We start from the raw sequence: 204,204 nt of genomic DNA, 5'->3' as shown, positions 1-204,204 counted from the left end.
TTGATATTGTAGACGGTCAGCATTTTCTTCCAATCCTGTCTTTTTTATGCAGCTTCCTTCTTCTACACTGTATGACACAGTCAGCTGTTTTGGCCTCTTTACAAGGTGTCCATTCTCTTATCCCAAATGCTTTTCACTTTATGGTCTTACGCCTGAAAGCTGTAGCTAGTGTCTATGTGCCAGATTTATCCATCATAGTTTTTGACTTGATGAAGACAAACTCTCTCCAACCAGAATCCAGAAGCTTTCATCAGTACTTAAATAAATTAGAATCAGAAACATTTTAGAGAGATGTTAACAGAGATTGTATACGAATTGTGAATTAACAGCTTTGCAGTCGAAATCCCAGATTTGCAGCAATCATGTTTTCACTAAGTTACAGAAGACACACCTCCTTTGCTTTTTTTAAAATTAGTTCTTTCCTCTGAAGTCTCCATTGATTGGTATGGTGGAGCTGTAAAATAAGTAAATTATTTTCTTTCTTAATGGCTATATCCTCTACTTTATTACCGCACAATAATGTTTCAACTACATTGCTTTTGGCATAACTGTTTTTGAGCCCTGGTTGGCCTGCCAGGTTGCATCTTTCTGTCTGTTGTGGATGTTCACTCTACAAACAAAATCTAGGTCTTCAGCGACACTTGCCACTTACCCATGCCAATATTTGTTATCCGCTTCACTACCCAGTCTGTAGCAGTGCCAAGCAGCAACATCAAGAGAATACAGCCTTTTCACATCAGCAGTCGCTTTGAACTACCAGTTGTGTTTTGCTGTTCAGGGAAGTTTATGTTGTGGCATTGATTTTGACACTTAACAACCCTACAGAATCAAACAAATGGGGAATCTAAAGATAAAAGACAAATATCACCTATCACAAATACCATCAGTTTCACGACCAAGACGGTGTATTTCCCTCCCATGCGATTCTCTCCCTGCCCCCCTTATCTCCAGTTCTAGAATGATTTTTAATTCATTGTGTTTACCTTACATCACATACTGCTCATCTTCTGGACTTTTTGTAACTTTGTGTTTTGCCTTTAACACTCCTAACCCTACAGCTTCTCTTGCTATAAAAGGTGCAAAAGCCCTTTTCTTCCAGAGATAAAAGCAAGCTTTTCTTTAATGGTATGCTCTGACAAACAATGCCTCCTTCTACAGAGGCCACATGTCCTAACTTGAGGGCAATCCTCAAGTCAGTATAGCAGTACCCAGGAAGAATCTTAGCAATTCAGAAGGTGCACTCACAAGAATGAGTACTTTAACCAAAGGTGTCTGCAGGACTGGAATCTTAGTAATTCCAAACCCCCACAATTACATTTATCAGCTTGTAATCACCATGTAAGAGCTGTGAGAGTGGGATTGCTGCATTTGTCCTCACTGTCAGCACCACAGCTGGGCTGTGAGAAAACTCATGCCTTCACACTGCAGCAGTATAACTTGTCTCTTGTTTTGGGCTGTGTCTGACGTGTCAAAATCCAAGGCCAGAGGGAGTCCAGTGCACTATTCTGCTGGCAGAAACGCAAAGCAGAATCACACACTAAAAAGCACCCAATTGGAAGAGGCATTCCTTGACCAGCAATCAAATGTAGTTGCAACATCCACTCCTGTGATGCCAAAGGGTACCTTTCACATGACTTCATGCATGTGTATTAATCGTGTGACCCTGAGATGCTGCATACAAATCATATTACCAGGCACGAAACCTCGTGTGCCAGGAGATTGAAAATACTGTCCATGAAGAGGGTCTAGATTGATAGTGCAGGTTTATCACATTAGAATTTCAGGTACGATGAACTTCTTTTCCTAGTGTACATTTTTATGCTGTAGCACATTTTCTGTTAATTACGGAAGACATTTTCACACACTTTTTCAGTGCCTTGGAACCTGGCTGGATGCCAGCAGACATGCCAGCAGACGGACCTCTGGACAGAAAAGGAGATATTTTTTCTTTCCAGAAAGCAGTCTTCTAGAAGCTTATTCCCATCTGTAAGAATACTTAATGGAAGCAGGAGAGATACACTCTTTCAGGGCCAGTTTCTAGACCACTCCAGATTTTACTCATTAAAACCCCCAGTGGTGGTACTGAATAACTGAAGTTAAAGTAACTAAAAATTAAGTTTAACAGCAGTTATATTATTGTACTCGGAATAGATTATGGGGTTTTATTGTGTTTACTTCACCCATTTCTTGGAACTTTTTTTCATTTGTTTTTTCTTCAGAATCTCTAAAATAGAGAAATCCTTACATACAAGAAGGCAGCATGAGTATTTTTCCTTATGTCTTGTTTTCTTTTAACATCAGATAGTTTATAACTGGAAATTGGTGTTTTTCCTCTCATTTATTTGCTTTTGTAACAGCCACTGCTGATGGCTGTGCTGCCAGGCCAATGTGGAGTCTTTGCAGGATGAGCATTATAAAGGGGGAGTTACATTAGTGTTATCTAGGTAAAGCTGAGAAGCCTACTGGTGCAAGAGTTGAGCAAACCACCATTTTGACTACAGACTTATAATCTGTACAGACAGCAGCTCCAATGTGAGGTTTCAAACTTGCTGTGCTTACATTCAGCTGTATTGCTGCAGTCTTTATTTCTGTTAAACAGTGCTTTGGTCAGATCAGCACTTTCAAGAAATTTAGCACGTTAAGTGCAATGACAGATTGGTAACAGTTCTTGTCACTGTGGCACCTACACAAAATTTAGATATAAACTCAGAAAAGTGGAGAGAGGGTGGAGGAGAATATTTAAAACTGGATTAATGGCATTTCTTTAGTGCTAGTGCAGCAGCAGTACATCTCCTAAAAATTAGCAGGCTATGAAAATCACCCCCTGACATGCTGTAGACAGAATGACATAGACTTAATTTGGCTACCCAGATGTTTCAGTACTCTGCTTATGAAATTGCCTACGTCCTTCTACTCCTTAGGCTATGCATGTCTCACAATAAAAGAGTTAAAGAAAAGCATACACCAAGAATAGTATTACATTTTATGTTTTCTAAAACATAGCTTTCTAAACCAATGAAACTGCGAGACTATTTAATTTTCCAAAATTGTACATCAGAGGAGAAGAAAAGTTTGTCATAAGGCAGTGGATTTTTCCAGAAACAAATAGCCTAAAACCGGTGCGAGGAGAAACAAACCTCTCAGGGAGGCCACTGCTAACTGAGGGTCTCAGCAGAAGTGTCTGAGTCTCTCTAAGGAAAGGAGAAAAAAAGAGGCAAGTCTGAAGCGGTTTCTTTTAAAATCTTCCTGAATTTTCTAATCTAGGGAAATTTCACTACAGGCATTTCCACTGGTTTTAAGCAACACTGGGAACCTTATTGAAGACAAGACTGTTGCAGGCACAGCTGTTTTTAGTACTGTGCCAAATGAACTTGCTTAGGCCAATGGTATCGAATACTGGCAGCCACACCAGTGCTAGCAATACGAAAAAGCAGTTTGGATGGTGCAAACTCAGGTAGCCTCAGAAAGCTGCAGAGACCAAGTGTCTCCCATTGAGTCTGTAAATTAAGCCTCTAAAAGTAGTAGTTACATTTTTAGGAAGGCATATGAAGCTGCTGTGTTATTTTCTTGAGGAAGTGGAACATATTCTGGTATTGTTTCTTCATGCTTAGAGATGTTAAAGCATCTGAGGAATGAACCAGGGAAGATCATAGAGTTTTAGAGACTGTTCTGCATATAAAAAGCATCTAGAGGTAAAATCGTAACCCAGTTGGCCTTGTGGTAATTGTAGCATCTGCTATATCAAAGAAAGAACCACAGTGACTGGTTTTCCTGAAAAAGAAAAATGATACTCCATCTCCTCTTTGAAAGAGTTGAAGGCTTTTTTAATGCTGTTTTCAAATGTGGAGCAAGACATACTGAAAACAGTTCATTAGCTTTATGTAAATGGCACACTAGAATAAATAAAACATGACGATTACAACATCAAGCAATATGGCTAGTAAGAATTAAAACTGCTTGTGCACATACATTATAATTCTTTCTTTATTGGTTCCCTAACCTCTTTCACTAGATGCAGAATGAACAATGCTGAATTAAGCGCAGATATCTAATACTGCTTGCTCTCTATTCATTGCCGACTCATTGCTTCTCTGTGTGCTTACATCAATTTCCTTTAACAGCACTCCCAGGAGCTGCGGGGTTGCTTTTACATCTGAAACACCACGATGAAAGAAAAGATCTCACATGTTATGAAATACCCAGAATATTTATGGTATATTTCCTGTTGACTTCATTTTCAGCAGTAAGCTACTGTAAATGAGACCCCAGCATCTTAAGATCAGCATTGTGAAAACACACCCTTGAATCCCTTCACAAAATCAGATTCAAGCGATGCCGCACATGGCGCCGCAGAAATTTTTGATAAAGACGACTTAATATCTTCCAATTTATTTAGAACTTGGTAAGGAACAGTCAGCAGCCTCAGTTATGATCCTGCTCTTCCCCCTCCCCCCATTGTAATTTTCCTAGAAACAACAAAACCATTACAGAGCAAATAGCTTATTTTAGTGCACAGCTCTGCTCCAAAGTAGCAAAATCTATTCCGTGCACTAAAAAACGCATGGCTCAGTGCGCACATGACGGTGGGGTGGGAAGTTAACTTTAGGTTGTAATGTGTAAAAGGGATGAACTGAAGTTGTACAGGCAACATATACTGTGTGCTGGATTTTGCAAATTCGGTATGAGTGCATGTAATGCAAATAATTTTCTTAATAAGAAAAGTATCAAAGTTAAGGAGGCCTTTCTTTCTTAACTGGACACGTGGTTTTTTGTTGGTTTCTGTGTTTTTTTACACCTGTTACTACTACCTTTCACTCCCAGCTTTTCCCTTCCTTCTTGTACATCTATGCACAAATTGCAAGCCAGAGCATCACCTCTTGCTCCAAGATTTGATGCACCTTTCATATGCTGGAAGAAAAGTTGTAAGGAGAATGAAAAGGCTAATACACAGTTTAAAGGGAGCCCAAAGTGCTATTTATTGAACATAAATCATTATATACATGTTCCTTTTTCGGCTTAAGTATTGGTGGCCTGTCAACCTTGGAAAAGTCCAGTAATAATTGTCAAATTTGGCAAAAAGATGGTGCATCATGATATTGAGTCCACTTCGGTCCCAACTTACTCTCGCCCTCCCTGACACAAGCTTTTGTCTGTCGATGGCTCCGCGGGGGGCACTGTTACTGGATAGAAAGGAGAAATCAATTTATAACAAGTTTGGGTGGCAACCAGTGTGAATGATACTCGCATTGGTTTGCTCATTTTATCAATATAAAGCAAGGTAGGGCACATGTCAGACTACCCTGTCCAGGTGGAGACAGTGCCAAGGGCAGAGCACCCACAGCACCCCCGGGGCCTGCAGCCTGTTCGGGGCGGCAGCTGGCCTACACTCCATCAGATTTTTCATATCCAGGCCTTTCAGCCTGGATCAGCAACCACAACGGCATCCAAAAGATCTTTAGCAAAGCGGGGACAACCCCCAGTGAGACTGTGGGTCATTCGAAAATTCAGGTTATAAGGAGGCCTCCAGCCCAACCTCCTGCCCACAGCAGGGCCAGCTGCGTGGTCAGACCAGCCTGCTCGGGCCTCTCTCCGCTCGGGTGTGGAAAACCCGAGGAAACCCTTCTGTTGCCTGTCTGCCCTCAGCACGAAAAAGCTTTTCCTTACACCCAGCCTGAACCTTTCATTTCAACCCACGCCCGTTGCCCCTCAGCCTCCCACCGCGCAGAGCCTGGCTGCCCCTTCCCGACCGCCTCCCCACGGGTGCCGGGGGAGCTCCTATTAGCCCCCCATCGCGAGCCCTTCCCCAAGCTGAACCAGCGCCGTCCTTCAACCGTCGTGCAGGGTAAGGCTGCTCCAGCCCGGTCCCCCGGGGACCCTGCCGAGCCCCCTCCAGAGCGCCCGCGGGGGCGGCTGGAGGCCCCAGCTTCGAGGCGGGGTCCGAGTAGCGCTGGGCTGGAGAATGGGGGCAGCCGCCCCCATCCGGCTACCGCCGGGCCCCCAGCCCGCGCAGCCGGCGGCGCCGCTGGCCTCCTTCGCGGCGGGGCACCAGCCTGCGTGGGGACACCGCGGCGGCCGGCGCTGCGGGGACGGTGGCACCTCAGCGCCCGCGCCCGGCCCGCCGAACCAGGAGGGGAGGGTAAGGGAGGGGCGGGGTGGGGCGGCGCCTGCCGCACGCCGCGCCGCTCGCCCGGTACCCCGGCTGGGCAGCGGCGCTCCCGGGAAGCCGCCCCTCCGGAGCGGGTATCCGCACCGCGGCGGCGCCCCCGAGGCCTGCCCCGCCGCTAGACCAGGGCTGCCGGCGGGGCCAGAGCCGCCGGGCCCCTGACGGGCAGCAGCCGCTGCTGGTGGCCCGGACAGGGGGGCGGGGCGAAGCTCCCGCGCTGCCGATTGACGGCCGCGCCAGCCAACGGCGATGGGGCGGGGGCGGGGCGGGCGGCCGGCGGGTCGGCGCCGGCGGTGCGTGGGCGGGGCGCGGGGGCGGGCGGGGCGCGGATTGGCCGTGGGGCGGGGCCGGCGGGGGTTTCTCCCGGGCTGGGCTGACGGCTGCGGAACTTCAATTTCGTATGTGAGCGCGAGCAGCGGGCGTTTGTGCGGCAGGTACCGGCGGGGCGCGAGCCCCTGGGGGAGCGGGGCCTCCCGGGGGAGCGGCGGGAAGGGGGGCGTCGGGCAGCCGCAGGCCGGCTGGGCGGGGAGGGCGGCGGCAGCGCGCCGAGGGGCCGCTTTGCCCCGGACCCGTCGGCGTTTTCCCCAGCTCCGCTGCGGGCGGGGCCGGGCGCTCGTCCCGCGGGCAGAGCTGCCCCCCTTCCTCTCGCCCTTCCTCCCGGCCCCGAGCGGCCGTCGAGAGGGAGGGGGGCGGGGGGCTGTCAGACTCGGGGCCGGCCCTGGAAGCAGCGGGGACGGAGGGGGGCGGCAGCGCACCCGGGGAAGCGTGTCCGGGGCGCCGGCCGCGGCGGGGGAGGTCCCCTTCCCTCCCCTTCCCTCCCCTCCCCGCCGGCGGCGGCTGGCCCGCTGCAGCCCCTCTGCGCAGTGGGGCCTTTCCCCTCCGTCCCCAGGCGGGGGGCTCTGAGGGGGCCAAGCCCTCCCTCTCTCCGCACCGCGGGGGTTCGGGCGCCGGTCCCAGCGCCGCCGCTCCGCTCCGTTCCACGCGTCCCTCCCGGGGCGGCCGCCGCCCCCCGCCACCCCGCCCGCCCCGCCGGGGGAGGCACGCCGGGGCCCCCCGGCCGCCGCTGGGGCCGCTCCCGCGGTCGCGGCCGTTTCTGCAGCTGCTGGGCTTCTGGGGCTCCCGCCGTCTGGTCCGACGCTGCCGGGCGGGAGAGAGGGGGGCGTTTCCCCCCGAAAATCTGGCCCGATCTCGGTCCGTTACCCTCCCGCGCCCGCCGTATGAATACTGTGCGAGGAGAGGAGGTTTTTTTTTTAACTTTTCCTCCTAGAGCACCGCTCCTCATTCTGATAACTTCGTCAGTTTGCATCTTGGGCTATTTCTTTCTTACAGCTTTAAGCGAGCAACTGCAGGAAAATGAGCAACGTAGGACCCCGCACTGAAGCTGTTTATCAATAATTAGGTAGGGGATGTAATTGAGGAAGCTCGTACATTCCTAACTTCCTTTCTCATCAGGATTAGAATAAAAATAAGTGTAGAATCCTGCTGTGTGTTCTTTATCTGCTATTTTAAAAAAAAGTCCACCTTTCAAGATGCGAAGACCTGGCCCCTGCATGTACATTACATGCCGAGGTCTTAAAAAAGAATTGAGATACTTATAAATTTAAGTCCAAAGTTCATTTCCTATTGTTGTTCTTTTCTAAGGCTTTGATTACAGTACTGTGAAGTCTGAATACTCTCAAAAGAGTTATTAGCACTGTGGTAACATTTTTAGTGCAGCGTTTTTCCACAGGTGAAGATCCCACTGAGTTGAAGTTAATCCCTTTTGATGTTAATAGTATTGTGCATGCATGTGTATGGCTAGAATGGATTTAAAAGGAGGCCACGGTATGAATGATTGCTGATTGACATCAAGGGAGTTGGTTTGAGGATTTGTCATTTTAATGAGTATGATTTCCAGAAACAGCTCCTGAAATAAATCACTCCCAGGGAAAAAGTAATAGCTGGCTAGGAGTAAGGCTTAGCTTAAGGTGCTTTGATACCAGTAACGACTAGCAAACAGTTCAATTAGGATGTTTTCTCTCCTTGTAAAGCTGTCTAAGACCCATTTTTAATTAAAACAATATAATTTATAGCTTTTTCATTGACATATAGTGCTTTGCTTAGCTTTACTGCCTCATTTCCCTCTCTGCTAGCATGGGTGATTCCAGAGTGTTAGTGAAATGCAACAAGCACGTAGTTCTAAAAACTTAGCCTTCAGCAAATTCTCAAACTTGCATATTTTCAGGTCTGGAGAGTTTGAAATGGCAAAGTACTTTTTTAACAGGAACTATGTAAAAAAATAAAGCTGCATCCTTTGTCATGTTTTTTTTTTTAAGCTTCAAACAGCAGTTAAATTCAGCCCCTAAGCCACAGAGCCAACTGGTTGTAGAACAGACCCAGTTCAGAACCTATTTCGTTGCACCCTGGGTTATGCAGGAATGGCCCTGGAAGGGTCGTCAGCCAAAGTGTTCTGCTTCAGCTGCTACTCTCTTCCCTTCCAGCAAGTTTCCCTTTCTGCTTGCCATGCTGCCTTCTGTCTGGTGTTAACCTCTGTGGTGGCGAGTTGAGCTGCTTTCTTGTGCTTGAATTGCAGCCCTCTGCTGAGTTTGACTGCGTTTGGGCTTAGCATATGACCTTCCTTCCATGTTTTCAGAGGTTATGGATCTCAAAGTTTACATCAACAGTTTGTACCACTGGTAGATGAGCCTGCATTGTAACAATGTAATTTAGAATGGTCTAGACGAGACTTCCAAAAATGTACCTATTCTGTGCATACACGTGTTGGAAGTTGGAGAGTTCAAACTTCTTAACAGCCACATGTAATAGACTTCCAGGCTTCATTCCTTTGGAGATACACCTTCTGTTCTGCTTCTAACTTGCTAAGTCTCCAGCAGTTGCAGTCAATACATACTAAGTTTCTGGGTTTTTTTACCACTTTTTGATATGACTTAAAAAGTAAGAGCAAACAAAGGCAGCTCTCTGAAGCCAGTCGGACTTGTTGAGGTCTATTAATGGTGAATAGCTTTCATTTCTAGAGGGTAACCTGAAGAAAAATTTTATTGTGTATTTTACTCGGTACGATCTGAATCATTTAGTGAGTGTGGATATAGGCAAAATATGCATTTTTCACGTGGCTGACTCGTGAGTCGAACATTTTGAGGGTGAAGAACATGGGTCACAGGTGGAAAATGGGGAAAGTGTTCTGGGAAGTACAAACACTTAAAGGAGGTATTGTGGATTGTGATTAACAACAGTTTGAACACAATTTCTCTTTAAGTAATTTTTGAAAAAAATTAAACTAGGTAGATAAACACCATAATATATGACAAGGTAATAAAACCTTTCTGTAGTTGGTGCTTATGGGATTCCTTTTTGAATTCTGTGTTCACTTCTGGCATTAAACCTTGGAAGGTTGAGAGTAATAACCTGAAAGAATTTGAAAAGTTAAAAGAACTGGGAAGCAAGTTTAGTACAAAAGATTGATCAATTTAAGGGTTAAAAAGGGAGGGAACAAAAGAAAACAGTGGTACATGTACCTGTAATGTGGATGAGAGCAGATAATAGTGGCTATGAAAGGACTGAGTGCCAGACAAAGCATCTAAATGGCTTACACTTTTAATAGTTATGTTTGTACTATACAGCATTGCTCTGATTATTGAAAGAGGACAAGTTTTCTACATCTTACTTTACCATGTGCAAATTTCTGTAGGGTAAGGGTACAATATAGCTACCTATAGTGTAGAAATTATTTTACCTAAGGTTGTAGTGTATAGTATATTTGCCATCAGATATTTTTAAAGCAAGATCGAGTGCTTTCCTGAAAAACATGTACTAATTCAAATGGCAGTTTCATTCTGGAACTGGTCTTCAGTTGGGGTGGGCTTTCTTCCTCATTGCAGGCAAAATCAACCCAAGAAAAGCTGTGTTGGAAAACTGTTCGTTGTGTACTTGCACAATGGCTGGACACAAGAAAGGGGATGGGAGCAAGAAAAGGGGATGTGGGAGTGTGTGATTGTGTTATAGCCTGGATTATATGAGAAGTCAAACTGCATCGTAAGGAGTTATTTCTGGCCTTCTAAATTGAAAGAAAAGATTCCTCTTGACTTCAAAAGTGTTAGGTTTATAATAAACTACCAAACATGTTTGTGTTTTTTTAAAAAGATAAAATCAAAGTACAAGTTAAATGATTGTGTAGTTTTCTTTTCCTGTATGGAAGGGTGTTCACATTTTAAAAATATATTTCTCATTTAAGCACAGTTCAATTTCACTTATCTGGTTTTCTAATTCACTTGGTGGTATAATTTTTGGGGCAATTTGACTCTCAAATTTAACTTTCTCTTATAGGTAAAGAAGATATTGTGCTGTTATCCAGTTGTCATAGCTGATTGCATTGTACTAAAGACTTGTATTGGAATTTGAGGTAACTTGAGATTTATTTTCTTTTAATATTGGAAAATTCACTGTAGGAATTAACTAAGTAGGTGAAGTTCTTGTTCTGTTTCAACTTCTCAAATATTTTTTGTTCTTGATGTGATAAATTTACATGGTTTAAGTTGTCAGTTTTGTAATATACAGGAAAGAACATATTAATGCTAAAAGTCAAAATATTTACTGCATCAAGTCTTAAATTCTTAATTAAAAAGCTTGTGATATAAACTTTTCTTTAAAGGTAACTTTATGAGTGACTTATTTCCTCCATAGATTTCACTTGTCTTTTAAGTATTTTGTAAGGATTCACAGACTAAGTGAAGGCCATATCAACAGAATATTGATTAATTACTACTGGGTAATCCAAACCCAGCCATTCTGTTTGGCTAGTGAAATGAGGACAATATGTTCTGTGTATGGTATGTGACTATAGACTTGCATATAATGCAAGTGGGACAGATCAGCAAGAGTACATGCTTGTTTATTTTAACAGACTTGAGGGGGGGAGAAGTTTGTTTCCATTGCAGTAGTGTCTGGTGTTTTAGTGGCACTATGCAAACCCTGCACTACAGCAGCTCTGTAAGTGCTGCCACCTGCTCAGCAAGCTGTATAGGCATTCCTGACAATATTGCCAAATAATGTTCTCTAATTTCAATTTACAGCTCATGGCTTGGTTTCTCCATTTTTGTTCTTTATGTTGTTCCTTACATCTGACATTCTACCTTGAAAGTAGAAGAAAATCAGACAAAATCAATGGACTTGATATGTAAAACTTCAAACCGCTGTAAAACAAAACTCAAATCCTTTTCCCTTCTCAAATAATTCTCCTTACCTTGCCTTCTGCACTCCTGTACCGTGTGTTTTTTTTTTTTTTCTTAGTTCTGGAGGAAATCTGGGGCTGGATCTCTTCTCATTCTTATAAGAGTAGGGGACTCAATTATGGGTAATGTTTATGAGGTCCCATAAAGGAGAATTTCAGATGCCTACCCTTTGCTCTGCACATCACAGCTTCCTTTGGTGGCATGGTGTCTTGTGACTGGACTCAGGTATGAGATGCTCTGAGGGCCTGACTTCTATTAAGTTGGCCTCTTGTACAAGTAGTGATATGCTGGCTCTCAATATTCTTAGAAGCAGGTGGTTGTGTTTTGGGTTGGGTTTTTTCTAGTGGAGGTGAGGTACTACTGCCATTCATTTGTGTAGTACTTCTATTAATAGTAGCTTGGCTCTTCAGAGATCTTGTTGTGAAGGAGCATTGCAGGAGGATCTTCTCTTTTAAAACTGGAGAGTTCTTTGCCAGTGTCTAGGGGGTTAAGTGAGTGTTTTACTTGATATTATATCTACCATGGTGCTTGTATTTGTGTCTTGGTTTTTCCTCCCTGGATTTTTTTCTGAAGGGTGTGATATGGCCTGTCTTTTAACTTACCATGCTGTTGAGAAGCGATGCAGCCGGTGTGCTCTGTAAGGTCATTGTTAAAAGACTTTGGCATTGCATAGTAAAATTGGGTTAGCTAAGGACAGTTTAAAGGGAACTATGGATTGCCTTGGTGCTCTAGGTTTGAATCTTCCCTTTTGCTTCTAACATTGTCTATGTGGTTTTCTGTCTGCAAAGCACTAGTTCTAGAGAAATGTTCTGTAGGAAAAGATGTTCAGTTACCAGAAGATAAAAATAGACTCTAAAAAAGAAGTGTGGACTCTCTGAAAGATCAGTTTCATCTTAAATTGCTTGCACTGATGACAAAGCAGAGTTTAACCAAATATTTATTGTTGAAATGACTCTGTAATTAGTAGTGTTGTACAGCTAAATGTAACACCAGATTTTACTGTAAATTATTGCTATCCCATTACTGTGGCTTGAGAAGTATAGACTATAACTGTGGTATTCTTTTTAGTGGCCTGGATAAGAATTTGACTACAACGTTTTAAGAACACAGTTTTTGTATTTTTAATAACAATCTTCAGTACGTATTTAAAATGCATGATGTGATCTCTTACCACAATGGAAAATTAGAACAGCTTTTTCTAATTTGAAATACTCAGTTATCCTGTATATGGGATTTAAAATATATATTCTTATTGCAAGCATTTGAATTGGTAATAGGCAGACCTTTAAATTCTGGTTGACTCAGCATGTATCCTACTTCTGCAAATCAAACCAAAATTAAAATCTGATTATTAAAAGTATGCAATTGGGTTTCACATTTGTGGAAAGATTTTTATGGCTTCCAGTTACTCACAAAACCTAGGATTCATTAATAAAATATCTTAGAATATATATATGGGTATGTCCTGCAAACTCCTTTGAGTTTGAACATTGCAATTTTGGATCTGGAAGTTCTTGTTCAATTTCCAAATACAGTGTTTTGTACTTTGTAGACACTATTTGTAAACAAACTATTTGCTGTTTCCTCAGTTGAAAGAAGCTGTTCTATCCCCTGTTCGGCTTCCTCCTTTTGAAGTTGTACTTAAATAATGCTGTAACTGCTGTTGTTCCATCATCAATCAATTAAAGAAATGTGGCAAAATAGTAAGCCTGTATATCATTGATCTCCTCTTAGAGGACTGGATCCTGTATCTTGTATGGCTTTTTTGATACTTTTTTTGGTAGGATATTGCGTTATTGGACCATGAATCTGAAGCAAATCCAATGTCTGTAGGAAAAGCAGTGGGAACCCAAAACTAAACCCCAAAGAATGTCATAGCATAAACTATACTTAAGTCCATGTTTGGTCTTAAGGCTGCTTTCTCCCCTCTGTAGTCAACACTTTTGTATTTCAGTAATCTTTGACAAGAGGTTAGCAGCCACATAAAGGTCAGAGGTGGCTGTTCAGAACAAGCTTGGAATGGTTACATGTCAATGATGCTGCTCCTTCTTTACAAGCCCCAATTGCAAGTGATTTTATTAAACCTCTTTTGGACCTCTGATTATCTCATGTTAATTAACTTAAGCTGTTGGATATTTGGGCTCACTTTATAGCATGCTTTCTCTACTCTTTGTGTGCTTGAGGAAGTGTCTTATAGAAAGCAATTAATGTTTAATAAGATCTGTGCACTTACAGATTTATTTCTTTCATCCCCCCGCCGCCTTGAATGTGATATTTGCTTACAACATGAGACCATTGCAACTTTTTCCAAATACATTGAAATATTTTCATTCAGAAGGGTAAGACACATTTCTGAAGACTGGAATCCATATTCTCGGTCTCTGTCTTTTAACTCCATTCAGTAGAGAAGGTAAAACATACAGCATATTGAAACAGTACTTTTTTTTTGTCACAGTTGAGTTTAGTCCCAGTGTCATTTCAAAAAAAGTAAGGATGCTATTTAAGTTCCATGGGATAACTGCAGAATAATGACTTACAGTAGGGACTGAATACTTGAGGTATATGTTCACACAATTACAGCACGTTGTTCTTGTACTGTAGCAGAAATGAAACTATATATGTGAATTTGGGACTACTTCAGTCCTGTGCTGCAGGTAAGAAAATGCTTGGAGAAAAGGTACTTTCTCCATAAAAAAGCTTTATAAAATGACTTGCATTGCCGGAGAGATCTAGGTTTAAAAACCTCATCCAAACACAAAATGAAATCTTACAACAGAACACACTAGTGAACAACAGCGTTCTGACTTGGGGAGAGTGCCAGTGTGATATATTCAAATAACCAAGTTTTAAGAAAACATATATGACAAATTTAACAAGGTATTCCTACTGTTTGAAGACCTGAAGGGGCTGAAGACCGAAACTTCTTTACCACTGCCTACCCATGCACACTTGTTTTAGCAAATTTAGTAAAAGATACATAACCCTACAATTTACTTTCATCCTTAGACCATTACAGGCTCAATAATACTGACAGAATATTTGCTGTCTTAACTAGCGACCAGATAGTAAATGTGAGACAGATTTCTGGAGGCAAAGTTTGTGCAGTTTTGCCCTGATGAGAAAGGATGATGCTAGAAGTTGCATTACTTCTTGTCTCTATGTATTATGGACTTCTGTTTCTTGTATTTCAGAGAGCATAATGAAGCTTTATAAAAATACACATACCATTAGCTGAAGTATATTTTATAGTACTGACTTATTCTAAAGTCTAAATGATTTAACTGTTTATCTTGAGGAATCATGAGACTTGAAGTACTGGGGTAAGAATGAAAAGTGTTTTATTTACTGCCTGCAAATGGATTTTTAAAAGCCAATGTGAAAAACACTAAACAAGCTCCTGATATGTTGGGAGCAGATTTGCTTCAGCCATTTTTTTGCTTTTATAAAAATGCAGTTTCTTGGCATTTTTCAGATTTTTTCCATTTTCCCTGATTTTTAATATTTTTATTTCATTCTCTTAATTTGTGTTCTGAACCAACCATCTACTATGAAGATGGTTGGTTTACCATAAAATTCCCCAGCTGTTGGTGCTGTTTTAGAGTATTTCATATGCTGTAGATAAAACGGGCAAGACATATGGCATATGTAGTGGTGTTAAATCTTTGGAATGGGACCAGATGAAAACAGCTTTTGTCTGAACTGTTTAGTCACTGTCATCAGCCCTAACTTTCTGACTTGAAACATCTTGTGTACATAACCTGTTGAATGACATGGGACGAATAATTTGCCTGGTGAAGCTGGTTTTGAATTTTTTCTTCAGGGGGAAAAAAAGCAAAAAATCTAGTGTTGTGGTTTAGATGTCAAGCTTATTGAAGTTAAAATCAACCTGCTTCTTCCTTTACTGCTGGATGATCTTTGCTTGCAAAGGGCACTCACTAAAATCTGTGGATCCTTTCTGTTCAAAAGGTCACAAGGGTGTTCTTATTTTCCTCATCTTAAAAACAAGTCAGTTTTTATTTGACTTTTTTGGTTAAATGTTTTAAGACTTCATTTAAGTAGTTACATTAAAGAGACTTTTCTGCAAATGTTAGTTTCCAAATTCTAAGTGGGTTTTTCTGTTGTATTTTTTCCAAGGTTAACAACAGTATATGATGCTGGCTAGAAGGATCAGTATATAAGCAGTTAAATGAACTGCACAAGATACAACAAATGATCTTCTAGCCTGTGAATATTTTCAGACCTTTGGTGATGTCAGGAAGGTAGAAGCATAAGCATTTATTCTGGAAGAATGTGGTTTTCCTGTGGCTGATTCTTCCTGGCTGTTTGGTGGTGTGGGTGTGGTGTTGGTTTTTTTGTTTGTTTTTGTACTTTCTTTTTCCCGACTGAAGCTTTGTTTCAGGTAACTCAGGGAGTATGTCCATGGGTGTGTCTTGGTAAACTGATGACGTAGTTATGGTAGCAACTCAAATTAAAGGAAACAAAGTTCATGTTCTCAGAGATCCTATTCAATGTAACCTTATTCTATAACAAAAAAAAAAAACCCAAAACAACAAAACCCCCAAACAAAACATACAAACAAAAAAAATCCAAAACAAACAAAACCCCAAACCCCAGAACTGGTTTTATCCAGGGTTATGGATAGGCTAGCACAGTAGAGTTAAGTGATAGTTATTATAGGTTCTGGGTATAGGTTTCTAGGATATACTGTTCTTGAGGAATGCTTTTACATTTTGAGGTTAGTGTCAGAAAGTTTTTGGTGATTCAGAAAAAGTGTAGAGGAAAAAATTGTTGTTTAGGTGTAGGACAAACAGCTTTCCTGCAGTTCAGAGTGAACAGGAACCTTACAAAAATAAGTTGATTAAGGTGGTATAACTCTTTCCTATTATATATTTCATGGTCATCATTAGGACAGGTGGTTAACTAATACTTCTATTTAAGAACTTAAGGGTAGGTTGGTTGACATGAAAATGGCATTGATTAAAATTCTTAGAGATACAGGAAACTTTATGAAGTGTGGATTTTTTTTTGGTACTTCAAAAGTTCATGTTGGAGGTAAATTCTTTGCTCTGACAATACTCCTCTGATACTGGATTGTGTTTTTGATCAGCTACCGCTTTAGAGCTGAAATTGCTGTCTCTTCAGTGATTGTAAAAATCAAAGCATGAGTGAAGTAGTTGGATTTTGTGTGTTACAATTTGTACTACACAGTATGTGAAACTTTGTTAGTTCTCGTAGTAGGGAAAGTGTTTTAAGTTTTAAGCATCAGGAGCGAGTGCAAGACAGTATAAAATACATTGATGTCATCATGGGATTTTTTGGTTGCTTCTAACCTTAGTAAAGACATATTTCTTCTTTTTATTAGGAATTAATTGTATTTTCCTTGGTGCTATTTTCTTTTGGTCTACCTTCTGTGTGTTATTGGATGCTGTTCTCTATTACATTTGAATCCATTTTAATTAAATCTTATCGTTTCCCTCTTCGAGGTAACTTTTTAGTGAAAAAGCTTGTTATTTTTTAAAATTTTGGTAAAGTTAGATGATTTCTAATATGTAATTAGTTGAGCTGAAACTTAGTGCAGCAGGCCGTTAGAGCCTCTTTTAGAAGAATATCCTGCTTTATCAATCCTTTTGAGTTACTCTGTTAAGTAGTACCTATGTGTTGCTCACTGTTGCTGCAGCTTGTCAAATCTTGTTTGTTCTTCCCTCTCCCTCTTTTTAATATCAAGCTCCCTCTTTTTTGGGGAAACAAACTGGATTTATTTTTTTAACAGGTATGGAGCTTTTAATGTCTTTTAGAGAAGAGTGGCTTCTGCTGACTAGCTTCAGGTTCTGCCTCACACCAATGTGTTGGAGCAAGTCGCTAACCTCCAAGACTGTTGCTGTTATGCGTTGGGGGAGGAGTCTGCAGGACAGTGCTGTGTTGTGATGGCATTGGTCTGCTGTCAGATCATGCTTCAGTTTTTGGAAGAGTCTCATCCTGATCTTAGGAAAAGGGTTCCTGTGTTTGTGTGTGAAGCAACGGTGTTTCATGACAAATATTACTCCAAGTAGTCTAATTTTGTTACACAGACGCAAAAATGTCTGATTTTATTTCAGTTAATATGTGTTCAGGTATAGTATCATTCTCTGATAGTTCAAGAATATATCTGGTACTTGAATAATTGTGTGGAAATTCTTCTACTGAAGTTTCTTTGTGTTGTAGAGGCTTCGTAACTTTCTCACATGACAGAACAATATAAGTTTGATTTCTATATAGAAACAAAGTTGGAAAGTGTTGCAGTGTATACTTTTTATAAAATGATGGAGAAACAATATCATAAAAGAACAACTTTGATATCTGTCAGAAGAAAGCTTCATGAGTGTTAAATCTTATTAAACAGCAAGATTCTACTATAATGGGATTTCCACCTGTACCATTTTTCTAGTTTTGTTCGCTATTGTTAAGGTGTTAGCAGTTAATTTTTTTTGTAGAAGACAAACCGTCTTCGGCCATTAGATTTTTGGAAGCTTAAAATTTTAACTATTTCTACTTTTCAGTAGCATAAAGTAAAATTACAGAAACTTGTTTTCTTTAAGCATATTTTTGCAGAGCTTTATTAGTCTGAAATGGTATGTAAACTATGATGGCATGGAGGGAAAATGTACCACTGTGGGAGTGAATTGGAGCTGGACATACCTGAGACATTTCTGACTCATTATTTCTTTGTCTGGTTTGAGCTTAGAGAGTAGAATGTGACTTTGGTACCTTTGATCATATGTATCTTGTATATGCAAACATTTCAACAGCAAATTTGGCCACTAACTAGATTGCATTTTTTTCTTCAATACGACATTTGAGCTTATTAAAGTAATGATATCAGTGGGCAACGCTGTGTTCATAGATCATTCGAGGACCGTACTTTTGAAGTATTGCTCCTGTCATGGGACCTTTAAAACAAGAATGTACTTACCTTGATGACTTATAGTGGGAGGTTGAGTATCTGTAGTCTGTATGGAGGTTCTGCTAAGCCGCTGAACATGGGCTTCCATTTTCAGCAGTAGATGTACTCTTTTGAGTGTGATTTCTTTTCCTTCCCCTCCATTTCAGCTTAACCTCTAAAGGCATGGTTCCCTGTATTTTCTCTCCCCTTCATCCTTTCAGCTCCAAGCAAGCCCTTTATAACCTCTCTTCCCCTCTTAATTTTCTTCTGTTCTCGTCTTATTTTGGTCTCCCCTTGAACTAACTCTAAAGTAAACACTACTACTGTTTATAAAGTTCCGTTCTACTGAAGAATTGAAGATGACTTTTGCTCTGCTAAGCATTGCTGAAGAAGCACTTGTAATGAGTTTGGTAGTCTGGTGGTATGCCACAAAGGTATGCGAAACTCTCTGCTGTGAGCAGTAAAATGTTACCTGATCCACAGCTGGGGTTTTAAAATGCTACACTACTCTAATATGGAAGGCTTCTTGTTGCTTCATATGAAGGTGGTCACATTCAGGGCTTCAGCTGAAATTGAAGCAGACACCTCAGAATTTTGTTTAAAAACAGGCAACAAAACTATAGCTGCAAATGAGATAATCTACTATAGACCTTACGTCAACATCATTACAATATAAAGACTCTTTTCCTGCAAAAACAAACTAAGCTGAATATGCTCCCATGTGGTGCTTCTAACCATTTTGTTTCAAAAACAGTTGCTCCTTTCACCCTGCTAGACTAAGAGAGATGCCTTCTTATCTTTTGAGGTATATCTTCCTGTGCATGAACAACCTTTCAATTTTCTGACCTGGCTCTCTGCTTGAAAAGCACTGCCATAGGCTACACTTACTTTTCAAGAGCATGCAGTCATTCACATGACAAAACTCTTTGCTGATACCCTGAAGGGCTGGTAATTCTGCAAAGGGCTAAAACATGCTTCAGGATTTTTGCCAGCAATTCAGTGCTTTTCAGCCAACTTCTGAGTTAAATGTTTAACTCTGTAAAGCTAAAATATTTCTAAACCATCTTCATTGACTGTTGTTGCTGTTGATTTAAAGAATGTATAAGAAATATGAGTATTAATTAGTAAAACTAATCTCTTCTGATTATGATATTACTGGGGGAATGACAGTATTGTATTTTTCAGCTGTGTGACTTCTCAGTTAAAAAAAGTTTGTGCATCAAAGTGGTTAGTTACAGTGACTTTCTAAAATCATTACCAGCAGTTTGCGCAAGAGAGGGTGTTGAGATATAGCAGTTGATAGGCAGGCAGCAAATACCTTTTTGTGAGGGATCTGTTGTAGTGGAAAGTCACAGAATCACAGAATGATAGGGTTTGGAAGGGACCTCTGGAGATCATCTTGTCCAACCCCTTGCTTGAGCAGGCACACCTAGAGCAGGGGGCACAGGACCGCATCCAGGCAGGTTTTGAATGTCTCCACCAAAGGAGACTCCACAGCCTCCCTGGGCAGCCTGTGCCACTGCTCTGGCACCCTCACAGGAAAAGTTTTTTCTCATTCAGGTGGAACTTCCTATGTTCCAGCTTGTGCCCATTGCCCCTTGGCCTGTCGGACACTATTGAAAAGAGCCTAGTCTGATTCTTTTACCCCAAAAATGCAAAGATGGATACATTGAGAGATTTCTGAATGTTTTCTAATAATTTTACATTTGGTGGTCTTATGGCTATTTTATCTGTATTGTTCTGTAGCTTGCATAAGCATTAGGAGACTGGAATGTTATTTAATATGAGGTATCGCCATACCTTTCGGCAGAAGTTGAGATGCCATTATGAGAGTTCTGAATCAGATCTGCTGAGTTCTTGTAATAAGATGCCAAAGACCCTTCACTTTTTTCTCTTCCCCATATTCTCAAGAGTATTGTAACTTGGTTTATACTTTTGCTTTTTCTTCTTTCAAGTCAAGAAACCTGATTAAGCAGTTTAAGCTCTACACAGGCTGCAAATGAATTTCTCCGATATATTTTTGTGATGGATACCTCTAACATAGCCTACTGAACTTGATATGTTCTTCAAAAGAAAAATATGGAAGTTGATATAGTGAGTTCCCTGGATGAGACTGAAGTGCTTTATATATTGTCTATATGTGAAGATGTGTCTGTGTCTAAACTATCATTGCAGCTTTGAAACTGTCCATTAGTGCTCAGATCAGAAGTAGATGGGCTACCCAGCTGAGAGTAAAGGTAACCTTTTGATTCAGGACATGGCACTTCTGTTTCCATACACAGTGGTTGTGCTCTCGGCTTCCAGCCTGAGGTCACCATGCCCAATAAAGCAAATGGCAACAAATTCTGTGCCCTTGAAATGGGTACAGAAAAGGATGATGCCATGAGTTATTTGTATTCTGAGGAATTACTGGTACCAACATTGTAGAGTGACTGTCTGAAGTTTTTGTTTTCTGATTTGTCAGCTGCAACAGTTCAGGTATGTTGATAACTGGTGTGAACTAACTCAGTTTGAACCCTTACAAAACCATCATGAATATTTGATCAAAACTATCAAACTAGCTATTCAGGAGAGATTTTCATCTACATCATACTCTCTACATTATCGGTTTAAATACCTGCAGCAGGCAGAGCTTCAGAGCTCTCTTTGTGCTCTTATGATTGGCTAACTACATGTTTCTGAATTCAGATTCTTTGGGTGAAAGGCACAAATTAGTTTGCGTTCTGAGTGTAATGGTGGTGGATGGGGAGGGCAGGGAAGAAACCTGGAATGCAAAACTCATTATGAGAATCCTGTAAGCTGAATAAACTGGATTTAGACAACCCATCTATCTAATACCAGCTGAAATTGACTAATATTGCTGGATTTGCTTCTGCTAACTTCTTTCAAAAACTTTCTAATGAATGTAGTAGTAGTGTGGTAAAAGCCAGACATAAGCAGTAGAATTTTTAGGTAATAAATTTTTAATGTATTTGAAATATTGCTTCACTCATGTTCCTTCTCCTTTTTCTTCCCTTTGTGCTCTGATGCTCCACTATAGAATATCCAGCAATAGCTGGAAGTAGTACTATAGGAATACTGACATATTAGCCTCTCCTAGCTAGTGACGACAAATATTTTGTTGGCCTTCTTGTAATCTTCCTCAGAACTAATTTCAAGTTTACCTAAAAGCACCAGGGCTTTAAATATTTAAAGCTAAGTTTTAATGGAAGAACTCATGAAGCATGGTTTTCTATGACTTTGTCTTGCTCTCATTTAGAACAAAATGTCAGCTTTCTTTCTGTCACTAATAAATGTTTCTGTGCTGTCAGTGCCTCTTTCCTTTTTGTTTTCTTCCTTTATCCCCTAAATGTACTTGATGCAGAACCATCCAAATATAACTAGGTAGGTAATTATTTTGTCTGGCTAGTAAGTGTTGACTGTAAAGCTAGTAAGCGAAATAGAATAGGTTACTCATGGGTTCATACTAGACACTCTTCACTAATTTGGATTTCTTTCCTGCCAAACTGGTTTTGTGAGTCCTGTAGAAATCAAGTATTATTGAGACCTCTGGACCACTGCTAAATTTGGTTAAAATTGACCATTGAACTTAAATGTTACTAGAGAAGGATAACAAGCAGATGAACAGGCAGCATGATTGCACAGGTCCTATTTCTGTAGGAAAACAGGCCAACAAATATAATGTTTCAAACAGGGTTCTAGTTGTAGTTGCCAATAGTCTTTGTTACCCTATTCCTACCACAACTGATAATAGTTGGTATCTCCTGGTCTCAGTTTGGTTAGATTATTAGCTGGTTTGAGGTAGGGAGTCTAATTTTATTTTTGTGAGGCATTTGTCAGGAGAACGTAAAGGTGTTACTGTCTTAACTTCACATTTATTTCTTTTCCCTGCTACCCTAGGAGAGCATGATTAGTCATTTTATTTGTGTCAGGAGCTATAGAATTGTTGAGGTTGGAAGGGACCTTTAGAGATTGCCCAGTCCAACCCCTTCTGCTCCATGCAGAGTTACAGGACCTTGTGCAGTCAGGTTTGAATGCTTCTGAGGATGGAGACTCCACAGCTTCTTTGGGCAGCCTGTTCCAGTGTTTGACCCTTAGAGTAAAAAAAGATATTCTCTGCTGTGTGTCCGTCCGTCCCCCCCCGCCCCCCCAATGTTTAAATAGAATTTCCTGTATTTTGATTTGTCCCCACTGCCTCATACCAGGTACCACTGTGTAGAGCTTGGCTCCATTTTCTTTACTAACCCCCATCAAGTATTTATATACTCTGGTAGGGTCCCCTGACCCCAGGGGTTCTCTTTGCCAGGTTAAACAATCCCAGCTTTCTCAGCTTCTCCTCATACAGCAGATGCTGTAAGCCTTTAACCACCTTTGCTGGGATTGCTCCAGTATGTCCTCAACTCTCCTGTAGTGGGGAGCCTAAAACTCGATGAACCTGCTAACTGTGATGTGCAGCAGGACGGTGGTGCCAGACAGCAGTCTACTCTGAATCCATAGGCATTTGTTAGGTGCAGGAGAGGGTTCTACTAGTTTGTCTTGTAATGCTCTGTCATGTCTGGTCTGTGCATGTTTACCAGTGATTACTTTGGCACTCCTTGTAAGAATATAGAGTTTGTATTTAGTTCTAAAGACCAGCTTCCAGGTTTGTATAAGGTATTTCAGATGGTAGTAACAGGGTAGGAGAGGATTAGTCAAAAGAAGGTCAATACAGAGAAAGGGTTTTACTTTTAAGCATGTGTGTGTATGTATGTACATATATACATAAAAAGTTTGCCTAGTTTGTGATTTATAAACTAATGGTTAAAAATAAGAAGTTACCTTATTTATCTTCTAAAGTAAAGGCAAGAGATTTATCCTGTTTTGTTTCATTTTGATCATTATTTATTTGTACAGGTAAGTCCTGAGGAGATGTCAGATGGTGCTTAAACTCTGTGTGAGGTGCAGTAGTTAGACTCAAGGCAGTTATGGAGATCTTGCAACTGGGAGGCAGAAGTTAATGTTTCAAATTTCATTTGAGAATTCTGATTTATTTTAGCAGGCTTTCCCCCCTCTGAAATCTTTTACCCCTTTCCCTGCTTTTTGCTTCAAAAATGGTTAATGGTAAAGAATTCAACTTCAAGAATTGTTCTGGTAAAATTGAGTATTTGTAGACTGCCTTTTGCTGTCAGGCAAATCTTGCTGCTATACAAACTTTCTCTGTGCATCGTTGACTTCTGTTCCAAAAACCATGTCAACTGTTTTGCTATATTCTCTGTAAGCTTTTAAATTCACTCAGCTGAATATATCTTACTCAGCAACTGAAATATCTGACAGCTTGTCATGAGTAAAAGGTCTTATTTCCTCCTTTTTTTTGCAAATAGGAAAAGATGTTAACTAGCAGAAGGATGTTGCAAGTTAGGGAAAACAGTCATGTTAGTTGTTACTAAGGTAACGAAGTAATTTGCTGGGCATCTTTCAATACGTGGACAACTCTTCTCTGTTAGACCAAAATGACAACTGGTGGTTCTTCTCTGGAAACCTTATTATGAAAGACGGACATTTTTTACATGCGTTAAGGTTATTTTTGACACAGGGTTTTAACGTAAGTATCGATATCTCCTTCACACTATTTCTTCAACAAGATCTTTTGAATTTATTGTTAGCTACCCGTAGTTTTTTCCTTAATGAGGACTCTCTTAAAATCCTAGCCTTGGTTTGTCTAGTATTTTACAAGTATTACTCATGGCATTATACTAAATTAGTTACTAGAACATTGCTGTGCTGTAGTAAAGCAAACTGAGTGCCTCAACACAGTAATGTTATTTGATGCCCTGAAGATGTTGCTTTTCTGCTTACTATATTTCTGTTGCCTTTTTAAAGCCTCAGAAGCTATCCATCAGCCTATATATATCCTGATACTTAATAAAAACTTCTGCCAATGGAAAGTTTGTAGCTAACTTCCCTTTTCCTGATTTTAACCGAGGGCGTGCCATGACTCAGGTGCAAAACCATTGTCCTTCACATGTATTCCTTTACTGCTTCAGATCAGGAGAGAACCTACTGGTAGACCACACAGGAGAGTGACAACAACTGGGGCCATATTCACCACATAAATCTAACCCTCCAATGTGTTTTGAAGCATTTCTTGAGTAATGGGAGACACAGACTCTTGTGTTAGATTCCAAAACTTGTCCTGGCGGTTGTCATCTGAGTTAAGAAAATTTGGAATGTGCTGGATCACACGGGATCACACGTTGGAAGGGACCTTGGGGATCATCTAGTCCAACCTTTCTAGGAAGAGCAAATGAGGCTGAGTATTCCAGGCAGAGAATTAACTGAGCTTCTTAAATGTGGTAAGCTGTGCTGTTTCTTTTTGTCTGACCTTAAGCACGTGGGAAAGAAGATAGTTTCTAAGCAAAGGGAAATTGTCTCATATTTATTAAATCCTTTTCCTATCAGGAAGTATGCATCAGGATTATATGCTTGGCAAGCAAGCGTACATATTTTGGCACATACTTCTCTCTTTGTAACTTTAACAGCCTGCCAGCATTGCAGGCAACACTAGCAGCAGTCTGTGTCCCAGACAGTTTTTATTATAAATCTGCTGCAGGCACTGGGGAGAGAAAGCACGATGGGGATGGGGACTATTTGGTCTCTCTTGGCTCCTTTTCCTTCCCTAGTGCACTGGCAAAAGAGAGAGTAAGGAATAGCTGGAGAAGGCAAGATGGTCATGCTGGCAGTAACTCTTTCTGCATCCTACTTAAATATCCTGTGATTATTGCCTAAATTTAAGGACGTTCCAGGCTTGTTATGATGAAACCAATGGTCTGTAATCTAATTGTATCTGAAAGATCTTCTATAAACCATTGTTTGAGTGCACCAGCCCCCAGAATTACAAATGGCATTGCCTACACAAGCATTCCAGAAATTTTGTATGTGCTCTTTTCTTGCTTATCAGATGCAAAGTATATCGTTATTTCCAATTTTTAAGTACATGGCTAAATCTCTTGTAAAGTTCTTCTGGGGTCAGTGTTGTGAACTTTAGTCCTCAGCCAGTGATCAGATCCGTAGTGGTAACTGTGCCATTTGACATGACAGTGGCTTCCCCATTTGCACAAGAACAGGGGCAAAAATAGTTGAGCATAGCTATGCTTTCCGTTAAGACTGTGATAGTGATGAGCATGCTATTAGAATACTTAATGTAAAATATCTAAGCTAAAACTTCTGAAATATGAAGAGAGGAAAATGATGAGAGCAGAAGCACTTCTGTGGGAAAGATTCTGAGGGAAAGAGTGGATGTCCAGTATTCTTTGGTTTTCAAGAAGAGCTTAGTACCCTTATGCATGGTATTTTTAGAAACTCCAAATTGTTAATATAAACTTGCTTAATAAGGCTTAATAAAGTAGCTAAAATGTTATGTTAACACAGTTTGAGTACCTTATGTAAACTTGTTCTTCTAAATCATTTGGATAGAACAGTTATGAAAATTTACAGGAACATTCCATCTACAAATACATTTTTAACATCATTCTGTGGAATGAATATGAAGAGTACCAAATAATGGAATCACTTGTCTTTCCAACTTACAATAAAATTTGCTTGAAAACATATTTAAAACTTGCTTTAAAATGTGTAAAGCTTACATCTTAAGATCTAATATAATCCCTTTAATGTTAAAGTTAATTCTTTAGGGTACTGGAGACAAACATGTAAGGAATATTTTTAATTACTTGTTTGACTGTAAACTGCTTTTATGGAGCAGTTAACCAAAACCAGAATATATGTTTAAGAAGTGGTGATTGGTTTTTTTGTTTTGTGTTTCTTAAAGATTTTTTTGAACCCAGTCAGTTTTCTCAAGTACTAAGGATATATTTAAGTTTTGAATACCATCTTAACATAAAATGGAAACTTACTGACATTCTTCTTAATTTCATGTAAGCTATAATTGTGGTATATTTTTGTGGCATATAAATTCCTTATCTACATATTTAGTTGTGTGAAATGTCTGACCATAAAAATTGTTGGTGGTGCTAGCTCAATTTTATCACATATCTGTTAGTTTGCGGTTTGATCTCAAATGTAACTTCTTAAGTCTGCAACGAGGAAAGTTGAAGCTACAAAGAGTAAAACTTTGGTTACTGTGCATATAGAAGCTACTCTCCATAATTCAAAGGAATTGGATTAATGCAACAATATATTTGTTTTCCAAGGGAGCACTGAAGTGCTGCCATTAAAAGGTCTGAAATAACTTTAGAATCTTCCATAGTTTCAACTATATCTACTCCATGCAAAGCATTTCATAACTTATTAGAATAAAGGTACTGAACATGACTTAGTCATGAAGATAAAGGAGGGTTGTTTTTTTAATCTAATGGAATTCTAGTATGAATTGAGTTCATAACATCACTAATGTGTCTGTGCTGCTTCCTGAAGATATTAGTAAGACTAGATTTCTCTGTACAGAGGTTCAAAAAGTGGATTCTCAAAGCCAGTGTCACACCTTGTAAAGCTTGATCTTTACCTCTAGATACCTCTCTTGAGTCAAGGATCCTGTATCTCATTTCTGAGGACTTGGTATTTCACAAAAGATTGTAGCCATAAACAAGGAAAAAAAATTCATTACTACTCACCTTAACCATATCATGTAATTCATTCATGAAGTTGGTATTAATTAGCAGGAAAGGGTTATTGTTGGTTTTGCGGATTAAGTCTCTATTGTCTTTAGAGCATAAAACCAGAAAGGTTTGATTACTTGTTATAATTCCTTTGGCAGCAGTACTCATCTAGGAAACTTCTGCCACCACACACACACTTTCACTGTATCCCCCCCCCCTTTCCCTTATGACATAAGAGACTGCTGCTTCAACTTTCCCCACACGTCCTACAAAGACAGAGATATTGTCCCTTAGCCGTTTAAACGGCTTCTCACTAAGTCAAGTATGTGAAATAGGTCATTTTAGACATCAGCTGGGGAGATGGATCTAAAACCAAAATCGTAATGAGTAATTGTAGCCTTACTAGGTGGTACTTAACATCCTTCTTCCAGGTATGGAACTGGTGTTCATTCAATTTGTTAAAATTTAACTTGGTTAAGAATAGGCACATTTGTTGTATGCTGCAGTGAAAAGTGGAATGAAAGTGTGTTGTACTTTTTTGTTTCTTTAGGGCTATTAGATGGTGACAGATTAAACTGAACGGATATAGCTTAAAAAATGGTGCCATCTTACCTACCAGTGCAATCATACTTTCATTCAGGAGTACCAAAACGGGTGTAACAATGCTTCTTACTTTAATAAGACACAAAAATAACTTTTTGGAATTGCTGTTGAAAATACTTTATACCTATGGCATAATTCTGACTAAACCATAAAGCTCTTAATGACTGACAGGTTGTGGAGAATAGTTTTAAATACTTAAGAATGAACCTATGGCTGAGAAGTCCTGGCAAGTTACAGATACTGCAGAAACCCAAGAGCAGTATTGAAGGGAAAATGCAGATGTCATACAATAGCTCTTAAAATTTATATAGGCTGAGTCTGTGTAAAATGCAGGTAGCTGATGGCAGCAGTTCAGTTAAGTATAGCTGTAAACAGGGACAGCTGTAAAGGGATAAAGAATTTATCATATAGCTTTCTAGAGTAATTGCAAGCTTAATGCAGAAGAATATCTCCTGAGGCACTTAAGGAGGTTCCAGTGAAATAATTCACTGTAATAATTTAGCTGTAGCTGGAAATAAACTAATTTCTCTTTGTTTTGCTTCAGTAGTAGTGTTAGCCTGATTTCCTTCTCTACCTACTTTCACGCTCTGAAAAGTAAAGTTCAGCTGAAATGCTTAGTTTAAATTAAACCCCTATGAGAGCTGATAGGAATGATTACACAAAAGTTTTCCAAACAGCTGCTTTTTTTATATACCAAAAAGTAATGTTTGGGGCAAAGTAATAGTTTTAATGTTTTTGGAAGGAGAAGATATAGGCCAAGATTGCCTTTTTTGTATGCTTTGCTTAACTGCCTTTTGTCACAGAATTGATATGTAGGGTGGGGGGCTGATATGTGCAGCAAAACCTCAGCCCAAAACAGAAGGATGAGATTCTCCGGGTGGAGGCTCTGTGCTTTGTGTGGTTTGGCACAAGACCTGCCTGCATGGCTCAGGGTGCTGATACTAAGCAAGGTCTGCAGCCCACTCCTCTGCCTGTGCATCTTGCCCCATCCTGTACTGGTGTTTATTAGCTCTCTATTGTGAGAGGCAGAGGCAACCTAGAGTAAAGCTTGATTCTTGCAGTATCCTTACCTCTGTTTCCCTTCTCTTGGCTGAAACTGGGCAGATATCTGGGAAGCTGTCAAAGGTAGGATATTTGGATAGAGAGGAACCAGGAGCACGTTATGAGGGCAGTGAGACTGGAGTCACTGCTGTGAGGCTGGGGAGGTCACTGGGGCTCCTAAACTATGGGAAGAAGGATGGAAGTGACAGTTGCTGCTGCAGCAAAAATGGGTTGGACTGGAAAAAGTCTTGTCAGTACTGCAGATAAGCCTTGAATTTGTGCTGCTCTGTCCCTAAACTTTCAAATGAGTTAAATGGTTAATGAGCTTAGTCATCTGACTGGTCTCTTAACAGAATAGACAAATCTTGAAAACCTTAATATCAGCTGTGTTTAAAAGTGTCTTTGTGATTTGCTTTAGAAAAATGCATTCATAAGTGATATGCATCTCCTGATACCTTCGCTTTTCTTTTAAAATGTTTTCCTTTAATTCTTTGGCATATCAAGCTGCGAGAATTAGGGCAAGAGTTTGAAGGAAGCTTGAAAATCTTTACTGTTTCAATAACATGTACAAAACTTAAAGCTAAGGTAATTTGAGAAATGTGGTGCTTGACCTATGATACTGCTCTAGCTTGCTGTTGGAATCGGGTGAACTAGCCAAACCAGTAAATCTACTGTGTAGAAAACAGTATTCTGGAAAAATACATCCTTCAACAAATACTTTATGAATCAAATATGTTAACTAGCATGAAAGTCTTCAGTTTATTGAAAAAGTCAGTGCAGAATAACTAGTTTAATACTGGAATAAAGATGGTTGTGTCATGACAGTAGAAAGCTCTTCACTACAAAAAATGTCACTTGTCAAATTTGCTTTTCACTAATATTTCCAGAGGCACTAGATGTTCATCTTTAAAACAGTCTTGTGCTTGTTCTATAGTACAATCATTTGAAGAGAATTTATCATTAGTATTTTTGTGTGTGTTGTGGTGAATGGAGTTAAATCCAGTTGGCAGCCGGTGACAAGCAGTGTTCCCCAGGGTTCAGTACTGGGGCCAGTTCTGTTTAGTTCGTTTATCAATGATCTGGATGAGTAAACCTTTGTGCCCTGTAAGTTCACACCAAAATTTTTGTCTGGCTGAGAATCCAGGAGTTGCACATCTTGTCTCAGAAGGAGAGGAAGGCATCAACAGTAGCTAATGGGTGGAAGTGCTGAGTACAGTGGATCCACGTGGACCCACTGTGCCATTGCTGTGTCTCAGAATGATGCTGTGATCTCCCTATGACTAGTGGGGGTTCAGGTGACCATGTTTGCCCCTGTGATAGCCTGATATTGATAACTAATTCAGAAGGGGAGCTGCTTCTAGGCTGCCAGAAGCTACATTTGCTCTAGTTACAGACTGGCTGGGACCACGTTGTTGCTCAAGGGGTAAAGTGGAGTTAATTAGTTAGGCTTTTATAAGTCTTATATAAGCATGTTTGTCTTAAGCATATGTTCACAGAGACATTTCTGAAAAACATTATATTTCAGATTTAATTCTGAAACTCAAGACTGCTCTAGAAATGACAACCAGAAGTTTCTGGGAGTTCATAGATAATCTATATCAAATATTTGTATAAGGTGCATATAGTGAGGTAGAGAGTCTGGCTGCCATCAGTGCTTTCTGATAGAAAACAACTTGCAGATCAGGGAGGTAGCAGGGGCACAAAGTTAATAAACAAGCAAACAAACCCAACCTCTTTTGAAGAGGAGCCTGATAGTCTAATTTTGTGGTGAGATTGCTGGGTTGGTTTTTTGTGTTGCTTTGTCTTGTTCAGAATTTACATCTATGAATTGGCAAGTGACAGAATTACATTTTCAATGCATGAGTCCCAAACATAAGTGTTTCTGAGTTACAGATTCTAACCATAGCAAAGTCTTAGTGTATCTGCTAGTGTTTGCTTATTGAGGCGATAGTATGTCTGACCTAATTGGGTAGTAAATTCCAGCTTTTGTTCTCAGCCTTTTCTGAGTCCTTGGCAGACTTTAAAACTGAACACTGCAGGAAAAATTGCTTTTCATCTACTCCTTTGGAAAATTGAAGAATACTAAACTTCGAAGCCTGAAAAGGTTTCCTGTAAAGTGTTGGCTTGAATTGAAGTTATTTCAGTTCCTTCAGGTAGTTGCAGTGCTGCTCTGTTGCTTTATGGTTTTGACACCCAAAAGTTGAATGCTGTAGTGATTTGTAGCTTAGTGAGAAAGTAAGCAGGAGTTTTGCTATATTTGTCCTTCTTTGCTTATCATGAAGTGTTACTTTTTCCAGTTAAATTATATACTTTGAATTATTTCTTTATATCAAACACTTCTAGAGCTTAAATTTAATCTCTTTAAATGGGGGAATAGGCATGATACTCTTGATACCAGTTTTGATGTGTATATATGCTTTCTTAGACATCCCTGATATACTGTGGATTTCTTGTGGAAGTCACTTACTAACTTTTGCTGTGAATGCAACTGCTTTCACAGCAGGTTTTCTTTTAGCAGCCAAAAATTCACTTCAAGATAAGAAATATCTAAGCATCTGCCTAGTATATTGGCTCTAGTAATTAACTGGAGTGCATTGTATTAAGTGATGGAGTGTCCGTGTGGAAGATAAATTATACTCTGACGTATAGTCAAATCTTATTGCAATGAACAAGAAACTTCCACTGATTTGTCTGGGAATCTTTCCTGGCAAAGTTAGAGAAATACCTAATCTCTGTACATTGTGGGAATTGCATTGCAGTTCTGATCAGGTACATTGCGGAACACAGCTTAATACAAACCAGAGAGCATTCCAAACTGTCAGCATCTGCAGTTCTTCTGCAGCTTTTCTCCAGATGAATATGTGGGGCTTTGGCAGGATATACAGTGATGTCTGTCGTGTCTCCCATGTAGGTTACCCCGTAATATCATGCTGCTGCCAAAAGGATGGGTGGGTGAGGCTTCTGTAGTTTGCCAAGGACCTTCAATGGCTGAGTGATCACAGTGATGCTTCTTTAGTTGGGTTTCTTTTTAAACTTGGTAGTAGACCACTTCTAGATTTATCTGTGTATCCTGACTGAAAATGCTGACACTGGAGATTTGTGCCTTTTTTTCCACTATGTTTTTAATTATATCCTCTTGTTAAAATTGAAGAAATGAGAGAATTTTAAGGAGCAGAGTATTGTTCAGGTGTTCTGCATATGACACAAAAGGGGCAGGATTCAGTGAGTTACTCTATTTGAATATTGTTTTCAACCATTCAATTTCAGCAGTTATTGGTGGAAAATTCTTATATAGCTTTAGGATTTGAAAATGCTTACAAATCTTTAGGATTTGAAAATAATCTGAATGATATTCTGACCAATCTTTATACTAGAAATTTGTATGATCTCTTATGTAGGAGGTTATTTCCTGAGGGATCCTTGTCTGGTTGAGAGAAAGGCCATAGTGCATATGTGCGTATGCATGTGGAGTTTTTTTGTGCGTTTTGCTACTGTGGAACTGCTCAGTCTGTTAGTAACTACTTATATGTAATGATGGTTCTTGGATTAGCAATGTCTGGATCTCTTGGTGCTATCTCATAGCTATTTCTGCTACTAGTTGTGTGACTTCCTTAACCTGACCATATGAGTAGGGCATGTTGAATCTCTGCAGGTGTATTGGTCTGCTATTTTGCAACTCCTGATTGCTGCACAACCTGCTAGCTCCGAAGCCTTAGTGTACCCTCTGCAGCTCCAAACAACTCCTATACTTCCAATGATAGCTATGCTTTTGGACCCTCAGTGCTATGTTGCTTATATCAGAGGACCTGTAGGCTACTACTATGATATCAAGATGATTTCTTCCCTGAGCACCTGATTTGAATGAGATGTTATTACTATAATTTAACATTAAAATTTGAAGTTGTAATTAGCCTAGTGTCTGTATGAGCATGGGCTGAAGTAAACACTAGAACTATCACTTGAAGGCTTTCCTTTGTTTCTGCTGTCAACATAGGAAAGACTGAGACTTCTAGATTTAGCCTATGGATAGTCAGAGGAAAGCAACTTGTTCATAAACTTTCCAGCAGCTGTGTAATGGATCTCCTGTGGCTGATACATGTGACCATGCTGCTTGTAAATTGACCATGCTTGAGTGCGCTGATGACAAAATGAGTGGATTATTTTTCACAGTAGGCTGTTGTGATGGACAGTGATTAAATTATGAGAGACTGCAGAACACAGTCTTTGAGTGGCTACAAAGGGAGTCATCTGTTCAAAGCAGCAGAGAAAGTACATTGCGTTTCTGTCTGTCTGTTTGGAAAGAGCATCTCCTTTATGCACCACTTTGAGTGCTACAACAGCAATGTAAGTCGACAAAGTCCTAGTTTCAGTTTTGGAGAGTGTTAGCATGTTTGGATTGTTAGCTGTTAAAGACTTGGAATAGGTCCTCTGGGTCACCAAGAATTGAAAGTAGACATGTCACCTGTTTCAAGACCTTTGCAAGTGCCATTGAACAGTTGGTTTGGTTTGTTCATCTTACTACTTTTTAGTGACAGTGGCCCCAAAATCTCATTCATTTGTTGTATGAAAAACACTTAACTTATATATTTAATATATAGTTGGTCCAGAAACTTATACCCTTGTATTTTTATATCAGAATTTCTTAATTAAATTGTTTACAATTTATTTCCACTGTAGTGTTACTGTATAGGTCAGGTTTCTTCATCCACTGGTAGGGGAACGAACATAAGTGTGTTTCTCTTACTTTCATGGTGATATCACTTTTATTCAGAAGTAATAAGATTACAGAATATTCTGTAAAGTCGAACATGTTTAGAGACTTAATTAAGAATTAAAATTACTCACCTTAAATGTCTTGAGCTGTTTTGATATTTTTCCTTTTTTGCACAAATAGAATTGGTATTTTATTTGGGTGCTACCAATATATGATCTGCTAATTAATACTGATTGTAGTAACTAGTGGAAAAATAACATGATAGTTACCATTCATCCTTTATTTAGAGGTTTTTATTCTCTCTTCCCACGAAATTTATGGAAACAGGGCAAATGGAGTTCTGTACGAAGTGGAAAAATATTGTAGTCTTTTAGTACAGAATATTAATGAGCTAGGGAGTAGACATCTAAGTTGGTTGATATGGTTTACCTAGAGTAATATTATTGGTATAGCTGTGACTCACTTTGTCTTCTCAGTAAGTACTTGTAAATTCTTCTTCTACCATGTCTGGTTTTTTTTTTAAATGTAGATGATGGGGAGAAACAGAACAGTGCTTGCATGCATTTCTGTGCAAAAATGCTGCAGGTAGTGACTAAAACATGAAAAAGACACTTTTCATGGGGAATCACTTTTCCAGTGTGTTTACTGTCAGAGTGCATTAGCACGTATTACGTACAGATCACTAACAGGTCTTTATCTGCTATTTTGTAGATGCTGTTTAAGTGTCAGGCTTAATGTGTTTGGTGACCTTTGTATATTACTTTCTTCCTGTACTGGATCTTGTGCAGACTGACAATCCTTCTAAAATGACTGTTCCCGTTTATGGGTGTATATATTTATTCAGTTCATATTTAACCAAATGATGTGCATATGAAAGTACATGATATAAAACCACAGTGCTGGTTGCTGCTTGGGGTGAGTCTGCTAGGCCTGGCACAGTGCTCTACATGCTGCCTTGTTCTGTGTGTCAGCCTCCATCCCCTTCTGACACATGACTCTCCAGCTCTTGTGCCAAAAATGATGAAGCGAGAGAGGTGGCCTATGCTGTCCAACACCTTGCCTTTCCCTTTTCTCATGTTCCTTAGAAGTAGTGTGGGTGGAGGGGGCACTCCAGCAAAGTGCTGGAGCAGGGCTTTGTTGCGTGGAGAGGGGCTGCCAGCCTTGTGAAGAGTTGTGTTGGAGTCAGTATCTCAGGGTGCTGAGGTGACACGAATGGAGGAAGGACATATAGCAAGGAGAAAGGAACACTCGCCTTAACTGACATTTTTGTCCAAAATGTTTAATGTTATCAATAGATCTGGTGGTTTCAAAATATATTTTGTTAGAACTATTGGGTGATACAGTTTAAATCTTTCCCATTGCTAGTAAACAAGGCCTAATCTGTGTGGTGTTTCGCACTGTGCAGAGCACTAGAACAGCTAGGTTGTTGATTCTTTTAGCTGTAACTATTTGACCTGCAAAAACCTCATGAAATCTTAACAGTAGTTAGAGGTTGAGAAAGTACCAGCTTGAAATAAAGGGTTGTTGGTGTTCAGTCTGAGTTCATCCTATCGTTACATAGCTCCAATACAAATGGAGTCACTTGTTTGTGAGGTCTTCTGGCAAGGTGAAGCTACCATACACAGTTGGTCACACACAAAATCTGTTCCTGATTTACTCCTTTGCTATTCAGCTGCAGGATTTGTATGAAAAGTTTCCTTGGAGGGTTCATGATCCTGCAGTATCACTTGAAGGAACTGAATTGGGGGTTAGTAAATGACAGGGGCACTGTAGATCGTGGTAATGTGGTCTAACTTCTTTGTAAAGAAAGAGAACCTGCTGTATATAATTTGCTACAGATGGACTTGGTTGATGTCTACTGATGATTCCAGGAACGGAAAAAACCAAATTTATCCAAGTCTTTGCTGTGTGGTAGTTGTGTTACTACGTGTGCAGACGCTGGGTGAGAAGGTGGTGTGGTAAGCCTCATCACCCATAAAACAATGCCACTGAGCAGAGCTTTTGTGTATGGCCTTTTCTGTGCCTGTTGAGACTTGTACAGAGGCTGTGTCTTGCTGCACCACTCCTCCCACCACTTCAAAAATGTTTTCCAATTAATGATACTAATAACTAACAACAATGATGCTTATTCTGACCTGATTGTTTTCTAATTGACCTTGTGGAGCATGAGCTACACTATTTCTGACTTCAGTGGCTGAGTATTTTATTGCCCACACCTACTTTCCTTTGTGTTTTCTACTTTGGGTTCTTCAAAGCGCTTCTTTCCACATCACTGTTCGAGTCATGTTGCTTCCTTCAGAATAGTATGAAGAATTCATCTCTATTGTGAGTCCCTTATGAGTGAATTACTAGGAAAATCACACTACAGTATTAAAAGCTATTGAGGTATTTGTTGTAAGATCATATTTGAGATGCTTATTAAATGAAATACTTTTTCTCTCCAGATCCGAATTCTTAACAGAAATGCTTTTACTTCTGTTTCAGTATTATAGAGTGATATGTAAGAAGAGAGTAGGATTGCGTTTGAGAAACGCTGATAAATTAGAAGCAGTTGAAATCGTTTGCCTCCTTTTGTTGGGACGTTTATTCTTTGAAAAATTTTCAGCATGGATTTATCTTTTTGGGTTTGTTTTAGAAAGTAGCAAAACACACTGGATTTTCATGTGGGATTTGCATGAAGGGCACTACCTGGAAAATGAGTTAAAAGTTATGTTGAAACTCCACCCTGTTCATTGAGGCACTTTCAGAATGGAGAATGTGGTTCAGTAATGGACTGGTCATGATTTTTCTTTTCATGTCTCACCCACTAAGAGTGCATTCATGATTTCAAGTATGAAAAAGATACCTGTGTTTAAGGAAAAGTCTGCAGTGCCGCTCAATTTATTAAACTTACCTAAGATGCATATTAGAGCCGTCTGGTAAAGTTTGGGTTACAACAATATGGAGATTTGATAACGTATGCTGTAGGGATCAGAACTCACTACCTTTTCTGGCATATGTAATTTCCTACTGGTGATATCTAGGTTAAAGCTAGGGAGGGTGTGTAATCCATATAGTGCTTGTGCTTCTTGTTCATATTGGAAACAGACCTGTTGGCCCACTAAGGGCATCTTTTACTCAAGTTTTCAGTCAAAATGCTCTTATTTCTGTTGAGTTAGTCTCAAAGCCTGTTTGCTGATTACTTATTTGTAATTTCACATGGTTAAGGAAGATACTGTGTAAGGAGAAAGAAGTTTAACAGAGCTGCCTTCCAGTGGCCATGTCAATGCTATTTTTGGATGTCTTTAGAACGTGTTTATTCTACAGTCAAAAAATGTGACTGCAGCTGCTATTGATGTAGCTAGGTGAATTGGATGAAACACCAAAAATGCTGCAACTTAGCCTACTGGTCCCAAAATGTAACAGTTATATCTGAGTTTTACAGTTCTTCCATTATAACCATTGTTAGTTTCTGAAGTAGTTTGGGTGTACGCAGGTATGTACTTGCTGCTCTGAGGTACTGGAGAGAGGCAGTTATGAGAACATAAATTTTCAATAGATAGATGATTTTAAAAGGGAAATTTTGGGTAAGAAGTCTTACGTTTTAATTTATTTTCAGCAGTACCATATTTTGAGATGGTTAGGTCAACAAAGAACTGTAAAGTGTTGGTGTTCACTAGGTGCTAATCCAAATATAAGTTCATGTGCTGATGATTGTGTTCAGCATTGTGATACAGCATCTTCTGTCTGACACTGTACGTAGCTTAGTTTGGGAACCAAATGTTTGTTGTTAGTATCAACATGAATGTTGATATTTGGGCACAAAACTTGAATTCAGAAGAGGGATGGCTCAAACTCCTGTTGGACACATCTGTACTAATAAACCAACCCATGTCAAGATTCTAACAAGCCTGGTAGAATCTATAATACCCCATCTTCTTAACTGTTAAAATAGGGTGACAGGCTGTTAGTGCAATGGCAGAGCTGTAAAGGACCAATTCAATTATATGATAGATGTGCAAGAGACTAGGCAGTAGGAGTGGGGAAAAGACCTTGCTGCTTTGTATACAGTAAGTGACAGTATATTAAAACACTGTTACTACTTTGTGTTCACTATTTTTAAAAGCGTGCTGAAAAGTGGGGAGACCAAAACTAATTTTAAAGCTCTTGCATAATAGTTTTAAAGAATTTTGACCTGATGAGTTTATCAAAGCTAGTTTACCAACAAGAGATTGAGGTGAGGTGATGTAATATAGAAGTACGTTAACAAGGGAAAAATAGTGAGGAGCTATGGGCTGCCTAGTTCCTGAAAAGGAACATTGCCTTCAGAGTCTGGTTAGAACCTGTGCCTGACACACGTAAATTAAAAAGTTGATCACTGATTTTTAGCAAGCATGATTAGCTTTGAAATCAGATTTGAGGATAGCAATGCATTTTTTACATACCAAGTCCCTAATCAAACTGGGTATCTGCAAAATTTTTATCTCACTGATGTAGTTCGAGTGTTCTATGCTGTGTTTTGAAAACAAATTTCAACTTCATTCTAAATAGTATGATGCATTGATCACAAATAGTATCATTCAACATAAAGTGAAGCTAACAATAAAAATAAGTGTATGTTAATGTAAATAATAACTTGAATGCATGGCTATTTGTTTGGTTATCACAATAGCAATGCCCAATGTAATATTAGCCTCGCATTCTGCTGAAATAAATCACTTTTAACAACTACTGAACAAAAAGAAATGGATGCTTCTTGTGAAAAATCATGAAAGCATCTATGTGCAGGCATATGCATGCAGTTTGGTAGACCATTACTGCCAACCAACTGAAATCATGGGATGTGTTCTTTTAAGATAGTTTTATCGCCAAATTTAATACAAACTGTGTGTTTAGTCAATCCTGAGAAATAATGCCTTTCCACAGAATGTGCTGACCTTAAAGATAACAAGTATTTCACCCCATTATTGATGGGCTTGATCAATGAATATTGGCTACAGGGCAATTGATTTAAAGTAGGATGTGTAATATATTGGGTTACTTGTCCTAGTTGTTAAGAAATACCACAATAAATTCTTTTTCAGTCCATAAAGTAGTCAGTTATAGCTCTATTTAGAACATAACTAAAACTTGGTATCAAACCTCGAGGGTTTTGTGCTTTGCCATACGTAGAACTCTGTGGTTTCTGGTTATCCTTTTCAGAAAAAAGCTCCACACTTTATTCCTGAAAGGTTAGACTGAATACTTTAAGGGCTTCACTGATGTCTCAAATGACAACTTTGAACATTTTTCAGAAGTGGCTTTACAGAATCTTATGATCTCTTCATTAATGAACTTGCAAGATCTTAATGTTTTAAACCCAGCTGTCAGATCTGTTTGAGCACCTGTGGGTAAAATATCCTAAAAGAATTTTAAAAACAGTAATACAAACAGAGCTATGCTTTACAAAAATTACATTTTTTTAAAACACTGTTTGTAAATATTAGCTTTTTTCCATCAACTTGATTTTTAAATGTTAAGGGCTTTTCTTGGATCACTCTCAACAAAGTGCTCAGAACTAGGAGAAGAAAAACTTGCTCCAGCACAGCTTCTTAAAATTTGTTTGCATTCCTCTTGCTCTTGCTGTGTTTCCTGAAGGGATTAAACATTAAGTAGAAGAAATATTGCACAGCTTCCAAGAGACTTCAGTATTCTTTCTTTTTCCATGGGCCCATAATGCTAGGAATTAGTGAGAAGACAAATGGCACCTCTCCCCCTTACAGTTTTTCTTTTGATAATTGATTTTTGTTCCTGCTGAGTTTATTTTCATTTACTGAAGGATATACTAAGCATTAGTTAGAGCCAATTCTTAAGACAGTGTCATGGTCAAAATTGAGAAGAAAGAATGTGGTATTTCTGTCACTTCTGCATGAGGTCTGCAAACCGTAAAACCTACTCTGAGCGGAGTAATGCAGAATATATGTTTTCCCTGAAACTTGTATATTCATTCTTTGAATTGGAGAATTTGCTCCTTAAATAAACACAGTCCTCTATCCCTTGTCTTTGCTCTAATATTCTTTGGGCATGAACAGATTGCAGCTCTCCACGTATCTTAACCTGTAGATAGATTAATGTAGCCTGTGCAGCACAGCATGCTGCCTAAACCCTGGCTCAGATTGAGCAGTCATAAAATGGATTGGTGACTTAGGCTATTCATCCCAGCCATGACAGTTTAAAGGAGGTCACTGACAACGTCAACAGAGCATACAATCCTTTTCTTCTAGATAGGCTTTGCCTTGGGTTTTTTGTCAGGCAGATTCTTTCAGAAGTATTAAGGCCTTCCACTTTCATCTCCAGTAGAGATTCCCAATGAAAGGAGCTCTACTGTTGTTTTTTGATGCCCCTGATGCCTTCAGTTAGAGAATGTGGAGGTCTTCATAGACTATGGATCAAGAACATAATCAATGTCGTTAGAACAAGATACTTTGGAAGATTGGTATAAATCACTAGATTTTTCTGCTCTATTCTCAGATTTTATCATCTCTGTTTTAAGAGGATTTCTGACATCTCCCCAGTTATTGGAGATGTTGAGAACACTAACTGGGACATATGTTGTGATGCACAGAAAAAGAAGACCTGAATTTGCTTTGTTTCAGCCTCTCAAAACATTTTTGATATATGGGCTATACTGGTTTCCGGTTGTTTTGGGCAGAAACAAACCCCTAATTCTAGGTAGTAGTATAGTTCCAATTTAAAAAAAATTAGCTGCGGAAATGCATTCTCTATTTCTGAACCTGTTGAATTAATATTAAATATTTGCCTATGGCATAACTCATGTTTAGCTGAACAGCTTTTATTACTAGATTTGAGGGGGCTTTTTTGATCAGTTAGTGAATACAGGCATGCACATAATTTTGTGAACAGCTTATTTTGCTTGTTCTCCTGTGGATATGATTTGAAAGAAAAATCCAGCTTGAATATTGAATCGCTTATGTTCTTTTTGATCAGGTGAGATGCTAAACTGTTGAAACTATTGAAAAGCCAAGCTTTTGACATAGTTTGGCACCCTGGCTTTCTAGCAATGGTGATGGAATTAAGAGTGGAAGGCATAGGACTTAATTGACAATCAGGAAGATTCTAAAAAAAGTAAATAAGATTAAGTGAAGGTACAAGAGGGGAGGGAGAAGAAAAGAGGATGAAAGATGTTTATACATGAAACTATTATGAAGTGAGAAGGGTGTCTGTATGTTGCAAACAGCGAAACCCACACATCACAGGTTAAAACAGCCTTGTTGATATGTCTTGGGAATTTTAGGGAATGTTTCTCATTACAGGATTATGGAAGGTTGTGCTTGACTATAACACTTTTTTCATCATTTCCATCTAAATGTCTCTTTATCATGTGGCTATATATATTTAAAAGGCTTATCTATGCATCTTAGCATGGAGTTACACCAGCTGGTAATACATTCTCAGAATAAGAATTATATAAATAACTTCTCAACTCCTTTGAAATCTTTCTAGATAGCTTAGCGTATTTTACATTTTATGTGAAGTTTGGTACTATATTTGGGTTCATATGATCTTTGTGGGATGAAAAATTTTGTCTTTTAAACAATTTGAAACTCTTATTTGGAAGTCCCACCAAGCATGCTGAATTCCTTATTTATATATCTTAAAAGGAATGCTTTCAGCTACATTTCTGTTTCCCTTTTCCAGTAAGCTTACTTTAATCTCTACATTAGCTCAAGTGTTGCAGTATATTCTGTAGATATGTGCAGTCTAAAATGCATTCTCCTTTGTTAAAGACGACAATGAAACATTGTTCTAATTGGCATAAGAAATGTATGAGAAATGCTGCAATTTTCTCTGGGAAGAAAGACATATTCATTTTGCTTAAAGTTTTGATTTGTTTCTGTGTAAATGTAGTCATGGCGATTAATGAAGTTGCAGGGAATCACTTGATGACAGCAGTACCTCATTTTTATGTGGTACCATACCTCACAAATATTTTGTGTTTGCCAACACAGTTTTTTTTTTTACCTGATGTGGATGAGATTTTGGTTAATTTGTGCATAACTGTGGTGAATTCTAGTTCTGTTGAACTAAAATATATAGTTGGTATTGTCTGTGTCCTCCAGACTTGGATTTGACCCCGAATTTTTAGTGATATCATACAAGCATGAATTAGCTTGGATTGTTCAACAGGAAAATATTACATCACTTGACAAGAACAAACTTTTTGCTTGTATAATAGTTACTCAGTGGAAATTGAGCTGGGAATACTTCTGTGCCAGGTTATAATTTCAAAAGCAAAAAAGCTCATTTCATAACTTCTTGTAGTTTTCATAACTCCCACGTAACCCAGTACTGACACTCTACATCTAATAAAATTTTTGTGCGTGCCTGGAGGTTCTAACAATGTAAACGGATTAAAAAGACTTGTCTCCACTTTCTTGTTTTTATGTGAAGTTTGGGAGTATAGCTATTGTCTAAGCAAAACTAAGTTTCACCTGTAGACTGTCACCCTTATATTTCTGGAGAGAAGTGACCCCTGGGTTTCAACTGAAAATAAATACTGATGTTGTCTCCTTACATGGAACATCTAGAAGTACTTAATGTTGTTATGTGAGAGAGGCTTTGAGATGTCTTTTTGGTTTGGGTCTATTGCTGTCCTAGTGAGTGTCTCTTGTGTGTCACTTTCTGCTCATAGTGCCCAAGTTTATCTGCAAAATTGTTTTTCACCAAAATCGGAAATATTCTTACAGATTAGCCCATCTTATAACTACCACAAAACACTTAACTCATGTCTTCAGATAGGTATTTTAGACAGGTGTTTGATCTTTCAGCTCTTCAACAAAAAGTAAATATAAATAATGATGTGTTTTAAAACCAGAAAGAAGCTTACTAAGTAGGAACTGGTGAGCCAAAGTTGAAAATTGTTGAAATGTTGTGCCTCAAATCTTGGCACTGAATGGAACCAAAACACTTACAAACATGTAGACACGCGTGAAAAACAAAAGTGAACTAATCAGATTCCTGCCATTTTAGGGATTTGGGGTTATGGTAACCCATTTTTTTTCCAGGAAGTCTAGCTTTTCACTTAATCGCTTAGACAATCCAAAGCAAGCATTCGCTGCTTAAAAATAAATACACAGATAATTACAAGTGCAAAGGAAGGAGCACTCTGTTTAAATCTTACAAGAGGAACAGGTCTTAAAACTTGTCATGAAATTTGTGTACAAAAACGAAGAAGTTACTGGAAAAGTCTTAAGAATAGTCTCTTGTGAGGCATTTGATTGAAAAGCAAAGAGATTTTAGGCTCTTGAAGAAATTCTTGTGCGGAAACAGTATGTCATAAGGGCAGTGGGTTTAAGGGTGTTGCTTTTCCTAGTCCTATAGGTGTTCATTTGCCCTTCCTTGCCCAAATTCTTTTGTGGTTAAGCGACTTTAGCAGGCAAGATTTTTTTTGTGTGTAATGATAGTTGCTGGATCTCCTGCAGCCTAGCTCTTGAAGGACCAATGCTTTTGGAGATCTGGTGTTCTGTCCAGTAGCCCTTATACTGTAACTTAGCCCATACCAGGACTCTGGTGTCTTCCCACCCTGCCCCCCTCTCTGGCCTCACTGCAGGGTTTGGCTATTACACACATCATGACCTTTTTTTCCTGTTTTGTCTTCGGTGTCTGTTTCCTGTTTTCTCTTTCCCTCCCCCACCCCATTTTTTTTACTCCTGTCTTTCTCTCCTGTGGTATTTTGTCTGTCTTTCACTGTTAGCTTGTTTTTCCCAAGTTTTTTGTTTATAATAAAAGGAAGAGAGAATTGAGAGCTGTAGCATCAGTGCTTCCTTCTTACTGTGTTTCTGTATCCACCCTTGTTACTGAATTTATTGAACATTAATTTGCATGTTCATACTGTTTCCCAAAACTCCAGTCTATCATATGGATGTTTTTCTCCCATCCTAATGTGGAGACACAGATACACACATTTTCTAAGTGCTGGAAGTTTTCAGTCTGTTGTTTGAGGATCATATGTTTAGGCAGACTTCTTAGAGCAGCACATCCCTGACTTTATCTGGACCAGAGCTCCAGTTCTTGGTCTCTTACACTTCACTTTGAGAATTATTGTTCAAGTGATTGATTTACGGAAGAACATAATGTACTTTTAAACAAGAGTCTGAGTCTTGTTATTAGTCTGTGCTTGCTATGGCTTCTACACAGGAATATGCTCTTGCAAAAAAGAACAGTTGTTAACCAGTATATTATGGTCAAGAAAAATTTGAAATTAATTTGGTCTGTTTATGTGCTTATACCAATTTTCCCTTTCTTATTGCCTTATATTCAAAGTACTTCAGAGGTGAATTCAGAATTAAGGAAAATTTAGATGGGATGGGGGAAATCCAAGACTCTGAGCTCAAACATGGTCTTGAATATAAGTTTAAATGCAAGAGAAGCATACCTGTAGAGTATGCCTGAGGGTAAATACGCTTTCAAGCATTTGTTCAGTCAGCACCACCTAAACTGATGAGCCCAAAAGGAGGCACAGAAACCCTGAAACCCATGCAGATTGGGAGTTTCATTTAAACAAATAAGTCTTTTTGGCATGGCGTTCCCAAAGTTGTGCAATATGTATTTGTCTAATACATAGATGATAAACTGTTAGATGATAAATTGCTGTCCACTTGGATTTGTGTTCGCCTAGGTCTGTTTCAAAGCTTTGAAACTTCCCTGGATATATGGAATGAGAAGTGAAAATGTAGCCCAAGAAGGCGGAATAAAGCCTCTACTTAATTTGGCCTGAAAGCTTACTGTAATAACACACCATCCCCATTTGTATGTTGTCATTAAAAGGCTTTTCTGCAATGGGTGAGGCTGCTTTGGTAAACTGCAGTTTGTGATGTATATTTATATGGGAATGTCATTGCAGTCGTGGTTTGGCAAGTCACTGTCTTTTTCCTTGTCTACAGTACAGTTCTAAATACTCCTTCCCACCCTGTTCTTGGTGCTCATAAATGAATTATTCTTTTAAAACTTTATCTGTTGTCTTTCCCTAACTCTCCAAAGAAAACTTTGTTTAAATAGTTACTCCCTTGGGACTTTCATGCATATCTTATCTTTTTTATATTAGTCTTTCATGCTGGGAATGTCCTTCCAAAAAGCACAAAATAGCTAAAGCACGTAGATGACTAACAAACATGTTTAGTGCTGAAGTCTAGGCACAAAACCAGTATTATTAGCATAAAATTCTCTTTTGCTTTCCCCCCAGCCTCCTGGGAATATTATTAGACTTGCTTCTGACCTTTAGGGCATCATTTCACTTTGTCTAGCTCAGAGACATTGCAGTGGTTGAAATGTTGTTAGTAGTGAAGCCATTGCCATGAAATGCAGGAAACTTCCTAAAAGTTGCTCATGTTTTCACTCTTCTAGTCAAATACCAGTGTTCAGAAGAGCCTATGGGAGCAATGAAGTTTGGGCTGCCAATTTTATTTGCTCAATTAAGAGGCATATCTCCTTCACTGCTTTTAGTTGCTGGGGATTGGCAGTGTTATGCTCCCAAAGGAGCAGTAGACACAGACTTTCTTGAAGGGCAGTATTTTCTGTAGTTTCAATACTTTGTTATATATTTGAGTAAACATAAGTATGGAGGAAAATGTTTGCATTGTCCTGCTCTACATATATCATTTTAGGTGCATTATAATTATTTGGGGGTGGGGGAAAACACTGAGCAAATGGTTCTGCTTTTTCAAGGGAATACTTCTGTTCCAGTAGCGCATGAAAGACTCAGCTAGCTTGGGCTAGCTGCAAATATGAAAATTAAAACACTAATACAAAACATCTTGAGTAGCTAACCTCCGAGGTTTGGGGAATGTGGCAGGGAATATGGGACAGTGTTTATTCATTGCAGCAGCAGTTGTGAATTATCATGTTTTTAACTATTTTTCATTTGTTTATTTTTCATAAAATATGCTATACAATTAATAGCCTGGATTTGTCTACTTGCATGTGTGTCAAGATTTCTGCAGGTCTTTCAACAGTTGATTCATATACTGGTGGCAACATACCCAGTAAAGACAGCTGCAACTTCCCTGCCCAAATCCAGAAATACTTCACCATACAGCTCGAAACTTTGCACTTATTTGGAATTTGGATTAAGCTTTTTAAGATTAATTTCCAGAGATGCCATTTAACCAAGTATTTGAAACTGACCTCAGTATAGGTAGGAAGCGGTGGCAGTATCAATTTTTGTATTTCAACTTGCATCCTGATTCAGGAAAATTGACATTAAAAAAATAGTAGCAGAGGATCCTATACTTGCCAACTGTATAAAATAACATAGTTTTAATGTAATTTTCTCCAAGTGTTTGTTTCCCTTAGTAATGTACAAACATCAATCAGTATTGCTAAACTGGCTTGCCAAAGAAAGCTGTTCTCTCTAGTGCTTGTATTTGACAACAGCAAAATGATGAAGTGCACTTTAAAGTTGAAAGACAGAACTGATGTTGCTGCAAAAAAAGACACCTCTGTGGCTGTGTTTACACGCCAAAGCTTTGTAAACAACGTTTGTCTGTTGAACTTGATTCTTGTACACGACAGAGCAAACTGTCTTAATGCATTTGTCAGTTGGTTTCTGGCCATTGTTCCTAAGTTGCATTAGCTGAAATAAAAAGCTAGCAGGCATTTTGAGTATGATCGTAGAAGTGTCTGCATCTGTATGACATTCAGACTCGACATACTGGTGAAATAAGGTTAATGGTTACATCTGCTTATGAAAATTACTTGCAAATGTCTTCTGCTTGTGGGGTCTGTGACTGGGGTTCTACCAAAAGCACAGATTAGTTGCTTCACATTTCTTTTTTTCCTGACCTTGAATCCTGGTATTGCGGTTATTTCCCTCTTTTGCATGCTGTTGTACATTTCCTAAACATGTGAGATGGTAATAATTCTCTATATGACTTCCACTGAAGAGGAAATGGATACTTGTCAAAACAATGATGTGCATCTGGGATTCCAGCATCCAGGAGCTATATTACACTGGGGCTTCTCAGTTTGCAGTAAAAAGATTTCTTGAGTACTGGTACACTGATTTTCAACCTGAGTTGGAAGGTGCTTTGATTAACCATGTTATTGTAAGTGCCTTGGAAACATGCTTTATGCAAGAGTAAACTTACAATAGTAAGTATAAAAAGAAACTATTCTTAATCTTGCCAACACATTATAAATAGAAAGAAAGCTGGAAATGAAAAATTTGTTGTGGCATCTAGAAATCAATCACCTCCAAATTAGAACAAGCTAAATAATTTACAGAACCCAAACAGATTTTCCCCACCTCAATTTCTTTAATTGGAGAAAAATGAAATGTTTGCTTGTGCTTCAGTGGAATTGTGGCACTGTTATAGAAGCAGCCATTTGGTGAGATGGGATGGGGTGGAAGGAAGGGAATGGAGATTGGAGGGGTAACATTGCTCAGAACAAATGATTGCTCACTGCTGTTTTTTAATCTCTAAAATTATTATCGTAGGAGTTTAGTGTGAACAGTCAAAACCCACTGTAAACTTGCAATGTTGATTTTAAAGCTAGCACAGAGATTTTTCTCAAACTTTGTTGTTCTTAGTTGGTTGGACAGATAACAGGAAAACAGAGCTGTCTCTTGACCCATGTTCATTTTCTGGCTGCTGGAATTAATTTGGAACCAAATGCTGGTTTTCCACTGAGCATGCCCTTCTCTAGCAGAGTCAGGGCTTGGGTGGGGTCACTCATGTTCAGTACAGCTTTTCAAAAAGACTGTTGGATTCTCATCAGCTTACAACATTTTTTCAGCACTGGGGAACAACACAAAACTAGATTAAACAGATTATATATGTGCATATGTACTCTGGCAAAGATATTTCTTGATTGGAATTAAGTTACCTCTTTGAGTTTGGTTTTGTTGTTGTTTTTTTTTCCCTTTGAGATACCAGAGTACTTGTAGATTGATTCTGTTATCTCTGGATATGGTACAGATAGCACAGAGAGCTACAGGATGTATATTTGCCTAAATGTAATCTCAAGGCATTTTCTACACGGGCATCGCAACTTGGCTATACATAGCACTTAAGGTATTTATGTTCTGATTTTGTTGAAAGTTTTGGGGTTTGTTTTTTTTTGTGACAAACTTTACATGTTGTATGGGTGCTATTATACAGATGATGCAGTTCTCAATGCATCTTGTTTAGTTTGGGAAATAGCACTTTCTAATATTATTTTCTAGGTTTTATTATACATTTTTAGGCTGCTACCTAGTGTCAGGGGACAAACTTTAATGGATCAGCATTTAAAGAATGGAGAGTTGTATCCCTTAAACTGCATTATCCTTTAAAACTAATCTTGCAAATCATATATGTATCGAAGTAACCAAGTTATTCACCAGACAAAATAGAGATGGCCTGCAGCAGGTGTTTTATTGAAAGTTGGGGGCACTTGAGTGATAGGGCATAGATATATGTTGTGCTGCTTTAATGGAAAAAAGTTTTTGACAAATAGCCATGTTCCTGGGTTCTATTTTGACTTTACAAAAAGTTGAGGTAACTCCCCTAGAGCTGCTTTACAGAAATATGTCAGCATAATAGTTTTATTGTGAAAATAGTCTGTCTAGACTACAGATACTCACTTTGCAATTTTAGATGGGAATAGCTTTCTGTCTCATTTCATTTGCTCTCTAATCTTGATTTTATTTTTTTATCTTCACAGTGATCTTCATAATTATTTCAGTATTTGTCTTATCATTGTTTTAGACTTATCTTTTAAGTTCACACTGTCTTATGTAGGGACTTGCCAGAAAAAAATACACTGACAAGTCCTGTGTATTCTGTGTATTGCAGGGAATGATGACACATTTGCAGTAATTTTATAGCACTACAAAATTTAGTTCTAGACTTGATGATATTTCAATATTTGTGCAGGGACAAAAGTATTTTCCTAGTAATGCAGATAGGCTACTGTATCTGGGAGGGAAGCATTGTATGCTTGCAAATATTCAGCTCTATGATGGCATGGATGTAAGCATGAAGGCTAACAAAATACCTGTTACTTTGAATAGGGACTTCATTATCTAGGTAAAAGGATGCTTATGAGTATAGTTGCTGTTAACTCTGGGGCTGCTAGCCACTGTGATGCTCCTGGAATTCTCTGGAAACTGGGTTTGACAGGCATAAGACTTCTGGGAAGACACCATTTTGTGCTGTTTCTGCTCTTGGAGATGAGCTTAGGCTGGGTGTTGAATACATGTATTTCCTTAGAAACACACATGTTTATGTACACATGTAGCTTTAAATTATCATGGAATAGTAATTCACTGTCTGGGTCTGAAGTTATATTTGTTAAGTTGTTATCTTAATACTTCTGTGAAAACATTCAATTACTAGTCATAACTTGGGAAATTACAGCTGAAATTGGCATATTGTTGCTGTTCGACCTTTGAAACGTGCTACTGAATTTCTAGAGCTATTATGGCACCATCTGCTGACCAATGTACAAACTGGCAGTGTCAGTTTGGTCTGGTTACCTCTTGTAAATAAGCTTCCACTTCAGGAGGCAGCTGGGGAAGACTCATAAAGACAGAGTGATTTTTAGTTGGCTTATATTTGGGATTAATATTTTTAGTAGGAGGTATCATTACAGTGGTATATAACACTCTGAATCATAACACAGCTTTAGTTGTCTAGTCACCAGGATTATTGCATAAGGCTCTTCCATGAACTGTAAAGCTTTAAAATAATTTGGTTTTGGGTTTTTTTTGCTATATGTGGCATAGGATTGTTCTTGGTATTCTGTTTATCAATGTGTTACTTCCTAAGTCTGCACAGAAGAGCTGTGACAATATGAGATCAGTTCAGGCCCCAGCTCCAGTGGTCTTGTCACGGCATGGGAAACCAATGGACTCTGACAGGCTTCTGCCCTGCGGCTGCTGTTGGGACTCACAAAAAAGCAGAGTCTGCAGGCTGTCTCTTCAGCCTCTGTGGTTAACCTCTTTTTTTGTGCACAGTGATCATCAGGGAGGAGCAAACCAAAACAGTTCTCCTTGTCACATTGTGTGTAAGTACTTAGGTTTGGGCTCAACTGCTAGAGATCATCTTAATAATTGGAAAATAGGTGATCAGATTTCATACATACAAAACATGTTTTCCTGTGGGTTCTCTGTAACTATTTTAAACATCAGCAAAGTGCCCCTGCCCCCCCCCCCCTTTTCTCAGACCTTGGTAATCCTTCCATTTGATCATCTCACTTCCTTTCAAAATTAAATATGGATTTAACGTTACCTTGCAATATGAAAGAGGTGAGATAAGGAGAACCCTATCCTACTGCAGCTGTTATAGAGCTTAAAAAAAAAAATCAAAGGGGCAAAAATACTTAGAGTGCTTACGCTATGTAGGAAGAGCAAATGAGGGTTTACAATGCTTCCTTGGAAACAGGAGGGGAATACAAGATGCAGCTGAAGTTTAGAACTGTAAATATTTAACCTAATTTGGTGTTTTTCTTCCTGATCTCACTTCTGAGACACATGCTGTCTGCTTCTTATTTCCATTTTCTTTCTGTCATATTGTTGGCTGTTAAGACACAAGGCTGGATGGGATCTTGCAAGGTCTTCTGTCTCAGATCAGGGAAAAGCCATTTCCAGATTACTTGACTTACTGGTTACTTGATCTGATTGACTGTAGTGAAGGTAACATCAGAGACTTTACAACTTGCAACAGTAGACTCTGACTGCAGAACTCCCATGTTTTGTCCCCCACTACCTCTGTTTTTTCTGTGAACTACAGAACTGGAGGATCTGGCAGAATACTGACATAGTACGAGGGAAGGGAGTGCACGGAAGGGCAGGTAGACCTGATTTTCTTTCTCAAGGGATGCTTAATCCTTGTGCTGGAAAGAAACCCTAGAAAAATTAAATACATCAAGCTCGTGTGCAAGAGAAGGTAGGTGTTTTGAGAAGACTATCCCTTCCACTCTTGGGCAGTGTACTTGTTCAGAGGCTGTAACAAGCGCCCCTTGCTCCATAGTATAAAGAAAGCCAAGTTCTCCTTTTAAATATAGCATTGGTTATGAAAAACCTAGACACCTGGAGATGCAGGACCTTTCTTGTTTCACACTGAGCAAGTCTGTAGCACCCACTGCTATACCCTGCCTAAATCTAATCAGTTAAGATGTGTAACTTGGTATCCTCAGTTCCTTTTATTGTTAGAACAATATCATAAGAACATGTTTACAGGGTGATTTATTTTGCTCAGTTCTAAGGAATTTTCTGGAAATACCTCCTATTTGTCTTAATAAACAAAATATGATCATAATTTTGAGAAAAGTGTAATTTTTATTAGTGTGTACATGTATTTAATGCATTTCTGCATATTTTGAAAAGTAAAAAGCTCATGCAGGAAATATTTTTCTTTTCTGTAGCTTTTTTGAAGATTTGTTTATCAAGTTCTCTAGAATTTTTTCAGCTGCTTTCCAAGAATAAGCAAGTTTTTTTTATAGAGATGCATGAGAAAAAATCACCACCATCTCTATTAATAATGAAACCTCCGTTTTGACTTTATTAAGCAGAGTGTATCGCTGTTCTCTGATCAGCAGAAGTTTGTGGAGTTTTCTCTCAGGGAAAGTTAATTTTGGTCTTCTACATATTGTTCTTTTTGATAATAAACATTTACATTTTTATTAAGATACCTACCATTAGGAAAGAACAGCCGAAATTCTGTGTAAGATATAAAGGGGATAGCAAAATGTAATTTGGCTAGTCGCAGCTTTAAAACTAGCGTATTAATATGTGGCTTGAAATAGCAAATTCTTTTATCTCAAGCTAGTCAAATGGAAACATGCCTTTCAGAGGACTGTTACCTCCGAGATAAATAATACTTACACAAATATTAATAATGTATGACAACAAACTCAGCAGTATTAAAACTTGAAGGGTTTTATAAAAAGTGAAGGATATAGCTATATTACTGTAATATTTAAGCTTGAAATGTATTCAGAAGTCTCTAGTATAGCAGTAAAGTTATGAACTTTTAATTTTTCCATTGATGAATGTGTTGTTTCAGACAGTGATATTTCAAGTAACGAACAAACACACACCCACAACATGTAGTTACTTTGGATCTCAAGATACTTGCTTAATCTGAATTTGCCTGTAGATAGATCAAGGCTTCTACGTCTAAGCTTCTTACTAACGACCATCAGGTTTGTTTCCTTTTGGCTCAACATTGTCCATATCTTTTGCAGGGCTTCTCTTGTATATTTGGGCATGTATTAGTTTCCCTGTTTTTTTTATTTTGTCCTTGGGAATGGCTTAGTTTAACTTTTTCTGACTACTTATGAATGTGCTTTGGAAACTTAGAGGCAATGTGCTGCTGCTGCCTTGTGATCTGAACAAGTTTCCAGTTGGCTTCAAGTGCAGTTTGAAGTGTTGTACAAGTTAACTGTATCAAGCCAGAACTAGATTACGTTCTCCTTGAGTATTTTTTTTTTTTGGCAGGAGAGGGGGCAGCAGCTGTTGAGTTCAGCAGGAGTTCTAAACTAATAGCCTCCTGACTCTAATGGCAGGGTATTGATGACAGTCAATTTTAATGGAGAGGGCCCGATGTTTTAAAAACAGGAATGTGATTGTAACTAACCTGTGAACCTCCAGGTCAGACAAACATACCATCAGTTTAAAACTAATTGTTTGAAGAGGGTTGCAAATAAATATCTGTGACTTCTAATGGGATCAAACCATTTTAAACTTCATTTATTGGACCCTGGAGTGCTTATTTTTGTTGACTCACTTCAATACATTGAAGAAATTATATTACACTTTAAAGTAATGCAGCAAAATGTAGTGCTGCACAGCTATCTAAATTTCTTTATTCTAGTTAAGTTTATTTGCTATTTCTTGGGGAAAAAATATTGATATTAAAGATAATCGCATATCCTGTTGTTATGGTAGTATGACTTTTCCTTCAGAGACATTAAAGACAAGTAGACGAATTGGTGAGAAAGTATAAGACTTATACAGATAAACGTAAAATCATGTGAACTCATGATTAAGAACCCAATCTTACTTAAAAAAAGTACGCTTCCTAGCACTATTAGTAATTTTGACAGTATTACTGACTTATTTCTAATGTTTTTGTACATAGTATCGTGCTCACCATCCTTTTTCCTATTCTTTGGTATATTTGCTCCTTCATTTTCTTCCATCCTCACCACTGGTTCACTGTGGACTGAGATAAGGGAATTGTGAAAATACACCCTTAACGTGAAATGCAACAGATTTGACTATAAGCTAAAACTTAAATACTAAAGCCGTGACTTCCCATCTAAATTCAATGTCTGCTTCTGGTACTACCAACTGTAAGCTTTCTGGTTGCTTTTTTGCTGAAAAGGTAAGGATGATAAGGAGGATGGAAGAGTTATATAAAAGGTTTAAGAGTATAGATAGTTTAACTGAGTCTCTTTTCAGGCAAGAACGACTTTTTCTTAATGTGAAAAGAAACAGCTAGAAGCATGCACTCTTTCTTGATTTAAAAAAGACTTCTTGATAAAACTTGTGTTATATTGATAAGTGTCACTGAATAGTAGTGGGGTTGTATCTACCAGTTTAACTAGAGAAGGTGGATGCTCATCTGAAAGTTGAGCTTCTGGGTCAGCCAAGGAGCCTAGTAGAAAAAAACCTGAAGTTACTCATTAAATAATGTTGATTAATAACATTAGGAGTAGCTTATAATAAAACAAATGCATTTCAGTCAGCACACTTTTATAGTTTTATCAAGGAGAATGGAACTATTGGTAGATATATCTCTCTAGAGTAGTATTTTTGCAAATCTTCATCTGCAGAGCACTAAGTTTTAGCTTACTGGTTTTACTAGTGAGCTGAGAATTTGAAAAGTATTTCTTTAAACCCAGTAAGTTTAATTCAGAAACTCTTGTAGATTTTTACTATAAATTGCTGCAAATAATGTAAGAATTGGTAAAAGTAGTGACGCTATATAGCAAAACTGTCTTTATTGTTGCTTTTTAGTGTAAGTTTTGACAATGACAACTGAAGTTGGGTCGGAGACTGAAGTAAAGAAAGATCCTGAGCATCTAGGACCAGACAAAGCCAAGGACAACCCTGAAGAAGCATCAGAGACTCCAGAAAATCAAAAGTCCAGGGAAACATCCTCTGAAGAAACTCAAGATTCTTCCGCTGTCCCAGCACCACCTAGCCAAAGTAGTCCAGGTAGCCAGAAGAAGGAAGAAACTTCACCTGAAAGCAAGGGTATTTCTCGTTTCCTTCCCCCTTGGCTTAAGAAACAAAAATCATACACCTTGGCGGAGCCTAAAGATGAGACCAAGAAAAGGACCACAGGGCAAGAACAAGTAGTTGACAAAAGTGAATGCCAGACAACAGAGAGAGCGGCTCAGCCGAAAAAGAACTTAGATGCAGTGGCTGAAAATCAGCATAATGCTAAAGCAGAAGTCAAAGAACAACAACACTCTGTTAGTAGTGCTGAAACACAGGTATGTGTGGGAAGGCTAACAGGTGCTTTGGAGTGACTTTAATGAGACTTGATTAATGATTTATGTAATTCATGTAATGCTTCAGTAGGATCATATTGCAGAAAAAATGACAGCTACTCTCTGGCCTCTTGTGCAGTTGGGTTGATGTAGTTACGAGTAGCATAGCTGGTTTTAAAAGCTCCTGCTCTGTGGCAGACCATTTTTTACTCCAGTTGTTCTCGATGTCTAGTTTTAGTGTAACCTCATATTTTGGCATAGTTCAAAGGAACATTGAATTGTGTCATTGTGATAGAAATGAGCAGGGATAAGAGGAGAAGCTTAAGTCAGTTTTGTCTCTGAAGCCATTGGATTGTATGAATGCCTCCTTAGTGACTTAACCACAGCAAATAACAAATGGGTTATCTGAGTCCTCATAATCTCAAATTTTATCCTTTACCTAGAAACCATGGTTGTGGTCACTGTCCTTGTTGGTTCATTCTGGGAGGTTGGGGCTGAGTTCCAAGCCAAATGCCACCTTCCGCATTGCTCCAGAATTTTGTTTTTTGAGAAGCTGCATGTCAGTTTTTAACACTCAAACCTCTAGGAGAAGAGAAGGGTCAAGGGGAACTTTACTGATGTGTAGAAATACCTGAAGGGAGGGAATGAAAAGGAGCCAGACGCTTATCAGTGATATGCAGTTAAACGACAAAAGGCCATGGGGACAAATTAAAAGCATGAAATTCCATCTCAAATCACAAAAAAGAAAATAATCTTTCTTACTGTGATTATTCTTACTGTTCCAGGCTCAAACACTGGAACAGGTTTCCCAGAGAGGTTGTGGAGTCTCAATCTGTGAAGATATTGAAAACCAAACTGGATACAGTCCTGGGTCAAATGCTCTAGGTGGCCCTAGAGGAGTCCTAGGGGCATTGGACTAGATGGTATCACAAGGTCCCTTCCAACCTCAACCATTCTGTGATTCTATATAACTTGACTTTCATAAACACTGATTCGTAGTTTTGTGTAATTCCTGGAGCTTCTTGTTAAATTTGTTTCTGCTAGGGGAAACAAGCCAATAAAGCATTAAAAAAATATTTCCAGTAAAAAAAATCACTGTCTGTGGTTTGTGAGCAATAATATCTGGTCCCCAAAGGAAGACCTTAATGCTTACACTGGTTACTGTGCTTCCAGTATGTGCATAATTTTAATGAAAGCTTAACGTCTTATTTATTAGCAGCTTATAAAAGAAATGCACAAGTTAAATATCCACCTTCCTGAGTTTCAAACATTGTTTAACTGTGTTTTATACAGCCTACCAAAGAAGACGGTAAAGAAACAGAAGTAGAGAAAGTTGCGGAGGAAAAGGAAGAAAAACAAGACGAAAAAGAAAAGAGAGAGACTAAAGAAGTGCAGACAGCTGAAATTAAAATAGAAAACATTCCTCAGAAGTCTCCCAAGAAAATTAAAACTGTGCAGTGTAAAGTGATGCTTCTGGATGGCACGGAATACAGCTGTGACCTAGAGGTAAGGCATCAAGTCTCCATAGAGAGCGCTCTTTTTCTATAGAGAAAATTTGCTTTTGTTGCCCTGAGAATTTAACAAATACATTTTTTAGTATATCTAGTGAGCTTATTACAATGTTACATTCACATTACTACCATTTGGGCCCAGTTAATGTTTCATTTTAAAACTCCATCTTTAAGACCTTAGTTTATCCCTACAAATGCACACTGAGGTCCACTAGCAAATAAGATAAAAGGCAATATAAAAATCCTTTCAATGGTGATCACTTGACAGCTCAAAATTGATTTTATTTTCTGCAGAAGATACAGGTTTTCTTGAAGGTAGCGTCACATGTACTAATAAAGCTGTCTTGAGTTCATTAACTTTGTAGTTTTCCAGCTGAGAAAATTTAGTTGAAAAATAATTTTCTTCAAATAATTCTGTTACAGGTATAAAATACATAGTTGTATTTGAAGTTATGTTCCAGTTCCAAATTTTTATGGCTGTATGGACTACTTGTTTACAACTGTAAATCGCTGGGTTAAATATTGTGTATATTTGCCTGCTAAATATGACTTAAGGTCACTAACAGAAACGGGGATTGTGAGCTAAATGGAAGAGAGCTGCTTGGTTTTTATGGTTTAATATATGTATTTATCCATATAGTGCATGTATATACTCTTTCAGTCTGACCATAGTGTTCAAGCTCTAAGTGAAATAGTTGTTTAATATTTTAGATCAAGATGAAATTATGAAACATTTAATTACATGACAGGAGGAAGAAAGTTGCATTCCAAATCCTATTTCAGTGAAGTAGCCTTTGGTTTGATTTATGAGAATTTTTGTACGAGTAAGGTAGTAAGTAGATCTTATCAGAAAATTACTTCAGGCTAGTGCTGTCTCCCAAAAGATGCCAGGCACTCCAGTACAAAGGTGTGAGAGGCTGTTCTCTGTTAAAAAGCTCTACTGTAATTGCTTTTGCCAGTAGAAGATGCAACACCTACTAGCATAAACTGCATGCCTTCTTCAGGCACGCTTGCTGAGGGGTTGGGAATTGTTTTAACTAGAAACTCCCTATTTCATGCTGAAATAATGGATGCCCCAGAAATAAACTCACTTATTTAATACTGGGATATTGTGCCCCCTTAGGAAGAAGGCAATGTTCCTTGTAGGGCAGTTTATATAAGGAAACTATACTTCCACCCAGTCAGTTGTAAGACACATAAAAATTTGCTTAGTTCTAGTTTGTAATTCCAAAAAACTTTGCAAACACTTGAAAACAATGTTCATAGTACCTTTGCACTCAAAGGTTGTCTAGGTGATACTTTTGAAAGTTATTCCAGCTAGTAGTACCAAAGGTAGATTCTAGTAAGGAGGCGTGGTTCCCTTGCACAGCTGCATCCCAATCCTAAAAAACCCTCTGCTCTTCAGCAGCTGTTTTCGTGGGACAGGAACTCTAAGCTGTTCTTGGGTTCAATTATTTGTAAACTTCTGGGAAGAAGAGGAATCCAGTGAACTAAGCAGCTGGTGAAGTCTGGCTTTCTGATGCTTCACTTCTACTTGTTGCTACCAGTCATAGTAATTTCTCTGAGATTTGTCTCATTGCTGGTTGTTCTAGTCATATGATGTGGCTGTAATGAGATGAGAAGTTTCTATGTCTATATAAGCTGCTAGTTTAGAATATCATAATCGCAGTTTATGGGTTCACTAAGCAACATGACATGATTCAGCGTGTTCTGCAAAATGGTATCTAATACAACACCCACAGCAAGTAGACTTTTAAGTGAGTATTAGAACCACAATGCGTTGGTATTTGTTGAAGTGATAGGTTTCCTCACTAAAGTCAACTTCTCCTTTACATTTGTCTTACGCTTTGCAGTAGAGTATCCATTTGTTTGGAATGGGGGGGGAAATAGTTGTGCTGGCTATGCTTGTGATAGTAGTTATATTTTCCATGACGTTGTAACTGATTAGCTGTTGTGCCTAGGCTGAATATCAGAGTTACAAGAAGTGGTTAAAATTCGCACCTTTTCTAAAACCAGAATGAAACAGTGGCAATATTATGGCATTTCCTAGACCCAGCCAATTCCTTGAAAATATTCCCATTTTTGTCTAATGTAACTGGTCAATTTTTGAGGTAGTACCTACATCACAAGTCATGTGGTAGTGCAGGCTTCTGCTTGAAGCCTTTAGTATTCTCTTAAGCTGTTTCATTTTCCAGTGTCCATCAGTCAGTCCCTGTGCTGTTTGGCTTTCATTAGGCCTCCTAGTAGTCTAATTGCTTATTGTGTTCGAGTCCTTTTGTGTACTGTATTGTAATACTGGATGGATACTGCTTACCTCTCCTTCGAGATCTTGCAAAACTAATATTTAGATAAAATTTTAAAAAGCTACCTGTTTAAGACTTCTAGAAGTTTTGTCACACCTTAAGTCTTGTTTCATGCATTAGCAGAGCTTTCTTGACTTTCTAGTAAATCCCGTTTTAGTTTGGAGCAATTTCCATGGTTGAGACTTTCCTGATGCCTCTTCTAGTTTTTGCTACATGCTGTAGACCAACTTCATTATATTTTATTTACATTAGAGACACTTCTTTATATGCTTCCTAATAAGGAAGTAAACTGAATACCTTGTTCTCATTACTGTTATTTTACAGGCAGCTTTTGGTAGAACCCTGTCTTTTTCTAATTGTCATCTTAAACCTTCATGATAGCTCAAATTTTATTACTGATTTAATACACTATTTCTTGGTCTTTTCTGTTTGAGTTACAATCACTTATTTTCTTGTAGAACTGCATCAATTTGTATTCACATAGCTTAAAAGGAGCGTGAAAGAAAACAAAATAGGAGCCAGCAACTTACTCGCTGTTAAGTTTTGTCATTATTCAGTCTTATTGTGTGTGTCTCTAAGACAATAGCTGGGAAAGGGCATAAAAGGAGATAAAGCCAAGGACAAGAAGGTTTTTGGGAGTAGTTAGCATTGATTTACAAAGGAGAAATCATACCTTCTACAGTGTGGTGACTGGCTGTGTGGATGAGGGGTGAGCTGTGGATATAGTCTCAGCTTTAGCAAGGCTGTTGACACTTTCCCATGATTGTTCGAGACAAACAGATGGTGTATGTGCTAGGTGAGTGGACAGTGATGTGGAGTGGAAATGGGCTCAGCTGCTAGGTTCAAAAGGGTTGTGATCAGCAGTCCAAAGTCCAGCTGGACATTGGTCACTAATGCTATACTGATGGCATTGATACCAAGGCAGTTAAGACCTGGACGATGGCACAAAGTGCTTCCTCAGCAAGTTTGTAGACAATGATAAAACTGGGAAGAGTGGCTGTTGTATCAGAGAGACCTGGACAGGCTGGAGAAATGGGCAGACAGGAGTCTTGTGAAGATCCACAAAGAGAAATGCAAAGTCCTGCACCTGGGGAAGAACAGCCCTGTGTAGAAGTACAGGCTGGACTGATTGCCTGAAAAGCAGCTTTGCAGAGAAAGAACTGGGAGGGGAGGGGGTGGTGTGGTGTGTGTCCTAATGGACAAGGTGACCATTGGCCAGCAATGGGCCCTTGCAGCAAAGGTGGCCAACAGCTTCCTGGTGTGCAGTAGGAACAATATTGGCAGCAGGTCAAAAGGGATGGTCCTTCTCCTCTGCTCAGTACTTGGAGTGCTGGATACAGTTCTCAGCTGCCCAGTACAAGAGAGACTTTGACATACTGGAGACAGTCCAGCAAAGGGCTGCAACATTGGTTAAAGGCTTTAAGCATCTGATGTATGAGGAGGGACTGACAGAGGTGGAACTGTTCAGCTTGGAGAGGAGGTGGCTCAGGGAGGTTTTAGTACTGTAAAACAAATACCTGCTTGGGGAATGAGTAAAGAAGATCAGAGCCAGGCTTTTCTTAGTGGTGCCCAGTGATAGCATGAGAAGAAGCACAAACTGAAATACAGGGAATTCCATTGAAACATGAATGTGAGGGTCTATTACTTGAGGGTGATCAGACACCAGAACAGATTGCCTAGATAGGTTGTGGAGTCACCACCCTTTGAAATATTAAAAATCTGTCTAGGCAAGGCCTTGACCAACCTGTTATGAGCAGGGATGTTAGACAAGATGACCCCAGAGGTCCCTTCAAACCTTGACTAATGTACATAATTATAGCTATATTTCACTATTGTAGGAGTGTAATTCAGGAATTACTCTAAACATGTTAGCTGTGTTAATAACTAAACTTAGACTACCTAATGCACATCACACATACTGTCATTTGAAAACTGATGATAGCATGAATGGTATTAACATAAAATTATTATTAAAGAAATAAAACCAATGGCATAGCTGTAACCCATGAAGTTGACTAATAATATAGCAATTGCAGTCCCTACATGCAAACTACCCCCAAAGACATTGCGCTGACCCCTGGCTGACAGCACCACCTTGACACTTTGCAAGGAGCTATCTAATGTGCTAGCCTAGTAACCCTTCTTCCCATATCATTGAGGTGAAATGATGATTCTGCCTTAGGCATTTTGGTGAAATACTAATTGTCATGCCAGCAATACTTAGTTGTGTCTACAATTTTCACTTTAAAAAGATACTTTGAAATAATTTGTAGTTTACTGAAAAGGTGCTATGGCTGAAAAAATTCAAATGGAGAAACAACATAATTCAGTATAAAATATTTTTCATATTTTTAACAGCATATGAAGAACTCAGTCTTTTTCTTTTTTTATGTCTTGGTCTCAAAATTAATAATTTTGTATGTGGTCCTTTTAGCAAGATGGTCACGTCTCACATTTTTTCATGTGCAGGAAAAAGCAGTCCCACAAAATCTCATGTTTGTTGCTATTGTCCAAGTGCCTGTTTTTCTCTAGCTTTTTTGAAGCAAGGCAATAAATCTCTAAATTATGAAGAACTTCATTAAGCTTGTTCCACACTTGTACAATTAGAAGATGGCACTTTGAGACTTCACACTGTCTGGGAGTACAGATGAGTTTCAGGCATAATATCCCTAGCAGGCCCTGTTAAACAGTTTCTAAATAGCAGCTGTCTTTTGTTACTGCTCATTGAATTCCATTATCTAGGCCAGTTGTTCAGTCTGACACCTATCTTTTTATTTCCCTCTATTTTATTTGAAAAAGTAATCTTAGTAAAGATTCAGTTGCTAGCTGTATTCCTGTGTCTCAGTTCTGACAGGTTTTTTTACTTTATTTTCCATTCTTTTTTCTGTCCATCTTGTTTTATTTTTCCTGAAATAACAGAATATCCACGGACAATAATAATCTCTGTGCTTAGGAAGAAATGCGATTTCAATAGACCAGAAACTGTTCTTTAAGCTGCTATCCATGTGGTAGACTTCTATCGTGCTTATATTCCCTTTTGCTTTGTGAGCTTAATTTAGTTCTAGACATATTTGTGGCTACACTTCTTCAGGTCCAGTGCTTTAAAGCACTTCAACATACTTAATTTTTAATACCATGGATTTTGAATTTTGGATATTGAAAGAATTAAACCTTGTTTCATGTAACATCTTATACAAAACCAGCTCTTCCCCTGCCTCCCCGCCCCGCGCCCCCCCCCCCCCCCCCCCCCCCAACCTGTTGAAGGTGATTTTGTTCTTTATTTTGCAAAGTGACATGGTTGGTACAAATTTAGTGAGATTAATTTCTCGAACAAAGTTGAATGGATAGAAAAATAATTTTTTCAAACTTAAAAAGGGATATTTCAGTCAGCTGCTAGTGAACTTTCATAGAATAAATGTATTGGAAAAGAGGTTACAGATTTTGGTTAAGGTTGATGTTTAACAAAAGTTCATCTGGAATTAGTTTTTAAAAGTGTATTATCTCTGAGATTAGAGCTTTTGCTGCTTAGTCTAATAGAGGTTGGTCTAGACCAGGCACTCCAAGCTTCACTAAACATTTTTAGAAGTTTAGTATTAAGTGGCAATTGGATATCCAAACTTGCTGAAAACTGAGCTTAGCTATATTTCTAAACACTTACATTCTGTAATATGCAGCTGAGATAGGTAGGGGGATTAATTTAAATGAATAGGTGAAGTCCTGTAACTGATATGACTAAAGCCAATTTGTATATATTGAGATACCTGTTTTCTGTCCTGGCTACCACAGATTGGTGTTAGTAATAATCCCGATATTGCTCAAGGATCATCTTGTCTTGGCAGTTGAGAACTGTGTGACATGTATAGCAGTGGCTTTGTTTTTAACTGAGGGAGTGAGGGAAAAGAATTTTCAAGGCAAAATTGAGAAAATTATAATCTTTAGCAGATATTTGGTTACATGAAGCAGGCTTACTGCTTTGAATGGAAGGTACTCATATCAAATCTTTGATATTTTCATGACCAAAGTCAAATATTACCATTTTATCCTTCAGTGCCTCTCAGTCTGTTAAGTCTTCTGCAGCATCTGCGTTCAAAGACATCAAAAATTGTATTTAATTATGTGTATTATCAACATAGTTCAGCTCAAAGAGGGCAGAGTTAAGTTGTTTCAAGAATAGCTTTCCCTTAACACAGTTTTTACTCTTTTCTGGAAGTTGCAGTGTAGCTAAATGTTGTGCTCCTGAGTGAGCACAAGTTCCTGCAAAGTCAAATCAATTCATGTTCTTGATCTATTTAATATTGGCCTTTAAAAATAATTATTTAGCACTTGTACCAAGTTTGATCACAGGATGGCAGGTTGGAAGGGACCTCAGGGATCATCTAGTCCAACCTCTCTAGGAAGAGCCCAGTCTAGACAAGACGGCCCAGCACCCTGTCCAGCCGAATCTTGAAAGTGTCCAATGTGGCCGAGTCAACCACTTCCCTGGGGAGATTATTCCAATGGGTGACTGTCCTCACTGTGGAAAATTTCCCTCTGGTGTCCAATCGGAATCTCCCCAAGAGCAATCGAAATCTCCCCAGACTTAAACTGTCTCAGTTTCTTTGACTGTAATTCTTTAGTGCAGCCAGTGGCCATCTAATCCAGCTGAAACTGTTTCACTCTCCTTTCTTGATTTTTCCCCCACCCCCCCTTACAAAAGATGTCAACATGAGAGTCTGGGGAGAAAATTGGGAACAGTATAAGTTTGTTTTGCACTCAGAGTTAAGGGTATTTTTAAAGCCCTATCATCCCACTGAATAGCTTGTGCATTTGTGCATTTTTCTGGTGTATTTGAATGGACAAATTAGTTTTTTCTCTATAAGCGCTAATTAATTTTGGAACCATGAGAAAAGTCAGAGTTGAGTTCCCGAAGATCATCTGAGGAAAAGCTATATTCTCGGCTTAATGATGGGCATTGCTTGTCCAATGTCATCCTCTGGCAGGGTGGTGAGGAAGTTGTATTTTAGACTTTTTTTTCCTTTGCAGGAAAAAAGTCTGAACCTTACCTTTTTTTCTTTCTCTCTTTTTTTCTTTCAAGACAAGAGATAGTGATCCACTCATATCCTTTGAGGAAATACACTTCCCAGACCTAAGTTTATGCATTTCACCAGGTCTATGACTCTATCTGATTTCTACACAGTCTTCTGTTATTTTATTCATGTACCGGAGTTCTTTCCTTTTCTATGCACCTGGTAAGCCTGGAAGAGGAAGTACTAGAACACTGAAAAGTGCGCATAATAAATGTGATAAAGTGGGGAGTATGGGAAATAAACTTCCTGCCAACTCCAGGTCCAGTTTATGCACAAAACTACTCCAAGCCTCTTTTTTGGTGGTACTAGAGACTCAGAAGCTGTCTGAATATGTTCCACATCCTTTAAGATTTCTGTTAGAGTTTCTTGATACCATTGCTTGCAGAGGGTATTGAAGAAGCCCAGGAACTTCTTGGAAGTTCTGTCTTCAGCCTGTTGCATCTTGGAGGGCTCTATCATGATCAGCTGTATTGTGTGCTATGTGAGCCTTCCTATGCCTCTGGTAACACCTGCTTCTTAAAGCGCCTAGTCTTACTTATTCCAACTTTCTGGATTATTACCTATAAATAATAGTGAATTGCAAAAGTTTTCCTTCAGAGATGGTTTGGTGTTGAAGTGTTTGATATTCTGAGTGGTTGAGACTGACACACATCTAAGTTACCTTTCTTTGAGTAGTTCTTAACTTGTTTTGTGCAGGGAATATTGAATTATATGCAACAGAAATGGTATTTCCATGTGGTTGCCACTTCTTGCACACGGTATTGTAGGTAATTGTTTCTGAGAAGCAGACAGTTCTTCACTGAAGAAAAAGCTGGCTGCTAGTCTGTGACAGGTTAAGGAAGTTGACTCTTTTGAATGGCCTGATTTAGCTGCTTTTAGGGTAAGAGTTCTGCACTTAATATTAAGAGAAAACCATCTTTTAATACACAGAAGCATTAAATTTGGGGAGAAAATATAGGTTTATCTGCAGATGATTCACATAAATCCCTTTTCCAAGGATGTTCCTCCCTCACACGAGCACAATTAGTCTCATCATCTTTCAAGGGCTGGAATAAGAGGCATACAATTTGCCGAGGTGAAAATCCAGTATGCGTGTGACAGTAACCAGTAGACAGGGACAGTAAGTAGACTGTGGTGTCTTGCTAGATATTCTGTTCATTGGTTGAATTTTTTGTTTTGTGTTTGTAGCTGAGCAACAGTTGTGAAGATGTTCTGGATTTGGTTTGATCACGGATTTTCACAAGTGCATTGTAGAATACCGAGGTAAAACTTACTCCTGTTTTACTCCTGTTTATACAGGAAAAATGGGAGTGCTCTAGGGCTTCTTATCCCAGCCCCTGGAAGCAAGGGTTAATGCTACATTGTTGTCAACTGAAAAGGGCAGGGGTAGAAGTAGGTTTTGTATAAGGGAATTATATATCATGTCACTGCACATTTCCCCCCTCCCCATATCTTCAGAAAGCAGTTGAATTCTGGGAGCAAATATTTATAAGAAACTCTGAATCTAAGTAATACAAAAAAAAGTACAAACTGCAATGCAATCATAAACTTAATTATATCAGTACAGAATTTGCATGGATGTCCTCTTTGTTCTAACTGGAATTATTTTAATTTATTTTGAATGGATTAAGTACATGTGCAAACTTAGCCTGTATTATATGAATAAAACTGGGATTTATTACAATTGAAAGTCTAGTTAAATTGATGTAACTTCTGCATAACAAGACATTTTCTCGGAATCTATATAGAGTCAAAGCACTTTTTGGAAAAAGTGTGTTTTTGTGACACGTACAATACATTTAGAGATATTTCAAAGTAAACAAAAGTTGGTGTCTGTGACAAAATGTTTCTGAAAGCTAATTCCTGTGCATCTTCTCTCTGACATGTTGTGTCATTTGTTGGTGAGTGCCACAGAATAGAAACCCTAGGAAATGCTCAGTTAGGAAAAAAAAAACCCATAGCTTTAACATGTTGAGATAGCAAGGTAGTACATGAAATTGCTTGTGTGTGGGGGGGAAACCCACCTCACTCATGGCGAATCAGCATGTTTTTACTGTGGTATAGAGATGTCTCTGCAAATGACTATAATTTGATGCTGCTGTTCTGTTGTTCAGAATTTGTCATCAAATGTTGCAGTAGGAATACAAGTACATTTGTCCCCTTCTTGTTTCTTTGCCACTTGTACATTTTGTATACTGATAATTTAAGTTCTTTATTACAACTGCCTAGTGTTTAACAATGGAATTACTTCTTCTTGCGTGTTTTTGCATGTCTTACCCATTGCCTAGGGCATGCCTGACATGGTCGATGTTTGGCTTCCAACATAAAGCACATCTCTGATAGTTCTTTTTCAAGGATTACTTTGTGAATTAATTTATCACCTCTGAGAGCAAACGGTTTGTTCTTTTAAACTCTCTATTTTGCCTTAATAGGTCTTCTGACTGGTGTCAACTTGCCAGTTTGAACTTTAACTCAATAATTATTTTCTCACAGAACTGCTGAAACAGTTATTTCAGCTTGCTTTGTGATTATTTCCTTCAGGTTTTTTTTCTCATCTATCTTTGTACTTTTATTACTTTGCTTTTGTAGATGCAAATTTGAAGGACCTGGTTTATAGTCTTTTTCTTGATGATAGCGTCTCCAGATATGCTTGTCTGAATGCCAGTGTAGATACAACATTTAAGGTGTTCCACTATTGCCCAGAAAAGTCCATGACCTGTCAGCATAATGAAGCTAAGCCTTGTACCAGGTGACACCTATTTCTCAGTTCATTGTAATTTAAAATTCTTACTGTAGTGTCTTGTGGTCTTATTTTTAAATTTTTTAATTTCATTTTAAAATGAACTGTAGTCAATTCTACTATTAGTGTCTCTGCATTGGTATCTTGGATAGTTGATAAAATATGTCTCTGTGGTCTGTAAATGCTTACTCTGTGCTTACTCTGTGTCTCAAATACTTGCTCTGAGGAATTAAAAACTTTAAGTGGGAGTAGTGTTATGAATTTTGATACCAGCCACTCTCCAAACTTGGTTTATTTTGGTTTTTGGGAACCCAGAAAGTTTCATAAGGAAGTAAAATAACCTCCATTGACATGTTATATTTAAAGGGTTTATACATTTTAGACTAAAAGTTAAAAATTCCTTAAGCCCACAGATTCCATATTAAAAAATATATTGATTTTCTGTGTTCTGAAATGTCCAAAGCTCTTGTATTTCAGAAGTTTACTAGAAATAATCATTAAATAATATTGTATGGAAATATTACACTAAAGATGATGAGTTATGTGTACACAATATGTGCATACATTGAATTAATTGCTCATGCTCTATTAATTTTAATCTTTAAAATATTCTAAGTCTTAGTCTGAGACTATGTGGATGTTATGTCTCTTCAAAGTAATGTGTGAATGCCTGCAGAGGAGAAAAGAGGAGGAAACTAATGTTTGATTAGTTCTGGAGGAGCATGAGTTATAACAACTTTTACATACTGTGAACTGTTAGGAACTTTCAGTTACCTTTTATTACTTTCTTTAAAGAGAGTTCAGTTCACTTACATGTTGTTATCCCTATATCAGAGAGACTTGTGTGTGAGGGTGAAAGGTGTTGAGTGGTATTTGCCAAAAATTGTAAATGACAGAATCTTTGTGCTTGAAATGACAGAACCATATTAAAGGATAAAATAACTTAGGTTCATGATTCAATAATCTAATATTTGTGAGATGTAATTGCAGGTAAATTTTAATAGCTTGAGTGAGCAGGCTGTTGAAATGTCTCAGATTTAATTTCTAGAAGCAATTTTAATTTTTTTAGCATAGTGCAAATGACATAATTTACCTACTCATTTCCTGATAATTGACATCTGTGGGAGCAGGTGTAAGTTATTAATCTTTTAGGGTGATCTACATGTGCTTCTTGCTTTCATGAGGGGGGAAATTAACTTGCCTCTTTTTTTCTTGTTCTATGGTTTCTTAGGTAGTTGAGTGAAAATTTCATCATAGTTTGGGATCTGCAATAAAGACTTGTTCAGATTTTCTGCTTTAAGTGTAATCTGCATTTTAGTAGAGGATAATACAGTTTAAACAAAGTGTTAACTGCATAATGATTACTAGTTAGAAGCAAATGGAGATCCTGTGGTGTTTGTTTGCTGCGTTCAGTCAGTGGTGGAATTAAATATTTCTAACAAAAAGCATTTAAAGTGTGCCAGCACTGACTGTATTTTATGCACGTATGAACAAATGAAATATATTGGAGTAGACATATTGTATGGTTACTTAGAGTTGGATAATACAAAGTAAAATATGTTTGCTTAATGTACAATTAAGATCAGTTCTTAACTGTGAATTAAGAAGAGTCTGAATGAACTTGATACAGAACAGATGTTTAATTGTAGTTGAATTTTCATTTGCTAATCTTTCTTTCCTGACTGATCAGATGTGTAGACTAGTGTTTGAATAAACCTAAGTGGTATGTTTAAAGTATGACATCTTTTATTTAGAAAAAGAAAAATAGGGATGACATTAAATTTGACACACTTTTAAAAATATTGGTCCAGATTCAACAGACACCACTGAAAGTAATGTTTGTGTGAAGTAATCTCAAAGCCAAAAGGCACTCTCTACATCTCTGCAAAGTTCATGCAGAGGGAACCAAAACTCTTCCCTGCCCACTGCCACCCCCCCTTGCATCACCATAACCAAATTAATGTAGATGGTATTAATTCCCTTATTTATGCAGTCTGAATGTACATACCAATTTTGGCACCAGCATAAAAATGACAAGAATGGTACCTTCCTTGCTTTTTCAGTACTTGTACTAAATCATGAAAGAAAAGAGAGTTGCCAGGGTTTTAGATAGGATCTGAACATCTCCCAAATTGAAGTTGGCAAATAACTCTCAAAGGTTAAAGTCATGAATGAGCTCTGAAAGTTTTACCCCCTGTGGCTGAAGTGAGGTTTTTTTATCCCGTATAAACACAGCCAACTGCACAGCTTGGTTTCAGTGTGGAAAAGGGGTTGTCACAGTGATAGCAGCACTGGACTATTTTTACAGCTTGGAAGAGTCATTGTTTGCCTCGCTGTGGTTTGGGCACAGACCTAAATGTTCTAGGTCTGAAGATGGCCGGCCTTTCCACCATGCCAATGTAACAACTTCTGGCTTGTTTCTTAAAGCCTGTGTTGATTCCATGGCAGTCTATTGGCACTGTCCATCACAACCTATGGCTCTGGTTACACTTTGGCTTTCTTCCAGGATGCCAAAATCATTCCCCTTATGCCCCTGGAAAAGGGATTCTGTCTAGTTGGATCAAGTCCCTGGTCTTCCTCACTGTGTGGCAGTGATGGATGTCAAGTCTGGTGCAGAGATGGGTGGTCTCTGGGCGTCAGGGTTGGTTTCTGCCATGGCCTGAGAGAAAAGTAACAGCACTAGGTTTGTCCTTGGGAGCTGAGTGGCAGAGGATGCACTGGGGATGCCTGGCTGCTGTGCCCAGTCCATGGCCACTGAGGGCAGGGACAGCCCTCTGGGCACAGGGACTGCCTCAGGGCCAGTACCACAAAGGCCTTCCTCCAAAGGATGCTAGGTGGAGAGGTGGCAGGTGGGGCTGCTGCAGGCAGGTGCCCCGTCACCCCCATGTCGCAGGGCCATCACCCGACAATGCAGCAGTCACAGTGCTCCAGGGCAGGATAAAGGGGGTAGCCTTCAGGCCCAGCTTTGCAGTCAGGACAGAGTTGGCCCAGTGGCAGCCCAAAGATATCTGAGAGGAAATCCTTGAGGAACCAGTGTATGTGCTTGAAGGAGGGGGCCAAGGGAGGAAGACTGGAGGCTGGACAAGGCTGCTGGAGGTTCTCTGCTGTAAGGCCAGCTCCCAGTGGGGCCACATTCAAAGCTCATCTAATGAACTGAAATCCTGCCTCAGCCCTTGGGAAACAGATACAAGTTCCTTAGGAGATGAGAAGAACCACCAACACCTGGAGTTGCTTGAGTCTATCAGGCCTTCCAAGCTGGATAACAGTGGCAGGACTAAGGGAATACCTTGAGGAGCACTGCAGAGCCTGCTCCCCTCATCCCCGGGACAGCAGCCATAAGAAATGGGATGCATAGATGTTGCAAGGTGACCCAGTGATTTGGAGCACCTGCTGGTGTCCAGGCAGGCATGGGAAGGATTCTTGACCCTGAGGATAATCAGGGTGGGGTCATTTTGCTGCTTTTGGAAGCCCTTGAGATGGTTCCAGGTTGAGGGAGAATAGGGATTGGGTATTTCTTGGGAGGCATGACTAGCCCGTCAACAAGGAGACAGGCCTTGTTCACATGCTTCAGCAATTGCTGATCACCAATGCTGGGGTCAGGAAGGAATTTTCTCCCAGGGCAGATTGGCATTGGTCCCCTGGGGTTTTTTGCCTGCCTTTGCTGCATTGAGCCATGGCACCTTGCCATGGCTCCTTTGGGCCATTTTGGCTAGGTTTTTGACTGCTGTTCTTACACTTCCAAGGTGCCACTCATACCCTGGCTCTCTCCACCTCTTAGTCATTACAAGTTTGTAGTGGAAGTGAGCTCTGGTATTCCCTTGGTTCCATTTCCCCAGGTGTTCTTGCTTGTGCAAAATAGCCTGTGCTTAGAAGGGCTCCAGGCTTGCTGCACCATTAGGAGCTGCCACTTTTCAGCTCTCCCTGCATACAAGTGTGGGGCATACATGGCAGTACTTTTCATGCATCACTGGCCAAGAAGCACAGTGGAGCAATTTTTTTTTCGGCCAAAAAGTATGCATGTTATCAATATCTGACATACATTTGAAAATACCTGAGGGTACTATACACCTCTTTTGTGAGTGATTAGTATTGATCTCATTCTTCACATTCTCATTCCTTGGGAAACAGGGACTGCTTGGCCTTTAGTCTGGCTTCTATGTTCTGTGACTTGCCTTTGCTAGACTGCAAGGGATGGTTTCTTTTTTCCAAACTAAACTGAAGAATGAATCAGCCTGCTCCTAGCTACACCTGTGCATTGTGTTAACACTTGTGACCATCAGCTTTTAAGCAGATTCAGGAAAGAAAAAATAATCCTGTTGCCTCTTGTAACCTTTGTGATGTGTCCTTAAGTGTTTTTGTAGCTGAAAAATCCCTGGTACTTCAGGCAAGTAACAGTCTCAACATTATTCAAGTCAGGGTGAGCACAGGGAATGGAATAGTTATGCTATGTGATACATATATAGTTATGTGTGACAAGCTATGACCTAGGTCTGAGGGGTCCATCCAGAAAAGCAACTCTCTGCAGTAGAGGTGCAGAACTGCACAGAGTGCTCCAGGTGAGGCAGCACCAATGCTGATTACAGTGGGATAATCACCTCTTTGACTGGCTGGTTATGCTGTGTCTGATGCACCCCAGGATGCATTTTGCTGTCTTGGCTGCCAGGGCACACTGCTGACCAGTGCCCCCAGGTCCCTTTCTGCAGGGCTGCTTTCCAGCCATTCCTCTCCCACTTGTGCCCAGGGTTACTCTGTCACAGGTGTGGAATCTGGGCACTTGTTCTTGTTAAATGTCATGCCACCGACAATTGTCTGATGCTCCAGTCCATCTAGAACGCTCTGCAAGGCCTCTTGTCCTTTGAGAATGTCACCATCACCTCCCAGTTTGGTATCACCAGTAAACTTGCTAGTGGTGCATTCAACTCCTGCATCCATAATGTTGATAAAACTATTGAACAGAAATGGTAGTCATGAGGAACATCACTAGTGTTTATATTGCATTTGTAGCTGCAATTGCTTTGCTCTGGTTTGCTCTTCTTGTGAGAAAGAGCCCCTGGTTTTATGAAGCTGTTGTATTATAAGGAGGCATCTGTGGTGTAGATTCCAGGCGTGGAATAGCCTTGGTTACATACATTCTTTCTATATTCTCACTTTAACAAAAAACACCAAACCAAAACAAAAACCCAACTTGGAGGCAATACAGAATACTATTGTTCTGACTACTGTTGTTTTAAACTACTGGCTCTGTGAGCGTGTCCTGGCTTCTCAGCCTCTTAATATAGCTGGGCAGAATATGCTCGCCTTCTTGTGGGGCCTGAGTATGGGCTTATGCTTTTACTGCCATCTCAGTATTAGAATCTGGAATAAGATTTCCTTGTTTTCAGTGCTAATATTTGCTGTGCTGTATACACATACGTGTGTGTGTATGATATTAATGCATATCTACGCGTAGATATATATGGTTAGTGATTATCATTTTACACGTTGGTTGTGACTATTACTTGACACCTCGGCAAACTGGTAGAAAAAGAAATAGAATCCAGTTTAAAGAGTAACGTTAAAATGTGCAAACCATGATGCTACCTTCTTATAGTCCCCTGGTCATCTATTAAACAGTTTCTAACTTCCAAAATGAGTGGATCACAACAGTTGCCTCTTCTATGTAACTTCAGTTCTTGATAGGGACAGTCTCTTAGGAGCATGGGGTTTTCCAGAAAAATTATATGTTATCATATAATTTAAATTGTGTAGTAATGCCTGTCCCCAAAGGGATTACAAAGAAATTGCACTTGGAAAGTTTGGTTTTGCAAATCAAATATTCTGCAGATTTTTAAAACTGTATCACAATATAAAATAATATTAAGGAACTAGGAGTCTTTTAATTGTACAAGTAGGATTTTATAGTGAGAACCATTGCTGATACTGAAAGGCTTCTTATGCTTGTGAATCTACAACAGAGCTCTATAAACGTCACTTTCTGATTCTATAACTTCTTTTTACTGTGCTGCCATCTAGAATATAGACTAAAGTAACTTGGCCTTCATGGCATGGTGGTGTGTTTTCTTATGTGGAAGAGCTATAAACTTGCAAAAAGGTCTTTAAAGATATAGTGGACATTGCCAGTGTATCCAAGTTCTGTGTTGACTATGACTTCCTAAGAAGAAACCATGCAATATTTTACTGTTATACTTGCAATGTATTTCCTGTAAATTTGGCTGGTTTATGTTTCTGAATGTAAAAGAGTTGATATTAACTGTAGTTTTTAGTTTATGAACTTTTATAAAAAGCTACATAATTAGCAACTGACTCCAGATATGGACTTAATTATAGCATATATTATATCTGTGGCAAGCTGTAGATGCCCTTTACTGAAACACGTATACCTGGAACTTGCCTTTGCAAGGTGTAATAACTGATGTGCACAATGATTTAGGGAGGAAAATACCTGTTACATGCATCTAAGCAGGTGAGGGTTCTTCAAAACCTCTCCTGCTTAACTTTTCCTGCTTTCAGTTTAGCTCTTCTCTATATTGCTGATTTTTATTTTTTTTTTTATTAAGCTGAAATTGAGTCTGTCAAGAAGACTAAGTGGTTACTTCAGACTCTTAGGGGGAATAGTCATCTATCTATCTGAAGAGTAAAATTTTTGAAAGTACCAGACAGACTTAAGATTCCCAGCTCCCCATTCCAAAAGTGACTTTTGCAGTTCCACTGCATCGCTGTGATGCTTGTGCAACTAAATGTGCTCTTTTTATAAGTTGGTTTCTGTGAAAATTTTCTGATCTTTGGGACTGCAATGTCTGCTGAACAATGCGATCTTGAATAAATAAAGCTTTGGATTCTTGGGGAATAAAACAACAATGCCTTTACTATTTGCTCAGTGCATACCTTCTTTTCTCTCCCCTCCCGGCCTTAACGTCTTGTGCCATGGAGCTGAGCTGCAGGCAAGTGCCGAGCCGGGGCATATTGAGTGCTCTGCTGCTGTCTGCGGGGGACAATGGCTGCAGTGTCGCGAAGGCCTACACAGGGGCACTTGATGGCGTTTCTGTGGAATTGCAGTGGTGTATGGCATCTACTGAAATCTGTAGGATAAGCAAATGCAAAAATTCCTTTAATCTGCCAGGCCTCTGAAAATGCTATGTTGTGGCCTCATTGATAAATGCCACAAATAGCAGAACAGCCATGAAGGAGTTGGTTCAAACTGGGAGACTGCATGCCATTCATGTTCCAATTTTAACTGTTGAAAGAAATCCTCATCTTCCCCACCCCCGAGTATGTGTTGTGAGCCAGTCTGCTCTAAAACTGGTGCACAGGAGTAGGTTTTCATTACCAGCACTTGGGAGATCCATGATGCTTTTGTTTACATTCCCAGGTCCAGGTACAAGAAGAACAGATCAAATGGCAATTAGTCCTGAAGTTTTATTAAGCTGTAGTAATACTGAGCTACAGCAAGCAGCCTTGCTAAGAGTGTGTTGAAATGGTGATCAGTCTTCGATTACTATTATAAAGTAGCAGACTACAATATTGGTCTTACTTATTTTACTTTGTTGCTGACTTCCACTAATACTATTTTTAGGAAGAAGAAATTTATTTAAGACTGGCTTTTATTTTTGAGTATCTAATGGATTTGTTGGGTACTGAGAGAGTTCATAAATCTCCGGATAGAAAGCAGTCCTCCTTCCTTATTTTCTGCCCTTCAACCTCTGCAGCATGGGCAACTAGACATGTTGCTTTTTTTCTGCTTATACTTGTATGCTACTTCTCCTCCTGGTCTGATCACCGACTTTTAGTGGCCTGCTCATTCTCTTTGTCTCTTGAAGATGCTAATGTGCTTTATTTTTCTTGGGAGTTCATATCACATGATTTATCGAAGTCATTGAGATGTATGCCAAAATGCTAGAAATGCAGAAGTTAACAGAAATTAACACTGTAGGAAATGTATTAATTTTTAGAAGATAATACAGAAAAAGTTGGCTCCCTTGAAGTCTTCTATTATTTTAAAAATAAAGATCTGGAAAAACTAAGAACTATTTAGTGATACTTAATGGTGCAAAATATTTGAATCAGTTTAGGTACTGAATTTTCCTTGTGCAATCAAGTCAATTTTTTTATGAATTGACAAAAACTACAATGTCTTTTATTTTTCTCAGTAATAACGTATCGCTTTCAAAATATAGTGAACAGTGTGTCATAAGAAACCTACAGCTTTATAATCTATTTTATTGGTATTTGATGTTTTCTTGACTAATACCATTGAATAACAGTACCTGTAATTAAGGATTTTACTGATACTAGTTTTCTCTTTTTTTCTTATTCCCCTCCCCTACTTCTCCAGAAAAGAGCAAAAGGCCAAGTGCTGTTTGACAAAGTGTGTGACCATCTCAATTTACTGGAAAAGGACTATTTCGGGCTGTTGTTTTATGAAAATTCAGAACAGAAGGTAAGCCTGTATGAGGTGTTTGTTTTTCAGTGTTGTTACTGACTTCAATAGTTTAGTGAGGTATGTTGTGTTAAATCTATACCACTATAAACATTTGAGTAAACTGTTACAAAATGTCAATTCTGGTTAGCTGTCTTTTTTAATGTATGTTTAATAATGCTTTGAACAGGAACACAAAGGAAACCTTGCCCCTAAGACTATAACTATTAGGCCCTTCAGTTCCTTCTTTAATAATTTTAAGCTTAATGAAAATTTGGCATTTGTAAAGGTGAGACTGGAGCTATCCCATCACCAGTATTGGATGAAAATTTCACAAGTCAATGGTGTTTTGATATGGCTACATTCAAAAGGCTCTCTTAAATACTTTGTGGTAACTTACGTTCAGTCTTCTTTTGTACTTCCTTCCATGTTGGATGGCCGAGCACATCTAGATTGCTAAGCTGATAAAAATCTTAAATCAGTCAGTGGCACTCTATTAACGCATTCCACTAATACCAAAAGCCAGTTTAGCTTTTCCAAGCATCTGAACATTTACAGTCAGGCTGGCTGTTGTGTTGTCCATGAACTGAGGACATACCTGTGGTTACTTTTTCCTCATAAAGAAAACAGACTAATAATTACAAATTGAAGTGAAGAAAGTTGGATTTCTTTTTAATCTCTGTATTTGTAATAGGAAACATCATTACATGAGTACTATACTTAGTCTAGAAGCTTTTGCGCTTTTTTCTGTCGGCTTTATCCCACTATTGTGTTTGAAATGAGGTCTAATTTAGTGGTTTGAATAAATCCTGAGTTTCTGAAAACTTCCATTCAAAGACAGTTGTTTTCTAGAGTTATTTGCTTTGCTGCAAGGCTCACTGTGCAGCATTGAACAAAACACTCAATCCCTCTATATTAAAGATCCCCATATATAAAATGGGCTTGATATATTTTTACCTGGTTATTTTATTTTTGTTCTTAATTTGTAAACCATTTATAGAAATGAGAACTAACTTGGTGTAACAATGCGGAGCACCTCAGATGATCCTCTAAGTAATATAATCTTTACTATTTCTTATTATCACGTGTTGTCCCTTTATTTGTGCTACTCATTATTGAAAATCTATACTGTACACACACAGCAGAATAACATAAAACAACAGTCTGATCTCTGGCAAGAGAGGAAAGGTCTAATAGCAGGCCTGGGATCCTTGAACTATATGAGGAAACAGCCTACTTGAGTAGATCCTAGGAGGTGGAATAAGGAGCCTATGGCTTTTGAAAGTAGAGCAGTAACATCTAGATTGGTGTAGAGTTATATCTTTTTTTGGTTTTGTTTTTAACATGTTTCTAGTTGGAGTAAGATTTTTGTGTTCCTCACCCGTGTGAATGGAGGAACAGAGTACCACACCTTACAAAGAGCCCATCTGTTTATTCATATGCATTTATCCTTGGAGATATTAGAAACTTAACTGGATATGAGCCTGGGCAATCTGATCTGATCCAAAGCTGGCCCTGCCTTGAATCACAGTTGGACCAGTTATCTCCAGAGGTCCCTTTCAGCCTGAATGAGTCTTTGAGCTCCCTATCCATTCACTATGGAGGTGCGACTGTAGCAACACTCATAAATTAAGTATTTACATAAATTAAGCAAGAAATATCTGGATAATGGGTCCCTGTGGTTTGATTATTTGTATGCCCAGGCGAAGTCTAGCACTGTATTCAGAAGAAGAGTAGACTGCTTGTCACATGAGTTATGGATGGCAGCAGGCTTTTATTTAAAAACTCTAGAGAAATCTGGTCCAATTTGTTATGAAGACTTAAAAAAAAACCCCACAGTTGTTGGATTTTGTCTTCTTCATACAAGTAAACTCTTACTGTTATTTGGAGAAACTTAGAAGAGTCTTTCCTAGCAGATTTACGTTTCCCACCTCATACTTTCTATTGCAGGATTAAGCTTAATTTATGGTGAATTGCAGGAACTACAAGATTTTGAATGCCAGTGAGTAACAGTGAAGGAGGGGTTTATTTTAGATATTTTGTGGCTGGATAGCCCATACGATCTAGGTTGTACCCAAAGTCCCATTATGTGGATGGTACTATGCCTTGAAGTTGTGATTACCAAGTGAGTGGGAATACCCAGGTTTTCAAAGAAGAATTTGAAAACGTGGGCTTTGGCATGAACTAGTCACTTGGCTAAGTGCTTACAGTCTTCTGTGGGTTGGACAGTCTGTACTATAACATGGGGACATTTATATAGGCTTGCTTATTTTTACTGCTATTGTGACTCGAGTTACCTAATTCAAAGCTACCACTTTTGCACAACACCATATTTGGAAGTTCTTACACCAGTTATGGTATAAACATATCCCGATAATGTAAAGGGTAGCTACTGCAGTGTCTTAACACAGCAAAACTACTGGTTGTGTGCTGAGGAAGTTCCCCCTCCCCAGCTGCCATTGCTCTCACACTGCTAAGTTTGAAATTGTATAGCTACACAGAATGTGCTTAGTAAGATTGTAGCATTCATTTTTGTTATTAAAGGGATTTTTAATACATGGATGAAAAACACAAATTGTTTTCAGTATGTTAAATATTTGTGGTATGGCTTTTAATGAATGCTTCTGTCTTAGGACTTTTAAGTGTCTCTACTTTTTTCATTCTTCTAAAAAAAGAAAAAACATTTAACTTATGTTTTGATTTAATAGATGGAAGTGTGGAGGGCTGATCAGTTAAGGAATAGCTGCTAAAGAAAGCTTGGGGACTTGGAACTCTTAATGGTTTTAGGACCTTCTTTTGTTCACCTCTGTAACAAGTTTGAATTCTTTTTTCACCTCAGTACCAGCTCTTTCGGATGCATTTTTTACTCCTGTTATGACTGTTGCCCCTTCAGATTAAAATGCCACAAATCTCTGACCGCCAGGCCAGTCAGTACTAGATGCTGAATGATGTGTTTTTCCTCATTCTTGTGCACTCATCACAGCCACTCATTTATGAGCCAGCTGTTGAACTCAACAGCAGCTGTGGGGTGTGGAAACTGAACGCCAGACACTCTTTTGAATTAGAGCTACTCCCTAATGCACCATCAGGGTACCATTGGAGGGGGAGTCCCATTAACTTTTTTCTATGGGTGTTCTGTGCAGCTGGGAGAGATGTTGTGTCTTCAAATCAGACTGATTTTTGTTAGCTTTAGTACGCATTTTAAAACTATTTAGGTCAAATTACTCATTAATGATTTCTTTCTTTGTTTTGCAAATGTTAAATCTATTGGTCTGAAGTTTTAGTTAGTGATTTCATTGCATTACACCCTCAAAAGTTTAAGAATGCTCCATTCACACTGTAATTGGTCTGCAGAAGCATTAGAAAGCTTCTGCTCTTATATTCTGGGCACCAGCTGGAAATGCTGCTCTTCTGGATTTGTACAAAATACTTTTGTACTTGTAGGGAACACGTTGTTGTTCTTTGACAATTCATTACTTTCTCATCTATAACCTTACCATTCACAAATGAAACAAATAGATTTCTGCCTACTGGAGCAAAGTAGTGTGTATGCACTTTGTCTTTTGTTTTGAGAGACAGACCTGTCTATTCTGCGTTGAGGTCTATTTCAGGGTAGATTCTTTCAATAGTGTTTGTTTTATCCATAATAAAAGGCACAGATGCAAAAACCCCCACCCCTGCAATTATGCATATAAATAGATCTGATTTTATTTAACAGAAGAGTAATGAAAGTTGGTGGCAAAGTCTGCTTCTGATAAGCTTACTCCAGGTTTGGAAAAATCAGAAAATGAACTGTATAACTTTTGTAAAGAAAGGATGATTCTTCTCATCTTGCAGCATATTCTGTATTGTATGTTTTCTCCTACTTCAGTAATAAAAGATAAAGCACTGAAAGTAACATATACTCAGGAATCCTAGTTTTCTGCTCTAGTTACTCCATGCTATATTCTATACTTATTTACTTATATATAACTTTATCTAAAATCTAAGTTTAAGCTACTTCTACTTATCTTTGTAATTAGAAGAATATGGCTATGTATCATTTTGGAATGGAATTAATGCCAAAACTGAAGACCTAGGATGATAACTGTGGCTGAAGTGAGTCTCAGCCAAAATTATTTGAAGACTACTGTTGTCTTCCAAGGTCTTTCCATGTCAAGGCTCTTCCAACAGATAGCAGATTTTCTGACTTCAGCAGAATAAATGGTAGGTATAATATGGTAGCAGATTTTTTGGAGGAGTGTTATATATCTCTTCCGTTGTAACGTGTATGGACTGTGCATCTCTTGAAGAATTATCATAGCTATGAAATGCAGAGGTCACAGACCTCTTAAAGGAAGCAATATGAAACTATTTTTTTAAACAACGTCTGTAAAAATGGTAAAAAAGGGGTTTTTGCATTTAATTTGTAAACAGTATTTGTCTAACATACATGCTGCATTTGTGATCAAATCAATTTGGACAAAGGTCATTTACAACAGGAAACTTAGTATTTTGGGTCATATTTGTAGAAGCCACATCCTTTATCAACAGAGGTGATGTACATTAAGGATTTACGCTAGTGCAAAAACATAGCTCCACATTCTCCTAATCCATACAGACCCATAAAGGTGTAGCCTAGCATGTTTTGTCTCTTTGAAATAAATTTGACTTTGGGTGGAAAAGCTTGTAATAAAGACTGAGGGATATGGTATTGGAAAAAAATTTTTGCATGCGGAGTTTGGTACCATAGACTGAAAGGCAAGTCACATTGTACCCAGTATCCACTACTTGGCTAGGTTAGGCAAGAAACTTTGGTAGAGAATGGCTTTAGCAACATTTGGCTGGCACTGAGGTCCCCTCTGACTTCAAGCTGCTAATATGTGCAATGGTTTGTGGAAATGCAAAAGTTGTCTTTCAGCTTACAAGTCAGTCGCTAATTTGTCCCTTCTTTGGCACATCTGTCGCTGAAATGCGCAGGCTGGTTGTGTGCATGTGGGTTTCTTCCATGTATATGCTTGCATATGTGTGTCTGGCTGTGGGAAGTAAAGGTTCAAACCCTGTGTAAAGTAAAATCTCAGTAACTGCAGTTAAAAGCCTTATTTTTCCAGTCTCTCAATCTATTTTCTAAAATCTGTGGGTAAAATTAGTAAACAGGATTGTCTGAGCTACTGATGAATATACATTACTGATTTCTTAGTCTAACTTTCTAAAGTTATATTTTTTGATGATCAGTCACAAGAATGTCTCTTTGCACATATCTATAGTAATGGAAATGCTATGAGCTATTTAGTAGGTTGCACAGATTATATTAAAACATTTTTGGTATTAAGGGTAGAACACATCTAATAGCGAGGCATCTAAATATGAAAACTGACTTTATTTGCATTTGAAGCTTGCCAGTGTATCAGTATTAACATAATACATGTTCACAGAGAAGTTTGCTTTGGGGGAGGTCAGGAAAGAAGCATGAAACTTGATCAGGCTTTTCCAAGCACCTTTGAATGTTATCAGAACTAAAATGTATACACATTAAGACAAACAATGGGAATAACAAGCCTGTGCAGTTCGAGAGAAATATCATCTGAAGTAATTCTGTTATGGGTGTATAAGCACAGATGTGTCGAGATTACATGGCCATTCCTGAAAAGTCTGCTTATGTCAATAAAAGGAGTACGAGAGAAAATTGCAGTTGTCAAATGTAATTTGCTAGACCTTCTCCACTGTAAGACTATCCACTTCTTAAAATTACAGGGCATAAATAGTGTAAAGCAATAAGACAACTGTGAAGGGATTGGCATTACACAGTTTCATTTATGTGCATGTGTGGGGAGACTTGCTAGCAAATCACAAGTTCAATTTTAGAGTTCTCTGCGTTATTTTAAAATAGAACAGATGACTGAACAATGCAGACTTTAACTGCTCTGTATGAAATCACCATCTTCAGTCTGAAGTGATTTTAAATGCTGGTTGTGGTTTGTTTTTGTTTGTTTGTTTTTTGTTTGTTTGTTTTTTTTTTTTTCCAGAACTGGCTAGATTCTTCAAAGGAAATCAAGAGACAAATTCGAAGTAAGTACTTCTGTATTCAGATGTTATGCTGCTTTTATTTCTTTGCAGAAATATTCTTCATAAAACTAGTAGCCTGGATATTGACTAAATTGTGTACTTACAGCATTGAAATAATTAATATCTAATAATGATGTATTTAGCCTTAGAACAAAAAGCAAAGCTGTTGTTTTTATCCACTGTCCAAGGAGAGAAAGATCACTCAGCCTTGTGCTGTAGAAGTTAATCATTATACCGGCTGCTGCCCCAAAATTTTCATGTGCTGTATGTAACTAATAGTTGATCTATTTGCCTCCTGAAACAGTAGATGTTTTACAACTTCGTGCTGATGTTTGCATTATGGGATGGGGAATGTCATCTTGCAAAGATGGTCATGGTTGTTGCTATAGGACTTTCTAACTTAGACTCAGCAGAAGAATATGAAACTATAAAAAGAGAATCAATGTCTTACAGAAAATGTATATTCTTCAATACTGATTAGTCCAGCATTGGCTTTTTTGATGTGTCCAACATTTCCAGAAGGGAAATGGAATAGAGAGCATAATCTTGGAACATCTCACTACAATGGTTTTCAGACTGAATCCTTTTGAGAAGTCTTTCTACTTCCTATACCCAATACACAATGAGTAATTTATTTTACTCTTTGTATAAAACTGTCAAAACTCTACTCTTCACTAGCCACGTAGCTTTTGTAGTAGATAGGGGAGAGAATGGAGGGTAAATTTAGGAGATACTCTTCCTAAGTCTACATGTCACCACATAAGTAGCTCCTAAGAAGTGCTAGACAGCCCTTGCCCTTACTGAAAGTCTTCTTATTTCTTTGCTCATTTGTGGCCAACTGCAGTATGGGTTTTCTTTGTTGTTGTTTTTGTTTTTGATGGAAACCACCTTTTGGTAGTGCCTGATAGGAAATGTAAGTGAGGGAGAGATGGTGACAAATTTGGAAGTGGAGTTCAGCACATGAGTTTGTAACTTAATATTTATAACAATCTCTCACACATGTGAGCAATACTAATACTCTGCATGTTGGACATGAATGTACCACCTGTGACTGGGGAAGATGAAATAGGAATCCTGTAGTGTCCCCCAAGTCATGTTCTGCATCAGGCTGTCTTTTGCCAAATCAGGGTCCTGAGGCCTTCTGTGTGATCTCATATTTGTTCAGGTTTGCCTTTGGCTGGGCAGTTATGTTGGATCTCAGCAATTACTGATGTTACTTCAGATAATGAATGTGATACACAAATTACTGGCTCTGTTCTCAGGGCTACAAAGGTGGCAAAAAGCTTGTTTGCTTTCAACCAGCCTGAGCTCTTCAGGAAAATTAATGCTTGAATTTTTTTAACTCATGTAATTGGATATCCACTGGTATGTGTTAAAAACTCTTAATTAAATCAGGGACAGGTGGGGTAATTACACTTCTGTCACTACCTTCTTGAAAATTGCTACATCTAAAGTGGATTCAGGCTTTTGAAAAATTAAGAACTTTACCTTGAATATTGTGATGGTACAAGCAGTAGCAACTGACCTTGGAATACTCAAATCCTGGACTTCATAGAGTAGAGGGTGGTGGTTCACCCTTCTATAAAATTTAATTTGAGAATTTATCTGTGTGACATGTTGTAACATGCAGTGAGCATAGAACACATGATATTCCACTCAGTTTTATCAATAGGTATTTTCATAGCTATCATTCTCAGTGTAACAGAATTGAATGAGTGAACTACATACACCTGGTTTTATCAATGTTTTGGGGTTTTTTTGCAATTGAAGATCAATCTTTTGTCTGCAATTCAAATGTTCATAGTTATGGATAAAGATTAGAGATCTGAATGTATAAACTATGTGTTTTGGGAAGCCTAATTATTTGCTTTTATTGTTTGTGTAATTGAAATATATGAAACTGAGTTATGGACGTGGTTATCTTTCTCTTCACACAAGTTTTGAAACTATTTTTGGGATATATCCTGGTTTTAGTGTGGACGTAATTCATTCTCTTCCACATGGAAATTAAATTTTTATGCTGTGTGGGACAGTTCAAATCTAAGCTAATGTTCTGTCAATTAAATCTATTTCTAGTCTGCAGCACAATTAGTATTTTTATTGCAAAAAATACTTCAATATTGCATATACAGTGTTGTATTTCTTTTATGAAACTGAGAGTATTTGGATGTGCTGAGGGCAGAACAGAATAGTATAGGGGGTTTTGTACATTCTTACCTGATAAAGGATTCATTTAACTGTTTTTACTCTTCAAGCCAACTGTAAAATTGTCTTACTGTCTTTTGTCAAACAATACTTATTTAGCCAGAAAGATTTTAGAAACTCACCGCTGTATCAGGATATGACTAATCTGATCTAATTTAGGTTAACTGTGTCCACCTAAGGAAAATGCACATGTTTTTTGAAGCAACACCCACTTTCAGGGGGTGAGTGAGTGCATTCTGAAATAGGTGTGTGAGAGAGCACCAAACCAAAAGCCCTTTTTCTTCTATTGGCTATGAAGGGAGTCAGTGGTGTCTTATGTATATAGTTCCACCTCAGCAGTCTAGGGTTGAAAGAAACTATGTCCACTAGCATTAAGAGATAATGGTTATGGTGATAGAAAAGTTGTTTGTTTTTTTTTTTTTTCCTTTAGAAAGGAGTGATTAACTGAAAGACTGAAGACAGAAAACTTGATTTGCTTGTTACTTGATTCATTTTAATTACTGAGGGGCATGAGGGAAATCCTAATTCCATGGAAGTCAATTAAAACAGATGAAATTCTATAATATATAAGGCAGCTGGTGACAAATCTTCGGCTATAAGTTTTGAATGTTTCTTTTTAATCGTGCTGAAGAGTGTTCTCAACATCCTTTTCTTAATAGGCATCCATTCATTCAGATTGGGGAATTTAAACAGCCAAATACAATGGTGGCCTAGTCTTTGAGACATACTTAGCGAATAATTAAGGTAGTCTAATCAACTGCTCAGGATAGAGTATGATATACAAGACTAATGATATTGTTAAATAGGTATATTTTCAAATTACGCAGTAGACCAAATGGTGATGAATTCATAAACACAATTCTGTGAGAATAATATAACATGGCTTTGGAATTTTGCAGCACGGTGTTCTAAAATACTTAAGAAATCTAAAGTTTGTATTTAAAGTGCTATGGTAAGTTAGAAGTATTAAAAGAAAGGGCTTGTATTTTAAATGTATAGCTCTGGCTGTCTGGTTTTAATGCTAACAATGTATGGTTATGTTTAGACATGAAAATATGGCGGTCACTTTATGCAGTGTCACTTTATTTTTATATCATATATTTTACACAAATAGCTGTATTTCTGTAAATGTTGTAGCTAATGTTGATCTAAGGTCTGGCTTAGTGTCTGGCTTATAGTTGGTAAAGAGAATGAAGTACCTGGGCCAAGGGAAGAGTTGTCCTGCAGAAGTGCTTCTGTATGTCTACTAATTATAAAGAACAATTTTGTACTTTGGAGTTTTCTGAGTTTGTGAGCAGAATCTTGTCAGTCCAACCAGCACTGTCTGTACTCTGCTTTTTATGTATTTTTTGAAAATGTGGGCTGGATGTAGATCTTCCTCATTTCTTTGGTTTTCTTGACAGTAATTTAAGAAAAATTATAGAAGTCATTTTCTTAATTTTATGGGGCATTTTTACATCTGCTTGTGAGTAGTGTGCCTGTCCTGGTTACACAGTACCCTAAAAATCTTAGCTGAAATATAAGAGATATCATAAGTAAAAGCCAGGAAAAGCCTTTACTGGGGGGGAAAAAAAGCCCCTTACTGATTTCCCAGTTAAAATGGGATGAATCATGTTAATTGTATGCTGCTAGCTGGTTGGTTATATTGCATTCTTTTTCTCTAGGAATGTGCCTAAAGTTGCCTCAGAAGCATTTTTGAGGTAACAAGCTGGCTGGAAGAATTTTTGGTATTTCTATAGTCCATATTATTAAACATCAAAACAGTGAGTCTTATCAGGGACAGAATGCTAAATATCACTTTAAATATCAGATTTATGTATTTTCGCCTGGGACACCAATTCAAAGCCCTAGTAATAGTGTGCATTATTGTGTGAAGACAATTACGTTTGTATGCCTCAGTTATGTAGCTATTAACAGTATGCTGTAGTGAGAAGTATAAATATAGACTGTGCACATTGTAATATGCTTGCTATTCTATATTCAGGGGATAAATGTGCTTTCAGTAATCAGGCAAAATGTAAGGTCACTAACTGGAAAATATTTAGGACAAAGTCAGCTATGATATTTTTTCAGTAGATTATCTATGGAATTAGTATGAGTAAACATCTGAAGTTTTTCGCATAGTCTATATATTCAGAGGATTTATGCTCTTTTTAGCTTTTTATAGAGAATATAGATTTATTTTTTTTCCCCTCAAATGGTGCCTAGGTCTCCTGGCTACAGTTCTTTCTGAAAGCTAACTGTAGAAATGCTGACAAGAAAGAGAAATACGTTAAACGGGTTCATCTGTGACTAGTTTAACTGCAATATAGATCAGGAAAAATTGGTTCATACCAGGAAACATTGCTTCTTCCCAGGAAAACTTGAAGACTGGTTTAAACCTGTGTGGAAGGGTACATCCCTCATCCATCTTTCCCCATCTAACAGTCCTGTTAACATGACAACTCTCCCTGAACACTTCTTGCATAGATATTTGGGCCCAATTGCTTCTCTTCGTAAGTTTGGCTTTCTCAATATCAGCAGCTTTTCATTAAATGATGCTAGTTCCCTGGCAGATAAATGATAGAAGTGGGCTAAGCTATTCCAGCTTTAATTCTGTTTGTCATGCTATATGTATTAGTGTTAGACACTTTTTAAAGGTATTTTTATCTTAATTCTGTCTTGCAGTAGATGATGCAATGAGGCATATTTTACCCAATTCAGTTCTAGATGTACATCCAGTAAATCAGGCTTTCTTATTTAAGGAGTCTGTAGGGGAATAGACAGGGATCAGCGACCAGAAGATCACGGCCTGTGACGGAAAGATAGACTCCTCCCCATAGGAGTGGCAGGAACAGGAAGCGCAAGAGCTATATAAGTGTGTGATGCAGTTAAATAAACGGACATTTTGTATCCATCATATTGATGTCTGTGCATCACTGTCCCCAGGGTGGGTAGAGCCCTGTGTCCCAGAGATATGCGGCCCAAGATAAGTTCTCCCATAGAAGCGTACAGCAACAGGAGTCCTGCCTTATTTTGTAAGCAAAGTTATCAGTCATTGTTCTAACAAATAATTGATAACTGGGAACATTATGATATGCTAAAACCCTGAGCTGTCAAAAAGAAGTAGTGACTTAGTAGCCAGGCGATTGAGATTCACACTTAAGCAGAAACTGAAGTGTTCCAATGAATAGTCATTATTGAATAGTCATTATACAATAAATACAGTTATTGAAATGTTGAAAGATATTAAATATCTTTTTACACAAAGCACCTCTTCATCTTTAATAGCTGTGAAACTTAAAACAGGATTTTTTTTAAAATAAAATAACCTTAAACAGAAATGTCAGCACTCTTTTCTAGTGTTATGTTGGAAATGGCATTTCAGTGTTGTTGTTGTTGTTAAAATACACACTTTTTCAAAGCATGAGTTATCTCTGTAGGATGGATTTTTAAAATTGTTTACTGTCCAAAATTCATCATTAACAACCTTTATAAAATTATTACCTTCTTTTACCAAAGATTATTTTTTGCTAGGTCTTTCACCTATTCTCATCAGGAGAAAAGGTGAAAGACACAAAATGGCTACTTAATTGTTTTGATAATATTTTGATTTCTTTTCTTATCTTTCCTTATCAGTTTTAGCAGATCTGCATTGTAGTGTTACTTTCTTTGTTTAGCAAGATATGATGAAGCTCAACTGCATTTGCTTTAAAGCAGCATGCAAAACCAAACTATTAAGTTATTTTCCTAGACTCTTATTTTGGAATCTTCTTTTACATATGTACGTCCGTATTGTACTTAATAAAATCTGTTTGAATTAGGAAAGTCAAATTATTAGTACTTTCCAATTAACTTACTCCTCTTGCACATGGTGTTACAAAACTGGCTGAGTAACATCCTGAGAATGTATTTTAATTATTGATGACAGTCTTAAGCTTTCAAATATTAAAAATTTATTTTACACTAGAGCTATGACTAAAGGCAATATGTTATGCTTTGTCAAATTATTCTAGTTTAAAGTACTAATGCTTAAAATGAAGCAAATTTAAACAATGCTTAACTAAACAAAGAAGCATGCTTTTGCTTAAAAACGTGTGGTGTTAACAATTCTAACACATTAGAATTGAAACTTAAAATATCATGGTATTATAGTTGCTAAAAGTATTGCTTCTCAAAAAATATTTTAAAGAAGGAATGGCTAATATTTTTTCTTCCACACATTCTGTATGAATGAGTAATTTGCTTATTATCTGTCTGTTCTATACAATGCAGACCTCATTTTGACATGTATGTTCATAGATATTGTACTGTCTCTCAGGCTAACAGTCAGTTTACACAGGAGGAGACTGTTAGCCTTGGAGGAGTTGGAAATAAGCACTAATTCAATGCAAGTGTCTTTGAACCCTGAAAAGTGAAATATATTATGCTAGTTTTCAAATTAAAAACGTGACATTTACATAACTTACTGTGCAACATCCTTTAAAATTTATTTTTAACATGCTAATCTTCCACTGTATGTGACTGAGCTACTGTCTGATAATGAAAAATAATCTACGCTTCTTACTAAAATACTGTAAAAAGAGGGAAAAAATTTTCCTCAAGATTTCAGTGATTTATATGACTGCCTAACATTTTCGAGTAAGGTTCTTTGATTGCTTCAACTTGTTTGAGATTAATAATCAGACATTTCCGTGTTCAGGTTTACCTTGGATATTCACCTTTAACGTGAAGTTTTATCCCCCTGATCCTTCACAGTTGACTGAAGATATCACTAGGTATGCATAGTTCCTGATTTTAAACTTTAAAATTACTGTTAGTCTAATTTGAAGACCATATAAAATTTATTCTTCAGTTTCTGGATGCCATAAAAGGTTTGGGTATTACTGTAGAACACTACAGATGTTCTTACATCAACTGCTTTTTGGAACAAGGTTGAAAAGGCAAAGCGAAAACTTATGGAAGAAATCTGAGAAAGAAGAATTTATTGATAAGTGACGTTATGATTTGGGTGGGAGGTAAGATGCGAATGATCATATTTGAAAGAAGCTAGTGTTTTATTGTCAGGCTGCTGCTTTATTATATAGCAAATGAGTGTGTGTGGGTTTTGATACTAAGAGCAAAGCTCAGGGGATCCAAGGTACTTCAGTAATAATCTAGGCTAGGTTTGTGAAAACAGTTTTATGCATATGCATTAAATAAAACCATAAAACATAATAACATCTGAAAATAATTATCTTCCAAAGTTCTTAGAAAATACTTAGAATGCAGTGGCTACTAGGCACCTAAAGAGTAGCATCAAAAGACTAACATAACCAGTGTGTAGAGTGTAGGGGATTCACACTCATTTTTTCAGGAGTTATAGAAAACCTAAAGATTTAGTTTTGGTTTGGAGTTAGCTGACTCTGCTGAGGCAGGAGATCCGTTACTACACATTGCATCGGATCATTCATCTGCACAAAATAAGATAGCTACAGAAGCATTTAGTTGATATATTAATACAAAGAGTCTAAGACATTTAGAATGCAGTGTATTTAAGAGTCTGTTTTGTTTGAAATTTTTCAGTAAATTGATTGGCTTTTCAGTTGCATGCTTTTATCAGTTGAACATTTTTAAGGTTATACCTTAAAGCTAAATTCCTTAAAATTTAAGCTTCACTAGTAAAACTTTTTTTTATTGACATTAAAAATGTGCACTAGGGTAGGATGTCTACTGATTGTTAACTCCTTAAATTTGGTAGAAGTATGCAGTACCTGAAATACTAAATTCTAATACGTACATGGTTTAAGGAAGGCAATTATGGGTTCAGTACTAAACTGGATTTGTTGTGTGTGTTACATGATTTGATTACCTCATGAACTACAAGGGGTATAAAAATTAGAATTTTACAGCCAAAGGGAAATGTCAAAGGAAATACACGGGTTTGTATTTGAAACCTTAGATACCTGCAGGCTACAATGTGAAATGCAGGAGTTCCTAAGTTAGCTTCTGTTACAAACTAGATACAGTTTTTCATTCATTTATATCAGAAATGGGATTTTTCCTGCTCTTCACAGTATTTATGAAAGTAATATTGAGTCTTAAAAATGGAAATGAAATTTGTTGTGTGGCAGTAATGCTCAAATCATGTGAGGTGTAACAAATTATTAATGCATTGCCTTATTTGAAAATAAGCGTATATGATTGCATGCATCTCTGAATTCTGCCATATCTCTCAAACTTGACACTGGTAACACTTTCTCTGTTCTTGTTTTTGTTTGTTTCTTCTTTCGTTTTCTTGCAGATATTTCTTGTGCCTACAGCTTCGTCAAGATATTGCTTCTGGTCGACTGCCATGTTCTTTTGTGACTCATGCCCTCCTTGGCTCATACACCCTGCAGGCTGAGCTGGGTGATCATGACCCCGAGGAGCACCGCAGTGGCTATATCAGTGAATTCCAATTTGCACCCAATCAAACTCAAGAGATGGAAGAGAAAGTAGCTGAGCTACACAAAACGCACAGGTGATTCAGATACAGTGAGATTAAATTAAGTCATTGTGCTTTGTCAGGTGTATGTCAATTCTCTTAAGAGTATGTGTAAATCTGTTCAGCTGAAGCCATTGTTACTTCGGAAATCTTTGCTATGTAACTAGAACATCTTACTTTCATGTGTTTAAAAATTCCAGTTTGAAAACAGTAGCCTCACTAAGATCTTTTGATCTTGTTCTTTAAGAGAACTTTTGGAGAAAAAAATTTTATCAGAGCATATGAATTAGTTTTAGCAACATCCAGCTAAATATTTTGAAAGAGTAAAGGTGGGGAAAAAAAAAATAAATATATATAAAAAGAAATATAATATGGTCTGAAAGAACACTTCCCCTTTAGGGCAAAAATGCTATTGATACCTTACAAACTGAGGTTTTTCTGTGTGTCTGAATCCCAGGATTCCACTCAGTTTTGATTCTCAGTTCTATTGTCAATAAACTCAATACTTATTCAATGGTTTTAGGGGCTTGACTCCAGCACAGGCGGATTCCCAGTTCCTAGAAAATGCTAAGAGACTGTCCATGTATGGAGTGGATTTACATCATGCCAAGGTATTGGGGGTTGGTTTTGTTTTGTTTTCTTTTAGGATAGACATGCTTAGTATAAAACAGCATAGTATATATAGATTGTTTTAAAAACTTAATACCCTCAGTTCTTAAATATAAGCCTTTTATCTCTTGCTCATGATAATTACTCAGTTTACAGCTCTACCATCCTTAGAATTTATTTAAAATCTAAGTTTAATGCATATGGCATTAAAGGCATATGGGCAGCTTGGAAATAATATTTTATTCATAAAGGCAGCTAAATATGTTTTAAATGTCAGATTTCTGATGCCAAGGAGATGTGGGGCAAAAAAGTAAAGCCCAAAATAACATGTAATTGTTTTTGTAATACCATGAGAGTTAAAACCAGGGGGGAGGTCTTGGGGAAGGGTGGGTTTTTTGTTCTTTTCCCACTCCTCTGTGTAGGTCAAATCAAGTTTGCATTTCTAGTGGGATTTTTTTTAGTTAAAAGCCCAGCAAACCAATTAACCAACCCCCTCCCATTCCCTCACACAAATCCAGAGTCTCAAACCGTTAGGAAAATTAATGCATTGTAAGCATATCAGCCCTATATTTAAAAAAGAAAACCAGAACTCAAGTGCTGGAGAAACATTGTTTAATTTTGTTTCATATGGAAACAATGCCCACTTGTTTTTGCAATTTTCCATAGACTTTTTCCTGTGTTCTGTTAGAAGCACTGGAAAGAAATAGACTTAAATTTTTGTTCACTTACATCAACTGTGTCTGTAACATATACTAATTTTTTAATACAAGTGCAGTGTGGCAGTTAACTTGATATATGGTGTTTTAAGGAACTTAGATTTTTAGAGTTTTATTGGAGATTTCTTTTGCTGTAGTGAAGTAGCTGCAAGCATTAGAACAGCTGTTTGCCAGGATCTGCTTGTAGCTGCTAGTTATGCCAGTGAAGCAACATATTAGCAACATTGTTGGCATTAGATGTAGTTGATTTGTTGTTGGGGGGCACATGAGATTCTGCTGTATTGTGTAGTGGTACAGTGTATGGAAGCCTTATCAGTTAGTGGTAAGTTCTGTAGCCTGTAAAACTTGCATCAAACACTGACAGTGAAGCAGAACGCTCAGAAACCTGGCCTGCCAGCCCTTGGAAATGTGTGTTGACATTTTCAGCCAGCTGTCCATTACTTCCTGTATCTTTGCTGGAATAGTAGGTGACTAAAAAATCACCATAATCACCAACTTGTTCAGATCTTCACTGACTGTTTTAAGTTGGAAAGGTCTGGTGTTAGCTTTTCTGCTTTGAATATTTGTTGAAATTATTGGTAGTGCACCCACAATACCTTTCCTCACTTGTAAGTCGTTTAGTCCCTAATGCTAGAATATCGAAGAATTTTCCAGAACTGTGGCATATGCAGTGGCATATGAGTGCCAAAGCCATTACTTAGAGACTAAAGCCTATATAAAACTAATATACTTGGCTATTTCTGCTTTGCGGATCTCATTGTCAGGGTCTTTCAGGTTTGAATATGAAACAAGTCCCAGTTGCATTATTCTCTCAAGGTATGCCAGTGATAATTACTGGTTTGGAAAGTTATTAAACTGATTTTTATGAAATTGTCTCACACATGATAGGATTCTGAAGGTGTGGATATCATGCTGGGTGTGTGTGCGAACGGACTGCTCATTTACAAAGACAGACTCCGGATCAACCGCTTTGCTTGGCCAAAAATTCTGAAGATTTCCTATAAGCGAAGTAATTTCTATATCAAAGTCAGGCCAGCAGAAGTAAGTAGTACCTTTCTGACTTGTGTCTTTTGTGAGATCATTTCTATCTAGCAACAAGATAATATCCATATTTTTTTTTTCCCCAGATGTCCTCAAAGGCTTAGGTTGGATTTGAGCAGAACTTGAGGGTTTTATTTTCCCCTTCAAATTCTACTGATTGTATTAAACACTTTTATTAATTAGTAAATGCAAACCAAGAAGAAAATCTAATTTCTTTTGTTAATAGATACCATTTTGTGACTTTTTTTAACGAGGAAAGCTAGTCACAGTGGCCACAGTCTTACTGTCTATACAAACTTGCAGTCCTGGGGGAGAGCCAGCCTCTCTTCCTCTCTGGGTATAATTGTTCACTAAATGTGAACGCATCTAGTTGTATGTGTAATAAAAGGCTTGAGTTGTCCTCTAGGATGTTATAACTCTTTCTGTTTAGCTGCTGTGGAAATAGTGAATTCAGCTTTCTTTTCAGATACCATTATAAGTTTGTGGGAGTTCCTGAAAGGGGGGGGGGAGGTGTCATGTTTTGAACACATTGTAACTGGAGATGTGGGTGTGGGGGGTGGGGGTGGAGTCAAACACTATAATGCTTTCTGAAATTATATTCTAAAATGTTTAAGGTAGGTTTTACTGCATAAATATGTAAAATAAGAGAAGTCTAAATACCAACAGTACAATACCAACACTGTAGATTATAAGTTTTGGAGCACAGGTGTATTGTTCTTGCACTCTACTGATAGTGCATACGTGTAATATTTTGTGCTAAGAAACTATTGTATAGTGAAATGGATCAGGTAAGCTTAACACTGCAGTATGGATTTCAGACTTCTATGAAATCCAAGGAAACTGCAGTACCTGCAGTACCATTACTTAATGCATTTAAAAAATAAATACATGGGGCAACTAGTCAGGAAATCAGCAAGGAACACTAAAGTATTACTGGATTTCTCAAAAGAATCATTAATACAGTAGGAAGGGATACTGTGATTATTTACCCATCATGACTAGCCTGCCAAGTATAATTTTATTAAAAGGCTGGAAATTCTGATTTATTTCTTTCTAAATCCTGTGAAGTCTTATGAGAGGACAATTACAGCTTGTTACAGTAATGGAATTATCTGAACTCTGCCTGCTAGTTAATAGTCAGCTTAAGGAAATGGGCTAATTTATTTGTGGATTCTTTCCAGCTGGAACAGTTTGAGAGCACGATTGGGTTCAAACTGCCAAACCATCGGGCTGCTAAAAGGTTATGGAAGGTTTGTGTGGAGCACCATACTTTCTTCAGGTAAATGGTAATTCTCTGCCTCTCCTGCTTTACCAGGTATGCTCATATCTTCCTTTGAAAGGATATGAGGAAAATAGAGAAGACTTCCATGTAATTTCTCAGTCCAGTAGCAGCTCATAGAAGATACCCTACCAATCATTGACCCCAAATTACCAATTCTGAAGATTTCCAGTACAATTAACTGTTTTATTTAAACTTTCAGAGTGCTAACAGTACAAACCTAAACTAGTGATCATATGTAAGCCTTGATGAGAAATCAGGTCTTCGGAGTGACCATCTAGAAAGCCGTCCTTTACTCCTTCAGGGCTTGACAGTATCTTCATTGATTTCACTTACCAGAATATTCTGCTGAGTGTAAATGCTTACAGCTGAATTATTGCTTATTTATAAACTGGCCTGAGTACACAATCATTCTTAAAGAACAGAGAATGACTTTAAAAACAGACCACTATTTGTTTATATGATAATCCATAACTTACTTGACATTTTTTCCCCAGTAACTGGTAAACATAAAATTCTGAATTGATCATTGAAACTCTGGTCTATTTGTAAATAAGCACTTTAACAATAGGCCACAGAGTTGTTTCTGCTTCCTCCAGTGAAAGGGAATTTGAAAAACTTTCATTTGATTTTTATAGTAGCACAAACTCTGTGAGGGAATCTGTGCCCCACGTGGCCTAGGAGTCACAGATAAGGCTGAATCTGTTGTACATTGTATAAGCATTGAATCTGAGTTTCTTGCTTCAAATGAGCGCAGTAACTAGGGTATGTAAAAAGTCGGCTTTCTCCTTCAGCAGCCTGTTCTGGTTTTTTTGTTTTTAAAAAAAGCAATTGTGGTTTAGGGTAGATGCAATACTGTCTCTGCATACTCGTCTAAGCTGAATATAGTTGCTAGACTGAGACCTTTTAAAGGACTTGGGGAACATGAGACCTAAGCAGTTCATTACTGGAGTTCTTTCACTGGATGGTTTTCAGTATTCAGATTTTCATTGAGCGTAGAGTATTCTTGAATGCAATATTAAATTTGTGCTAGGATTAGCAGTCAATCTCAAAATGCTTAATGTGGAAGCACTTAATTTTGAAATCTTCATGTTTGACATAATTCACTGGTTAGGTTTATTAAGATAGTCCACCGTTATATTCTTTAGAATTTGAAGTCTGCTTTGGCTGGTGATGTCCATTACACAAATAGCATGCAGTTCTGTCTGCAGTTAAAAAATTAGCAACATTCTTCAAATAACTCATGCAGTAGTTGGCTTTGCTGGGAAACCGTATTTCCTAATTTTATAGTAATAAAATGGAGCAGAATAGGGAAAAACAAATCTTATGGAAGTTAAAAATATGAAACTGAGAACTACCACTTCCAAATATAAGTTTCGAGGAATGTTAATACATTTTAGATAATCTTAGTACAGAAATTCTGACATAATAAAAATGATTGGATTTTATTCCAATCAGAAGTGGCTTTTACTAACCAGGAATTACATTATAATGAGAATTATGTAACAAATATTTGAACCATTCTGTAGAATCCATATACTCCACTGATGTCATCAGACAGAAGATCCTCAGAAGCTCTCATCCTGATATAAAACAAGTAAAACAAATCCAGCGCTGTTTTTCTCAAAAAAAACCATAAAAAACCAAAATAAGCCAGAAAGCAACTGCTACAGACAGAGACTAGCTCTTTCCGAGCATGTGTAAAACTTGTATATGATACCACAGAAGTCTGTATTCAATCTAGATGTACATTTTTAGCTTCCAGATCTCTTAGCATGCCCTATGTAGTATTGTAAGATTCCTTGTGTTGTCTCTTAGTGTTTAATTTTTTCTTAAATAATTACATTGAGATCCATCGTCTTTTAATGTATGGGAAATTCAGCCAGCATATGAAGTTCTTGATAAAAATTTGTAATGAACTATATTGCAAATAACAATGAAAAGGCATTGGATTAACTTGTATCAGCTCAACCTTATCGGATTCCAGTAAGATTTTTGTAGAAATACAGTCAGACTCTGTATCCACATTAATCTTTTGAGGTAAGCTTAGTGTGCAACTCTGGGTCTTAACCAATGGCTGCAGAAACTTGCTTATAATTCTGCTTTATGATGTTTTTGTGATTATTTCGGTGTCCCCCCAGAATGTCTTAAAATGGTAAAAGCATAGTCTTCAGTTACTTTATGTAATTAAGCTTGTAATACAAAAAAGTCCATTCAAATGCCCTTAATCAGGAAGTAATTAGTTCTCTTGTTTCCATGTTAAAAGATTAGAAGTTTATCTCAGCAGGGTGGAAGATAAAAATGGCAGTTAATGCTGTAGCCTTGCCAAGACTGGAAAAGAACAGAAGAAACCTTGGAAAAAATCTTAGCCTTCTTCCTCTTAACGCATAATGCACTCTGTCTTGGAAATAATGTGAAGAAGTAAATTGTCACAAAGATTGCATAAGGCTGTTTTATAAAAGCAATGAAAGTGAAGCTCCAGATACTTGTGATTTTATTATATAAGTGGCCTTAGTGCAGCAGGGTGGATTAGTCTGTCTTGAATTCTGTTTTCTTTAAAAATGTGTTGGAACGAATTAGGATTCAGGTGCGTGTGTACGCATCTTAAGCATGCAGGATTGGATCCTTCTGGCTAGCACTCTGAGCAAGCCATAAACACCCTCTTTTAGAGAAAATGGTAACCTTCTGCCTAGCTCACTGTCCTTCTTGATAAGGATCTGAAAATTCTTCAGTTTTGCTGAAATATCTTTAGAATGACGGTCAGTTTTCAGAACCCACCACTCGATACTGTCTTAACACATGTTGGATTAGATTCCAATGACACAGATATTCCCTGTGCAAATGCTTCAAAAGAGCAGAACAAAGTCAGCATCCTTTAAAGTCTCATTTGCCCATCTGTGCTATCCTAAGTACAAAGGGTACAGTAGTTGCTGGTTCTGCTTGAAAGAAGCTGATGTTCAGTGAGCTTCTTATTCTTTGCAGATCCTCATATCAAAAAGCTCTATCTGTAATAGTCTCATGGTTTTATACAGAGGGAGAATAGGCCATGGAGACTGCCGTGCTGGGTGAGTATGTATATGCAGCACTACGCTGATCCAGGGAGCAACATCAAAGACTTTCCTAGAGAAGCTGAGACTAGGAAGAGTTCCTGCAGTGATGCCTGTTTATCCTATCAGCAGGAATGGCACTGGAACAAACACTATCCTCAGTGCTGAAGCTGATGGCTCAGATTTCAAAAACAAAATGCAAGCAATGAGGGTTAGATGAATAAGAGCCTGAAGTCCTCATACTGAAGGAAATTCAGGGAGGTATAGAAGAGGACCTGTCTCTTCAAACTCATGTGGTGTCAAAAAGTGGTGGAACAGAGAATTCCTTGTAGCAAATTCTGCCACATTGTTACTTAAGACTTTTTGACACTAGCACTTAAGTACAAACACACATACCCCACATTAATAGTACTTGTAACTGCATCTCTTTTTTCACCCTTTTCACAATAAGCATATCGGTTTTTTCCCCTCCTTATATCCAGTAAGCATTAACTTATAAAAATCTATAAATGATGTTGTAAAGAAACTGGAGTCTGAATCTAGCTTGTTACACTTCTTTCTGTTGGGTCACAACACTCTAGTTATCTCAATCTTTTTGCACTTGGTACAGCCTTCTATGCAGCTTTGAGATGCCATCCCCTAACTTTGAGGAATAGCAGCTATATTGGTACCCTGGAACATAGGAAAGACAGTAGAAGTGGGATGTATAGTTTCTACTATAAGTAACATTCTAAGGAAAGAGATCTGAAAGGTATTCTACTTGGACCTATAATGGCCTCAGCTTTCTAGAAAAAATACCATTTAAACAAGGTAGCACCAAAAGATAAGGATCCCAGATGCTTAGTCACACTGTGGAAAATGTGGTGGTTATCAGCATCACTTCAATTCCTACTGCAAATAGTAAATAACATGCATTTTTTTAGAAGTTCTCAGATCTTATGGTAGAATCCTTTCTTGGAGTGCACAAATCATGCATGGTGGCCTAGAGTTGAAACATGGTAAGTAGCTTTAAAGTACCTCATTAAATACATAAAGTCTTTTTAACTGACTCATCATATTTACTTTTTAGACTTGTATCACCAGAACAGCCTCCAAAAGCCAAGTTTCTAACATTGGGTTCCAAGTTCCGCTACAGTGGTCGTACGCAAGCACAGACGCGACAGGCTAGCAACCTCATAGACAGACCAGCTCCGTACTTTGAGCGTACTTCAAGCAAACGTGTTTCCAGGAGCCTTGATGGAGGTATGAAATTTCGTTTATTCAGTGTAATGTGTTGTCACTCTGATCTGACCATATTCAAAAATGCTGACATTATGGATGGCCAGAATATCAATTGACAAATGTATAGATTTCAGTTTCTGATGGGTGATGTGAGGAGTAGCCACTTCGGTTACTTGTCAATTTTAGGTGACCTAAACAGTAAGCTAAGTCACTGTCTAAATTGTATGGCACTGCTGTTAATATATGGAGGAGTCTATGTTAGACGTACAGCATCTGATCACTACTCATATCCATTTTACGGGGTAGGCGTGCTCTATATGCTGTTGATCAGAATTGTTTGGTCAGCAGCATCTTTTGGGCTCTGGGTTGGCCTGAGTGCCCCTCAGCACCAAATAGAAAAGGCAGAACAAGTTTTTTTCTTCTAGTTTTATATCATTTTGTTCAGTATATTGTTATCCTGTATATTTATTAGTTCTGTGCTTAGTTAACAAGTTTTATTTTGAAGTTGTTTGAATAGCTAAAATTCTTGTGTTGTTACTGTCATTGCATTGGTCTCTTTGAGCAGACATAACCTTCTGGTTTCCTTTATTAGAAACAGGCATGCTTTCCAAAGGCAGGTATAGCAGCAGTATGTGAGCAAGATGTAGAAGCACATTTTTTGCTCTAAATCACTTCTGAAATAAATGAGGTAGACAGATTCTCCAGAAAAATTATGTGCAGCAGTGAAGTTTTCTATGCCTGAGATAGTATCAGCGAGCCTTTCTGAGATCTCTTGTACATCGTCTGAAGAATACAGAGGTGTATCCATGTGTGTTCAGGCCCAAACTTTCACTCTTACGGAGCCATCACAGTGAAAATTTTGAGCATGACGAAATATTCCTCTTGGTTTTTCTTTTTTTCCCCCTTTAATCATCTTTGGCTTCATCTCAAATGAAACCAGCTGTTCCTGGCAGCATTTACGGCATCTTGCTGGTGTTGCCATCTGCAGGCTGGAATAGTTGTAGACTGTTCATTTGAAGTCCAACTTATTGTTCTTTCTTCAGGCAGTAATCCAGATGTAGGTTCATACTGTGAGTGTACACTTGAAATGAGAAATACTGTAGAGGGTGCGCTTGCACTCTGCCTCTCCCTTGTGAGCAGCATGTCCAGTGCTGTTGTTCATACCAAATATCTGGAGTTGCATACTCATCCTTTTAAGGGTTACTCTTGCTCCACTCCTACCTTGCCCTCACTAGAGGGACTGCAGCATGCTGGAGAAACGGGCTGAAAGGAGCCTTTTGAAATTCAACAAAAATAAACGCAAAGTCCTGCAGCTGAGGAGGAGTAACACCATACAGCACTACATGCTGGGGGACCACCTGCACTGAAAGCAGCTTTGCAAAACGGATCTGGGGACTCCTGCTGGACAAACTGAACATGAGTCAACAGTGTGCCCTTACAGCAAAGAAGGCCACCTGTATCCAGGGCTGTATCAGCAAGAGCATAGCCAGCATGTTAGAAGAAATTATTATTCCTTTCCATTCAGTACTTTGAAGACCAGATCTGGGGTACTGTGTCCATCTTTGGGCTCCTCAGTTTTAGATGGGCATTGACATCTTGCAGTGAGCCCAGTAAGGGCCACCAAGCTGGTCAGAGGGCTGGGGGCCTGTAATATATGAGGAGAGGCAAAGGGAACTGAGGTCCTTCAGCTGTAAGAAGAGAAGGCTGTACTGATATACTGCTGTCTACAGCTACCTACAGGGAAGGTACAGAAAAGATGGAGCCGTGCTTTTCTTGGAGGTGCCCAGTAATAAGGCAATGGGGAGTGCCTGCAAGTTGAGACACAGCAAATTTCAGTTAAGAATAAGAATTTAAAAAGACCTTGGATATGCTTCACTTCAACTGGACAAGTCCCTGAGCAACCTGATATAATTGGACCTGCTCTGAGCATGGGGTTGGTCTAGCTGACCTCCACATCTTCCTTCCAACCTAAATTATTCTGTGATTTGTCAAAAGTTACTTGTGGCAAGTATATATACCCAAGAAATGCTCAATTTGCCACCCAAGAATGGATCAGAAGCTTAAATTGCAGGAATTATTACTTAGAGAGGCCCAGAAAGCCTAACATCCCAAATCCCACATTTGCCATTAGCTGGCCGTGGCTTCTTAGCAGCTTAAGGGAGTCTCTGATGTGGAGCTGAGACTATTTTCAAAAGAGGATATCCCCCAAAGGTACTCCAAGGAATACATCTTCCTCCCTACTTTCTGTACCTTGGCTTTGTAAATTCAAGGCATAGGGAGGTATTACAGAAGATGGCTAAATGAATTAAGTTTATATCAAAGTTGTGTTTCTTAAAGCTGCTCAATTTAATGAATTCAGCTTTATTTCATTACTACTTTTTTGACTAAGCCAGTCATCCTGACTTTAAAAAAAGCTATCCTGCTTATTAATCCTATTACGCTGAATCAAATAAGAGAAAACTAATTTAGGGCCTTTCACTCTCTTGTGCTTTGACTATATTCAAGTATACATAATCAGTATTTCCCCCTCCCATTTTTCACGAGCATATAGGGAGGAAAAGTCTTGCTTTCACCGAACTGTTGTTTCTGCAGTTTCGCCTAAGGTTCCAGAATAAAAATACTGACAGTTACATGCATAGCTATTTCTATATTGCATTAAAGGAGTCCTCTCAAAATAGCGGATTTCTACAAAATACTGTTGTCGATTTCTCTTGTGACTGTAAATCACCATAACAAAAGAACATACCTTCAATTTGTCTTCCAAGAGTAATGAGAAAGTTGATAATTAAATACCTGCCTGATACTGTGAGGTTTTTCCCTTGCATAGTAAGTGCATATTATATGACAGAGGTACATTGCTGTTCATATCAGTACAATTAGAACCATAGGCTTTTTGCAAAGCCAAGAAGCTGAAAAATACTGCATCACTCAGTAATTACCCTGTATTGCTCATTGCTGGCATCACCGTAAAATCATTATGTTAAGAAATCTTAAAAACAAAGTGTTCCAACTTACCCCAATTAACCAAAATTATTTTCTTCTCTAATAGCTCCCATGGGTATCTCAGATCAAAGTCTGCTAAGAGACCTCCCTGCTGCTGGAGGACAGGCTGCTGGAGATAAAATCATTGACATTGAAGCTGCTGGTCAGGCCAAGTTAAAAGAAGGTGGCAGAGAAGAAGATGGAAGCCCAGTCAAAACTCCGCAATTAGAATTGCCTCAGGATGGAAAGGTATGGCTAACTTTCACATCAAAATTATTTGTTCATGTGGGGTGTGTCCATTTGTTGTTATTTAGTGCCTATCATTTCTAAGCATCATACAGAACACCATATTAAAATATTAAAGGAAAATTGTCAAGTGCTTTCTGTAGGTTTAACTTAAGTGCATGTAAGCAAAAGAGAATACAAACTTCTAAATGGCATTGACTACGGGTTTCTTCTATTGCTATAAACTTACTTTGAATTCTCAGTAAGCTTGCCTGAGTTCTTGAAAAAAGTGTTTCAAAAGGTAAATAATGTTTTGCTAATTTCCTTTGTTTGTTTAGACTTTTAAAACAAGTTAGTATATCCACAGTTTTTTACATTCTACAAAGTTGGGTATATTATGACTGTTTAATTACCATAGGTAACAGTATAGGTTTTGTAGCTATTGCAGAATTATTTCATCCTTTAAAAACCTGTATGTTGACTGAGGTGTAGATTTCTGTGAGAAGTTGAGTACTTCGGTTTGTTCCTGTAGCAAACAACCATTTCATTTTCCTGTTTGTTTGAGCTACTGGGGGAATAGGTTAAAAAAAATTAAATTCAGATCTTGTACGATTTGATGTAAAAATTTCCTTTCATAGTGTCAGCTAAAATTGTGCTGCTGTTCTGTCTTGGACATAATTTTTTTCTGGCAGTTCTCCAGAACTTTCATATTTAAAGAGTAATTTTGTTTTCAAACGTTTTTGCAAGTTAGGTACCTATTTGATTCCTGAGGGGACTGCTGAGTTTCTCTGTGTGGTTCATAAGTTCCCACTGTATTCAAGTGTAGGAAGGGAACAAATCCCAACCGTTGCATTTTTTTGTTTGCTGGCAAGTTGAAATAATTTTGAATTAGCTTAGTTAAAAACCACACAGTTTCTTTATGGGAGAAAAATGGTAAAATAAGTTACTGTGTTTTGACTCTGGGCTTGGTAAAATGGTGATACTCCCTTTTTCAAAGCGGCAGTATCTTTCAATATTTTAACAAAAGAAAAAAAAAGGCAGTATTTTGGGAAGTTGTTGCAGGAAGCTGTTCAGTAAGGTTTTGTTACACATGCCAATTCTGTGAACAGCTTTCTTCCCCCCTAGCGCAGATACTTCTCTTCCTTTCTGGCTCTCTTTAAGTCTTAGAGGAAATGGTTATAAACCCAAGGATCAAAGTGCCAGTTTGTCTTTCGTGTACTGCACTGTCCCCTGACCTTTCTGCCAAAGCTTTCAATGTCTCTCCACTTCCATCTGTTGTGACTATTACAGTTCAAAAGTGCACAGTTCTTTACAGCCTGAGAACAAAACATTCGTAATGGGTTCCTTTTATAATCCACAGAACTAAACAAGTTGGCTGCTTGTAAAAGACAAGGGGATTTCTATTTTTATTTGGTGTTTCTATTGCATTAGTAGAGCTATCCCTGCTTCTAAGTAAAAATTTTCACTAACTAATAATGTCTTTTTTTCCCTCTTTTTGTGCCTTCGAACTTGCGTTTTGTTGTGATTTCATTTTCCATTGTGCATAGAATTTTTTTCTTCAGCTCACTCATGTACACCCATCATCACTACCTATCCATTCTGTGTCATCTCATCTCACAAACCTGTCACCTGTCCCTGAAGTGGACATGCTTTCAGATATTTCAGAGGAAGATCCCTTTGGGGAGCCCTTCCCTACCATCCCGGACATCTCAGACTGCAATTCCATGAAAGAAACACCAGATCATAATAAAAACAAAATAGCTTCACCAACTAATACCTTCGAATCTATGAGACCCCTAGCTAGTCAAGGCTCCCCTGCTGTGGAAGGAAAAATCCATACAAATGACTACCAAAGCACTGAGTTGTGTGTCTCGTTCAGCTTTATCAGATGCTTTTCTTTTAGTTTCCGTTCGCTGCTTGATGAGGATGGTTATATTACTTTTCCTAGCCTTCCTGATGTTTGCATCTCTTTCCTCCCACCTGGCCTTCAGCACTATATTCCTATTACCTCTCCTTCCTTCATCCCTTCTTTTCTCCTTATCTTTGTGCTGCTTCTGTCTGCTTTCCAGTCTATTCCTTTTTCACTCACATTTTCCCTTCCTCTTGCTCTGTCCCTCTGCTACCTGGAGCCTAAGGCGACTTCCTTTAGCGCCTCTAATGACAATGACCTGAATGACAAAGCAGAGGAAGAGGAGGTGTGTAATTTTGTTGCTTAAATGTTGACACTTACACATAGCTTTTATGCTTGTTCTCCCAGAGGCTTGCTCAGTTTTGCACACTTCCAAGTATAAGGATATGTCTATGTACGTGCCTATAGATATATATAAATACACACACCCGCGCGCGTACGTGTATATCTGTATCTCTCTAACTTTTCTTATTTGTGAAAAATTGCCATTATGGGATTTTTAGTCAGTAGATGGCTGGTGGGTTTTCTGCCTGAATTCCTACAGCATGCATATTTTCATCATATTCCACTGATACCGAGCTGCAGATGGCGTTGCTTTGTAGTTCAAAATGTTTATGAGCACATAAATCTGAATACTGAAAGTGCTGTGTAATAATAGATATATTATTACTTGATACTATTTGCAAGTTGTGTTACTTGCACTATGAGTTTGTGTTAAAATGCATGTCTCCTGCACCTTTCCAAAGTTCTGTTTAGATCTGAAAAGTGGAATTCCTAAAAGCCAAATTCAGAAAACTATGAATGCTTGAAAATCAGCTTTTTTGTTATTCCAGACTTCAGATGTTTCTGCTCTACAAGGGTGTGTGCAAAGTTGAGTCTGTGAATGACACTTTTTTTTTAAGTGCTTTGATTAATCTCTAGCAGCAGTTAAGGTAGAGAGTGATTTTGTTCATTAGCTGGGATTGCAGGGTGAGTCAGACATTAATCACTGGAGCCTGAACATTCTTTGAAATACACTTAAAATTGCTGTACAGAAGCCTCAGTCACACTAATGTGTTGCTGTGATCATCTGGAGTGGCTGACAAAATGCCTTCTTTCTTTCTCCTGTGAATGTTACAGCAACACCACTAGAAAAAGGTGGTTTATTTTGATCTTCAGAGGAAATATGAAAACAAATATAGAATTAAAAAGGGGGAGGGCCTGTTCAATGTTATACTTCATGAAGTTTGTTAAGCTGATTAAATCAATACAATGTACATATTAAAAACATGCAAAATACGACATGCCATTAAAAACACCAATATAAGTTTAAAATAATGAAAAACATAACTTTAAAGACTTGACTTTTTCTGTAACCTAATTTAATCCATCATTTGTAACAAAGTTGCAGAAAATGGAATGCCAGATAAGTGAGAAATGAATAAAAAATGTGATATGTACCACATCATGCATGCATTCACACAGAATCCAAAATGCAACAGTATGTGCAAGTACATTAATTTGACGAGATGTTTACTTATTGCACAATGTTGTTCTAAATGCATCTTTTCCTAAGATTAGCAGTTGATATTTGTACCCATGGAAAGACTGGGAAGTGGTTTGCTTATTCTGAATGCCTTAAGGAACAGCATTCTTTAATACTTACAGCTAATCTTCTTATCTTACCTACCATTTCCAATAGATTGCATTGCAGTTTGAGGAAGAATATATTCACCTGAAAAGGGGGGTGGGGTACAAATAACTCATCCAAAGACAGCAACATTCTTAAAATAATTAAGACAGTATTTAGGTGTTTGACTTGAATCCCAGACTCGCTTACTAAAAGAACTCACGCATTAGATTCCATTTTCCCATCAACTCGTTGCAGACTTTAAGGCACTTAACAGAGAAATTACGCATATCATTTTTTTTCTTTACTCATTCTTAAATTTCCATCTGGAAAACGGTGAAAAGTACAGCAAGAAAGGGACATAGTGTGAAACTTCCATTTTTCATGCCACTTATGCCAAGTATTACTTCAGCCATTCTACAACAATGTAGGTGAAGGAAGACCAAAGTCGCTTAATAATTTCAACAACATCTGGGGCCGAAACAGTAAAGGTCTGTAAATATAGCACGCTTTGCAGCATTTACAAAAAGATGAAGCCTCTGTGTTAGTCTGTAAGCATATGTTAACGGTTCCTTTTCTTGGTAATTTGCCACGTGCTTACATAGGTGGAGTGTGAAGAGGAGGAAACTCAGCAGAAGGTGCATGGTTGTTTTTTTACAATTAAATCTGGCTGTAGCTGCCTGCCTTGTTAGCACCCTAAACTTTCTGTGGATTTAGTCTGAATAGTGCCTTTTCACTTTACTATTTTGTTTCCTTTATTTAACTGTTTGATTCTAAGGGTCTTTTTTTTATTTACTTGATGGTACCTTTTATGTTCATTTTGGTTTGTGTTTGTTTTTTTTGGTTTTGTTTGTTTTGTCTATGTGGCTTAATTTCACAGAGCAATTCCTTGAGAGTAGACGGGGAAAATATTTATGTCAGACATAGCAATTTAATGTTGGAGGTTTGTATATAAGAAACACTTCACCTTCTCACGGGCTGCCAAGCTGCATGGGATGGGAGGTCACCTGCAGGCTGTTATGGACACAGTGCATGAAGTGCATGGGGGGAAACCAGCTTGGAAATGTTGCATGTCATTGTTCTAGTTTGAGTTTAAATTAAAAACAAAACAAACCCCAAGAAATCCAAACAAAAAGAAATGTTAGCTTGAATGTTGAATGTATATTTTGTATATTTTTGCTAGATGTTTTCAAGGTGGCAATTGGGAATAATAGCCCTATTTAGATAAAGCAAACACATAGGTCCAATTCATTGAACATAGCGGTGGCACAGGCTGCCCAGAGAGGTTGTGGAGTCCCTTCCCTGGAGTCATTCAAAACCCACCTGGACGCGTTCCTGTGCCCCCTGCTCTGGGTGTGCCTGCTCAAGCAGGGGGGTTGGACGAGATGATCTCCAGAGGTCCCTTCCAACCCCTACCATTCTGTGATTCTGTGATAATCCTAAATGGTATTTTTATACATTGCTCCCCAACGTGCGCATTTTCTCTTGAGCAGGGTTTCTAGTTTTGACCAGTTTAATCAACCTTTATCCAATACATTATCTGAATAAATGGAGCTAGTAAGGCACAAGCAGTGATAGAAATATAGAAAAAATAATTACGGTTTTGACACTCATTGATTATTTTTTTTTTTAGGACCTTTGAGAAATGTATACGAGGATCAGATTTTTAAAGGGAATATTTATGTATGCTTCTGAAATCTTTGCCTTATTTTTTTGCTTTTAAAATGGAAGTAATTCTTGCTTCCTTAAGGTTGGTTTTCACTGAAGATGAACAACAAGACCTTTGAACAGTATGTTAATGTGTAGTGCGTTGTCACTGAAGTAGAGATTTTTATTATAAGAATTTTCATATAGTCTGTTAATCTGGATTATTTCATCAAAGACTGTAGTTATAATCAGTGTCATTTAACTTGTGGTTAACAACATAAACTAGTAACTTCAAACTTTTTAAAAATTCCTACAACTGTCCCTATTATATTAATCCAGATGGGGCTATAAATAATTCCCTCTGTCACAAAAAACTGTCTTTTTAAAAGTCATTGGTTTTGTTCAGTAATAAGGAGATGTATGGATCACAGTAACCCAACTAATACGTTTCTGGCTTTTTGCAGCTTTTGGTCACTTATTGAAACTTTGCTTGTGTATAACTTACTAAAGCACTGAAAGTGTGCATTGCATAACTGTGCTTTGATCAAGACCAAGAAACATGCCTTGTGTCAAGCCAAGACAGGTTTTAAAATTGACATGATTGTTACGAGCTTCAGCTGGGTAACAGAATGCCTTTGGCATAGGGTTTTACTTCACTGAGAAAATACATACTTTAGGGGGACATATTTAATGTCTCGTTTGTTAGTCCTAGATTAAAAGTGAAGCATTGGCCCTGTGACAATATGAACTCACTGAGTTGCCAGAAGGAAAGAGAGGTTCTTAGTGTTCAAAGTGCATGTGTGAATACGCACAGAATTAGGAAATAGGTGTGCAGCACCAAACTGTTACTGGTGCTAAACATGCAAGTGAAAAGAAACTAGAAACTGATGAGTTTGTACTGGGTTTGGATTTTTCATGACTTGAGATGGGGTGTCTTTGCATTGTGAGCACTGACTATAAAAATCCTAACCAAAATGTTAAATTTCAAAACATTGTTACGAAGTATATAAAATCTTTGTACAAAACCCAGATGCTTTACCTAAATTATTGTATCTGATTACATTCTTTTGATAAGACTTCACTAATAATCATGTCTGCATTGATATTATTCCATTTTAAGCCTCAGTCTTTTAATTCTATACTAAAAATGGATCTGAGGCTTAAACTCAAATTTCATCAGAGAATACCGAAAAAATATTCTGTGTTAGAGTGTGCATAACCAACAGAGGCTTTCCTCAAGACTTGGCATGCTGGAAGGAGGACAGATTATGAAAGCAGAGTGAAATCTGCTCTTCCCACCGAAGTCCAGCATTGTATTTAAAGGATAATGAATTTCTAAGAGAGCTAAGCAGATTTTTGTCTGTTTACCAGAAGAGTTATGTTTCTGCATAGTTCCTCATCCTTATGCCTGCCCCTGTATCTGGTATGAGGTGAAAAACTAGCTTGTAGTTATTTGATCCAAGGTGCTGCAGCTTAGCCTCAATGGGTCATCACAAAATCTAATTCGATATTCACACTGTGGTGTTCCCTTTGGCACTTGCCTATGTAGGCTCAATTTAGAGAGAACATGTCTTCGGTATCGGTGTGCACAAAAACTATCGCTGCTTGAGTGTTGTGTTTGCTGTCAGGTTCTTCAATGTGGAATTGGCAGAGATCTGGCTTTAAGTCTTCAAATCTGATTCTTTCAGTAAGTTTAAGCCTACATGACAGGCACAATGAGTAGCCCCTCTGAAGTTATGCAGGTGTTAGGTGCTTGCATATTTGGCCCTGTAGTATTGTCTTCACAGAAGTATTTTTCATGGAGCTTGTAATATCAAGAGAGATGCATTTTTATAATGCTTATTAGGTTGGACAGTTCTTTCTCACAGCTGCCTTCAGTAATGTTAGTTTGCAGCATCCCAAAATGCTTGCTTCTGTGCTTAAAAATTGTAGATGAAAGCAACTACTGGAAACTATTATTTTTCATATGGTTAGTAGTTTAATGTTTTAGATGAAAATAGCTATGTTAAATAACCATGCACAGCATGATTTTCTGTTTGCCTTAAAACGCGGAAGAAATAGCGTAAGAATGGCCCTTCATTACAAAAACAAAATATAAAAAACATCTTAGTTTCCTTATAGCTTTAAACGTTTTAGTTTAAGACACTCCAGAGAAGAATAGCTCTTCAGACACAAGGCACTTTCCTTGGTTTGGTTGGGGTTTTTTGTTTGTTTTTTTCCAGTTAAGTTTGCTTTTGTTGTCGTGTTTTGTCCTACTTTGTTTTACATTGCGGGTTTGCAAGGACCTGGATAAGACCCAGGACGACTTACTGAAACACCAGGCTAGCATTAGTGAGCTCAAGCGCAATTTCATGGAATCCACACCTGAACCACGCCCAAATGAGTGGGAAAAGCGGCGTATCACACCTCTGTCCCTACAGACACAAGGGGTATGTCATTGCAGACACCTGTCCGCATGCGTTTCCGTACAACCCTGTATGTAATATAGTAAATGCAGTTTGTCCTTTAGATTAACACTTTCTCTGGCTAATGTAATATTTGTTTATACTAAGTATACATTAACTTTTTACCATTGGACCTGACTTTAAATAATGTGTGGAATTTTATTCTTCTACAAGACCAACTGAATTAGAATCCCTAGAAGAAAATGGAAGTAATGGCAGTATTTTGCTGTGTGTTAAGGGCAGCTTAAATTTCACTCTGTTTTACACAGATTGATGGAGACAACTTTTCAGTGACAGTAGAATTTTTCCCTCCTTTTTCCTCTCTAACTTTTCTTAGACAGCTTGTGCATAAACATACACACAGCCTGTGTGTTGTTTCAGAAGGACCTTACATGAACATAGTTTAGTGTTGACTTCTTCAGGACATATTTCATGTAGTTGTTAAGCTTTACTCACCTTAATCTCCAGAAGTCTGTAAAATTAATTTACTTTTTCTCTATACTTCCTTCCTGACTGAACCTTAAAAAAGCAGTTTGGAAAACGGTTTTCTACAAATATCATCCTGAATGCTTGTGGCAAGGAAACTACCCAAATAAATTTCTCTTGCTGTTGTGAAACTTAAGCTTTATGAGGAGATATTTGCTGCTTCTTTCATAGAGTAGAAGAGCAAATCAGTCTTTGAAAGCAATCAGTTTATCTTCTGTTGTTATCCTTTTCTTCCACCATTGTTCCTACCCTTCCCTCCTAAATGTATTGTTGTCCTGTGCCATTAAGTTCTGAAGTATTCTCCTCAGTCCCCAGAGAGGTGAACTTTCAATTAAGCTTGCTTGATGCTACCAAACGATTTTTTGATAAGAAAACATTATTTCAGTACAATACTTAAGCAATCTGAACTGTATGTGCATACAGCTAGTACAGTTACTGACTGTATGGATCACTTATTCAATGACTGTCTTGTTAATTTTGGTTATCACCAAGAAATTATTCCTCAAATTTCTGAGTAGTACCTGAATATTTCTACACATAGTGGTATATGCTAGTATATGCCTAGATACAAATGCTGGTCAAATTTTCAAATATCCATGACACATTGGTTCATTTAACAGCTATAAATATCTTTTTGGTTAAAATGACATTTATGTAAAAGTGTAACTCAGTTTTTGTTATGTGGTTGTGTGTATTTTCTGTGTTGATTTCTTTGTATTGAAGTTGAGGCCCCTCTAAGTTCTTTTATCTCTGGGTTGTTTTTGTTCCCCCTCATCTAATATGTTGTCACTTTCAGATGATTTGGCTTTTATGTTATATATAGTGTGTGTCTGTCTCATTGCTTGTTGACTTACACTGGTTTTATAAAATGAAAACCAAATAGAAAAAAGGAGACCACATTTTCCAAGTGAAAACGCTGCCTGGGAAGGAGAAGCAATGGACCGCAATGCCATGGATTGCTGGAGCAAAACCAGAGGAAACCGATAAGGTGGCTGCCCTGAAACCTACTGCCTTTTTGCTGTATCCACTGTGGGCTAGCTTAGGCACTTCTTTCCTCTTCCCCCTCCTCCCCCCCTGATGGAGAGAACTTTTTAAGCCAGTACTGAAAGGACAAGGTTGAGATGTCAACCAGGATCTTTGTGTGTGTGTATATATATACAGACATGTATGAATGCCAGCTTAAACACCAAACTAGCTGTGTTCTGAATGGCTACCATTTTTGAAAAGAAAACCAACGTTTTTCACCAGAAAATTACTGTATGTTGACTAGGATGACAGCAAAACATGTGTTTCCATTCTGTTAGGAAATGATTGTCTGCGGTTATTTGACACTTCACACAAGAACTTTTGCTTTACATGTTCACTATGTAATCATTCTTCAAATCAATACTGCTGTAGAAGCAGCTTCATTTCAAAGGCAACCTGGTTCTGAGTACCTCCACGCTTCTGTACCTTTCTCTTCATCCAGGAAAAGAGGGAGGTTTTCTCCCCCATTAGCTGGTTTAACATTTATGCAGTGAAAACCACCATCTAACCAGGGGGACTATTAGCAGTATGATAGTGATGATGGGTAGCAATTGTGATGTTGCTTTTTTTACATCAGTTTTGGACTATCTTCCACCACCTAGGAGTGGGGGCAAAAGTAGGTTAATGCAAAGCTATCAGTCCTGTTTCAGTGACATACATAAATATGAGGTTTGGGAGACAGTAACAAATAATTCCATCCTGAATTATTTGTTGATGGATGTAGAGAGGTTTGCATTCAAGTGTTTTGTTACACCCAATTCATAAACTTGCTGGTATTAGTAGACTAATACATTGCTCAGTCCTATTCCTGGACTGTATGGTTCTTTGCCTACCTTTTAGGATATTTGGGCAACAGACGAGAGTAAAGCAGGGATACCGCTGCTATTATTTTTTCTTTTCTTCCTTCTTTTGCTCCAGTGAAAATACTTGCAAATAAGTAACTTTGTGTATGAGAAATATTATTTTGGGTGCATGTTGTTTGTGCCACTACTGTATTGCTGTAGTCCCATAAATGCACAGCATCTGTGACTTAATTATAACAAATTGTGACACATTGATATGTATGTCACAAGTAAATATGTGAAATGTTATGTTATGGATTCCCACAATATTTGGGTTTTTCTTAGACTCCCCCCTCCCTCCCACTTCTAGACAGTATTTCTTCTTAGTGTATATGACTACGTACCAGAAGGAATTTGCTGGGAATTTAAAAATCTTCACAGGCTAATACATTATTATAAATATAATAATTTGATTAAAAGTGACAATTCGATCTATACATTTCATAATTTTTACTAAATGCCTGTTTGGGGAACAGGGGTTACATTATCAAACAAATTGTGTGATTGGGGTTTTCCTTTTGAAAGAATAGAAGATCTAAACATTTGAAGGTGGTAAAATGCAAGAAGATGGGTGGTATGTGCCTGTCTTTGATGATCTACATATGTGAGGAGAGAGATGTGGACACAGTCTGACCACATACCACATGGAGATTTATTTTTCCCCATGCCTTTTTTTACTGCTTTGAGTTGTTAGAAAACATGTGGTACCAGAATACGGTAGAAGGAGTGTTGTGAACATTTTTTCCTTTTGAGGTAATCTATTAATAGATGAACATTTATTGTGCGCAGTAAACTAGGGAAAGAAAGTGGGGGTGAGGAACATATTGCCCTGATTGATACTGAATGTTGCACAAGGGCAGATTTAACAGCTTGCACTCACATTACATTTTCCTAGCCACCTTCGAAATATAATTAAAATTTTATTGTAGGGAAAAAATATAGGCGTTCTTTTTCTTCTCCTTCTCTGTTCTTCTGCGTGCCGTATGTGTTGTAGTATACACACAGTAGCATGGCGTCTCTCACGTCTGTTCTGATTCTACATTGCTACTCACACAGTGAGTCCACACGGACTGCAGTTGTCTGCATGGCACCTTGGCTTTCCTCTGGTGTGTGCTTCTGCCATGGTTCTCTAGTACTGTTTCCTAAGACAGAAATGTATATTATTGAATGTTGTCAAGATGTGCGCTATGTCCATGTTTAAGTATTTGTTAACTTTATTGGCTTTTTATTTTAACTGTTTTTACTTCTAACTTACTACAAGGTCTAAGAGGTCGTGGAAGGAAAGCTGGAATAAAGAATTTTAGCCTTTTCAGAGCTTGTACCCACCTGAATTTTAAAAGTTGGCTTTACCATACAGATTTATGGTACTACAGAAAACACACCAGACTCTGGACATAATTTATGCTTTAAAGTAATCTATCCTTTTATGTGTATTTGAATAAAAGAAGTGTTCCCAGTAGAATGGGAAAGGCTTTTTGAAAACAGATTAGTTGAAAGGAATTTGCTTAGGTTATTTAAGCATTTGAAAAACAAATGTATAACATATATTGTAAAGAAAACCTCATTTCAGCTCTGTGGGTATGTATGGTTTAAAGCGAATGTATTTGAGTACCCTGAAGCTCTGAGCCAATTAGGCATCAGAAGATGTTAAAAATTGATTTTTTTAAAAAAGGGAAAAATCCCAGTAGTAAATACAGAATTACTGCCTAAGTAAACTGTTCTGCTTGGAAAAAATCCATGGAAATGTTACTGTTTTTGATTTTTATAGTGTGAAACGCATGGAGGAGAGATGCAGTATCAGCGTACGACTGTGTGTTGTGACAGCAGATCTTTGTCCCTGTCCTTGCTTCTGCCCTGCTGTGCTCCTGCAGCCCAGCCCTTCGCCTTGTCCTGTCTCTCTTGCCAAGCCTTTCCTTCGTAGGTCGCCGCGGCTCCGTCCCTCACTGTTTAATTCTTTGCTTTCCGTTTCCTAACCCGTCTAGAGCCTAGAAGAGGAGATAACGTCCATTTTGTTTAGTAAGGAGGGCTTTTGCGCGGGCTCCAGAGGGCCCTTCGCCGCCGCCAGCGTGGGGCCAGCAGAGGGCGCTGCGGGGGAGGAGACCGCCGCCTCGGCCGCGCCGCCCCCTCAGGTGCTTCCCCTCCCCCCCGCCAACCCCCTCAACCCCCGCCGGGCCCGCGCCCGGCTAACGGTCCGCCACCCGCCGGCTTAAAAACGCTAGAGGGGCGGCCTGCACCTTGCTTGTCGCGTACCGGAGCCGGTAAGCTGGTTGCTGTTATGAGAGGGGAGAGGGACCCAGCTGGAGAGCTGGGTTCTCTATTTGCAATGCTCAGGAAGTGATAATTGGTGCTTGCTTCTTTTAAGCTTCACCAGGAATGCTGGCTTACACACTGTAGGTGCTTTGCTTGGTAAACAGCAGTAAAAGCCAGGATTAAGTCACAGATGATGTGCTGACTTTTATATTCTTTTTCATCTAAACTCAAATTCTGCTGCAAACCATTTGCTAAAAATACATTAGAACAAAAAGACTAGCTAATATGTAATTTATGGTGGACTTTCCAGGATATCCATCACAGATTATTTTGTTACAGAACAAATACTAAGATAACTGCTTTAATCTCATCATTTTGGCTCCAAACTGAATCCTAATGAGATCAACTTGGTAATCATGTATTGCTACTCTGACAACATACCACCCTAAACAACCTCCCTCTTATTATCTGTTAAGTTTCATAAAGTAACAGACCAAAGATGAACAACTAATAAAATCTTCAATACTTTTTTATGGTTTATTTTATTTTATTTTGTATGATGATAATCTGATCATAGAATGCTAAAGAGGTTTGGTGTTTTGGTTTCTTTTTTTTTTTTACTTTCCCTTAATATTATTTATTCTTAATTCCTGACTTAACTGAGAGAAATAACTGCCTCTGTAGCATCACTTGCCAGTGCATTCATGCTTTTATTTTCATTCTTTCATAATTACATTCTTATCCTAATTAATAATGTGCATAATTCTTACCTACTTTTGAATGGAATATTTCAATGAAGTGGAAAGAAAAGAGCATAGTTCTATGTGAGTCTTGCAGTGCATTCACAGTATCTGTCCAGTATCACGTATATATATTGTTAAAGCTTGCTTGGAGGATGTTACACTGCTGAAAAGGGTTATGCATTGATTTTTTTTTTTCCCTCTGATTGCTTTTTGTTTCACAGAGACATGCTTCCAGAACAGAAGGTCCTTGTACTGGAGTCAGCGATGCTGATAAGGTTCTACTGATTTTTTTTCCCATAGTTAAATTTGGCTCTAACTCTCCCAATCCATCTTCATTCTTTCTTTCCTTCCTTTTTCAGTTAACCATCACAACCATCTTTTGCCTTCTACATGACATGAACCAGCCATCAGCTAATTTTGTTTCCATCATTTTAATTTATTCATGTACTCTACTTTTGTTTTTCCTCATCCATGTTTTTTGTGCAGAGTTCACATGAGACTCTGGACATAGTGGAGGAGAAGAAGCAGGCAGAGGTTGGGATAGAAGAAACACTAGTCATAGACGAAACCAACAGAGGGAAAATGCGAGTTGCCACTGATGCTGGGGAAACATGTAAGGTGGAGCATCTGTCAAAAAAGGACTCTTCATCATTGCCGTCAGATAGTAGCAGCAGCAGCAGTAGTAGTGAGAGTGAGGATGAAGAGGTGGGAGAATACCAGCCACATCATAGGGCAATTGAGGAAGTCATCAGGGAAGAACAGGAAGAAGAGGAAGATGTGAAAAGGAAAGAACACGAAGAAAAAATACAGCATGTGGAAGCCGCATCAGAAGACAGTAAACTAAATGTACCAGTTGAGCACACACAAGCTGAAGATTTGGTCCAGGAAAATGCAGTTACAATAGCTACAGAAGAGAAGAATTTATCAGAGGAAATTAAGCAAGATTTAGGTGAAGAAAAAGAGGCAGAACAGCTCAAACTCAATGGAGATGTGTCTCATGTTGACATTGATGTTGCACCACAAATAATTTGTTGTTCTGAGGTAAATGGTAGAACAGTTTGACAACTAGATTAAGCAGAGTTATTTCTTGGGGTGAAAATATACCTGCCTTTCTTCTTCTCCTATTTCTCCAGCTCTTCAGGCATCCAACAAGATTCAGATCATTTGGAAGGGGAAACCATTAATGAGCAGAGAAATTCTGTCTCCTCCAGTTATGGTTTCTGAGTTTTTGCTAGAACTGAGGCAAACCTTCCGAAGACTGCCATCACCTTTTTATCTCCCCCTTATTTTATACGCACATATTTAATGTATATTTATGATTTACGTGTTTCTAATGATTTAAGTCTTGTCTTGTCTATTTGTCAATTGTTTTTGATACGTCCATGATACGTAATTGTGATTGGAAAACTATTGGTGGCTGAAATCAGAAAACACATCATAAATTTTTGTTCCTTTTTCCCCCCTCATTGCTCACTGCTCTTTTTGCCTGTTTTTTCTTTTTAAAAATTATATTCATTTATAGACTAGAACAAGTATGGCTAGAAATTGCATAGATGAGAGCACTGCATTATAATCTTACTATGAAGTCTTCTAGTGCAGTAGCTATGTAGGGAAGCATGCATGGGTTCCAGTCACAATTAGTTGTTTTAAGCCAATCAAGGTTCATTTCTGGGCAAACTTTATACAGAAACAGAAAGGGAAAAAAAATTAAGTGAAGCTGGCATGATCTTCTGCTGAGTTTTTCAATAATTGGGCAGGGTTTTTCCCTAGTTGGCGACCTGCTTGTTCTTGTAATGGTGGCAATTCTTTTTTCTTTGCACTTAAATCCAATCGGCTTCCCTTCTTTCTTTTGTTGTCTTTTGCGTACACAGGTGTTCTGATTAGTGATGTGAAAGAACTTGTTCATAAGACCTTTAGAGGTTGCAGGCACCCACACTTCCTAAAAACATAGCTAGTTTGGCAGAAGGGGAGAAGGGCTGCTGCATGTGCAAGTGTCAGACTTCTTTCTGGGACTCCAGCCGTGTGCATCAGAAATCAATGGGAGATAGCAGCTGATGCATGTAGAAAGCTACCCGAAGGCTTTACTAGATTTTTTTTAAAAAGTTTTTAAATATATCGAAAATCTGCTCCAATAAGCCAGAAGTTCACTGGCTTACAGACCCCTGGTTAATTTCTTTCTTCATGATAATGCAGAGAACTAGATAATTCTAACTGGCTAAAATGTCTTTTTAGGATTGTTGTCAAAAGAAGCCATTGATTTCCAGAATTATTACATTTAATGTAGACTGCTTAAAATCTAATTGCTAAAGCTTTTTTTTCTGTTCCAGAAGTAGTACATATTAAAAAGTGAACCTTTTATTTCATTTCCTTGGAATTTCTAGTCCTTATTTGCAGTTTGACTGAGCAATGATAGGTATTTTCCCAGATTAATTCTAATATGAGTTTATCCATTTGAGCTAGCTATCAACTTCCTTATGCAAACTAAGGTTGGTTTTTTGTTGTTTTGCTTTTTGGTTTTTTTTTTTACTCCCCTAGTTTGTCAAGGTTATTAGGAGATAAAATTTTCCTACCATCTTCTTTAGATACTAGAGGGCTGGTGTTTTAGTCTCCATTTCACTTTACTTGTTTATTGCATGCTTTTTAAGTGGGAAGAGATTCAAATACTTATCTTACTGTTATGCTTATCTTGAGTGTTTGGATGTGTTTTCTTGGTCCACTTTACAAACCTTCTTCTGCCTTTTGAATTGATTGGTTACTTCTTGCACCACAGCCTCCAGTAGTGAAAACAGAGATGGTAACCATTTCGGATGCCACACAGAGAACTGAAATCTCCACTAAAGAAGTTCCAATTGTTCAAACAGAAACTAAAACTATCACATATGAATCCCCACAGGTATGGTGGCTGGGTTATTATATTGTTTGCAAGCTTATTTTTATTCCAGTTACTTAGAGATCAAAATATAATGTCCAAAAAATGCTTTTCAAAAACCTATACTTTTTTCTAGCAGCAAAAATTATGTTTTGGCAATGAATTATGAATTGAAATGTATGTAGACAGAGCGGTGTTACTCCTAAAGTTCTAAGTGGCGTTTTTGTTTACTTGTTTTTTTATATAAGGACTTAGTTGCTGTCTCCAAGTGTACAACTCATTTTTAGTTTTGGCAACTTGATTAAAATATCTCATTGCTCCTGAAAGGAACACATAATTTTGATTGTAAATTTTCCACAAGAATGAACTGTAACAACAGTCTTACATGGTTCAGCAAACCTCGATGGCTTCTGTTTAGATTTGAGTTCTAACTGAACTAAAGAACGTGTTTAGTAAGAAAACCATCCTTTTCTCCTGTGTAAACAAAACTTTTGAATGCCAAAATATAAAAATACTGTTTTTTTCCCCTTACAGTTTGATGGCAGTGCTGGAGGCAATGCTGGTGTGCTGCTGAGTGCACAGACAATTACATCAGAGTCAATTTCTACTACCACAACTACACACATCACAAAGGTAAAATATGATGTCTCTGAACTAAAAAAAAAATTAAAACCCAAAACCTCAAGATTAAGTCTGACATCAAATTTCTCATATATCTGATACTTTATTGAAGCAAGCTGACTTGAAATGCATTGGATTCGTTCCAGACACGTGTGAGAGTTAATATGAACAGAGAAGCCCTAATGAATAAGCAGGAATATCTGGGAACAGGACAGGGAACGGGAGAGACATCTGATTAGGTTTTTTAAGTATTCTTTTAGGTCTTATTTCTGTGTTTGACAAATGAATATGTACCTAAATTTTTACAGTTTCAGACCTGTCATCACTCTGATACATTAACAAAGATTCTGTAAGGTAACTGATTTGTCTGGGGTCCACAGGAGCTCTGCTCATGGCATCTGTCATGAGGATGACCTGAAACAGTGTTTTCTCAGCCTTAGTTGATCATCCTTGTGCTGCTGGGTTTAAAGCATATTTGAAAACAGACCATACCACTAGATCACGTAGCAGGCATATTTTGCTGCTGAATTATGTGCTCTGCATTCCATGCTTGATAAAGAAAAGAAAACTCAGCAGGACATACGTCTGTTCCAGTGTCGTGTAACGTTTCATGCCAGAGTGGTAGAACTACCAAAGTGTGGTGGTGGTGATTATTATTACTAATTTTTGTAAATATTTATCAGATATTAGGCATGCCTCAACAACACAGTTTTGAGCTCTTGTCATTGAACTCTTAGCATAGGTTTCCAACAAAATTACAGAAACTTTTGTTTAGGGTGAAGGAAAAGCAAAGAAGGAAACAAGGTGTGAGTTAGGGATTCCCCCCCTTCCCCTGAGACAAGAAGTTTCGCGTTATTGCAGAATGCAAGAATAACTCACTGCTCACTGGATATACATTCCGTGCATATATTCTTAAGATTGAAAGTTGTATTCACAGAACGACAGTGGAGGCATGATAGAAAGTTGTCATATAAAAGTCACATAAAATAAAGTGAGGTCAGAATCTAAAATGTGTATGTTTTGTAACACAGGCTAGTCAACAGGTCCTTTTCAGTCTCCTGCTCCCTTTTGGAATCATTAAGCCACTACCCTTTTAGGAAAAAGTCTTTATGCAATAAATTGTGCTACCACAGCTTAGGAGGGAGAGGGGGGAAGGTGGACACTTACTTGTCAAGTTCAGATGTCAAATAATGCAGCTTTTAGGGAGGAACCATTAAAGAAAGTGGTTTCAGTCTTGTCTTTTACTAAAAAATTACTGGGATTTCCATAATGTAGCAGATCCTTATCTTATAGACTGCTTATCGCTGATTCAAAAGGCTGACTTTTCTAAACTTTTTATTTTACACCCTAAACTGTTCATTATTGATAAATAACATGCCAAAATAGTTTTAATATTCTAATGGTTTTCTTAACAAGTCATCTTGGATCTTTTCTAATATGGTCAGTGTATCTTAAGTAGTAGTTTGTTCTTTTCTCTTATAAAGGTCAATTTAAAAAAAAAAAGGCATATAATGTTGTTTCTGTGAGAATTCTTCTGTAAGATAAAATGTTTTAATCATTAGAGTGGGAAATGAAGAAGCAAAGCACAAAATTATTTCCATCAGCAATGTGAAATATATTGAAAATATATCACTGAGGTCTACGAACAGCAGAACTGAAAACCAGATCATCTTTCTATTTAATGACATAGAAGGTCTTCAGAGACTGAGAAGAGTCCCATGATAGACAGTTTGAAATCAAAGAAAAGAATCCTGGAATTCCCTTGTTGCCAGATTGGTGTAGGGGAAGAAGGGGGAATTCCAGTTTGCCTATCTCGATCTGTTCAAACTTGGGCTCTAGTAACAGAGGCAATTATCTATTAGTTGTTTTTTATCAAGTTTAGCAATTACTAGAATGTAACTACCTGTGTAACTGAAAAAGGAAAGGATGGTTTAGCACCGAGAATATTTACTACTAATTGCAAGTTGGTCACAGAAATATATTTGCTTCAGTGTGACAGAAAGGAGCGCTTTCTGGCAATATGGAATAATTAGAAAGGATGTTTTCTTCTTTTTTTTTTGTGCTGTGTGTAGATGGTAAAAGGTGGGGTATCAGAGACAAGAATTGAGAAGCGCATTGTCATTACTGGAGATGCAGATATTGACCATGATGAGGTGAGTGTGTAAGCTGTTAACACTTACAATGTGCTTTTTGTAGTCCAGTGAGATATAGATGATATTTCAGAAAGCTGAAATGGGAGAAAGGTAGAGAAGTTGAATAAGAGGGCATAGAAGACCCTGTGACTGTTAATTGTGGCAAAGTTGCTAAGTGATCATGTTTGGTGAATAAGGAGACTTTAGAATATAACTGAAAGACAAACAGCATTTGTAACTTTGCATTGCAGATCATATGAATGGATTTCTTACAATTTTTAAAGGGGTTGCTTTTTTTGGAAGAGACCTGATTTGTTTAGTGCTGCTTTTGCCATTTGGGAAGAAAAGCATTACTAAAATAATCTTATTTTGATGCATTAATCTGGATGGATGGGAGTCTCTACTGCGTTGCATCAGCAACATCTGAATGCAGCGCTCATTTTGGCTGTAAGCTTTGAAATACATTAAAGTGCAAAATGCTTTAATAAGTAGTATTTGGGTTGAATTTATAGAATTCTGTATAAGAGAAATAATTGATCTGCTGGAATCTTATGTAAGTACCTTTCATCTCTATCGGTACTAAAGCAGTATTTTACAACGTCTTAGTTTCTAAGGTTAAAATCACTTTTGCCTGCCTGATTAAGAAGGCTGAATTTAATCAGTACACAGAAAAAAATTGCACTTCCTCAATTAATCTCTTCTTTGTAGTGATGATTACAGTTTTTTTTATTGTTTCCCATCTAAGGAACTATAGCAACACAGTCGATCAACAGTCACTGGATAATCCAAAAGGAAAAGCCTACCTCTTACATAAAGTTGCAGTGAATCCAGTTCTAACTCTATGAAAATTACAGAAATCAACATAACAGGATTTAATATAAAGAGCTCTTGGGGAATTTCATTTCATATTTTGATCTGCCCCCAGAAAGTGGCTCCTGACAAGTTGAATCTCTTCTTGAAACTCATCATTAAATGACAGAGCTGTTCAGCATCAGGCATGGTTCTTGTTTGCCTTGACCACTTCAGACATCTGGAAAGGTGACACAATACCTTTAGCATAACAGACAGTGCTTTAGTAAAACTGTTCTCTAAGCCCTTCTTTGTTTTGAGACAAGTGGGTAATGAAGTAAAAAATTAGATTATAAAAAAAGGAAGTACAAAATATGATTTTAATCACTAAAGTTTAAAGCGGCAGTGAGCAACTTTTAACAGATTTAAGAAATCTCTAACAGTTTTTCTTCAGTGGATATGGAACTATTTGGATGCACAAACCACATGCTGGAATTTTATTCTTTTGTCTTTTAGCTCCCTACAATCACTAAAACACTTTTCAATAGTACAATAATACTTTAATTTGGAGTTTCAGAATACAAAGCTTATATTACTTGTAATTTAAGTTACAGGCTTAAGGTTTTTTCATTGTTTATGGTCTGATTATATGCACTGATTCTTAAATCTCAGCAGCCACTTTCTTTTAAATCCTCATTTGTACTACAGAGATTACACTTGGCATATAGTGAAAGACAAAATAATAGAAAATTGTTAAGATGAATACATCAGCAAACATCAGTATTGTATCTGTGCACACTGTGTGTTCTTCTGTACTTATTTCCTCAACAGGACTTCCGATTCATTATCATATAGTTAAGGTGGCTAATGTTGGTGTTTTCAATGACTCTTCAGAGTTAGTTATTTCTTCTCCCACTTACCCGTTATGGCTCAGGAAAATGTCACTTTTCGAAATGAAGATAAATCTTTTAATAGTTAATATAGATATATATGTGTGTAATATATATACATATACATAAAACAGGAAAAATTTTTTACTTGCTCCTTGTAGTGTATTTGGGCTTTTTTAGTTGTGGTTGATACTAAGGTGAACAGTGAGCTTATTGTTGCCTCAGAATGCCTTCCAGTTTCTCTGGGCTTTTTTTTCCTTGTGCTGGGTTCCAACAGCGATGCAGATCACTGAAATATGATTCAGATCAGGGGAAGGAATAGAAGGTTCCAAGTGCTCTTTCACCTCTTCTGCCTCAGAAGGTGCTCTTATGTGGGTGACTGTAAAGCCTTGTGTAGAGTAAAATAGAACATTTCCGTTGGAAGGGACCTACAATGATTATCTAGTCCAACTGCCAGCTACGTACATCTCAAGATAAAATTTCTTAAAACGTGGAGGAGGGATTGCAAGAAACTGAGTAATACTTGTAACTACACTTCCCTAAGTTAAATGAGAGAATGTTCTCTTAAACTAGTAAAAGCCAAAAAAGGAGATTCTTGTTCTGAGGAGGAAATTTCTATTGTGATTTTTCTTCCAGGGTTTCAGTACCATGCTTAGTACACGTGCCAAAGTATCTTCCCATTTGTCCAGGAAACTGAAAGGAACTCTTATTTCTCTGTGCTGTGTACATCATTGTTAAGTCTTCATTTGCTACATCTGTTCCAGAATACTTTTTGGCTCCTGAAATGAGCTAGAAAAGTTACAGGATAACTTTATGGTTATTTGTTACTTCCTGGAAATTTTGGTAAATTTTTACCATAGTGGTTTTGGGTTTTTCTGGTTGGGTTTTGTGTTTTGGGGTTGATTGGTTTTGGGTTTTGGTTGGGGTTGTTTATTTTTGTTTGTTTGGGTTTGTTTTTGTTTTGGTTTTTTTACCTCTGAGCCCCCTCAATTTCGGGAATTTAGAGTTCTGAACAACTATAACCAAGATCTCCAATGCTACTCTCCCATTCTCTCACCCCACATTAATGTCCTTTTGCTGTTGTTGAGTTACACATTCCAAATATATTTGCAGGCCCTGGCCCAGGCAATCAAGGAAGCCAAAGAACAGCACCCTGACATGTCTGTCACAAGAGTGGTGGTGCACAAAGAAACTGAACTTGCTGAGGAAGATGAAGAGTAAAATCAAAAATGCCCTCAAGCAAACACTTCAGGTAAGGTTATGTATATAATTAACATAGGAAAATGTAGCGTCAGTTTTCTGTTGCCTTCTGTCATAAAAGGCTTGAAAAATATGGTTCGCTTTTGACATATGGTGAGTTGAAACGGGCACTAATAATAGACTGTTAGTATAAGAATTTTTATCGTGTGTCCAATCTGGTATTAATTTTAATTTTCCTGTATGTTTCCCAGTTTTGTGACAGTACTCTCATGGCATTTTCTATGATGTTTGGTCAAGTTGTAGTACTTTATATTGAAGTGAGTTTGGGGAATTTCTGCAAAACATGAAGAATGTGTCACATTTTTCTGTTTACCTGTATAATTACAGTCCTTTCCTTACACCTTGCTCCTTTCATGGGAAGGCTATGTGCAGTTTCCCTGTAGTGAAAGGGCACACTCAGATATTTTAATTTAGTCAGCTAATTCTTAATCCTAAGAACATTGACATATTTAACCTTTCATCATTTTCCCAGGCAAGGAGGTAAATGCGTTGCAAACTCAAGTTTTAAAGCCCCTTATTTGTTGACAGAGGTATTTGAAGGAATGTCAGTTTGCTAGGCCCTCATTTCTAGGAATGAAAAAGGGAAGAACAAAACAAAATCACCTGCTCCACTTGATGTATCCAATAGAAGGACCAGAATGAACACTGAATAAATCTGCTGTTGCACTGGTTATAGGCAACTCCAGAAGGGCTTGGAAAAATCTGCATTGCTTTTGAGAGCTGTTAGTTTGTAGCAAGAGGAATGCCTGTGGTTCAGGTAATTTCACTGGTCCCTTGGTACACAGCGATGTTAAAAATGCATGCTCAAACCATCCTTCTCGTATGTTCAGCATTTACATAGCAGCACCTAGGGTAGAAAGATACAGTGAGGCAGCAGAACAGATCATTTTGATTTGCAAGCATTTGCCATTATAATATGTGCTACCACCACATTTTTAATTTATTATTAATCAGTGTGAATTTAAAGGTCTTGGGAGCAGGGATTGGCTCTTCTGTTACATTTGTGCAGAATGTGCCAGTTGCTTCATGCTAACTTAATCCAAAAAAGTATATTTCAAATCGGTGTGCAACATAATCTATCCCATATAAGTAATTACAACATCTCTCTTGAAGGGGCTGTGTCATGAGAGGAAGAAGCAACCTTGGCAGGTTTGCACCACATTTCTACATTAGTGACTAACTGCAAAGTTGATTCTGTTCCTTCATCAAATACGTAACTACTTTTTAAACACTTTAATCAGAAAAAACATTTGAAGAATTTGTTCTGTCTGAGGGTAGCTTTTTGCTTCTTGGAGAAATACATACATTGTGGAAGGGTATTTGCAGTGTATCAGAGAGTATTAGATGTTCTTATCTGAGTTTGCCAATTGCTTTACAGTTCTTGGTTGAACTGTTTGTGAGAGAGTAACAGAGGACTAACGTGAAGACATTTCACTGTGCTGTTCTTGTATGAGACCTGGTGACTTGTTTGACTGATGATGCCTTTCAGTTAATCATTAAGGAAAAAATCTAGTTGTCTAAACACGGTCACCTGAAGTGCCTTGAGTATCTTTCTGCAGCTTGGACCACCAAGAGACCTATGCCCTCCTGCAGCAGTAACTGAAGGGCAGGTGGGACTGCAGAAATGGCTTTAGTCAGTTGTGTTTAGGCAGCGGAGTCCTGCCATGAATCTTGCTTGGTTGTTTCTAAGGTGGTGAGAGCTCTGCCCTGATGACTACAGCAGTATTGTTTGTGTAGACTTTTTTCTCTGATAAAAGTAAGAGATATTACACTGATTCTGAGGGATTATTAATTGAACAAATATCTTCATTTTTTATTTATGCACTAGGCTGTAGATTAAAATTTGCAATAAATTGTGCAAGAGGTGACGACTAAAATACCATAATCTGGGAGAGGGAGAAAATTGCTTGCTTGCACCAAAGCAAGAAAAACACTAAAAGAAACCGAATTACTGTTTACCTCGTGACTGAAGCAGGCTTTAATTAATGCGACTTTTTTTTAATGAACTAACCTTCCCCCAAAACGTATGTGGGAGAAATTACTTTTGACACCGATGATGTGACGTTTACATAGTATCCATTATGAATGCTTATGTAATTTCCCCCCGCTTTTTCTTCCAGAAGTACAAATGATACTGACCGTGATCATGGCCGTGAAGAACTGTAATCATTCCAAGTCATCACTACTCTACCGAATTCACCAAGCCTAGCAACGGTGACCAGATGTTCAAGACTTAATGCCAATACCAAACTCCATTTTAACATCTTTGGTCTATATTCCCTTACAGTCTTTCTTGTTTATTTTTTTATAACCACTTCTTAACAATCTTAGATTTTTTAAAATGAAGTTTTAGAGGGTATGATCTTCTTTTGCACAAATACTTGTATTTTTGAGGCTGATTCTTAATTGCATGAAAGTGAACAAAAAAGCATTCTGGAAAGCATTGTTCACTGGAGCAGGTGGTAATTGTGCAGGAAGGGGGATCTTAACTAATTTAGATCTAGTTTTTTCCAAATATTTCAAGTGAAATCTCTTACTGGAGTAATTTACAGATATTTTTTTCAGATTATTCAGGTAAATATATGGTATCGCATAACAAAGATTTTTATAAAAAAATACAACATTTCCTAAAATTTGAAAAAATATATTTCTTTGGATAAATTTTATATTGATATCTCTGTAACTCTTTCTGTTCTAAGATTCTCCTCTCTGTGGAGCAGAGATGGTGTGGCAGTCTATAGAGGAGAAGGAGTTGCAGACACATTTCTTCTGACTGAGCACTGTGTTCTTTTTGCACTTTGGTGCCAATGCTCAACTTTCTGCAGACGTTTTGCTGTCTGCAGCATTCCAGATAAGGAAAGAAGGAAGAACAAAGTATCTTTCTCTTCCAACAAGAGATGATCTAGGCAGCTTAAAACCTTAGTGCTTTTTTTTTTTTCTTACTGTGTCCAAACTTCAACGCTTCCATTATTTGAATACTTGTAGGACGCTCGCTTTCTATTAAACCTCACTGTCTCCATGTTAGTACTGACATTTCTGTTATTGAGAAGGTATATGTTTCAGATGCTTCGTCTAATGGTTAACGCAGGTTTTTAGGATACTGAGTAAAAGTGTACGATGGACTTCATTCATAAAGTAATAAGACAGTACCATCATTCCAGACTGCCATTGAGAAAACCTGTTAATTATCTTGGATTTTATTTTTATTTTGTTCTTGCGGGGGCGGGTTCATTGTTTGGGAGGTTTTTTGCTGTTGACTCTGTGTATAGTTAAAATGCCAAATTAGATTTATAGCAGCTTAAAGTTGTATTAAGTGATATTTTGCTTTCTGTAATTCTGTTATAAAATAAAGTTGTTTATTCTCTGTATTACTTTTGGCACTGAGACATAAACTTGGAAGATATTTACAGTGAGCGAGTCAGCTAAGAGAACTGCAATTGTAGATGCTACAGAAGCTTGAAAAGCAAGGATTAGTACAAGCAGTCTCCAGGGCTGCCAGAGGGGTGGCACAATTGTCTGGCTCCTAATACTGATACTAAAGTATCAGTGTTTTTCAGACATCTTCCAATAATCACCCCGGTTTCTGTGGTTCAGAGAAGAAATCTTCAGATGCCAAAAAAGATGAGATTTGGACAGCCCAGTGCAAGTTAAAATGCCCCTCAGTCTGTAAGTGGTTTTACTGAGTTCATTGAGTTAGGATGTACTGTGATTTTCAAGTAACAAAACAAATCATAATGCTTTTCAGTACGTTCTTTTTAATTTCTGAGCAATGTATTTTTGGTGTTACTCGCAGATTATACTGCTGCCATCTGTCAGCACGCTTGCCCAACAGAAATGCCTATTAGTTCTGGCTTCATACAATTTGGATAACATAAGACAACAGTAACCAAGACATTGATTTATGTCTGCATATAGGTGTTCTCAATTACATCCCACGTTACCCTGAAGAATAGCAGATAATTTTCTGACCTGGTTTTCTTCACAAGCAGAGAATTCTGCCTTTCAAAAAGGGGAGGAGAACCCCACCCAACCTAATAACATAAGAACACTATGGCAGCACTGCGCATGAGCACGGAGGTGGGCAAGGACGTAGCAAGTCTGGGATATGTAAGTGGAGGTCAGAATGGAGATATATGTGTTTAAGAAGATGTCTTAATGATTTTTTTTTATTTACAAAAGTGTGTAACAAAAAGCTTCTTAAAAGCTTTATAAAATCTTTGAGGTATTTTTGATATGATGTAGTATTAGTTGCAGAACTTGTTTGGTGGGTGGAAAACATTTTGCTTCAGTTCCTTATTGGTTTGGGTCTTTCTGATTTGTTAGACACTAGATCAATACTGGGTTTTATTGCAACTGTATTTAATCCTTAATCACAAATATAATATTGAAAACAATATTGCTTTCACTCAGAGCTCTGTTTCTTCAAATAGCAGTCAAAACCTTTTGTCAGGGAAAAATTTAATAGTGCTTTCAGGTCAGCATGGCTTGTGCATAGCTGTCACTTCCATTGGTTAAACATGTACTAATTAAACAACCATTGTCATGCAGAAAAACTGAAGCCCGGAATGTGATCGGTCCTAAAAATAGTGAAGTTTTACAGATTCTAGTTGTATGTAATTATTCAAATGTTCTGGAATATTGTGTAAGTCTGAGTTTTCGTGGTTGCTTTTTTAAATATATCTGTAGCAAAGCCTGCGACATGCAACCAAAGAAATTGTTCTCGAGGCGCTTCGTAAGCTGGCTTTATAATACATCGGCAATTTTAAATACAATTAGAGGCCCATTTAATGAGAAATTTCAGTAATTAATTCTGCTTAAATACTGAGAAAAGTGAGTCATGTGGATCCTACGCAAAAATACTTAACACATCTTCCTTTTTAATCATGATCACCTAAGGGTTCATCATAGATGTTGGAATTGTTCTGCAGATTGTTTCCTAGATTAAGGTTTCATAAAGGCAAGCAAGACACTCTGGTGACAGACTTGAAAAGAAAAAAAAGCCCACAAGATTTATTGCTTATTCTTTTGTTTGACAACTCAAGCTGCATGGCAGCTTTTGGTTTGGCTGCAGAAGAAATCAACTAGATGGAATAAAATGAATGACATACTATGACAGAGGTCAGAGTTTGTGAGATTTGATAGCGATCAGAATGCCAACTAACTGTACCTTGGTCAGGACACAACGGGAGCTTCTCAGCTTTTCGGCATGTGGGCTGCTTGAAGCAGCTGGCGTCCTGCGCTGGTGACCTAGCTATGCCTCTGGAAGGTGTGAAACTGTTTCAATTTTCAGCCTGCCCAGTTGTTTGGTTTTTTATATACTGCAATTGAAAAAAAGATACTTGGATTAGTAATATTAGTACAAATTGCAAGCGCTAGAAATGCTTCTAATACCTGCAGTGTTGAATTATTCTGTTTGGTGTGAAGCAAATCCTACAAGAGTCCGTGGAGGTAAGTATATGTGAGTGGCTGGCCCGGGCCAGGGTAAATGACTGGCACTCCCAGGTTCCTGTCTCTGAGGCTACTGGTGGTTGCCCAGGGGTGTGCGTAAGGGTAAGTACTGTACTGGGAAGTAGTACTTCCCAAATATTCTTACAGCTTTCAGCAATTTTCAGCTGGTCTATGTGTGTCTCATATTTATCAGCCTCTGTGGATTTATGCCTAATTGCTTTTTTAAAAAAATTCCTCTGGCAGACATTTTCACCATCCCATGTGTCTTAAGAAAAAAAAAAACACTACTTCTTGTTTCTTTTGAACCTGCCTGTGCTAGCTGCATTTGATAGCACCGCTGCCGGTACTAGGAGAGGCACCCAACAGTCATTCTCTCTTCAGTCGTTCCCCAGCCACAAGCTGTTCCACAATCCTTTATCATTCTTATCACCTTTCTCTGTGCGTTTCCTGCTTAAATGTTGAGGCTTTAAATTCTGCTCTGGGAGGTGAATAGGAAGCAATCACGGATAGGCAGGAAGGTTTTAAACGTGCTTACTGGCTGTAGATGGAGTGGAATCCTACCTTTGCATTACTGCTAGTGAAAGGAAGACAGGACACCTCAGTGATAACAATAATTGAAGACAAATTATTTCCTTGCAATCACTGTTCTCATATATAGTTGGAGAATGCTTTTATAATTCACCCGGACAAAGGCTTAGTTCTATGGTGTTATTTAAATACATATTTTTCGTTTTCAAAGGATTTATGTAGGATACCATGATGTGTTTTATGCTGGTAGCATGAAAAACGATTTCTTGACACTATTCAGCAGAGGAACCAAAACCAGCAAGGCCTGAGGATTTTCATGATGTGTTACTGAGACTTGAATTTCGGATCCTCCTACATGTTAGCGGTTGCGGCTCAACAAGCAGTTGTGTCAAAGGCATCCAGTGTCTTTCTGTTATAATTCTTACCTAATATCTGTACAGTGTTCTTTTCAGTATCCATATCACTGTTTTACAGTAAAGTGCTGTTAAAGAGTGATCTCACTTTTCAACATTTTAAACTCTCTATTCTTAGTCATTTTGTGACATCAACAAAACCAGTTTTATATTGTGGTAAGACTTGCTGAACTGCAGTTCTGTATCCTTACATTTGTCCAGGCCAATCTTTTCTTGCGTGGTGGGGGAATGGGTGTTTGGAATTGAAGGGGGAGGGGTATGTTAGAATTCCTTTAACCTCTGATCAATATCCAAGATCACTGCTTTTCTATCGGCAGCATCTTTCTTAAATGTAAAAAGTCAATTCTTTGTAGCAGCTGTCTCAACTTCCTGGCAGAGGGTTGTGTAGATTGTAGTTAATAAAAGAAGAGGAAAGAATATATTACATAGAGTAGTTAAAGGTTTTCTTGAAAGATATCAATATTACAGAAGTTAATGTACTCAGGTAAATAGTAGTTCCACTGGCAGGGCTGAAGAATGGACTCCTTTTCACTTCAAAGCTACTGGTCTACTTAGAAAGCAAAAATGTGTTGTCTAAGGATTATGTAGGAAAACAGGAACTGTTTGATAGAACAGGACACTGAGTCAGTTGGCAGCACGTCCTGTGTGTTGCAAGGATCTATATCAGCTGCTTCTGAGGAAACTGTTGGACACTTAAATAGCAAATAATGAAATAATATACCTCTGGGGAGGTAACAGAGCGGAGTCATGGCAGGAGGCCAGTAGTCAGGTTCACTGATTCTGTACCATGGTTTTTCTAGGTGAGACAGCTGTAGGCAGAGGTGGATCATTAGAATGAAACTTTCAGATCTCTCTCCTTAGACACCATGTTATACCTGGCTTTGACTTCTGGACCTCTATCTGCAGTGTGTTTGACCTCTAACGTTACAGCCTACAGAAACATTGATACTGAAGAAACCATTACCTGTGTAAGAACAGGCCTTTTTATCTGTGTTAATAATACCTGTATGAGTTAAGACCACTTTTCTTAAGAATCTTTGTTTTACATTTCAATCTCTGTGTCACATAAGTATTAATAAATACACTTCTGATACTGTAATAACGCTAGTTTTTTCAGTGAACCTTAAATACATAATGACGTAGATCTAAGCTTAGAAACATCAAAAATGAAACAAAGCATCATATTCTTTTTCCATCATCACTGCTTTCATGGGATCATGATAGATCTTTCAATGAGAGCATTATTTTGTTTGCTTAGTGCCCGCGCTTAAAGTACTTGAGCGGAGTTCGCTAGAGGTACGAGTAGGCCATTAAGACCTTTTGAGACTCTCTGTCTTTACAGTCAAGCCTGGATGTACTAGGTATAAAGAAGGTATGCACTGCTTTGGACTAGGCCTGCCAGGCAATATTAAAAGTCCAGATATGAGAGGAGGTGAGGGAGCAGGTGCTCCCCAGTGTCCCGAGCAGCTATGCATATAAGGTCCAATCAGGAGCTGGGTGATAAGGACCTACTGTGATTTCCTATCTGAGGGCTGCCTTTGCAGCGATTCTTTCCTTTTGCTCCCTGAAACGCATCATGTTTTTTGCTAGTCAAATGAAACATCTAGTGTGAAGCTTAAGAACTGAAGGACCACAGAAGTCCACAAGCGCTTCTCCCCCGGGAAGAACAAGTTTATACAAAGAGCAAAATCAGAAGAAAAGTGTCTTCAGCCTTTTGGTTCCAAAACATTGGGAAAGGACTTCCAGCATGATCGCAGGTAGGGCATCTTGAAATGCACCGAGACCCTGTTAATGGGTATCTGAGCTGAATTGCCAGCTGGAGGTGGGGAGCCCTGCAGCTGAACTGCAGATTCCCCTGCCAGCTGACTGAGATAAACTTGCTTTTACTATCTTTACTCTTCTAGGTTTTGCTGTGGTTCTCTTACAGGGTTGCTTCCTTTGAAGTAAAAGTCTGTGTCTTTATCTTGTATTTAACTTCTGCTGTTCATCTTAATGCTGTGACTTCTGAATAAATGCCTGGCTTTTTCCACCCCACCTTCTGCTGATTTCAGATGCAACTACAAAGTACTTTGCACTTTCATAGGTAATTCTTTTGGGAGCCTAAATAGAGACTACTAGATGTAGTTAGAGGTACTTGCTTTTATGCATCCTAACCTTTACTTTTACTATACAAAATGTACAGGTAGCTCTTTCCAAGTAACAGTTGGGTTGTCACCTGTTCAATGCAATGTGTTCTATGTAATTTGCATAGATGTAAACCAGTGTGATAAATTATGTATTTTAAAAAATAGGACAGTATTAAGATGCGTTAGAGGACTGTTACATATAATAAAGGTACTTGCTGTTTGACTCCTGTTTTCTTCTCGTAGACTTCAACGAATTAGTGTTTCTTAAACCTGTGGTTGTGGCCTCATTAGTGTGTTTACAAAATAATGCAAAGGTGTTCTTAAAAGTCTGTGAGACCTGATCTTAGACAAGGCATTATCCACTCTATTCTCAGGGTAGGTAATGACAAACAGCTATAATGAAAGGTAATTGCAGACAGCAATGGGTAGCAGATAGGGACAGGAAATATCAGGGACAGTGATAATAGTCACTTCTTATTCTTTATCAGTTTGGGTTTAAACTTGAGAGTCAGAAGCAGAGAAGCCAAAAGGCAATAGTACTTTCAAACAGTTTGAATTGCATTGGCTATGGCAGATGGCCCACAAAAATCTGAGATGCTCCAAAATTTGTACATCTACAGCTAATGGGGTGGGGGTGGAGGGGCGGGAGGTTTTTTTTTGTTTGACAAGTATGAAAAAAAAGAAAACTCCACAGTTATGGGGTTTTTTTTGTTTGAAAGATCATCCATTTGTCAAATTAGAATAATAACTGGTTTACGGAACACTGAATCTTTTCATAATTTCAAAATTTGACATGGTCAGTCAGCAGAGAAAAGTCCTTTTGTTTCCCATCACTGTTATATTTTGCTCCAGGTTCTATGGAAATCATACTTTAGAAAACCTACAAGCTTTCCCAAAGTGTACAAGCTAATAAAAACAGTCAGTTCTCCTTCATCACCCTTCTCCGTTTCCTAGATGTCAGTGCATGATATGAACTTGCTATTTATGCATCTTCAATTTAAAAAGACTGCCTTCCTTGTATATGCCAGCTCAGCTCTCTCAGGAACTTGTTATATAGCTTTCTTCTCAGTAGGCTAGGGAAGGGCTAGTGAGCAAAGTGTTTTCCCTCCCTGCAAACCCTGTGTCACGTAAGGGAACTGATAGAGTGCGTTGCAGGAAGTCTCCGGTGTCCGGCGAGTTGTGTAAATACTGCTTGCTTGGCCTCATGTGAGAAAGCAAAACTGTTGTGTGACCTTTTTGAATGGCAGCAGCTGTTTCTGTTGTATGGCACAGCGCTAATTTCTTCTTTCCGTTTTGTTTTCCTCCATAGTATTAATCTACAGCTGGTTATTTTTAAACCTGAAGAGCTGAGTACTGGGTTTAAGCTTGCTTCCTGAGACGTGAGACCTACTTAAATGTCCTTGAGTTCTTCTCTTTTTGTCCAGATCTCCTGGGTTTCTGCTGCTGCCCATAATAATTCAGGAGGACCTTTCCAGGATCTTGTGCCATGGCCAGTTCCTCATTAACTGAAAAATAAACCAAGCAACACAAAATTCCATAAGCATGTGCTAATTTCCTATGGTGAATTTTCATAAAGAAAAGGAGCTGGCATATATTAGTAAGAAGTAATCTTATTTTAATAAGTAGCATGTTAGTATCAGTTTGCCCATGCTCCTAGAAGAAAGTCTTCTGAGTGTGAGATTGGGACTGTGCTTATGCCCAGTGAAGCGCTGGCACGAACTCTATTGACATCAGCAGAAATAGGCTGTTCTCATTTGCCTCCACCAGCTTACAATCAGAATAAAATCCTTAAAGAACAGCAAGGAAAGCAGCTAGCTTGTACTGGCAATTCGCCTTCTGCTTTACTGTGGCAGTGCCATGAGAGCCTCAGACTGCCCTGATCCTCCTGATGCTGCCTGTGGTACAAACAGAACAGAAAAATTGTCTCTGCCCCCATAACCTGGCATCTTCAGAACAGGATGGTGGTGTCAGAGGCTTGGAGAATATTTGGAGCTGGAAGGAGAAACGGGGAAGGGAAGAAAGAAAAAAAGGGGGGAAAAAAGCCCAGTTAGCATAAAGCACTTTGTCACGGGATATTAGCTTCTCTTGTCATTGCTAGCTGTTCAGGAGAAATGTGTGCTGGACTGTTTGTTGGTTTTAGTTTTATTTTTAAGGAATCTTGAAGGGATGATACTAAGGTGGGTTTTGATATATTTACATGGAACCTCTCTCTTGCTGCACAGAGGAAAATGAAATGCTTATTTGAGAATGAAAGAAGACAAGCTTGCTTTTAGTAATGCAAATTTGTTTTGTTTTTTTTTTTTAAAGCGATCTAAGGAAATAGGCACCTAAAGAAGGCTGAATTTCTGAGGTTTTGTCAGAGAGGGAGGGTTGGCATTTCAAGGAGTTTATTCTCAGGCTTATCTGTTGTTAGTCATTTCATTCACCTGATGGTCTTAAGCTGAGGCTGGCTCTGCTTGCCTGTGCAGGAGGAGCTGCTCAGGATGATTTGTGTGAGTTGGCTGGAGGCCTAAGTGGGAGGTTGGACTCTGGCAGTTTCACATAAAGCAAAAGAAGGGCTTGGAGGTAGAGCTGGGACTGTGATGCCCAAAGAATTAAATAGACAGGGATTCATTTCACATCCTCTTGAGAGTCCCAGCCAGAAGGCCTGTGATCTGCAAACTAAGAATCTCCTTCCCTGGGGCACTGAACAGCCAGATGATTCCCTCAAGCATCCTTCTCAGTTATGAAAGAGAAGCACAGAAGCAACACTCCTTTGGCAAATTAGTCTGTGAACTACTTTGTTCACCCCTCTCTCTTAAAGCCATGATTGTTAATCTCAAATAATTTAGGAAATCATTACTTAAACTCACTACAAATCCAAAGCTAAAATTCTGTGCTTTAAGAGAAGGAGGATTTAACATCTAGTTCTGCAGATTATTTACAGACCTGCAGAAAGTGCAGCTAAGGAGGATATGGGCACTGTCAAAGAGGGCAGGCCAGTTTGTTTCAGCAGTTGATCATGCAGCATGAATGCAAACATCTGTGCGCTTTTTCAGATGGGCTCTTTTGGCTTAATGAAAGTATTGTCTGAGCCTCAGCAAAATATCTGTACTGATGGGATCTGTAACCCACCTGCTTTTCCTGATTCGCTTGATCCTAGCTGGAATAGAAAAAGCAAGAGCATCGCCAGATAAGAATGAGTTCAGTAGTATCTCAGGATTATTTCATAATAACTAATGCCTTACTATCACAGATGGACACAGAGACGATTATTTGTTGAAAGGGAGAATCCCTGCTTTTATCCAAAGTCTAATGCAATAATTACATTAGCTTCCGTTTCAACCTTTTTTAAGAAACAGCTCTCAATATTTAGCCTTCCTATTCCCTCATAGATATGGAATTGTACAATGTTTTGGCACCACACTGTTTTCGGTTGTTGTTTATTAGTGTGTGAAAAACTGTCAGCACCTTGCTCTAAAAGTAATTTATAACTGAAGGCAGCGCTGGGTTAGGCATGCTGAACAGGCTTCCCTAGTTGATTAATTCAGCATCTAAAAGCACATCTTGAACAGGAAATGTTTGAGTTTTAGCAGCCTGAAGGTAACTTTTTATGCAAACAAACACCCTTCCTCTCTGTTAAAGCCTCAGGTCTAAATGCCTGGAGATGTTATACAAAATAAGAAGTTAATTCTTTCTACATTTCTGGGTATATGGGGCCTTTCTTGCTTTTAGAACTGTATTAAATTGCTCAAATTGCAGGATTTCAGAAGTCTGCAAGAGCAAACTTAGTGAATGTACAAATTGCAGTGCTTGATCTGGCATCTAGGTAAGGGTTCTTCTCTAGCCTGGCACTGGTGGGTGAATCTAGCCTTCTCCTGTTGGGCTGATGCACCTCGGGCTGGCTCAGGGTGAATGTCTCAACTTAGCTGCAGAGCCCTGTGGTCAGGATTGTCCTGCCTGCCCTAGCTAAGTCTCTGTTTTTGAGATAATGGGTGAGATGCTAGAGCTGAAACCTGTAGTATATACATTGTGGACCATTGTCCCAGGCAGGGTTCTCACAAGCTGTCCCAAGAAGCATCTGAACTTTACAGAGGAAATCTAGGATATTGCCTTAGCTCTCCTGACATTCCCTGTGGAGAAAAGTTTCAAAAGGCAGCTAATTTGAGGAACAAACTTAACCCAGTGCCTGCAGGAACAGGTTTTAGAAGGGCTGAAGGGAAGAAAGGATGAAGCTGCTGATCCAAACATGTGGCAGGGCTGGTCTTGGCAGATGGAAACCTAAAATAACAGCAGCACATGTGCGAATCTACCGCTACAGCTGGGACCCAAACCTGGAAGGCGGGAAGATCGTCCCATTAAAACATCTGACTCCTGTCTGACATACAGGAGTTTCCCTTCTAAAAGAAACTTCCTGCCTGCCACGGTTGTAGCCCAGTGTCTTTTCTGTGCAGGACCAGTCAGGCTCTGTGAGCAGCCTCGGTTTGCAGTACCCAGAAGCGTTGCACTGACTGTGCATTTACTTGGGTGGGGGCGTGCCTTGTTTTGGGTTTACTCAGAAGGTAGATTTTTTTTTTTAGTACAAACTGATTTAAAATAGAAAAGGTAACACGGCAAATGTGCGTTTAGTTACAAGGTAAAAGCAAAAATGTGCCTTTGAAAGAACACAGAAGTGTACTCAATAACCAACCAGTTATAGGGTGTAACTGCTGCTAAGTGTCTCACTGAAGACTTGCACAGTGAAATCACAGAGGAAAATGATCTGTACTTTAGCCACCAAATTAATTTTCTCTATTTTGGTTGCCTCCGCTATAGTATAATATAGTAAAATCTTCTATAGTGCAGTATGTAAAAGTGGAGTTTTAAATGAAGGTTCAGTCCAAGTTCTAAACAAATTCTTCTAATTTTTTTAATAGAAAATGGTCTAAAATGCTGTACAAATTCAGAAAATTGTTTATGATCATAGTTCTCTTCAGTTTAGTTAATGGTACAAGCTTACCAGTAGCCTGTTATATGAGGAGTTTTGTCTGCCTACCCGCTCAATGCCTCCGAGCCCTGGCTCACCTTCTAACAGTTTGATCCTGAAGTAGGCAATTAGCAGCAGCAGTAAAACCATGGGCATAAAGATCCCAGCGAAGAGAATGCAGCCAGGCAGCTCCTTCACAAACACCGAAAGCAGGTAACTCACGCTCATTTTCCTCTGCAGCAGCTGTGCTGAGCAAGACCCTTCAGATCTCCAAGGGTGGACCTTTTTTGTCCTGCTTTCTTCCTTTTGTCCCTGTTACCCGCATTCTGCCCTTTGCTCACGCTATTATCTCTTTTTGGACTTTGCTTTGTTTGTGTAGGCCTGTGATTTGTAGTAGGACTGGAGTTCACTTGCAAAGTTACTCAACCACAAGGTTTAAAAGTGCATATTGAAGTAATGCAGGGTTTTGAAATTTTTTGATATGTTGGGCTGGGCAGGGCTCAACATGTAAGGCTGCCACCTTACAAGCAACGTGGGTTCTGTCATCTGATAATGTTGTACAGGCTGTTCCAAATAATAAGTAGCCTCTTTCTTGATATATTACTAATTTTACAGTAGATCTCAAATTCCCACGCAAGGTCAAGACCCTGTTATACATACCATACAGGCATACATGTGGTCTCTGCTCTGAAGAGTTGTTGGACCACTGAGGCAAGCGACAAGCGAGCGAGTGGGTGCTGTACCAACAGCATTTTTTCCAAAGACCAGCTGCAGAACAGTGAAACTCAAGAAGGTTTCTTTATTAGCAAAGATGAAATACATGATTTTTGGGGGCCAGAGCAGCCAAAGAATTCAAGAACCTTTTAAACATTCAGGTAACTGGGTTTGAGGTGTTCAGTGTGTTCAGTTTTTCCCATCTGGTCACAGGCCTATGGCAGAACTGTGTCTACGATGCATTGATTGGTTTAAAAAGATTATTATTCATTTTATAGCCCTTCCTTGCACCTTCAGGTTTCTAAAAGCATCTCTCAGACTTGACATTTTGGAAGTGCTATTGCACGCATGTTACATTGACTTCATTTGGGGGCACTGCAGAATCTCGCTTTGACCTGCCCGTGTGCTTGAATTCCAGCAGAGACTGGCTTCAGGTTGTTGTTGATCAGGTTAGTCTTCCTGAACATTCAGCGTTTGGCTTATCAAATCTGATGCCTAATGAAAGCATCATGTAACATTAAGCATCATGGGTTGTGGCTTCAGCAGCTTGTTATGACATGGACAAAAAAATCTGTCTCATTTCATGTGCATTTGAGAGGTGGTAAGGATTTTATTTGTTTAATATCGACCAAATCTGAAACTGGACCGTGAGCTAAAAGTGAAAACCACCATTTTGACAGCCAGTCTTTCTCAGCATCCAGAAGGCATGTACTACAAGATTTGTTTTAGTAATTGGGTAGGTGGGTAGTCTGGAGCCAATGAGAAATGCAGTGTAGATTTTCAGTGAAAGAGGTATTTCAATGTTCACCTTGTTTTCTTCATCTTCTGTGTTCAGAAAGCAAAGAGCCTCACATAATAATTACTTTAAGTTTGCAATTTTATTTGAAACATAGCATATATGGCATGAGACCCTCCTTTTGTGAGAAGTGATGGAGAATAGCATGTTTGCAGGCAAATTCCTGGTTTTTTAATCACCTGCTGTTATGATTGATAAAAAAAGCCAATGGAGTGGGCCTTGTTTCTTGCTTGTATTTTTTGGCTTTGGCTTCTAACCAGTATGACTCATTCTGCCTTTTTCCACTAGATATTTGACCTCATTCATAAAGTGCTTTATGATCTACTGATGAGAAGCATGGATTGAAAGCCAGGTAGTGAGGATATTAATTCTATTGTAAGCCCATCTGTTGCCAGCTAATTCCTTCCTTGCATAGATACCTGTCAGCTGTGATCAATAAATTCCTTAAACATTTTTTTTTTTCTTGGCACATAAAAACAATTCAGATTTTTTTTTAGGCTGTCACGAATGTTAATGTTCTGGTCTGCAAAACAGTTGCAATATTTTGATGAAGCCTCTTCTGGATACTTTTAAAAATTCCTTCCTAATTGGTGTTCTTAAAAAATAATAAAAAAAGAAATAATCTTGAGCAGTCAGACAGCTCAGCCTGTGAAAGTAGAATCTGTGACTGAATTCCAGGTGCTGTGACATTATGAAATGAGCCAGGGGGATATTTCACTTTGATACATGTGCATGGCTCACAATGACATTAATGGGAACTAAATACCTGCACTCAAGGGCAAAACAGTCACTTGGATTTTTTAATTGGTTTTCCTTGCGTGTTTGAGATATTAGTTCTTTCTGTGAAATGGTGAAGCATGTAGCTGCCTTGCTTGTCACAGCTGACTGTGGCAGGGCCAGACAGCTGATGGACACAGAGCAGACAGCTTGGAAGTGGTTAGTTTCTGCCCAGAAAGAACAAGAAAATTCTCAACCCTCCACATTTGTACGACCTCCTTGTGAAATGGCAGGTGTCAGCTCTGATCACAGCAGGTATGTGAGGAACAAAACTTGGCTAATGGCTGTTCAGCGCAGCAGACATGTAAAGTAACTCTCCGCACTGAAAGAGGACAAACGCAGGTGGAAACAAGGTTAAACATATTTTTACCATGTGGGCAGCTCGTACTCTGCCTCAGCTGGCTGGGATGGCAGCAGGTGTGCGTGAAGCTGACGGAGCTCCGGTGCCACACGGGCAGTGGCGCTTGGCAGAGCGGGGCTTCTGTACCCCGGCGAGCCCCAGAGGCTTGCGTGTCTCTGCTGTGCGATCTCGTCTACCACAGTTAAAGGAAAACCGGGAAATGTGGGCCAAGCATGGATTAGTAACGCAGGAACATATGGTTTCCTTCACGATGCGTAAAGCTTGGGTGTATTGGGGAAAATGGATGGATTTGTGAGCTTTGTAAAAATGTCATTGATTTCTTACCAGTTGGAAAGAAGCTACCGATTGCTCGTCATCCTCCCATCACTGCCAGCCCCACGGTACAGGGTGGACCTGCCAAAATCTCCCTTCTGGCTCATGGGAAATTCAATCATTTCAAAATTTTCCTTTTGGCTTGAATCAGAAACTTAATTTCCTGTGAAATGGAATTTAAGGAACATTAATTTTAAAGCCACTAAAACTTTTTTGAGCTGTATGATTTTGATTATTTACATAAAATATGAACAAAAATGAATTCATTCAAACTTTAAATGACTTCTGTTTTCAAAAACTGCCAAGTAACATTAGAAATGTTGAACATCACACCTACCTTGTTGGAAGGAATTACTTTAACTCTCATCTTTGTGTGTGTTAAGCAACACGTTCTTGCTGAGTATTTTGATTTCACCACAGCTTCCAAAGGGAAACTTTTTTCTAAAATTTCTAGATGGCTTTTCTAAGGAATATAAAAAGGCAATGAAATACCTATTGGAGCTGAAGGGAAGGAGTAAGCTCTGCCTGTGAAGGCTCAACTACAGTAAACAAGAAAACCCCTAGTTACTGCAGGTGTTTGAGAGCCTTTTGGCAGTAACCAAGATGTACATATTCCATAAAGGTGGATTGCCAATGTGCATGGCAGCTGAACTGACAGAGCTGAGGTTGCTCTTTCTCAGGGAAAACACTGAAAAGCTTGATGCAAGACTGAAATGTTTTTATAAATCAATATTTCTGTAATTATGGTAGAAGGAGGAGGTGGTGGTTCGGTCTGGTCTCAGTAAGGACAGAGCCTTCCAGCACAGACCAGCAGGTTGGGTGCAGGCTCCTGTTCCTCCCTAAGTCAGGGTCAAAACAGGCCCACGGACATGGATATATTCCCACAGGTGTCCCCTGGCCCAGGAGGGGTGTTGGTAAGCTGGGTCCCCTGCTCAGGACACATATTTTGAATGGAAAAATGGCTTCAGTTTCATGGGCTATCAAGCTGAAAGGCTTCCTCAAAAGTTTATTAATTTTATTAAATTTAAATACTAAACGAGCATTTAGATCTCACTTTTCTCCTGGGTAGTCTGCTAGAACACCAAAATCCTTTATTATCCTGTTCAACCTAAATTCGATAAAGGCTATTAGATCAGGTAGTTTGATATCTTTATTATTTCAGGCAATTTCATTTCCTTCCGTGTCTTTTGTAAAATCCAATAAATTGATTGTTTAAGCCTTGTTTTCCTGAAAAGCATTTAACCTTGGTTTGAGAACATGAGGAGATGGAGAATCACTTAGCCCTTTCCATGGCTTGTTCATGATGTAAAACACTTGTGTCGTGTCTGGTTTAGAGCTTGCCACGGTTCTGCTTTTGGCCGCTCATTCTGCTTGCCTCTTCCTTAGTGGGTCAGGGAGACTTTGGGGACCTGGTATTTTTTTCCCATGAAAATACTTATGCCTTGCAATGTCACTTCTCAATCTCTTCCCTGTTAAACTACACACACAAGTGTTTTTAATTCCTTAGAGTCAGAATTCTTTTTGCCCATCCTTGAAACATCCTTGCAGGTTTTCTGTGTTCTCTAATTTTTAAAGATAACTTTTGAAATGAGGGCGTAGCAAAGGCTGCAATCTCATAACAGTGTCACCTGTGACACTCGTAAAGGTAACATTTTGTCTTTATTCCCACTTGCTACTGTGCTGTTCACTCATTAGACGGGCTTATCAGCCATGATCGCTAGAGCAATCAGAGGCACTTGCTGCATTGCGCACCTGCTCTGGGTCTCGGTCCTCTTCAGGATTGTGGTTTCCCAAACAATCTTCAGGGATGACGTGTCAATCTTGTTTCGGGATGTAAAACTTTGCTTTAGAAATGTTGCAATGTTTTTTCTTGTAATAAACCCAGCCTTTCACAAATGATCCTCATCACACAGCCTAACTGCTGTGTTCCCCTTATTGCTTAGCATCAAGCCTTTGAGTATCTGCACTTTTCAGGAGTGGTGATTTTATATCAATTTCTACCTTGGTTTTTTTTCCTCTCCTACTTTGCCTATTTTCAACTTTGTTGCTCTTCTAGTACAAGCATTTCAGTCTTCACATGGTAAATTGGTTCAGGTTATTGATCTAGGTGAAAGCTGCATAAGCTGTTTCTGGGCTTTGAGGGAAAGGTATTAACTATATTATTTTCAAACTGGGTCCATTTTCTGATCACGTTTATTGTGTGGGTATCCGTAAGGGGATGCCTGCACAGCCTGTAAGTTGTACAGAGGTGGCGATGAGCAGCTGTTTAGGAAGGAGCCCTTTCCCCAAAGTGGGGCAGCAGAAGGAAATGGCTCTGCTGCCAAATGCCTGTTGCCTCACGGAAAGCACTGCATGCAGAGACTCCCCCCGGATATGGCTTTTGAGACCCCTGCAGCAATTCCTAATTCATTGATGTGTGCTTTATTGATATAGAATAGTGATCACTTTTTAATGAGCACACTGAGTGTTACTAATTCGAGTGCCTTAGGACATCTAAGTGTATTGAAGCTGTGGTTGCCTTTATCAAACAAACTTGTAATCTCATTAACAAAGTAACAGCTATTTTGCATAAACCATACTAAGTAGCTTATTTATATTCTGGCTCTCTATCTGTTTGAACAATCTTTGCATTCTTCCTGCCTTGCATTTATTTTTCTTACCTATAACTAGGCCAGATCTTTTGAGCGTTGGCATGAAACTAAGGGGCTTCTAGTCTTCTCAGTATCATGCCTAAGGTTTATGAAAAATTAGCATAAGTGAAATAGAAACCTTCTTGGCCAACTTCTAGCTGTCTTCCAGCCTCCCTAATTTTCAAAGTGTTTCTATTCAGTACAGGTTATTTAAAGTTCAGATTTGTTGTTAATCACATGTACAGGTGAATATTAATCTACCTGTGCAGAAGCATCTGGTAGTGGTCGAGTGGATGAGCCTTCTTTTTAAGTACAAACCAAAATATTTATTAAGCCGTAATACTTCCTATATATTATTATTTAAACCATCTTGATACGGGCTGCCGTGAACATCTCTCTTGCTTGCAGGATAATTTTAAAAGAATGAAAAAACAAAATAGTCTGTTCCTAGTCCTTTGACACACAGCATTTTCCATGGTGAACGGAGCTGATAGTGTGCATTTCCTTTTTCCATGGCTTATGATGTGTTGATTACAATCCCTTTTATTTTTCCTTTTTCCCAAGGAAGTTAGTTTATGGAATCACAATATCTGTCCTCCCTAATAACTCTTAGCCAACTTTAAAAAAAAAAAAGGTAAGAGCCATAGAAAACTCAAAGCAAGTTACTTACCAGTACTGTGAAAATTCATGGCTCAGTAGAAGAAAAGCTGCAGTTAGGCCCCAAACGGAGGGGAATGAGAGAAGAGCTCAGCTCCCACCTGTTCAGTTTGGGAGCAGGGCACCAGCCACTGCCTCTGTAGTGGTCATCCACACCACGCTAGCATGTGTAGCCTCTTACCCCATAACGCTGTCACAAGGGTGTCCAACAGTGGAGTTATTACAATGACAAGGGGTCTAGCAGCAAAGGGTGCAAGCTCATATAAAACTAGGCTTTGCTACTTCTGCTGCTTGGGAAATGCAGCAGCTAGAAATAATTTTTCCCCACATTTAACCAATAGGGAATTTTATTCAAAGTCATACTTGTCCTTGACTGGAACTATGACCCTACAGAGAGTCAGTAAATGTTTTTTTTAAGAGCTCTTATTTATATTTTTGTTAAATGCAAATTTATTAAGTATGTTGGATGTTTTATTAAGTTGATAAATATTTATTCCTTTCCATCAAGCAATTTTGCTAAAAATTTTGGAAATAGGTTAATTTATAATACACTTTTAGTGTTTCTGCATAGTTTCTTGCTAGAGTTGCCCACTGGTCACCTGTATCTAGTAAGACTGGTTCCCAATGACTGATCTGTAAACAGCTGGTCTTCACCAGTCCCAGTACAGGGATTATTTCACCTGTACCTGGCGTAATGCAGCCCGATAGGGTCCCTGCCTACTGCTGAATCCCATTTCTGTTAGGAGATCATAGGTCTTTAGAAGCCATATGATGAATGCTCTCTGCGTGAGACTTTAAGCAACAGTGTATTAAATGGAAGGGTATCTTTATCTTTTTAAATAAGCACTGCAAAACAAACCCAATCTCTTTCCATCCCATCTCTTGGAGAGCTCACAGCTGCCTCCCGATGTGCTTTTCTCCTTGATTAGTAAAGAGAAAAATCAGTGTAACATTTGGACAGCGTAGGTAAATGAGTTGTGAAAAACTACATTGCTCTGATACCCCAGAAAGACAGAGCAAGGTTGAACAAGGAATAGTTGTGTGGTGGTAGCACAGTGCATAGCCCACGGCCCCGGCTAAGATGGCAGTTTGCTGTATTAGTGTTTGCTCACTGACAGGTCATTTTTTACCTAGCAACAAACAAAGCAACAAGGTGTGCTTCTGGAAACTGGAACAGATTCAGCATTCATCTAGTGACCTAATTTGCAACTGACCCTGAAAAACCCCACGTAAAGGTCCATGGAAGTGATCAGAGGAATTGTAAAAACGAAACAGATTTATTTTTTTTAAGCTGGCCTGATTTCAAATGTGTTATGCCATTTATTGCCTCTCGGTTAGGTAATACTTCTTGATGTTACTTTGCAACATTGCTGTTACACTAGTGTTGCTACCCTGCCACACCTCAGGCGGTTTTGAGTCACCATACAGTTGTAACGCAACGCACATTTCCCACTTCCCTGCAGTAAAAGAGCAGGGAGAGCAGGCTACAGGGGCAAGATTTGCAGTTGTGCTCTGCTAGTTCAAGAGGTTGAACTGAATATGCCCCAGCCAGGAAGGTCAAATGTGATGCCTGCACCCCTCCTTGGGCAGCCTGACCCCAGCCCGGGCTAATCCAGCACGGGGCTGAGCTGCTGCAGTGACACTTGCCTGGGGCAGCCACAGCACAGATGGTAAAGAAGGCTGCCCAGCACCACAGGTTGTTTTTAACCCCTGTGAACAAGCTACACTGGGTGGCACTAATGCAAAAGCTGCATTTTATTCAGTGGCTAAATAAGTACAGGTGTGTACCTGTATCAGATTTGAGGCTTAGCTCTGCAAACTAGACCTCTAAAAGTCCTTTCCAACCCTAACCATTCTATGAAAGTAAAAAAAAGTGGCATCTTCCAAATTAGAGTGCTTTATAAGACATGTTAGACTATTTGTGTGCCATAAAAGTGGCTTGAGCCATGATGTCTCAGCTGCTTTTCAGGTTGGCTGAAGGTTTTGCAGTATCTCAGTTTCAAGGTCCTTATTAGACATACCTGAAAAAAAGCCCAGGATTTTATAGAGTTGATAGAGATGTAGAAAGCTCAAGATCCACGTTAAAAGCTGTTGCCAGTATCCTAAGTCTTTAAAATTTATTCATTAAAGGTCTGGCAGATATTTTATGTAGGTTTTCCCTGTGAGGTTCCCTCAGAGCAAGCCAAACTGTGATCCCCTCCGCCTGCACGGACTGCCTCCCTGGAGAAAGAGGGCTCCTCTCTGCAGCCAAATGCCAGGGAGACAAGCTGCTCGTTAAATAAGGGTGAGCTAGTTTCACCAAAAATTATTGGGCTAAGGCCTAATGTAACCTTGGGTGACAATAATTTACAGTGAAATGAACACTATGGTATGTTAGACACTAAAGCTGGGGAGGTGCGTGTGTGTGCACAGCTACCTCCTCTGTCGCAGTGTCTGTAAGGAAATAAAATCTCTGTGTGAGAGAAATTTTCAGCTTATTTGCTATTGCTAGCAAAAGCTATGGTTAGTTTAACGCATTTTGTCAGTTATCTAGTACTCAGTTAATGTGACATGAAATAAAATAGCATGAGCACATATCATTCTCTGTTATGTATTCCTAGCGAATGCTAATTAATTTGTCATTCTGCTTTCCATGCTGTACATTTACACAGTAATGAGCTGTAGCCATCTGCTGGCATGAAATGATCTTTATTTTTTTTCTTTCCCCCAGAAAGGAGAAAGGCAGACAGCCCTTCATGTTTTTCCTTATACTGTAACCTTATGCTTAACCCTGACACTGGCATCAACAGATGCGAATTTACACATGCAACTATGCAAGACCAAGGGAAGAGTGTTTTAACCCTACATTGTTCGATGATTTAAAATAGTTACTGTGAATGTTTTGCCTTGGGGAGCTTCATGTAGTGTTTTAAGACAGCAACACCTGCGTTTTTTTCTCTGAAAGAGGAATGCACTCTAAGGTCTTTTACTCACTAGAGTGATAAGGTAAATAACACTCCATCCTCAAAAGAAAACTGCCCTATAGGCAGCAGCTTCTCTAGCATGAATGTTTTAGCACATAGAGCTGTGGCAGTAGGACAAAGGAGCTGTGAACTGACAAAATAGAAAGAAGAGGAAATAATTGAGACAAATGTTTCCTGTTCGAAAAAAGCTACAGCTGCTTTGAGGATCTACTGCCCCCATTTGCTGATGTTTTGGATTGTGGGACTGATTTATATGGAAAATACTGATAGGCCCTGTAAGACCTGATCGATATAATAACAAATATATCTGTAATGGGTGGGAAGACTATTTAGCTGATTCGTACAGGTACTTCAAGACTCTGATTGAATAGTTGATCCTGAAGAATGAGAGTGAGGGAAAATGAGATCTCTTTTGCTTTAAATTGCAATAAAATGCTTCATGACTCAGGAACAGGGGATGGTGAGGACATGGTTTTCTTATCTTGTAAAATCTGAAGCTCATAAATGCTCTGTTTTCCTCTCTTTTTAATGTTAATTTTAGACTAGAACTAAGCAATTACTTAATGGTGACATGAGCATTCATTTGTGATAAAATGGTAAGGGATTTTGGGTTGACCAGAAACTCAAACTATGGGGCTTCAGAACCTTCTGTTGAATTGCAACTGTCTTTGGCAAATTGACGTTTTCCATAACATAATGTTTTGACTAAAAAATTGCAGTCTACCCCCATTTTGGTCCTTCTTCATTCCCTTTATGACCTCTTACTGTTGCCAAACCAGATGCTCAGAGACACTGACTTGCAGGTCAAGCAGAAACAAAAACTGTTCTTATGATGTTTGTTTGTTCACTTCAGAAATTTGTAAGACTGTGTCCCTTTGCAGAAGCCATACTGGCCCTTCCCAAACAGGTTGTATTTATCCAGGAACTGAGTCATCTTGTCCTTCTATTCCCTTATTAGTGATTCCACTAATCTGCCTAATACAGACATCAGCTTTAGCAGTTTGCTTACCCTGGAGTTCCCAAGATCTCCCTTAAAACTCAGTGCCTTTTTTGCACCATTGAGCCCTGAAATACCAACCCAGTTTTAACCAGTTACCCACCGCTGTTGGTACCTCACCTGTTTCATCCTTGATTTCTGTTACAACTTCTCAGGCAATACTGGGGATATGTTAGTGTTCATTTCCACAGTTTGTTTGGAAATTTTTTCTACAGCCACTTAAAATTTCAGATATTTGCTGCCCCTTTATTCTCCACCAAGGAGTTCCAGCGTGGGAGTCTTCCCAGTTTCTTCCAGAGTGCATGCTTGCAAAAGGAATTAATTTAGCTTCCCCACAGTGGCTTCGCCAGGGGCTGCCCTCATAGAGACATCTGATCTTTATTTGAAAAGTACCTTAAGTACTTTGACTCCTCAGAGGAATAGAAGTCACAAATGTCAAGAAGATGAAACAAAAAGGATGGGCAGGAAGAGCTGTGGATACATTTAATGTACTAAACTCAAGCAATCTCTAGTTCATATGGATTGAAAGGATAAGCACTCTGGCTACTCAGTGGGTATGTGGACCCAGGCAGATATTTACCTGCCCTGTCAACATGTGGTGGCTCATCACTTTCCTGGTGAGCATATATCTGGGCAGTAATCAGAGAGTAGCTGTGAATTCATAGCCTACTCTACCTGGTGATGTATTTTTGTGTACGTGAGTATGCATGCATGGATCTGAAGGCAATGATTTATCAGTCTTGAGTGGCTGGGCAGTTTTATTGTTTGCAAAACCAGAAACAACATGACATCTGCAGAGCAACAATCATCTATAATTATTGTTGCAGCATGCTGCTTCTCTGGTAGATTGAAAGGCTAGAGAGAAATTAGGGAAAATACACATTTTTAGGTTTTCTGATTCATTTTCTTCCCTCATCACCTATACAAATCTCTCTCCCACGCACTGTTTCTTCCATTTGTGCGGCTTTTATCTTGGTAGCATTATCTGTTTTCACTTATAGTTAGTTGTGTGACAGCAACCTGCTGATTTTCCAATGGCTTCCAACAGCATTTATTACCTAGCACTCTTCTTCAATCAGTGGATCGCAGAAGCACTGTGCACTCAGGGATACTCTGATAATGGGTTACAATCAACAATATTAGAGATTTGTTCTCCTATCTTTCTGTAGTGCTTATTTGTGCATTTGGCAGAGAGTCATAATACCAACATTTGAAGTTGTAATAGGGCTTTCTATCTAAGGGTCCCCAAGCACTACGAAAGCCCTGATTGATTTGCTCTCTTAGACGTGCTGGGGACTTCAGCACCTCCTGGGAATGCTGGGATTAGCAATTCCTATTTTACAGCCACAAAGCTAGGATTTTATTTTGTCTTACCAAATTCATAGTAAGAAAACAGCTTCTTTATCTTCTAAGCATTTCTTGAGGTTCCCTTGGTGGAGGATGCACAGGCCACCTGTAGCTAGCAGATTTCCCCTGAGCTGGTTGGAGGCAGAGATAAATCTTGTTCAGAGTGGCAGAGTAACTTAGTGTATCTTTATTTGGTCATACCCAAAGAACTAAAAAACATATCCCATGTCACAAGTTGGTGTGGAAGAAGTGGGATGGCTGTCGCTTAATGGGCCTGTGTCTGAGTGAGGAAGAAGCAAAAGCAGAAGACGGAAGACAATCCAGAGAGATGGAGTAGAAGTAGTCCTCAGGCTCAGGCCTGAGAGAAATTGTGTTAATGGCATTGTTGGCTACTGAGAAGTTGGAAAAGCAAAGAATGTCCTACTTTTTGATTACTAAATGGAGTCACATTTCTCAGAAATAAATAGACACTTCTCTCCCTAATTTAATTCTCTAAATAATAATGTAGGTTGGATGTGTGTGCTATCAGCTGAAGTAGAAAGGGGGCGAAAGAATGGCTCCTATAACCTACTGTGTGTAGGTGAGAAGCACATATACTGCTTCCATTAAGCTGACTTCTGCTTGCTGGGAGTAAGAAAACCAAATTTAACCACTAGTAGCCAAGATTATGAGGATTTAATTGTGAAATCAAATCCTAAGTGCTCAGTTCATTGCTATAGACATGATTTGACATTCCTGGGAGAAGAAATATTAAAAATAATGTGGGTGGACTACTCTATCTTGGATATTAGCAGTATTCCAGTACAATTTAGGGTAATTTACCTAAATACCAAGTCTTCTGTCACTGTTGATTGTATTTAACGAAACCAAGTTAGCATCATCAGGCTAAAAAAAGACTTAATTGAAGTAATTTGCTATACATTTATAGAAGTTCACAATGTATTGAGAAACTTTTGAGCTAGAAGTGTACCTTAAAGGAAAATTTTACCCAGAAAAGTTAGGTTTATTTTAAAACACATTTAAAATGTGATACTATGACCTTCTTGCTGGCTTGTTGTCTCAGTGAATATGAAATACTCTTCTATGTTTATAAAGTCATCGTTGGTGCTGAAGTGAAGAGGGAAGGACTCCTTCCCCTACTGCTTCGACCATTTTATGTAGGTAGCTGCTGAAGGGAGGCTGAGATGGACATTCAATTTCTCTGGTAACCATTTGGAGGTCTGCTCTTTTTACTTGGTGAATTATTATTTTTCGCTGCCTAAAAACATTTCTTCCTTTAACCTATCCTCTCCCCCTCACAGCTTTGTGGCCTTTGTCACTCACTGTTGCTGTGCTTTGATGATCACTTGGGTACAACCTCTGGACAGATATAATTCTCACCCTAAGCATTGTTGTCAGTGCTTAATAGTTATATTAAGAAATCAGAGAAACAGCACTGGAAAAGTTTTCAGGAAGCTATCTCACCAGTACACCTCCCCTGAGACAGGGTCAGGAGCACCTGTGTTTCTTGAACATGTTAAAATAACCTATCCCTAAAATCCTCTGAGTCCAAGGTTCCAGTAACCTCCTGAGGTATTGCCTCCCTGGGGTGCCATGTAATGAGTGGTGTGCTAAGAATTCCCTACTACCGAGCCTAAATGTCCCTTACCATCAGTTCAGTGAATTTTTGTTCTATCTTTCAACAACAGTCAATTGCCAGCTTTTTTTCACATATTCTGTAACTTTGCAGTCTGCTTTATGCATCCTTTCATTCCAGTTTTAGAAAAAGGCAATTTTTTTGGTTTGTCTGTATATCTCATTTTTTGAAATTTTATAACTGTGGCTATTCTTTTCTTTCCATACCTTTCTGAGAATGAGCCGCTCAAACTCCAACTGGAGGCCTCATGTACTCTCCACAGTATAATAATTTTATATGTCCTGCAATGTTTTTTGCTTATATAGGCCTTATCTTGGCCAGAGCTGTTCATTTAGATGTGCCTGCCACTCCTGGCAAGTGTTGGCTGTCAAAACGAACAAACCTGGCAGCAGAAAACTGGCTAAGGAGGAGAACATGTGGGTTGATCCTACAAGGAGGATTGAGAGGGTCCCTATAGAGGAAGTGGCCTGGATGCTAAGCAACTGCTGGAGGGCCTTAAACTGTCTGGGAAGTAAGTCATGGAGCAACAAAAGAAGGTAGCTCTGTCTTCAGAAAAGGAGATCTTGAAGTCTCAGAAAAGGGAAATGTCTTGGTAATTGGGATCATCCCATGCAAAATGGAAAGACAGCATTTTTAAGAAGAGGTCAAGTAGGGGAGAGGCTAAGGAAGTGGTGGGAGTCTTACAGAAAGCCACACTTGTATAAATTTCCTAGGAGGAGTCTTCCTGGGTTGGTAGGTGTGGGTTTCCATACAACCCTTGGAGAAGGAGTTCCTATGGAAAGGAACAATTGGAGAATTGTTGCCTGGGGAAAAACTCACACTTGTACCTACAGAATGGGTTGGAGAGGAAATACTAGGTGGGAACGGCTGGAAGAAGAGCCAAGCACATTGTCACTACCCCCATAACTGAGGGAAGGAAAGGTGGTGGTGGTGATTTTCAGTAGATCTTTCTTTAGCAACAGTATCTCTTCACTTTCAGTTTTTGATCCACAAAAAAACCCAATGCTAAAACATATCTTGACGATTGCCCATTTTGAATATGTGCCTTTCAGTTTTGTTTCTAGCATGGTCCTTTGTACTTTGAATTTTATTATTTCCAGATTATTCCTCCAATTGGTCACATTAATTTTAAACGCTAACCTTCTTATCTTGACATGACCTACATGCTAGCATATCACCTAAGTCATTGATAAAGATATGAAATAGATTAGTCTCAGGACAGAGTATGTGACCTGACTTGAATGACCTTCTCATTTGAAGCAGGTAGGCTAACATATTAACGTGCATCTACTTTATAGGCTTTCTTTCAAGCTCTTTTCTGAGAACAGAAATGGGATTGTATCAAACGCTTACTTAGCATCAAGATGTGCTGCATCAGTAGTTTCTTCCCCTACGTGAGACTAGTCATCTTTTCACAGAAAGAGATGAAAAGATTTCTTACAGCTTGTTCCTGTCAAATACAGTCTTGTTGAGGAAGGACCTACTTTCAGGGTTGGAAACTCTGCAACGAAATCAGACAAAATGGTGGAGCATCAGCTTTCTTGGTTAGTTAGTAGCTTTCTTCCAATCATATCTTTGAACGGGTGCAGTTTTGACATCCTCTTTCAGCTTAATTTCTTGTCAAACATGTATACTAGCTGAACTGCAAACATTTTCTGAATATGTTAGCTAGCCTATTGACATGAACGGGGGATTTTCTATTGCCTTAATTGGCCAGGGCCCTAACTGACTGCAGCCAAAAGCAGCTGAAAGCTGCTTCCATGCATGTTTCCATGCCAGCCGAAAAGAATAATTACACTCAGCAAATATTATATCCTGGCTGTTGCAGCTGACAATCTCTGAACCCTGTAGCTCAGGTCTACTTCAGCCTATATTGATTCAGTTAACAGTTATTTTATCTTACAGTAACTAAGGTGGTTATAAAGGTGTTTTGTCCTTGATATTAAACTGCATAAATAATACAAATGAGCCAAAAATATGTTTTTATATTATAGATATTCTAGCAACAAAAACAAGTAAGCAAGGAATTAAAGCATCCTTACGTGCATTTCCTGTTTTCCATTAGCACGTACACACAACAGCATTCACTGTCCAGTTTGCATGGCAAGACGTAACATTAAAGCTCAGGCAGATTTTAAATAATTTCCCAGTATGTTTCCTTTTTCATTTCTCGTCCATTCACCTTTCTTTTTTGTTTGTTTGTTTTTTTTGTTTCACTTCCCTTCTGCTATTTTCTCATCCTCTTGTTTTTAATTTAAATAGTTTGGCTGTGGCCCATTCCAGTCAGGCACAGTGGAAGGAAGGAAGTACCAGGAGCTGGAGGAGCAGCTCACCAGGCAGTAAGGTAGCAGGTTCTATTCTGTACTATACTGTACTGTATTATAAGTACCCCCAGTGGGATACTGAAGAGCCCAAATGCTCTTTTGTGTGCTGCTGGGGTGCCAACTGCCCTGAAGAAGCTGGTGACTGCCTGATGCATATTCTTCTGCCTGTTCCTAGTGCAGGGTCTGGCTCCCAGCCGTGGCTTTCTCATTGCTGATGGATGTGGGAGACAGCTGGGCAGGGGTCTGTGTTGCAAGGGTGAGTGAGTGGACTGGAAGTATCTGATACAGGTCATTTCACACTGCAAGTCAATTGTACCTCTACCAAAACCCATTCTGAGGTAAAATACAAAGCCCATGGCATGTTTGTGTGCTTTGGAGGGCAACAATGTGTATTTTCAAGATAAGTCTAAAGGATAAAGCTTGGATAGCTCGTGAACTTTTCTACACAAGGCTGAATGGTAGGTATTTTCCAGAGCAAGCTTATATCCTTACCAAATAGCACACTGCTGCTTAGAGTAGCTTTCATATTACTAGGTTTCTCCTTTCCCAATGGGCTATGCTACTATTATGTCTTCCTGCATAATATTTACTCTTTGTCTGTAATCACATCTGTTAGAAGGGACGTTACCCAGCCAACAATACTTTTGATGGCATATGGTGCTCTTTAATTAAATGTAAGTATTCACTAAAGCATAGAGTGTGCTCTAGGTTTTAGACCTCCAGCTATCCCCCATGGCTCCCTTTATTCATTTAAATGCATCACCAGAGAGTCAGAAGGGTTTTTTCCTAATACTTTAGACATAAAACATGAAACCAGAAAGGGCAATAAGGGAACTACATGGTGTAGCTTGCAAAGTTCAATGAATTTGAATCTTGGAGTGGAAACCTGTCTTCCCTTGTAAATAAAAAATATCAGTTAAGTACTTCCATATAGACAGATGGTTGCCTTCTTCAAAAAAACAAGTAGGAGACAGTTGTGAGCTGAATTGTGGCCATGATATCCAACATCTGGTAAAATTGTGAGCAGTAATATAGTAATTTTTTATTGCTTAATTTTCTTTATTGCGTTGTTTTCTGTGCATGGAGTGATTCCCTTCTCAATTCTTATTTTCATATCTTCTTGCACTACCTGCTGTGGAAAATTGAGTGTTTTGGTTTTGCTCTCTAATATTGCAAAGAGAAGCATTACCAAAAAATAGCAAAGCTTTACTTTTAAAAAACTTCATAGGTGGGTCATGCTTCTTTTTTACACCAACACCTATAAAACAGCATGCAATGTTAGTTGAAAATGTTTTGCTGTGTTGCATTAATCTACTGTCCATCATGGAGTATACATACATTGTTCTGGAAGCTAAATAAAAAAAGCCTGCCTCAGAGATTGTATAACCCAAGTACACAGCAAGGCAACCAACAGTTAAGGCAAGAGAAAGAAACAAAAGGCTACATTAGTCAATGTAATAAGCAACAGACTTAGCACAGTAACCATGACTTTCAGTGGTTGTCACAGTAAGGAAAATATTAAGAAATATTCTGAATGCAGCTACTACGGCAATTTATAAGGTGCTACCTTCTGCGTCACCTGTACATAGAAGTGTAACTTGAAACTCCGTGGGTATGTGATGCAAAATGGCACCATGAGCCTATCAGTCCCTCAGTATTGTTAGGAGAAATAGCTCAGTGAGGCGGGACAGAATATGGGATACATTGGAAGAGAAAAGAAGTAGCCAAGACTGGATGCTCTATAGCATAGGGAAGAAGCAGTATGGATAGACTGCAAGATGAGATACCAAATCGATAGCCTAGAAAAGCATTCTAGACTCTAGGTGTGCTCTGAATGGATGAGAGCAGATGGGGGAGAGGGCGCGGTTGTGCCTGACTTAGGCCAGGGAGGAGGAGGCTGCAGAAACAGATGCATGCAGATGAAAGCCTCTCACTCCAATCTTGCGCACACACTCACAACTGCCTTGTTAGATTTTCTGGCTTAAAGGGCAGACTTCGGCTGTCTCAGTAATCTTTCATGGATTAAACCACTGTCACCAGAAAGACCATTAAGACCAAGGTGACCTCACAATATTAAGTTTATACTTTACTGTTAAATCATAAAGAAGTTGAGATTTCATAGTAGGATATTTTAGACTTTATCCTTAATCCTAAGGGATTCACAAAGAAAATACTTCTTGAAAAATGTAAGATATGTGCAATATCTAAATTGTTCTGCAAAGCAAACTGCAAAGTTTACACTAGCTTTTTTTGTTACAGACTTAGTTTTCCCCAGAAGGTACAAAGTTTTCTGGAAGAAGTCTAGTGACAGGGTGGGTTTTGGGCCCCCCTGGAATGAGAGGGGTTAATTCCTCATTGCACTTGTCCCATGAAAACTGCTGTACTGTACAGTAGGAGGGAATGGAGCACTCCGTCTCTGTCTGCTCACTGACGCTGCTGAGTCAGTGAAAACAAAACCTCTTTTTAAAATGCTTTGCGAATGAAAACCCAAGAGTTAAAGGAAATTTGATGTTAAATAGAACTTCTATTTAAATTTCTGTTTTCTTTTTTTTCAGTTGGGTGATTTTGCAGCTCCCTCATGATGTGGATATTGCTTTCAACCACCAGCAGAGCTTTCCATTGCCATGAAAGAAGCTGGCAGTAAATTATAGATCTCTGACAATGTGCTTTTTTCCTTTATCCCAGTGGCATCAGCCTACCTTACTAACTCTAAGTGGAAAATGAACCACAGTTAATACATAAGTTCATACTGATGCATGTAATTGGTAAAAGGTGCTGCTTCCCCCCTGATTATTTTGCTTATTTAAGGTCTTGACTTTAAAACAAGCACCTCTCAATATCTGCATTGACTTAATTTTTCTGGCTATGCATTTTTTAATGGATACATATCCTGTCTTAGATTATTGACCCTGGATACAGTATAAAACACGTGTTAGGAGCTAAAATTCATGACTTGACTTCATGGTATCCCTACACCAAAATCTTGAGTACGTATATTGGAACAGCAACTACTCCCATCATTGTCAAATTAGTCTTAAAGGCCTTAATACCAGTCTCTCCTCCATTGAGTATCATAACATCTGTCAAATCAAGAGGCAGTGTGAAAACCTGCTGTTAAGATCTGTTTAGCTTAAACTGCTAGTTACTTTGTGTTGGCTTCCAAAACACTTAAAACATCTAGAACAAAATATTTTCAGTAAACCTTGGTAGGGATTCAGTGAGAAAAGGAAATTCAGCACACATCTTTTCTAACTGATGCTCTCACAGGTCAGGCATTCAGGCCAATCTTTGGACTTCTCTAAATTTTTGGCAGCCACCACTTTGATTAGGACATGAGCTTGCATACATGAAATGATCAGATTAATTGAAAAGATACTACAACATCTAGTACCACTTTCCTTAGCATATTCGACGTTTTCTTTTGCAAAACACCAGTGCTTAAAATTGTCAACAATTTCTTTCCACCAAAGCCTTCTAATTAAATACATCTTCCTAAAGTCTCTGCTGAATGGCTTTATTAACTTTGGTTTGTCACTTAAAAGCATTCTGTAAACAAACATAGGAAGGAAATGAAGGAAATTCCCAAGGAAGTGAATGGGTTTGCAATATCCCACACTACTAACTGATTATGTTTTTAATGTTATAACATTGTCTTGGGGTCCAACGGAGCTAGGGAATTCTCCATATTGAGCATTTAACTGCTGTCCCCATTCTGGCTGCATTAAGAACAGACAGCAGAGACCAATATTTGAAGGAAAAGGAAGTATTGCTATCTCCAGTTTACACGCAGTGAACTGGTGGAGGGAGGCTAAATGACTGGCCAAAGGTCAGATGGATGGACTTTGTTAGTGTCAGAAATAGAAACGTGATGGCTGGAGCACTTAGTCCCAAGACCAGCCCTGCTCTCTTACATCCCTGTTTGCAGATAAGATGCTTGTTTATAACATGAAAACCCTCAGAAAGTTTGGTTCAGATACACATTCATTCTTCTAAGTGCTTATCTCAGCCTAAGTCAGAACTCTCTGACTCCTCTGAGCCTGCAAAATGAATGTCTTACAAGAACTTTTTAAAAACATGTTTCTGTATTTTAAATTCCAGTTGGAAGCAAGTGCTAAGAGGGATGAAAATGAAAGATAACATGAAGTAAATAAATGAACTTGCAAATCGCAGTGTGACTTAATATGGCTGGTTTTGGTGAAAGTCACTCTGGTTCCTCTTTTTCATGCCGCCTTGCCTTGGCAAACAAACCCAACAAATTAAATTATTTCCATGTGCGCTAGAATTGGAACAATCAGAAAGGAGATGTTTTGCATGGACTGTGTGCCTAAAAATCTGATGGCAAAGAGCTCCAGTCCCCATAATCTCTGAAACAACTAAAGTGCTTGTTTGTGGATGTGTTAGAAAAACATTTAAAATGTTATGTTTATGATAATAGATATAGTAATTCATGTGTAATGTTTAATAAGTAGTGAGGTTGGGTTTGGCAGTGGAAAAGACACAGTAGTTTCATTAGCAGCACAGAGGCTTTGTTCAGTCTGATTTGGCTCTGGTTTCTGGGAAGATGTGTTTTTTACTGGATAGGCTTAGAGGTCCAGTGCAGGTATTCGCAATCTGTCTCCATGAGAAGTTGTAACAGCTTGGTGCTACTATTCAGTGCTAACGTCACTGAGAACTCATTACACAGACCCTGTTTTTGCTTGCTTGAGCTTTGTGAAGGTGAAGTGGTTTCAACCATAGATGTCAGTCTCAAATGGAATAAGATACAAAGAGAATAAAAATCTTCAAGAGATCTGGAGAGGGCTGGGCAGCAAGAGCTGGTGGAAGAGTGGGTGGAAGAACAACTGCCCACCTGAGCTGTCCTCTCCCATAGCTGGAATGAAACCTGAGATACTCAGTTCACAGCTATTTGAGCCATGGCCTGGCTTAGTATATCACTCTGAGAGGCTAAACATCTACCCTTATTCGACTCTCCATTAGTTCAAGTAGCAGAAAGAGCTCTGCCATGGTAACCTGTCCATATGGTGACCACTTGGAAGTTAGATTACAGCTACACAATTCAGTTAATTTTTAAAAATTGGGGATAACATGACTGTACAACCCATACATAGAATACAAAAGTTAAAAATTCAATATGTTAGAATGAAGATGTCCATGGAATTTCAATTAATCCCTGTGTGTCCATTATAATAATCTTGAATTACTACAATTCTGAATCTTTCTGCGCTCGCTAAAAACAGTGCAAAGGTACTTCTTGATTTTAGAATTTCTCTTGGGGCAAACATGTTGTACTCGAGAACTTCGAAACAGCAGCAATATATGTGCATTGGTTTTTAAATGTAGGTTCATGTGCCAATCCTGTGCACATAATATGTTAATGTAAATTGCATCATAGCCGAGGATAAGGACACCTATATATTTTTTTTTTAAAGCTGTGGGGAAAACAATTGAAAAAAAATAATAACAAAAATTTAAAAATATTAAAATTTGAGGTTAAATAATATTACTGGCAAATTAGACCATACAGCAGACCAATCTAATTTCTGAACCAAATTAGGGGGGAATTAGCCAGGCTTTTAAGGTGCTTTAAGACTTCTGGCATCTTTCTATTACTGTGAACCAGTTCAGGCATTCTTTGCACATTAATAACAATAGTTTTACTCTGTCCAAGCATGTTACAAAATTATACTTTTGTAGCGCATATGGTATTTAAATGCACCTTAATAGTTTAACTGGGGAAACTATCAGACTTTCAAGCAGTATTTTTACTGATACAAAAGGTTTTGCAACTGCATTTTTTTTTTTAATTTTGCAGAATATTTTACTGTCAAACCAATATTTAGGGAATTACATTCACAACGGCTCTTGCCAGTACTTTCTTACTAGAGCTGCAAATAATCCACTACTCAGATCATGCCAAGAATTTCGTCCTCAATGCTTTTAATTTATAGTTGTCTGTTTCTGTTTTCTCTCTGCATTCCCTCCCCAAAAATTGTTTGTCATACCACTCTTATTAACCAAACCCCCTGACTCCTGCAATAAAATAGAGTTTAAGTGTTCCTCTTCCCCTGGAAAGTTAATACAGATAAAATAATTTTAGCTACTTGGCTCTTGAATTAAGTTCATGGGAATCCAAAGTAGTCCCATTTACTTAGGTGGAGTAAATCTGGTCTTATTCAAGAGCAATTCTGAGCAGAACATAAATTCATAATTTCAGTTGATCCAGACTCCTCCTTCAGTTCTGGCAACACCCCAGTTCCGTGTGTGTGTTATGTGTGTGTATGTATAATTCTTGTTGGGTACTGACGTGTAATGCGGTCTGACTTACATATATGTTGGTTTAATCCTAGTTATAGTGTCATTAGTTCTTGTGACAATCTCTTGTTGGAAGTCTGTAAGTGCAATTTCCTTGCACTTATAAACTTGACTAAAAATTTAAGGAAAATTACCATTATACATTATACTTAGCTAAGGCAATGAATTGATCAGCATGCCTCTATAAAAGGAGTTGTTGAGATTATTTGTCAAATGGCATTAAATATTTATGATAATCATTACATATTGTAAGGAAAAGCTGTTGCTGGGGGGGTATTGAACACTTCCATGTGGTTAGTGATTGCTGATTTCTAAATGGTGACAAACATTTTTCCACAACTTAGATTTATGAATTAGGTTTCAGAGAGTAATATCAGAGACCTTGTGAAAAGGGGGGAGAAATTTGTGGAAGCTCTGAAGAAAATCTGCTCTATGATGTAACTTTTCAAATTTTTTAGTATTTTTGAGATTTTTGAAAGGACTAAAACGTTAGACATCTCTGGGTTTCTGTGCTACCAACTCTCCCCATTCTTGGCCTTGGCCTCTGAGGGCTGGAGTAATGGCAATATAAGAAGAATGAGTGAGAGCCTGAGTGAGATTTAATTAGGCTTTCTTCATCAGGTGTTAGAGCAGCTAGAAGCTTTTAAATGTTTCTGGACCTTTGACATGAAAGTTTGAATAACTGCTGGAACTGTTGGGGCTTCAAAGGATACATCTTCCCATCACACACAGAAAAGGAACGCATATGTTAGAGGAAGATCTTATGCCAAGTTCAAGTTCACCTGGAAAACATTTTTGTGCTACAGGGGCTAGTGCACCAGGAAATTTGCCCTGGTGCCAGCCAAATCCTTTAAGTGAGCCTCAATTTCTGTGTTTTATGGCATGTGTGCTCAGGTTCTCCCCACAAAGCAGTGGCAAAGCAGAGAAAAAAGACTCTGCACAGAGAAATTGAGAGTCTGCTCTGCCTCTTGAAACCTTTTCAGCCCTCAAGTATGGTCAAATGGTGGGCTGTGTGACTCCTTCATCCAATTCTTTTCCCTAAAGGAGATGACATCCCAACCAAAATCCTGAGCACTTCCCCTAGCCCAGAACCTCTTTGGTGAGCTGTTGCCCTTCTTGGCTTGTAAAGAAGCACTGACTGCTGTTGTCCAAAGCATCCTGACAGTTTGAGGGAGGATAAGATATTTCACTCCAATAAAGTCTCAGTTTCAGGCCAGCATGAGCTGGCAACCAGATCCTACAGTAGAATGCAGCAGCCGGAGACCATTATTTGCTGAACCTGTTTCGTGCTGTTCCAGGACAAACCAAAAGCTCCTAGCTCATTGGCAGGTTTCAGATCAGCTTTCCTACCTTGTCTCAAAACACCCTCACTCCTCTTGGTAGGCATCGGAAATGCCATAGCAAGTTCTGGAACGTAATTCCAAGGCAGACTGCTTTTGCAGAGGGACAACATAAAGGGCAAAAAGCCAGTTATGAGGGAGCTGTACTGATGCAGTGGTATGTTTGAAAGCAGCATCTGCTGTGAAAGGCTACTGCCCAATATTAGCCATTCATTTGCCATTGCTGTTGATCCTGTTCAGCTGAGCTGTTCCTGGCAGGACTTCCCTAAGGGATGGAGCACGACAGCATTGCATTCCTCCTCTTGCAGCCAAACTTCAAGAAGGACTGGATATGTTTTGGGTAACATTAGCCCTGAATCTTTCCTGTCACCTTCCAGGTTTTGCCTGGTTTTTACAGATTTCTTCTTTTTTGACCGCTTTGTCTTTTGCATCATACTATGTGAAAGCTAGTGGAAGGCTGTGCAGTTTCCTGGGTAGGGATGAGACTCAGACTAATTTTTTTATTTGCAGGCCTATCTTAGGGAAAGTGCCTTGGTCAGGTATGGTTTCCATATGTGCAGAACAAGAACCTTTCTCCACAAAGCCTTTGAGGATCTAGAACTGAGATGAGCTCTAATGGTTGCTTTGTCTTTATTATCAATGCTGGGCATTGGCCTTAACACATGCATGAGAGGTGTCTCGTACCTTTGTCCTTATCATGCCCTTCTACAGCTTCCTTACCTTTTCTGTCCTTTGAATGCCAAGATCTCCTTTCATTGTCGCTGAACTATCTTATTTACTTCACAGTCATATTTCTAGGCACAGACTTGTGGGGTGTTAAACGCTCTTAGTCTGTGGTCCAGGCCTCAAGGGTTACTGTAATACAAGTACATTTAAATTAATAAAACCATAAATTTATGGCACTGTATAAATACTATTTATAGGTTACTGTTTAAAGGGAAATACAACCCTCTTTAGCAATAATGTAACTGCTGCAGAACCTTTCTCCCCTCTATCACCTTTCTATTTTTTATATGTAGAGGAAAAAAAAATGTTTTCAGTGCAAATATTCTTTGTCTCAGACAGGTGTTAGCTGTTACACTATTAGCATATTTCATTCTTCTGGTATATCTCCTAAGGAACAAGCAAGGTTATTCACAGACAATTAAGTAGTCAAGAACTAGAGTTTGTCTTATAAAAGAGAATTATTTTGCTTAATAAGTTGCTATTAGACAGATGCTTCCCAAATCAGTGAATAATCCCTTTGATTTTTTCATGCCTGCAGTGAAAGCTGAATCTCATCAGCCCTAGAAAAAACTTCGGCCTGCAGAGATCTGGCCTACTAAAAATTCTGTAATTAGGGTGTCAGCTTCATAAGAAGAGCTCTGCCCACAGCTATGTGTTGCCCTATCCAAGGGGGAAGTTCCTTCCTTTGTCCTCTGGTCTAACAGTTGTCAGCTGAACTACTTGGAAAGTTAGTCTTTGAAATCACGTGCCTTGGCAAGACTGTATGATAAAGCCCTTGAAAATTTATTTATTGCTAGTGAGTAGTTTATTATGTCTATATCTGCAGCAATAGTTTCTTATTAAATGTTGTTCCAGCTTCTATTTAATTTTGGGGGATTTTCATCAGTATTAGAAATGCAGGCTGACAAGAAGGCAGGATAATTATGTGAAAGGCATTTCCATCTGTTGAAATACTATCACAGAGCAAGTTTCCTTAACAAGTTATAAGCTAGGAAAGCAGCACAGAACTTGGTATTTAGACCACAGTAATGAAATATGATCATGTTATCCTTTGATTGTGTTACAGGTATCTATCAAAACTCAGTGGTGTTGACGATTCTTACTTAGCCTGCTAAATGTATTCAGAAATACAGGGCTGAAGCGAGGAGGTTTTGTTGTACAGGAAATATGATTTCCCGTGTGTTAATTCCACCTTACCCAGTATCACCTAGGCCTTGTTTTCTTTCTGTACTCTCTTAGTGCCTTTACCTACCCAGTCTGCATCTTAATATAACAGTGTACAGGGAAAACCTGGCATAGGGTCTGGGAAATCAGCCCTTGAGAGCTGCTGGAGTAAATATTTTCAGCCTAGGAAGGCAGTGCCTGGAGCTGGATATCAAGAGAGCTCTGGTCCTCCACCTCCCACACTTGACCCTGCTCTGAATCCATGGCTCTTATGGCAAAGTTTCCTTCTCACCCTACCCTAATTCCCTGTACCTGTTCATCTCACAGGGAGATCCCTGAGATGGTGCTTTCCTTGGCTGTTTCAAGGCCCAAGCTGAAGACAAAGTAAATGTATGTGACACGGTGCCATACAAACGAAGCCATCCACTGCCACTTCAGTGGCAGCTGCACTCCTGGAGATGCGTTTGCATCCCCTTCGTTGGCTTTCCTCCTCTTGGCATCTTAACTGACTGGAGGAAAAGCTGCTCTTAATTCACCCATTTGTTTCACTTTAGTTCCCACAGCAGCTCTCAGCTTTTAAGATATGTTTCTGTACAGCAGATAGTTGTGCTGTATGCGTGAGGAGAGATCTCAACATATTTACTGCCACAAAAAGTGGGACAGCTCGTCTCTGTGATCTCTGTGGTCTTTTTATGAACCAGAGATTCTGCATGGCACAGTGTGTGAGGGACAATACATGAGCAATAACCCTCTACTCTCTTTCAGAAGCTCTTGCTCAGAAGGATCAAACCCTGAGAGGAGTCTGAGTGACCTTACAAATCCATCAGGATATTGTCTTAACAAAGAGATGAGTCTCATGCTGTGCTCTGAAAATTGAGGAAGGGGAATTTATTCTGCTGCTGTCACTAGTAAGTGACAAAAATAGCAATGGACACTTGAACTGGTGAGAATAACTTTTTCCACAGAGAATGTAGGTCCCTGTCTTTAAAAAGCTGCTGTGTATTTCCAGTGTGTTTGTGCTCTGACTTGCCAAGTTCTGCCACATATGTCTAGAGAAATTTAGAAAGCTTTAATAATTGCTCTTGTGCTTTAAATAATTTCTCAGAGCAGCATTAGCACACTAACAACTTAGACCTGGGGTGAGCTAGGCAATTTACCATGCATATGTATGTGATCAAATGTCGTCCTAAAGTAATGCAAAACCAATTCTTGGATCAGGAGATGATAGTACTGATATCTGGAAGGGGGCATTTCCACAGAGGGCCTCTTTGGCTAGGCTTTCTATTACAAAAAATGTTGTGTGTCAGCAGTCTTGTGTGCTGACTCAAGAAGGAGGATTGAATGAACTGTTTGAATGCACGTTTCTGAGTGATGGTCCCTAAATTTGGGTCAAGGCACAAGCACGTGCAGGGACAGAGAGGCTCCTGTTGCCATTAAGGAGCCTAAGAGGTCTAACCCCATTAGGCCAGCCCAGTACCCTTACCATCACTGTTCCTCTTAGTGGAATGACATCAAGTATAGTCACGGTACAACTCTGTGTCTCAAACTGCTTTCCTTCTTTTCAAGACTTATTTTCAAGTTATCACAGTGGAACCACAACTACTCGGCAAACCTAAGATGTCAACCTTCTAAACAGTTTTTTAAAATTAATTAGCATAAATCTCAGAGCTAAAAACAGCAGCTCTTGGATTAAATACACACAGTTCCTTAGTCTGTAATCCAGTTTTCCCTGTGGTATCTGGTAGTCAGAGCATAAAAGGCATTCTTGAAATTATTTCTAGGACTGTTATATACAAAAGCATCCAGATACTTGGGGGAAAAAAAAAAAGGAAAATGAATATTGCTCAGACATTGCAGTACTTATTAAAAGATAAATGCTTTTCAGGGATGTATTTCTAGTTAATATAATCTTGAAAAATCATCAGAAGACAATAGATGTAGAGAATGAACACAACATATATGGCACAACATTTCCGTGCAATCCACCATTGCTTGAAGCAAGAGTAATATTTTAAGTTACCGATTCCAACTAGTTTTCTTGGAAACCAGGGTTCAATTTACATTTACGACTGCCTGAAGCTATTTTGAGGAATCCAAATAAAAGAATAGCCAGCCTTCAAAGCTGTCTCAGAAACAACACAGAAAATATTTAGCATACCTGTGGCTTGCACTTATGTCATTTGTTAATATCAAACTTACTTTGCCTCTGATTTTGAAATCTCAGGGGAACATTTTCTCTGCAAAGTGGTGCCTTAAAATGTAAATGTGTTTTTTGAAATGTATTTTGTTATCATTTCTGAAATACTACGAATCTTTTTTTTTCTCCGTTAAAAAAAAAGAAATCCTACAGAAAACAAACACATTCGTTGCCCTTACAGCAACAGTTTAAGAAAGAAAGAAACAAACCAACCACCCAGGAAATCTTTTAATGACTGGAGTTGAAGTAATTGTCATAGCAGCTCTTCAGAAATGGAACATTTTGGAGGCCTTTGAGAGATATGGACCTCTTTTTTTAAAAATGCTGTAAAACCACAGCAGCTCCCATACTGAAATAAGGCCGGCTGACAGGGACTGGGTCGGCGGACCTGATTAGCAACCACTCACTGACACTGTTCCTCCTTTTCAGGAGCACACTAGGCACAAGTGGGCCTGGACCTCTGCAAGGTAGTGCCCCCTGCTTAGCCTTTGCAATGCAGACCTGCTACTGCGGTATCGTCCTGTGAAGTGCCTGTAGCCACCTGGAGCACCCACCCTGGGAGACAGGAGGCCAAGAGGATAACTGGCTTTGCCTTACTGAAGTACTTAAGTGAAAATACCTGCTGAGTGTTGCGAAGACAGCATTCAATATATATTGCTGGTATGCTTCACTTGAAAGGGTAGAATTTTTAGCAGCTCTGGGAGGGGCCGGCCAGCGCTTTGCACTGGAACTGCTTGCACCTCCTTGTTCTGTGGGCATCCCTAGAAGAACAAAAAGATTTCAAGCTTTAACAAGCCAGGTGCTATCAGAAAACAAGCCATGATCGTTACCGTTTTGTTTAGAGAAAACTTTGTGTTTAGGGAAGAGATAACAGCAATAAAAGGTTTATAGGCCACTCTCTCCCTGCCCTGTGCACGACTGATGATTTCTGCTTTCATTCCAGCCAGCTCAGTGGATTTCTCATTGTAGCGAACTTTGTGCAGTCCTCTGTGGTCCCTAGGAAGGTTGTTGTTTGTGACATTTTATCACTGTCCCTCTCAGCAACCTCCCTGCTAAACCCATGTCTCCCACTGCCTCACCGCTACCTTCTCTATGGCACTGGTAGGTCTTCCCCTGTGCGGCTCAGTTACCTCTTGGAAGATGATCAGCTGCCTTCTCTCAGGGGATTTGACATAACACCATTCCTCTTACTAAGGGAAGAGCTGGGAACGCACAACCAAAATACACACCATCTGCCACCAGCGCTTCACCTGTGTTTTGTCAGAGCCCTGAGTGAACAGAAAGGTGTTTCTGGTGCCGCCAGGCAAAGGAGACCTGGCAGGCAGTGTCCTGGTCTTATCTCAGAGGATGTGCCTAAAGTATTCTGAAATACCTATAGCATGTGCCCTCATGTGTTCCCACTGCCAGCCAAGAATAAATAAGAAAGCTAGAGAGTGCTTCTGGTGGCTGACCTTCCCCTAGTCTCCAGCAGTTCCAGTACATGTTTGAATTAGTTGGAAATAACCATTAACTCAGAGGAGTTATAGGGGTTGAAATTTGGACTTTATTTCTTCAAGGTCCAAAGATTAGAGACATCTTTACTAGCAACTTCTCTTGCTTGAGTTCTTTAGTCTGCATAAATGCTACTTGTATCAGTCAAGAAAGGCACTGAATGCTCTGTAATCTCAAAAGACAATAACATGCACTTTATGGGTTATCATACTGTGCTCTCTGCATTATCTTGGGCATAGAAACACATTTAAGAAGTTTTTGTCCTCAATCATTTGTTCACAGTTTCCCCACTTGACCTAATTCATCTGTCCATGAGACTTAACTAGAAAGTGGATTGCTGAGACCATCTGAGTTTAAATAAATCAAAACTGAGTTTTTTTTTGGTTTTCTGTATGATGGATATGGAACAATTAGCATTTAGCTTTGGGCAGCAAGGAGCAGAAAGGAGGCTGAAAGTTTTGCAGCCAAAGAGAAGGTATATAAACCTGCCTGAATTTAGAACTTCACTTCCCTCAAAGGAGAGACACCAGGGCTGGAGGGGAAGAGAGGCGTGCAGCACAAAATAGTGCCATGGTGCTGAGTCACACCTTATAAGTTCATCTAGGCTCAATATCTCGTCCCTGAGCTGTATCAAACTCAGACGTCTCAAAAAGACTCTAATCACTAAGTGTCTCTAGTTATACCTTTCCATAGTATTCCTAGATGACTGGGCTAGGGCAGGGTATGCTTTCATCATTAACCCAACAGAGGATTTTGAAAGTTTACAGTATCATTTGGAAAAGAGGAAATCAAAGGAAGAGACCTTTTGCACCAGCTGCATCAGTTATAAACTGCTGAAGTGGAAGATAATGAATGTTTCTGGACTGCTGATTATCAGCGTAGGAATTAGGATAGCCTACGTCAGGGGACCCAGCTCACTTCCAGCTTAACAGCATTTTGAAAGCCATCACATCCGTACTTTTGAATGACAACACCCCCTCTGAAATTGAAATATGTGGAATTGCCTTCCTTCCATTTCTGCCTCCTTCCCCGCTGGCCTCCTCAAGCCAAGGACTGAAAGTGATCCCATTGTCGTGCTGCCAAAGTAAATTAACATGATTTACAATTTTCCATAATAACTATTTGAAATTAAAGCAGTTGGTAATTAAAGTAATCCTTGCTCCCTGGTGGCACATGCAGCATGACAAAACAGCAGTAACGTGACAGCAGCAGAACCTGTCTCCTTTATTTACTCACTGCTTCGGTGCCTTGTTCTGCTGAGTGACTGATCTATTGAATTAGGGAAGAGCAAAGGAGTTAAATTAGAGTGAATATTTGTGGTGAAAATGTTAATGTGAAAGCGTCTGCTGTGATAGCCCATAAAATAAAATCAATATACTTTCAGATTCATCATGCCCCTCCTGGGCCTGTGGTTGTTTTTGCTGTGGTTTCCAGGCAAGTGAAGGAGCGCTTGCAGCTGAGCTGCCAGATTGAGGCTGGGAAGCTCCAGCCCGGAGGCTTAAAGCTCACAGACCAAATACGCTGCATGGCACAGAGTGGGTTGCTTTGAAACCACCTCCACTCAACGTTGTATCAGCAGCTTTTGAAAAGGTACTTTAAAAGAGAGAAGCCAGGTAAAATTGGAACAAACTGCAGTTTAAGTTCTCTGGGCCAGGCTGGGTAGGTCCTAGCAGGGTTGCCTTTTTTAAGGTAGTCTCCTGGATAACTGTAGTACCACGGCTCTCTGGAGGGAGGTCTTCCTCTCTCCTGCTGGACCAGCTCTGCTTGCTGTGTGCCAGAGGGTGGGGCCCCTCTGCACCTGGTCTTCCAGGCCCTGGAAAAACAATGTTTCAGAACAAGCAGAGTTGTGCCTCTTGCCTCCTAAAGACCAATTCAACAGAAAGATTGCTTTCTGTATGATTAGAAGTCTTAATTTAAATAATAGTGTGAATTGAGAAGAAATTGATGAAGGGCAAAGAACAGGTACTTTTTTTTTTTTGAGTTGTGAGATTTTTGTCTTTTTGCGTTCATTCCCCAAAACAAGAATGATGACATCTAGATCCCTTATGCTTTTGTACAGTCCCAGTAGCATAAAGGTATACCGCAGTTAATAAATCCAACATGAAACACTCTTTGTCCTGAAGGGATACTATGTGAATCAGGACTAAATAATAGTTTGAGGTAAAAGGTAAAAAATAGGCTTTATTGGTGAGTGAAATCTTAGGTAGGGTAGCTGCTTACACAGTCTTTGGAAGATGGAGTTTGAGCACACTTAGCATGGTCAGCACTGTCCTTCCTGCAGAGCACTGGGCAGAGAAGTGGGTCCAAGGAAGTACAAAGTGAAAAGACTCGGAAACGAGCTGTGGTGACAGCAGAGATGGGGATGGGATTGCGCTGATTCTTTAAAACAAATGGTGATGGAAAGGCTTGATGCTCAGAAACAGCGTCCAAGGAGCCATCAAATGAAGGAGCAGGAAACAAAGTTCAGTTTAACATAGTTTGGAGGGAAGATTCAACTTAACAGAAGCAATCGTTTCCATTTCATAGGTGAGACACCCACAAGATGGTGTGCCTTCATCTCACAGTCTGCTCTGCCACAGCCCTTTTGTATGATTCTGGCAAGGATGTCATTCTCCACATGCTTCTTCCTTCTTCCTGTGACGTGAGGGTAATAAATTCCTTAGGGTAGGAAAGGGAGTTGTGGCTTCAAAGCTTATGAAGCACTTAGCCACAGCAATGTGGTCTCTGCCGCTAACATTCCTGTCGTCACTTCTCCATTTGCTAATTGAGGTTGAGGCATCACTATTTACTCATGTGAGCTAAGTGGAGAATACAGTTTCTCACTCTAGATGTGCAGCTCCATAAAGACAAGAAGCTTAGTTTCAAAGGCTAAACTATGACCAGCTGCTAAGTATACCTAGGAAAAGAACAGCTACTATTCTAAAAGATTTTATTCCATTGCTATAGAAACCTCTACGGACTGGAGTCTCTTATATGTGAATGATACAGAAGAAGAAATACAGAAAAAACATTTTATTATACAAGACCAAGAAAACATGATCTTTCTTTTTGTACTTGTGGAAATAGGAAATATGTTTTCAGTGAAGAGTGCAGGTTTTTTAAACATTTTGTTACTGGAATATTTGTTATCAAGTGCTACCTCCTCTGAGTTTTGAGAAAGAAAAGAGCCAGCTCCACTTTGACTGCAAGCAGTATTCTGTAATTCTCTCTCAGGGACCCTTGAGAGACCTTTAAAATATTTAATATTCATTCCTTGAGCTCAGCGTTTCTAAATTATTTAAATTACATGAGGAAAAATGCAATTTAAACCACTTCTTTGTGTGCAGGTGTCTGGACAGGAGCTTAGCCAGAGAAAAACACAAACAAAAGAGTTTATATTTTCTGAGCTGTTTTTAAAACCACCTAAAATGCTCCCAATACAGCTTCAAGTTATGTGTCCGTATGCAGACGAACACGGTGGCCACAGTGGCAAGGCAGCTCAAGCAAGTACAACCAACCAAAAAAGTTTCATTCCTCCTGTTGTTACCCTAGTATAAATCCTGCATAAGTGGTGAGGCAGACTGACGTGTCTCCTCAATTTCAGCTCTGATCCATGCGTGAAACTAACTCTAGGTTGAAAATGCCCCCAGACCAAACCTGCCCAAGCTGAAGTCCTCAGGGAGACATTTGCAGCAGTTAAAATGTCCCAGCTGTAATTCTGCTGGGATTCACACAGCTGTCCAAGAAGCCAACCTGGCTATTTTGCTTTACACAGATTTGCATTATGCTTTGAACTAGATCTGCAGTGATTTGCAGCCTTCTGCCCCCAAGTGACCTGCAGCACTGCTCAGACTGGGCAGCACAGATTGTACTTCAGCCCATCTTTCCATATGTCAGTGTGTCTAAGCCAGTGCAGGAGGCAAATGCTTTCTCAGGGTCATAAATGACTCAGTTAAAATTGCCTCCCCAATATCAGCTGAGCTGTGATATCAGATTGTGTATGCCTCAGTCATGAAGCAAAACAAGCTAGCTGAAATCACACAAGTCAGTGCCTTTACTGTCAAGACGTGAATTACACTTACAGTGTAAAAGGCTTTTGAATAACCCTCAAGTTTTAAAGCAAGTATTGCACAAACCAAGTGATGCTCAACAATTTTCTCCCAAGAAAGATATTCAAATTGCTAATGCACTAATTCTATCTTTAAATCACACCTCCCTTAGTGCACCCCAGTCTATGTTTACCTAGCCAGCAAAGCAAAAATGATGAGAAGCCTATCTAGCACATTTTCTTGTGGTTTTTTTTTTTTTTTTTAAGCATGGCAACCTAATTTCACAGAATCACAGAATGGTGGGGGTTGGAAAGGACCTCTGGAGATCATCTCATCCAACCCCCCTGCTTGAGCAGGCACACCTAGAGCAGGGGGCACAGGAACGCATTCAGGCGGGTTTTGAAGGTCTCCAGGGAAGGAGACTCCACAGCCTCCCTGGGCAGCCTGTGCCACCGCTCTGTCACCCTTGAAGAAGTCCAAATAAAGTTGGCCTGTATTAAACTTCTGAACACTACCAGAGAACTAGATACCAGGATGTCAAGAGATGAGATGATGGTTGTCGTTGCTGTTGTGGTGTTCAACTTTGTGGTTTCTTCAGAGAGTTTTCCAAGTGGCCAGATTTATCTCTCAAATTCAGAGGCATCTCAGAATGAAGAAAGGAAAATGAAAGCCTGATAAAGCTGGGAAGTGTGCTTTCTATCTCCTGGCCTGGTTGTTGCAAAGGGTTACCACTGTTCTTATAGGGAATATTGTTTCAGGCACTACCAATGCTCAGTGTGTGCTTGAGACCTTTTAAGACACAACCTTGGTGAAAATCAGATTATCTGCATGCTTAGCAGTGAGATCAAATACGTGTCCTTGGCTGAATTCCCATTTTTTTCTGAGAGCAGAGCAAAAGACTCAAAACATGAACTGCAGTCATTAATGTAGGTTTTCCCTTTCTGCTTCTAAACACCCAAGGGCAGTGGTTTGTCATATTTTTATACTTCTTCAGTGCTGTGAAAATTCTTCCAAAACATGTTAACATCTTTCAAGACATGGATAGCTTGTGAGCCTCTGTGTGTCCTTGGCTTTCTGGATTTTTTTTCCTTGCTCCAATTAAATTTCATTCTGGCGTTGCCATTTTTGAGATGTTTTCTGTTACTTGTGTATGTAAACAGAATAGGATTTAACTCTTGCTTTTTGTGTTATCATGATGCTCAGCAGTCCACAGTCCATTGCCTTATAAGTGCATTACTAGATTTCGATGTAAGTAACTAAGTAAGCATATGGCAACAAGCATAACTGATGGGTGTGTTCACAAAAAGGAGGTCAGTGCTTGATTTAAATCAGAGCATGCACAGGTTACTCTGAAACTATTGAAATGCTTTTTTTGGGGGGACACTTTCAACGTATCATTTTTGGCTGCTATGTTTACATGGCTCATAATGCTTCTTACATGTGTCTTCAATTTTTTCCAGGTTTTGGTACATTAGGTTATGATGTCAAGGAAATTGGATGTTATTTCTTGTTTGTGTAAAGCCAATATTTTCCTGTCTTGTTCCTATATGGTAAAGTGTGGAAGTACATGGCTAGTTTCTAATATCCTGAATATTCCTGATGAACTTAAGGTAGAAATATGTTTTTCTTGACTGAGGTCTGAACTACCACCTTTCTAATAGTTTAATAGTTTTTCGTTACTATCATTGGAATACTATGTCATGTTATGTGCCTTATCCTTGAGAACCACCTCTGAGCATGTCTCACTGACTAGATCCTAATTAACAGGGACCATAATTAGGCTTCTTTGAAATGGTTATAATTACTGTTGCTGAAGGGATTGGCACCTCAGCTGAACTCTGTGGTAGCCAACCAAGGATTTTCACATGAAGCAAATGCTTCACACTGGGAAGCACTACTTTAGCTGAAGAAATCCATGCCTTTTGAACAGACAAATCATTGCAATATTTAGGTAAATTAGAGATAATATACTCTGTAATGGAGTATGGTTTTTAACATTTCTATGTGCTTTGGTATAGGCTTTCAAGTTTTAGACATGCCAGCTGAAATCTGAGAGAGAAATGTTTGGGTTTTTTTCCCCAGCTGTATCATTTCATAAAACAAAAGACTAGAAAAACTGCTCATGAGAGAAGACCTTTCCCAGACTAGAAATGGAGGTGGTGGTTATTTAGATACTATTTAAGGACAAATTGCTGGGGTTCAGCCTGAGTAGTTTGTCTCTTGGACTGCCTGAGGGAGAAGCTAGTTGATACTATGGAACAGAGTGAGAGGCTGTCACGGACAGAAATAAATGGCAGAGGTTCTCGTGGTAGATGGCTGAGAAGACTCTATCCTAATAGAATTTTATGTATAAAACTGGTTTTATTGTTTTACACAGAGCCAAACTGGTAGCGCACAGTGCCCTCCAGGTGGGAAGGAGAGCAGTCTACGCCCCTCTGATCTTGCAGAAGACCAAGCTTGCTATAGCTTTGTGGTTCTCTGAGCAAGAATGCAACCTATGCTTGTTATCAAATTTGTTGTCTCTTTTCACAGTGTTGTCAATATAAAAATTCAATGTCATTAGAAGATACTGAAATCACTCTTAATTTTATTATCCTAGTGATCCAGATAAAGGTACATGATGTTCAAAGACATTTATACTTTTTTGTTAATGTAATCTTTCTTCTACATACTGCAAACAGACATTCTACTAGTGCAAGAGTATCTGTATTTAAATCCCCTTGAACTGAAAGCTTGACTGAAAGCTGAACTGTGATATCTTTGTGCATGAGGAAAAGGCAGCTGTTTATTTATATTATTGTCAAGCTTGTCTACCGCACTTTTTTCTTCATCTTAATTGAATGTGCCTGCAGTAGCACACAGGGCATGTGCTTAAATAGGAAGGACTAATTGGAGGAAGCTGTCAGGTTAACAGAGATTTAGCTGGATAGATTGCACTTCAGTAGAAAAATTTCCTCAGGATAAGCTTGCACAGTTTATGAAGGTGTATGATAGATGCACAAAGAAGAGGGCAGGAAGATACCTGTTTGGGAAATGTGTAAGGCTGCTATGTAATGACAATGGACATTTTAACCTAGAATGGATAAAACACTAAATAAATGAGTTCCATGTAGGTTTTTTGAGGCTTTTCCCATTTCCTTTTCATCTTATTTCAGCTCCTCTTTAGCCCTTCTGCACTCTAGACAGGGAGGTTGGTTGGTTTCTTGTGTCACCACTGAAGTAACAGAGGTATAACAGGCAAAAGAAGATATGTTCTCCATCTGTCACGTCTCGCTGTTATGGTTGCAGAGCTGGGAATACTTGTTTCTACCATCAACTTACTGAAAAAATCTAATGCTAGACTGAGCATATAAACACAGTGTTAGTCTTGCAATTCTTGACTAAATTCCTAGAGAAGATAGTGAACTGTTCCTAATGTTAATGTGCCCTTATTTAGGTTAAACTCAAACATCTTTTTTTTTTTTCCCCAATCATGTCTTTAACATGTTATCATAATAACCATATAGTTTCATCTTTTAATAGTGGGTATCTAAACACTCTTCAAGACTAACCTTATAAAAATTGTGGCATTGATGCAGACCTTCAGTTTGAGAGGTCTCAGCTGTTCATGGGTCTCCAATATGATCAGCTGTCTTAAAGGCTGTATCTAGCACAAGAATCTGTTATTACTGATGCCTGCACAGTGCCCTAGCTTGGCAGTGCAGCTGTGGTATCCACTGGGAACGAATATTGTGTAGAGTACTGGGAATGGGAGAAATGGCCTAGAGAGGCAGGGGGAGCCAGGGGAAGTACTTGCCACTGACCTTTGAAGTGGACAGGATGACTGTGCCCTCTTGCTGGACCTCTTAGCCATGGGCATCCCACTCAGGGCCTGAGATGCTGACTAGCATCAGCAGCTACGGGCAAGTGCTCAGGCTGCTCTCGGCACAGTGACCTATCCTTAAATGTTGCTTCTGTGCTGGTTTTATATGGTGATACATTTTATTGTCATGTTAGTAAACAGGAAGAAAGTCAACCTATTTTTAGCTTTCATATTATACCATTATTTATAAAGAGTGAGCTGCCCCCAAGCTCTCTGAATAAACAGTGAGACTGAGTGTTCAGTTTTCCAATGCTTTGCATAAAGAATGGCTTTGAGAGAAAACTGTTACCCAGATTCTTCTGAAATGAGCAAAAGCTTTTTTCCCACTGAGAATGGGCTACCTGTTTGCACCCACATTCCCAGCCCTTACTGCAGCTACAGCTGGCCTAGCTGCATTGCTCTTTCCTTCTCAAAATAGATTATACAGAAACCCTCCTGCCCCAAAAGGTTGCTTAGACACTTCCAATGGAGAAAGACTTCACCGCAATATTTATACTGTGAGATTTCTTTTCTGATACTAACAACGTTTTCAGTTAGCTTGATGGATGTACTACATTTGCACTAAAACACTACCAGTTTTATTTAATTTTAAAGAATGCAAGCAACCATTTTATACCTTAGGTAATGCCACCTGGAGAATACTCCAAATATAAATTCATGTTCTAGAAATGTATCTGTGTTCATTTCTCCACAGATTGAGAGGAAAACAGAAGGAAAATCAGCGTGGAAAATATTTGATGTAGCACTAAGATCTGTTCCACGGTCCCTTTATTTACAAGCAAATTTAGAAGAAAGCTGGAAAAGCTGGGAAAAATACTTGTTTCAGGTTGATACATCATACTCTTGTTTTTCTGTATCTCCCATGGTGACCTCCTGGGACCTAGTAATGTTCCTGTGCTTACAAAAAGAGTTCAGTCCTTTATGAAACTGCAGCCATAGTTTAATATAGTTTAAGACTTGCACTATTTCATAATTATATTTACCAGGAAGAGACGAATATTTTTCCTCCCATCAAATTATAACACAAAGTAGTATCAGCGTATGGGAAATTTCAGTTTTCACCCACTGATTCTCTGAGTTAATCGCCAGTATCATTGGTTCCAGCTCAGCAAGCCACACCTGTTGAGCAAGACATTGCAGACAGATGGTCTTAAATATATGTTTAAGCCCGCTTTCTCCTTTCGGCAGTTTTTAGCATGCACTTGATGTTACACTGAATAGAGACTTAATGGGTTTATACACATCGCAAGTTTTGCTCTGTTGTGATCTTGTCCCCTACTTATAATTTGAAACAGATAACACTCATTTTTATTTTAATTTGCAAAATCATGGTGCCCTAGCCTGTTTGAGGGCTTTTTTGCTCTCCTGCTGGCACGGGAGATGTCTACTTTGGTTTCTTCGTTGGTTGGAAGCAGATATCGGAAATAGTACTAATAAATTCTGCCACTTGGTGGCACTAAGAAATAACACAACTGCCCTTGGAAACGATGCTGTAAAACTTGGCCAAGTGGCTGGTGATAGCCGAGCCCGGTGGCCCTCGGAAAGGAAGACATCAGGTGAGCAGAAATCCCATAGCCGTTTTGCTTGTTGTAGATTTTAGTACGTTTTCAGCACAGAGCATGCCTTTGGGATGCTACTTCTGCACTTGGACATGCACAGCAGGTCCTTTCCCTCGCTGTTGGCTCTGCTGGCAGATGTTCTGTACTCCTTCTGCATTTGCAGCTGCACCTACTTAGGAGGGGTTTTCCTGGAAGTCGAGGAGGAGGAAGTTGCCAAGCCTTCGTTTCCAGTACCATAGTTCAGGCACCGCCGGAGAGTTTCTCTTGGACAAGGAGATTTGCATTTATCTCCCTGGGGAGCCCCACAGTGTAAATATTACTGCCTGCTTGGTTAGAAGAAGCAAGGCAAAGCCATGTAAGGAATAAACTCACTCCAGGGTGTGGGGGTGTGGGTGTGGGGGTGTGGGGATGTGTGCGGGTGGGTATGATTTTAATGACTTAAAACCACTGCTAGTAGAGAAAATGAAAGAACTGAACATAGCATTTATCCAGATTCTTTTGCATCTTGGTCAATAATACCCAGTAAAGGTCAAGTGCCCCAAGATTTCATTTGTGGTTACATTCCCTCTCCCTGGTGCAGCTCTTCTTTCAGATCTGAACTGAAATATGTTCTCCTTCCCCTTGCACAAGTTTTTTCTTGCTGGGGCTATTTATTCAGAACTGAGAGCTGCTTTGCTGTCTGATTTTTTTTCCTTCTGTCAGTGCTCCTTGAAGTGTGTCTTTGTGTCCCATTAAAGCTCCTATTAAAAAAAATTGTAATAATTAGTCCCAACCTTTTAAACAGGGAGGACTTTTCAGAGTGGAAAAGACTCTTGTGACAAAAAGGGAACAGGCATCTGAGAAGCAGTGTCCTTATTTAATTTCTCTATATGTCTAGAATTAAGGCTATGTCTATGTATTAAGTAAGTAGTGCAGTCAAATAGAAGCACATTTATTGAGCAAAGGAGTTGGTGCTGAGGACTCGGTGTGCACCCCACATACCTTTCAGAGGGTATGAGCTCAGGCTTGGGTCTGCCCTGTGGAAAGAGCAGCTGTGGAGGCTGGAGCACACCTTGCAGGTAGTTTTGGTTCAGGAGGAGTCCAGTCCCTGCCCTCCTGTGCTGCTCAGCAACTGAAACTGAAGGCTGGCAAGTGAAGAACCCTGGGACTTTTGCCACAGTTGTGGCCTCCAGAACTGAACAAAACTCTTTCTGTTTTCTGAGAAGAGAGCCAAATTCCCTATCGTGCCTCTCAGGCTGTGGGCGAGGCAATGGAATTGTAAATTGCTGCTATCACAATATGTTAGTGAGGATAATGAAGCAGGCTGGCCTGGGAGTTTATTACTGACAGAAAATATTCTTCATCAATGATTTAAAGCTATCTGTAGTGACTGGAAGTTAGCACCAGCACATATAGAGAGAGTCTTGCTGAGTTAATACAACTGGTCCAGGAGGATGGTGCCCATGTAATGCAGAGCAAGTGGTATTGGCAGCGCTCCAGCCCATGCTAGGAAGCAGAGTTTTGTGTTTTGGATGTCCTGGAAAATTATTTGGAAATTGGAGTAGCCAGAGATGAGACTGTAGAGTTGACAGACTCAAGGAAGGGCAAGGACAGATGTAGTGGTGGTGGGTGAAAAGAGTTGAGGGGCTGAGCAAATGGGTGGGAAACTAAATGAGAGAAACTTCCACCCTGAGGATAAATGCATGGCCAGGAAAAGCCATATCTGCATAGAACTGCTTAAGCTCAAAATAGAGATGATCCAAAAGAAAATAATCTCCCTGAGTAAAGGCCCAAATGAGTCTCCATAGGAATAGCCATTATCATCTGGTTTGTACAGCACCTGGCAAGCTGGAACCTTACCCACGGCAGCCTATAGTTGTTACAATATAGATGTTTGAGGCTAAATAAAAGGAATCATCAGGTCCATGATTTTCTGCTAACAAGCAATAACTGAGTGAAAAGCATTCTTGCAAGAGCTCTGCAGTCTTGGTGAGACTTACTGTAGTTAATCACTTTATTCATTCATTTCTGGCTTTTACATAGCCCACCGTAACTGACAATACCAATAACAAATATCATGTCAGAAAGACAGTCATGTAACTGAAATATAGACATGAAGTTATGACTCCTGGGTACACTTCTGGTGTGTCAGTGTCTGGCTCCTAAATATTATCAGAAACTTATTTTTGAATTTTACCACAACAGGCTATATCATTCTCAGCAGCAAACACCAGCTAAGAAAAAAATGACATTTGAAAAGGTCTTCAGGAAGTTAAGTTTACTGCGTACTGCTGACACTATGAAAAGTAACCAACATATTGTAAAAATCACACTTTAAAAACAAAAGCCAGACAAAAATATCCATTAGAATTCACTCAACAAAAGCAAAATTGCTGAAAGGTATTCCTCTACCGTGCTCATGCAGTAGCAGGTTTACCTGGTCATAAACAAAAGCTGAGGCAATCACTTTGCCAAGCACCATATTAATAGCACAAACTGTCTTTAATAATCAAAAGAAGTGAAACTGCAGGAGGGCTCTCATTAAACCGACACATTCCTCTTTAAAGCAGACAGCCATTCAAGGCGATGGTTATTTGGCAGTATCTTCCACACAAACAAACAAACAAACAAAAATTGAAAACTTTCTAACATTTGATGTTCAGTGAATGTGAAATTTCATCTTGCATACTTGGGCTGTGACTTTCTCCTGTGACTTGCTTCTTGTTTACATTTGATTTACATCTCATTTACATGGGAAATCAAATGTGTGAACTGCCTTTGTGGAAACTTCAAAACAGACAGTTTTATACATTGGAGGGGTTCACATCTCTGTGTAATCATATAAAAATACCAGGTAGACCACCCAAAAAAAGATGCTTGCTTTACAAACTCCCTCCTTTTTGTTAATGATGATGGAAACTGCCTCCTAAAAATTTCAAGAATTACAAGATAAACTGCAAGATTACAACCACTCTGCTGTAGCCCAAACCCATCATTATTCTCAACAGGTATCAGCACCAGGGTATCATCGTCAGAAACCCTTGCTGCATTGCGGTTGTCCAAACAGAGGTGGGAACAGGCACAGCCCTTCTTTATAACAGCCACCAAAAGTGACAGAGCAGGCTCCAGACAGAGTTACTATAGGAAACATATTAACATAAGATGTATTTTTTTCCCCATTAATTGACAGCCATGTAAAGGTTAATGCTAAAACCAACTCTCAGCAAATGCTATAGGTAATTGTTGTGATCTTAGAAACGTTAATTATACCTCAGATCATTCTCTACAGAGCATCCAATTAACAGATGAAAAATTGAGAACTTAACATCCTGATCCTGCTCATACCCAAACCTGCATCACAATGCCACTGGCTCCAAGGTACCAGAAGCTTCAATATGAAAGGAATGGAAGGTGGCAAGTGTGACAGTATTTTAAAACATCACTAATTGAAGGAAGTAGAGATCACTAAGTCTGACTTCCATACTAGCAAAGCTAGATTAAACCATAATAATATAAATAGGTTTTTTTGCAGGGGCACAGAAGACTAATACAATAACTACAAAATTTTACGGTGGGTATATGCTGCAGCCTGTGTTGTAAATGCTCTTGAAGACAGAGTGAATAGACAGACAAGATGACATTTTTCACAATAGAAAAAATAGAGTAATCCAAACTAAAATTGATTGCAAACTGCCTCAGAAAAGTCACGCAATACTGAATGACTGGGTAGAAAGAATGCCAGATAAAACATAAAGTGATACAAATGGAGGGGGAAATAATGTATTTGTGATGACAGACTTTGTTAGCTATTACAAGTCAGAAAAGAGATCTTGTCATCACTGTAGAAGCTTCTGAAAATATCAGTTCATCACTCAGCAGTAGCCAAAAGGACAAACACAGTCTGATTAACTGTTAGGAAAAGAAGAGAGGCAACAGTAGGAAATACCTCTATGCCAGTATAGAAATTGCATGTATTTCCCACATCTTGAGTGTTGTATACAATTCTAGTAACTTCCATTTCTGAGAAGATGGAGAAAAACCATAGAGAAGGGTATAATGGTGATTAGAGGTAAGGAATTTCTTCTGTGGATGCCGAGATTTAATCTCTTCATCTCTCTGAGAGAGAATAAGTTAGAGATTTATTAAACAAGATTGGTATGAAGAATGCAAGCAGGAAACTATACACCTTTCACCACAGCACAAAGTTAGAGAGACACTAAAATAAATAATTTGGAAGCAAATTTAAAAGAAAGAGGAGGAAATGGTTTTCATAGAATATTGGCTAATTGCCGAACCCATTGGCACAGGAGGCTTTGGAGGCCAAGAGATTAAATGGGTTTAGAAAGGAGATTAGTCGTTATGGACACCTGCATGGTCCTCAATCTATGTTTCAGCCAAGAACATGCCAATTTTTTGCAAAACTGAGAGTAGCCAAGAATCCCAACTTCTGTTTATTTGTCTTGGAAATTTTCTTCAGGTTGCATTTACTCTGTGGTCATTTCCACTCACTGCAGGGTGAGTAGCTGGTATCAAACCTTGTGTTGGTATTTCTAGGTGGTTTGGGTGTTTTTTTGTTTGGTTGGGTTTTTCTAAGTAATGTTATGCATCTGGGTGGTGAGAAAAACAACCTTTCTAGAGAGAAATAAAACATGTATTTTTCATCTCTCCTAATCTCAGGCTGCGTTAAATAGGATACTGCCTGCCAAGGATTTTCAGGAGTGGGAATTACACTTTTCTTTAATTACTGCCTTACTCCTCAGGCTTCTGCCATTTCCAGGACTCTGGTTTTCAGTATTTTTTTGCTGTTAAAACCTTGAAATTCCAGTTGACAGTCAAATATGTCCTTTATAGTGTCCAGGACAATCTTACTGTTGCTTTAGGATGGGGCTAAACCTGTTTAAATTTTTATTCTTTGTCACTTTTTGTAGCTCATAATGTAACTAGCATATCTGTCACTGAAGATAAAGGCAACTAGAGATTTCGGCTTTGAGTTTAAAGTGCTTTAGGCAACTGGAAAATTGAGCATTTGCCCCCCATTTATGGAAGGGTTTTCCCTCTAACTGGAGATAACATTCACGTCCCATGATTTGTATGTTATATTCTGGGCTGTTTAAATCAAACTATTTATATGTGCCTTCTGTTGTGATAAATCCCTTTTTAGACTGCAATTATTAGCATAAGACACACAGTTACCTTTGTGTATGTGTGTCTCATACACACAGATCATTACAGTGGAGGCAGATGGATCGTTACAGATGACACATGAACTTATATTTTTGTGCATTGCTAAAAACAATGTCTAAGTTCTTTCTTTGCTTTTTAGTCTTCAGTGCATCTATGCTGGAAAGGAATAAAAACCAAACAAGCCCATGCAAGGAGTGCTGAACTTCTGGTGGTTTTCAGTTTACCTTCTGGCAAAACAGATGAAATTATTGAATCCAAATAATCTGAAACTATGCAAGAGTAGGTAGAGGTACTTGAAGCCTCAATTCCCCCTTATCTTCTTTTAGCTGAATGTTACATATTTCCCCGCATTGCATCACTCTACATTTTTTATCTTCATATACAAGGCAAATGTGCTCCATCTCCCCAGTTTTTGCAGATGAAGAAACAAGAAAAAATTTCTCAGTCACAACACTGTCTTTCTCTCAGCCCCACTTTAGAAAAAACCAGCCTCATTTTCACTCCTATCTCCCCGTCTCCTCTTTCCCTTCATCTGCATTTCCTTTACCTTTACTGTTTCCAGTGTTGTATAACAAATGCTTTTCCCCTGCAATAATTTGCATGTAGGCCCACCCCTGCAATGTGTGTTGACAGAAGGAGACCAAAAAGCAAAATCTTGAATCCAATCAAAATATGAAGCCTCTTTGCAAAATGGAGGAAAGAGGTCAAAACTGGAGTCCTGTAGCAAAATTCATTTCAGTGTGTCTAAAGAAAAAATGAAACCCATGGTATAAAATAATCTCTAGCATTTACTTTGCTCCTTTTGTAATGGATTTGGTGCAAATAATGGGAAATCATCCTTACAGACTGCTTGCAGTGTCCAGGAATATGAGAGAGACCATTTGGGTCTCCACAACACACTTACTCCAGCAGTTGAATCCTGTATTCTTAAGCAAGCTACATTCCTACTGGAGCTGATAGGAACTTTGCCAAGCTACTGCCTTGAATTGAAATGGTATGTGTGGGAGGACTGTGGAGTGACACTCTGAGGATATTTAGGCATGGCAGATACTCATTATGCACTCAGAAATATTTCATAATGAAATGTTATAAATTACAGATGATGATATTTCCTTCTAAAGTGTTTCAGAAATAAAGCACATCAAGAAATTTATCTATAAGGCTGCCTTTCCATTCCTTGTCCGGGAAATGGATCTGTCAAGTATTTGTTCCACATTTTGCAAATGTCTTAAGCTGACTGTTTTCCCCCTTTTTATCTCCTGTTGGACACATCTATTTAATGCAAATTCTGTGAATGAAGGAAACATCAGACTTCCCACTTAAAAGAAAGCCATGCTCACGCTAATCAGCATATCACTCTGAAAACCCACGTGGAAGGAGACATTTTTGCCTCACATTAATTCTGAAATGTGCTAGAAAGCTGTTTTTTTCTGAATCATATTGTTAGAGACAGTTATCTTGCTAGAAGGTGATATTGGCTGTGACACAGGCGGATAGGGAGCCTCACTGCAAAGAAAAGTTGCCATTCTGTTTTATAATGATTTAGCTGCAGTGGGAAAACATGACTTTATGTGATTTACAAGCTTCTGTGTAAAACACTGTGGGGTTTCTTCCACTGAGCTCCACCAGTGGCTCTGTTGACTCTATGGATGCAAGATGAGCACCCTCATGCATTGGTCCCTCAGATGCCTCCACCAGCTGAGACGGCAAAGTTATATAGTGCATGAGAAAAGAATCAGGATAAGCAGTGAATGGTTTGCTAATCCTCCCCTGCAATACATATTTTTAGGTCTTTGTTTTGTACAAGTATTAGGACAGGAAGTTTAAGGACAACTTGCTGTTGCACAGCTAGCAAACATTCTGAGAGAGCCTGTAACGGCAAGCAAGGCTGCGCTGAGAAAAAGACTTGAAATATAAATTACACAGAACTCCCCTAATTTAAGTAGAGCAAAGTAGTGTTTACTCTCATGAGAAAATTGTGGATGCCAGAGGTTTATGCTATTTAATGAGGAAAAGCTTAGTAAGAACTACTTGTCTGCTGAAGTTATATTGGTGTTTCAGTGCCTCTCAGGTAGAGAGGCTGAGAATGATTATAAGGTTTGGCAAAATGATGACCGAAAGAAGTGTAATGAGATTTGATGTCAAGGTGGCCACAGTAGACAATACAATGGTTTCTTCTGGTTTCTCAGGTGCTGTGGAAATGTACAGGATCTTGCTTTGGGTACCTATAGCAGGTACTATGTGTCAGGATCTGGGAGCTGGAAATCAATATGCCTTGTTGAGAAATACAGTTTGTTTCTGTTACCTTCAAAGATAATTAGATAACTGAGATAATCAGTGTTTGTTTCTGAAAAGAGTAAATCTAAAAATTCTAATGAAGTCAGAGAGATTTTGCCTTAAAATATTATGTAACTCATAGAAATTGGTCCAAGTTATAGATTTTTGTAGTTTTGAAACTTCTGTATCCATGCAGGCAGACAGTTTTAATAGCAAAGGATATCACAGAAGAGACAAATTGTTCCACAGGCTTTCCTTCCTATCAGAATTTTTCCTATTTTGCCTCTTTAAAGCCTAGCTTAGATGTACTGTTCCTTCGTATGAATCATTGCTAAATTTTGAATAATCTGAAAGATTATGTCGTTTATATTCAATACAATGAAGTTGTAGGACTCCATTAGCAGTGAAAATACCCAAACTGGTATTTTGGCAGTTCATCTCTTCACAGGTCTTCAAACAGGCTGGGAGGATTAGACCAACTGAGAGCTTTGGTACTAAATGAACTGGTTTGCCCACAACAACATTCTGAGTTTCATTTTAAAGAAGGAATTCAATTTCAGGGCATTTCTGATGACCTCTAAAGCTTCTTAGAGCTTGATATTTTTTTTGACAAATAGCTGTAATTTGTTGGCATGAAGAGATCCAGCAGGATATGCTTTTTCTGGATGGGAGACCTCATCACAGAAACAAAAACAAGTACACAGTCTGCTTCATATTTCAGCTGAAAGTGGACATCTGAAGTAGCCACAGCTGGTAAATCATGTTGGAAACATTGTGCGTCTTTCTTTGTTTTTAACTAGTTTATCAATTAGCTTACTTGAAAAGTGAAGATTTGAGTTAAAGGTCCTTAGTAATGAGCACGGCATAGTTTACATGTATTGCTATTGCATTGCATTTAGAAAACACTACCCACATAGATCAGTGATGCTGTTACCGTTCTTTTTCTGAGAAGCATGACCAGACGTTAGTTTAGTATCAAATATATGTGTACGTTGAATGCTTTTAATCTTGCCTTAATTCTGTAAGGAATATAAATGATCATTTCTTCCTTCTGCAAGGGAACTGTTCACATGAAATGCTACACAGGAAACTTGCAGAAATTATGAACTAGAAATGCCACTACTGAATCGGCTTCAATATATTTATTAATGATTGCAAATGAGGAAGAGTGGTTTTTACCTGCATTAACCACTATGAAATTCCTTTAGAGGAAAGAGATAAGGATGCCTTAAAGCAGCTTGAAGGATGAAACTAAAATTGACTGCCAAGTACAGCAGTACCTTCCCTTTCTACGCTTGGCAATATAGATACTCTCAGCTGATTCTGTTCTAGGATGTATTCATGAGGATTTAACCTGTGTATCTTAGAGGGAAAATTGGCCTTTCGTAAGGAAGTTAGGTCTTAATTTCCTGATGGCTGAGTAATACAAGACAAATGATAGGACATTTCCTTAGCTCCTTTGGCATTTCCTTAAACTGCAGGTAAAAGTGGAATGACAATGGAAGTAATATAATTATAGCTTAATTTAGAGTTGATAAAAAACCCAAACAATTTACAAAGAACAATGAGAAAAATATGGAATTAGGTTGTCTGTATTAGCGTGAAGATACAAGTTTCTGGCAGAACAGTCCATTCCACACAAAAAAATTCCTCTCATATTCACATGATTGCAAAATCTCCTTCTCTCTTGCTCCAATGCAATAGACCTCAGGCAATACCTACCAGAAAGCAATGGGTTAGCAGTTGTCCAGAAACAGTTAGGATAGCCTTGCAGGCCTTGGGCGTAACTTCATGGGGGATCAAAAGGACTCTGAGCTGAAAACCTTGGTAATTAGGATCAACTGATTGATGACAACATTAGGTCAGTGCTTAATAGCATTCTGAAAAGTTACTCAAGTATTAGGAATTATTGGGAAAGAAACAGAGGACAAAGCAGAAAATGCCATTCTGACATTGCTTACATCAACGGTTCTCTCACATCATGGATAAAGTAGGCAGCTCTGGTCACCTGATCTCTGAAAGGATACAGAAGAATCATAGAATCATAGAATCACTAAGGTTGGAAAAGACCTCCAGGATCATCAAGTCCAACCGCCAACCCAACACTACCATGTCCCCTAAACCATGCCCTGAAGTGCCACGTCTACATGTCTCTTAAATACCTCCAGGGATGGCAATTCCACCACATTCAGACACATTGAAGCCATTGCCTCTCGTTCTATCACTAGTAACTTGGGAGAAGAGACCAACACCCACCTCGCTACCACCTCCTTTCAGGAGGTGAGAACCAGACAAGTTTTGGAGAAAGGCCCCAGGCATGATCAGAGGAACTAAACATTTTCCACATGAGAAATGACTGAGTCATTTGGGAATAAAAGGGGAACAAAACTGAGGAGGACATGGCAGAGGTCAGTGCTGTGGAGAAGAAAGATAGGGTTCAATTGTTCCCGTCTTTTCCAGTAGAACTGAGGGCCATCACATGAATCCAGCCAGAAGCAGATTCAAAACCAAAAAATACAGCCTTTTCATTCAACAGTTTGCAGCCCTGTCAATGGATGTGTGAGCAAGAAGATTACAGACCTTCTCAGGGAGGTTGGATTGCAGGTGAACAAAGAGACAAACTACAAAAGGCTCAGGGAAACTCTGGTCTGAAAAAGGTGAGAGGCGGGAGGATGATTCATCAGGGGGTGTTTCACAAGCAGTAAAAATTATCCCCAATGGCCTAGGATAATAAGTACTTCTCCACCAGCCAACTGTGATTGTTGCTGAAGTTGTATAATATTGCTAAAGACAAATAAACAAACAAAAGCTGTTTAGATTTTCTATTATTTAATTAATTTTGCTTTCTAGAGCAAAGAAGTCTGTAAGAGCCCAAGGGACTGATGTGTCTACTATATATTTGGACTTCTGAAAATTTAATCAATTTATCTAATCTCTATAATGTGTTATAACAGGAATGCTTAATTTATTTTTACTTTGGCCCCCAGTGCTCATAGGAACATTTTTTCTTGAAAACTTGTTCTCATAATCATGTTTAATCTCTTTCTGTGGGGCAACTGGATGTACTGAGGGGAAAACCTGTGGAAATCACTGACGTTGCCAATTATAAAACTGGTTATTGAACTGAAAAGAAAGCTCTTTGGCAACTGGAAAAGAAGAAAAGTTGTGATGAGTCGGTACCCTGCACCAGAAAGAGCTGTGTCGTGTGTTATACTTATTAAATACCAATACAAGCTTCCTTACTGAAAAATTTCTAGTGCACATATTTGTCCAGCCTTGGCATAACCTTGGGGATATAAGGTAGACTGTGTGAAAGAATAGGACCAGATTCTGAGATTTCTTCTGAATGATCAATGACTTAGTAACAATGGTCACATTTCTCTTGATTACAGAAAATGTTACCTCTGTCATTTGTCCCAAGAGTATCCCTTCTCAGGTAATAGAAATAAAATAAAAGTAAAAATTAATATAGTGTATTATAATTAGCTATAAATCTAACCTGGGATATTTCCTTCTCATTTACCACCTCTCCTTCAAAATCTACTAGGAACAGCCATCTCTGATCCCATTTTCATAAATAAATTGCATACTTAATTACCCTAATTACTTAGGGTTACTAAGAAAACTGATTTAGTTTTGCAGCTATTGACTGTATAACTACTCATATGTACCCAATTACACTACTTCTGAACTGCATATTCTTTCCATGACTAGACCCAATAATAACTCAGGAAGATCACAAGCAAATTCTGTTCTTAAGAGAAACTCAGTTTCCAAGATAATCTTTTGGGTATAATTTTATGCATCATTAATCATTTATTTTTTTCATTTTTATGTATCAATTAGTTTCACAATGGTGACATTCATGTACCATGTTTATCCAAGTATCAGGCCAAGCTGTTTTTGCTGTTTTCAAAAGGACGTCTTCTTATGACAGATGTTTCACATTATACTTGCACCTCTTCTTACATTAGAAGTCAAACTGCATGAGTGGCAGCAACTGACAGAACTGAGGGTAATCGGGGTTTAAAACAACATAGGAGCCACCCTGACTTCCAGCTGTCCTACAGGTGATGGCCATGGTCTCATTTGCCACCAACCTGCTCCACTTCAATTAAGCACTGTTTATGAGAAGCCTGGCTGTATTTATTTCTGGGAAAATGCCTGATGAACAAAGGGCTAACTTTTTCACCATTTGGGAAAGACCAGAAATATCCCATTGTTGGACCTCTTCATTATTTCCCTGCTATTTTCCCCCTGACTTTTTCCCCTACCCCTTTGATGCTCTGGATTTGCAATTTAACTGTCATGAAATTAAAGACTCAGTTAATAGACTTCTGTTAATGCAAGATCTTAAGTTTTTTCATCAAATCAGTGTGAGATTTTATGTCTTTAACGGGAGAGCAATTTGGACCAGAAATACTTGCACTAAGAATTTATGTTACCCTGTGAAGAACAGATAAAAAAGAAACAGATGCAGGTATCTGGATGCTGAAAAGAAAAATCTCAGCAGGAGGTATAAATGATGACATTCACCTCGTTGCAGAAACCTGCACACAAAATCCTAAGATACCACTGTTTGGCTCAGCATCAGCAGTAGCTGGATCTAGGGATACATGGTCATCCTTGTGGCAGTCGAAACCTCACTAAGAGCAGCCTCTGAATGTGCCCTTCTGCCACAGACTGTGGAGTTGCTGCTGCTGCTCATGGCAGGAGCGGGGGAAAGGAAGAGGGAGGACTGTCCCCTCTGCAAACTTCCAGCTCCCTTGTGCCAGCTGCAGCCAGCTGTTCAGCTCTAGCTGCCAAAATATGGTACTTTGAGTTCTTTAGGCAAAACTACTTCTTGAACAGCTGCATTTCATCTTGTCTGCAGCAATGCAACAGGACAGGCCATGCTGGCTCTTTTTCTAGCATCTTAAATCTCTTGCGAGTTGGGAAATGAAAGCAAAGGTTGTTTTTTTGGAAGACGTCTCTATGAAAGGGAATTTAATTGCAAGTTATAATGTATTTTCTTCTAATAATCTTTATTTAAATTAGAACTGTATTTCACAGGAATAACCTGAAAATTAGCATTATAGGCAGTCTGGCTCTGTTGCTGTTGCTGTTGTTGATGGTTTAATACTAAAGTGTCAAGATGCTTTGCAAAAATCTATCTGATTATTTTATTTGGAAAATCAGTAAAATCCTGACAAAAGGCTGGTGGTCTAAGTTTCAGAAATTACCTAGGAAAGTCTTCGTCTTAGACAGACATGCATCAACATGGGTCCCTCACATGCCTCCAAAATCCTTTGAACATCAAGCAACCTCTTTTTCCTAGTATTTTAGTTGGCTTTGGTTTCGTTTGGATCCACAAAAGGTTCTTCTTCTTCTTTAAGGTTGAAAACTTCAGAAAAAGTGTTTCCTGTCTGATGTAGTTGTATTCTTTAATCTGCTCTTTCATTATGAGCTGCCCAAAACTGAGTGTCTGCTTTTCTTAAATGGCAGGTAGATTGAAGAATGGCAAGTTGACAGATAGACAGGAGAATGACAAATGTGATAAAAAATTTGTATAGTCAGATCTGTTAGTCTAAAGGAAAGACAAAGGTACTGGGAAAGCCTTGCCTTGGAACAGAGAGAGGAAAATTGAGAAGGAATAGGCTTTAATCACAGAAAATAATTACATAGAAAACAGAACCCAGTTTGTTTGCTAGACAATAAAGGTAAGTGAATAAACTTACTAAATGATATGAGGAAAGCTTGGGTTAATTTTTTTGTAAGTGAAAAAGGGTATTTCAAGCAAGGTGCAAAACTTCCTGTGAGAGATATGGCATATTGTTAGCAGAAACAATGAGAATTGTAAAAATGTGATAGGAATAATCAAATTGGCAAACTGCAAATGCAAAATTTGCAGCTCTGAAAACTCCAGTCCTCCATATTCTTATTGTATTAAGCCTCACCGTTGCAAATTTAAACTGATCTTTCAAGAAGATATCTGACGTAAGAGTGGTGAGGGGTGTGGAACAGAGCCCATGTGCTAGTGGCTTGCAGGGTTTCTATCTGTACAACATCCACCCAATGCGGTATGGACAATAGCTCCCTCCAGGAAACCGGAAAGGCGCAGTAAAAGTGGATATGCTATCTCATGGCTATTATGTGTGCTATTTAGAGGAAAGGTACTTGGTGGCCAAGTATGAAAGAAAAACCTTGGTTGCCAGATTCATGACCAAAGACTGATAGCTGCCTCACAGCCACCCAAATGCCATCCCACAGTATAATCCAAAGCCCTCTGAAACTAATGAGTCTTCTCATCCATTTGAACAAGCCTTCGATCAAGCCTTGTGTCTCAAGAGAAAAAGTTTATACACTATTAATGCTAAAAAACAAGGAAGGCATTCAGGTGTTCATTACATACCAAAAAGATGGGCAAACACTTCTGCACTTTACCTTTCCAAATTGAAAACTGATAGGAAAACCCAGTGGTGATCTTGGATATTTAGTGGAAAGTAAAAGCTGTCTCTGACTAACACTTTTTTATGTAACCATTATAGGTCATGGGGAAACTCTGAGGTTTGCCACACATTCACAGCAGCAATCGGTTTCCAAGAGCTTTATGCAGCGAGAAATGAGGTTTTCATAAAACTGAAGTTTAAGGTAAAAAAGGAAAGCTCAGTTGCTTGTCACCTCAGATCTAACTTTACTGCATAGCACATTTTCAGTGACAGCTTGTAACACAGATCAGATAATATGCTGAATGTCATGGAAATGATTCAAAATGTCAAAACAAAGCATAATTATTAAAATAAATCAGAGTGAAGAAGAAAATGTAATAGAGCACAAAATGAGCACACCTATGAGACGTTATTTTGGTCTGCAATTTTTCAGAGAGCAACATCAGAATGGTAGCACTTGGCATGTATGTCTCTTTCATAGCACTGACTTCTGATTATAACATCTCAATGTCTGTGAGCATACTTAAAAATGTTTTGGAATAAACAGTTTTAGGTATTTCCTCACCTATACTTTGGGATCCTTTTGAGCTGCACATATTTTTCTCTATAGGCACTCATGACTTATGTGGGCATGTTACCATGGCTTTCAATTTAGCGGAGAACAGATGCAGTTAGCCCTGAGGGAGAGATGCATAGCTAAATGCCGTGACCAATGCTAGACTAAGGTAGGCTTATTGGCCATCTAGTCAAGAATTTTTCTTAGGGGATAACACAAGGAAATGTTTATCTCACAGGTACTTAAAAATGAAAATATGACCCCCATAAAATACACCTCATATAAAGGAAATGTCTTCTTGTCTTTAATAATACTGTAAGAATTGCTGAGGCAAGGTGGAAGAGTTTTAGGTCAGCAAATATTTCATTGCTGCTTTCATGGCTTACAGCTGGACAAATAATTTACTACTTTTATTCTCCTTGTCTGCCACTGGCTTATGAATGATAAGATCATGATTTCCTTCAAATATATCCACAGCTATATCCATGCATGTTACTGTGCATGTTACATACCAGAGAACATTCACCTGTAATAGGCACGCTGTCCATGGCCACCAAGAACAGAGATTACTATGGTCCCCATCACTGTTGGTGCTGTCCTTGTCAGGTGCTACTCAGGCTTCAGGGTAGAAGTATCAAGAACAACAGTCCTAGAAAATGTACGTTGAAAAGATCTCAACATTTAGGCTGCTCTAAATGGCCACAGGCTTTGTTCTGTGGCAAAGTTTTAAACCGGATTATTGCATCAAACCCATATCAGTACGTTTAGCCCAACAATTATCAGGTGAGGAGTTGAAGCCCATGTTCCCATGACAAGACAGTTTAAGTAACATCTAATGGTGTTCCCTTAACCCACTACAGTCATTGACACATCTTTGTCCTTTTTTATAGTAGGATCAAACAAAACAGAATATTACATTCTATCTGAATCTTTGTGTATACTGTCCTTGGTGCTCTTTTTCCAGCCTTATCTGGATCATATTGTGCCTGGTCCAGTCTTTCTTGCTTATGACTCTGACGAGACTGCTCAGTTGGTTCAACAGCCTGGCGAGCCTCCTTGGGAGCAATGCACAGGGACCAGTGCTCCAGGGAGACCAGCAACCTCTCTGAGCTACACTTAGTACAGCTCCTCCGGCCGAGCATATGGTATTCCTGTAGGCCTCCTCTATGCAAAGGTAAATGACACTTGCCCAGTCTAAACAAGTGTGAACAGTCTGTGATAGTAGCCATTTAAGAAATCCATTTAATCAAGCAGATGTGTGTGGTAACCATTATGGTGTGCTTGCCTGGACATAGGTCTATATTCATCAGCTCAGAACGGCTAGCATGCAAAAATAGCAACCAGCAGAGCATTTCCCAACATGGAGGCTGGAGTACTGGCAGACTGGAAAAACATGAAATGGGGCCAAGGAGTGACATCTGCTGAATTAAGATAATTTATATCAGTTAATGTAAGGGAACTGTTCTTCATAGTAGTGAGATCATACTGATTTATGGCTGTTCTGTCTGGCCTACGTCTGCAATTCTTCTATATTTTACATATTTAAGTGGAAGAATGAACTGACCTCATTCAGGTAGATGATGTGTTTCTCATATATATGCCAGGAGACAAAGATTTCAAACATTTATTTAAGCTTGCAAATATTACAAAATAAAAGAAAAAGTACGCTTGAGCAGTCTGCAGCAGAATGGAAATGTTCTCTGAGAGCCTTATATTTGATACTCCCCAGGAAATAAATAGTATCTGCTAGTCTAATATTGATTTTTCATTCTTCATCATACTTAGTCAAGCCTCTCCAATCTAGTCATCAGCTATTCTAACAAAGACTGAGCCAAGGAATGGGAGGAAAGTAATATATATACTCAGTGTAGCCTATTTCCTTGACTACCCGAGGTGACCCATTTTAGCAATTCTCTTTGCTTCTGGTGACCTGTGCCACTGATGGTGGTGCAGATCAAGCTAAGCTCTTCAGAGCCATGCCACCAATATAGTTTCAGCATTTATTACAAAAGCATTTTCTTCACTCATTTTTAAGTTAATGTCTTGGTCTAATTTAATATATCTTTCAACAAAGGAAAATAAGAAAAAAAAGACCCTAATGTGAGACCAGATATTGACTGTGAAGATCTCACCACGTGCCTGTGGCACCATTCCTGGGACCCTCATTGGTACCTCCTTACTGTATGCTCACCCCATCCCACTGGTGAGTGTGTACACCTGTCAGAGGGAGGTGGAGAATCTTCTCAGCATTCCCTTTGGCATGTGGTAGATGCCACAGAGCTCTAGTGAAGCAGGAGACCTGGAGGAGAACACTAAACCCCTATGTTGGGTAAAAGCATAAAAATTATATTGCAGACACAATATAGTGGTGAGGATTTTCTGGTTTTCTTTTTACAGCTGGTTTATAAAAATGCTACAGACAACTACATCAATCCTGACACAGTGAAAATCCCTTAAAAATTAAAAAGTTAATAGCTTTTTTGGCTCAGGGTATGTGTTTTACATTTTTACATACTAGACTTTCTGGCCCCAATAGCATCCAGCAGTCATGGTTTTTCCAAGACACTTTGACTTTTGAGGCGAATGGGAGTTCTGCCAACAGGTGATGATCAGAGTAGCTTGAAGGCATTTTTGGTGGCATCAGACAACAGCCTACCCACCTTGACTTTGCCTACCTCACCTTCTGGCTCCAGTGTGAACTCTTCTCAATTTATATCTCACACACACAAAAAAAAAAAAAAGAAAAAAAGAAAAAAAGAAAATCAAAACAGGAGAAAGCCTGATTTCCTCAGTAACGAATACAATGTATTTAACAGGATGCTTCTGGCTCCTAAGTAACCTACACAGACACAACGGTCTCCAGGAATGAGAAAGGAGGGAAAAAAATGCAAATATATTTTAGCACAAAATCCTGTTGGGACCCACAAATTATAATCTCAAAGACAATACAGTGATTGTTATGAAAATGCCAACATTTATTCATTACCTTTTTTTTTCCCCACAAAGTGATTCTCTGTACCTAATAAAGTTAACAGTACACATAAAGATAATGGTGCCTATTAAAAAGCCTTTAGTGGTAGCTACTATAAATTAAGAAGGGCACAAACAGTTAACAGGGAATAACTGAAGCTGCCTTAGTGGAAGTTTTATTCCTCGTTTTTCTGAGGGCTTAACAAAAGGTGTGACTATGCCCTCACTGGAAACCAAAAAAATTTACCAGATGGCAATTATTGCAAAAACTCTGAATCATATCCTAAGTGGGTATAGGTAAAAATATCCTAGGGAGAGCAGAGGGGACCTGGCCCCCATGGCTAAACCTTTGTGCCCAGGGAAACACTGGGGCTGAGCGGAATGACAGGAGGGATGCTCTTTCCCTCCTAGTAGTTTTTCTCTCTCTCGAATTGGACTTGCTTCAGTAACTCTTTCCCATGCCCAGTAACCCCTTTTTCAAAGACATATTAATCTAAGCAAAATCTTTTACCATCCAGGTTTTAATAATATATAAAGTTCTTAATATCTGGTTTTACATCTGCTCTGCCTACCCTCTTCATACTGCCCTGTGTGGCACTGATGCTGCTCTCTGTGTCTGAGCTGCGTGTGGGTACTGCGGTAACTCCCTTCCTCTGCCTGTGCTTCGCTCCCTCTTTCATTTTCAAATTGCCATTTATTTCATCACTGATAAGCACTAGAAGCCAAAGTTAATCCCAAATGTGGACCCTCTTAAATGTCTTGAAGTGGTTCATTTTGAGTAGAGACACTGCTGATATTTCCTTCAGCTCTTTCTATTAGAATATGTGGTGCTCGTGATTTGATTTTTGAGATGATAGTCTCCCACTGAGAATTAAAGGACTCTTGAGTGTTTGGCATGCAAGTCCTATAATCAGCCTTAGAAAACCAGGAGGTAGAAGATACACATAATGCTTGCAAAGACCACTGCAATGCCCTATTGTCAATGGGATTTTACTCCTGTTTAAAAGTAATTTAACAGAATCTCTAACCTGATGGAATACATGTGCATCGGATACACCCTATTTTTTCACATATTCTTCCTAGGTTCTCATCTTCTCATGTTGAAGCTCATGGGCAAATGCCTACTGATGTAATAGGAATAGCATTCTGGTTTTACAAGAAACATAATATTGGGAGTTGAGAGGTTTGTGATTCTGCAACACATTTCCTGAGAAGCCATTAAATCTCTTTTTGTCTCAACTCCATTACACTCTTTAGGTATTTTTATATTTTTCCACCCATGATTCTTAAGTTGTTTTCTGAAGAATTTTGTATTCCATTAGTAGTAAGAGAAACTTTCAAAAGCCACGACCACAAAAGTTAATTCCATCTGTTTTACAAACCTGCCATCTTCCTTCAGTTCTTGCCTCCCTTCTTCATTGTGGAGACCATGTTCTTTCTTTCCTGAAAAACCTGATTTGCCACCTTTGTTTTCTCACTTCTTGTTGGTGCAATGTCCTGCTTCTCCCTTCTTTCATTTTTTTTATGTCCCATTCTTTGATATTTATGCCCCCTCTTTCTTTCCTTTTGACATATTTTTCTTTTTCTATTCCTCTTTCATTAATTCTCTCATTTTTTTTTTCTGTCAGAAAACTTAAGAATTAGTGTTACCTTCTAAATTCTATTTGAAGTTATTTGGCGGACACATTATAAGTCAGCATAGTTTTCCTGTTCTTTGCTTTCCCCCCTTTTGCCCGTATAAGCTGCAAAATTGTTCAGTGAAATGAAGCTTGTGAGGTTTCAAATCTCTGAAGTAATGTCTGAGGAAAGGAAAAAATTGAATTTTTCCTGAGGATTATTTTAGATTAGTCTATTGTAAAATACCTCAAGAAAAGTATTCTCTACATGAACTCTCCAAGTACAATTCCCGTTGCACTGAAAGCTCTCTAGGTGGGTTTGCCGCCTGGGATCAGTTATTAGGCTGCTTGTTGCTGCATGATGAGAGAGCTGGACTTATTACAGCCATAATAATATAACTTAAATTGCATTTTAGGAGAATGAAGCCTTAAAATTTACTGAGTGAAATTATAAAATCTCCAGTAAGGGTGGTTATAAAAAATAGGTCAGATGATCAATTGTCCAAACGATTTAGGTCTGACAGAGCTTGCTCTGAAGAAGGTAGATGGATTAGAAAACAAATGATCCCATTTGGATGAGGACTGCAAATTCTTGTTCATTATATGCAGCTTTTGTTCCCTTTTCACATAATATTTATGACAGTTGCATGAAAGTCTAAGGCAGCTGCATTTGCTGCAATGTCTTTCTGGGACCTCCATTAGCCTGGGATCACACTGGAGAAGAGAGCTCCACGGGGAATGGACACAGGGAAATTATTTCATGCCTCTTTATTAGGCCAAGGGAGTATTCCAGAGAGGTGTTGCTTTTGGTGCAGTATCTTTCATGCAGGATCTGCTCCCACAGGAAGACTGTGTCTGCAGGTGGACTCGTACGGGCTGGAGCAGGACTTGCAGCAGGAAGACTCCCATGCCAGTCACAGTGCAAGGACACTGCTGCCTGAGTGGCTTGAAGAAAAGCCTCTAGTCCCCAGAGCCTGCAGATGTTGCGTCTGCATCCCCAAATGCAGAGGCAGAAAAAGCCTCACACTTCAATGAGACATCAGTCAGTGCATGGCTGGAGGGGGCACTACAGACCAATCAAGACTACAGGGTAGAAGTTATTTTCTGCAGTGACAACAAGCATCACACCAAGCATACATTATTTTCACGCAGCTGGCTCTTATACTGATGGCAAGAATGAAGAGGTAAGATGCAGATTTGGGAATGGGCCTGTTTATATGAGCATGCTGGAGCAGTCAGATCTGAGGGGGGTTCCCTGTGCAGTGGAAGTGTGTAATATCTTGCAACAGTGTTAGCTGTAGTCTCTTCAGACACATCAGTGTGTAGAATTTTAACAAAATAAAAACAAAACTTGCACAAATGAGATGCCTTCATAGTCAATCACAGTGAAATCCTGCCCTTAACAATGAACTCAGGTGTCTCAACTACAATAACATAAGCTTTTTGTTGCTGTCATCTTAGCCAATGGTTGATTGTTCTAAAACCTGCTATTGTGCTGAATCTCCTAAAAAGCAGATTGTTTAAACAGACCTGAAAATTCTTAATATGCCAAAAATATTGAGGAACTCAGGCAAAAATGCCAGGAAGCCTGCATGTGTGAACAAGGAGATGCTAGACAAACTCAAACACAGAAAGGAAACCTACAGAGGGTAGAAGAAAGGACAGGTGGAGGAATACAAAGAAATTGTCCGAGCAGCCAGGGATCAGGTTAGGAAAGCTAAAGGCCTGATAGAATTAAAACCAGCCAGGAATGGCAAGGGCAACAAGAAAAGCTTCTATAGGTACGTCGGTGGTAAAAGGAAGACTAGGGAAAATGTTGGCCCTCTCCAGAAGGAAATGGGAGACCTGGCTACCAGGGATATGGAGAAGGCTGAGGTACTCAATGACTTTTTTTCCTCAGTCTTCGCCGGCAAGTGATCAAGCCACACTGCCCAAGTCACAAAAAGCAAAGGCAGAGACTGGGAAAATGAAGAACCACCCACTGTTGGAGAAGAGCAGGTTCGAGACCATCCAAGGAATCTGAAGGTGCACAAGTCCATGGGACCTGAGGAGATGCATCCACAGGTGCGGAGGGAACTGGCAGATGAAGTCGCTAAACCACTAGCCATCATGTTTGAGAAGTCGTGGCAGTCCAGTGAAGTTCCCCCGACTGGAAAAAGGGGAAATATATAGCCTCCAGTTTTTAAAAAGAGAAAAAAGGAAGTCCTGGGTACTACAGGCCAGCCAGTCTCACCTCTGTGTCCAGCAAGATCATAGAGCAAGATCCTGGAAACTATGCTAAGGCACATGGAAAATAAAGAGGTGATTGGTGACAGCTAACATAGCTTCATTAGCAACAAACCATGCCTAGCGACTCTGGTGGCCTTCTACGACGGGGTTACAGCATTGGTGGATAAGGGAAGAGCAATTGATGTCATCTACTTGGACTTGCGTGAAATATTTGACACTGTCCCTCACAACATCTTTGTGCACAACATCCTTGTCTCTAAATTGGAGAGACATGGATTTGACAGATGGACCACTCACTGGATAAGGAATTGGCTGGATGTTCACACTCAAAGAGTTGCAGTCAACAGCTCGATGTCCACGTGGAGACTAGTGATGAGCGGCATTCCTCAGGGGTTGGTATTGGGACTGGCGCAGTTTAATTACTTTGTTGGCAACATAGACAGTGGGATTGAGTGTACCCTCAGTAAGTCTGCTGATGACGCTAAGCTGTGCGGTGCCATCAACATACTGGAGGGAAGGGATGAAATCCAGAGGGACCCTGACAGGCTTGCAGGTGGGCCCATGCAAACTTCATGAAGTTCAACAAGGCCAAGTGCACATGGGTCGGGGCAATCCCAAACAGAAACACAGGCTGGGCAGAGAATGGATTGAGACCAGCCCTGAGGAGAAGGACATGGAGCTATTGGCTGACAAGAAGCTCAACATGACCTGGCAATGTGTACTCATAGCCCAGAAGGCCAACTGTCTCCTGGGCTGCATCAAAAGAAGCGTGACCAGTAAGTCAAGGGAGGTGATTTTCCCCCTCTACTCTGCTTTCGTGAGACGCCACCTGGAGTGCTGCATCCAAATCAGGGGCCCCCCGCATAAGAAGGACATGGATCTGTTGGAACTAGTCCAGAGGAGGGCCACAAAGATAATCTGTGGGCTGGAGCAGCTCTCCTATGAAGACAGGTTAAGACAGTTGGGGTTGTCTAGCCTGGAGAAGGCTCTGGGGAGACCTTATAGCAGCTTTCCAGTACTTGAAGGGGGCCTACAAGAAAGCTGGAAAAGGACTTTTTACAAGGGCATGTAGTGATAAAACAAGGGGCAATGGCTTTAAACTGAAAGAGGGTAGGTTTAGATTAGATATAAGGAAGAAATTCTTCACTCTGAGGGTGGTGAGGCACTGGAACAGGTTGCCCAGAGAAGCTGTGGATGCCCCACCCCTGGCAGTGTTCAGAGCCAGGTTGGATGGGGCTTTGAGCAACCTGGTCTAGTGGAAGGTGTCCCTGCCCATGGCAGGATGGTTGGAATTAGGTGAACTTTAAGGTCCCTTCCAGCACCGACCCTTCTATGACTTTATGAAAAATGTGGATTAAAGAAATAAAAAAGCAGGAAAAAAACATTAATTACAATCATCTTTTGTTTAGTGACCATTTTATCCTGGGCAGATCTAAAACTTTATTTGGCAGCATAGACTGAAGCTAAGTGTTCACACCTGCTGAAGCATCAGTTATGGTAGTAACACCATCTGAATAGCTATTCTGTTTAAGTGGAATCTACACTATGTCTTAATTAAGCCTCTGTCACTGTCGCGCTGCGGCCATTAGATGGAAACCAACTCCCAGAACCCATCCCAGCTGAGTGTGTGAGCTCCAGTTTAATGAACAAGCTTTCCAGTTCTGTATGGCTGGAACATGAGCCGTGGTGAGTATTATTAACTTCTATATCCTAACAGAAACAAGCAGCTAGTTCTTAACAGAGCAACTGTTTTAGATGCAGGAATTGAAGAAGCATTTTAAATGGACCCTAGCTTCTTCCATTTATTAAAACCTACATTACGTGTGTGGTGATGACCTAAAATAGTCAGAAATGGAAGCATTCTTCCTTGAGATAGCACTAGTTTCATCTATTCTACCACATTAGCCTTTCATGAAACAACAGAATAAGATTAGAGAACAAAATCCATTGTACAGTTCATATAAATTAATTGCATTCAGGAACACTGTGTACCACCAGAAATCAATGAACTGGTTCCATTAATGGTCAAGATTAGACACAGCTTTCTGCCTTTTGTGATTTGTAGCAGCTTTGCTAAAGAACTGGTTATACTTATCAAACAGAGCACACAGAAAGAAAGAATAGCATGAAACATGGAAAATCCCTGTTCTTTGAAATCAGGACTCATTCTTCAATTTTAGGCACTGATTTGGGTGTATGAGTGCTACGAGTGGGATGTAGGCAGAAGCTGGGGTCCAACACATAGGCACACAGTGCCCATAACTCATGTTTCACCCCTAAGCCCTGCAAGAGCTTGGGAGTTCAGAGTGCTGCCCGAAAGTGCCTCCAGGCTGGTACTGCAGAGTCTCTCAGTGTTTATTTCATGCTTATGCTGGTTTATGGCTGGCAACCTGGTCGCTACCTGTCCTGAAGCCCTATTCAGTAATCATGCTTACAGCGCATGTCATCTATAGCGTTTGTGCCCAGGGCTTGTCACTTGTAGCCATTTACATTCAAAATATATCCTGAAGGGCTGATGCTCCTGCCCAGGGCTGCTTTTGTATATTGGCAGTGTCTATGGTACTCAGCCATGACCTGGGAAGTCTGTAGCCCGACAGGGTACAGTCCTACATTATAAACTATTTCCACAGGCCCGCTCCCCCTGCTAGAAGTGCCCAATACATTGATGCTGAGTTTGACAGGGTAGTCCCTTTCCTCTTCTGCTAATCCCTGCAGAATGGCTGCTTTGAATCCCTTTTCATTTGGGAGCCTGTCTTGATACCAAGAATTCAGGGAACTAGGCATCTGGAAGTTAGATATTAAGACTTTCAGGGTCACTGCCTCTTTCTATCTATGGGTCTGACCCTCAAAGACTCCATGGGAGTGTGCATACACACACGTGAATGAAAGACACTGCAGACTTTTTAATTTCAGCACTGCTAAAGCCATCGCATTTCAGGGTAAAACAACTCCAGTGAATAAGCAAGTCCTGTCGGTTTTCAGGCTTCAGAAACCACAGATGAGCTGTCTCCTTTCAGACCTCTCTCGCTGCCTTCATTAAGGCTGCTGAAGTTAATAAAACTGTCCAGATTTAATTTGATCCAGAACTTCCCACATTATAAGCCAATAAGAAGGAGGTCTACACTGAATGCTTAATTTATCAAAGACCTATGGTTAGCAGAAAGCAGATAGCAACCTTATATGGCTCCTCCTGGCCTGGGGTGTGTTTAGGAGCATGGGCTCTGGGACCTACAGCCTGATGTGCCCCACACAGAGTAACTGGGGAGAGGTGTCACCAGCTCAGCTACTTGCACTGCTGGGGTGGCAAACCCCAACTCTGCTTATGGCCCCCTTGATTCAACTTGCTTCCGTTTTGATTTGATTTGGAGTGGGCAGTAGCAGGGTTACTCGGATGCAGCAAAAGGAATGGCTGGTCGTGGGCCAGTTTGTATGGGTATGTCTGTTATGTCTCTGTTGTGCTGCTGAAACCAACAGGATCTCCCTGGGTTAGAACTTGAGCTTGCTAAAGACAGGAAAACTGATTTATAAAGCTTGCAAAACTAAATGGAAGGTGTTCAAACATCATATTTCTTTTTATTTTTTTTCCTAGCATGCAAGATCTTTAGTCAAAGCAGTGTAATAAATTGATGAAGAGTGTCATGAAAATTATATCACATTAAAAGATTTATGTCGATGAGTATTTCTGGTCTGTCTGATGAGGCTTACTACATTTTTGACATAAATCAAGGAAGAAAATTATCTTTAAACTTACTTATCAACTAGAAGAGATTATATTTTTCAAATCTTGATTTTGCACTTTTTGGATGGAATCCAGCCAGTTAACAATAAATATTCCTTATTTTGCACCTTAATGGTTCTTTTTAATTAAATATTCCATTAAGCTGAATGCTAAACAACTTTTGTGGGTCAGATGATAAACCATTTGCAGATGATTACTTGCTCAAGGCTTGTTTTGAATCCCACTGAAGTTAAAAGAACTTTTTTCAATTACTTCAGTGGGTTTGGGACTAGGGAGTGAAGTAGTTTGATTGGAGAAGATGAGAGAACTCCATGTAAGGGACTACCATCTTGTACAAGAAGGGATTTAAATGTCTCAATCAACAAATAGACAGAGCCATAATGATTATTAATGTAGTAAATGTTAAGGAATTAAAAATCAGCTAGCATTAATTTGACAAATTATTTTTTAACAAAAGAAATGACAGTATGGTTGGCTCCAGAGAACATCAGTTTATCAGTGTCTACACTGTCGTATTCAAGGTCACAGGAATGCTTTTGTATAATTACGAGTCCACAAAGGGTTCATATTTTGCATGTATATATATACACACATACATGCATACAAATATTTATATAAAAAATTCCACTACCCTTCAATTACCACAATCAGCAATAGAATTTAGTAATGTCTATGGCTTTTCATACTTCTCTGTCATATGCTCTTGTGTGGGTATTTTAATCTCTGGCTTAAAGTGCAAAGCCTTTTATTTATACAAAAGTATGAAATCAGTGGCAGTCTTTGAATTAAAACATTACTCACTTGTGGGAAAATGACCCCCTTATAAAGATTGATGGAACAACCACCAGAAACTTAGAGGAATTATGTCTACTGTTTTCTAAATGGTAACAGCTTGAACCAATTCTGATCTTCCCATATTTCACATCTACTTCCAACTTATTTGTAGCTGTCCAAAGAAAATAAACATAAGGGCAGATAGATGTTTAACTGTGTGATGCTAAGTTATTATTTTGCAGTTCCCTGTCTTTTAAACGTGTACACAGTTATGACTCCCTACTAAGTAATGTAAATAACTACTTTTTTATGACTGTTTACAATCATAACCATGAGAGCTTTAGTTTTTATTTTTTGTCAATGTTATTGCGGAAACACTCTAAAGCCCTATTAAAGATCAGGATCTTTTTGTACCAAAATCTGTCCTCACTAGTTATAAACAGTTTCTATTTCAGAGAGTTCTCATTTGAGACACCCAGTGTGGAGACTGCAAACATGAGGTCATCAAAATAAGAGGTAAGAAAAATAGCCTGTAATCAAGTATTCACTGGTCATTTGTAACTGGCTCCTTAAAAGCTAAAAAGCGTATACCTCTGAGAGGTTTAACACAAAATTATGTTCTTCTAACTCCATAAACTACTCCTGGTACGGAATATGTTAGATAATGATCTATAGGTTCTTATCCAAAGAACAAGCCATCTTCCTCCATTAAACCTCCTATTCAGTACCGACCAGACTGCAATTTATTACAATGCTTAGAAAATAGCCCAGTATCCTTTCTTACAGAAAAATCAGCAAAGATGGCAGGCAGTCTCATAAGCCGTAAGAAATGTTTACCAAAAGAACAAAATCTACTAAGTGTTTTTAAGTCCTTATTCTGGGTTAATCCCAGTGGGCAGCTAAGCATCATGCAGCCGCTTGCTCACTTCCCCCTCCCTCAGTGGGACAGGAGAAGAGGGAAAGAAGACTAAAAGCAAGAAAACCTGGGGGTCAAGATAAAACAAACAAACAGAAGTTTAATAAGTGAAGAATAAGTGGAAGGAGAGAGAAGAAAACAAAACAAGTGATGCAGAGGCCACCACTCACCACCTCCCTTGGGTAGACCGATGCTCAGCCAGTTCCCAAACAGATGACGACTAACACCCCTAAATTCCTTTTATTGTTGAGCAATAAAATCAGCTTTTTATTGCTAACATTATATGGTAAGGAATATCTCTTTGATTGGTTCATCTTTGGTTAGTTTGGGTCATCTGCCCGGTTGTGTCCCCTCCCAGCCTATTGCGCACGCCGCAATCTATTCACCCTGGGGCAGAGTGAGGAACAGAGGGAGACCCTGTCACTGTGCAAACGCTGTTCAGCAAAAGCTAGAACATTAATGTGTTATCAGTACTGTTTTGGTCAAAAATCTAAAGTGCAGCACCATATGAGCTGCTATGAAGAACATTAACTCTATCCTAATCAGGCCCAGTAAAGTCCCTTTAATTTTTCCCCCTCAGATCCAGTCTTAACAGATGTTGCGCATTGCTACAAAAGGAAGTTAAAATATGCTTGCTTTTACAGATTTTGCCTTCAACTTCCAGATGTTCAAACAGCATCATACAGAAGACAAGAATACTGATTTCCTCATGGTGCCTCTTCTCTTTCTGGGGACAGGTTGTTATTCTGTTTACTGAAGTGTCTTTTTTAAAGGGGACTGTAGTTATTGCTCACTTTACAGACAAGAGTCTGATGTTTCACATTTTAGTATCTTGCTGGTGGGATGTGGAGGACATTGGGAGAACAGGGTATTCTTGTATCCTTCCAGAAACCAGAACAGCTGTCATCGCCTGGTAGGCAGTGCCTGACCTCCCTGCCAGCTGAAGTGGACGGTGAACCTCCCCTTGACATGCGTGAGCAGGATGGCACCCTCGAGAGCCAGCACAGCCCTATAGTTGCCACCTCAAGAGGCACAAAAGTTTCAAAAGGTCAGGGGAGATTTTTGAGCCATACATTTCGCACAAAGCCATGTCACATTAGATCCCTGTTGCTAGGGAAGTTATACCGAGCTGCGCATGGAGCCTACCACTGCTGGAGATTTCTTTCAGCTCAATGTGATTCACAAGCATGAGGACTAATAAGAACATGGTGTATCATTAAAAATATCAGCTTGACAGGGCTCAGCAAGTGCCTGTAGCAAGCGTACCTTAGAAACAGGGAAAAAGCCTGACTCCATTTACTCTCTGCATCTGAGCCTTCTTACTTATCTGCAGAGAGAGGCAGAGAAATTACATGAGGTTGAGATTTTAATGAGAAGAAGTAGAGGACTAATGAAATGCTAATGAGATCGACATAATCCAGTGTGTCACTGCAGGCTTTCAAGTCCTTTCAAGCCTGGTAAACAAAATAGCAACCGTTAATTTGCCTGAAGTGGATTCATGAATTTAGCAAGGGAATTTAGAAAGCATTGAAAAATACCCCATGTTGTCAGCAGTGACTCCAAATCTTGGTTTATTAAAGATATTTCCCAAAGGTGGAAGTAAGGCCTCAATTTTCCACCTGTCATGGACTTGCTAAGAAGGCTTCAGAGTCAGCTGCTCGCCACGCATGGACACGCAGGTGACTTGGTGGCCTCCACAGGGTTTCTACTCAGGTAACAAGTTTGTTGGGAAGGAGACCTGACAAAAAACTAGAGGTGGGTCATGGGTTTTTGTGGAAAAAATTTGTTCAGAAAAGGGAGGTGGCTTTAAGTGCTGGGGTGTGTGGGCTGGCTGCAAAACAGGGCTTTTGCTTCATGTCCGACTGGCTCGTCCCTCTGCTTGAGGCCCAGCATATCTCAGGCTTTTGAGGAGCTTTCAGGCAAGAGCTTTTCCTTTCCAGAGTGACTTAACTCTGGACCCAAGTAGGCTGTGTCATAAGACCAGAGAGCTAAGAAAGGCAGAAGTAGGTTGAAACTATTTTTACAGCTCCACGATCCATGTCTGTGACAACTTTTGTCTTACACAGGAGAGAACAAGGTTCAAGCTATTCTGTTTTGCTCTGGTTTTTTTTACAGCCCTCAGTAGCCCTCAGTGCTCCGTAGGGATCAGTGGGATACAGGGCCATGGCTGCCACTCATCTCCCTTCCAGCAAAAGGACTTGAATCCACAGAGAAATAATTTAAGTCAGATCCCTCCTGGTACAGAAACAGCCAAAGGCACTATAGAATATGTCCAAAATTACTCTTTTGTGTTGCATGAACTGATTTCTTTATACATGGCTCCTAAAAAAGCTTATATATGAATGAACTTTAAGTCAAGTTTCAATATGACTGTCCATCCTAGCTACATTTGCAAGTTTGGGGCCTTATTAAAGAGGACTTATAACTGGTTCTCTCAACCTGGAAGATAATTCTTGCCCTAGCAGCTACCAAGGCTACCCTGATTGACTTTTATTTGGATCCTCCATTTATAGCATCAAATTACTGATTCCAAATACTTGTTCCAGGCAAATTGCTTATTTCCCACAGGGAGAAGAAAAATACAGAGAAAGAAAACAAAAGCAGTCATTCAGAGCATCTTCAGACATATTTTACCTTGAATCTGTCTTGTTCTAGGTTTTAATTTTGTTCTTTCAAGGAAGAAATCTCCTTCCCTTTCAACACTTCTTTTCAGTTATACATATATCACAATAATTTAGCATACATTTCTCTAATCTTTGATTAGTGTCTTACCTTTTACTTAAATACCCATTAACATGTAATCATCACAGTAATTTTGGTTGAAACCCCATATCACTGACACTGTTAATGAAAACAAGATTAGCCCCTGAAGGTTTCAAGGGATGATTGCTGTAGTGTTTGGATTCTTTCCTGACAAGACAGACTTTCTGATTCTTTTAAACAAGAAGAAAAACCATCACGTGCTTCCAAACAGACTTCCACACTTCTTTATGTGCAGACTCCCAAGTCAAGTGCACAATTCACAAGAGTTAGGGGTTTGGTATTTGGGTGAAAAGTATGCTCATGTCATTGTCTGACATGCTGACCAGCATCTGCCTGACATGATGACCAGCATTATTTATACTTTCTTCTTTTTTTCCTGACTGATTTTTACATTTCCGTCAGACCCTTGTCTTCTATTTGGATTTTAAAGAGTCTGGGGCAGGGATTACCTCTTACAGAAACACAGGTAACAATATATTTTACCTTCTAAAATTCCCCTCCTGAAACAAATTTCACCTTCATTTATATGGAGCCACATGCAAATTACATCCATTCTAAAATGATCTTTTCAACAAAAAATAGTCCTCCATATGCCTTCGTTGATTTAGTTACCTGCTGTATTAAAAATAAGTGTCAAGTTCCAGAATTCAGTGACTGACAGTGCATTTGTGTTTATAGCAAAAACTTTCAAGATCCACAGAAAATCTCAAAGGCAGCCCTGAGAATGGCAAAAAATAACACTCCCAAAGTCCCTCTACCTATGAAAATGAAAGTAGTGCTGACTTTACAAATGCTGATGAATTCAACCTTGCATTGTAGTTCTGTCAAATACTTCAGGACTCCAAGACGTTCACTTAAAATACTGTTACCCTAAGAAATGTTGATCTTTGCTTGTCTTTTTCTAATATTACCTCAGAACCAGAATGGTGTAGTTTTAGCACTGAAAAACAATTTGTGCATGAAGTATTTTTTCTCTACCCTGTGCTGTGTTAACACTTTTGTCCCTTTCCTCATGAGTCGTGTGATCTGCTTGGACGTACAGGTAAGGGCTAGCGTCATCTGCCCTAGATGTGCAAAAACAGAGAAGAGGAATTCGTAGGCAGCCATGTGCTGCTGTTCCTGGCAGTGCAGTGTCTCCATGAAGGAACTCAGATGCTTTTGCTTTGAATGCAAATTGGGTCAGCTGCTGAAGTTGTCCCCTGATACCACTACCAAGGCTTTGCCACTGCTGCTGCCTCCTGCCGTGTAGATTAATCTCTTTCAGATATCAGTAGGGGAGGACCGCTGTCTCATACAGAGAAAAGGTCGTCCTGAGCCGCCTCTTGCCCTTACTCTGATTGCCACTGACCCTGATTTTTTTTTCTTAAGTGTTAATGAGGACTGACCTATGTTTTCCTTCGGGTGGGGTCTGATATTCAAAGCACAGTGTGTGCTGTCCCTCTGCTTTTTGTGGTTTAGCATAGTTGATTGTGTCATCTATTTACATGGCTTTGCTGATCTCCTTGCACTGTTTAATTGAATGAAAATTACCTGAGGTTCATTTTGTCCTCTGTACAATTTAAGCATCTTGTATCCTGTGGTTAAGAAACACTGCCCTTGTTTGCTGAACTTGTCTTTCTCCTGCGTTAATTATTGGGATGTCCACTTCACATACCCACCACTGTGGTCCTCAGCCTGAATACTCTTCTGCATGTTGCTTACTGTAAGCATGTGAAAAGCTCTATGGAAGCAAAAGCTTAAGTTACACATAATTATAATGCAGTATTGGGGCTGTTTCTAGATTATTAAAATGTTGTCTCATAGGAAAGATGATGTCACTTAACTCCTCAGCTTGCTTATCTGTACCTCATACTGCATTTTACTCATTTGTAAATTGGATAGTCTCCATCTTATATGGTCCACATCACAGTAATATCCTAGCACTGTAATACCCTAGCACTATTATCAGACGATTTATGAAACACATGTGTATGGGTCTCTAAATAACATCACCTGCACCTTAGATATTTAGTAAGAAATTAGTTATT

The 204,204-nt window shown here is 39.0% G+C and overlaps 2 protein-coding genes across 21 annotated transcripts; one reads left to right on the top strand and one right to left on the bottom strand.

Moving 5' to 3' along the window:
- Window positions 1-6,490: 6,490 nt before the first annotated feature.
- EPB41L2 (erythrocyte membrane protein band 4.1 like 2) lies at window positions 6,491-124,461 on the top strand. Of its 20 annotated transcripts, XM_075087634.1 has the most exons (26): window positions 6,502-6,597; window positions 7,493-7,562; window positions 10,487-10,562; window positions 53,247-53,728; window positions 55,019-55,231; window positions 73,678-73,782; window positions 79,767-79,809; window positions 86,693-86,768; window positions 88,274-88,492; window positions 88,980-89,067; window positions 90,670-90,822; window positions 92,004-92,101; window positions 96,218-96,390; window positions 99,419-99,600; window positions 101,124-101,771; window positions 103,700-103,732; window positions 107,024-107,170; window positions 108,555-108,659; window positions 111,522-111,668; window positions 112,754-112,807; window positions 113,019-113,573; window positions 115,303-115,425; window positions 115,936-116,034; window positions 118,095-118,175; window positions 120,947-121,085; window positions 123,214-124,461. In XM_075087634.1, the coding sequence occupies exons 4-25, from the start codon at window positions 53,261-53,263 to the stop codon at window positions 121,052-121,054; spliced, it is 3,918 nt and encodes a 1,305-aa protein (XP_074943735.1). In that variant the 5' UTR covers window positions 6,502-6,597; window positions 7,493-7,562; window positions 10,487-10,562; window positions 53,247-53,260; the 3' UTR covers window positions 121,055-121,085; window positions 123,214-124,461. The 20 variants fall into 20 exon arrangements, 16 of the variants coding, with proteins under 16 accessions (XP_074943729.1, XP_074943735.1, XP_074943718.1 ...); XR_012659649.1 differs by lacking the exons at window positions 101,124-101,771; window positions 103,700-103,732; window positions 111,522-111,668 and adding exons at window positions 103,975-104,037; window positions 122,207-122,242; XR_012659650.1 differs by lacking the exons at window positions 101,124-101,771; window positions 103,700-103,732; window positions 108,555-108,659; window positions 111,522-111,668 and adding exons at window positions 103,975-104,037; window positions 122,207-122,242.
- Window positions 124,462-130,890: 6,429 nt separating this feature from the next.
- On the bottom strand, window positions 130,891-134,869 carry SMLR1 (small leucine rich protein 1). The gene is made up of 2 exons (XM_075087635.1): window positions 134,652-134,869; window positions 130,891-131,113 (listed from the first exon to the last, which is right to left on the bottom strand). The coding sequence occupies exons 1-2, from the start codon at window positions 134,779-134,781 to the stop codon at window positions 130,995-130,997; spliced, it is 249 nt and encodes an 82-aa protein (XP_074943736.1). The 5' UTR covers window positions 134,782-134,869; the 3' UTR covers window positions 130,891-130,994.
- Between the last annotated feature and the right edge of the window lie 69,335 nt (window positions 134,870-204,204).

This window comes from Phalacrocorax aristotelis, chromosome 3 (genome assembly GCF_949628215.1).
Source record: "Phalacrocorax aristotelis chromosome 3, bGulAri2.1, whole genome shotgun sequence".
Classification (NCBI taxonomy): domain Eukaryota; kingdom Metazoa; phylum Chordata; class Aves; order Suliformes; family Phalacrocoracidae; genus Phalacrocorax; species Phalacrocorax aristotelis.
Note: the sequence above shows the minus strand (reverse complement) of the source record. Positions and strands in the feature narration are given on the sequence as shown.

Excerpts from the sequence above, each read along its gene's own strand:
- SMLR1 (XM_075087635.1), bottom strand. The coding sequence starts at position 134,781 with ATGAGCGTGAGTTACCTGCTTTCGGTGTTTGTGAAGGAGCTGCCTGGC. Across the intron at positions 131,114-134,651 it reads CAGGATCAAACTGTTAGAAG|TTAATGAGGAACTGGCCATG; the intron begins GTGAGCCAGGGC and ends TTTATTTTTCAG.
- EPB41L2 (XM_075087634.1), top strand. The coding sequence starts at position 53,261 with ATGACAACTGAAGTTGGGTCGGAGACTGAAGTAAAGAAAGATCCTGAG. Across the intron at positions 92,102-96,217 it reads GAGCACCATACTTTCTTCAG|ACTTGTATCACCAGAACAGC; the intron begins GTAAATGGTAAT and ends TTTACTTTTTAG. Across the intron at positions 111,669-112,753 it reads CGGCCGCGCCGCCCCCTCAG|AGACATGCTTCCAGAACAGA; the intron begins GTGCTTCCCCTC and ends TTTGTTTCACAG.